This window comes from Nelumbo lutea, chromosome 4 (genome assembly GCF_056320005.1).
Source record: "Nelumbo lutea isolate HS-2025 chromosome 4, American lotus-T2T, whole genome shotgun sequence".
In the NCBI taxonomy this organism is placed as follows: domain Eukaryota; kingdom Viridiplantae; phylum Streptophyta; class Magnoliopsida; order Proteales; family Nelumbonaceae; genus Nelumbo; species Nelumbo lutea.
In genome coordinates, this window is record NC_142687.1 from 83680235 (window position 1) to 83964093 (window position 283859).

Consider the following 283859-nt stretch of genomic DNA (forward strand, 5'->3'; position numbering starts at 1 on the left):
CCATGAAATTTCAACCCTAGATTCCCTCGTTTGTCCCTTCAACAAATCAAGATTCCATTTTGAAACATATCATTGACCCAAACTCCTATGATCTTGACCCTTTAAGACTGATCAGACCTCATCATCAAATCCCAGACCCCTCAAAATGCCCACCTGTGACATTTCGGCCCCAAACACCTTCATTTACCCTCGATCACACAAAAATTCTATTTTGAGGCTTCAGATTGATTGGATTCCAAATCTGCCCGATCCAGGTCCAATTGGCCGATCTAACCCCACAATCGACTCAGAATGTTCAAAAACCCCACCCTATGAAATTTCATTCAAAACTATACCCTAGTTTGCCGCTTCATCTAAAAAGATTCCATTTCAACCAATATCACTGGCCCTCACACACAAAACCCCATCTACGGTCAAACCCATCTCAACCCTCCATTTTCTGACCCAAAATCCCCACCATTGAACAAAAAATCCGGCCTAACCCCTTTGACCCGGTTTGACCAAACTTTTTCAAAATTACCAAAAATTACGAAAATGCCTTCATCTCATATAAATGCAATATAATCTTTTCATTCGTCCTAATGACAATTGACCTTCTTCCCCATCTCAGGCGCCAAACTTCCCCATCTCAGGCATCCATCTCGCACAGCTCTCTCCCTCTCTTGTTCTTCTTCTCTTTTTTTTTCCTATGCTTCTTCTTCTCTCCCCTCCACCCTCTCTCTCATTTTCTCACTGACGCCTCGCCTCTGCAACGAATTGCAGTGGCGGCAGTTCATTTTCCTTCCTCCCACCACCACCGGATCTCTTACTTCTTCTTCTTTTCCTCCTCCTTCATTTCCGAAGGTCCGTTATCACCAATCCCATCACTGGATCTCTCTCCCTTCTCCTTCTTCCCCTCCTCTTCTTCATTTCCGAAGGTCTGTCATCGCCGGATTCCTCCTCCTTCTTCGTTGCAACGGAGCAAGACCGGCAGCAGCTCCGCGTCTGTCAAGAGAAGAGCACCTGAAGTTGAAAAGGGCTGAATCTTCCCTGTTTTCTTTCCTGTTCTCTACATCTGAAGACGACGAAGAAGAGTCAAAGCTCAGCCACCGTCACCTGAACCAGAGTCACTCTGTTGTCGTCGCCTAAGCTCTCTACTGCCTTCGTTTTTTGTTGTTCTCAGCATTCCACCTGAAGTTTCACATCTATCTCTGTGTTCCCTCTGTAATCAGCAATCGGCCATACATACTTAGGTAACTGCGAACCCAACTTTCTTGCTTCTATCAGAGAAGATTAGAGGTGGGAGACACATCGATGGAGTAGGTTCCATTAGATCCACCCCGGTAGATCTGCTCTTCAACCCAATCTGGCCTAAATTTACTATATGCTCTTGTGCTCGTTTTGAGATTTAATAGGGATAATGGTCTGATGATGTTAGTTTTGTTCAATTTCAGTTTTGATTCTTGTATGGATATAGGGTTTACTTCAGGTTGATGTTTTTTTGTTTTCTTTCTTTCCTTCTTCGGTTATTTTCTCAGGCATGATTACAGAGTTTATGTAGGTGTTTGCATTGATAATTGGGATTAATTGGTTTTTGACAGGGATATCAGCCGAATCTACCTAGTTATCTCTGGTTAAATTCATTAAGGGGATTAGCTTCTAAACCCCTTAATGAGCCAGCTTAATCTTCTTTTCCATGTAACGAACCTCCTTTTATTATTTAGTTATCTTTTATTTAAGTTATATTGCTGGTTATTTTTGTTTCATATAGCGTAGGCTAATATTTATATATGGGCCCCATCTATTGGACAGGGGTGACTAACCCCTTTCCTCTCCCATTCGAGACCTTTTGGGACTGGTTTAGCTAGTGCTTTGTATGTTGGAGTCATTAAAAAAAATTCTTTCAAAATTATGGCGTGACTCCAATATGAGTTCAAATGGCAAAGTGAGCCGGTTTTTTCTGATACTCACAGTCAACAACATTAATAGAGAGGTGAACTCACACACGAGATGTGCCAACGATGTTAGTGTGACGCGCCATGGTGTGAGAAGCAGATCTCTATGCGACATGGCATTGAAAAAGCCTTGCATTCGGAATATCTCCCATGACCGAAGTATACAGATGTTTGTGGTGAAAGGTTGTAAAGGCTGTTCGAAGAAGTGGGATCTCCTGACAAATGAGCGGCTCACAGGTACATCTACCGTGCATTGGGACCATCTCGCGTGAATAATAAATAATGAGTACGGGAGATGTTCTCAACGCATGGTAGGATGTGCGTGTAAGGCGCCTCACAGGCGGCAGGTGTGATGAACAGATCCGGTCTCCTGTTCGACGGGTAGAAGCAAACCTTGCACTGACTGAAGCCGATCTCTTGAAAAACTCCTATGTAGTAATGTAGATGCAACATCAAAATTTATTACCTGTTTGCTCAGAAGACAGCTCTCAGTAAACGGCTCCAAACACCGCTCGTTCCGGTAAGTGAGGTTACCCCAAAATTCATATTAAAGCTAATGGTCGTTGGACGGCAGTTACTTGCTCCTCTTGTTGTTAATTTGTTTCGATTCAGAAACTCGCATCTCTATGGGAATTGGGAAAAGATGAGGCGCCATAAATCCATAATATTGCCAAAGAAGAGAGATTCAATTTGCCAAGCATAGTTGATTCTTTTTTCTTCTTGTTGCTCCCCGCCCCTCTCTGAAGGTTGGTGGGTAAAGCCTTACAGAAGATGAAAGGTAAATATAAAAAAATTGCAGGTTCTCATGCTGCCTCCGAGTACTGCAGTCTGCAGGTACAATCCAGTTGTTGTTTGCAGGCCCCTTTTGGATTTAAAGCTTTTTTCTCTGTTCCCATTAAGTTGTAATAGTTACCTTCCTTCCTCTTTAGATTTTCATTAAGTATTGTTCACAAGATGGAGATTCTGTCTTCGAGGAGCTCCGGCGACAACTTATCACACTTGCATGTAACACTTATGCGATAAACCTAGTGAAGAAAATATTAGATAATGGTATTCTTCAACTCTGCATAAGTGTAAAGATATTGAAGAACCTCATTATCTGAAAACTTGTTTCTTTTGTCCTTGCTAGGCCATCTAAATTCCTCTATTTGCAGCTTCTAAAAAGTAGTTGGAAGTAGGCAATTGACCTGCTGGTTCATATAAATGTTTGGTGCATTCAATTGTTACTCATTCATTTCTCAGAGTCACCTTCTTTGGTGTTTATTCATATGTTACTCATTCATTTCTCAGAGTCACCTTCTTTGGTGTTTATTCATATAAGTGTACGTTTGAATGTGTATGACGACGCATGTACTTTTCTTACATATTTCTTCCTGTGGGAAGATAAAGCTATATTTTAATTCGTGTGAAAGAGTGGTATGAAAAAGAGGATGTACATCATTATACAGAATATGGGTTGGAGCCCCATTTCTTGATAACAAAAATTAGGCAAGGATAGAATTATCACTACAAAGAAACCCTTTTGACATCATCCCTTGCAAGATCTTTGGAGATTGAGTTTTCACCTTGAAATCTATGTTTTTTGGGATTGGAATAATTGATGAAATATCTGTTAGCTCATCATAAAATGTGCTAACTTCCATGACCTTGACCACAATTGCTACTCTATCTTATGACATTGGTTGAATCCCTTCAATGGAAAATGAGAAATGGTGTCATTGCTTGCCAATTTGAATGCTTATAAGGAGGGACATTGCCTCAGTTTTATTCGAATCTGTATCACCTATGGAACTGCTAAAACTCCATAGGATGCTCCCATCTGCAGTAATGAAAATCCCAACAGCACCTGCTGTCCAACAGTTGCCTAAAGAGCTTCTCAAAGACACAATGGCTGAAGTAAATTCTCTTCAAGTGAAAAGAAACTTGGCACACTAACTGCATTTTGTTTAGGATTACTTGATTATAAATTTTATGAAAGCATGATGTGAAGTTTAGTGAGAACAAAAGGAGAATTTTCTTTTTCTCTCATGAATTACTTACAAGACCTATTTTTTTCCTGGGATTTAATGGTTTAACCCTTCAGTTATGCCACTATTTTTTTTTCTCTACTACAGTTATTGATCATGTGCACCAGTTGGGAAATGCATCTCAGAAACAAGCCCTTCTGTTGGAGTTGTATCTGACTGAGCTTCAGTTTCTAAGGATTTGGTTTCAACAAAAAAGCAGGTATTAGTTCAATTATTTGAGATACTTTACTATTTACATTGAACTTTCTGCATGACATTTTTTCCTATTCATGATCTTTACTCTCTTAGGCTTGTACATCCATGAATTATGTAAATATCATTTTGGTTAGAATTTCTGATTTCATCCTCCACAACAATGTCTCTTTTGGAGATAAACATGATGCTTAAAAGTGGGTCCAGACTCCAGATTGGTTTCCTATCACTTGTATGTTGTTCTTGTTCATCTTTTGGTGTACACCATTGCTATGGATTCCTCCTAGTTCTAATCTTTATTAAGCCTAAAGTAATATCCTCTCACCTTTCCAGAATACCCGTCTCATCTATAGTTCTGTTGCAATTGGATGGGCTGTGTTAATCTAGGGATTGTAGTCATATCACTTTCCCTCTTTTTGATGGAGGAGAAAACAAGTTTAAAAAAGGATTTTCCCTGAATAAATAATTTTTTGTTTTTATGGCAGTAAGGGTACTTGCTTATTGTTTATGGAGGGCTATGTGTTGGGTTTCAATTAGTCCAGTTATTAGTAAGCTATGTTTACATTTTCATGGTTGCTAATTGGGTAGTTTAGGAGTTGTTAAATGGAAAAATATTAATTTTGAGTTTTTCACTTTTCCTAGTAAAAGCCTATGTCTAAGTGCCCATTTGGGAGGGCTTTCAAGCAGTGGCTCCTGGCATTACATGATCTGAAAAACTTGGAACTCCATGAAGTCATATTTGATAAAAAAACTGGATAGCTGAAAATAGGCTTACATGAGCTGCAAAATCGACTTTCTGGTGAAGCTATCTCAGGTAGCTTCTCTGAAGCAGCTCAGTCAATCCAGAAGCCCTCCAAAATGGGCCCTAAGTAGAAGAAGCTAATTATGGATTTTTTATTATCTTTAAGCTATAGAAATACATATTTGATGCTTTGGCCTTTGAGTGAATTCTTATTCTTATTTCAGGCTCTTTTCTCTTTCTTTCTTTCTTTCTTATTTTGTTGGTAATTTTTCTGACTTCAGCATTGATTAGCCATCATTAACTATGGAAAATATCATTATTAGCTTAATTAGAGGATTATTGATCCAGGTACATTCCTACAAAGTCCCAGTTTCCACTTTCATTAGAGAAAGAAATTTATCTCCCTAAGTTGCCCTAGTGAAACATTAGTAAAAGGGGATTGTGGGAACTCAGTTTCTAGAATTTCTTGAGTTCTCTTGATGAGAACAATTTTTTGGCCTTTTGTGCAAAACCAACTCATATTACTCCCTTCTAAACCTTCATTACAATTTTCGTGATTTTTCTTTATTTTTAAAGCCTTTAGGGATTTTTGTAGTTCGCTGAAAATTCAACTCAGAACCCTTCTAGATCTAGTTGCCCCCTCCTATTAGCCTTAAATTCCATGTTATATGTATTTCTAAGTCCATTGTCAATCCCTTATCCCTAAACCCTAGACTGAATTCTTTTCAAGAAACAGGTATTACACTCTGGATATCATAAATGCCTACTCCTACATCAATTGGTACAGAACACCTTTTAGCCATTTTTGTGAACTTTCCTAAGCAACCTTAAGTTCCCTGTCCTCAATGACTGCATGTGCACACACTTTTTGCAGCTTTCAAATTGTACCATGTATAGACTATAGAGTATATAGACTTGACAGGGCAAAGATTGATGGTTGATACTCCCTCGTCCACAAAAATACTGAAAATTGGCAATCAAAATTCTGGAATTTATGAAGTTAAAGTTTACGAGTATGTTTAGTAATTATGGCACTCAATGATCTTAAGAATACTAAAAAAAATTATCTTAAGAGTACTATTCTAAGGTCACATGCTATGCACATGTGCAAATTAAGGGTAAAGATATAAGTTCACATTATAAAATCAAATTTAACTTTATCACCTGCACCAAATCCGAGATGTGCTATGCACGTGTGAAAATGAGTACTAACCATATATGATATATGGTATTTGGGTTTAACTTTTATGACCTGCATGGAACCTGAGGTAAGCACCCACTTTATATAGTATAGATAGTTGTAGAGAGAACGATATCAAAATATGTAGTTGATGACAAGATCATTGACTGGATTCAAGTGCATCCAGAAGTTGAAAGTGCAAAAAAAAAAAAAAAAAAAATCTGAATCCTTCTTTTGGTCTACCTTGAAGATGCCCACACAAGTTATTATCTAATAATTCTGCTGTTTTTAAAATACTCCTTGCTTTGTAAGAATTGGGCTTGGGTGCTATCTTGTCACCTCTTCCATATTCTGTACCTTATTAGTTTTATTTAATCAATTTCTTTTCTTTTATTATAAAAAGTGTAGCTTATTTACTGGATCCATAGACAATATTTGGATTAATAATTCCTTAGCAGAAAGTAGGTAATCATCCTCATATTAAATTCTCATGTTCCTTTGATTAGAACCTTAGTAGCCATATAAGTTCCCTAGGGGGATGTGCCCACTTAAATCCATTTTTTCTCAGAACTAGGAAAGGAACACATTTGAACCATGGTCCATAAAATTCAGAACCACTTTTTACATAGTTGAGAACTGTAACTACTTCTAAAATATCTCTTGAAATTAGGGGTGATCGTGGGTCAGGTTCGAATAGAAATGATGACCCCTACTTGAAAAATGTTTAATCAGGGAATACTTTAAACAGAAAGTGGGTATCAAGTATCCCTGCTTTCCCTCCTTTCACTTGTGCACTGCATGACTGCAAACTGCAATCTAATAAATAAACTTACCCAAAAGGATATCAGTACCTTTGCTTTTAAACCAAAGCATGGGCAATCTTTTTGTGGTTTAAAAGTAGTGTAACAGCAAGATTTTTTCTGGTTACACCCAGACCTTAATGAGAGCAAAGAACCAATTGAAAACAGAAAACTGGAAAAAAGGACAATCTAGCAGAGAATAGGAGGTGAATAAGATTGGTGGGGGGAGAGTATATTCTTTATCTTTCTTTTTTTTCATACACTATAATGGAGAAAAAGAAGTAGGAATATGTTATAGCTAATCTTTTTCGTTGGGCTTGCAAACAAGGTTTAAATTTTAAAATATCTACTTTTGAAAAAAATTGCATACCTGTGTTTCAAACAGTGGATATTTAACTTAAAAAAAAATAAATATTCCGATGATTGACAGATAAGCTACTGAGGATGACTTATAACATTGAAACATTCAAAGCCCCTAAACTCTCATTATTTCAAGTATCGGTGACCTTATATGGTACACATAATACAATGCAATACATATCAATATGTTAAACCTTGTGTTTCAAACAGTGGATATTTAACTTAAAAAAAAATGTTCTGATGATTGACAGATAAGCTACTGAGGATGACTTATAACATCTGAAACATTCAAAGCTCCTAAACTCTCATTATTTCAAGTATCGGTGACCTTATATGGTACACATAATACAATGCAATACATATCAATATGTTAAACCTTGCTTGCAAATAGAAAAAATGTACTCATGAATGATATTTTGCTTTTCTCTTATAGAGTATGTAAATGAATTTATTCATAATAGAAATAATTTATATACAATGTACATATATTACATAGATGTCAGGTGTATATAATGTATATCAGTGCTTTCAACCTGACGTTGACCCGACCAGTTGAACTGCTCAAATTGTCACCCGATCAAGATTCTAGGTCTGGTTTGAGTAAAACCTGAAGAAAGGTCAAAACCCTTTGACTTGGTAAAAAATCGTTCAACCCGAACGGTTGGACCATTGAACCGGTGACCGGGTCGCGGGTTGCATACTAATTGTGTATGCAAACTTTGGGAGGCCATAACTTTGCACTCTGATGTCCGATTGAGATGATATTTTTTTTTTATTTTGGGTAACTTTTTGAGATCTATGCCTCCCCTTGCCCTGCTATTTGCACAAAAAAAACCCTTTTTTGGCCTCAATTTGCAATTTTTAATATTTTTATAAATAAAGAAATTAAAAACTGAATTAAAAAACATAAATAAATATAAAATAATACATAAATCATATCTAAAACATAATTATACATTATTTATTGATAAAATATGTATTTGTACATATATATACATATATACACATATATGTATATAAATATACATATACTTAAAATATGTAGATGCTAACATGGCATAGTCTGACCTGTTCGACCTAGATGGTCGAACTGGTGAGCTGTGACCAGAGGCAAAAATGGTTCGGCCTCTGGGTTGGTTTTTAAAACACTGATGTCTATTGACCTTTGTAAATTTCCCAATGTCTAATTGGACATAGGGTTTAGGAAAATTCAAGAGGGTTTATTGATATACTCAAGGCAGAAGTTCTCTGGTGTTGATAAGGTTGTTGGGGTAAATGACTTACCTTATGTAGGGGCAACACAGGGCTTAGGAAAATCCCAAAGGGTTTATTGATTTACTCAAGGCAGAAGTTCTCTAGTGTTGATAAGGTTGAAGGGGGAAATGGCTTACCTTATGTAGGGGTTGAAAACTAGGCCTTGGTTGTGGTGAGTCCCCTTGACTTTCGCTTTGAAAGGGTAGGCTACCAAGAGGAGGTATAATAGGACATGGTTAGAAGAGTCAGTCTTATGGAGGGAGAGGTTGAGCCTCACAATGACTTGGGATTAGGACTGCAAGTCGGGCTGGGTTAGGTCGGGTTGAGGCCAACCCTAGTCCAACCCTAACTTCTAAACCCCAACCCTAACCCTAACCCAACCCAACCTTAACCCTAACCCTAACTAAATTCCTTCAACCCTAACCCAACCCAACCCGAAGTCAATTTCGGGTTGGGTTGGGCTCGGGTTGGGCCCAACCCAGCCTTCTTCCCATCCCTTAAAACCTCATAGAATTTCTCAATTTTAGATCTTAACTCAACTTTCACTACATATATTAATCCTATATTTCATTAGTATTTGTTTGTTGACGTTTTTTTTTTTTTGTTCTTTTGGTACAAAATTCAGAATTAGAAATGACTATAGTTTATTATGAGTTATGACTTACGATAGATCTTTCTTGGGTGGCAAACAACATAGAGGAGATGAAGAATAAAATTTTCAAAAAAACATAAAATAATGTTATTAAGGTTTTATTAGGATTAAGTGAAGTGATTATCTTAAAAGAAATACATGATACTATGTGGTGGGGGCTATACAAATATCATGCATCTAAACAAATCAACGTATATTATATATTACATATAACATATATTTATATATTACATGTACTATAAAGTTGGGTTCAAGTTGGGTCGGGTTGGCTAAGGGGTCAACCCTAACCCAACCCGAAATAAAGTCGCATGAATTTCAACCCTAACCCTAACCCGAACATCAACCCGAGCCAACCCAACCCAACTTTTTCGGGTTGGGTTCGGGCCAACCCAGCCTAAGTTGCAGCCTTACTTGGGATCACACAATGACTTGAGTCATGGGGGGTAGAGCAGGACATGGTTAGAAGAGTCGATGTCATGGAGGAAGAGGTTGAGACTGAGAATACTTTTGAATCACAGAATGGCTTAAGAGCTTCCATGTTGGACACCTATTGACACCTAAGCATTTTCAAGTGTCTGATTGACACTGTCCTGCAGTGCGCATCAGCTCCAAATTGGTTCCCTGCTGAATTGATAATAGCCATCTAGAAATTTAATTTTTTTTAATTAAAAGTGGTTCATTAAAAGGTATGTTTTGAACACCAGGCATGCTCTTTCACGCCAACTTGTTTTGTATGAATAGAGGGGGGAGAAGAAGATTTCTGCCACCAACTAAAGTTGCCATGTGGAAGATTCCTGTTTGATTTAAATGTCTTTGTTAAACAACCCAAAAGGCAGAACCATTCCCTATTATTTTTAGTGCATCAGTTATTACCTTTTTTTCTACCTGGTCTGATGTTATATACTGTAAATTTGTAAAATATGAAAAAGAAAATAACTAGACGAGTTCTCTGAATGCATATGCAGGTGGGCTATTGGTGGAGCTGGTGGTGTTGTTTGGCCAAAATAGAGGAATCAGAAGAGGGGCTTGAGAATTTCCACTCAAGCCTACCATTAGAAAACTGGCATTGAATGCCTTTGCCTCCACTCCCTGGAGGAAAAAAAAAACACTCTGGAAGGGAAATGTGAAATATGGGCTTGTGCAAATATATCAAGCCTACACCAAATTAATGCTTGAACTCAGTAATTATTTTTGGGTTGTGTTATGCCATTTGCAGTTGCAAGATTATGTCTGCGTTTCTGGAATCCTCAAATTTCAAATTACAAGATTTGGTGAAACCTGAGTTGCAGACTTTGAATAGATGGTGGCATTTTGAAAAATCCCTGAAACCAAGTTCAGTGGGAAACAAGGTCAACTTGCAAGAACTGCCCAAGTAAGGGGGCCGACTTATCTCTATGAAACAAGCAGGTGCCCTGGCGGTTGACTGGTTTACGTGCATTTGGTTATGAGGTTGAGTAAGGTCATTCATCAATGGGAACCTTATACACAAAGAATAGAGTCCTTTTAGGCACGAAATGGCCTTGGCGCAAAGCAATGTATTAAATATAACTTGAATTTCAGTTACGTCATACGTGGGTCATAACTCATAAGTTTTTCAAATGTATAATAATTTAGTTAAATTTTTTGTTCCCTAATGGAAAGGAACCGAGATGCCTGACTGAAAACTGCAAATTTTGTTGTTTATTCATTTTGATGAAAGGAGGGATCTTGGTGAAATTTAATGAGATAAAGGCAAGTCAACACGAATTTAATGGGATTTGTTTATATTTGGGTGATTTAGAAATTCTTCTTTCAAATGATTCAATGACATTTGAATTTGTGTGATAACACCTGTTCATGATATTTACTCCCTCAAAAATTAGAATTGATGCAGGCCGATTTGCTTCATAACATTCTCCTTTCTGATCTGATTTCATAGATGGGAGACTCGCACTTTTCATTCCTGCCCTCATATCTCCAAGAGTTTCCTTGTGGCTTGCACTTTGTGGTTCTGTGGTCATGTTTCCGAAGATTTTCTGGTTGCATGTACCCAAAGACCTCATGTTTGTTGTAGTAGATCCGAGTTCTCCGGTGTGGATAATCTTGGAAGAGACGTTCAGATGGATCGAAAAGCGGAGACTCTTTCTTAGATGATTCATAGGCTCTCAGACAGTTCTCTATCACTTTGGCTTCCTCTTTGAATCTGTCTCTAACTTCTTTAAGACCCTGCAAGATTTTATTATTGGATTTGGATCTACTCCAGCATCTGGGATCCAATCTTCTAGGCTTTTCAGTATCTGATCTTCCTGGAACATTGCAAGCCCTGTGCAGGCTTTGGTTGCATTCTGGGCAGAAGTTTTTCCATCTCTGAGCGTCGAAAGCTTTTCTTTTTGCTGCATCAGATAGGCATGTGTATGCCTGAAAGATGAATTCTTTCATTAAGGAAGCGAATAAACTTGCATTCTGAACGTGCAAAAGAAAAACCTACCTCTAAAACAAGCTTAAATGCAACTTCAGCCTTGGGGTGTTTGTTCTTGTCCGGATGAAGTTGCAGAGCTGCACAGAAAACAAAACTCACCAGAAAGGAAAAAGAGGACACTGTCTGTACATATTAATTTGACCAAGTAGACCTACCAAGGTTCCGGTATTGCTTCCTAATAACATCTATATCTGCATCTTCTTCGACCTATCGAATGACTCCATAGAAAACCAACCAAGAACTCAAAATGAGCAAGAGAAAGATCGAGATCTATGAGAAGAGACTACGTATAAAGACTTACTTGAAGAAGACGATACCAATCTATGTAGCGGAGGCGACGATGATTACAGCCATTGGAGTGGGTAGAGATGAAGCAGATCTCTGTCACTAACCGTGACTTGAAATCTAAATCCTCTTTCACTATGACCATTTTGCAGAATGGAGTTGGAATGGTCAAGGAGAGAGAATGGAGTTAAAATGGTCAAGGAGAAGCAGAGAAGGAGAGTAAGAGAGAGAGCGAGATGAGCAATTCAGGAAGTTTGGTTTTGCTTGTTCTTTTGATTTTTAAAAGAGAAGAAGAAGGTGGAGCGGTTAAGGTTACAGGGAGATCACTAGTGCATGGTTTGCGGATTAGAATTTGAAAGTGGACGAGTTTCATGGGAACAAGCGAAAACCGGAGAGGCTACCGTTAGGTTTTACACGTGGCATATTCTAGTATGGCTTTGGACCTTCGATTTAATCTATGAAATATTGAAATTCAATTCATTCACGTCTATTTAGTTAACCGATAGATGCGAGTACGATGAAGATTTTGCTGAGCTGTGTCCGGGGACATAGGACACGTAGGTGGTTCCATGGGGCCGTAACTTGCCACCTGTCTAATCTTAGGGAATAAAGACCCGGCATTAGCGATTAGGCCATTAGTTGTATCCCACGATTCTTCACCATCTGATTTTGACCAAGAAGATTCACCATTTCATCATTTCATGGACAGTGCCTTGTTGTATACAAGCAACGCGTGCAGCAAAGCAGGTTGGAGAGTGATAGATTTTCAGAGTTCAGACAAGCTCTCTTTTCTATTTATTTATTTATTTATTTATTTTTAGGGTAAAATATAAAAATTTCCCGAGATTTCTATTAATCATAAGAACTTCTACTGAGGTTTCATGTTCACAAAAGCCTCCCTCCAAACTGCAGTATTGAAAAAACCTGCAGTTACTTCTTTTTTGTTACATTAGGATGTATTTGGTTGCAATGTAAATAAATTTTTAATAGTAGTGCAAATGATTTGGGTGTAAATTTTGATTTACTTTTGCTTCAAAATTTATCTTAATTTTTTTTATTACAGTACAGATAAGATAAAATAAGATATGAAGCAGAAAACAGTAAAACCCAAAACAAAATTAAACCAAAATTTACATTATTCTTATTTGTACTTCTATGCATTTGTACTAGTGCAAATAATAAAATTGTACTGCAATCAAACAGTCTTAATTTCAAAAGTACCCATTTTACTCAGATAAAAATTTATTAAAATACTCTCAAAAGAAATTTTCACTTTTAATTAAAAAAATACTCAAATTAGATCGAAAAGAATAAAGTAATTTTATTCTATAAATACATTAGGTCATCTAGTAAAAGTCTAGAAGGGAAAATCTGGTATTTTAAATTATATTGAAAGATTCCCTGATAAACTGTAAAGGTAATTTTGTATTTTTGAAGTCTCTATTACCGGGACAAAGATGAAAAGAGAGGTAATTCCAGGTTTTTTTATGAAAATGTAGTCTATAGGAAGGTTTTTCCGTTTTATTAAAGTGAAACCTCAGGGGAGGTTATTATGATTATTAGAAACTTCAGGGAAGCTTTTATATTTTATCCTATTTTTATTTTCATATAACCACATACGAATTTTCCATATGCTTAGTTCTTCTATAGTGTTTTTTGCTTAGCTGTAAGGAATTAGAAAGGATTTGTACTCCCGTCCCTACAGCAAAGCAAAAGCTTGTCAGCCACCAATCACGGGGGCTATAGGGTGTAGCAGGGTGGCGGTGTGATTAGAGAAAACATCCTTGACTGAGTGTTAAGGAGCTGACAGAAAGAGGGGAAAAAAATCAAATTTTGGTGCCCACAGAGGCCATGATATCAGCCTTCAGTCCAGCTAAATACGTTGAAGTGAAGTTACTTTGTCTTTCAACTTATAATAAAACATGAATAACCAAAGTCAGAAGACTCAACACAACTCAACTTGACCAAATCCGTTCCTTGGTCAAACAATTAATCACCTAATCTTAGCTAACCACGATAGTCTTAATCACCAGAAATCTGCAAGTTTCTAGTCAAGATCCACGTAAGAATGTTTCGGTGCAAATCTTGGTTTTCAAAACTTGACTGGACCGAACGGTCGGACCAGAAAAACCGGGAATTGATCAGGTGACCAGTTCTGTTCTACTCCAGAACTGTTATTTTTCCAAAAACCATTGATTTGATCAGCAAACTCTTGACTCAGGCAGTCGAATCATTTGAACCGTCTAACGGTTTAACCGTTTTTTTAATCAGAATGAGCTATCCATTTGATTCAAACGGTTGGACTGTTCGACTCTAGAACTGAACCTTTGACCGATTCGTTGTCCGATTCAATTTTAAAAACCATGGTGCAAAGTGTTGAGTCTTTAATGATGATATTATAATCATGCATCTTTTCCAAGTATCAAAGTGAAGCGGCTGCCTTTTTCAAGTATCAAAGATTAGACTCTATTTGCGCTGTGAATTTCATTTGTATTTATATAAATGCATGGAAGTGCAAATAGGTTGAATGTAAAATTGTGGTTTAATTTTTTCTCATAATTGACATTGCCTTATTTGTTTGGGAGGAGTAAAATGAAGTGACCCTCGCTTTATATTAAAGAGAATAGAGATAGAAGGAGGGTTATTTGTTTGGAATTGTATAGGAAACAAATGATATGTAGTCTCTATATTTTATATTTCATATGAGAGACAATTGAAGTAGGAGGGAAGCGATATAAAGTTTACATCAGTTTGTGGGATGTAGAATTTGCACTACCAATAACGAGAAATGCAGATTTGGTATCAAGTAGGAATGCAAATTATAGTTATAAATAAATGAATGCAAAACTGAACCATGTGCAAAATAAGTATACAGTTTAGATTCGACGTAAACAAATAGAACCTCTAGAAATACCAAAAGCTTATAAGCCAAATATCTAACTTGTTTGCTAACAATTTTGGTGTGTTCATTACTTATTTGTGATTGGTCATGTAACCAGGCTTGCACACTTGTATTTGTAGCAAATCTTGTAAGATGGGTCATGTAACCCAACCCAACCTTAACCCTTCCCTCCTATTATTTATTGTAGGGGTGAGCTTGGGCTAGTTTAATTAATTCAGTTCCAAAGGTAGAACCTGGAATTGAACCTACCCTCAAGGGGTCCATTCCAGTTTTTCGGACCAAAACGTACCTTGTCAAGATCGATTTTGGCCTTGGCATTATAGGGTCTCTCTACCCATGGAATCTATTCTCTCTTTACCAAATAAAATGCAACTTAATCTTTTCATGGCATCAAGAACTAAATTAGATAGATATGTATGTTGTTGAGATTAATATAGTAATATATGTTAAAGTTATGTTTTGTTAACATTAAAATTTATAAATGTGACATAATTACATAGTCAGAAATTGTGTCACTATCAATATATATCATTGATTAGCAATCATAATCATAAAATGATTAAACTTGATTTTTAATAATAATAATAATAATAATAATAATAGTAGTAGTATAGTTCAAAACTTATATTAACCTTATTAATTATATTGTGAAAGCCCTAGAGAAGGACCATGTTTTTGTAGAGGACCTTCCTAAAGAAGAACAAGTGATCGTTGTGGTGACTCGTGGATGGCTAGAAATGCGAAGTTGTTCCGGTGATAGAGAAGGGGCTCTGGTAATGAAGCGTAGTTCTAGCATCGAGTTTTCACAAAGAAGATGTTTAGGGAGATGAAGATGGAGGCTGACAACTTGTACAATAGGGGAGATCTAGATGCGAGGACGAGGACAAATTTCTCGTTCAGCATGGCGGTGGTGGTAGGAGTGTGGTCAGAGTATGGACAATTGGAGGTCAAGAAGATAAATGAAAAATTGGTAGTTGTCACAGACATTGTTGGGGTGGAAGCGTAAAGAGCTTTTCAACGCAACTGCTTAGTTGGTTCGGATGGGGGAGGAGTTAGAGAAGTTGAGGCATGGGCAAGCCATTCATTGAAAGAAATTGAAAGGGTTAGAGTGAAGAAAATGGTTGACGAGTTCTTCCTCTTCATCTTACCCCCGACGACCAAAGCAAAGTGAGTTTTTGAGAATAGACCATGGTAGACGGGTAGAAACCCTTTACTACTTGATTGATGGGGGCAAGCACAGGTGCTTCTACCCAAAATCTTAGACTGACTTGAGCAGTGCCGAGCCGACTTGTATAAGAGTTTTTGGCCTCCCGTTGATATTATGGTGCCCAAGTATCATGAAAGAAATTGGAGACCTCTATGGAGGATTCATAGAACTGATGGTTCGCCGGTAGAGCTCACTATGTGTGAATGGGTTAAGATGAGAGTGGGAGGGGGTAGTGATATTCCAGAGAAGGTGGAGATTGTTGTGGAAGAGGTAGCATTCTCAATTCACATCCGGCCACTCCCCTCAGCTCTCGTAGGTGGAGAGAAGAGGGTTTGGGGACTGGAGTTATCTTAAGAGAGGGAGGGGGTGGGTCGGAGGTTTCAAGAACAATGGTCCTTGAGGAGGTAGGGGAGAGTTTCTTCTCAAAAGATAACTAGAGGAGTTCTCCATCAAGCTATCTATTGGATTAGGAGACATAGATGGAGAGGTCTCAGCATCGGGTCACCGGAAGGGGAGAGGACGAGGGAAGGGTGGACATTGCTCAAGTGCATTTGATTTTGAAAAATGTGGATGGCCAGGATGAAAGATACAAGGTACTTAGGCACATGTTCAAATTTTAAATAGAGAAAGGGGACAAGAGCTAACACTCGATAAGCTAAATGCAGTAATTATAAAGAATGTCTTTTGGAATTCCAATGGACCTTGAATCTAGATGGTCAACCAAGAAAAGACTAGGAAATGGGTATGCCTCAGGCGGTTGAGGTGGAGTGGGTAATGGATACCCAAACTTGAAAGGAAAACCCAACTTCACACCTAGATCTATTGGGTATGGGAAATAAAAGCTAGGAAGAATCTAAAGGCCGCGAGCGAACCTCATACTCATATTCGTGGCTCAACTCAAGACATACTAGCTCTGTCAGGACCTGGGTGGTTGAGCCTCTTTTTGAAACAAGCGATGGGTGCTCGCCGACCTCTATCTGGCCAGAACACTAGTGCATTAGCAGTGGCAAAAAGAAAATTCAATGATGGTGGCAAGAAGAGATCCTGCACAGATTCACCTTTGTCACCTCCTTCAATAGGTTAGACGGAGATAGGGGAAACTAATAAGTTTCCTCTCATGCGGCTAGATGATGGTTGTATGGAGGTGACTCTGATAGTTGTGGTCAACAATGAGGAAGATTTTCCCCTCAAGATGGCATGATTCCTATAATGTCTATTTCGGTGATGGTCTGAAAAGCAACAAAGAGATGGAAACAACTGAAGGAACTGTTTTCCAAGGAAAGAGCAAAGGGAAAATGATAGAGTCTATGGACCAAGGAGATAAGCCGACTAGTAACACTTCTTCCCCCTCTTGGGCTACTTCTAAAATGTTGGACTAGGTAAATTTCTGAGAGTTTCAAAGGAATTAAGTGAAGAGCAAATCCAATAGTAGGTAGCTTCAGAGGCCCAGTAGCTCTCTGGGATCCTCAGTTTGCTAATTTGGTGTCTTGTAGAACTAGATGTTTTCAATTTCTATTGTATTGGAGCTTGGTGGGAGCAAATATGCTAAGTTATTAATGTATATGAGCCTACTGATTCTAGTCTAAGGACTGCATTCTGAGAGGAGTTAGCGAAGTTGAGAGGTGCCCTTACCTACCATGGGTTATTGGGGGAGATTTCAATGTGGCTCTCTTAATAGATGAAAAAAAACTCAGTAACCAAAAGAACAAGATACATGAACATGTTTGCTGAATTTGTTAATTCTTTTGATTTTATGGACCTTTCTCTAGTGGGAGAAAAATTTACCTAGACAAACAATCAAGAGAATCCTACTTTGGTAAGGCTGGATCAGTTTCTTATGTCCTCAAATTGAGAAGAAATTTTCCCGAATTTTAGACAAATTGCATTGCCCAAGCCTTTATTTAACCACACCCCAATCCAATTAGTTTATAGTGGTAGAGAGAGAGAGAGAATTAAGACTCCTTTTAATCTATAAAATGTGCGGTTTCAATATGAAGGTTTCATTCCTATGCTAAAATCTATTTGGTGTGATGTGTATGTGGATGGGACCAACTCCCTTTTTTCTTGCAAGGAAATTGGTAGTAGTCAAGGAAAGAGAGGATTTTGGAAGGTGGAAAACAAATTGGTTTTGGAAATTGACAAAAAGCCTGCCTCGATACAATAAAACAGATTGACAGAGATGAAGAGGTAGGGCCAAACCTAGAGGCCCTAAGGTAGAAAAGAAGCCAAGCAAAGTTGATTTTTGACAAACTGATGGTAAAAGATGAGTGATGACTATTGAAATTAAACAAATTGCTACATGTTTCTACAAGAGGATGTATAAAGAAAACTAGTCTAGAAGACCTCTTTCAACAAATCTTCCCTGTAAGCACTTAAGTGATGACCAAAAATAGTGGCTTGAGAGACCCTTCATTGAGGAGGAAGTTAGGGCTACAATTGGCATGTTGGAGAGAGAAATCTCCAGGACCTAATGGGTTGACCAATCTCTTCTACACTAGTTGTTGGGAGTTTGGTAAACAAGATGTGATGAATGTTTTTCAGACTTTCTATGAGACTGATTATCTACAAAAGAGCCTAAATTCCATCTTTATTACTTTAATCCCAAAGGTAGAGGGGGCTACAAATATAAAAGATTTTAGACCTATAAACCTTTTGAATAGTTTCTAGAAAATCTTGGCAAAAGTACTAGCTGAGAAAACGAAAGGAGTTGAGTAGTGTGATTTCAAGCAATCAAAGTGCCTTTGTTTCGAGAAGGCAAATGCTTGATTCATTGCCAATGAATTTATTGACTCAAGAAGACGAGAAGACTCCCTTGGCCTAATTTGCAAATTAGATATTGAGAAAGCTTATGACCATGTAAATTGGAGGTGCCTGGACTTTGTGTTGGAAAAGATGAGTTTTGGTCAAAAGTAGAGAAATTGGATTAAAGTTTGCATTTCTTTCCCCAAGTTTTCTATCCTAATAAATGGTTAGACTGTAGGCTTTTTTGAGAGCTATTGAGGGCTAAGACAGGGTAATCCTCTCTCCCCTCTCCTTTTCATTTGCCTTATGAAAATTCTTATCCATTTTACTAGAAGGGCTGCTAAGGCTAGGCTTTGGGAGGGTTTTACAATTGCTTTGGGAGAGGAAAATGTTAATATTCTCCAATTTGCAAATGACACACTTTGCTTTCTTGATGTTGTTCCTGAGCAGTTAGAGGTTTTACTTGGGATTTTGTGTTGGTTTGAAGTGATTTCAAGTTTAAAGGTTAATCCAGGCAATAGCATGATTAGTCCAACGAGTCAAGTTGCAAACTTGGAGGATTGTGCTAGAGTGTTGGCATGTAAAGTGGAACCCCTCCTTATTAAGTATTTGAGCCTTCTTTTATGGGCAAAATGTTTTTCGACTGCATTGTGGGATCTTGTGGTTGAAAGGTTAGAGAGAAAGCTTTCTTCTCGGAAAGGTAAATACTTATCAGTTGGGGGTGTGGATGGGTAGAGTGACTCTCATTAAAAACACATTATCTAATCTACCCACCTATTTCCTTTCTCTCTTCCCCATCTCAGCTAAGACTACCAAAAATATTGAAAGTCTACACAGAAAGTTCCTCTAGAGAGGCTGGGAAAAAAAAAAGAAAATCCACCTCATTAGATGGGAACAAGTATGTCTTCCTATTGAAGAAGGGGGACTGGGAATCAAAAATTTGAAAGTGTTCAACACAGCCCTCCTTAGCAAGTGGATTTCAAGATTTGGTACTAAAAGGAACAATTGGTGGAGAAGCCTTATTGCAGCCAAGTTTGGTGTGATTTAGGAGGACTGGTGCTCTCAAGATCCCCTCCCAAACTGGGGTTGCTCTGTCTGAAAAGGAATAATGATTTGTCTTCCTTATTTTATGAAGGGGTAAGATTTAAGATAGGAAAATGGGTCAGGTTAAAGTTCTAGAAAGACCCTTGATGTCCAGATAGCTCCTTGGCTGAGGTCTTCCCTCTCCTCTTTCAATGTGCAACCAAATAAGAGGCGCCTATGGTTGTTTCCTACATTTTTATTGAAGTTTCAATAGTTTGGGCTCCTCTTTTTAGAAGAGATTTGTTTGATTGGGAGTTAGGTGAAATATTGGAGTTGTTGAACCTATTATTGAAATAGGGAGTTGATTTCATAAATGAATCTATTATAGAAACAGGAAATTGATGCTTCACGGTTAGATCTTTGGCTTCAAAGTTAAGCAGGTCTGGCCTTTTGGATTTCCCCTGAAAGCATATTTGGAATCCTATCCCCCCCCCCCCCCCCCCTCAAAAGTGAATTTTCTAGTTAATGACTCTAGACAAGTGTCTTACAAGATCAGATCTAGAAAGAAGGGAAATGTAGATTTTGGATTAGTCTTGTGGTCTCTGTAGCCTAGTATTTGAAACTACATATCACTTAAGTCTTCATTGTACAATAACCTCTAAGGTGTGGGATCATTTTCTCAAGGCTATTGAACTAAGTTGGGTAATGCTAAAATCAGTTAAGGAGTTGTGTTGTTGGAATGTTCAAGATTTAAAAAAGAAAGGAAAGATTATGTGGAAAGTTGTTTCTGTTGTTGTTCTTTGGTCTATCTGGGCTAAAAGAAACAATAGAATTTTTTGTAACACTGAAGAACCTAGAAGATCTTATTCACTTTGTTGTTTGCAAGCTGATCTCTTGGGTCTTTTGTGAATGTTGATTTCAAAAATCTAAATGTAACTAAGTTGTTAAGATCACATTCCATTTGGAGTTTGTAATCTGTTCAACTTTCCTGACCAAGCTTAGTGTGGCTTAGGAGCTGATGTAATATTTGTTTGATGATTTTAATAAAGCCTTACCTTACCTTTCAAAATAATTATATTGAGTAATTTAATATGTAGATTATATATTAACATATAATTTAAAACTTATCATTACAATTTAAATTTTGTAAATATTACCATTAACATTACTTATTATATATGTTTAATATTAAATTGAAGAAAATTATTAATTTAATTAAGTGGCTAAGTGGTCAAGTGAGCATGGTCTTTGTAAACATGAGTGTTTAGGTTCAAATGTTTACATTCTTAAAGTATTTTGTGATTTATTTTAAGGAAAGCTTAGTTCCAAGATTGATTCCACCAAGGCCAACCACAGTTGGTTCAAGTAGGGTAAGCCCCTAGACCTTAGAATTGGCCTGGGTGGGGGGTCAATTCCGAGAATTTCATTAGAAGCTAGTTTGAGGTCAATTCTAGTCTCGTGTAGAACTGACCTGTTTACTCACCCCTGTTTTGTTGTATATTAAATGAGAGCAAAAAAGATGTTTTAAAACATATTTATTATAGCCTATTAAAAGATATACATAAATACTTAAACATCCTTCAAGACCGAGACTAATCCATATTCAAAGAGAAAGGGACTTGTTGGTTGCTGCTCATTCCATTGCATCTTGAATGCATGAATACTTCAATAACTTTGTGGATGTTTGGTATTGATGGTGCTTATCTAATAAACGTTTCGTACAACTTTGTCTTGAAAATCAGGACAAAATCTACTTTAAACGATTTTGACACCTCAATGCTGGTATGCGGCACTAGATGCTATTAGGCCTCATGTAATCCAAATAGTAAAAAAAATGCCATTGAAAATGAAAAACATCATTTTGGCATTTTTATGATAAACAACTTTTATGTAAAGTGAGATAGACATTTATCAATTAAATGGCTCAACTAAACATCATTTTTTGTGTTTTTTCTCTATTAGATTATATGGCGCTAAACTAGCAACAATGCTCTAGAAAACATCATTAATACCAAACACCATCTTTATCTATACTAGGGTGGATTATCCCTCGATCAACCCTTTCTTTGACTTTGCTTATGAGTCCTTGTATCCCCTATAGGACCTGCTTTCCTGCTATTCTTCTCATAAATAAAGTTCTTTTACAAAAAAAAAAAAAAAAAACTCTCCTTATTGTCATGAATACTAAAAGCTCCCATAACTTTCCTTAGCACACTTTAACCTTTCTTGTTGGCTAGTATGGTAGGAGGGAGATAAAAGTACACTTCCTTCCATTAATTCATGGTCATACCCTTTTTGCATTTACCAGCTCTGTTACAAGTAACTTAAAATGCCAAAAATTCCCTTATTTAAGATTAGACATGCTTCTTTATGTAAGTTCCTCTTACACATGAAAAAAAAAATGAAACATAATTGGAATAAGCATGCTTGATATTTTAGAGTTTATATACCTTGTTCAACAACAATTATCAACAAAGTTTTAAGATTTTGACTAGATTAGATGGTTGGACTAGTAAATTTAAGAACCAGAAGGCATTTCAAATTTTAAGAACCTTGGTTTTCATTTTTTTTTTTTAAAAAGCCAGTAGAATCAATCAAAAGTCAAAAGTCAATAAAACCATTGAAAAGTCACTAAATGGTTACAAAATTTTCAAATGGTGATAGAGAAAATACAACACCAACCATCTAGCTACCACTTACAAGTCTATTTTTATTTACAAAATATATTATATATGGTTTTTATTTGTCATGTGGTCAATCCATTTGACCCAAGGCCCGATAAACATTCTAGTTTTGTATCTGATTCGAGTATTAAACACTAGTTATTAATTTATTAGTATAACTAATGTGAATTTAGAGCAAAAGCAAATTACAAGAGAAAGGTACAGAAAAAACAAAAAGCAAAAAATAACAATAAACTTTTTTACTAGATCCCTTGGGCAAAAATGAAAAGAGAAGGGGATTGGCTAAAGTGATTAGTTCAATGCTCTCTCTCTCTCTCTCTCTCTCTCTCTCCAATTTCTCACTTTGGATGCATGGTTGACATGGGTTGTTGTTATTGGTTAACGGAGGTTAAAAGTATTGACTCTAATATACAAAATTTGTATAATTTTGTGCATGGAGAGTTTTGAATCACAAGAACTCTTAGGATATGTTTAGTTTACAGTAAAAATTGGAATTGGAATCAAAATCAAAACCAAAATGGTTTATTCCCCTTGCATGTTTTGTTTAGATAGAAAATTAGAATCAGAATTCGAATAAACTAAAGTGGATTCTCATTCCCAAGGGAGGGATAAGAATGGCCATTCCTTCAAACGAGGGGATGTCATTCCACAAAAAGATGAGAATCAGATTCCAATTTTGCCTAACCAAATGATTGGATGATTCCAATTCCAGACCATTACCACAAACTAATATCTATGTATTATTTTTTAACAATGTTTTGTTGATGCAAATGTCAAATAAGGAAAAACTATGATGTTGAAAAGATATGATATAGGAAAGGCTTTGACCAATCACAAGGCACCACGAATTTGATGAAATTAAACCCACTTGGTTGGTTACTACTTTTATGATGTTGGTTGATTGGTTGCAAGTTTTTCTTATATCATATCTTTTTGACATCATAGTAGAACCCTGTCAAATCATACTTTATCATATAAAACAAACAAAAACAATAGTTTAGTTTTTTAAAATATCAATAGCTTGACAAAATGATACATATATCATGACTAGTAAGTATGCACATGACACTTTTTTTATGATGATGAAGATAATGATATGAAATAATATATTTCTAATTTTTCTATAATTCGTTAATATTTCTATATCTATAAAAATGTTTCTTATTTGTCATACTTATTTTTTATTTAATATAATGAATATATAATATTAGAGATGTATCCCAATGTTTTCTATATATTTTTTTGTATTTTATAATTTTGTGTGCTTTCCTCTTTTTTTATTATTATTATTATTATTATTATTATTATTATTATTATTATTATTATTATTATATTTATTATTTAATTATGACATCAATGGTAGATGCATATGACCTAAAAGGTTAAATTCTTGATCCACCACTAAATGGGAAAATAACTTGATTTTTTGGTTGGTTTTAAATTTATTTTTTATTTCTATTATCAATAAAAACAATTACTCTTTGTCATAATTATTTGTCTTCAATATGGTTAATTAATACAGAATAATAGAGATATATTTTCTACATAATTTATATATATATATATATATATATATATATATATATATATTTGTGTGTTTTTATCTTTTTGTTTATTTTTTATTATTTTATTATGACTTCATGAGTTGAGACATTTGACTTGAAAGGTTGAATTGCTTATGTAATAACAAATAGGAAAACAGTTTCACTTTTGGATTAGTTTTAAACTTTGTATTTTATTTCCATTATCAATAAAAAGTTAAAAACAATTATTGTTTATCGTGTTTAATGTTTAATGTGATTAATATAAAATATTAGAGGCGTGACCAAATGTTTTCTACATAGTTTTTATTTTTATTTTTTATATTTATCTTTCTTTAACTTTTATTATTTACTTAGGAGATCAATGGTTGACACATATAACCAAAAGGTTGGACTTTCCGCCATTAGTAAAACAATTTCATTTTTGGATTAGTTTTAAATTTTATATTTTATTCCTAACATCAATAAAAACAACTATTATTTATCACACTTAATTGTTACAAAATCTATACTACTATAAAAAGTACGAATAACCTCTAAAATTTTTGGAATTTTTATTGACTAAAATACCCCTTTTTGGAAATATGATCCCTTTGTTGTGAGGGTAGAAAATATAATTTGAATACTATTATTCAATGCATTCAATTCCTTCTCATTAAATCTCACATTTAAGGTACTAACTCTCATTCACCTCATTGAATCATATATTTAAAGCATAAATTTATTCTCATCACTAAATTATACTAATTAAATCTATAATAAGTTAATAATTCTAATAGCATAAAAACTTACACTTTTTAAATCTACATGGAAGAATAGTGTTTTCATCTAGGTGGTGGTAAGAAATTAAACCATTTTGGGTCAAATGGGCCAATTCATGTTACCACAATTAAACAATAAAATTTGAAAAATAGATAAAATGCAAAAAAAAAAATAGAAACTAAATAAAAATTTAGAAATATTTTTAGCATTGTATATTTGACATATTAAACAATAATAAGAGTGTGGAACTTTCTTTTTTACTAAACTACCCCTATATTTGAATTTAGTCCCTCTTTAATTATGAGGGGTCAATTGGGTGAATCCATGATGTCATAGTTAAATAATAAAAATATTTACAATAGAAACAAATTCACAAAATAAAAAATATAGAAAAAATGAGAAATTTCTTTGATATTTTATATTAATCATATTAAATAGTCGTAAAAAAGATTTCTTTTTATTGATAATGGAAATGAAATATAAATTTTAAAACCAACCAAAAAATGAAACTGATTTCCTATTTGGTCAAGGTCAACAGTTCAACTTTTTGGTCAAATGTGTCAATATTTAATGTCATAATTAAATAAAAAAGTAAGAAAAAGACAAAATGAAAAAAATGAAAAAACACATAAAATTTGCAATAAAAACATTTGGGCACATCTCTAATATTGTATATTCATCATATTAAACAAAAACAAGTGTGATAAATAAGAATTAATTTTGTATATATGGAAATATAAAAATGGTCAAAAATGTAATTTGAATTTAGTCTCTTTTTAATTGTAAGGGCAAAAAATGTAATTTGAACTATTATTTTTCACCTCATTCAAATCCCTCACATTAAGTCATATATTTGAGGTGTTAACACCCATTCTCTCTTATTAAGTCCTATATTTAAGTTATTTTTTTACTAATAAATGTTACTAATTAGATATATATCCAATACTTTTAAAAATATAAAACCATAATCCAAGTGATGACTAAACAATTCAACCATCCAAATCAAATTGGTCAACCCATGAAGTCATAGTTGGATATTAAAAATTTTAAATATAAATAAATATAGAAAATTACAAAAATGTAGAAAAAATTAGACACATTTATGATATTTTTATTAATCAAATTAAAATGTAAGAGCAATAAACAATAATTATTTTATTGATAATGAAAATGAAATACATAATCTAAATTTGGCTAAAAATGAAATTATTTTCCCATTGGACGGAGATCAATAGTTCAACTTTTGGGTCAAATGTGTTAACCTTTAATGTCATAATTAAATAATAAAAAATAATAAAACATAAAAACACAAAAATGAAAAAAAATAGATAAGTTTTACAAAAAAAGAATATCTGGGCATATGTGTAATATCATATATCTATCATATTAAGCAAAGTTTGTGTGCCCACATAGAAATAACAAAATTTTAGAAAAAATTGAACACATCTATAATTCTATAATTATATTACTACTAAAAACATGAATAATGAATAAGATTGTAAAACTTTCTTTTAACTAAAATTACACCATTTTTTGAATTTAATCTATATTTAATTGTGAGGTTTAAAATGTAATTTCAATTATTACTTTACACATCATTCAATTTCCTCTATTTAAATCTTATATATTTTTTCTATAAATGAACAAAAAAGATACACTGTGAAGATAAAACATTATAGAAAAAGAACCAACCAAGTGATACTTCAAACTTTGCAACCCAATATGAGGTGTTTATATAATCTGATTTTGATTTTGCAATCTGCATTCAATTAATAATAAAAAACAAAAAAATATAAAACAAAAAAAAAAACATGACTTTTATAAAAAAAAAAAGTTGGATACATTATTACCATCATTGTGATCATCTAGAATTGCCACATGTAAAACACGTGCATGCTTACTAGTATTAGATAAGTGCCTAAATGTTCTTTACAAAATTGTGTATTATTATATAATGTTTTTATGTTTTCTTTTTATCTTTGTCATTTTTAATTTAATCATGACATCAAGGGTTAGCACATCTGGCTTAAAAGGTTGAATTGTTGACCTGGCATCATGAAAACAATTTTTTTTTTTTGGATTGGTTTTAAATTTATATTTCATTCCAACATCAATAAGAATAATTATTATTCGTTACACTTATTTTTCTTTAGTATGATTTAATATAACTATTAGAGTTGTGCCCAATTTTCTATATATATTTTTTATTTCTATTTTAAAAAATCTATTGACCTATTTGACTTGGATAGCTGAATTGTTATGTAAGAACAATTCTATTTGTTGGGTCAATTTTAAAAAGTGTGTATTATATATATCGTAAGTATTGAATATATATATAGTTGATAGAATTTATTGGTGAAATGAATAACTTAAATATAGGATTGAATGAGAGAATTAGAGTTAATGCCCTAAATATAAGATTTAATTAGAGGGAATTGAATGAATAGAAATGTAATAGTTCAAATTACATTTCATGCCCTCACAATTAAAGAGATACCAAATTAAAAAATAGGGGTATTTTAGCCAATAACAGGATTCAATAAATGTTAATGAGAATTAATACCTTAAATATGGCTTAATGAGGAGAAAATTGGTTATTCAAATAACATTTTTATCCTTACAATTAGGGAATGATCAAACTCAAAAATTAATATATTTTAGTGAAACAAAAGTTTCACACTTAATACAGATCAGGATGTCATCCTCATACCATCTTCACAACACTTGCAACTATTTAATTATAATATCTCCATACTTGTATATTTTTATTTTATGGGGAGATGTTCCAAATACATGGCTGCAAGTGTTGTGAAACAAATTTTGCGATGACAAAATTCTGTCTCCATTAACACAGCCAAAGCCAATTGGGATTTCCTCACAGCATGTTACAACAGTGAATTGGGACATCTCATAAATAAGAATATATAAGTAGAGAGATGTTCTAATGTGTGGCTGACACTTGGAGTGCTAAGAATTTGGTACGTGGAGCATTATGTGAGGATTAGCTCCCAATTCAACATAGTCGTCACTCATCAAATAGAAAATACATAGGTTATTGGGGGCAACGTTGTTAGGAAGGAAATGCTTCAATTACCATGGGGTAAAAAAGTAATTGCATTAAATATTCTTTACGATAAAAGACTTAAACATACCCTAAGTTTTCATAATATGTTTTTCAAATAGACTTTATGGTATAAGAAGACTTTTATAACCTTAATTATACTTAAATTTTCAAAATGAACAAAAAAAAAAAAACACAAATTATTTATTACCTCCCAAACATTACCATTTGAAGATGAGCTCACCTACCTTATCTCCCCCATTGTCTCCCTTCACCTCCTCCTCCTCCATCTTTACTTCTTTTTCTAGTGTTTTCAACTTGTCATTGACTTGGCTAGTTAAACTATTTGAACCATCACTGACCCTGATTCTGGGTCCAATTCTATTAAAACCTATACTTTAATAAAAGCTGTTGACTTGGTAAAAAACCACCAGACCTGAGCGGCTTAACTATTAACCCATTCAACCTAGTCATTGGGTTGCAGGTTGCACATTTAACATATGTGCAAACTTTTAGAGGCCATAACCTTGCACTCAAATGTTCAATTAGGATGATATTTTTTATTTGGGTAACTTTTCGAGATCTTCAAGTCCTAAGGAGCTGTTGGGGCTTTGCTCCACTATTTTCGTAAAAGAATCCCTTTTTTGGCCTCAAATCATAATTTTTAATATTTTTTTAAATAAAAAATAAAAAATTGAATTGAAAACATAAATTAAATAGAAAATAATATATATATTATATGTAAAACATAATTATACACTATTTATTGATAGAATATGCATTTACACACATACACACACATATAGTGTTGACATTGAACAATTTGACCCATTTGACCCAAAGGTCGAACTAATGACCCATGACTCGGCAAAATCGGGTCACCCTTCGGGCTGGTTTTCAAAACTTAGCTTATTTCTTTCCCTTTTATTCTATCTCCTTCCTACACTCCTTCTGTCTTCATAGCTTAACATGATAGAGGTGGCAACAAAAACGAAGACAACTCATTGCCACGCCTCCTCTTTTCTCTTTCGTGTCTTTCTTTCTCTCCTATTTCTCTCCCCCTCTCTTCTTCCCCTTTTCTCTTTTGACTGTTCTTTTAATTTACAACCTGCCACGATCACTAAGGCTCAGTTTGGAAGGAGTACAAATGCAAATATATAGAGTACAAAACCTTATATTTTATATTATTTTGTATGCATTTGTACTATACAAAGAGTACATATTTGTATTTGTATTTATACACTACATATTTGTATTTGTACTCCTTCCAAATTGAGCCTAAATTGCATTTCTCCTGTTACCCTCAACCACCAGTTTCTTGCTTCTCTTTAATTTGTCTGTTATTTTAAAAATGACAATTAGGCTGTGTTTGGTTTAAAGGAAAAGATAGGAAAAGTATTTCTCTTGCCAAACACAACTTACGAAATTGAAGCGGTTAACGTGTTATTCCAAGAACATTCTCTATTTGGCCCCAACAGCCAAAGTTTCGGCGATCAAGGCATCACGTACAGTTAATCCGGGCTCGAATCCAGCTGAGGAGAAGTCGCATCTGGTCCAATACGCGTTTCCAAAAATCATCACAGACGTACATCGGGAACATCTGGCCATGAAGGATGAACGACAGAGGAGACGCTTTTATAGTGCGTACAACTTCCGATCTGCCTAAACTCGTTCTTTCTTTTTTTCCCATCAGTTTCTCCTCTGCTCCGTCGTTACTCACTGTTGGCGGAACAAGCCATTCCAGATTCTTGCAGGTCTTACAGAAATTCAGAGGTGGTGGTCCGTGTTCTTTACTGATTTCATTGACGTTTGGAATCGGTCTAGACGATCGGCTCGTCTTCAGCTTCAGCTTAACACACCTTTGATTTCAGTTTGTAGGACTAGAAATGGCCATGTTTACCGCCTCGCGTCGACTCCCATGTGCATCGACGACGTTGCGATCAGTGTGGGCTTTGCGTGCCGCTTGCCTGAGGTCCATCTCAACATCATTCAGGGAGGAGAGAGATACTTTTGGACCGATCCTTGTTCCCTCTGACAAGTTCGTATTCAGTATTCGTCTGTTTCTGTTTTTTCTGATTCTTGGTTGTTGTACAAAAACAAAACAATCACATTTCCAACGGCATCAACTTGTATTGGTCTTGTATGCTTTCCTTGACTCCAGTCGATTTTGCAATTCTCTACTCTACATCTAGGTTGTGGGGGGGTCAGACTCAGAGGTCGCTGCAGAACTTTGATATCGGTGGCGACCGTGAACAAATGCCGGAACCAATCATTCGTGCCTTTGGCATTCTTAAGAATGTGCAGCCAAGGTTTGTTCTAATCTTATCCATTCTCCATTTCTTTTGGACTTGCAGATTGATGGTTTGGTATGAACTTTTGCAATTTATTTTTTGAGTCCATTATGAGTTAGATGTGGAATATATGAAATGGTGTTCTAGTGGTTTCATTCACGATTTTTCGCTGTTTTCACTTGGAGTTGTTACTACGTGTAATTTTTTATTGTTTCTTGCCATTGAGTTTTCGTTATTTTTTACCTAGTTTCAATGCATAGATTGTAACTTTTAATTTTCTTAAGGCAGCATTACCGAGCCTCTGGTTTTCCTAGGTGGAAGCCAGCTGATGTATTTTACTGATAATGTACACTTCATTGTTTCAGTGCATTCTGAAACTAATCTTTTAACGGATCAATAGTTTCGCCTGGAGTTATATGACCACATAGTCTACATAGGAAATGATGATTCAGTATGTTCATTCATGCATAGATGCATGTAAAATAACGATCTACATTGCTTTTACTTTCTTGCCACATCCAAAATTTTTTATATGCATGGATAATTGGATTGTATTCTGTATAATATATGTAAAATTGAATAATTAAGTATTTTGAGTTGATATTTATAAACTAGAGCTGGTCATATTAATTCTTTCCTTGTGTTATATGTAACTTAAATAATGGTGTTCTTTAGTGTTGGATATGGATACAAGGTATCTCACTAAGGGGATGTTTGAGAACATGGTTGGTTTTGCCTTTGATAATAAAAAACAGCTGCCACATCAGTAAAATCAATATAATTTTGATGATGTGGCATCTTTTTTGTTTTCAAAAACAAAATCAACCATGATGTTGAACACTCCCTAAATCCGAATATAAGTGTCAGCATGTTTCTGACATGTAGGACACACATGATGTCTAAAGCACCCAAGTTTTAGCAAATGGTGTGTAGTAAAAGGTTTTATAAAACTTAGTCCTTATCTGAATTAGGGTAGAGGTATAATTGAACGAGAGAGAGAGGGGAGGATGCTATAGCACAAAATTTGGACCCCTAGAATTAGGGTTGTCAATGGCTTGGTCAGACCAGATGGACTTGAACCTCCCAATTATGATGTTCAAATGTGTTGATTTAATCATTTAACAAATAAGCAGGGTTTTTTGGTCAAAATATAGATTAAAAGTGCAGTTGTCAATTAAAATAGGGTCTTGTCAGTCAGACCCAATAGTCCTGATTACAGACCCTATAGGGTCTTCTTTGGAACTGGTTTTGCACATTTTGGGACTGGGTCTACCCTGATTGAGACCAGACCCAACCCACCGACAGCACTTCCTATAATTTTTTTTGCACTGAAGCACATGAAGCTTCAAAAGTAGAAGACTGCCATGTAAAGTTGGGTGTTGAGGTCTATTGTCAAAGATTATGGTTTCACTTCTCTCACAATCTTCGTGTTATTGGATTAGTTGATTGACCTTTTATACTACAACTCTGGTCTTGTTTGTGTGTTAAACCTGTTTCAGTTATTATTGTCACAGTCATGATATTATTATTTTACTGATCTTCTGATCATAGAAAAGTGTTGTTTTACTGATGCCATCCTTTTCGTGGATGATATAAGCAAGTACTTTCTCATGCAGGTGAACATGGAATATGGCCTTGATCCATCAATTGGGAAGGCAATAATGCAGGCTGCTCAAGAAGTTTCTGAAGGAAAACTCAATGATCATTTTCCACTTGTGATATGGCAGACAGGAAGTGGCACTCAAAGCAACATGAATGCTAATGAGGTTAATATTCATTTTTATCCTCATTGCTTGGAGTTCTGCTAGATTTTTCTATAATCTTTAGTACAATATGAATACTTTATCAGGCTGCTAATAACAATGTATGATGTTTGGGTTTTGGTGATTTATCATGTTCTATAGTTAGATTAAAGTTGAGAGCAGAGACATATGTGAGATAAAGAACTGTAACATGTATTAGTTATGTTTATCTCTAAGGGTGGGTCCAACCTGAACTTTTGCATGGACTATACTTGAATTTTTTGGGTTTTGGGATGGGTGTGGACCTGAAATGTTTAACCCTAGTGCTAGGTTGGGTCTGGTTGAGACCTTGGGTTACCTTAGTTCAACTCCAACCCAACCCTTGCTTGCCTATCCATTTGTACTAACTATATAGTATGCAGTGCCATAATAATGTAAATATGTTTCCATACTCATACACATGCATACATTATGTGAATACAACGTTTGAGCTATGGGATAGGGGGACTATGGTACCTGATACCTCATTATAGTCAACAGGTATTTGATCATTTGGTTTTCTCCTTTGATTAATGTGGCATGAGCTTCATGTAGTGGTGAGTTGTTGTAAGTCCCAGGTTCAAATGTTTGGTTAAATTGAGATAAATGCCAGGTGTGAAGTGTGATACAGGAATTAAGCGGGTAGAAATGTATTAATTATGTTGGTCATGCGAAAGAAGGCAATGGAAGTTAATCTTTCTCTCATAATAAAAATCATTTTTTAAATGCATTGAAACAGAACAATCAAATCCAACCAATAAAAAAGAAAAGAAAAATAGATTAATTAATGCACTTGATTCTTATATTGGATCAGTGCCATGAAAGATGGGGTAAATAGTGAGGCCATTTGATAAGCTATCGAATTTTCAGCATTTGGAAGTAGAGGGAGATTCAAAGATGATCATTTCTTGGGCCAGGAGTAAGCAGCTTGTGCCATGGATCTATAGGCATGAGTTTAGGGAAATAGAAAACATTAAACAGGAGCTGGATATATCTTTCAAGTGGATTAGAAAAAAAAGGACAGCAAGTGGGATGGCAAGATACTTTAGCAAAACAAAGGGTATACAACTGTTGTAGGCACTATTATAATCTTGTAACTTTGTCGGGTTTGATTGTTATTTGGGTGGATTTACCCTTTCATTGTATTAACCATTTTCATAATTTAATATAATTCTGAATTTCTTGCTGATAAAAAAATGGTGAGGCCGTTTTATACTGCTGAATGTGCGGAAAGCAGAAAGCCAGAATGATTCCAAACTTAAAGGAGCTTAAATCCAATGGTATTGTTGGTGAGTAATAACATATTTAGGGGGTAAAATAATCACCCCTATGCCTGTGCTTTATTATTCAGCAATTAAGTAGCTCTCAGGTTGGTCAAATATATATATATATATATATATTTAGAGAGAGAAAAGATAAGGTAAATTTTATTGATATAAAATACTAGTACAAAGGGACCCCCCCTCCCCCAAGGAAAACACCTTAGTAGGGGAAACAGCCCTAGAAGAACAAGATTACAGATGCCATAGGCTCCTAGAATTCAGCCTAGCCCCCAACTGAGAAGCCTGAATTCCCTTTGAAGCTGAGACCCAAGAAATCAACTTTCCAAAAGAAATGGATATCGGGTCCTCCAGGTCCTTATAGATATTCTGGAATAGTCTTTTGTTCCTTTCTGCCCAAATGGTGCTGATGACTGCAGCCAGAGTGGACATCCACACAGCTGAGGCTGGCATAGTCCAAGCAAGACCCACCGAACAGAGAAAATGATTCCAAATTCTAGCAGAGATAGAGCAGTGCAGAAAAAGATGACTGTTGTCTTCCACTTCTTGACCACACAACACACAGCTCTGTTCCTGAAGCTGGACCCCTCTCTTAAATAGGTGGGCTTTAGTTAAGCACCTGTCTAGAGCTGCGGCCCACACCAGAGCATTGGTTTTTGAGGGAGAGGTTGGATTCCAGACTGTGGAAGCAGGCATGTCTTCTGAAAAACTTGCCGTCAGGCGAGTGGCAAATGACTTGGCTGAGAAGAGACCATCTGTGCTCCAAGTCCAGGACCAACTGTCTTCTTTGAGCAGATTCAGGGGTTGAAGGGAGAGCAGCTCAGGTTGGCCATAGGTTGAAATGTACATTTTAACTTCGGAATCTTTTTTGGCATTCTATGTTCAGCTCCTTTCTCTGCAGTTAGCAAACATTACCATATGAATGGGTTTAGCAGATAGAAGTTTATCATATTTTAATGACATTACATTTTAGATGTGGTGGCAAAATTGGAATCATAAATTCTCCAAATTTCTGGGTTCCATTTTTTGGGCCCATTTTTCAACATTGCTAAATTTGGAAAAAGAAGGATATTTTTTGAAAGGTAAGTAAGATGATTGTATTGTATAATTTGTATTAATAAAAGGGAAAAACCCCAATAATCACAAAAAGCCCCCTTTGAGAGAAAGGGAGCTGATAGTATGAGTTATTTGCATCATATACATAATAAAGCTCTCCATTAATAGGCAAGAGTATGCCCCCACTGATCACAGACTTGGTGAAAGGATAAACTGCAATTCTCTGTTTTGATAGATGCCCACTTGAAGAGAAGCCTCTCAGCTTTCACAATCACTGCCTTACCTAAGAAGAAGAACCCCTGAATATATGATTGTTTCCTTCACACTATAGAACCCAACAAGGTACTAGAGAGGAAGTAAGCCACAGAAACCTACCTCTTTTACTAAACCCAGCTGAGGGCCATGCAGACAAAAGGCTGCCAATGTCAGTAGGGGAAGCCCAAGCTTTGTCGAAGGCCCCCCTTTTTTTCTAGGAAACAGTAATTTTCATTGATAATTATAATTAGATTACAACTGTCACCATCCAAAGGCTGGATGGAACACCCTTAGGCAAAGTCATTCTTGCAAACAAGCGCAAAACAATTCCTGCCCGTTGACTCCTTTCTTAGCTAGAACTTCAGCCATTCCATTTGCTGATCTTCTTGCCCACCTAAACTGCACACCAGGCTCAAGATTTCTCTTAGCTATTGTCTGAAGGACAATGTGCCCAAACTTCCTGCTTGCATCCAATCTATTTCCAGCTTGGGATCTCCTTCCTCTTTTAACTGATGCATTTCCCATTGCTTTGCCAGTCTGAGACCTTGGAGAAAGCAAAAACTTCTGCCCTTAAGGAGTCTCTCACCCCTTTTGGGTCTGAGTAAAGGGCCAGCACTCTTCTCTCCTCATTTCTGAAAACACCCTGAATTCTTGAGGGGCCTTGGTTACCTAGAAAGCTTCCACCAAAGTTCAATTTCACTCTAAAGCAAGGTGGTGGGGACAAACTTTCCATTACTGTAGGATAAGAGGATGAGGAACCAACTATAGCACTCCTCCCTCTAAAGAATTCAGTAACAGAGAAGTCCTTGAAAAGTTCTGAAGCTTTCAGCCAATGAATAATCATGATGGTAATGCCCTCAACAAGTGCTTCATTAGATCTTTCTTTCCCTTGAAAAGTTGAAATCAAGGTTCGAAATTTTGATACGTATTGACCGATACGTATTGTATTGGGGGCTTCCCGATACACCCCTACAAGGGGTGTTTTGGGGTTTGTTGAGTAGGAGAAGAAGGAGAAGAAGAAAGGAAAGAAGGAAGAAGAAGAAGAGAAGAAGAGAAGAAGAGGAGGCTACTGAGTTAAGGCCTCAAAAGATAGTGCTTTAGTCGAGTGAAGCATTGTATTTATACTATACTGGCCGTACAACACAAGAGGTCTACAGAAATTACAAAAATACCCCTGCAGGCACTAAACCTGTGTATAGTACATATAATACACCTGTCAACACTCCCCCTCAAGTTGGGGCATAGATATCGATCATGCCCAACTTGTCACAGAGACCTTGGTGTTTGGAATGGTTTAGCCCTTTTGTAAAGATGTCTGCTAGTTGGTCTTCAGAGCTGATGTATGGAGTGCATACTTCGCTTGTGATGATTTTCTCTCTGATAAAGTGCTTGTCAACTTCAATATGCTTTGTTCTATCATGTAGTACTGGGTTGACAACGATACTTATAGCTGCCTTGTTGTCATAGAGTAGAGTCATGGGTTTATCTACTGGAAAACCCAACTCCCCCAATAGATTCTTTATCCACATACTTTCGGCTACTCCGTGTGCCATTGCATGGTACTCAGTTTCAGCACTGGATCTAGCTACTACGGTTTGCTTCTTACTCCTCCAAGTAACAACGTTCCCCCCTACAAAGGTGCAGTAACCACTAGTAGATCTTCTGTCACTTTGAGATCCAGCCCAATTCACATCTGTGTAAATTTCAACTCCCAAATGTCCATGTTTCTGGAATAATAAGTCAACACCCGGGAACTTCTTAAGATACCACAATATTCTCTCCGCTGCTTCAAGATGAGGAGGAAGATGAATCAGTTTCTCCTCATGCCTACACTCCCCTTGAGGAGAAACAAGAAAGAAGGGCTCATCGCCAAAGAAGGTAACACCCATGGAGACATAGAATTTCTGAGAAACATGATCAAAGCAACGATACCTTTTATGAGAGAATGAGTAGCCAAGAAATATGCACGGGATAACACGAGAATCCAATTTCCCCCGGGTGGGAGATAGGTTTTGGACAATGCACTGACAATCAAAAACATGAGGAGGAATAGAAATAAGAGGGGTCTTAGGAAAGAGAAGCTGATGTGGGGCTTTGTACTCTAACCAACGAGAGGGCATTTGGTTAATGAGGTATGTAGAACAAAGGACGGCTTCAAGCCAAAATCGTTTGGGAACATTCATGTGGAGTAGTAAACCTCGTGCCACTTCAAGAAGGTGTCGGTTCTTTCGTTCAGCCACACCATTTTGTTGTGGCGTGCGAGCACAGGAGCTCCGGTGAAGTGAGCCATGTGAAGCAAAGAACTCCGTGAGGTCACTATGAAAAAAAATCTTTTGCATTGTTTGATTGAAATATTTGAATTTCGGTCTGAAATTGGGTGAAGACCATCCGCTGGAAATCTTGGATAATTTTTGGTACTTTCTCATGGGTTCGCATTGGATATATCCAAGTGTATATGGAATAATCGTCAATGAAGGTAATGAAGTACTTGTAGCCACTCTCAGAAGGTAAAGTAACAGGGCCCCTCACATCAGAATGCACAATGTGAAAAGGAAACTTAGATTTACTATTTCTTTGAGGAAATTGAGTTCTACAATGCTTGCTTAACTGACACGTTTGACAAGAAAAATTAGAAACAAACACTGACTTACACAGTTCTGGGAAAACAACTTTCAAGGACTCAAAAGACATGACCCAGACGACAATGCCACAAATACATTTTACTCTTTCTGAATTGACTCATAGACTTTGTAACATGAAGGCCAGCCGTATTCTCCAGCATATAGAGTCCATCAACCATATGTCCCCTACCAATCATCCTCCCCGAGGCCAGATCTTGAATCACACAATAGAAAGGGAAAAAGGTCACAGAACAGTTTAAGGAATTTGTAACACTACTGACTGAGAACAAATTCATAGGGAATTTCGGAACATGAAGAACATTAGAAAGAGTAAGGCCGAGGGGAAGAGAGAGAGAGTTCCTTGACCAGCTATGGAAGTGTATGATCCATCAGCTAGTCTCACTTTATCTCTTCCGGAAAAAGGGTGATAAGTTTGAAAGTAAGAGGACATACCAGTCATGTGTTTTGACTCTCCAAAATCAAACTCTCCAGAATCAATGATCCATGGAGAGTCAAGGTCATGAGAAGCAACGTTGAAAGTTGTGGCAGGATTACTTGATGTGGATGCAAAAGGGGTGGTGGGAGGAGCATCCATCTGGCGTATTGCTCTACCATAAAGCTTCAAATTGTCACGGAAGGAGTTTACAATATCCTCCATTGGGTCAGATCCAAAGTAGTTATGTTGGCCATGTGGTGTTTGAGTCATAGTAGAAGTGGAGGGCTGATTCTCCCGAGTAACCATGTTGGCCATGTGGTGTTTCTTGGTACCTTGTTGCCCGTGTCTTCTAATTACATCTGAGCCTTGCTTCTTAGGTAAATCCTGAGCCCACTTTGGTTTCCCATGGAGATCCCAACAAGTATCTTTGTTATGTCGGGGCTTCTAACAATTAGTGCACCACAATTTTTCCTTATCTTCTTCTGGAAATCCCCTCTCTTGGAAGAAGGTCCACCACTAGTAGAGGAACCCCCCTTTGCCGCTAACACAATTGCATCCCCTCCGGTGCTGTTCATCAGGTTTCTTCTGCTCTCTTCAGACTGGACAAGAGCATAGACCTTCTGAATTGAAGGAAGATCCTTAGAACTTAGAACTTGTACTCTGATGGATTCATAGATAGGATTGAGACCATGCAAAAAAGCAAACATTCTTTACTGTGAGACAAGTTTCTTAATCAATTTTGCATCTTCATCACACTTCCAATCAATATTCTGGTAATGGTCCAATTCCTTCCAAACAGTTGTCAAGTTAGAGTAATAAACTGATAAACTCCTCTCCCCCTGTTTACAAGTAGATGAAGCTGCTTGCAGTTGATAAATCTTGGCATAGTGTTGAAGTTCAGAATATGTGGATTTTGCCTGTTCCCAGATCTCATTTGCAGTTTCAACCCACATGAAGTTCTTCCTTATTTGCGGTTGCATGGAGATCAAAAGCCATGACATAACCAAACTGTTCTCCTGATTCCATCTATCATGTTCTGCATTTCTAGAAGGTGGTTCTTTGATTCTTCCATTTATGTAGCCTATTTTTCCCCTTGCAGTTATGTATAGCTTGATCCCCCTTGACCACTCTAGGTAGTTTAACCCATCAAGAGGAACAACAGCCATAGGGAAGGATAGGTCACTGCTCCCACTCATTCCATTCAGCATTGTGGAGATTCCAGATGTAGCTGAATTTTCACTATTCATGATTCTAGGTTTAGAAGTACACAAAACCAAAAAGCACACTGCCTTACAGAGCTGCTATAGTCCACAACTGGGCACTTGCTTATTTTCGGTTTCACAGAGAACCAAGCATAAACACTGCAGCTGCAGTACTAGGTTGTATGACCTACACTGTGTAGGAGTCCACAGAACAATATACGAATTGCACTTGCAGTGTAACCAGGTCTGAATGACCTACAGTTTTACAACTTTAATGCAGCTTCTCAGCTGAAAAAAAAAACTCAGTAGGAACAGCAATACGAGTGGTGGTTCACCACACCTAATCGGCTGATATCCACTTTCCAGGGCAGCCGAACAGTCACTTAGGGTTTAGGGTTCATCAACAACCCCTTAGAGAGCTGAATAGAGCAGCACACAATCGGAGGAAGGGGGACAGTCCCTACTCAGATTTTGGGACATTAACAGTCCATCGAAAAAGTGCAAGAAGAGAACCATAACAGAAAAAAAAATCAGTTCAGTACCTAGGTCACCCGAACTGTGAATAGGCACTACAGTCATGGACTCAAACTTCTCTTCAGGTCAGAACCCTCCTTCGTACATCTGGGATGGTTTTCTACAGTCTTCTTAGCCGAGCAACTCCAGTTACCAGCACAAAAAACTTGTTGCAGAACCCTTTTCTGTGCTAGGAAGTTGAACAATCAGCTTTCTTGTAGCAAAACCCTACTCGGCAGTGGAGACTAACCGCAGCACTAGAGGATGCTTCCTCTTCCTTGTCTTCGAGCATCAGGACTATAGCTCCTACGCAGCAATGGAGAGAGACCACAGCTGGATGTTTTCTAGGCCTGGACGGTCCTGCTCTGATACCATGTTGAGCAGGAGAAGGAGAAGAAGAAAGGAAAGAAGGAAGAAGAAGAAGAGAAGAAGAGGAGGCTACCGAGTTAAGGCCTCAAAAGATAGTGCTTCAGTTGAGCGAAGCATTGTATTTATACTATACTGGCCGTTCAACACAAGAGGTCTACAGAAATTACAAAAATACCCCTGCAGGCACTAAACCTGTGTACAGTACATATAATACACCTGTCAACAGGGTTTAACCCGGTTCAGGGGGTAGACAGGCCTTAAACTGACCCCTCTGAACCAGGTTTAAAAAAAAGGAGAAATCAGCTTCGGTAAAGGCCTATATGCCCCTATTGGTGTATCAGCCGTATCGATATTGTGAACCTTGCTTGGAATAACCTTTTATTTCTCTTCTCCCACACCAACCAAATGACAGATGCTCTTGTTGTTTTCCACATCACCCTACCTCTCTTCTTTGGTTGTTGGAAGAAGCTAGAGTCAAAAAGGTTCCACGCATACGAAGGAGAACCAATCCCAAATATAAGAAACAAAAGGACAAGAGATAAATAGACGAGCCATTGTCTCACCATTCCTCAGGAAAAGGCTACTGACATGAGGGGATAGTCACCAATTTGGCCTTTTTCTTTGAAATACATCCATAGTATTGACCTTTTGAGAACCACTTCTCAGAAAAAGCCCTAACCTTTTTGGAACAGGAGTACAACACACTTGTTTAGTAGGAAAAGAGGCAAGCACCATTCCTCGGAGTGAAATAAAGCATTGAAAAATGAAGAGCAAGAGAAGAAATCTGAGGATGATTTTTCTTAAAAAAAAAAAAAATCTAAGGCGGATTCTGATCAAACTCTGTTATCTGGGCAAGACTGATTTAGAAAAAAACAGAATTCAAGATGACTAACTGATGACTCCATACTGCATAGGAAAAAGAACGGTACAATAGAAGATGACTAACTGATTCCCACCAATTATTGGCAAAGGGAGCACTAGCTAACCAAAATAATGCCATTAGCCATCAGGTTATGTATAGTCTGGATCTTGTTTAAAATGGCTCTCCGTAGGAGTCCATACGACAAAGATCACTTTAGAAGGGACACCTGACTGCCAGATCCACTTCCAAGCAACTTCATTGACATTCTGTGCTATGAGGGAGAAAAACTTCACTGAGAAAACCCCATTTCCATTACCTTTCCACCACCTTCAAAAGAGAAGAAATACATGAGAAGATGTATGACATGGAACCTCAAAGGACTCTCTAATAACTACACAGGAATTGAACTGTCACTATAAAAATATTCCCTGTGAATGCTAGCCTAGGCTCTTAGCTAGGCCATCAGCTACAGTACTTAGCTCCCTAGGAATCCAGCACAAGTTTACAATCATAGTAGATAGAATATCTCTAGCTTTAGCCAGGTAATGGGCTAAGTTCCAGGGACCATTTTCAGTTTCAGGTTTATCTAACCATTTAATGTTGTTAGTGGAATCCCCTTTGATGGAAAAATTCAAGAAACCCAAATCTCTTGCTAACCGGATGCTAGTGAGAGCAGCCAAAATTTCTGCCTTAGTTGAAGTTGCAGCCCCAGTTGGTCCACTGAAAACCCAACTAATGTTTCCATCCCTCCTGAAAACACATACAACACCTGCTTCACCTGGATTATCAAAGGTACTTCCATCAAAATTCAGAGTTATCTCCTCATCCTAATTGAGTTTCAAACTAAGAGGAGCAGGGCAGGAGGTATGATGGGAAAATAAAAGAATTTACCGCATTCCTGTGAAAATCATAAATAGAGATTGCTTTAAAATACTCAGAACTGATGGCTCAAAGGAAGCACCTGTGGGAGATAATGGAAATGAGCTCCTCCTGGTTTCTAGTCTTGTTATTAAACACATGGTTGTTTCTCTCTTCCCAGACATTCCATAAAACAGCATGAGCAATAGATTGCCACTGTCTTAAGAAATCCACAACATGTTCTGAAAAAACCCAGCTATGATCAAACATCTATGCTACTTTAAAAAGCACGAATGGTTTCAAGAATATTTCTGGAATTTTCTAAGGACAAAATTTACCCCTCTATATTTAAATTTATTGATAAAAAATGAGAGCAAATAGGGTAACCGGTTCTTAATATTAAATGAGTTGAAGAGAGGTAATTTAAAGATATTCAATGCATTCAATTCTCTCTCATTAAATCCAACATTTAAGTTATTAACTTGCAGTCATGTTCATTGAATCATATATTTTAGTCGTTTTTGTTTCTTCTCATCATTAAGTTCTATTAATTAAATCCATACTTAATAAATTAATAGTTTCAATAACATAAAAGCTTATACTTTTAAAATCTACCTAGCAAAAATAGTGTTTTCATCTAGGTGGTGGTAAGAAATTAAATCATTTTGGGTCAAATGGGTTAATCCATGTTGCCACGATTAAGTAATAAAATTTAAAAATAGATAAAAAGAAAAAAATAGAAACTAAAAAAATTGGGACATTTTTAACATACATATTAAACAATAATAAGTATGATAAATAAGAAATGTTTTTATTAATGATGGAAATGGAATGTAAAATTTAAAACCAATTGGAAATGAAAATATTTTCCTATTCTCTCTAATTAAATTCTATATTTAAGATATATTTTTCTCATCATTAAATTCTTGTAATTAAATCAACAATATTAATTTTAATAGTATAAAAATAAATATTTTGAAAAGTAATTTGAAAACAAAACCATTTTCTTCCCTCTTGGTGGTGGGTAGGCAATTCGACCATTTGGGGTCAAATGAATTAATAAATAATGCCATAATTAAATAATAATAATAATAATAATAATTAAAATAAATAAATAACTATGAAATGTAAGAAGTATTTTTATTAATGATGCAAATGGAATGCCAAATTCAAAATTTACCTAGAAATGAAATGATGTCATAGTTAAATAATAAAATTTTTAATAATAGAAAATAGAAAGAATCACAAAAAAAAGGATAGAGAAAATTTTGGGCACATATCTAATGTTATATATTTATAAAAACTAAAATATTGGGTACATCTCTGATATTGTGCATTCATTATATTGAACAAAAACAAGTTTTATACATAAGAAATAATTTTATCAATGATGAAAATGTAATACAAAATTTAATGTTAAACTAGAAATCAAACAACTTTTATTTTTAGATGGTGGGTTAGTGGTTTGAGTCATATGATACCATAGACAAACAAAGATTAAGTGTGATAAGTAAAAAAATATTTTATATAATGTAAATGAATTATATAATTTAAAGGGAAAATTATAGTCAAAGTCAGTTGTACATTTAAAAACCAACAATACTTTGACAACCGACTCTACATTTCTAATTATAAAAACCCTCACCATGTCATCGGAGGCTTATGTGGATGTTGCCAACATGGGAGTTGGGACTCTTAGTCCATGTTGGACACAGTAAAAAACCTATACCAAAAATAGGTTTTCAGTTTCTCTCCCACTCCCTTAGTCTCTCGATCTCCCTCCCTTCTCTCTCACTCTCAGAGTCATCTCTCGATCTCCCGCTCCCTCTGTCTCTCCCACTCTCTCAGCTTCGATCTATAGCCAAATCAAAACCCCTCTCTCTCTCTCTCTATTGTTCTCCCTCACTCTCCCTCTTAGTCAATATCTCCTCCCTCAATCTCTATCGTTCTCCAGTTGGTGTAAATTTCATAGCCAAGAGCTTCTTGTGAATTTTTATTAAATTGGTGTAATAATTTTTGAACCATACCAAGTTGGTCTCATGCTCTTTTATACAATGTGATTAATACCATATAAGTGTGTAAGAAAAAAAAAACGAGAGAGGGAGTGAGAGAAACCGAGGGAGAACGCTAGAAATTAAGGGAGAATGAGAGGTCGACCAAGAAAGAGAATGAGAGAGATTGAGGGAGAACGATAGGTAGAGAGAGAATAAGAGAAATTAATATAGAGAATGTAAATACAAAAACCAAAAACCATTTTTATTTATCTTCAAATCACATAGTTGTTGAGCAGATAAAGATGACTATGAGGGAGAGAGAGAGAGAGAGAGAGAGAGAGAGAGAGAGAGAGAGAGAGACTAAAAACCTTTTTTTTTTTTTTTAATTTTCCAATCACCCAACATTAAAGGACAATTTTAGTATAAGCTTTTTGTTGTATCCAACATGGATTAAGAGTCTCATGTTGGCAATAGCCACATAAGCCTCCGATGACATGGCGAGGGTTTTTATAATTTGAAATGTAGAGCTAGTTGTCAGAGTTTTGTTGGTTTATAGACCAACTTGTAGCCTAATTTTAAATGTACAGTTGGCTCTGACTATAATTTTCCCTAATTTAAAACTAATCCAAAAGAAAAGTTATTTTCTTATCTAAATGGTGGGTCAGTGATCCAAGCTTTCAAAGAAACCCATGATGTCATAATTGAATAATAAATATTTAAATTTATTTTTAATCATATTGTTACTTTTTGTTAATTTTCAATTTCTATCTTAACTATGGTATATCTAAAATTCAAGTAATTAATATGAAAAAAAATTCTCACGTGCAACGCATGTACTTAATTACTAGTAATAAGAAAGAAGTACCAAATTTTCCTGGTTTCCTCACAATGAAGCAGGAGATGATGATCTGATTCCCCATCTTTTAAACATAAACAACAGACGTGCAGTGAGAAGCAAGTTCTTCCAAGATTCCTTTTCTAGAGAAGATTATAAGTGTTTATTCTATTCCGGCAGGCTTACCACACACAAAAAAAACAAAACCTGGGTCGAATATGAGAGCACCACATCCTCTTGGAAGGAAACTGAATAGAGGCCTGATTTTTTGCAATCAAATCCTTGAAGCAGGACTTGGTTGAGAACTTGCTTGCTGGGTGAAGGGTTCAAAGACGGAGGTTAGATGCACGAGGGGAGAGATAGACCTCCTTAAGGGTGTGAAAGAAGTTAGCAACTTCACTGATTTCTACATCCCTTAGCGGTCTTCATGCTTCAAGTAACAGTTGAGTTGAGATGGCTGAGGATAAACAAACTGCCAATGGTGAAGAGCATAGCTTTCAAGGCGCCAAGGCAAGTCTAGGCGATAGTGGGGCGCCTTGTCGCCTAGTCGTCTAGGCGCCTGCCTAGGCGATGGATATTTTTTAAGTAAAACCATATATCCTAGGGTAGTTCCCTAGGTTCCATAACCATCTTTCCTTATTAATTATTCATAATTTTCATAAGAGAAGTATAAATTTCATGTTTAAGTCTAGAAAATCAACATTTTATGAGAAGAAAAAGAACAAAGGAAAGAAAATTCAAAAAAATATAGGGGCTGAACCCCTACTTTTGTTATAGTAAAGAAGAAAGGGAAAGGTGGAAGAAGAAGAAGAAGATGTGGAAGAAGAAAATGTGTTGATTAGGCAAAATTTTAAGTTCTTCCCTTGCTTATTGGTTCAGGTTTTGAAAATTTTGAGGGTTCAATCAAGGATCAAATTTTCGATACGATACTCCCCGTATCGGGTGTATTGTATTGTATCTTTGGGGTACCGATACCTGTTTACAGGTGTTTCCGGGGACCCATTTTTTTAAATAATATATATATGTTTAAAAATGAAATTGAAAACCAAAGAAATTAAAAAGGAGGGAGTATCGTTGTAAGTACCGATACACCTCTGCTAATACATAGAGGTGTATCGATACTTTGAACCATGGGTTCGAATCAGCAGTTGGCAATGTTTGCGTTGACTAAAACCTAACAAAATAAGAAAATAATAAAGGGAGATTAGTATATAAACACATAAAATGAATATTCTAGTTTAATAATGTCTATTTTATAATTATAACGTAAAAAAGTTAAAAATATAAAAGTATTTTATAACCTAGTGCACAAAAAGGACATCTTTTTTGTCGCCTAGGCACCCGCCTAGGTGTCACCTTGACAACTAGCCACACCAGAAATCCTTACAAATCCTGTTATTCTCCCCACTTTCCACCTTGAAGGAACACCATTGAGAAAAAGGACATCTTTTTTTTTGATAATTAGAAAAAGAAGGATTTTTGGCATTTGAATTTCATGTTTTAATGGAATCTGGAATATTATGAGAGTTGTTACTTCATTTCTGTGGAACAGAATTGTAAATAGAATTCAAATCCAATTCAGCTCCCACAGTTCAAATGTATCCTACGAGTATTCCATTTGTATTATGTTAGTAATAAGAGGAAGTATGAGCTGTGCTGTTTCTGTATCCTTCCCACATTGTGATTCTTCTATATTGGCATATGCTCTTAATGAATACAATCCTTGCAATTTATTTTTTGATTTCTGACTGTTAGTACAGTTCATGTGATTCCTTTCCACATTAATTCCTTATAACCTTAGCTCTCATACAGTTCATGTTAAAGGACATTCCATGTTTAATTGCGACCATATTTTTTGGTTTCTGACTTTTTAAAGTTGGATGATATTATAATTATTGATTGTTTTGCATTCTTTAGGTTATTGCAAATAGAGCAGCTGAAATTCTTGATCATAAACGTGGTGAAAAGTTTGTGCATCCAAATGACCATGTTAATAGGTCGCAATCTTCAAATGACACATTTCCAACTGTAAGGCATCTACTTATTTTATGGTCTTGGCATATGTTGTAGGTTCTGCATATCTTTCTAATAACAATGATTTTGTTGCTTTTCTCTTAAGATAATTTGTTTTAAAGATGGCAAGAATTTCTCACTTTGCAATTTAAATGACTAAACCACTATTGTTTTATTAGTTGCTAACTAGGACTATGTTCCTTTCTTCAGGTCATGCACATTGCTGCAGCAGTTGAAATAAATTCAAGGTTTATACCAAGCTTGAAACAATTGCATGCACATTGCTTCAGGTCATGCACATTGCTACAGCTCATTCTTATGTATTTCATGTGGTTGGCCTGCTAATGTTCATACACCAGAGCATTTCATATTGCATGTTGTGCATCTCGATCCCTGTATTTTATACACCTGAGTATTTTTTTTTTGAAAAGAGTTAAGATAACTTTATTTCTGAAAATACATATAAACAGAGAAGCCAGAGCATTTTCATGTATCCATGTATGGGTGGTTTGACTTGAGAGGCTTGAGACCCAGACGTGCTTGTAAAGATGTATCCAAGTATCTGACTAATGCAAAATGTGGTATTTTTATTTGGCACTACAAAGTTTTAAACATAAATAGTACACAATTTTGTACAATATTTCAGTATGTGAAGAAATGGTGTTAATTTTTCAGATTAGTCAGGTAATGGTTGATTAAATGCATTTAGTTCCCAAGTTTTTGTTAAGCAGTGTGTCAGTGTATCTGGTTCTATTGATCAAATCTACTTATCTTTTGGTGTGCGAGTCTATTTATAATACTGGCTTTTCCTTGAATTCTGGTTGTGTATTATAGCCAAGGTGCTTGAATTGGTTAACAATGTATGGCATTAACCCTACTATGACATGATGTTCATAAAGAACCATGCTCAATTCATGAAGATGATAATGAAATTTCTTGATCAAAATTTATCCTTTTGATCTCATTTTCTTTACTTTTTGGGAAAGGTTTTGACCAATGTTAAATTCTGAGGATTTCTTTGAAGATATCCTTCTAGTGCTTTTCAGGACCCTCAGCCCCTGTTTACATTCTTGGAACTGTGTGTGTGCTTAGGGAATTAGAAAACACTCATCAAAAAGGGAAAAAAAAAGAAAAAAATGAATTATAAAAGGGCACTTATAGTATTGGTGCGTAATTGGTGTTCCATATTGATATGGTATGGTGAAGTCAAATATTCAAACTTTCATGTCAATTACCATAGCTTCAAACTGAAACCTGAGTGGAAACTGTCTAGTTCACACTCTACTTTGAGACATAATTTAAGTGTCAAAACTTTCCATTTTGGCTTGAGTTTGGTGATGTTGAATTAATTTATTTTATTTTGTTAGGATCTGTTTGGTTGGTTAAAGCATATTATTTTTTCTGTTATTGTACTTTACTTACAGCAGCGGCACAAAGGTCTTTTCCCTTCTTATTTTTTGTTGCCCTATATATTATAATAGAAGCTGGCGCCACCAGCACTGTTCAATTGCCTCTAATCCTTCTTCCTTTCTTTCTTCTTCTCTTTTTCTCCTCTTCTCTTTTATTCTCTTCTCTTCTCTTCTTCTTTATTTTTCAATTGGATTTATCGTGAAGATGGTATCAGAGCAAGGCCATTGAATCTGGGCGATAAAGTTTCTTCTAAAAGTTGTTGAATCTGGGCGGAACAGAGGATTAAATCTGGGTTGATCGAATCAGATCTGCAACTGGTAGGTCACGGATGACCTGCTTTCTCTGTTTGTTGGCTTGATTTCATGTGTGTAAGGATCTCTCTTAGTGATTGATGCTTATAGACCTGGAAAACTAGTAGGCTGGGACCATTATTCCATACAGGTCTGAAAATCAGTTTTGTCATATTGTTTTTTCTGGAAATTGGTGCTGTTCTTGTGCTCAGATTAAGTCCAAAACTGAAGTGTGTCTGGACTGCTCACTTGTTATGTGTGGAGTTTTTTGTTTAGATAAAAGGAGGGATCCTAAGTTGAGAGTTTAGATAAAAAGTTCTGTGTTGACCATGTCGTCTGAGAATTCTGCTACTTTAGGGGTTTTAGGAAGTCAAAATGGAGTGAGTGGGAGAATGGATATGAGTTTCCCCATGGCTGTTATTCCCTTTGATGGTCTGAATTACCTTGAATGGTCTAGGGGAATAAAACTCTACATCACTGCTAGGGGGAAAATAGGATACATCAATGGGAAAGTGAAGGAACCAAAGAACGGAAGTGCTGAATATGATAGGTGGAACTAAGAAAATAGTATGGTGATGTCATGGCTCTTGGTTTCCATACTGCCATAGGTAAGAAAGACATTTATGTGGGTTGAAACTGCTTGTGAAATATGGGAACAAGCAAAGTCCACTATTCAGAGCAGAGACACTATGCTAAGATATACCAACTGCAAGCTGAATCCTCTACTTGCAAACACAGGGGGAGAGGAGTCTCTTGGTGTACTATTCAGATCTGACATCGATATGGAAAGAACTTGATCACTATCAGGATGTAAATTGGAAGTGTGATGAAGATGCGAAGGCATACAAGTCACTTGTATCTCAATAACAGGTATTTGCCTTTCTCTTGGGGCTAAATCCTTCATATGAGTCCATCAGGGTGCAGATCTTGGGAAGTAAAGATTTGCCATCAGTTCAGGAGGTTTATGCCTTAGTTCAGTTAGAAGAGAGAAGAAGTGATGAATTGTATAAAGGGAGAGCCAGTTGCCCTAGCTGTCCAGGGAAGTTCAGATACTAATGTCGGAGGTGGTTTTAAGAAGGGTGGCTCTCAGAAGAGAACAGATGATAAGAGTAAACATTGGTGCACTCACTGCTAGAAGACAAGACACACTAGAGATACATGTTGAGATCTCCATGGAAAACCTAAATGGGCACAGGATTTGGGTAAGAAGTCAACAATTGATCAGGGCAAGAAACCAAGTTAGTAGAATAAAAAAAAGTATAACTCAACTAATATGGCATTTCAAGATACTAATCCCATGGTAATTCAGGAAAGACATCCAAATTCTTACCCTAAGGAAGAGATCATCAACTCCTTTCGTGACCATTTGGAGTTATATGGTAGGACTCTTTGCCAGATGGATTTTGGTCCTACTACTACCTCTTTCGCGTCTACATCAGGTAACATTGCCGCTGCCTTCCATGTGTCATCTCATACTTCTGGTTCTCCTTGGGTAATCGACTCCGGAGCCTCAAACCACATGACTGGTAAGTCAAATTTATTTCAGGCATACAACCTTCTCTCTGGGAGAGATAAGGTGAGACTAGCTAATGGTTCTTTCTCCACCATAGCCGGCCAAGGAACCATAATTCTCACACTCGGCCTTACCCTTTATAATGTATTGCATGTTCCTAAATTACCTATAAATTTGCTTTCCATTAGTAGTACTCACTCCTTGAACTGTTCAGTTACTTTCTTTCCGTCTTCATGTGTGTTTTAGGATTTGGCCTCGGGGAAGACGATTTGTAGAGGAAGCATGGTGGATGGTTTCTACATGTTGGAGAATAAAGCTGGTCTTGTGGCTACAGTGTCCTTGAGTTCGTCCAGTGAGACTCAAGCCTATTTATGGCACAGTCGTCTTGGTCATTTTTTTTTTGAGTCATTAAAAAGTTTTGTTTCAAAAGTTGTTTGAGTCTTTGTCAGTGAGTCAATTGCAGTGTCAGGCATGTCAATTGAGTAAACATTGTAGAAGCTCTTTTCCTTTGAGAAATAAAAGATCTGAATTTCCGTTTCATAGGCCCCAATTAATGCTAGGAAGAGGAAAGGTCAACAATCAGCTAAGGGGGGGAAATAATTGAACAATTAATCACATGAGGGCAATTATAGCTGGAGGGAATAAGGAGAGTGTTGAGGCAGTTATAGCTATGTCAGTTATGAATAAGAAGAGTTTTTGGGCATTTATAACTAGGCCGGCTAGGCATTTATAGAGGGAGTCAATTATGCTATTAGTAGAGTATAAGAAGGGAAGGGGGTGGTATGTTTTTCTTTGAGTAAAGAGTATTGTGAGTGTTTGGGAGAGCCGGCGGTCTCTTGAAGAACCGACCAACTGTTAATGTTTCTGTTGAATGAATACTGGTCTCTTTTGTTGATGTTCGAGTGTGTGAATGCTGCTGTAAGCCTGTGAACTGTGTGTCAAGTTTCTGGGTCATATCAATGGTATCAGAGCTCGTCTTTCCTCGGCCATGGTGACAGCTAAGGAAGTGACATTGCAGGTGGAGGGTTTCGAAGAACGCTTGACTTCTCTGCATTCTGAAGTAGATGGCTTACGCGATGAGATAACAACTAGCCTAGTTATAAATGCCCAAAAACTCTTCTTATTCATAACTGACATAGCTATAAATGCCCCAAGACTCTCCTTATTCCCTCCAGCTGATTATTGACCTTTCCTCTTCCTGGCATTAATTGGACTTTCGAAGATCACATCCTTGGAAGGAGCCGTTCAAGACTTGGTAAGACGTTTTGATCTGTTGCTTCAGCAACAGACCTTGCCAGCTCCTTTGTCTACAACGGACATTGCTCCTCCTGTAGCTGCATCAAGTCGTGCGGCTGACAAAGGGAAGAGTGCAGCTTTCCCGACGTCTCCTTCAGTGTCAGTCCCGGAACATACTTCTGATTCACTTCCTCGGAAGTTGGAGTTACCTATTTTTGATGGGGAAAATCCTGATGGCTGGCTTTTTCACGCGGAGCGCTATTTTGAGATTAATGGCTTGCTTCCGGCGGAGCGTCTGCGAGCTGCAGTTGTCTGTTTAGAGGGTGATGCATTGGCGTGGTATTACTGGGAAGATGGTCGGCGACCTTTTCGTGGTTGGACAAAATTCAAAGAGCTCCTCCTTGAACGTTTTCGATCGACTCAAGAGGGTAATTTACAGGAGCAACTCTTCTCATTACATCAGTCTTTCTACTGTTAAGGAATATCGTCGCCAATTCGAGGTTCTCTCCGCTCCCTTACGTGACCTGCTGGAATCAGTCCTTGAAGAAGCATTTGTTAATGGGTTGCATGACCCTTTCCTGAAAGGTGCCATGAAGCGGGGTGACTGGTATAGAACTAAAGACTTGGTACTTAAGGGCTTTGATTGGATTGTCAATGAAATGAAGAAATCTGGTCTTCGAGGCCATGGTGGAGCTGGTTTTCCATCTGGCCTGAAGTGGTCTTTCATGCCACAAGTATCTGATGGCCGTCCTTCTTATCTTGTTGTCAATGCTGATGAGAGTGATCCAGGAACATGTAAGGACAGAGAAATTATGCGCCATGACCCACATAATCTACTTGAGAGTTGCCTGATTGCAAGGGTTGGTATGCGGGCCACTGCTGCTTATATCTACATAAGGGGAGAGTATGTAAATGAGCGGAAAAACCTTGAGAAGGCAAGGAGGGAAGCTTATCAAGCTGGACTTTTGGGAAAAAAAGCATGTGGATCTGGGTATGATTTTGATGTTCATATCCACTATGGGGTTGGCGCTTACATTTGTGGAGAAGAGACGGCATTGTTGGAAAGCCTTGAAGGAAAACAAGGAAAACCAAGGTTGAATCCTCCTTTTCCAGCTAATGCAGGGCTATATGGATGTCCAACAACTGTTACAAATGTTGACATTGTGGCTGTTTCCCCCACCATTTTAAGGCGTGATCCTGAATGGTTTGCTAGTTTTGGCAGGAAGAACAATTCTGGGACAAAGCTATTCTATGTCTTAGGCCACATGAATAAGCCTTGTACAATTGAAGAGGAGATGAGTATTCCATTGAAGGAGCTGATAGAGAGGCACTGTGGAGGAGTTAGAGGGGGATGGGATAATTTGCTTGTTGTGATACTAGGGGGTTCTTCTGTTCCACTGATTCCAAAGCACATATGTGGTGACGTGTTGATGGTGCACTCAAGGCTGTCCAAACGGGTTTAGGGACAACTGCTGTAATTGTGATGGACAAGTCAACTGATATTGTGGATGCAATTGCTAGGCTCTCTTCTACAAGCATGAAAGTTGTGGGCAGTGCACACCACGCAGGGAGGGGACAGGATGGCTGTGGAGGATTATGGAGAGGCTGAAGGTTGGAAACGCGAAGCTGGAGGAAATAGACATGCTTCAAGAGGTGACAGAGCAGACACACCATCTGTGCATTGGGCGATGCTGCTGCTTGGCCTATGCAGGGACATATCAGTACGCGGTGTGCGTCCATCCACTATGCCTGGAGCTACTGGTTTGGGAGTTCTTATTCATTGCTGGGCCTGCCTGATTTTGAAGATTCTTGGGAGCCTTTTGATTTACTTCGAGACCAGTTTCCTCATTTTAACCTTGAGGACAAGGTTAGACTTTGGACGGCGGGTAATGATAGGCCCCAATTAATGCCAGGAAGAGGAAAGGTCAACAATCAGCTAGGGGGGGAAATAATTGAACAATTAATCACATGAGGGCAATTATAGCTGGAGGGAATAAGGAGAGTCTTGGGGCATTTATAGCTATGTTAGTTATGAATAAGAAGAGTTTTTGGGCATTTATAACTAGGCCAGCTGGGCATTTATAGAGGGAGTCAGTTATGCTATTAGTAGAGTATAAGAAGGGGCTTTGGGGGATAGGGGTTGTATGTTTTTCTTTGAGTAAAGAATATTGTGAGTGTTTGGGAGAGCCGGCGGTCTCTCGAAGAACCGACCAACTGTTAATGTTTTCTGCTGAATGAATACTAGTCTCTTTTGTTGATGTTCGAGTGTGTGAACGCTGCTGTAAGTCTGTGAACTGCGTGTCAAGTTTCTGGGTCATATCAGTCTTGTGGTTATAGAGTCCTTGAGTTCGTCCAGTGAGAGTCAAGCCTATTTATGGCACAGTCATCTTGGTCATATTTCTTTTGAGTCATTAAAAAGTTATATTTCAAAAGTTCTTTGAGTCTTTGTCAGTGAGTCAATTGCAGTGTCAGGCATGTCAATTGAGTAAACATTGTAGAATATCTTTTCCTTTGAGAAATAAAAGATCTGAATTTCCGTTTCATATTATTATTCTGATGTTTGGGGCCCTGTTACTCTACCTACTAAGGCTAGATATAAGTACTTCATTACTTTGATCGATGATTACTCTAGATACACTTGGGTTTACCCTATGCGATCTAGAGCTGAAGTGCCTAAAATTGTGAAAGACTTTCAACACATGGTGTTCACTCAGTTCCAAACTGAAGTTCATATTTTCTAGTCGGACAATGCAAAGGAATACTTCCATAGTGATCTCACGGAATTCTTTGCTTCGAGTGGATTGCTTCAACGAAGCTCTTGTGCTAGGACACCCCAACAAAATGGTGTTGCTGAAAGAAAAACCCGTCATCTTCTCAAAGTAGCTCATGGCTTGTTAATCTATATGAATGTTCCAAAACGTTTTTGGATGGATGTTGTTTTATGTGCTACGTACATCATCAACCGTATGCCATCTTGGTTACTAGAGTATAAGGCCCCACATAAGCTTTTGTTTCCTACAACTCCTTTGTCCCCCATTTTAATGCGTGCTTTTGGGTGTCGTTGCTTTATCCATAACTTGTCCCCTACTCGGGGTAAACTTGATCCTCGTGCTATTCCTTGTGTTTTTCTTGGTTACCCTTTATCTCAAAAGGGGTGTCGTTGCTATGATCTCACCTCTTGCAAGTACTATGTCTTCATTGACGTATCCCTCTTTGAAATTCAACCTTTTTTCTCGGTTTCTCCTCAGGGGGAGAGTAGGGTTGAGGAAAAACAGGCTCAGACTCAACTACCTCCTTTACTTGATCCTCCATTCCGTGTCTTTCTTCACTGCCACAAAAGCCAATAGAGTTCAAGAGCCGTGGAACCTGACACTATGCAACCAACATCATCGGTTTCACCGGAGGTTGATCCCTCTCATCAGCCAAGTACACTTGCTCCTATTGATACGCCTATTCCTCTCAATGTTGATTCCCTTGTCATTAATGATCTTGATGTTCCTATTGCTAAGAGAAAGGGTGTTAGATCTTGTACCGCTAGTCATCCTATATCTCACTTTGTGTCCTATGACCATATTTCAGCTTCATATCGTGCATTCCTCTCTTCTGTTGATAGTACCCATGTTCCTAAGAATGTGGCAAAAGCTTTGTCCAAACCTGAATGGATAGATGCTATGAAGTGAGAAATTGATGCATTACACAAAATTGACACTTGGGAGTTGGTGGATCTTCCTAAAGGGAAGGAACCAGTGGGTTGCAAGTGGGTGTTCACAATGAAATACAAGGCTGATGGAACTGTTGAAAGGTACAAGGCCAGACTGGTGGTAAAAGGTTTTACATAGGTATATGAAGTGGACTATGTAGAGACTTTTGCTCCAGTAGCCAAGATGAACTCTATTAGGATTCTTCTTTCATTGGCAACAAATCTTGACTGGGAACTTCACCAACTGGACATCAAAAATGCTTTCTTGAATGGTGACTTAGAAGAGGAAGTGTACATGACCCAACCTCTAGGTTTTTGTGCCAAAGGCAATGAACAAAAAGTGTGCAGGTTAAAAAAATCTTTATATGGGCTGAAACAATCACCTTGGGCTTGGTTTAGTAAGTTCCACTTAGCGGTTCAACAAATGAGGTTCAAACAATGCCAGTTAGACTACACCCTATTTGTGAAGAAAGGTGAAGAGAAAATTGCAGCTCTAATTGTGTATGTTGATGACATAGTGATCACAGGAGATTGGGAGGCTGAAATACATAGACTAAAATAATTCTTAGCCACTCAATTTGAGGTGAAAGATCTAGGCCCCTAATGTTATTTCCTTGGAATTGAAGTTGCCCGCTCTCACAAGGGCATCTTTATTTCCCAACAGAAATATGTACTAGATCTACTAGAAGATATAGGCAAACTAGGGATGAGACCAATTGACTCACCAATTGAACCTAACCATCAACTAGGAGATAGTCAGGGAGAGTTCTTGAAATATTGTACTTTACTTATAGCAGGGGTACAAAGGTCTTTTCCCTTCTTATTTTTTGTCGCCCTATATATTATAATAGAAGTTGGCGCCGCCAACACTGTTCCATTTGCCTCTAATCCTTCTTCCTTTCTTTCTTCTTCTCTTCTTCTCCTCTTCTCTTTTCTTCTTTTCTCTTCTCTGCTTCTTTATTTTTCAATCGGATTTATTGTCAAGAGGTGACATTAGAAAGATGATTGATTATTTATTTAATAAGCCCAAGATTATGCAATTTGGACATGGAACTGGCCCAGTTATTGGTTGATCTATGGACTCTATCAATGAGTCTGTGATGGGATTTTCTCTTTCTTGGTTCTTTGAGTTTTCTATTTAGAACTTTTGTAGTTTTAAGGCTTTTATTGGTATGTGATAGATATTAGTTTTAAAATTTATTTCCATTTGAAAATTTGTTAATTTCGAACTATTCTATCCAATTGTATGAGTTAAAGAGTATTAAGGCTCTAAATTGGGGGAATTAGTTTATATAAAGTCTAACAATGCTACAAGGGAAGGCAAGAACCCGGGTCCTTTGAAGCTTTAGTTTTTTTTTTTTTGATGAATATTGAAGCTTTAGGATGTTTCCAGCGAATGATTGGGAATCTTCAATATCATCAGATGGTAAGTTGATGATGTTTTTGAAAATGATAAGCTTATTAGGGAAGGTGAGAATGTGGATCTACTGAAGCTCAACCTTTCTGGAAAAGGAAAAACAAAAGAGAAGATCGTATGTGGTGATTAGAAACTTCAATGTCATTGGAAGGTAAATTTGATGATGCCAATAAGGATGGTGAAACTTCTGATTCAGGAGCTTAGATGGTTCCTGAGATTCATGTGGAGACAGGTGCTTATATGGTAATGTTTATTTATTTTTTCGATCAGCAAAATAAATGTTTTTTTTTTTTTTTTTTCTGGAAGGTGTTCAATTAGTTATGATGACAGGAAAAAATTAGGGTGGATGAAGAAAATCAAGGTGTTTATGAGTTTGTGGTAGCTGAATGATAGGTTGTGGTGTGAGAGCAATATTGTATTGTGTTTACAAAGTGGGTTGGTGATTCAGCCATTCAGGTGAGTAACGAACTTGTTTATGGTGTTTTTCTATGCTAAAAACTGGGTGTAGTATGTTTTCAGAGCTGATTAGTTGAAGAAGAGACCTTTATTTTAGTAGCTGATCATTGTTCAAATGTTTTAGACATATGGCTGCGTCAACAAATAGTTCCAAAGCTGCTGTTGTGTTACAGTCAGACCTTATGAATACCTAGTTGACTACTGTTAAGCTTAATGGTACAAACTATGTAACTTGGGTTAAATCAGTTGAAGTATCTCTAATTGGAAGAGGAAAACTAAAATATATTAAGGAGGATAAGCCAAAGAGTTGGTCTGATGGGTACAATGACTGGGTGCAATAAACTGCATAGATAATGACATCACTGTGGAATAGTATGGAGAATCATAGTAGTATTAATCTTGTGTTTCTGGACACTGCTAAAGAAATTTGGGATCATGCCAAGCAGTTGTATACGGGGTAGGACAATGTGCCAAGGATCTATCAGCTGCATCAAGAGTATTTAAACTCTCCAACAAGGTGATGGGAGTGTAGCTGAATATTTTGCAGGCATGAAGAACCTAAGGAATGAGATAAATGTCTATCAGCCTCTGTTTATAGACTTGAAGGTACAACAACAACAACAAAGGGAACACTTGGAAATTGCAAGACTTTTGTCTGGGTTGAGAACAGTATTTGAACCAGTGAGAGCTCAAATTTTGGGTAGTAGTGATCTCCCATCTCTCTTAGAGGTGTCCTCACATATTAGGAAGTATCAATTTTGAAAAGAAATGTTAGTAGTACAATGGAACAAAAGAAGCTTTGGGGATGTCAAAACTAGAAAAAGAAAGGAGCTGATAAGTTCTTTAGGGAAGACCCAAGGAAGGAGGTGGCTACAATTTTTATTTTTTTGGGTAAGTAGAGAGGTGGCTACAATTGTAGATAGGGAAGAAATTTGTTGTTGACAGAAGTCTAGGATGATCTGGTTTAGGAAGAGGATAGAATTAATCATTTCTGTGCATACACATTTTTTTTATCAGCAAAGAAAATCATTTATTGATTTTAATCTGAAATTAAGATACAGTACTTACTATTTTCCATGGCAAAGTGGTTTACAATACTGCCCAAAATAAGGATGGTCTATCAGCTCCCTGCTTGGCTAACACATCTGCCAACCCATTAGCTTCCTTTTTAACCCAATTGAAAGTAGAGTTAAATCTCTTTGCAAGTTGGTCAATCTGTCTAAAAGTGAATCTTAGCTTCCAAGGTACTGACTCAATTTGCCTTGCCCATGTTATAATCAGAAGTGAGTCTCCTTCAATGTCCAGCTCTCTTGCCCCTATTCTGCAAGCTTCAGTCCTTGCCATAGTGCCTTTGATTCAGCTTGGATTGAGTCTGCAAGCCCGATTGGTCCTGAGAACAAGGCCAGCACTACTCCATGACGGTCTCGAAAGACTCCCCCTACTCCTGCTCTTCCTGGGTTGCCAAAGGAACTCCCATCGAAGTTTAGTTTCAGTTTATTTGGCCCTGGTGCCTGGTGGTTTCCACTCCACTCTTATAGTTTCTCTATGTGGTTCTGAGAGTACCACTTCTGTCCAATTTCTTATGAAGTCATCCGTGGGAATACCTTTGAACAAATCCAAGGTTTTGACCCAATGTACTGATCTGATTTTGATGGCTTCAATCACCTCCACTAAGGATTTACATTTTCCATTGAAGATCCTCTGATTTCTCTCTTTCCAAATTGACCAAACCACAGCAGCACGTACTGTTTTCCACACACATCTTCCCCTTTTCTTCTGTTGCCTTAGGAAGGTTGGGTTGAAGAGACTCACTATGTCTTGTTGGGGGGGGGGTCCATCTGCATCCAAAGAGAACAGAAATAGTCCCAAATAGAAGAAACAAATGAGCTGGGGAGCAGCAAGTGAGAGAAGGTTTCACCACAAGCCTTACAGAGAACACACATGGGGAGAAAGGCACATGTTTGGCCTTTTTTTCTGTAGCACGTCACGGGTGTTTACCTTCCCTTGAAAAATTTCCCAGCAAAGAGCTTGTACTTTAGGAGGAATTGGTTTACACCAAATTTTTATGCATACATATTCTAAAGCAAGGACAAGGAGATCGGTGCATGCTTCAAATGGACAAGGAGATCAGCTAATGGTTTAGACACGTTGGCTAAACAAGGGACTGTGAGGGAGAGAATGTTCTGGGCAGTTTTGTAAGAAAGATTACAGGGGGATCAACACCTGTTTAGGGGTTGACAGTTGTACTTAACTCTGGAAAGTTATTCTTAAGTTGTATTAATGAAGTTACCGTTTCCAATAAAAAAATATATTCTAAAGCAAGGAAAAATAATTACATTTCCAGGCTCAATCTTTTCTTTTCTTTTTTTTTTCTGTTTAGTCATGAATTCATGGAAAACTATGATCTTGTTTGTTTAATGGAGCTAATGGCTTCCAGCATCAATTTCTACAAGGAGTTGTATGCATGTCCTGTCACTGATACAATTACTATTCTATGAATCCTCTGCAGTCTCTTGAATTTAAAGTTATTATTAAGATTGGACGCACTCACACCCAAGATGCAACACCTTTAACTCCTGGACAAGAATTCAGTGGGTATGCTACTCAAGTAAGTTTTTCTCTCTATTGTACCTTCTTCCTGGTATATAAGAGGTGCTTCTGTATTTATTTAAGTACTCCATTTGCAGGTAAAATATGGAATTGACAGAATCATCTGCACTCTTCCTCGCATGTATCAAGTAGGTGACTGAAGTTTTGCATTTGATTAGTTTTTCCCTTCTTTTGAGTTCTTACAAGATGAAGTCTTCTGAGCAGCTTGCACAAGGTGGGACTGCTGTTGGAACAGGACTGAATACCAAAAAGGGGTATGATTTCCTTGGGCTCAAAGCATTTCTTATCTTTCTTCTTTCTAATTTTTCTTTGGAGTCATTGTCATATGTCCTGATTGTCATATTGAGCCACTGCTAGCAAAACCTATGGATACAGACAAATTATTTTGACAGACATAGATTTTGGACATAGCAAGCCTACAAAATTGATATCACAAACAGGCTTATATTTATGCATATGTATGAATATCACCAATAGTGCATGCATACTTAGTTTGATTATATATGCAAGCCATTGATTGCTACTAAAGTGCCCAGCTATTAAGTGATACCCTTTTGAAGGTTGACGTTGTTGAACTTACAAAAAGTGAACTTTAGTAGCAATCAATGCAAAGAGGTAAACTTGTGCAATGAAGTTGAAATAATGAAAAGGAAGAAGATGACAAGTGATTCAACATGAAAACCTTTGCATTTTATGAATAGTTTGATTATATATGTTGATCTTATAAAAAGTTCAGGTCATCCCAATTTTAGTATAGACACCTCAGCCTTCAAAAGGGTATCATCTTAGTAGCTTGGCATTACTTAAAGAAAATGCAAACAAGTAAACTTGTACAATCAAGTTGGAATAGTGAAAAGGAAGATGACAAGTGATTCAACATGAAACCATGCTAGAGGGGTTTCTAGGTTGAAGCTTATTTGAAGTACATAGTAACGTCAATCTTCTTTACACCTACAAGACATCTAGAATAATCCACCAACCTTGTCCACAGATTTAACCAAGGTGCGTTTGTTGGACATCATTGGGCTGTACCATTTGTAGGAAATGAAGAAACACTTTTCCCTTTATAGAAGGAACCAAACAAATCACCAACACTATAAATTACAGCCATGCGCTGATCAGGTTGGAATTTGTCGAAAGCAAAATGCAGCATTATACTTCTTTATACTTCATACAGGAGATATAGAGTAGTTTATAGATCTTGTGCACAGATTTAACCAATATATGTCTTCTTGAACATTGTTGGGTTATACCGTTTTTAGGGAATGGAGAAATATTTTTGTTCTTTGTGAAGGAATTTTCATCTTTTGATAAAAGAAACCTAATATCCATTTCTTGTTTGTTAAAAACGATGATGATAAAAGCATAATATTAACAAGAACAACAATTTCTTACTAGTGATCATTTAACTATAAGGTTTAAAGCTACAAGGAAAAAGGTGAATGGGAGGACTGGAGCAGCATTACATCTTAATCAGTAATATTGCCTAAGGATATCAAGACACACGGTTTGAGAAGTCGAATGGTTCAATTTGCTTAGGAAAAACAGCATATGGCAAAAGCACCATATCTGTGTGTTTGCATCCAAATTCCTAAGTCTGGAATTTTCTCTCTGCCACTGTTCAAAGATATCAGCAGCCTCCTGATGAGATACCAATTATGTAAATTCTCAATTAGACTTAAGAAATTGGTAGATTAGCAACCTCTAGGAGTAACTAAATATAGATTCAAGCATATGGAGCCATTCAAAGACATCAAAAGCAGAAATTCTAAAGATGAAAATTTGAATTTGACCAAGAAAATGAGAACAAGGATTTAATAGGCCTATTAACAAAAAGATGTTACCATATGGGCTAGAAGGGGAATTTGCTTTCTCAATTGGAATTCATTAGATGGGCAACCCACTGCATGAGGCTCCCAACAATGTGGGGTATGGTTTTCTTTAGATATTACTGATTTACTGTGAAATTATATCCTGTTTTGTGTTGTGAATTTTTTGTACTGATTTTTGTTTTTGGTTTATTTCTTTATACTTTCTTTTCACAATATTTGCATTTTATCTCAGGTTTGATGTGAAAATTGCTGCAGCTGTAGCTGAAGAAACTAACCTACCATTTGTCACAGCTGAAAACAAGTTTGAAGCTCTGGTTAATCTCTAAAACCCATAAAGTTCCCTTTTCTATACACATATCTAGGTGATAGAAAGTGGGATTTAAATCATTGATCAAATTTCTTTCTCTTTTGACTCTTCATGATAAACTTATTTGGTTTGCTCCAATTCTTCATGCTTTACCAGGCTGCACATGATGCTTTTGTTGAAACAAGTGGAGCCCTAAACACAATTTCTGCTTCCCTTATGAAAATTGCAAATGATATACGTTTATTAGGGAGGTACTTTCATGCTCTGTGTGTGTGCTTGATTATGAATTTTCGTTCATTTATTTGGCATTATTCTTGTGAACTTATGATGTTTTTTCCCTCAGTGGTCCACGTTGCGGTCTTGGTGAACTTATTCTTCCTGAAAATGAGCCAGGCAGCAGTATCATGCCTGTAAAATCCTTTCCTTGATTTTTTTTTTTTTCCCTTTAGGAAAAACTACAGTTGTAATGTAAAGCAGTAAAGTCATTTTCCTTTTATTTTGTAATAGTAGCATGGAGTTTCTTCTGTTTTCAGGGGAAGGTTAACCCAACTCAGTGCGAAGCTCTCACGATGGTCTGTGCACAGGTAAATAGATTGACTTACACTTTCAAATTCATGTTGGACAGTATGAAAAGGACAAATCATTATCAATCAACTGTTGATTATTGAATATAATAATCTCTTGACCACATCATACTAGGAGTATTTAGTAGGCTGATATCTATAACACATTAATGCTGGTCAAATGAAGAACTCTTTCTTTGTAAAATTATCATTATTCAATGTTTTTATTTAATTATTTATGGTAGATTAAATTGTTTGCCAGAAGAGTTAGCTTCTTTTCTGAGCTTAGCTGATAGATGTCTTGGCACTTTGTAGGTTATGGGAAACCACGTGGCAATTACGGTCAGTGGATCAAATGGCCATTTTGAGTTGAATGTATACAAGCCATTAATTGCTAGTGGCCTTCTACGTGTATGTTTTTTCATTTCTACTGCTATAATCTATACTTGAGAAGAGATTGTACTAGCTTTGGTTCTTTAAGGAACTTCTATTAATTTTGATTCGAGGGTTTAATTATAACATTCCCTAATCTTTCATTAACCATTGTCATGAAGCAGAAGGAAACAATTCCTTGCAACTTTTGCTTTGGCATCCTAGAAACTCAATTAGTTAATAGTTTTTTTAGCTTTACATTGAATAGAATATCTTGATGAATTGTATTACCAATGAGTATTTCCCTCTACAACTTTCATTTTATCATTTTTTTCTATTGATATTCAAAATTTTGGTTTCCAACAATTGTTTATGATTCTCTATTGGCAGTCACTGAGGTTGCTTGGTGATGCATCTATTTCCTTTGAGAAGAACTGTGTTAGGGGTATTCAAGCCAATCATGGAAGGATTTCAAAATTACTGCATGAGGTATGTCTTAAGTACATTGCAATTATTGCCATTCTTTCATATGGGAAAATCAGAAGTAACTGACCAAAAGGCCCTGCGATGTTTTTCCTGACATTGCAGTCTCTGATGCTCGTTACATCTTTGAACCCTGTAAGTCTCTTATCTATTTATTCCTTAGATGCTTCATCAAGCATGTTTTTATTGCTCACATTTACTTTTCTAAACTTGTAGAAAATTGGATATGACAATGCTGCTGCGGTTGCCAAGAATGCACACAAAGAGGGAACTACCCTGAAGGTGGAATATTGGATTTTCTTTGGTATTCTGGATCTGTTGTAGCAATAGTGAAAATTAGCTGTACTATAAGTGATGTGTCATGCAAATCACTTTCCTTCTCTTGTTTGAAGTTTTTTTTTTTTTTTTTTTTGAAGTGATAGTATTTCTCAAATATTTTAAGCCCTCAAACAATTGTGTACCTAACATTGAAACCATAGGCTTCTCTTTAAAATACCAGCTATTTTGGGATGGCCTTTGTCAGTGGGAGTAGAGGTGTATTTGATGGAACATGAGCAAGAAAAATAGTAAAACTAGTCATAGTTTTCAAGGCGCCTTGTTGCCTAGTCGCCTAGGCGATAGATTTTTTTTTTAAGTAAAACCATACATCCTAGGGTAGTTCCCTATGTTCCATAACCATCTTTCCTTAATAATTATTCATAATTTCATAAGAGAAGTATAAATTTCATGTTTAAGTCTAGAAAATCAACATTTTATGAGAAGAAAAAGAACAAAGGAAAGGAAATTCAAAAAATATAGGGGCTGAACCCCTACTTTTGTTATAGGAAAGAAGAAAAGAAAAGGTGGAAGAAGATGTGGAAGAAGAAAATGTGTTGATTATGCAAAATTTTAAGTTCTTCCCTTGCTTATTGGTTTAGGTTTTGAATTTTGAGGGTTCAATCAAGGATCAAATTTTCAATACGATACGCCCCATATTGGGTTTATTGTATTGTATCAAATATATATATATATATATAAATGAAATTGAAAACCAAAGAAATAAAAAAAGGGGCAGTATCGTTATAAGTACCGATACACCTCTCTGAACCATGGGTTCAATACAGCAGTTGGCAATGTTTGTGTTGATTAAATCCTAACAAAATAAGAAAATAATAAAAATAAATTAGTATATAAACACATAAAATGAATATTCTAGTTTAATAATGTCTATTTTATAATTATAATGTCAAAAAGTTATAAATATAAAAGTATTTTATAACCCAGTGCACAAAACTGCTTGGCGACTGGGCGAGGCGAGCCTCCAAGGGCGCCTTGTCGCCTAGGGTGAATAATAGAACCCATTGTTGAGGAAGTACCATAAAAATGTTCGACAAGTGTTCAACCTGCAAAAACTTTATAGCTGCAGTTAAAATAGAACCCTATCTTTTAATGGTGACCTAGATGGAGATGATTGTTTACTTTTGACCAAATATCATTTCCTGCTGGAGTTCATTTACCACCTTAGCTTATGAAAGTTTTACCATCTTTTTTTGTTAGGCATGCTAAATTTCATCAACTGTGCTTTTTATTGACAATCATTTTATTTTGATTACTTTGAGTGGCAGCTGATGCACCAGGTAATTTAAACTCTAACCTGTGTATGATAAAATTTGTTTGGTTGAACAGTAAAAAGGTTGCTATTCCCAACCTTAATTGAGTGAGGAGGAACGCAGCACAAATTCCATTAGTGTCGTCATACCAAATGCTCCAGACTACCTTAATTTAAATTAACCAAAAGTTGCATACAGTAAGGATGTTAGATTCCCTACTGTTCAAGTAGGCTAGCATTTCTTTTGCACATGTTGCTCATTGCTTGATGCCATCTATTTTCCTGGATGTTGCCAAATCTCAATCTAAAAAAATCTTATTTTGCAGGAGTCTGCATTGAAACTTGGAGTACTTGCTTCTGAAGAATTTGACAAACTCGTGGTGCCTGAAAAGATGATTGGTCCCTCTGACTGATTTGAGAAAGATATTGGAGTTCTTACAAAACCTTCCGAGACTTGACAGCAAATTGCCCTGAAGTTCCATTTTTGCACACCATCTCATCTCCAGTTGATTGGATGGGGGTAGATACATATGATATGCATATAGCTAATCAAGCCGTAACATTGATGCATCCTCCACAAATGTTGTCTTGTTTTTGGTAGGTGATTTTTGGTTCATACCACAGGGCAACTGATACGCAGTTGCATCAATTTAATAAGGAAATCTCCTGTACCTTTATAGGAGAGAGAAATTTGGAGGAAATAGAATGGTGGGTTCATGAGAGACAGAGAGAGGAGGGGCCAAATTCATCATGATGATGTGCCTAGACTCTAGAAAGGTTCTTCCCTGAAATAAATCAATTATTGTAATACATGAGACTAGCTTTCATTATTATTATTATTATTATTATTATTTGTAAAAGGGGGAATGCATTAATAATAAAACCAGTACAATATCATAGAGTTTGCTAGATGGGGTTTGTCTATTCCAGATTAATCCAATCTGGGCAATCAAAAGGAAAGAGACCCCTATCCACGAAGCCCCGCTGGGCTAGCTTGTGAGCTGTATTGGTACAATTTCTGTTAATGAAATTTAAGGAAAAATCTAGGCCCACTATAGCAAAAAAGATGTCTTTCACCAAAAGAGAAATATCAGCTGAAAAGTCTTTGAGTCTTCTCCTGAACGTGTCTGGCAGTCTGTCTCAATAACACACCTTTCAGTCCTAGCAAGCTTGGCTAGGATGACAAGGCTTGCTAGGACAACACCTTGTTTAACAACAAAAGTTTTTGCTTGGAGGGCTGATGAAACAAATACTGATCCAAAACAAGTTGCAAGGCTAAGACGAGAACTGTCTCTGATTATTACACCAAAATTACCTTTGCCATCTTTAAAGCCACCGTCTGTGTCAACTTTAAACACTCCGTTTTTTTTGTGATTGCCAAAAAGGGAAAAACTCCTGTCGAGTTTCAGATGCACTTGTACCTCTTGAGCAGGGCTTCAGTCTCTGCCGTGAGCTACAATTGTCTGTTCACATTCAAGATAATGCTATCAACTGAGTTGTTTGCTTCATTAAAGACTGGAATTCCAGGATTTTCATATATTCCGAAGCAGATAAGCAGTAGTTTGGAAAAGCCACAATTTGTTTCCTTTTGATCGTGCACAGGTTTCTAGCCATTCAAAGTGCCAAGTGTCAAAGGCCATATTTGTTGGGTGCCTCTCCATGTTGGCCCCAAAACAGCTCAAACCAAACTTTTCTAGGGGATTCACACTAACAAAGAGCATGAAAGATAGTTTCCGGTTGTTTGCCACAACCTGCAAAGGTCTGCGTTCGCAAGTTTCCTCTTGAACAAGTTGGATCGGACTGCAATTGTGTTTTTACAACACCTATAGAGAACATTCTTAACTTTGGGTTCCACTGGGAGGCCCCAAATTTTGTTCCACTGGTGGGGATTTAGCTGGCTTTGGGTGGGGTAGAGGGTTACAACATTAGCAGTTTGTTGTTTAAATCTTAGGACATGGGAGGCAATAAAATCACCCAACACCATGTCTTGTTTCATTATTCATTCAAAGGAGAAATGCAATTTTCTCCTCACCCAGTTTTGTCAGCATGATTACAATTGGGTGGAGCAATGCTAACTTTCTGAGGATACTATAGCCTCCCTACATGTTGGGCTCTTGGATCACCTAGGAGCCAGAATGGTCCAGTACATGGATGGCGCTCTCCATGGAAGGTCCTTTTGCCTGGGCTGTTTTGCTTAGGATACTATAGCCTCCCTACATGCCTGGGTTGCAGCCATGAGTTCAACTCCAAAATGGTTTGTATGGAATGTGAATAAAAATTAGAATTGGGTTTGTTTCTTGAAATTTATGAATTTATTTCTATTTTGTACTATTATCTTGTGTGTTTTACCATAAGCTTCTAGTATGATACTTTTGAAATTTTAGGGGGTGGTTGACAACATGATTAAAACAACTGCCACATCAGAAAAATCATATTGTTTTTTATTGATGTGTCAGTTGTTTTTGTTTTCAAAAACAAAACCATGTTGTTGAACACCCAATTTCACAACGTGCAATTGATTCCATGTGATTTCTATGTGGAAATCGTCCAATTCCTATCTATCCATATATACATAGGTAGATAGATATAATAAAACAAGACATGTCATGTCAGTGTGGCGCTCCTTGCTTCCCTACCATTTATCTATTTTGTGGGTTTTTTTTTGAATTTTTTATTTTTAAAATTAAACAAAATAACTTAAGTAGCCAATCAGCTTTAAGGGTCTGTTTGTTTCCTCTTTAACTCTTATCTCTTAAGAGGAATCTTTTAACTTTAAGACAAAAATGATTGTTCGTTTCCTCTTATCTCTTAAAGTGCAATCATACAATTTTTTGTTTTCCAATGATGCCCCCAAAAAAACAAACAAAAACTCTAATATATGGGGTCAAAATGGATATTTGATAATTTTCCGAATTCAGAATTTAGAATTCTGAACAACGTTCTCTGTATTCAAAGTTCAGAGGAAAGAAAAGTTCACCAATACCAATATACCTCTTAATGTAATTATTGCACTTCCAGAGCAAACAAACAGGCCCTAAGTCTTAGATGTTCATCTATCCTCATTAATTTACAATTAACTCTCTCCTCTCTTTCTCATTAATTCCTTTGGTTATCTCTCATCATTAATCATTCCACTAACTTCCTTTCCTCCAATAAACAACATTATTTCTCTCTTCTCAATTATTATTAAATTGCCTAAAATTCATTTATTCCTTTTTCCTTTTTTTTTTATTCTCTCTCTCTCTCTCTCCTCTCTCCTCATAAATCTAATAAACCAAAAACAATTTGCTTAGGGGGTGATCGTTTCAATTTGGCCCAGGCCCATGCTCGCATTAGGCCCACAAATTTTAAGGCCAAGCTTGGGCTTAATACTTCAAAGTCGACATGGGTCCAACCTAGCCCATAAAAAATAACAATTTGAAAATTGGGTAATAAAAATATTGTAAATAGTTAAATCAACTAAGCATAATGAGAGAATTCTATGAGAATAGGGCCCACCCCTTCCATCATTAACTTATTTTATCATATTTCTATAGGCCTCTTCCATTATTAGTCTACTGTATTTTAGAGAGAGAGAGAGAGAATTTTACTTTCATCCAAATTTCATTTATTTGTTTTAGATTCAAATTCTATTTAATTGGTTAATTGTAAAAAAAAGATATAATTTGAAACCTAATTACTAAAATTAATAAAAACGTTAAATTTTAGCAAGTTTTTGTTTGACAATTATTAAAGATTAAGAAATTAATAAAAAAAGCAATTCATAAATAAAAAATCAAATTACATTTCACTTCTATTTAAAAATAACTAATATTAATAGGATAATTAAAAATATTAATAAAAAATTAAAAGTAATAAAACAAACCATTTGTATTCCATATAAAAAATAATAATGCACCAATTAGAAACATCAAAAGACTCATACTAGGGATGATCATTTATAATTTAGCCCAATTTAGCTAGACCTACAAATTTTTGAGCTCAAGCAATTATTTTCTTCCAACCTAAGTCTAACTTGGGTTTGCACCAAACCCACACATAATGTAGATAGTAGGGTTATGAAGGAATCAAATTTAGATTGGTTCCAATTCTATCTACATCCACATTGGATTATGAAATCTCTAGATTTACATCATCATCCAATTATTATGTTGGATTTCATATTGGATTCAGATTTAATCCATGACTATCCTATTATGTTTTAAATGACAAAAAAATGTTTAAAAAACTTATTATTTTTAAATATATATATAAAACTATAATTTTAAATTTATCAATTATAAACTTCACATAATTATATTATACATATATATATATATATGTCGCGCGGGTTGACTGAGGGCAACAAGGTAAATTCACTCTTCAAGTTTCGAGTGTAAGTCGAGGACCTTGGGGCCTCAGAAGAGGTTGACCGAAGCCGAGGATAGCAAACCGAGGTGAAGTACTCCTTCTTAGGACTATGGTAGCCAAGGATTGCAAGTCGAGGCGAAGTCCCTGGTGACCTGAGATACTGCAAGACAGGGAGTGTCAGAGACCTCGGGGTGGATACCTGAGGCAGAGGCTCCGGCGTTCAAGTTAGTACGAGGTGTGAAGTAGGGGAGAGTGCAAAAGTGTTCCTGGAGAGAGTCCTCGGATGCACCAGATCTCCCTGAATTAATGCTAGGTAGACAATGTAGGTGCAGGAAGTAAATGAGTGTGTGATGTTGGAGTTACTCCATTCCAGCCCCTTTTAAGGGGCAGTTACCTCTTATTTATAATTGAGCATGTTGGTGGTATATGAAGATGAACGCCTCGGATGAGAGTCATACAAGGTCAAGCTACAGGCCCCGGCGATATGCTAGATAGTTATGTGATTGGCTCTGTAAGGAGGCAGCAGGGATCCCTCCTACTGTCGTTGACGTTAGAAGGCGTTAGTGGGTTGGGCCTCCCAGCCCTATGTGGGCTGGGCCAAGCTAACCCACATCACTTGCCCCCCACTCCCGAGACCGAGGTGAGGCCTCGACTTTTGCCCGTAATGAGGGTAATAATCGAAGTGAGGCTTTGGCTTCAATCATTGAGTGTAGTAGTCGTTATGGCTTCGGATTCATCAGTAGAGGGATGTCATGCAGTGGCGTCGTCTTCGCTCTTCATGCCGCCACTCTTCGGTTCAAAAGCGCGAGCGATGTGGATGCCTCGGCTTGGCGTGGGTGTCCCGTATCCCGCACGGGTAGGTCACACTAGCGAGGCTACCGTGCAGGGGATGGCCGTCCTAGGAGTCCTATTCTTGCCGCCCAACGGTCTGTGATGAGCGGCCTTTTAGTTCGTTCGGAGGGTTGTCGCGAGCGATCTTTGCGGTCCACCCGGCATCGCTTCGCCTTCCGAGGGCATGTGTTAAGAGGTGCGATGAGACTGATGATGCTAATAAAATTTATCATATTCTTATCTATGAATATTCAGTCTTTCCACTCTTAATTTACATTAAATTAGACTCATTACTCTGGTATTTTGATTCAGGGCAAGGAAAGAAGTCGCAAGAAGGAAAACAAGGCTAATCGGATGATTTTTCACAGTTTCGGCACCATTCAGTAATCTGTGCCTCATATCCGAGCTCCGTTTGGGATGATTCAAGATGAACTGCAAAGATAAGAGCGGGATCTACAACTTTCATGTTTTGGGTTTTGACAGATTCGGCCTACACCAAAGTCAAAGCGGATCCGTAGTAAAGCCCAGCTCACAACTGAAGCCCAATTCGTAGAAAAGCCTTGTAGTAGCCCAACTTATTAAAGCAGCCCACTCGAATTCAAGAATCCAAAGTCCTCTTAGATTTGAATTCTAAATGTAATTCTAGAAAGATTGAGATCATTAGATAAGAGATAAGATAAGATAGGATAGGATCAGTTTAGAAATAACCTGGATTATCCATTCTAGAGATAACTCCAAGTAGTTGTAATAGCCCGTCCCCTAAACTATATCAAGGGTTAGGCATACCAGCTCCTGGCATGAATCTATCTAACAGTCAATTACTGAAGTTCCCTCTGAAGTAATCAAAATCACCATCAAGAAAGCTTCAAGAAGGAGATCAGCATCAAGAAAGCTTCAAGAAGGAGGTGGCGGCAAGAAGAAGAGAAGATCTCAGCTCCTAGGGCGAAATCATGAGTTCTTTCTTTCCTCTTGTTTGTTTTATTTCCTTTATCTTGAACTAATTTATTTATAGCTAGGGCTGTGGAAAGCCTAACCATGATAATGAATATATTTTTATTATTATTCATCCAAGATCGTGATTTCCATATAGTCTATGAGTTATTTACTTAATGCGATTAGGAGTGGCCATCTCTTAATTGATTAGGTTTATATGAATGAATCGAGAGAGAAATTCATATATTAGACCACATAACTCATGGTATGAATTGAATGGTATATAGGGATATATACACATGATTCATTTGAATGTATGAGTTTTTCTTGCATTTAATGCATTTCTATCTTGAGAACTCTAGTCGAGGGATCGAGGGGTTACTTGATAGAAGTAGGTTTAATATATTTTGGAAAATAATATTAAATAAAATTGGGAAAACTTCAGCTTAAGGGAATGACAAATTATCTTGGTTAATTGCATCCATTAATATTCATTGGAATGGTTAGGTGGACCAATGGTCCTAGCGATTTCACTTAATCGTTGCATATTCAGTTATTGATTGCCCTTGCTTTTATTTTCTTTTTCTATTTTTTTTTATTCAGTAGTTCTTACTGTTGGATCTGAATTTTGATTGTCCAAATAATTAAGGAAAGTTGTAGTTCTAATATTTATTTTGTTGAATCCTCATGGGAACGATATTTTTATACTACTTGATAACTAGTGCACTTGCTAGGGTTATAATTATAGCTATCAACTGGTTCGCAGGAGCGGGGGTCTCCCGTGTTCATTGGATCTGCGCCCATCTGAACCATTGCTTTGGGTGTCGTTTCGTCTTTCAAGGGCTTGTGCTAGGTGGCGCATCACAGTTGGATGGTGGGAGCAGATTGGTTTCAGTCGTCGGATTTAGAGAAATCCAGGCCATTCATTTCCTTTAAATAGGGGCCCTGGCAGTGATTTTTTTCTCCATTGGAACTTAGATGCCCTTGTTCTCGAGTGAGCGCAGCTCCCCAACTCTCAAGTCTCCAAAATTTTTTTACTTCTTCCCTTCTTCGGGACATTCCACCCACTTTTAGGTATTCTTAACATGTCATTTTCAGACTCTGGTCCCGAGTGCCATGAACTCCCGAACATCTCAAGAGGGACCTCTCTTGCAACCCCCTCTCCCTTGTATTCTCTAGGTTCTTTAGATGTAGTCCCCCATCGATGAGAGGTGGCCATTTTGAGGGAGAGGTTAACCTCGAGGTGTGCCGAGGGCAGTCACCAGGGAAATGACTCTCTCCATGAAAGCGCCGCCTTGGCATCGCCGAGGGAGCCCAAGGGATCTCCTCTCTCCAAGGGTAATGTCGTGGAACTCGTCGCCGGACTAGTAGGAGGGAGTGCTGCTCGAAGGGTGGCTGATGCTGGTGTCCCACGTTCAGAGTTTGATAGCTCCTTGGATGTGTGCCAAGTCAAATCCTTGGCGAAGAAGTTCCATATACTCCGGTCTTACAGCCTGAGGGTCTTTGACATGGGCGATAAGCCATGGACCCCCGAGGAGGGGGAAATCTGTATCCACCAGCATTTTTTAGAGTCTGAACTTAGGTTTCCCCTCCCAATCTTGTCCAAGCTACTGGAGTGGTATAGCATCACTATCAGCCAGCTCGTACCCAACGCCCTCCGGACCATCATGGTGATGATGGTATGAGCTCGGCTTAGGGGCGTGGAGCTGATGTTGAGACTATTCTGGGCCATGTTCATGCCAAGGAAGCATGCTTTCGAGGCCAACATGTACTACTTCCACCCGAGGAGAGGGAAGCTAGTGTGCAACCCCTCCGTTCACGGGTGGAAGGATTAGTTCTTCTATGTCTCCTGCATCAAGGGTTGGTGCTTCAGGACCGACTAGGGGGAGGTATGCGTCATCGTCAGTAGATGTCCCCCACCCCTCCGAGACAAAGAGGCTACAACAGTACCTCATTTACTTATGATGGGAACATTCCGGGCGAAGCCGTTGGTGGAGGAGGAGGTCCCCCTAGTCTTTGTTGGATTAGCCCATCCCCCCCCAGTAGGAGAGGCTCTGTGGTTAGTGTGTTTTCCGCATTCTTTTCTTTTTCGCTAATGTGCTAACTGCTTTCCTTTGCTCTTTCACAGAAGTGCCAATGAACATCAAGGAACGCTTGTTGGTGAAGGTCTGGGCAAAGCAGGCCAAAAGACAGATGCCGAAGAGGCCCGACAATGAAGCTGCCCCCTTCCCCGATGAAGGGGGGAGATTCGCAAGTACCCACCAAGGGGAAGCAGTCGGTGGTAGCATCGAAGAGGATGGTGGAGGTGTCAAAGAAGCCCACCACCGGGGGAGAGGCACCGAAGAAGCCCACCATCGGGGAAGAGGTGTCGAAGAAGCCACGGAGGGGCCCGAGGTGCGAAGGAAGAGGTCTGCTGCTGACACACCGAGGGAGGAGCCCCTACGAAAGCTTGTCAACACAGATAGGCAGGCCGAGGAGGTGGTGCGGAGGTCCGTGCTTGGGGAGTGCTCATCTAGGCCTTCGTCAGCCCCTCCATTAGTACAAGGTGCCTCCAAGAGGACCGAAGGGGGCTGGTAAGATTTTCCACCCCCATTGGCAGCTCTGAGAGGGGGACTCCATCCATGACGAGGGGGTCAGCCAAGAGTTGATTAGCGAATCCATCCTACCGAGGGATCACTATCGCCTCCTACAAAGCGACCCCAAATCTATTTACGACGAGGGCCTGTACCACTTGATCGAGGTAAGACGTTTGTCAATATTTTATCATGTATATGTTTTTGTTTTTTACTTTTGTTGATCGGTTTTGTGGCAAGCCTATCTGCAGTTCACCGGTTTGGGGGACCGAACAAGGCTGGCTATGGGTCGCGCTGACAAGCCCAAGAAGGAGAAGAAGGCTGCGGAGGAAAAGCTTTAGAGAAAAAGGGAGAAGCCCCAGAAGGCAATTGCTGCCGCCAAGGAGAAGCACCAGAAATTCCTCGAGGCACTTCTGGATGAGCAATAGCTTCGGGATCACCTTGAAACTCAACTAAAGGAGGCATGGCAAGGGCTCTCTAAAGAGCAAATGGAGCGGGTGTGGATGGAGAGCATCATCATGGAGGCGGAGAGACGAGATGCCGAGGCCGAAAAGAGAGTTGTTGTGGTTGAGGCAAAAGCTATCGAAGCCCTAGCTTCGGTAGAGAAGTCAAAGAAGGCAGCGACCGAGGTAGTGGAGGTATACAAGAAGTCTTTTTGACTACCTGCATGCGTTAGTAGAGTATGCTTCAGCATCTTACCTCGACGGTATTGAAGATACCAAGAAGGCACACCTACTAGTGCTGCCAAATTTTGATATCGAGTGACAGCAAGTGATCCTAGATGCTCCTACCGAGGCTCCCCCAACCGAAGATGTCATTCCCCCTCCTGCTAATGACGAGGCGCAGGTGTAGACCTCCCCCCCCCCCCTTTTTATCATTGTAATACTTGCTATCTATTTTGTTGTTGTTATGTAATTTTAAGGCAATACAAAATTTTGTAATGGTTGTACAAGATCAACATTGAATAGTGGATGAAGCTATTTTTGTGTATATTGTGTTTTGTGTATGTTGTCTCTTTCCTTTTTTCTTTTTCTCTCTCTTTTTTTTTGTGAGAGGTCATTGCCCCTCTAAAAGGTTGAAACCACGATACACAAGGCACACACAATTCAGATGAAGTATTCGTTTATTTGCACGCTCATCTCGGCTTGTCGGGATATTGGGAGCTGAGGCGGAGTCATATGCCCGAGGCGGGGCTCGCCTGGCCTCCAAATCCCGTGCTATCCTAGGCGAGGCCGAAGAAACCTGGCACCCTGGCCGAGGTCTAGGGCCAAAGCATACCGCCGAGGTACTTGGGTAGATGAAGAGCCACGGCGGAGTAGCACCATCGGGGTGTAGCTCCCTTAACTTGTTCTTACCAAGTGTTTTCTCAGGGGAGGTCGAGGCATCCCACTGGAAAAGCCAAGGGCTCTGTCTCGTTATTTTCTTTACGCTAAGTGCAGAAAGCCGAGGGGGTCACCACACTCCGAGGTGACAAGGTGACGAGGTGAAGTAAAGAGGAACTTTGCTTCATTCATTCATTCATTACTTTCATCAAAAATTACATTCATCTATAATACATCTAGATGTGCTCCGAGTTCCACGTCCGAGAAACAGGTTTTCTATCTAAGTTTTCCAGTCAAAATGTGTCGGGGCCAAGAGCTTGCTTAAATCGGTAGGGACCTTCCCAGTTGGAGCCCATCTTCCCTACTCCAAGTTTGGGAACCATGACCTTCTTGAGAACAAGGTCTCCCTCTCTGTAGTGCTTTTCTTTCACTCTAGAGATGTAGTAGCGGGCCACTCACTACTAATAGCCAGTTATTCTAATCTATGCTTGTTCTCGGGGTTCTTCCAGTAGGTCTAAGTTTGCTATGAGCACTTCGTCATTCTCGGGCTTGGTATACCCTTAGATTCGAAGCGTTGGTTGGCCAAACTTCGTTGGGATCACTGCTTCCGTGCCATAGGTCAAGCCAAAAGGAGTTTCTCCCGTCGCTGTTCGAGGTGTGATTCAGTATGCCCAGAGGACACTATGTAGTTTGTCAGTCCATAGACCTTTATCTCTATCCAACCTGGTCTTTAGTCCATCCAGGATGGTTCTATTCGTGACCTCGGCCAGGCCATTCATTTGGGGGTAGTCTACCAAGGTGTACTATTGCCTGATACTGAGGGAGATGCACCATTCTCAAAATTTAGCGTCATTGAACTATTTTCCATTGTCCATGACCAGCATGTGGGGGAGGCCGAAGTGGCAAATAATATTCTTCCAAAAGAAGTTCTGAATTGCCCGTGCAGTGATAGTGGCTAGGGGTTCGGCCTCCACCAATTTAGTGAAGTAATCCACAACAACAACGAGGTACTTCCTGCTTCCCGTTGCCTGAGGGAAGGGGCCGAGGAGGTCCATCCCCCACTTGGCAAAGGACCAGGGGCTACTGAGGGCCGAGAGGGTGGTGGCTGGTTGATGGCAGAGGTTGGGATGTAGCTGACACTGATCACATTTCCGCACCAGCTTGGTTGCATCCTTGTGAAGTGTCGGCCAGAAGTACCCTTGCCTTAATGTTCTTTGGGCTAGGGTCTGGCCGCCGAGGTGATTGCCACAAATGCCTTTGTGGATTTCCTAGAGCGTGTGCCCACCCTCCTCCCTACGAAGGCACCGGAGGTAAGGTAAGGTGAAGGACCACCTACACAATTTTCCTTCTAGCAAAGTGTAGTGCATTGTCTGTCGTCAGAGTTTTTGGGCTTCGTTTCCATCATCAGGTATCCTTCCCGTTAGTAGGAAGTCGATGATAGGATCTATCCAAGATGGTTCGGTCTCTATGGGTATGATTTGGACATCCTCTATGGAGGGTCGGGCTAGTCTTTCCACACGCACATTGCAGCCAAGGGCCGCATCCGAGGTGCTTGCCAATTTGGAGAGGGCGTCGGCTTGGGTTCTCGGCTCGCTGGACTTGCTATAGAGAGAAGCGTTGGAAGTGGTGGGCCAACTCTTGAACTTTGGCGAGGTACTTAGCCATGCTTTGTTCTCTGGCCTCGTACACACTATTGACTTCATTCACCACCAGCTGCGAGTTGCTGAGGACTTCGACGTGCTTGGAGCCGAGGTCTTAGGCAAACTGCAACCCCGCGAAGAGGGCTTCGTACTCAGCTTCGTTGTTGGATGTAGGGAACTCAAATCTCAACACATACTCTATGACGACATCGTCGGGGGTGAAGAGAATGAGGCCTACTCCACTTCCCTTGGCATTGGATGAACTGTCAACATAAAGTGTCCACCGGGGGGGACCTCCTCGGCCGGTCGTTCTTCTTCTGGCTCATATTCGCGAGGCCAGCTGAGGGGCCTAGTAAAAGTGCTTTTTGCTACGAGTCAGCCAAGGCTTGCGCTTTCATCGTGGGCCTTGACTGGTATTGTATGTCAAACTTCAATAGTTCTATTGCCCACTTAATCAGGCATCCTGAAGTATCCGGCTTGGCGAGGACGACCCTCGGGGGCTGATTTGTTAGGACCACTATGGAGTGGGCTTGGATATATGGCCTGAGCTTTCTAGCCGAGGCGACGAGGACGTAAGCTAGCTTTTCCACTTTGGGGTACCAGTTCTTGGCGTCACTAAAGACCTTGCTGACATAGTATATAGGTCTCTGGACTCCGTCATCTTTCACCAGGACCAAGTTGACGTCCTCATCTCCGATTGATAGGTACAAATATAGGGTTTCCCCTTATATTGGCTTAGCGAGGAGCGGGAGTGAGGCAAGGTATAGCTTGAGCTCATCAAAAGCACGTTGGCACTCCGCCGTCCATTGAAAATCTCTCATCTTCTTGATGGTGCGGAAGAAGGGAAGGCAGCGGTTTGATAATTTCGACATGAATCGGTTGAGGGCGACTATCCTACCGGTGAGTCTCTGAGTCTCCTTTATTGGTCGAGGGGGTGCCATGTCTAGTATGGCCTTCACCTTGCTTGGGTTGGCTTTGATGCCTCTTTGGGTAACGACAAAGCCTAAAAATCTTCCCGAGGTAACCCTAGAGGCACACTTGCTCGGGTTGAGCTTCATGTTGAATTTTTGTAGAGTATCAAAGTTCTCGGCCAGGTCCAAGGTGTGCACTTCGAGCTTCAAGCTCTTCACCACCATGTCGTCCATGTAGGCTTCGATGTTCCTCCCCATTTGATTCTTGAAAACCTTGTTGACAAGGCACTGGTAAGTGGCCCTTGCATTCTTAAGGCTGAACGACATTACTTTGTAGCAATATATGCCATGCTCAGTGATGAAAGATGCTTTCTTCTCGTTGTCGGGGTGCATCTGGATCTGGTTGTACCCGGAGAAGGCATCCATGAAGCTGAGTAGTTCATACCCTGCGGTGGTGTCGACGAGGTGGTCTATCCTCGGCAAAGGAAAACTATCCTTCGGGTAGGCTCGATTAAGGTCTGTGAAGTTAATACAGATCCACCATTTCCCATTAGCTTTCCTTACCAAAACCACATTAGATAGCCAGTTGGGGTAATGTACCTCACGGATGAAGCCGACGTCGAGTAGCTTATCAACTTCCTCTCCTATAGCCTTCCATTGTTCTGGTGCAAATTTCCTTTTCTTTTGCCAAACTAGCTTAGAGCTCGTGTCCATGCTCAGCCTGTGAGTAATGAACGAAGGGTCAATTCTAGGCATGTCAGCGGTGGACCAAGCAAAGACATCGGCATTAGTCCTGAGGAAACTTACTAGTTCCGATAGGCGTTCAGGGGGGAGGTTGTACCCAACGTGAATTGTCCTTTTTGGGATTGACTCATCCAGGAAAACCGAGATGAGGTCCTTGACTGGTTGGCCTCGACTCACTAGTTCTTTCTGGGGGTTAAGGCCTTTCAGTGATAAGGCTTCCTTATTCTTTCCTTTTAGCGTTGCCACATAGCATTGGTGGGAGATATGTTGGTTCCTATGAATGACTCTGACGCTATGCTCGGTGGGAAACTTAAGGGCCAGATGATAAGATGACATGACTGCCCTTAGTGCATGAAGGGTGGGTCTTCCCATTATCGCGTTGTAGGAAGAGTCAACCTTCACCACTAGGAACTCATGCATCCAAGTCACCTGGTGTGGCGCTATTGCTACCGTGATGGGTAGGGTAATCTTTCCTTCTGGCCTGGTGATGCTTCCGGAAAAGTCAACGAGGGGAGTGTCAGTTGGATGGAGTCGCTCTGGCGCGAGCTTCATTCTCTCATTTGTGTCGTAAAAAATGATATCGACTGACAAGTCGTTATCCACTAAAATCTTCTTCACCATAAAATTGGAGATGATGGTTGCGACCACGAGGGCATCGTCATGGGGGACAATAACCCCCTCTAAGTCCTCGTCGGTAAGACGAGTGTATGTGGACAACTCAGTCTCTGCGCAGCGTCCGGGTACTTCTACTTCTTTGGGGTAGGCTCCTAGATGTTGAGGTAGCTGGCGTAGGCTTTTCAAGCCGAGGCCGAGGCTCCACCCGAGGCCACTTGCTGGTGTTGCTGCTACTATTGTTAGGATGACGAGGTGTCGGCCTTCCTCCGACGAATTGCTTGAGGTGTCATCAGCGGATGTGGGACTCTATTTCATTCTTTAGATCGTAACAGTCCTCAGTGTCGTGTCCGATGCCATGGTGGTACTTGCAGTTCTTCGCAGGGTTCCCCCTCTTGGGGTTTCGCTTTAACATCGTTGGCCACTTCACGAACTTCTCTTCCCCTATCTGCATCAATATCTAGGTGCGGGTGGTGTTGAGTGGTGTGTAGTCCTTGTAGGCCAAGGCCGGAGCTGGAGGCTTCTTGTTATCTCTACAGCCATTGTTGTTGGGGTGGTGCTGGTCCCCACCATTCCTCTTCTTCTCCGGGGGCCCGTCATGGCATTCGGCTATCCTTTCTTGGTCGTCCCCAGCCAAAGCTTCTTTGGCCGCGATGTATTTTTTGGCCTTTTTAAGGAATTCGAGTTTAGTCTTCGGCGGTGTCTTAGCAACCGAGCACTTGAGAGCCGAGCCGGGGCAGAGTCTGTTGATGGCTGCGTGCATGCAGACCATAGGGTCGAGGTCTTGAACTTTGATCTCTTCTTTCTTAAAGCGGTCGATGTAAGACTACAGGCTTTCTCCCAGCTCCTGTTTGAGCGACATCAGAGAGGCTACACTCTTCTGGCATTGCCTGTTGCTGATGAAGCGGGCGAGGAATAGGATTGTAAATTGCTCCCACGAGCTTATTGATCTAGGAGGAAGGCTGGAGAACCAACAGTGAGCGGCCCCTTGAAGGTAGCTTGGAAGGTCCAGCACGTCAAGGCGTTAGAGTAGCCGTACAATATCATGAGCGCCCTGAAACCGTCCAGGTGGTCATCGGGGTCAGTGCTTCCGTCATACGTCTTTAGTGCGGGAGCCTTGAAGTGTGGGGGGAGAGGCTCCGAGATGATTTCCGAGGTGAATGTGTCCATGCGACTGGCGGAGTTTCCGTGACTGGTTGAGGCATCGGCTCGGCTCTCCTTAACCTGGCGGAGCTCGTCCTTGATGGCCCCAATCTTGGCTCGCAACTCAGCAAGCCCTGGGTCAGCACGAGCATGGGCCCTACTTCTATCCTCGTGGACCCAATGGGTGTCGACTCGGACTCCCGATGGGTGCGACGGTCACTCAGAACGTCCTTGAGGTCTGAGATGAGAGGTGGAGTGGGATGGCATCGACTCTCGCCTCGAGATCGAACTCTTGGGCAGCCGAATTGCCCGCCATCATCCTGTGGGGCCTCCCTACGACGGCGGTGGTGTTGCTCCGAAGATTGATTACTCTCTTCGGATTGAGCGGGCACACTCTCCCTTTGGCTAGGAGGATAGACATTCCTCTGAGGTGAGTCCGGGAGGCGGTTATTGCCCAATTCTGATGGTTCGGCCAGCGGATTACCGTGGCCGAGGGTTGGTACCTCGATGTTCTCGTGTTGGTCCTGATCCTCTGACACCCCAGTGGGGCGGTTGCCTTGAGAGGGATCTCCTGCTCGGGGGCAAACTTCTTCCATTTGTTGGGTGAGGTGGTCCAAACAATCGAGGTCGACCTAAAACTATTCGTAGGTAACCAGGTTCAGATTGTTTCTGGCTCTCCTCACCATGACTTCTGAGCTTAAAGGGGGTTTGGATCTAGAGTGTTATTATTGTTTATCCTAGAGTGGGGGTCGTCTTAGAAGCCACGTTTCCCACAGACGACACCAATTGTTGCCACGCGGGTTGGCCGAGGGAAACGTGCTAACAGTTAAGAACCCAAAAATAATGCATTCATGGATTGTACTCGGTTTGGTTCAGTTCAATTACGGAAGTCACACTGTTCTTAAGGGTGCAATTTGGTCAGGTTGGGTCAGGTTGAGGGTCAAGCCAAATCCAACCCAAAATCTTAAACCTCAAGTTTGGACTTAGACTAATTTAATTATGACCACAACCTAATTTTATATATTTACAAAAAAAAATGGTAACGTTTAATCATTAATAAAGTAAAATAAATAAAATAAAAAACTAATAGATAATATAGAAGAAAAAAATAAATATTTATTAAGTTGTTAATAGTAATTTATTATTTTTATTAAAATAATTATATAAGTAATCCAAATCAATAAATTACTAAATTATTTTTATAACAAACTGCTAAAATAAAAATTAATTATTTTAAACAACACTACATTCCTTCCTTATGCTAATTATCGGTTTATGTTGTTTCACTTTTCCTTGATAAATCCCTATAATTCCCACTAGTACATACATATAACAAAAAAATGCATGATTAGAAAAGAACTCTTTTTCTACTAGATATATTATATATGGAAAAATACACTACAATCCACTGTAGATTTCTGAATTTTACTATAGACCTAAAACAATTCAAAATGTCAAACACCCCATCAATTCCAAGTTAAAGTTGCACTTACCCCAATTATATGGTGAAACTACCAATTCTGATAGATGGCTGAACAGTTATTATCCCTTATATATATGCTCCCTCCACTTACGGTCTTGGTTATTATTAATAACTGAATATGATAAAGCTGGAATAAAACGGAATCACTAGACGAAGGGAAAGGGAGTATATAATTAAAAAAATTTGGGTCGACGAAAAGGTTATCGCCTTGTAGAAGTAAAAACAAATAAAGTTGTTAATTGTGTTAAAAGTAACATATAATTAAAATGGTTACAATGTTGCTGTTGTTATGCTCATGTTACTGGTTGTTAATGGGTGTTTGTCTACCGGAAAACCAGAAATCCTCGCTTGGCATCAGCCTTATATTGGAGATATGGTCTAAGGTATCAAATCCACGGAGCTGCGACTCTGCGAGATTTCCATCGTATGTCTAGTAGGCTTCACGTGTTGTCCCTGCATATGTGCGGCCTGTCCCTATTAACCTCTGGCTCTGGCTAGGTAACTATTACTTTTTTTTTAGTTTCTGTCAAAAGGAAAATATTTTGGGTAGGTAGGGATGGATAGATATCTTTGAACTTTTAATTATAATACTTGAGTATTATTTAGATCCATTCGTTAGTATTCGTTGAGTTAAACATTATATAATGTTTAACCGACAAAATACTAATCCATAGACATAAGTGTGTATTTTTGAGAGTTCAAACACTCAAATATTGTAATTGAAAGTTGAGGATAGCTGTCTATCACTATCCAAAGTACAGCATATTATATCTAATTTATCGAAATGTTAATTATGTTAAAAAGGTGTTTGTCTCTTGTACGTACGTGGAGTTCAGAACTTGCATGGAATAGTTTAAAGTACCAATTTCAGGCTTGCAGCTGAATCATTTTCTTCTTCTAAAAGAGAACGATGCTTATAGGTGTAAGATTGTCGGGAATGGCTTCTACATGATCTTCAAAATGATTGTAATTCTGCTTTGGTTTTTTGGTTTAATTAACAGCAAAAAGTAGTGCAATTAGTTGATACCATGCAGAACACCCTATTATAACCACTGTTTAGAAAACCGGACCAGATTAGTTGGTTGAATCATTACCTAGGCAGCTGGCTTTTTTTTTTTGTGCACTTGGCTGGTTCAATCATATCCTTAGGCCCTGTTCGTTTTTTGGATTTTGATAGGGGGAAAGTTGGTCAATAAGATTTTGGTTTCTTTTGACCAAGAGACCCATGTTCTTTTTCAGATTTATGCGGGATTCACAAATTTTTATTTTCCCTTACCCATCTCCTAGGTGGATAAGTAATTTTCACAATTGAGGGGAGTTACCAGCACTTCGATGGGACAAATTTATCCTTTGTATTAATGGTTTTTTATGACTAAACCAATCATTGTCTTTTACCCGGTAAATAGAAGAACATGGATAAATGCACTTATCCAGGTAAATATTTCTCAAGGAACACTTACCCAGGTAAATAACTTCCCAAAATGTGAGTAGAGCCTTAAAGCCAAAAGTCCCAAAACCGTTCGCCTGGCTAGTACAACTGGGAAATATTTACCTGGGTATCCAATTGAGTGATCTGTTTTAATTTGGATAACTTTTAGATATCTATATATTACTTACGCGCCTTGCCCCATTTTTTCTCAAAAAGAAAATGCCTCCTTTAGCCTTAAATCTTAATTTTTATATAAAAAAAATGAAACTAAAGGGCTAGAGGGAGAGGAATTTATGAGCATGGACAGAACGTCATAGATGGTATTTGGTATCAAGATGTTGATGGAGTCAATGATTTCGCTTAGAAAATCAAGAAAAAATGAATCAGCACAAACTCTCAAACTCTATGTTTTTTTGGAAAATTGTCTAAAACTCACCCCGATTTTTCAGTTTCTCTCTTAAATTCACCACAACTTTTCAAAATGTCTAAAACTCACCATGTCACTTACTGACGTTAAACAAACTAACGGTGTTAATATATTACCATTTTAATCTTCATAGAAAAATATAAAATATATACATATATTTTATTAATTAGACATGAAAAATGGGAAAAAGTTCAAGAAAAATATTTTCAAATATAAAATACATAAATCACAGAAATTTCAAAAAATATAAACAATTATAGAAATTGCAAACAAAATAAAAAAAAAAATTCGAACTATAGAAACTATAGAAATTGAAAAACAAAATCAGAAAATAAAAATTGTAGAAAAAATACAAAAAATTATTGAAAAACACAGAAATTGCAAATAAATAACAAAATATACAGGAAAATTTATAGATTGTAGAAAATAGAAAAATATAAAAAAAAACATTGGAAATTATAATAAAACACTAAAAATGCAAAAAAAAAAACATGAAAATTGAAAACTGAAAAGACCCTTTTCCTCTAACTCGCCATCCAAGGGTAATTTGGTCACAAAAATTGTTATTTATGCTGATGTAGACACCTCTGTTGAGAAGCATACTAACAGTGCAATAACGGAAGGTAAGTTTTAGAAAATAAAATTTACTGACATAGTGAGTTTTAGACAATTTCCCTTGTTTTTATGTTTATTAGTCTCGCTACAAAACGCATAGACACCATTATTTGCCGTGGAGAAAACACTTCTACTAACGAACAAGAATTATGAAAAAGATGATTTGTGAAGAAGTAACTTACAGAAATCGAGATAAAGAGTTGTAACAAGGTTTTACAGAGCCCAGATTTCCTACTCACTTTTCATAATTGAGATGTGTGGTTCAATTCATGCGGGTAGAGAGTGGACAGGAAAAGTGAGTAGTAAATCCCGAGTGGTTTTTACCTGAAACTAGCCAACAAAATAATAAATAGCCACATAAACGGTTTCTCTTGAGAAAATATCTCTAATACCAAACACCATCATACTTGACATCCTCGTTAATCATGTAGAAATACAAGAATCTAATGTTCATTGGCTAAATTCTCAGCTTGGTATGTATAGATACCCCAACAGTATTTGCTCGGTAATCTAAAGGAAAAGAAGTATTAAACTCCATTCAGCTTGAAACAGAGAGAGAGAGAGGGAGAGAGAGAGAGACTGTAATAAGGTAAAACCTACTTGTGAAAGAGGGCCAATAATCTTCAAAGTTCCAAATCTGAATGGTGCGCATTCATCTAGCAAAGGAGAAGAAAAAGAGAAGAACGAAAGTAGAAACACAAAATCAAATAGCAATACAGCTTCACTACTCCACTCTTATTTAGCCTTATTACATCAATATACAGATTTTTTTTGGCAAATAATTAAGCTTCTTATATGGATCGACGCAAGTAATATGTTTCTGTTCATGCTTATATATGTATATATGGCCCATCCACTTACGTGTCTCGCCTGTTTCTAATTCTGTATTTCAATCCAATATAATTTGATTAGGCGAAGTAGTACTCCTTCAACTGCTTCACCATTAATCACTACTACTGGTTGGGGCTCTCAGAATCAATCAACGACGACCTTGCAAGTGAGGCTCAAAGGATCCCACATGGCCGGAACAAGGAACATCCGCCCCTCGGCTCCATAAACATTGAAGCTCCCTTTGCTTGCCTGATCAACCATCAATTTCCCAGGATATCCAGGGTAAGCATCGGCGCCGAATATGCCCGGACAGGCGGTCACAGCCTCTAACGGCGCCAAGGCATCGCCCTGGAAGTACCCCGTCTTCAATGGATTAGTTGCAGCTCCGGCCAGAACAGTCGCTATATTCACAACCATTGCATCCATGCCGACGCTATTAGGTGCCACCAGCGCCGGGCCGGGCGGGCCGTAGCTGGGTACGGCGTATGGCCATGCACAGAGGCTCGGGCACTGGGCGTGCGGATCCCCTACATGTGCATAAACAACTCTTTCAGTTGGAGATACCATGAAGCTGTCGTGAAACCCACACGACCCCATGCAAAACTTCTCCACTGTTACATCTGCAGCTGTCAGGACGAAGTATATTCCGGTAGGGTCAACTGGGAATGCCTTTTGGGCTATCGCATTTTTTACCAGGATGGCTATGTCGGCACGTTTGATGTTCTTCCCTCGAGAATAATTGACGTCTCCAACTTCTCTGGCCAGCTTGACGCTACCGGAAACAGGCTTTCCGGTTGCGTCTTTGTATGATTTCGCTGTTGCCCACCATGTTGAGACGGTGGGTTGTCGCCGGAGAGAATGGGCTGTGGAGGGATCCAAGGAAGCAAAGAAGTTGGAGATGATGGTCCTGTTGGTGAGAGAGAAGGGACCATACCAGATGAGATAGATATTGATGGTTGGCCCGGTCAAGAGAAGACCATTGTGGTACTTGAGTTGGGTGGATGTGGTGACTAGTGAAGGAAATTGGTCGTCTGGCTTTGGGTTGAGCCCATGTGAACATGGGGCTATAGCCAATAAGCCAACAATGGAGACGAGGAGGAGGAATAACAGAGACCTGATCATCAGTTGTCTGTTACCCATTCTCATCATTTGGGGTTTCTCTCTTTCTTCGTGAGAATGATGATGAGTTTGGTGCCTGTGAGTACAAGGAGGGGTCCCTTTTTATAGATATGGTTCCAAGTCTTCCTAAGTTCCTATTCCATGGTCGACAAAAGAAAAAGCTTGTGTACTTTCCACTGTTCTGCACCAATAATTAATTGTGTATCATCACTAATCTATACTAACTACATGAACTTGATCACAATTATACAACTAGCTAGGATTAGATTTTCATGTAAACCTGATCATACAATCTGAAGTCTGTATTATATATCCATCTCCTCAACCAGTAATCAGCCAAGGTCACCAATCAATTAGAATTGTTCAATCATGTGGTTCAAGTTTATTATAAGCATCATCTGATAATTTTTGGGAAACCTTCTTCCATACCAAAATAAGCGTATATCATAATAATAATAATAATATTCCTCCATCAGTCCCTTATCCTAGAATACGTTAGTGGCACGTACTGGGTCCAGCTTAACCCGGACCATTAATGGAAGATTAGACATGACATGACACTTAAGTAGTATATAGAGGGGAATGGGAATCTGATCCTACCGAAAAGATTTGATCATCGATTAAATAATATCTCATATTAATTTCAAGTGTTTAAAGCTAAGTTTCAATTATGGCTGAAGACATGTCCATCTCCAATCAATCATGTAGGAGGGATTCTTTTTTCCCTTTACCTTGGGTAATTGTAACAAGATTTATTATTTGAATTCAATGTGGAAACAATTGATTCTTTTTAGACGTGTCAACATGGCAACATGATAAGACCCCCGTCTTCTTTAATTTCTTCTTCTGTATCACTGTTGTGAGATCATAAGGATGTCTTCAATTCTTGGTTGCGTTCATGTTTCATCTAGCTCAAGTCATGAATATATTTATATACACGATGGATAAGGTTTTTGAAGCAGCATATGATTTCAGAACCAGTAAAATAGAACACAATAATTTTTCATAGCTTTGTCGATCAGGCAACATGCATGGTTAATTTGCTGATATAAACATATATGAGATAACAAGTTATAAATGCTGCGTCTCACACCTATTATTATAGTATTTTCATTCGAAAACTACTGTGCAAAAGAATGATAATTGTACAAGAGGGACAATTAATAATCACATCACATATAATTAAAAGATGAACCACAAAAAGAACAGCTTATGATTAAGAAGAAAAAAATTTGTTATCTTTTTATATATAAAAAAATAATAATAGGCTTTTAAAACTACATACGTATACCACCCTTTTTTTAGAACCATGGAACACTACCTAAAATGAGAGTTGGGATCACCTGCCAAATAAAACCTGTAAATCAGATGGGCAGGAACTTGTTACAAAAGGTGTATATAAATACTATTAATAATAAAATGAGGATGGAAATATGAAATTTAAGAGAGAATAAAATATACTAAAATTAAAAAAAAAAAAAAAAACGCAACACATATTTGGGTCTAGACCTGTTTACAGGCCAGGCTCAAGATAATGTAAAAGTTAGGTCCAAAACTCGGCCCGTGAACAGGTCTATTTGGATCATAAGCCCTAACATCAAAGACTAGCTTTCATCTTGAAGCATGTGTGACACAATGTGCGGCTAGGCCACTCATTGGACTAAGATAATCTTCCTTTCTAACATGTAAAGTTGGTCTTAGACGTCTCTTAGCTGGGTGAAGTTGAAAGAAAAGCTTCTTCTGTCGTATATGGCTGGTGTATAATTTTGGGATGGAGGTTGATGCTCTGTGATTGTAGAGCCAACTTGTTATCCTTTCCATATGATGTTTCTCTGTCCGGAGATGGATTGACATCAAACTTTTTCCCAATGGACGACTAATCCATCGACTCAGATTACATCTTGAACGGCACGACATTATCACGCCCATTGGACCTGGATGGTCTTCACGTGAATAATGCGCTTCGCATTTGATCTCATTTCGGCCTTGTTTGTTTTTTCGAAAGTTCTTTATCAGTTTGGTAACTATTTTTTAAGAAACATTTATCTGGGTAAGTATATTTATTTATATTTTTTCATTTTTCAGATAAATAAAAGATAATAATTGTTTTAACCATAAAAATTTATTATTAAAAGGGACAATTTTATCCCATCTAAGTGTTAATAATTTATTTCCACCGTGAAAAAGTTATTTATCTATTTAGGAAATGAAAATAATTTTTTCATAAACCCTACATAAATCTAAAAACTTAACATGATAAAAATCTTGTTGACCAACTTTTCTCTCTTAAAATCCAAAAAATAAATCAGCCCTTATTACCACATCGACCTTGACCAGTCTAACTACACAATCTCAATAACATTACAAAAAGGACAACCAAATTCAGGGAAGACACTATTTATTGGCACAAAAGTAGGGGTGACCATGAATATATGTTATGGGGGGTTCTATGTAAACCTGGGTCTGTCCTGGCCCCTAATTATATGGTCATTAGACCTGTTCATGGGCCGAGTAGCCTCGCAGTCCGGCCTGACCCCTGAATGGGCTTGCACATGTTTTTAAGTCTGTGGGTTTGACCTCGGGCCTAAAAGCCCAGCTTGATTATTTTTCAGGTCGGGCTTGGGATTTATCAAAAAAGCCCAACCTGGCCCAACCTTTTATATAATATAAAATATATAATTATTTTTCATAATTTCTAAACCCTAAGTCCCTAACCCGACTAACCCTTTCCCTCTTTTCATCAATACTTCTCAGTTCTCACTCTCAGAGTCTCAATCTGTCTATAGCTCAATGAACCAACCGGTGCCACCAACAAACTAGCAATCTCCGACAAGTCAGTGTCGAGCATAAGTTAGCAACGACAAGCTTCAGCGATCTCGTCATTTTTATCATTCTCCGACGGCAACAAACTAGGCTAATAGTGGCAGTCGGAGACAGCGAGTGACCAGGTCCTCTATCTCTCTCTCTCTCGTTATCTTCCTCTCTCTCTCTCTCTCATTATCTTCCCCCCCCCCCCTCTCTCTCTTGTTATCTTCCTCTCTCTCTCTCTCTCTCTCTCTCTCTGTTCTGATACAAGGAAGTCGAACAGATTTCTCTCTCTCTCTCTCTCTCTCTCTCTCTCTCTCTCTCTTTCTGTTCTGATACAAGGAAGTCAAACAGATTTCTCTCTCTCTCTTCGGGCTTGGGCCTGGGCTTTTGGCTTTTTATGAGGGCCAGGGTTGGGCCCAAGTTGTAGGCCCATTGGTCAGGCCGGGCTCGGGCTTGAAAAAATTTTGTTAATGAAGAATGAAAGTCCGACCCAAGCCTGGCCCATGAACACGTCTAATGGTCATGTACATTGTAAATCATGCTAGGCCTTCTGGGCTTAGCTGTTTTGGGCCCAGGCCCAAGCCCAGTCCATCTTTTTGCATGACTAGTGAAGGCTCGAGGGCCAATTTAGAAATGATCATCCTCCACAAAAGTCTCATTTTTCAGGGTTGGACCATGATACTGGAAAACCTTATAATCAATCAATTAGCATCATAAAAATAGTAACCAATCAAGTGGTACTCTTCAAAATTAGTTGGGGATTTTGATTGGTCAAAACTCTTCCTGTATCATACTGTTGTTGCCAAGGATGGGCCGAGTGCAATAAGATAATTTCACTTCCTTAGCCAAGGGCTTGTGTGTCTGAGGGTTGATTTGTCCGACATGTAAAGGAGAGAGTACGTCAGAGGTCCTGGGTGTTATCCCAGGGGCGGAGTCTCCGACGGTCAAATGAGTCATGTGCACAAAAGAATGTCGAACGAGGCCTAAGGAGAGAGCTCAGACGAAGTCACCCGAGAGTAAGAGAGCTTAAGAGCATGAATAAGCCAAGTGATCTTAACAATAGAGGGATGCCCCTATTTATACTTGACTTCGCCTTGGGAGTGATTAGTAGCAAACAGCGAGAAACTCATCCGACCAATGCCACATGGTGCCATCCTGGGCCCTGCCATATGCCCCTACATCACATACTTTTTGTGCACCATAGATTCATCCTTTTTAAGTTTTGTATGTTTTTATAATGTTACAGTTTGTATTTTGAGATTTTTTTTTTTGAGGTCAAAACTGCAAATAAGAAGATTTGAACCTCAATGTTCACGTTGAAAAACAATGTCAAAATTTATGATGCATCTTTTGTACAATACAGCAAAAGACGTGATTAATCGAATACAATGATTTAAGTACATTTCGTTAAATTTGAAGTACACTTTCTGAAATGTAAACCAATGAAAAATAAATAGATTTTGATGTAATTGATTTAAATCTCGATTTAACACGCAGCCAATATTAATGAATAAAATGTTATTGAACTCTCAATTGTTTGATTTTTTTTTTCTATAATCTTATAACAACAACTATCACCATCGCCATCAGCAACTAAAGTAGACATGCCACCAACTGTTACAGTGTACATTCATCCATTTAAATTAGTCTGTAGAACATATACGCAATTTAATTTATTATATGAAACTGATTGAAGAACGTAATGGCACCCGTACCGAGCAGATGGGTTGGGACCCACCAATCTTTCATTAAAGGATGTGACCTACTTGACGATGATCTCCTTCACCAAATATTTGGTTGGCGTAATAGAAAATCAAAATAAGGTGACCCGGCCTCAGGAACCGAAAATTATCGGAAAAGACACTGTACTCGACTGCAGAATTCTGTATTCTATATATAATTAGGGGTGTCAATATAAGAGGTCAAAATCAATTTGGATGCATTGAATAGTTGGATTTATCTGAATCAAAATCAATTTGGATAGATTGAATAGACGAATAATACGTATTAAATTGGATTAGTCCAAATTTAATAGTGTAAAATATTTATTGGATTAGATTGCATCTCTTCATTTGTAATAGATTTATATTGGATTGAATTTAATTGAGACAATATCCAATCCATTGATATAAGATAAGAGCATGGGTGTTAATATATTAGGTTTGGGTTGGATTCAATCTAAATTAAAACCAATTTGAACCGTTTAAATGGTCCAAACATTGAATTAATCAGTCCAGAATGGTCTAAAATATTCATCAGATTGGATTGGACTTAGGTCATGTTTGGGAGTGCTTAAAAATAAGTGTTTATTTGAGTCATTAAGCACTTATTAATATTTGGGAAAGAAGTCTGAAATAAGGGCTTATTTTTTAAACCCAAATTTTCAGCTTTTTTTAAGTGCTTATACAATAAGCATTTGTTCAATTTTTTTCTTCCAAAATTATCCCTAGTTGAATTTTAAAATACCACTTATAAAATTATCCCTAATTGAATTTTATAAAAGTACTTTCATAAAAGTGCTTTTATTAAATTACTTTTATAAATGTGCTTTCATAAAAATGATTTTATAAACGGGTTTTTATTAAATTATTTTAATAAAAGTGCTTTTGTAAAAAGTGTTTTTATAAAGGTACTTTAATAAAAGTATATTTTAAAAATTTGAAAAAAAAATGAATGACAAAATAGTCACAAATGCTTATTAGAGAAAAAGGCTACCAAACACCCAATATAGAATAAGTGCTACTTAAAAAAATTAGATGTCAAATATAAATAAGTGCTTATTCAAATAAACACTTATTTTTAAACACTTATTTCTAACTTAAACACTCCCATATATGGCCTTAGTCCATCTTTAATAAGCTCATACTAGACCGGATTGGGATTGGACCAATATGCGGACCATTGTCAGCCCTATATACAATTCTACAAATTGCTTCAAGCGTCTACCCATAAGGCCATACATAACTCGAGCGCTGGTCAGCTGCTACTCTTTAGGATAGATTCTGTCTCTATAGCTGGGCCCAGCGTACTTGGGCTTGGATTTACTTAACGATATGGTCTTAAATGATAAGTGTGAAGCGTGCCGAGTGAGGACTGGTTTCATCTGGGCCCTGCTCTTGACATGACTATTGACAATCCTTAGCTGGTGCAATCCCACGCTCATTTTAATTTTTAAATGCACTATTCCAATCAACCTGTCTAAAGGATGGTGCACTGCCTATCAATCAGTGTTCCAAAATCAAATCCCTAAGCTGTCTGTAATGGCGCTTTCCGTTCTGTGACTACTTTAGAGATGTGAAAGTGATTGAACCAAGAAGTATGAAACTGGCTTTTGCTTTCAAATTTCAATTCCGTCCAAATTCTGATTTCTGATTTCTGAACAGTGCAACAAACAAATTACCAGTCAAATTTAAGTTTTGATCCTCAGGATCATCAACATGATTGTAATTCATTGGGCCCCCAACTTCTCAGTTTTATTTTTGGGGAAGACTCATTTAAGCGGTGGAGAAGAAAACTACAAAACAAATAGCAATAAAATACTGGGCAACTGGCGTACTGCTATTTATGGACTAAGCCCTCAAAATGCTCTTAAGGTAAGCGTCGACGGTGCCTCGTCCTACATGGGAGTGGGTAAAAACCATTCTTGTCATTGAGTCATTCTAATAGGGATGTAATTCGGGTCGGCCCTACCATCAACGTTCAAATTTCGATAGATACACTTGAATAAAAGGTGTTTCCGAATTTGGGCTGTTTCAGGGGATAAATCTAAAACTGACCCTTGAAACATTTAAAAAAAATTATTAAATATCGAAACACTCACGTCTATTTGGGTGTATCAACCATGCTTAGTATTTTAAATTATTTTGAGCTTGGACCTTTCGATTAGGTCCATTCAAATTTTGACAAAATTGAGCACGCCCAAGTTGCACCCCTTAATTTTTCGATCAAGAGAACTCCTCAAGGATTGGCTCACGAATTATGGTCATGAGAGTATTAGTCTGATATAAATACTTAAATTAGCGGGGATATATACGATGTATGGGATTAGTTAAGTTAAAGATAAATAATAGAAACATGTAAAAGTATACAATTATTTTATATAATAAATAATAATCATCTATATTTTATATACTATTTTTAATAATTTTTTTACAATACAAAAATAACAATAATTAATTTTAGATATGGTTGTTTATCAAACTTAGGGATAGTAATTTCCCTATTTCCCTGATCCCCATGGGGATCTGCCCTGAATGGGGCAGGGATGGGGATGATTTTCCCCTCGCGGCGATGGAGATGGGGAAATTTTCATCCCCGTTGGCGGGGATGGTGTGGGGATGGGGAGAGCACTCCCTGCTCGCGTGGACCCCAATCCCCGCCCGATGGGATCCCCGCTAATATATATGTATATATACGCATATGTTTATATATGTATATATGTACACATACGTCTATATGTTAATAATTTTAAAAATATAGTTGAATATGTTTGAATCTTTTCTAATAGGATTGTAAATTTTAGTTATTTTATTTTTACTTTTTAGATAAAATAAAACAAAAGCATAATAGTTGACATTATAAAGAATCACAGGGAGTGGGGATCCCCATGGACATGGGGATGGTGATAATATTGTCCCCGTTAGCGCGGATGGGGATAGAGACGTGGATGGGGATTTTTGTGGGGACGGCGATGGAGAGAGGCTCCTTGTCCCCGCCCTGCCCCGTTGTCATTCTGAATCAAAATAGTGAAACTGACCAACCCGATTTCTAGTAATTCCGGTCAGCTTTGGTTCAACAATTTCCCAACCTGACTGGGTTGGATCAACTTCGCTTTGGCCATTTGTAAACTAACTAAAATTGAACAATGTGACCATAGATATATATATAAATATATATATATATTAATATTTTATATTTTAAATATATTTTTTTAATACGAGAAAGTGGAAAAACTCTAATATTTCTTTGGCTAAAATAGTTTATATCGTAAATTTAATTTTTAAATTTATTTTTTAATAATGCCATTGTAATTTTTTAAATTTACTTAATTTTTAAATTTTATTTTTTAAGTTTAAATCTTTTGAACCGACCTACCAAACCGAATATTAACCTAAACCAATATAACCTGAGTTACCAACCCCCCAACCAGACTAGGTCAATTTGGTTGGAAAAACAAGTGAGCCAATAATTATTAAAAAAATATAGTGAAGATACACAATAAGTTAAATTTAAAATTCTAAATAGTAGTAGTTTCAACTCCAATAATTTTTGAAAATTTTCTATTAAATAACAAAACAAAAATATATTTTTACATAATTATTGAAAATATATTTATCACAAAAAATAAATAATTACTAAAATACAATAAATATTAATTTTAGTATAGATAAATTTATAATAAATAAAGATTAAGTTTTTTAAATTATTGATAAACAATAATTTTTTAATTTTATTTTCTAGAATTATTAATTGGTATAAATGAAATTAGTTATTTGCAATATTATTTATTTATTGAAATAATATCATTATTTAAGATATTTATTTATTAAAATATTTAAATAATATTTCATTTTTAATGTTATATTTTTATTATTTGAATAACATTTAGATTGAATAATCTAGAAAACCATAATTTATATTGTTTGTACATAAATTCGTGATGAATTTTGTAAAAATATATAATTATTAATTATATGAATATTATTAAATCAATTATAATTATTTTTTGTCTTTTTAATAAAAATTTAAAGTTATTATATAAATTTGTTAGAATATTTAAATAATTCTTAATTTTTAATTCAAACTTTCTTTAGATAGATGTAGATGAAAAGTGGGGGAGAAGATAAATAAGAATTAGAGATAATTTAGGAAAGAAACTCTCTACTAAATTAGAAGTAACTTAGTAAGGTTGGGAAAGTGCAACATTGGCTCCTCTGTCATAGCCTTCTTTAGTTGCTCAAAAGCAAGTTGACACTGCTCAGTCCAGTGCAAATCAATTAATGGGGTGACTATCCTTGAGTATCCTTGGATAAACAATCCATAGTAATTTGCTAAGCCAAGGCAATACCATAGCTCTATCACCTTAGTTGGTGGCTCCCAATCCAAGATGGCCTTGACCTTGGCTTGATCCATACTCAGCTTCCCTTGGCTAATCTTGTGGCCAAGGAATGCTACCTCTGTCTGGGCAAAGGAACATTTCTCCCTCTTCACATAGAGTTGGTTTTTCCATAGCAACTAGAATACCTTTCTTAGGTGGCCCACGTGCTCCTCCATAGTCTTGCCATAGACCACTATGTCATCTAGATAGACCACCACAAATTGATCCAAATAGGGGTAGAATATCTTGTTCATCAATGTGCAAAATGTTGCAGGAGCATTGGTTAGGCCAAGTGGCATTACCAAGAACTCATAGGAGCCATACCCAGTCACACATGTAGTCTTTCGCTTGTCCCCTTCAACTATGCAGACTTGGTAGTACCCTAATCAAAGGTCCAACTTAGAAAAGTATTTGGCTCCCCCAAGTTGGTCGAATAGGTCAACAATGAGTGGTATGGGATACTTGTTCTTGATTGTCACCTTGTTTAGCGCCTAATAGTCTATGCGTAGTCTGAGAGATCCATCATGCTTCTTTTGGAACAACACAGGGTTTCCATTTTTTAGGGTTGGATGTAACCTACATCCAATAATTCCTTTGACTGTTTCCTCAATTCTTCCAAGTCATGTGGTGCCATCCGATATGGGGCCTTAGCTAGTGGGATGGCCCCAGCTCTAGCTCAATCTTGTGGTTCACCTCCCGCCTAGGTGGTAGCTTCTTGGGCAACTCGACTAGCATCACATCTTTGAACTCTGCCAACACATTCTCAATTTCCTTAGGCAACTCTTCCTTTTTCTTCTTTGGGCCTCTTCACCCACTATATCTACTAGGTAGGTCTCTTTGCCTTTCTTCAAGCCTTTCACTAGTTGTAAGGTTGATAGCATTCTTGCGCTAGTGCTTGGGCCACGAGTAGTAGAGACCATGCATGGGGTGCTTTCCTCCATGATGCACATTGAGTTGGCATGTGGCATGGGTACAATCTTCACTTCATCAAGGAAGTCCAAGCCAAAGATAACCTTGACGTTGTCCACAGGTACTACTAGCACATCGACCTTGCCTTTTAATGATTTGACTTGCAAGTCAACTCTTCGAGCTACTCCAACTATGGCCTTGGCTTGTGAGTTTACAACCTTAAGCCGACTACTCTCCGTAGCAATCTTCAGGCCAAGTCGCTTTGCCTCCTTTATTGAGACAAAGTTGTGGGATGCACTAGTGTCCACCATGGTGTGGATGATTTTACCATTAATGGTCGCTTCCACATACATGAGTCTATTAGGCTTAGGGGTTGTCTTAACCTTCTTCATGGAATTGAGAAGTTGCATCGAGCCCATTGATGCTTTCTCCCCTTGATCATCCTCCTTGGCTATAAGGGAGTTGAAGGCCTACTTCTTTGGACAATCCTTGATCATGTGAACACCATCACATAAGAAGCACTTGAGTAGCTTCTTCTCTTGCCCTTTGACCTTGTCTCTCTAGCCACTACCATTTCCATCCTTTTGGCCTTGAGAGGATTGGGGCTTGGACAATCCTTTTTTGGCATGGGCCTTTTCTCCCCCACCTTTTCCCTAACCTAGCTTAGTGGGCTAGCCCTTGGCCTCCCTTTTATACTCAATCAACTTCTCGGCAGTGGCCATGGTATTAGCCAAGTCTTGAACATCACAACACCTTAACTGTTGCTCCACCCATGGCTGAAGGCCTTCCATAAAGTGGAACAAGAAGTCATTGTCTATCATGTCTGGTACCTCCAGCAAATGCCTTCACATAGTCCCTTAGGGTACCTATATGCTTGAGATGCCTAAGGTTCTTCCAAGCAATGTACTTAACATTTTTCGAATAGAATTGCTTCTTAATTTCCTTCTTAAAGTCCTCCCAGGTATTTATGGTACACATGCCACATTCAACATCCATGCACCATTTATACCACCACAACATGGTAGTATTTAGTAAGTACATGGCCGCAATGCATACCTTGGTCCTCTCATCCTCAAGACCAACTACCTCAAAGTATTGCTCCATCTTCTAGAGGAAATTGTCTAGCTTGCGTACATCTCGTGCTCCTTTGAATGGCTTATGTTCAAAGGTCTTCACCTTCACCATCTAACGAGTTGGGGCGAACAAACCCCCATTGGCCAAAGCCCTCTTCCACAAGGCATGATTTGCCTACATCTCCTCCATCTTGGTTTGTTGCTCGACAATAATTTGCTACATGGGCCTCCATTTGGCCTTGATACTCCTTACGCAAGGCCTCTACAACCTCCTCAAACTTGGATAGCTCATTCTCAAAGAAGTCCAGGCTGCCATTAAGCTTCTTGATCTCCTCTTGGGCTTCACCAATGGTCATATCCACCATGGTTAGTCATTAGCCCAAGCAAGTAACCTTGTCTAAAGATGCTTCCCGATTCCTATTACTAGGCTTACTCTTCTTGCTTGGATCCACCTTACTTGCTTCAGTCCTTATGGCATACTCCACTTCATAGGTAATGTTCTTCTCGCCCTTAGCCATGTGCTTAGTGTTGATGAGGCCCTAATACCATTTGTCATCTTTAGCATCTCGTGTGACATTTGGGCAGCATTCCATTTCTTTACAAGTCAGTATTTCCTCGCTTAGAATACTCTCCTGGCTCTTAGGGCTAAGTAGCTCACCAACTCGTCCCTCACACTAAGGCACACACTTAGGAAACAAGGGCAAAACACCCAAGAAAATAAAGATTGAAAACTCAAAAGAACTCCTTGTATTGGCCAAGAGAGAAATACAATACTTAAATGCTTAGTGAATGCAAATGAGGGAGGGGGTCTTCTTTTATAGGCACTTCCACCTCCTTATAAGATTTATCTAAAGTATGAATGTTCTAGACATGCTTTTAGGCTTCTTCTCCTTCTAGACTTATCTTGATTCCCTTAAAATCATGTATAAACAAGAAAGCTCTAGAATAGTTCTAAAATAGTGTCCAAGGATCCTTATGAGTCTTCTAGAATGCTTATGGAATATTCTTGAACTTTCTTGAAGTGTCTTGGGACTTCAAGAAGCATCTAACTAGGATGTTCTTGAAAACTCTTCCATCAGCCCTCTTCATTGTAGGGTCGAGTCATATGGCTTCAACATTGGCACCTCGTGACAGAATATTGGTATTTTATATGCATGAGACCCACATTTTGTGATTGGATACATTGCCTATTTTACCTGCATCGATCACTAGATCCCAATGGCCCAAGTTGCAATTGTAGGGTCTAGTGCTTTTTTAACGGTAGAGCTGTCAATGAGTTCAGTCTACCCGACATACATATTAAAGAAACAAGAATAAATATAAGTGGTATGATTAATCAATGGTAACATGTTATATGAACTATGATAAAATACAAACAGGTGTGCCATTGGAACTATTTGCCTAGTTGGGTTATATTCAATAGTTCTATGGGGTTTGACTTCATAAATATGAAAACTAATTCATGTAAAAAGATATACAAGTGATTCCCAGTTTTTAATGTCCCAACCACTTGCTCTAAATTAGGGGTGGAAATGGATCATATCATGATTTGATTCGAACCTAATCATATTTTTTTGTTGGATTTGGATCACCCTCTGTTGGATTTTTGAATCCAATCGAATAATATGATCTAAATGAAAATTGGATTGAATTCAAATCACCATTTTCTAATCTGATAGGATCCAAACTGATTTGGGTAAATTACAAAGACCCCATGCTCATTTCACTAGTACAAGAGTTCTCCACAAACTACCCCTTTGATATTTATTAGGATAATTTTACACTTATTATTTTTTTATGCTTAAAAATCCCGCTCTCAAATTTCTCTCTCCCCTATTCCCCCCTTAAGTTCCTCTCTTTCTAACCACTACCAGTCTCATGGGTGAGAGTGCCTCTACAACCATGAACCATCGTCGGTTTTGCTCTTCGCCAAAGTCATTCTTCTTCCAACTATTGCTTCTTGCTACACCTTTAAAAAAGGGACATTGAGTTTAGACTCATAGTTGTTTTGTGTGCATTGTTTCATTCTCATTCTATTACCAGAATCATGTCTTTTGATTGGATGGTTACAATTGTGTTTGCTAATAATGTTGGTGAGTTGAAGAAAAGAGAAGAGAGGAGAGAAAAAGTCTCTTAGGAGGGAAATAGTTTTAAACGGACCTCAACTACGTTAAGTAGTTCAAGTGTCAAAGAGGTGAGGAAAGAAAAGGGGACCATTTGCCTTTTTCTACAACCGTTGCCTTGATTTTCAAATATTCCAATTATCTCGGCTTTTTGATTGTAAACACACTAAAAGGAGCCCATTAGATTTCAAAATAAGAATTCTTTCTAAGTTTTAATCTTCTACCCAATTCAATTTTTTTCTTTTCTAAGTTCCAAGCTTCTTTGCATTCTTTCCCATCAAAACTTTCTCTAACCTGTCGCAACTGATAACCAGTGGGTGATCAGAGGGATCATTGGTTGTAACATCATCTGCAAAATCGTAATGGAATCCACACTTGACAGGGTATCTAGACTCCAAAAACTTGACATTTTATAAACTATGTACATCGCCTACTTAGGAGTGGCAATATTGACCCCAACCCATTTGACCCACCCAACCCACCCGCTCATGAACCGACCCACACCCACTCATTCTCAAGATGGGTCATTATGGATTGAACGACCCATTAGGGTCAAGGGAAAAGGGTCAAGGTAAGGTTGGGTCGAGGGTTCCAATGGGTCATTAAGGTTATGGTTAGATGGGTAAAGGGAAATCTAGACTCAATCGAATGAAGTCCTTCATTCCAGATCCACTGTTTCACCAGTCTCCATCTGGTAGTCGCCGCTATTTGGGTTTCTCTGTTCGACCATTATCAACAACATTTTTCACGCCATTATAGCAAGATGCAAAGATGGAGCTTGTCGCCTTTGTTCTTGTCACCTCTGTTCTTACCACCTCTGTCCAATGGAGCTTTTCGTCTCTATTCTTTCTGCCACTAAGAGATCGAGTTTGTTGTCTCTGTTCTCTTTCTTTCGCCCCCTCAAATGTCGACAAACCATTTTTATTTTCTTATTCCACCAATGACACTTCTAGCAGACATTGCTTATCATGGATCCTTGGGGCATTTTCTATTCCGAGGGATTGTTGCCGATGAATAAATCCTTTGATCGACGGGGCTCTGGTAATGCAAAGGTTGGAGCTCTACCTCCGAGCTTAACAACAGATCCAAGTTTCTCGCTAGGAGGTTTGATAGATCATAGTTGTTCTTGGTATCTACAACAATAGTTCTATTTTTTGTAATTGAACAGGTATGATGAAAAAATATATATATGTTTTTTAATTTTTCTTTTAATTTGTTTTGATTATTTGACTGTTAGTTCTTTCAATTTACCATTTTCTTTGAATTTCTTGGAAATTTTATAATTTTCCATGGATTTTGTTTTTGCATTCTTCATGTTTTTTATATAATTTCAATGTTTTAATAATTTCTTTTATTCTTTTTTGCAATTTATACATCTCCTGTATTTTTTTTGTCCTTTATTTGTAGTTTTTGTGTTTTTTCTAACATTTGTTGTTTTTCATAATTTCTTCCGATTTTTTGCAATTCTGTTTTTCAATTTTTATATTTTTCTAAATATATTATTTTGCATTTTTGTAACTTTTTTGCATTCTCTACAATTTTCTATGTTTTTAATTTTTTTTGTTTAAATTCAAAAGGATACTTTCTTTTAAAATTATTATTATTTTCCCTATAATTTTTTATGTTTTACAAGTATTATATTTATCATTTTCAACGTTTTTGTGCATTTTTTGTTTTCGTATTTTAGGTCAAGGTGGGCCATATAGGTGGGTTAGGGTGGGTTATGACCCACTAAGATCAATAAATATAGTTAGTCAATGGGTCAGAAGGTCAATATGGGTGGGTTGGTATTCAATCCACACCCAACCCACCTATTTGCCACCCCTATGCCTACTCTTTCCAATTCCCTTCTCGATCGAGTTCACATCTCCACCCCACAAGAAGCCGCCCCACGGCACATCCCCATCATGTATTGGAAACATCTCCCGATGATAATACTAGTCTCAATGATGTCATCATCAGGAGATATTCCCAATACACAGAGGGAATGTGTCGTGGAGTGTTGTGGGGCGGAGATGTGATCTTTTCTCGACCTGTCCACTCTCTATCTCTCCCTTTCATTCTTCTTCAACCTCACCCACCACCCCATTCCTCTCTCTCTCTCTCCCCTGATTTCTCTCTCCCTACTCACTCTCTCTCCTTCATTCTTCGTTCTTCAACCCAAAACTGCCACTGGTGCCACCACTACAAGCTCTAAACGCTATTGTCAGAGGAAGAACGATCCCTCCAAACATTGTTGCAACCAACTATCATTGATTGCAAGCTCCAAACTCTGATCATTCTTCCAAATAGCATCTTTGAACACTGCTGCAACCAATGATCCCTCTGATCACCCACTAATTATCTACAAGAAGCAGCAGTCAAAGGAAGAACGACTTGGTGAGGAGCAAAACCGGTGGCAGCTCATGGTTGTAGCGGTACTCTCACCCATGAGACAGATAGTGGTTGTAAAGAGAGGAACTTGAGGGGAGGGGAGACGAAACAGGGGAGAGAAAAATTCGAGGGCAGTTTTTAAGTATTTTAACTTTTTTTTTATGGAGTCCAGACGTCCGCTATCGCTTTACGTTCTGTTGTTTAATGAATTTCACAAAAATGATTTGTCATAATATCATTATCGATTGTAGAAACTTTTCTACGTCATGAATGCAGAGGTTGCGAGCTTGAGAACAAGTGGGAACATGTCGAGGGAGGGACAGGGAGAAGAAGATGATGAAATCTTCAACTCCCTCGACGGATTGGAATCAATGACATGATACAAAGAAACAAGATGATGAAATCTTCAACTCCCTCGACGGATTGGAATCGATGACATGATACAAAGAAACAAGATGATGAAATCTTCAACTCCCTCGACGGATTGGAATCGATGACATGATACAAAGAAATCAATGTCCTTAAAGCCAATTTTGATAATTTAATGCATGAAGGTAGGTGAGATTAGGGAAGATGATGAAATCTTCAACTCCCTCGACGGATTGGAATCAATGACATGATACAAAGAAACAAGATGATGAAATCTTCAACTCCCTCGACGGATTGGAATCGATGACATGATACAAAGAAATCAATGTCCTTAAAAGCCAATTTTGGTAATTTAATGCATGAAGGTAGGTGAGATTAGGGTTCAAGAGAAAAGGCAATAAAATTGACTAAGTGTATTCTTACTGTTTAAAAATTGACTAACTCTACCCTATCGTTAGCATGCTCTGCAACAATTTGTGCACATGCGACCCACCTGATTTATAATTTTTTTTCAAAACCCAATATTACCCTCGTCCCTTACGCCTGAATCCCCACCCTCTCCATTCTCAGACCTCCCTCTTTGCCTCCTTTGCTGGTCTCTCTCCCCTTCTTTATGGAGACGGACGATCGAGTCAACAAGCATGCGGCAACTGTCGAGCAACTGCACTACAAGTCCACACCGTTCATCTCTTTAATCTTGAAACAAGAACAGGGGCGGCGACTGCAAGTCCTCTCTCCGATCTCTTCTCTCTCTTCCTCTCTTTCTCTCCTTCCACTTCTTTTTCTTATTCTAGAGAATAGAGATTTGAGCAGCTGCAGTACAAGTCCGAGCATTGGAGAACAAAGAATCTCCGATCTCTTCTCTCTCTCAAATACACAGCTCAAACTACCAACTACATTAAACTAGAAGTTGCAAGTTGAATGACAATTCCCGATTAGGTACACGGCGACGGAGGAAATTGCAGCGGAGCAGAAGTTACAGCACCATCTCTGCTTTATCTCAGCAGGGAGACGGTGCTTTATCTCATTCCAGTAGCGGAGCGGAAGTTACAAGCTGTGCTTTATCTCATTCCAGCAGTTGCAAGTTGAACGAAAATTCCCGATCAGGTACACGGCGGTGGACGGCGGCGAAGGAAGTTGCAGTGGAGCAGAAGTTACAGACGGTGCTTTATCTCATTCCAGCAGTTGCAAGTTGAACGACAATTCCCGATCAGTAGGGGCATGAAACCGGTTTCAGCCAGAAGTTGTAGTAGCACCGTCTCTGCTTTATCTCATTCCACCTCTTTACCTTTGCTGATGACTGCCTGCCAACTGGTTTTGGCTGTGCCGGTTCAACCAGCCAGAGAAGAAGGAGAAGAAAGAAAAAAAAAAAAAAGAGAAAGTGTGAGAGAAGAAGAGAGATCAAAGGTTAAATTGCCGTCGCTGCTTCTGGTTCGAACGACGATGAAAGGTACTGTAACTCATTGCAGCAACGCTCCTCTGTTTTCGTTTCAAGGGGGGCATCGCCGCCGCCGCTGCAATGAACCTGAATCTGATCGCTTTCTCTGTTTTTGTTTCAAGGAGGGCCTTCTTGCTTTCTCGCTCTCTCTTTCAATATCGACTTCATGGACCTGAATCTGATCGCTTTCTCGTCATTACCGCAATGGAAATCAAACCAAACGGATTCTATCACTTTCTCGTCATTGCCACAATTGAAACTGATCGAAATCTCTCCCCTGCTCCTCTATCATCCCGTGTTTGCATTAGTTCTCTGTATCAGGCTGTATAAGGTAAGTTTACTCTTGTTATTAGCTTGGCGTTCATCAAATTCACACCCGTGGTTCATAGCGTTCAGCTCTCACAAGGCCTCGCTTTGCTTTATCCGATTCAAATCCGTACAGATCAAGGGGTTTTTTATTGTTGTCGTTCCATCCTTTGCTTTCTCCGCCATCAACTCGACAATGCTCATTGTTGCCGTTGTTATCAAAGCGGTTTTTAGGTGCAAAAATGATAGGGATATAAGTGCTAAGATCGCCTTAAGAGCTACTGAATTTCTTTCCCTTTTTTCTTATTTTATTTCGAAAATTTGAAGAAGAATAAATTGTAAAATAGTCTTTTTCGTTATTAGTCAATTGTAGAAACAGTAGGGGTAGTGTTAGTTAATTTTCAAACAGCAAGGGTATACTTAGTCAATTAACTAAACCATAAGGGTAGTTTAAGAAATTTATACTAAAAAGAAAATAAATAATTTTTTTATATACTACTTTTAATAGTTTTTTTATGATACAAAAATAACAATAACTAATAGGATTGTTTATCAAACTTTTGGGATGACCCGAATGGGGCAGGGATGGGAATGATTCCCCCCCCCCCCCCCCCCCGCGGATGGAGATGGGAAAATTTCCATCCCCATTGGCGGGGACAAGAGAGCGCATCCCCTGCCCTACGTGGATCCCTGCTCCATCAAATCCCCACTAATATATATGCATACATTTATATATGTATATATGTATACATACGTCTATATGTTAATATTTTTAAAAATATGGTTGAATGTGTTTGAAAATTTTAATTATTTTATTTTTTAAATAAAATAGAAACAAAAACATAATGGTTGACATTATAAAGAATCATTAGAAGTGGGGATCCCCGTAGAGACGAGGATGGGGATAACATTGTCCTTGTTAGTGGGGATGGGGGGACAGGGACGTGGATGGAGATTTTCATGGCAACAGGGATGGAGAGAGGCTCCTTGTCCCCACCTTGTCCCGTTGCCATTCAGAATCTAACTAATGAAGCTGGCCAACCCAATTTCTAGTATTTTTGGTCGGCTTTAGTTCAACAATTTCCCCAACCCGACTAGGTTGGATCAGTTTTGCTTTGGCCATTTGTAAACTAACTCAAATCGAACGACCCGACCATAGATATATATTAATATTTTATATTTTAAATATATTTTTTAATATGAAAAAGTGAGAAATTTTCAATATTTATTAAGCTAAAATAGATTATATCATCAATTTAATTTTTAATAATGCCAATGTGAATTTTTAAATTTAAACTTATTTTTTAAATTTTATTTTTTTAAGTTTAAATCTTTTGAACTGATCGACCATACCAAAAATTGATCCAGACCAATATAACCTATGTTACCAACCCCTAACCGGACCAGGTCGATTTGGTTGGCCAAACAACCTACAACCGAACCAAACCAACCCATGAACAATAGTTTAATCTCCAATAATTATTAAAAAATTATAGTGAAAATACACAATATATTAAATTTAAAATGCTAAATAACAATAGTTTCAACTCCAATAATTATTAAAAATTTTCTATTAAATAACAAAAAAAAGATTTATACATAATTATTGAAAATATATTTATCACAAAAAACAATAAATAATTCCTAAAATACAATAAATATTAATTTTAGTATAGATAAATATATAATAAATAAAGATTAAGTTTTTAAAATTATTAATAAACAATAATTTTTGAAAGTTATTCTAGAATTATTAATTGGTATAAATGAAATTATTTATTTACAATATTATCTATTTATTGAAATAATATCATTATTTAAATTTTAAAATATTAGTTACTTGTTGAATTTAATAATCCATAAAATTGTAGTACCATTAATACATAATTTTGTTATTTTAACCTAGTTATGTTAAATATTTAGTTATTTAACTAAATATTTAAAATCTTAATCTATTTATTATAATTGAAAGTTATTCAATAACTATTTAAAATATATTATTAATAAATTTAAAATATTAATTTTAGTATTTTGTTATTTAAGATATTTAGTTATTGAAATATTTAAACAATATTTCCTTTTTAATGTTATATTTTTATTATTTGAATAACATTTAGATTGAGCAAACCAGAAAATCATAATTTCTATTGTTTGTACATAGTTTTGTGGTGAATTTTGTAAAAATATATAATTATTAATTATATAATATTATTGAATCCATTATAATTATTTTTTGTCTTTTCAATAAATATTTTAAAGTTATTATATAATTTTGTAAGAATATTTAAATAATTCTTAAATTTTTTAATTCAAACTTTCTTTAGATAGATGTAGATAAAAAGTAGGGGAGAAGATAAATAAGAATTAGAGATAATTAAGGTGAGAAACTCTCTACTTAAGTATATGTTATTTCCTTATTGGTTTAATGGGTAATACATGGAATTAAAAAAATTAAAAAATAAAAAAACAAGAAATTAGGATGGGGTTTGGAGCAAAGAGTGGCATGGTTACATGGACCATCTTGCTATATATATATCTATATATATATAACCTTTATATGTTTATATATGTATATATTTAAAACATATTTACTTATAAAAAGACATGTATATATTAATATATTTATTAGAATATTTATTTATAAATATATTTATATTACATTTTTTTATTTTCTACAAAAATATATGTATATGTATTAATATATATGATGAAAATAGTTTAAAAAAATACTTATATCTTTTGTTTTTCTTTATAAAAATTTGGGTAATTTACAAAGATCCCGTACTATTGGGTCAGTGACAAAGACCCCCTATACTTTTTTTTTGCAAATTGCAACAAAGACCCCCCTGAACTTTAGCAATGAGACAAAGACCACCCTCCATTAGCGTTCTATCAGTTATCATTGAAAAATACTCATTTCACTCTTACAAGAGTATTAAATCCTCAAACTACCCTTTCATTAAGGGAAAATTCGTGATTAGTATCCTGTACTTTGGCTCAAGTGACAATTTGGTCCCCGAATTTTAAAATGCGACAATCTAGTACCTAAACTTTCAATTCGTGACAATCCAGTACCTAACGTTAACTCACCGTCAGTCAAAACCTTCACATGAGATCATGTGCATTTTAAATAATTACATAATGCCAAAACTGACCTTTATGATAATATTCGAACTATTTTACCCTTTTCCTTTCTTTTTACCCTATTCCCCTTAATTTTTCTTCAATTTAGGTTGAAGGAATAGCAAAGGTGGCATTAACTAACCGTTCTTCATTCTTCATATTGAAAATAGGCCTAAAAGAGAGATTCCCTTGCCTTTTCTCTCACTTTTGTTGCATCTACAGGGGCATGAGTCCGTTGTACTTGAAAAAACACAAAAAATGAACAGAATATAACCCACTTGAATGCTTCTGGTTCATTAAACAATGATATTGAGAAGTTCATCCCAAAGACCCCAACCATCCTTGCGAAGATTGGAATGACCAATGTTGCAGTACTAAGCAAGTCAATCTTTTAGTAAGTTCTCAAGTTAAGAATTTTATTCCTTCAACATTGGGACATGGCTAAATTGACCATTTTCATGTCAATCTTTCGATAAATCTCTAAACCCCAGCTGTATGAGAGGTGGTACAACAATGATTGGGGGTCAAGCATCAAATATAAACCCATCAAAACGCAAACAACAAAAGAGAGAGAAGCAAGCAACAAAAAACCAGAATCCAAAAACCATGTGTTCCTCATCAAGTTATCCTTCCTCCGACTACTGCTTCTTGCTAGGCCTTTAAAAAGGGACACTAGGTTTAGGCTCAGAGTTGTTTTTTGTGTGCATTGTTTCATTCTCATTCTATCACCAAAATCATGTCTTCTGATTGGATGGTTACAATTGTGTTTGCTAATAATGCTAATGATGAGCTGAATTTGTTTAGGCTACATTTGTTTGGGGTGGAAAATTGAATCGGGCTAAACTTTATACCATGGTTCGATTTTACTTTGGTAAACATGTTAAATCGGTGTAAAATTACATTTTGATTTAAATTTACATCGATAATCGATGCAATAAATACATCGAAATTATTGATGTAATACATACATCGCTCTCTCTCTCTCTCCCCTCCTTCTCTCTTCTTCTTCTTCCCCCCTTTTTTTTTCTCTATCTGTCACCGCCGGTTGCAGTGGCAAACCTGAACCCACCTCCGAAGGGAGAGCCGGAGAGGAGCAGTTGCAACCCACCTCCGAAGGAAGATCTAAACTGCCGCTGAAACTGAACCCAACAGGGTAGATCTCCGCTACAACCAGCTAGAGAGGAGCAATTGTTCGTTCTCTCTTTCTCTCTTCTTCTCCTCCTCCTTTTTCTTCTTCTTCTTGCCCTGCTTCCCTTCTCCTTTGTAGATCGTCTTCTCTGCACCATCTCACCGAATTTACACCTTGACAACTAAACAAGGTAGGTGTAAATTTTAAAAATGAACTGGTTTTAATTTCCACCATTGACATTTTATAAACTGTGTACATTACCTACTCTTTCCATCTCCCTTCTCGACCTGCCCACTCTTTATCTCTCCCCTTCATTCTTCTTCAACCTTACCCACCACCCCATTCCTCTCTCTCTCTCTCTCCTGATTTTTCTCTCTCCCTATTCACTCTCACCCCTTCTCTCTCCTTCATTTTTCGTTCTTCAACCCAAAACTGCCACCGATGCCAGCACTACATGCTCCAAACATTACTGTTGGAGGAAGAACAATCCCTCCAAACATTGATCCAACCAACGATCATTGACTACAAGCTCCAAACTCTAATCGCTCTTCCAAATAGCAGCTTCGAGCACTACTGCAACCAACGATCCCTCTGATCACCCACTGATTATCAACAAGAAGTAGTAGTCAGAGGAAGAACAACTTGGCAAGGAGCAAAACCGGTGGCAGCTCATGGTCGCAGCGACATTCTCACCCTTGAGACGGATAATGGTTGGAAAGTGCAAAGAGGGGAACTTGAGGGGAGGGGGGATGAAACAGGGGAGAGAAAAAATTGAGAGTAGTTTTTAAGTATTTTAGTTGTTTTTTTATGGAGTCCAGACGTCCTCTATTGCTTTACATTTTGTTGTTTAATGATTTGCACAAGAAAATGTGTCATAACTGTTAGAGAGTGTATGCCCTTAGCTCCAATCAGATTGATGTACCTTTTGACATTTATTGTAAATGAATAAAGCACATAACTGATTCATGTCATTGTGATGTGTTTCTATGTTTTTACCCATAAACTGGACACTTATGGGACTCGTGTTAGTTTAGAATCTTTACAGCCGTTGGATAGATATGGGGAGGTCTATCCTACCAAGGCTGACACTGATGTACCACCAAGTTGGTTAGGGTGGCTTGTCCCAGCTGCCAGGGTGAGACCTGAGGTACATGCAGTGTGGGTTTTCTTGAAACCCTGAATTTGATCGATTTTCAGTATTGCCCTGGGCCTTTGAGACAGATGGACAAAACTGGAAAGTTACACCTGACCCCTAGACTCGATTATGGTACTACACTAGGTGTTGGATTGGGTTGTCTTTGATATGCCAATTAGTGAGATCCTTAGAGGGGGTCAAAACCTGGGTATGTTGGGGGAAGTCTGAGAATTCATCTGAGTGGGTGATCATAGTGACAGAATCCGCCCCTTTGTCGAACAAAGTGAATGATTGGGTAGTGCACTTTCTTTGATGGAAACCTAAACTGTCGACAGTTGATTTCAAACGTTGAGTATGAGAATTCATCTGAGTGGGTGATCATAGTGACCGAATCCGCCCCTTTGTTAGACAAAGTGAATGATTGGGTAATGCATTCTCTTTGATGAAAACCTAAACTATCGATAGTTGATTTCAAACGTTGAGTCAGAGAATTCATCTGAGTGGGTGATCATAGTGACAGAATCCGCCCATTTGTCGGACAAAGTAAATGATTGCGTAATGCACTCTCTTTGATGGAAACCTAAACTGCCAACAGTTGATTTCAAACGTTGACATTTATTTTTGCAATATATATATATATATATTATGGTTTCAAAATGTTTGCAAAAGGATTTAATTCTCGGGATCCACGTGAGTGGAGAATGCAGCACTGCACCTTGCAGCCGAAGGTGAGGTCCTCTCTTGTCGGGCTGTGTTTGATCATTATGGCCTGAGAGGTTAAGTGTGAGACCATCGATGGTAATGCCTGATGGGCTAATCTTGCATCTACCCACAGTTCTTGGGTTTTCATAAGGTGGCTAGATCCAATAACCTTTTAGTGTAAATGTTGGGCCCATTGAGAGACCATGGTGATGGACTCAGGGATTCACTATAACATACAGTGAATTCAGCTAGGCCTTCTAACAAAGGATGGGCTGAACCCATGTGGTTGATGTGTACGTCAATGTTAGGATCCCACGTCATACAAAGAGAGCCAAGTAAGCCAGTAGATTAAAGAGTAAGTGAACACATAAGCTTAATGGGCTTAAGGCCCAATTCAAACCGGGCTTAAGTTAGTTAAATTAAAAAGGGGGCGAATTCAGGTTTTAAGCTGATTAGGATTAGCTAAAGGATAAGAGAACTCTTATCCATTTAAGAGTCCAAATCCAAATATCATATTTGGATTAGGAAACTCTTTCCTAATTAGATTAGGAAGCTGATCCAAAGAAGGCTATAAATAGGGGGCGAATTCCTCAGATTTTCACAACAACAAACTACGAAATTCTTCCCCAATTGTTGCCACCCCTACCCAGTTCAATCTCCACTTGTGGATCTGATCAAGAAGAGTTCTTGATATTGTTTCTTGGTTGAAGAAGCAATCTGAAGTTGTGCTCACTAGCCCTTACTCGATTATTTCTGAAGAACCATCCTGCTGATCCTGCTTCACTACACACTGTGTCATCTTCAGTGTAGGTCTTCTCTTTAGGTGTGAACATCTGTGTTGGGAGTTACTGCTACTTCGTATAAGCTATATCCCTCACTTCATTTTTGGTTTTAGATCTGGTCCGCTTTGGATTCAATAACGAACCTTGAAAATGCAGATTTCTAAATTAGGAAATACGATTCCCGGATAGGAGTGAAAGAAGTTTTTGAAAATTTGCCCAACCTTCCTACCGGGTTCGGCCATTCATGTGATGGATCTCCCATCCCTTTAATAACTCATAACATCATTGTTGGTTGTAGAAAATTTTCTACATCATGAATGTAGAGGTTGCGAGCTCAAGAATGTGTGGGAACACGTCGAGGGAGGGACAAAGGAAAGAAGTCAATGAAATCTTCAACTCCCTCGATGGATCAAAATCAATGATAGGACACAAAGAAATCAATTGTCCTTGTAGCGTATTTTGGTAATTTAAGCATGAAGGTATGCGAGATTAGGGTTCAAGAGAAAAGGGCAATAAAAAGAAAATAAATAAAGTTTATATGAGTATTTTGGTAATTTAATGTATTCCATCTTCCGACTTAATGGCTAGGGTGTATTTGTCTCATGGCTAAAGTTTAGGGGGTCTTTGTCGCTAAAAAAATTATAAGGGGCCTTTGTCACTGACTCCATAGTACATGGGGTCTGTAATTTATCCTATAATTTTTTTTTTTATGTTTTTTCTTTTAATAATTTATTAAAATTTTTAGAATTTGAATAAGATCGAATTGTATTTGGATATATGACATCCTTAATGGATTCCAATTCGAGTCACCATTTGTGAGATTCGATCATTTCTTTGGATCAGATCGGGCCTCTAATATGTGGTATTGGATCGGATTCAGATATAGCTTGATTCAAATCTGATTTGAAAGAGAAGAGTAATATTAAAGAAAAAATATTATATATATATATATTTTATTATAAAAAATATATTTTTATTTTATATATAATACATTATCAAGTCAGACTCGAGCTCGGGCCAGACTTTTTTGAGAAAGCCCGAGCCCAAACCCACGGGCCTGAAATCCTGTTCAAGCCCGACTTAGGTCGGGCTGGGCCATCAGGTTACCCGATCCATCAACAGGTCTACTTACAACATAAAATGTTTGCTTGTCCCTGAAATATTAATCTCCCATTTGTGTTCCAAGGTTCTTGGCATCTTTGTATCCATAATCTGATTACCTTCTTGCTTGGCAAATACACTTTTTGTTCAGTTATAAGTTGGTTTGCAATTGTTCTCTATTATATCTTGATTACGCAAAATGAAAAATGTTTCAAAGACATCTCAGCTTCAATACAATCAACTATCACGAAGATTAATAATATCTACCAACTTATAAACATATCCAATGAGGTTGCTAGTCCCCATCCTCAGGTACCTATGGGGTAATATGTGTTTCTCAAAATGCTTTGGCATTACAGGGGATTTTCTTCAAACATGAATTCTTTAGAAGAGGTGGAGTTAAATGCAATCTCGCAAAGAGTCTAGTTCACAACCCAATTCTCTCGAGGTCATATTATGGTTTTCTCGGACTCTAAAGTTGTGGTGCAAGCTCTCCAATCTAATGGTTCTCTCTTGTGGTCATGCACTCATGCTTTTGGTTGCTCTCCAAAGTTAAAGAATCTCTTCAGCAGTTTAGTGACATTTTCTTTTGTTTTGTAAATAAAGTACACTTTAATTCTTCAGCCCAAGGTTCAAAGTATCGATATGCCCCTGTGTATTGGTACTAAAAAAATATCCGCTCAATGAGTTTTTTTTTTTTTCAAAATTTGACTTTTAAAGATGTTTTTAATGGTTTTTTTACTGAAATAAACGAGAGTCCCAAAACACCTGTAAATAGATGTATCGAGACCAAAAGATACAATATGATATTACCCGATACAGGGCGTATCATATCGATACTTTGAACCTTGCTCCAACCCACTTGATAGCCTCTCAAGCAAAAAGTTTATCCCAGGAAAGGATGTATTTGTCTAAATACCCCCATGGGGATGGGGGTTTCGGATGTGAAAAACTTTGTAGATGTTTTGCCGTTATAATATGGTCGGTTTAACTATAAAAAAAAGTATTACAACATAAAAGGTGTAAATTGATTTGGGTTGGCTTTGGCTAAGATCCATACTTAACACACCACGACACCAAACATACCCTTAATTTGATGGTGTGGCAATGGCATAAAATAGGAAATTTTGTCAAAGAGCTCAGAGCCTTCAACCAATGGCTCAAATCTACCACATTACAATCATGGTGATGTTTGATACGACTTTTGTTTATTTGAAAAACGTTTGTACTTGATTAATCTTCAAAACTAAGAAAAAATGATTAGCATCATTAGACGCCACATAAGCACAATAGTAAATAAACACCTTAATGTTAGGGATATATTAAAATCAAACATTTTCTAACCGTTGACTACTTGACTAATACATAATCCGAGATAAACATTTATTTGATAAACAAATTTACCAAATAACATTTTGAAACAAATGCCCACATGACTATAAGATAACATTGTTTTTCAAAGGATAAATTACAAATAGGTACCTATACTTTGGGGGTAGTGATAGATAGAATCATCTCAAAAATACATTAAAAAAAGTATTTTTGACATTATATAATATTTAATTGTCGAAATTTTAACGGATGTACGCAAGTCTCTACTTTTCTTTAAGTCAAATAAACTCAAATGCTCCAAAAGTAGTGGTACCTATTTTCACTACTCGAAAGGGTATATATTTATAATTTTATCCTTTTCAAAATAAACGAAAGTCATACGAAACCAGATCGGTTTTAGTCAGTGCAAAGTCTGTTCGAATAGCCATCGAATAGCCTTTACAGCCTTGCATCAGGAATATCTCCGTACTTTTATTCTTTATTTGATGGGAGATATTCCCAACGTAAGACTATAATGCTTGTTCGAATCGACTTTGTACTGATTGAATCCGGTTTCAAACGGAACATACACATTGGCCACGTTGTAGTGCGGGGTAATTCACCCGTGGGCCGCGGGAGACGCTCCCATCATTCCTATGATTTGCAGTAGGCGCGCTGCGCGCAACGCAAATCACCCGCAGGCCGCAGGCGGAGGGTCTGTCTTTTCAATGCGCGCGAGTCCCGTTCCGCTGCACTCTCTTTCTGAATGCTTAACATAAATAGACATCCATCCTATTCTTGTTTCCCTAGTATCGCCTTATATTCGGATATTCTTCTCCAGCCAAACTTTTCGATTCTAACGTACAAGCGTGGGAACTCAGGACTCAGGAGGTGCAGACGGAACAGGGTGCAGCCCCACTGCCCATATTACCGAGAGTCTGCAGTTCCGCAGGTTTGGTCCCGCGCCTCTTTCTCTCCGTAGTGGCGCGATTCACCATCTCAACTACTGGTTGGTCGTCGCTCATCGGGGTCTCTATTGCCTTCTTGGAACCCGACGTTTTTCTTTCGTTTTTTCAAATTTCTTTTCAATTATCGAATTGTTCCTCGCTTTATATTAATAAATTTTGATAAAAAACTATTAGTTTGATTACGTTTGGCGATAAAAATCGACCGTAAATGTTTCTCCACCCGAGCAAGATCGTTGATTTTATGGCATTTTCTTGAAAATTCCGGCTTTGTTGAGGATTCCGATGAATATAAATGGCGACGGCGGCAATGGCTAGTGCCCTCTGTGCGGCATTAATTTTGTATTACGTGTGGAGTCGGAGATGGTCCCCGAAGGACGAGGAAGATGATCGCAGAGGGGACGTCTCGAAATCAAGTCGTTCGAGTAAGAGAAAAATCGTTCGGAGACCTGCGCAGGCGCCTGCCACGTGGTTGGAAGCGATCACCACCCTGTCGGAGACGCTTAGGTTTACGTATTCGGAAACCCTAGGCAAATGGCCGATAGGAGACTTGGCTTTCGGCATAAACTATCTCATGCGACGGCAGGCAAGCACGTCCTTTTTCAACTTTTTGCCTTTGAAGTTTTAACTTCATACTTGACTTCCTTCTTGCATAATGTCATGATGATTGCTTGAATGAATGGATACTTTTCTGCTTTTTGTAAGCTTTCATATTCATATCATGATTCGTGCGTCAAAATTTGATCCTGTATGCTTTATTTGCTCAGCCGTGGAGAATACGTACCTAAGGTCTTAACTGCATAATTTTTGAACACAAACCACTTTCTTAGACCATAAACGTGGGTCATTGTTTAAAAAATCATTTTATGTTCTAACTAAAAACATTTTCACGAAAAAACAAATCATTTCTATGGATACCAATACAAAATGTTCAACAAGTTTTATTTTGTTCATTATATCAATGTAAAGTTTTCAATTTACATGGACATAAATATCATATAAATTATTTGTTATAACATGCTTTTTTCTTTCTACTTTACTTCATAAAATATATTTTAATTTTATATGATTTAAATAAGTAGTTTTGATGGCATAAGAAGCATACTCACTTGTAAAGCATAAATTTTGTATTAAATAAAAATCATAAAACAATATTTACATCTTAAGATATAAAAAATGGATACATTTATTTTATGTATTATCATAATGAATAGTAATACTAGAATTTTTTAAAACTTTAAATCTATTCTGAGTGGATGAACATGCATCTTCAAATGTTTAAAAGTGTCACTTTTATTATGATATAGCTATATAATTGTTTAAAATAGAATGTCATCATATAATTTCAAAAAATAATAGTAACAGATACTTTTAAAGATTAATATTTACAATTTTTTAAATTTCTACAAAATTTTAACATGGAATCTCTGATATCTCCAAAATATTTTTATTTTTAAGTGGTTGACATTTTCATCTAAACCAACATTTTAAACTTTAATTGGAGACTTAATGTATTCTGGGATTTTGGAATCTACCAAGACATGTTGGTGGGGGCAAGTTATGTATGCAGTTTAACCTTCCAAAGACCCCAGATAGCTTGGACCAACACATTAGGTAATGACCTTTTATCATCATGTTGGTGCAAGTGTTTCAAGATCTTCTATTGGTGATATAACATGATCTTATATTGTGGTTAAACTTTCTAGGGCAAACAGTATTGCATCTGATTTATGGGACCATGCACACCTTACTTCTCAGTCTTACATATCAAAAAAGTCAATATGCAATTTGAGATGTTATCAATGTATGGTGTTGCAGGATAATATGCATGTCGCACGTGTGTATGCTGGAAGTAATTCTGTGCAGCTTAAAGGTCCTGCAATTATTGTTGAGTTGACTCATCTTCTCAAATTGTTGACTCTTTGCATGCTTTTCTCAAAAAAGCCATTTCCAGTGTTTTTGGCATGTGCTGGTTACTCACAAGAAGATGTGCTTCTTCAAAAACCTAAGGCAGGGGTAAGTACCAGCTAGAAATGAGCTTTATTTGTAATCTTTTTATTTTTTTGTTTTCCTGACTATCTACTCATGGGATGCTCGCTGTTTCTATCACTTCTAAATAAATAGATTATGGTAATTATATTACAACTTATATAGTTTTCATTGATGCAATACTGTCTGCAGCTTCTGAAGCCTGCTTTTACAATTTTATGTGATAGAAGTTCAAAATGCTTCCTGCTATTGATTCGGGGAACCCATAGCATTAAGGACACATTAACAGCAGCAACTGGAGCAGTGGTCCCTTTTCACCATTCACTTTTACATGAAGGTGGTGTCTGCAATTTAGTCTTAGGTTATGCACATTGTGGTATGGTTGCTGCAGCTCGTTGGATTGCGAAGCTTTGTACACCTTGCCTTCTTAAGGCACTTGGTGATTATCCCAACTACAAAGTCAAGGTAGACATTATGCTGTAATCTAAGTTAACACCATACCATCTATTTTTTCCTGGTTTTCCATGCTTTTCATACCTTGGAACCAATTATGGATTTTTTGAATACAATGACGTACAAAAGCAAACACCTCCAAAGGGGTTTACAATGTACCACTCTCAACATCCAATATCATTTGTGAACTGAAAACAAAATCCCTTTTTATCAATAACAAAGAATTTTATTAATTCAAGAAAAGGTGGTAAATTAAAGATACAAGTATACAACTGCCAGCTCCCACAGAGATAGTCCCACCCTCAACTATCAGTCAATGTAGCTCAATACAAATATTCTCTATAAACCCTTTGTTTTGCTAGAGCAACAACCAATCCATTTGCTGATCTATGTTCCCATTAGAAAAGGTGTTTGTTTGCAGATAGAAGGCTGGAGAAGCTGGACTGCTGGGATGGCTCTGTGTATATAGTCTGATCCTGCTTTCTTATTTTTTGATCAATAACAGTAATCCATTAGATTAATATAAAATTTTAGTTACAGCACTCCAGAGAGAGATAAACAGGCTTAACTCTCTCCAAGGGGACAACAAAGAAAGAAAAATTACAGAACAGCCCAAAACATTTGATCCCTTCCCACCCCCTACTTTGCCAAATCATCAGCAAAAGGATTTGCTGTTTTCTTGGCCCACTGAAACTGGATTTCCAGTCCTCTAGTTAGCCATTTAATTTCCCTCCTCTCATTAGCAAACTTCCCAAGTTCACTACCTTCTTGTAACCAGCTTAAGACCAGATTTGAGTCCCCTTCAACAACTACCTTTTGTATATTCAGTTCCTCAGTTTTCCTTAGACCCTCCAGTAGCATAGACCTCAGTTTTAAGAGAGTCCCCAACCCCAATGGGACCTGAATACAATGCAAGCACCTTCCCATCCTCATCTCTGAAGACCCCTCCTACACCCGATGGACCTGGATTTCCCTCATTACTTCCATCAAAGTTTAGCTTTGTAAAACCACAGCTTGGTGGTGACCACACGGGACAAACTGAGGAGCAGGTAGGAGCAGAATTTGCCACCTTCGATCAGCTATTCAGCAACATATCTGTAGAAATATCAGCAAACAAGTCCAAGGATTTTAGCCAGTGCACCACCCTAACTGTAATTACTTCAATAAGACTTTCTTAACTTTTTTCAACTTTAGAAAAAATTCTAGTGTTCCTTTCCTCCCATAGAGTCCAGTAAATAGCAGCCCTCACACACCTCCAAATAATCATTCCCCTTTTGTTTGGCCAACAAAGGAACAAAGGGCTAAACAAACTATGAATATTTGGCGGTGGGGTCGACCTACAACCAAAAAAAGGAAAGAAGCCATTCCCAAAGATCAGCAGCAAAGGGGCAAGAAACTAATAAATGGTTGGAGCTTTCACCATTAGCCTTGCAAAGAATGCACCAATTTGGAGACAAGCACCAAAAAGGCCTTTTTCTTTGGAGTAAGTCACAAGTATTACACCTTTTCAGGAAGGCTTTCCAACGAAAGGCTCCAGTCCTTGGAGGAATCGACTCACCCTAAACATCCTCTAATGGAAAATGCTGTGCAAAATTACTGGTTGAAGGCAAGAGGGACTTAAAGAAGGAAGCACAAGAGGTCTCGAAAGGAGCTAGGGTCCACAATCTCTTATCCCTCTCAAAGGGATCCAACATCACCCTGTGTAAGATCTGAACCAGACTCATGACATTTTCAACCTTTACATCCCTGAAGCCTCTTCTAAACCCCAAATCCCAATCAAACCCAAAGTTAGATTGAGAAGGAACTAGAAAATTAGACACAACCTTGCTTTTATACTGGGAGAGGGATAACAGGGAAGGGAATTGGTCTTTCAAAGGTATCTCACCCACCCAAATGTGCTTCCAAAATTTTACCTGATTCTTAGAGTAGAGGTCATACTTGATGTGCTACAAAAAGGAAGGAAGAATGGCATGTATAGATTTCCAAGGAGAGGTACAAGTAAATTTTGCCACAGTCCCAAATAGTGTGATCTTGCTTTCAATGTTTACCCATTTGAAAGAGTTCTGTATCTCACTTGCAATCTTTATAATTTGTCTAAGCCATAGTTGTCAAGGTGACGCCTAAGCGACAAGGCGCCCTTTGAGGCTCGCCTCGCCTAATCGCCAAGAAGTTTTGTACTATGTATTATAAAATACTTTTTTATTCTTTATTTTTTCACATTATAATTTTAAATAGGCACTATTAAACTAAGCTATTCATTTTGTGTGTTTAAATACTAATTTCTTTTTATTATTTTCTTATTTGTTAGGGTTTAATCAATACAAACATTGCTAAATGCTGTATTGAACCCTCAAAGACTTTAAAACCTGAACCAATAAGTAAGGAAGAACTTAAAATTTTGTCTAATCAACACATTTTCTACTACTAATTTTTTTCTTCTTTTCCTATAACAAAAATAAGGGTTCAGCCCTTATATTTTTTGAATGTTCTTTTCCTTCTTTTTTTTTTTCTCATTAATATGTTGATTTTCTATACTTTAACATGAACTCTATACTTTTCTTATGAAAATTATGAATAATTATTAAGGAAATATGGTTATGGTACCTAGGGAACTACCCTAGGATCTATGCTTTCTACACAAAAAAATCCATTGCCTAGGCAACTAGACGACTAGGCGCCCCCTTGTCGCCTAGCCTTGCCTTGGCACCTTGAAAACTATGCTCTCAGCTCTTGTCTATATATCCATCTGCACTGGCTGCTGTTTTTCAACACCAACATAGAGTCACCTTCAACCTCCACTTGCCTTAAGTTTAGCTGTTTGGCTAGCCTCAGGTCTTGTAATAAAGAAGAAATTTGTATTGGTTGTTAAGAAGAAACACAAGAATATTTAAAAACAAAAAACACTGTGGATATCCTTCTTGATGTGAATATGGCAAGAGTGGTGGTTTGGATGTTAACAACAAACAGTGGCAGACAATTGCAACCCACTCCACTAGTAGACTGACAGTGATCTAAGCTCTAAAGGAATGGAAATTAAAATTGAATTTTGATGGCTGCAATCTAGAGAACACAGGGCCATTGGTAATAGGTGGAATTTTCAGAGACTATTATACAAGCTCTTCTAGATTATGCAATAATGGACAACTTGGTGTTCGTTACTATCTAAGGGCTTAACTAAGAGCCCTTCTGTAAGGTCTTAAAATTTCTTCGACTAGGACATGGAGGGATTTGATGATGGAAGGTGATTGCCAAGACAACAAAAGGGGATAAAATTTATTACCTAAGGGGGGTTGGGCTATGGCCTCTTTAGATCCATGCTGAGAGATGCACAAACTCTAGCAACTAATCTGAATTGTTAAGAAAAAGAAACAAAAAAGTAAATAAATAAAGGCTGATAAAAAATCTGAATTGTTCATTTGGATGGGTTTCTAGATCAGTAAATGAAAGGGCAGATACATTATCAACAAATGTATCAGTAGAGAAGACTTCTTTTTATCGGGGAAATACTGAACCAGAGAGTTCTAAACTATTTTTGCTTTTTTTAAGTTTCTATTTTTTTATTTCTGTTGTATTTGTTTTGACAGCCTTATGCTTTTTGGGGACTGTGATTGGAACTGTTTTTCTTCTATGTTTTAATAAAAGTTGAGAGAATTAATGATAAAAAGTATGAGGAGAAATCTTCAAAGCCAATGCCCACTCCATTAGAAAACTGCCAATGGCTGGATGTATCTAGATAAAAGGTCTTTCTGATATATCAAAAATATTTGTTCTCTTTTCTTTCCATATGGTTAACAGATCACAAAAGGGACTATACAAGATTGCCTCCAGTTGGCAGGCCAAGAGAGGAGTAAAGAATGAACAGAACAAGGAAAAATCTATCTTTTCTAGAGTTGTATTTTATTTTTATTAACTTCTTTTCTTAATTGGATCTAAGCAGTTCTGTTTTTAGAAAAAACTTTAGTTGTGGTCCAATTTAAGTTCAACTAATGTTTAGTGAAAGCTGAAGTTCTGTAGCTGAAGCAGTAGAAGATAGGAGAAGACCAAGAGATGCTGTGAATGTCGAACTGAACTAACCCAGTCGACAGTACTATTATTTATATTAAAGTACAGTACAATGTTACATGAAATGACTGGGATGCCCCTGATTAGTGATGGGACACCCAGAAAACTTAAAACACTAAACAAACTTAGGCCCATTAACACAGGCCCAGTACATAACAACTTAAACTCAAATATAGGCTGATAAGAACTCTTATCAGCCGAACCATCAATACATACAAAACCTTCAACCTAACACTCCCCCTCAAGCTAAGCATGGATGTCAATCATGTTTAGCTTGCCAAGAAGGTCCATGAACTTTGTTGCAGCCAACCCTTTAGTCAATACATCTGCAACATCTTAGATGGAGTATAAGGAATGCAGAGTTCTCCCAAGACTATTCTCTCTCTAACAAAATGTCGATCAATCTTAATATGTTTTGTCCTGTCATGTTGCACAGGGTTATTTGCAATGTTGATGGCAGCCTTGTTGTCACAATACAGTCTGAGAGGACCCTCAGCTTTAATGCAAAGTTCATTAAGAAGGGTCCTGAGCCATAGGAGTTCAGCAACCTTGTGAGCCATAGCTCGATATTCTGCTTCCGCACTTGATCTAGCAACTACATTTTGCTTCTTATTGCGCCATGTGACCAGGTTTCCTCCCACAAATGTGCAATATCCTGAAGTTGATTTTTTGTCTCCAAGAGAACTAGCCCAATTTGCATCAGTATAAGCTTCAATTTCAATTCTATTGTTTTTCCTGAATAGAATTCCCTTCCTTGGGCAAGTCTTCAAGTACTTGAGAATCCTTTCAACTGCTTTCATATGAGGGACCTTTGGAGAGTGCATGAATTGACTGACATGTACATCATAAGCAATATCTGGCCGAGTTAGAGATAGGTATATAAGCTTCCCTACCAATTTTTGGTATCTCTCTCTATCACAGTAGTCATCCCTTACTGATTCTTGTAGGTCATGATTCTGTTCTATTGGAGTATCTACTAGCCTACACCCCATCATGCCTGTTTCCTCTAGGAGGTCAAGAACATACTTCCGCTGACATATGTAGATTCATTCTCTTGACCTAGCAACTTCAATCCCAAGAAATATCTCAAATGGCTCAAGTCTTTGATCTCAAATTCCGAAGCTAAAAACTCCTTCAGTCTTTTTATCTCTTCCAAGTCATTCCCGGTAATCACCATATCATCCACATAAACAATGAGTGCCGTAAGTTTGCTATCCTGTCTCCTTATGAATAAGGTATGATCTGCACCGCTCTGAGTGTACCACACTTTCTTAATGGCCCCACAAAGCCTTTCAAACCATTCACGAGGAGACTGTTTCAAACCATATAATGCTTTCCTCAGTTTACACACCTTTTTACCAAAGTCATAGTCTGGTGGAGGTTCCATAAATACCTCTTCATGAAGATCACCATTTAGGAAGGCATTCTTCACATCCAGCTGATGAAGTTCCCATGAAAAATTTGCTGCTAGTGACAATAGAACCCGAATTGTGTTGTGCTTTGCTACTGGGCAAAGGTTTCTTTGTAGTCAATTCCTTCTTTTTGAGTAAACCCCTTTGCCACAAGTCTGGTCTTGTACCTTTCAATGGACCCTCCTCCCTGTGCTTTACAGTAAACACCCACTTGCACCCAACAGTGCCCTTCCCCTTTGGCAGATCCACTAATTCCTATGTTCTTACTTTCATTAGGGCTTTCATCTCTTCATTCATAGCTTCTTTCCACCTTGGATCAGACACGTACAAAGGAAAGAGCAGACACAAAGGAATGATAGGCAGGAGATAAATGTGTGTAAGAAACAAAATCAGCAATGGGGTGTAGGGTGGTACAAGAACGGATAGGCTTACGGAGAGCAATAGGAAGATCCAAATCAGAAGTATGTAAGTCAGAATTACCTTGGATTATAGAAACAGATTGATCTGAGTCCAACTAGTTGTTGTCATGAGGTTGAGGGCCCTTTTTCCTTCTGTTGTATGTGAGTATCTCTTTTTGTTGCCTACTGGAGTCTTCAGGGACATCTGCAGCATCAGGAGAAGTAACCGACACAGTGGGAGCCTCACTAGGTTGACCCAGAATGCCACAACTAGTAGTAGCAGAAGAAGATGGAAGGCCCGAGGCAGATAGAGGAGCAAAAAAGGAGGGAGAATGAGAATCCTCTTCCATCCCACTAGTCTCCCCCTGAAGAAGATTTTGAGAAGACTGAAAATAGGGTTAAGACTCAAAAGACCACATCTCTGGTGTCATACTTTCTCTTGGAGACAGGATCATAACACTTGTACCCCTTCTGTGTAGGAGAGTACCCCAAAAATACTCATTTTGTAGCCTTAGGGTCCAACTTGGTCTTCTTTGTATCCTTCACATGTATGAAACATATACAGCCAAAGACCCGTGGAGGGAGAGGAAAGTCTGGAAGAGTGGGACACAAAACAGAGAAAGGGTTTTTCATACCCAATACCTTGGATGGCATCCGATTTATCGGATATGATGTAGTAAGTACAGTTTGAGACCAGTATTGCTTGGGAACTTTGTACTGGAATAGTAAGGCTCGAGCTGTTTCCAATAGATGTCTATTCTTGCGCTCAACAACCCCATTCTGCTGAGGGGTATTAGCACAGGATGATTGATGTAACATGCCAACATCTTCCATGAATAAGTTCAAGGATTTTTCAAAATATTCAACAACATTATCTGACCGGAATTGCTTAATCTTCTTATCAAATTGTGTTTCAATCATCTTGCAAAAAGCCATAGTTATCCGTGATACTTCATCCCGTCCTTTTAACAGATAGATCCATGTGCATCGAGAATAGTGGTCAATAAAACTGATAAAGTAACGGAAGCCATCAATGGAAACAATGGGTGAAGGGCTCCAAACATCAGAATGAACCAAATCAAAAGGAGCTTGAATTTCATTACTAGAAGTTGGATAAACAGTTCTACATTGTTTTGACATTTGACATACTTCACAAATTAAACTCTGACTTGAAATGCCCTTAAAAAATTTGGGAAACAACATTTCTAATGAAGAGAAAGACAAATGACCTAGCCTAACATGCCACAGATGCAACCTAGCTATTGACTCCACACTCTCCGGACTGCTAGCAACAGATGCTTGTAAGGCTGAACCGGTGTCTGCATCAAAATAGTAGAGGCCTCCATACTCATGACCGCTCCCAATCGTTCTCCTCGTCCTGCGAACTCAGGTTCCTTCTTGTTCTCATCTAAGTAGCCTGTGAGATCACAGGAAGTAATAAAAAGCATTGCAGAAATGGACATTCCCTGAAGTTGTACTCATCCAGCAGCACACTTGTAATCTGCAAGCTTAGCAGATTAGGGTTTTCCAGATTTGAAGACCTTGCAACTGGTTTGTTGTCCCTAGAAGAAACCTCTCTGGATACTGAAGACATCTTGACCGCAGCCTCTGTGTAGATGGCAGGCACTGTGTTAGACTAGCCGAAGTGATCACAGTGCTGAAAGAGAGCCTAGTTGCATAGTTGAAGAGGGTTCTGACAGCTCGCAACACTGTTTCAGACTTGCCGAGACTATCACAGTTCTGAAGCAGTTCAGTTACAGCAGCAAATGAGGTGTTCTGGGCTGGTAACTGACCTGAAACTAAGGGCTCTCCACTACTATGCTATGCATACTTCACTTGAGTTTTGAGTACTGCAACTGTAAAGAGAGTTCTCCTAACTGTGCTATGTAGACTTCACTTGAGCTTCAAGTACTGCATCTGTAGAGAGAGTTCTCCCCCTTACGACTACTGCTAGGACTGCTGAAATCAGTCCTCAACTAGGTCTGTCCTATACAGACCTCTCTTAGTAGCCGAATAGCTACTATCTACTAGAAACGGTCTAGTAGGACATCAACGTCTGGGTCTTACTTCCCTTGCGCCCTACAACCAAGGGAAACCTTAGGTTCGAACCTTGTTTTGTTCTCCTACAACCCTAGGGTTTCACGACAACAAGCCAGAGAAAAAAAAAGAAAAAAAAGACAACAAGAGAGAAGAGAAGGCGTCGGCTGTAACTAGGAAGGTGCTTAATGCTCTGATACCATGAATGCTGAAGTGCTGTAGCTGAAGCAATAGAAGAGAGGAGAAGACCAAGAGATGCTGTGAATGTCGAACTGAACTAACCCAGTCGACAGTACTATTATTTATATTAAAGTACAGTACAATGTTACATGAAATGACTGGGATGCCCCTGATTAGTGATGGGATACCCAGACAACTTAAAACACTAAACAAGCCTAGGCCCATTAACACAGGCCCAATACATAACAACTTAAACTCAAATACAGGCTAATAAGAACTCTTATTAGCCGAACCATCAATACATACAAAACCTTCAACCTAACATTTAGGTCTTTAGCAATCAAAATGTAAACTATAGAGACTCTTATGTGTTTGTATTCTGATTCAAGAAGAAGAAGAAATTTAGAATAGGGTGGCTTAACTCTACCCAGTCCATCAAATTGATATTTATATTAGGGCAACAATAAAAAACATAAGGTTACAGATTTACCCCATTAGTAAGGGATGGAGTAACTTAAAATAAGGAAGCCCAAGCTCATTAACACTTAATAACAAAAGTACAGCTCGACAAGAAATAGGAAGGCATAATACAAATGGGCCGAGGCCCACACTGTCAATTCCAATAACACTCCCTCTCAAGCTGAGCATATATGTCCATTGTGCCCATCTTGCACACCAAGCCTCCAAATCTGGCTCTAGCAAAGTTCCATAGTGAATACATCAACAACTTGTCTTGTAGATGACATGTAAGGAATACATAACTTTCCAGACACAATCTTTTCTCTCACAAAGTGTTTATCAATCTCAATGTGTTTGGTCCTATCATGCTGAACTGGATTATTAGAAAGATTTATTGCAGCTTGGTTGTCACAATAGAGCTTTAAGGGTCCTAACCTTGTGATTCTAGTTCCTTTAGGAGTATCCTGAGCCAAAGAAGTTCAACCACTCCATGTGCCAATGCTCGGTATTCAACTTCAGCACTTGACCAAGCCACCACAGTTTGTTTCTTGCTTCCTCAAGTTACAAGATTTCCACCCACAAATGTACAATATCCGGTTGGAGATCTCCTGTCTCTAGCTGATCCAGCCCAATAAGCATCAATATAGGCTTCAACATTAAGTTTATCATGCTTCTTAAATAACAACCCTCTTCTAGGACATGTCTTCAAGTACCTTAGTATTCTCTCCACTGCCTTCATGTGTGCAACTTGAGGAGCATGCATAAATTGACTAATGACATGGACAACATAATCAATATTGGATATGGTGAGGGATAGATACAGAAGTTCACCCACAAGTCGTTGATATCTTTCCTTGTCTTGGTAAAGGTCCTCATCCTTTTCCACAATCCATGGTTTTGTTTATAGGAGTCTCAATTGGTCTGCTACTTAATTTTCTTGTCTCCTTTAGGAGGTCTAAGGCAACTTCCTTTGACAAATATAAATTCCTTTCTTAGACCTGGCCACCTTTATTCCCAGGAAGTACCTTAGAGGTCCCAAGTCTTTTATCTCAAATTCAGAGGCCAAAAACTTATTGTCTTCTGTTCTCTTTTGGATAATTTCCTGTCATCACCATGTCATCCACATAAACAATCAATGATGTTAGTTTCTCTCCATTTCTTCTATAGAATAGTGTGTCATCAGCACTACTTTGATAGTATCCCACAATCTTCATTGCCTTGCACAATCTGTCAAACCATGCCCTAGGAGATTGCTTAAATCCATATGGGGTTCTCCTCAATCAACATACTTTTCCATTAATGTTATACCCCGATGGAGGATCCATATAAACCTCCTCTTGAAGATCTCTATTCAAAAAAGCATTATTGACATCCAATTGGTGCAATTCCCAACTTTAGTTGGCTGCTAGAGACAATGATACCTGTATGGTGTTCAACTTGGCAACTGGAGCAAAGGTCTCTATATAGTCAATGCCTTCCTTCTATGTGAACTCTTTTGCCACCAACCTTGCTTTAAATCACTCCATTGATCCATTGACCTTATGTTTCATAGTGTACACCCATTTACACCCAACAATGCTCTTTCCAACTGGTAGATCCATTACTTCCCAAGTACCAACCTTCGATAATGCTTTTATTTCTTCATCTATTGCTTCCCTCTAGGGGTGTCAATTGGATTGGGTTTGGTCCAATCCAATCTAGTCCAATGTGAGTCCGTTACAAATGGACCAGGTCCAATCCAATCCAATGAATATTTTGGACCATTTTGGATCTGTCCACTTCAATGTTTGGACCATTTGATCTGTTCAAATTCGTTTTAATTTAGATTGGTTTCAACTCAAACCCGGTCCATTAACACCTATATTCTTATCTTATATCAATGAATCAAATATTAGCTTAATCCAACTAAATCCAATATAAATTTTCTACGGACGAAATAGGTCCGATTCAATCTAATAAATATTTTGGATTGGATTGATCGAATCCAATATGTCTTGTTGATCCATCCAAATTGGATGGGGTCTAGTCCAAAACCGGTTCATTGACACCCTTACTTCCCTCCATTTAGGGTCAGCAACCACCTCAGAGTACTTGGAAGGAGTGGAAATAGAAGACGAGGCAGAAACAAAGGAATGATATGCTAGGGACAAATGAGAATAAGAGACAAACTCATTTATATGGTGAAGAGTACAAGACCAAGTGGGTTTCTATAAAGCAATGGGAAGATTCAAGTCAGAGTTAGAAGTAATAGGGGTATTACCTTGGCTAGCTTCAGAGGCATCTAACTAGTTGTAGTCATCAACTGATGGGCCTCCCTTCCTTTTCCTTCAATACACATTCATCACCTTCCCAACAATCTTGTCAACTTTTGTAATAGGAGCCACTTCATCATCTTGAGTAGTGGGAGCAAGAGCAATCTCTTCATCTTGGGTTTGAGGGTTAGGACAAGGGCCATTAGAACACTGAGGGGCAAGAGGAGAGGATGGAAAAGGAGAAGAGACAAACGAATTAACTTTGGAGGAATACTCTTCCACCCCACAATTCTTCTCCTGAAGAGGATTCCGGGAAGGTTCAAAGAAAGATTGTGAGTCACAAAAGGTAACATCTTTGGTGACGAATTTTCTCCCTATATGCAATTCAAAGCACTTGTATCCCTTTTTTGTAGGTGAATAACCCAAGAATCCCTCCCTCACCCCCCCGAATTGCCCTTCGGTCCAATTTGGTGCTCTTTGGATCCTTAACATGAATGAAACATACACAACCAAAGACTTTTGGTGGTAAAGAAAACACAATATCATTAAGACACAAAACAGAGAAAAGGGTTTTCAACCTAAGTATCCTGAATGGCATCCTATTAATCAAATATGATGCAGCAAGTATCACATGGGGCCAATATTTCATGGGAACCTTGTGTTGAAACAACAAGTACGGACTGTCTCCATGAGATGTCTATTTTTCCTCTCTCCTACCCATTCTGTTGTGGGGTGTAACTACAAGAGGATTAGTGTAAAGTCCCTTCATCCTCAAAAATGTGTTTAAGGTGTTTTTAAAGTATTCAGCTGCATTGTTCAACCTGAATTGTTTAACTTTCTTTCCAAACTGGGTTTCAACCATCATACAAAACATCATAATGATTCTAGGAACTTCTTCATATTCTTTCATAAGATAAAGCCAAGTACACCATGAGAAATGATCAATGAAATTGATAAAATAATGATAGCCATCCATAGAAAGAATGAGTGAAGGACCCCACACATCAGAGTAAACTAATTTAAAGAAGGTAGTAACATTACTAATAGAATTCGGATGGTTTTTCTTACAATGTTTTTCTAATTGGCACACATCACAAAATAGACTTTCAACAGACACATTTTCAAGGAGTTCTGGTAACAAAACTTTCAACAATGAGGACATATGGCCTAATGTAGCATGCCAAGTGAAAAGGACTATGCTTGGCTCCTTGTTACTGCTACCACTAGTAGAGGCCTTTAGAGCTGAGTTGGTATCATCATCAAGGTAGTAGAGGCCACCAGCTTCATGACCACTTTCGATCGTTTGCCTCATCATCCAGTCCTGGAAAACACAATGAGTGGAAAAAAAGGTTACAACACAATCTAGGGTTTTGGTTATTTTTGAGACTGAAAGTAAATTAGTGGTGAATTCTGGAAGATGTAGGGCAGGTTTGAGAAGAATTATCTTTTCTAGCTGAATGTTTCCATTTCCAGAAACAGTGGAAAGAGAGCCATCAGCAATCTTTACCTTATCATGCCTAGATGAGAGACAGTAAGTGAATAAAGAAGATAAATTTGTCATGTGCTTAGAGGCTCCTGAGTCAATAACCCAGGAGTTTGATGAAGATGACTGAATAGCACTAATGGCAGATGCTATACCTGTCTTTGCAAATTGGGAGGAAGCAATGGATGATTGTTTCAACCAAACCATAGCCCAGTTGAGGATATCTACCTCTTTGGCTATGAACTCTGGGAAGCTATTTGGTGAAGTAGTGGTCTGTCTCGCGTTGGAATAGCTAGTACTGTTGCTCTTAGAACCTCAATCTGTAACATTTGGGTTGGCAACATAGCCTGAACTGTAGTTAGGACCCTTGTTTGGCTTCTTATCTTTTCTCAGTGCTGCTGGTTTCAAGTGTGGATGGAGAATTCAGCAAGTATCCTTAGTTTGATCCTCTCCCCCATAATGTCAACAGTTCAAGTTCTTCTTATCAGTCCCTTTTGCACCCTTAGAGTTGCTGGAAACAAGTGCAGACTGCTCACTAGGTTGAAGTGGAACACCAGTTCCCATTTCTTTCCTCATCTCCTCATTCCTAATCAGGTAGAACACATGATGCAGACTTGGAAGTTCATCTCTCTCCAAAATTTGAGCTCTAGTGCTTTCATATGAGTGGTCCAAACCAGCTAGAAACTTGAATATTCTTCCTTATTCAATTTGCTTGTCATGCCTTTCTTTGTCATTATTGCTATCCCACACAAGGACTGAATGGTGATCAAACTCTTCCCATAATCCTTCTAATGTAGTAAAATAAGTTGCTTCAGTCATGTCTTCTTGAGTCAAACTAAAGATGTCTTGATTTAGCCTGTAAATCCTTGCTATGTTTTTCTTTTGACTGTAAGTGTTGTACAATTTCTCCCAAATCTTGTGGGCTGTTGTATAATTCCGAGCAGTCCTCGCAATTTTGGGAGTCATAGAAGTCATCAACCATGACATCACAGTTGCATTCTCTACACTGAGCCCTATAACTTGGTTCATCTTCCTTGGGCTCCTTAATCTTCCCATCGATGTGGCCTTGTAGTCCATGACTAACTGTGGACCATCTTGCCGAAATGGCCCATTCCCTATAGTTGTATTCATCTAGCTTCACATTAGTAATCAGTACCATAGGATTTTCAAGGTGAATAACATTGTCAGCAGTCCTAGAACCTATAGAGGATACCTCACTAGTGTTGGAAGACATTATGAACTCACTAAAAGTAATAACATGTAGCAAATAGTTTATTGCTACTTGTTAATAGTCGACTATTAGACGAAGATATTTTTTAGTAGTTGACAAGTAACAGTATCTTGTTGCTAGTAGTCAACTACTACATCAGCAGAACTCAGAACAACTGCAAGAGAAAAGAACTGACAAAGCTCCCCTTTGCTCAAGCTTCCCAATCAAGCTTGGCTGGACTGTGAACTAAACTCCTGGATTGATACTATTGGAAGTCCAGTGGCTAGACCTGTTAAATAGGTGTTCTAGTAGTTCCTATGACTACTACACAGTTTCTTGCCCTACCTAGGCATACCAGCAACTATTTTGGGTCTCCTTGGAGTTTTTCCAAGGACAAACCCCAAAAAGCATTCAGCCAACCGTGACCAGCAGAAGAACTCCTTGTTAATCCAACAAGAAAAGAGAAAACTTAAAACAAAAGATGAGGTGAAGAAGATAGGTGAGCAGAATGAGATCGACTTAATGCTTTGATACCATGTTTGTATTCTGATTCAAGAAGAAGAAGAAGAAGAAGAAGAAGAAGAAGAAGAAGAAGAAGAAGAAGAAACTTAGAATAGGGCAGCTTAACTCTTCCCAAACCATCAAACTGACAGTTTTATTAGGGCAACATTAAAAAACATAAGATTACAACTTTACGCCCATTAGTAAGGGATGGAATAACTTAAAATAAGGAACCCAAGCCCATTAACACTTAATTACAGAAGTTTAGCCCAACAAGAAATAGGAAGACTGTTAAGTCCTTAAGTTTGCTGGACTAGGAGCAGGCTATTAAGATACTCCCAGACACAGCTTAAAAAAATAATAGTAAAGAAGAAAAAGGGCTTTCTTATAAGCCCAGTCAGTCCTATTGGTGGGCTGAGACATTTTAGTAAAGAAAGGGGCCTGCAATCTAGTTTAGTGAACAACAGGCCCCAAGTTAATTGGGCTTGTTTGTAAAGCAATAAACATTTAATGGAACAACAGGCCCCAAAAGAATAAATCAATATTAATTAATTTCCTGTGAGGTATCTCACTTATTTATAAGGGGATGCCACTTGTCCTATCTAACAAGAGGGCTATTTTCCCTCTTTTAACCACTTGAAGTGGGGGGACACTTGTCACCCTAGGGGAGAGAGTTATTTTCCTTCCTATAATCACTTTTAAGTGGGGGGAACACATGTCACCCTAGAAGAAGGATTTATTTTCCCTCCTTCAACCACTTGAAGTGGGGGGACACATGTCACCCTAGGGGAGAGAGTTATTTTCCCTCCTCTAACCACTTTACGTGGGGGGACACATGTCATCCTAGGGGAGAGAGTTTTCTTCTTCCTCCTTAACCCACTTTAAGTGGGGGGACATTTGTCACCTTAGGAAGGAAGAGTTTTTTTTTCCCCTCCTTAATCCATTTTAAGAGGGGGGGAATTTGACACTTGGCACTCTAAGAAGAGAGGAGTGGGGAGTTACTTAACAACCTCCCTCCTCTATATAAGCCCCTCTCCTACAAGGAGAAGGGGCTAATGCCATTTTGTTGGCTAATTATATTCAGTTGATAGAATTTACAACAACAAGAGACAACCCAAAGGAGAAAGAAGAGAAGATTGTGGTGTGGAAGAAAAGGGAAAAGAGGAGAAAGAAGAAGGTAGGGATTGCAGTATTCCTCATTATGATACACCTACAACTTCATCTATTAGATTTACGTCTTTCCTTATACTCCTTGCACACACTTTCCTTCTTTGTTGTTATTATTTCTTTTTTTTTTCTTCTCCTTGTCTCATTTTAATCATATGTGAGGGAGACAACCATCTACAGCCTTGTTCATGAAACTTGGCTGATTATTGTTCCTTACAGCCTATTAACCTATGTGTGAGGGAAAAAACCATCTACAACCTTGTTCATGAAACTTGGTTGATTATGGTTCCTCATACCATGACAAATGCACATAGTCCCAATTTAAAGGTCATTTGCAGCCTTATTGATGAAGTATGACTATTTATGATACCTATTTACTTGTTATGTATAAAAATTTTGTTTATTTGCTGGTTTTTTCTCAAACAAAGAGGGAATATATACTTAGAAAAATGATACTTAGTTTAGTCTATTCATTGGTACTTCTGAATCAGAATCAAAAGGTTTTCTTTGCCCCTAGCAGAGATGTAATTAAGGGAGTATCTACGTAATTTTCTGAATGAGGTTTACCCAAATAACAAAAAAACACAGTTATTAACTAATTGGGTGAATTATGTTATGTGAGAAATTATACTAAAAAAAATTTCCACTAACAAAGACATAACACAAATGGGCCGAGGCCCACGCTGTCATGTCCCACAACATTATGTTCTGACCACACAATGCCCTTAGCTTATAAATATGGACCAATATGTGATAAACATATGTTGTTTTGACGATTAAACAGGTCTACAAAAAAGACCTATCCACCATTGAGTGTCTTAGGGCCTGGTAATCTTATCTCTTAGCATATACTTGTGGTAATAGAAAAGTAATTTTGATATGTAAACAAATTCCTTTAAATCTTTTAGTCTTTGGCAATTTAGGAGTACCTAGCATGGTGACTGGACATTGTGTGTTTCCATCCACCTTTTTATTATTGATGCTATTTTTATGTAAGTGAACTTTAGATTCCTAACCTTTAGCTGCTCTCTTCTTCACAACTTAGCAACTTTAATTGGACTGTTGCCAAATGATTTTTGTGGCTAAGCAATATATACCGATTTATCACTTGACTGGTGGGATTTGTGATTCAGTTCAATGTAAGCCTCCCCCTGCCCCACCCAAAAAAAACAAGAAAAATGGAAAAATATTTACACAATTTTGGGATATTGTTATTGTATCGCATAATCATTGGACTAGTATTACGGATCTAGGCCTTACTAATTAAAATTGGTGCATTGGATGCATGGATAGTTGGCACCCATTGCCTAGTCTGAGGGTTAAAATGGTTTGATAATAAAAGGAAATTTTCATTGAAAGAAAAAAGAAAGAGAACAATCCAAACTATCAATATCATGACATTGTAGTTCTAACACCTGCCCCACCCCCCAAAAAAAAACAAGAAAAAAGGAAAAATATTTACACAATTTTGGGATATTGTTATTGTATCTCATAACCATTGGACTAGTATTACGGATCTAGGCCTTACTAATTAAAATTGGTACATTGGATGCATGGATAGTTGGCACCCATTGCCTAGTCTGAGGGTTAAAATGGTTTGATAATAAAAGGAAATTTTCATTGAATGAAAAAAGAAAGAGAACAATCCAAACGATCAATATCATGACATTGTAGTTCTAACACCTCCCAAAACCTCTCCCCTAAGCTTTCTTTCTTAGCTAGAGCAAAATCTGGATGCTCCAACACCCATTATGAAGATGCTTTTCCAATGACCACCACCATTTTTTTTTATTGGAAATGGTATAACCACCACTAATTTTCTCATACTCCAGCTCTTGTCTTCAAAACATCTTCTATTTCTTTCCTCCCAAATGCACCAACAAACTGCAAACGGAATGCAGCTCCAAAGCAGTCTAGCCTTCTTACTACCTCTGATTTTTGGTCACAAAGAGAAAATTTGTGAAGGAGAACCAAGTTGAAGATATCTCACCCCAAATAAAGTTGAAACACTTTCCAAATGAAACAATCCACTCTACACAGAATAAATAATGGCTAACAGATTCCTCCTGCTCTTTGCATAAATAACAAATACTAGCCATACTAAATCCTCTGCTCTAAGGATAGGCAGCAGTTAACACATAGTCCATAGCAATAAGCCAAGCCAGAGCCTCCACTCTTAAGGGAACAGGATTGCCCCAAATGCCTCCTACCTGATCAACTCCATTTGATTTCGACATAAAGCTGAGCAGAAGGATTTAACAAAAAATATTCCACCACAGATCATCTCTCAATTGTACTGAAACCTTAACTTTCTCCAATTTTCCCAGTAAAGCAATGATTTTGCATTCTTCAACCTCCCCATCAAGCAATGGTTTCTTGAACTTTGGACACCAAACCGGCTGCTCCCCATGCCTCATAGCACTGACTGATGGTGAGATCATGTTCCGACAATTGATACAACCTTGGACACAACTCATTCAACTTACCAACCCCACAACAATCATCTTCCCAGCACCTTATCCAAACACCATCCCCCAGAGAACCTGGTTAGGAATTTTAAATTCCTGATTAAATCTCTTAATTCCTTTCCGAACATAGACCCCATAAGAAGATCCAAGTCATATAACCTCCCTCTGTTCCTACCCAAACCTTACTACCCCATATTTCCCCATCACCACTCTCCTCCAAAGTGAATGTCTGATTCTCCACCCAAACCTCCACAGCCACTTCCCAAGTAAAGCCTTATTAAAAGGCTTCACTCTTCTAAAACCCAAACCCCCTTCCTCCTTTGGCTTTCAAGTGCAAACCTTATCCCACTTAACCCCCCCCCCCCCTCCTCCCAAAGGAAATCCCTCTGAATCTTTTCCATCCTCTTAGCAACTTCTATTGGAATTTTTAATAAGGACAAGTAATATGTTGGAAAGCACGACAATACACTTCTAATAAAAGTAATTCTTCTTCCCAATGAAAGATATTTTGCTTTCCACCCATCTGGCCTTTTCTCAACTTTTTCAGTGATTGGTTTCTAAATGATGGCTGAAGAGGATTTAGCCCCAACTGGCATACCCAAATAGGAGAAAGGCAAGTCCCCTAGCATGCACTCAAATGCTGCAGCACAATCTGATAGGACTTCCCTTCTTACCTCACCAACTCCAGTCAAAGTACTCTTTGACAAGTCCACTTTCAAACCTGTCAACAACTCAAAATTTGTTACAATAGCTCTTAAATTTAAGACCTGTTCCACTGAAGCATCAAGGAAAATTGAAGTATCATTAGCATATTGAAGATGGGAGATACAAGGACCATTCATCCCCACTTTAAAATCCCCAATCAAACCCATCTGAACTCCTTTAGACAAGAATGAAGATGATCAAGACTGCTATCAGTCTTGGAATTTCAGGTTCGAACAGAAGAGAAAGTGAAGAAGAAAGAGGAGAAAGATTAGTGAGAGAGCAGTAGAACACATGTTTGAAAGGAAGAACATATTCTAATTAATCTGCCGCCACCACTTCAACTTAATATTTATATGTTATGCTAGTTACAGGAAAGGACACATCTGCCCTTGGTGTTTACATCATAACACTTAACAATATAAAACTGAAAAGTAAATAACAACTAGAATAATAGAACTAGAATAATAGAAAAACATAGCAAATTGACTAGGTACATTCTACCCTACTGGCAGAGTGGCCCCACAGCTGTGGGGCCCACATCAGTTTCTCTACACTCCCCCTCAAGTTGGGAGTAAATGTTTATCATTCCCAACTTGGATAGATCCACTTCTAGCTTCTTTCTTGATACGGCTTTAGTGAGGATATCTGCTAGTTGCATACTGGAAGTGATGTAAGGGAGGCATACTTCTTGAGATGAGACCCTCTCTCGTACAAAATGCCGGTCAACTTCAATGTGTTTGGTTCTGTCATGCTGCACTGGATTATGTGCTATATTAATGGCTGCTTGATTATCACAATACAACATCAGATGCTTCTCATACTCAATACCCAACTCCTCAAGTAGAGATCTTAGCCATAAGATTTCAGTCACTCCGTTGGCCATGGACCTGTATTCTGCTTCAACACTAGACCGGGAGACAACACTCTGCTTCTTACTTCTCCAGGAGACAAGGTTTCCTCCCACAAGGGCACAATATCCTGAGGTAGATCGTCTGTCATCAACACTCCCAGCCCAATCGGCATCCGTATAGACCTCCACCTTCATGTGGTTATTGTTCTTGAACAGTATACCTCTACCCAGGCATCTCTTCAAGTATGCTAGTATTCTTTCTGCTGCTAGAAGGTGCGTGGTTCTAGGAGAATGCATGTACTGACTGACAACACTAACTGCATAACTAATATCTGGCCGAGTGAGGCACAAATATAGGAGCTTTCCCACTAACCACTGGAACATAACTTTGTCTTCAAGCAGCTCTCCACTCTCTGCACTAATCTTGTGGTTCTGTTCAATGGGTGTATCTGTAGGTTTGACACCCAGCTTTCCAGTTTTAGCCAACAGATCTAAAACATATTTCCTCTGTGAGACAAAGATCCCCTGTTTAGATCTAGCAACCTCAATACCCAAAAAATACCGTAGTGGACCCAGATCTTTCACCTCAAACTCTTGATGAATGAGCTGTTTGAGGGACTCAATCTCATGGCTGTCATTTCCTGTCACCACAATATCATCAACATATACTGCAAGTAGTGTTAGTGAAGACTCCACCCTCTTGATGAACAGTGTATGATCTAACTGGGCCTGTACATAACCGAACTTCCCAAGAGCTAGTCTGAATCTGTCGAACCAAGCTCTAGGTGACTGCTTCAAACCATACAATTCCTTATTGAGCCGGCAAACCTTCTTACCTGTCTCTGTATCATAGTATCCAGGAGGCAACTGCATGTAAACCTCTTCCTGCAAGTCCCCATTCAGGAAGGCATTTTTAACATCCATTTGGTACAAAGGCCAAGTGTGGCTTGCTGCAAGAGATAATAAAACCCGAATGGTGGTCATCTTGGCTACCGAGGCAAACGTCTCCAAGTAATCTATACCATAAGTCTGAGCGAACCCTTTTGCAACTAGCCGAGCTTTGTACCTCTCAATGGAACCATCTGCATTGTGCTTTACAATAAATACCCATCTGCATCCAACTGGTTTATTTCCTTTGGCCAAGTCAACTATCTCCCAGGTATTATTTTTCAATAGGGCATCCATTTCAACTTGCATTGCACCTCTCCACTCCGGGACTGATAGAGCCTCTTGCACTGTTCTTGGAATAGGGACATTGGAAATGGAACTAAGGTAGGACCTGTAGGTAGGTGATAGGCGCTCATAGGATAAAAAATGGGAAATACAATGGGCTGTAGATGTGGTACAATGTTGTTTCCCTTTACGGACTGCAATCGAAAGATCAAGGTCATCTGTAGGACCTGGGACTGTAATGCCTGGACCTGGAGCTGTAGATGAGATTGGAGCTGGCCTGGACTATTGATGATCGGGATCAACATGCTTGCACCGCCTGTGATAGACCCTCAACTTCTGATCCCTTTGACCACCCTCACCATTGCAGCTCCCCCTCAACTCCTGATCCCTCTGGCCACCCTCACCATTGCAGCTCCCATCACCCAATGGAATAGGTAAAGGAACTACCCCACTCTCACTGCTCTCCCTTTGAAGACATGGACCTAAACCCCTACTCTCACTGCTCCCCCCCTGAAGACAAGGACTTAAACCCCTACTCTCACTGCTCTCCTCATGAGGAGAAACCCGAGGATAATAGGGTGTCTCCTCAAAGAAAGTGACATCCATGGAGACGAACTTCCTCCCTGAGACAGGATCATAGCAGCAATACCCCTTTTGAGTTCGTGCATAACCAAGGAAAATGCATTTGGAGGCCTTGGGTTCAAACTTGGAGTGATGGGGTCCGAGAAGCTGAACAAAGCAGGTACAACCGAATGTCTTAAGGGGAATAGAAAACAACTCCTCATGTGGGTATAGAAGGGAAAAAGGAGATCGCAAATCAAGAACTCGGGAAGGAATCCGATTAATAATATAGATTGCCGTGAGGATAGCATCACCCCAGAAACGAATAGGGACATTGGAGGTAAACATAAGACTTCTAGCCACCTCCAAGATGTGCCTATTCTTCCTTTCTGCAACCCCATTCTGCTGAGGTGTATGAGGGCAAGAGCTCTGATGGATAATCCCATGAGTAAGAAGGTAAGATGCCAATGACATAGCAAAGTACTCCTTTGCATTATCAGATCTAAGAACTTTAATCTTGGCATCAAACTGGGTTAGGATCATTTGGTGAAAGTTTTGGGTCAGGGCGGAAACTTCATCTCGTGAACGCATAAGATAAACCCAAGAAAACCGGGTATGGTCATCAACAAATAACAAAAAATATCTGTACCCACTCATAGAAAGAATGTGATATGGCCCCCAAACATCCATATGCACAAAATCAAAAGGACGATTACTCCTTTTATTACTCAATGAATAAGAGTTTCTACAATGTTTAGCAAACTCACAGCTTTCACATTGCAACTGGGACAGTTCAACAGACTCAAACAAAGTAGGAAACAAACTCTTTAAGGATCGAAAAGACAAATGACCCAATCGGTTATGCCAAAGCATAACCGAACTCACACTCTGGGAAACAAGTGACCTCTTACCCACTGATTCTTCCCGACGAGAACTCTCCCCGAGTAGATAGATCCCATTCGTCTCACGGCCAGTCCCAATCACCTTTTTCGTCTCCAGGTCCTGAAAAACACACCGGTCAGGGAAGAAAGTTACTGAGCAGTTCATGTGTTTGGTAATACTACTGACTGAAAGGAGGTTAGTATCAAGTTTAGGAACATGTAAGACAGAAGGCCAGGAGATCGTATCTGATAACTTAATGTCCCCCTTCCCAGAAATAGGAACCAAGGAGCCATCAACAATAGATACTCTATCCCTACCAGATGACAAATGGTAAGAGGTAAACAATGAAGGCAAGCTAGTCATGTGGTCGGATGCACCTGAATCTATTACCCAACAAGGTTCAGTAGTACCTGGAGCTGAGGCATGGTAGGCTGAAGCTAGAGTACCTGAATTTACGGTTGTAAGCTGACCACCCATCTCAGAAACACTACCATAACTGATGCTCCCAAAGCTGCTTTCTGCCTGATTTTTAAACTCCATCTCGGTCAAGTCTTAAAACAACACTTGGACTACCAATCACAACCAAAAACAGTATAGGCCTGATTTGTATTCACAGTGTATGTGCACAATTGGGATAACTCTGATATGAAACCAACTAACAAACACAACAGTGGCTGTCCGTAGAGCTCTAACCCCTTTAAGAGAGTTCGAAAACCCCAAAATACTCTGAAAAACAGCTTAGAAGGAGGTCTGATTTGCCTTTGCAGAATTAGGGTTTTAATCAGTCCTTGAAGTGATCAATTCAGTTGCACAATCTAATCAGTATTGTATAGATAGACTTGCAGTAGGGTTAATATGAAACCCTAGAATCTGATCAATGCCAACAATAAACTTGAGGACAGCTCTAGGTAGTTCACAAGGTTCAGTCCAGCACTAGGGCTTGCCGCAAGATCACTTTCAAATTCTAGTGCAGAAAGCAACAAGGCTGAGACAGTTCGGTGTAAACCAGTAGGGTTTTAATCACAGTAGAACAGTAGGGTTTGCTGTAAAACCCTAGTGAATCGAAGAGATGAAAACCTAGAATAGTTCAGCCTTCCTCTCCATATAGGTCCAACCTATCTTTTCTTAGAAAAGTAAATGACTTACAAGAAAAGAATTGTTCGCTGCCTTCTAGGGTTACCCAAACCTTAGTCTTCTCTGATCCTTCCTGACCACCAATACTTTGCAACCATAACAAAACTTCCAACAGCTGCTAGCACTTTTGGCGATCTCTCAGAATCAGTCTGCGAACTCCACCTTTTCAACTTCTAGTCCTAGGAGATTCTCATGTGGTCGGCTGGTATTAGACTCGCATAAGAAACCCTAACTTGGCTCTGATACCATGAAGATGATCAAGATTGCTATCAGTCTTGGAATTTCAGGTTCGAACAGAAGAGAAAGTGAAGAAAGAGGAGAAAAATTAGTGAGAGAGCAGTAGAACACAGGTTTGAAAGGAAGGACAGATTCTAATTAATCTGCCGCCGCCACTTCAACTTAATATTTATATGTTATGCTAGTTACAGGAAAGGACACATCTGCCCTTGGTGTTTACATCATAACACTTAACAATATAAAACTGAAAAGTAAATAACAACTAGAATAACAGAACTAGAATAATAGAAAAACATAACAAATAGACTAGGTACATTCTACCCTACGGACAGAGTGGCCCCACAGCTGTGGGGCCCACATCAGTTTCTCTACAAAGAATAAGTTTAACACCTCCATAACTAACAAAATAGAAGGGGAGAGATTGGATCTCCTTGCCTCAAAACCCTATGAGCTTGAAAGAATTCCGAGGAAACACCATTTAAAAGGACTGAAAAAAAGATACAGTTGAGACACATGCAAACACCAAACTTCTCCAATTCTCTCCAAAACCCATTAACCTTTGTATCTCCTTCAAAAAACCCCATTCCACATGATCAAACACCTTCTCAATGTTAATCTTAAACACCAATCCTACTCTCCCACTTCTAATTCTTGAGTCAATGCATTCACTTGCCACCCCATTTAGGATCTGCCTTCCTTCTACAAAAGCCATTTGAGACTCTCCCATGACCTCGTGAAGTACACTTAATCTTTTTGACAACACCTTTTCAAAGAGTTCATATGGGGCCTATGGGCTGCTAATCAGACTTATAGGTCTGAAGTCTTTAATGTCCAAAGCACCTTCCTTCTTCGGGATAAAAGAGATGAAAGTAGCATTAGCCTTTCTCTCCAAATATTTGTCCTCATAAAATTCTTTAAACATAACAAGAACTCCTCAAACATGTTCCAACAAGCCTTGATGAAATTGAAATTAAATCCATCCAGGCCCTCCAACAACCCCCTTTCCACCTTAACAGCCTGAGAGATACTCCCTTCCTCCTCCAACCTATCCAACCGAGCCATCTTTTGAAGAACCTCTTTCCTACTTTCCATATTTCCAAATACCTCCCTGTTCCAACTTCCACCCCCTCAACTCTTTTAGAGCTTGCAGCTTTCTAACCAATCTAAAGCCTGCTGAACCTTCAAACTGAAAACTGGACCATTTCCTTTCTACCCACTCGATAAAAATTAGGATGGTCCAGCCACATGTTTTCAAATTTAAATGGTTATGTTTGTTATCTCAACAAGCTTCCTCAAAAGGATCAATTTGTGATCTGATAGAAACAGGTGCAAGGATTCTTGTTCCACTCCCCCAACATTCTCCTCCTAGTCTCCTAAAAAAAAGAAACCTGTCTAATCTTCGTAAAATAGCTGGATGCTCATCATTTATCCAAGTGAACTGGCATCCATTTAAAGGTGGATCAATAAATCCATTACTTCTAATGAAGTAATTAATCCATTACTTCTAATGAAATCCAAGTGAACTGGCATCCATTCTAGTTCCTTCTAGAATCCTCCCTTCTCTCTTCAACATTTGGGCCATAAACATTTGTTAGGCCCCAATTCCCCTCCACCCATTGAAAGCACACCAAAATCAAAAAACACCCCTCCTTTCACCAATCTTCTTCAAAGACCTAGGGTCCCAAATAATCATCAAATCTCTAGACAGCCTATCCGCATTCAACTCCAACCAATTGCCACAATCATGGCCCCAAATATCAATTTTCAAACTTAGACCAAAGAATTCCAGCTTCACTTACAATATTGACTACGGGGATTTGCAATACTAAATAATTGTATGGATAAGAATTAAGAAAAAAAATGGGATGTATAAGATCTTGAAAGCAATTTGTAGATTCTTAGGCAAATTCCTTCCACCTCCCTAGACTGGGCAACCGACTATAGAGCTCTAAGTTAAGAGTTACATGTATCGCCATGAGCCTATGATGCTACGTCTCGACTTTTGTAGGAATTTTTTCTTCATCAAGCACCAAGCCTCATGGATGGTTCCGAGATTACTGATAAGCTTCACCCCAAACCACAGACTTTGCATCATAAGGAGAGGGAAGAACTTTGACTTCATTGGACATGGTATGGGGAAGAAGTCCATGTTGTGAATGATACGATTAACACTAGTTCAGTCCTAGATTTGAGATAAGTAAGAAGTAAAGAACAAGAAGATGAGAAAGAAGAGAGGAGAAGAGGAAAGGGTTCAGTCAGAGAAGATGAAAAGTCAATCTCCTCTTAGCCGACCCACCTTATATTTATACTCTTTGCATTAGACTACAAAAGACAAATCTATTCCTCATAAGTATGGGACACACAATTTAAACCCAGACAAAATGGACAATTCATCTTTAATTAACTAGGAAAATGGCCAAACTACCCTTGTATTGTTGTTTCTAACACTCCCCCTCAAGTTGGGGAGTATATATCATATAGTCCCAGCTTGTTACATATGTAATCTACTCTTCCCTGACTCAACCCTTTTGTAAACAAATATGCCCACTAGTTTCCTAAACTGACATGAGCTGCATTTATCACTCCACTGACACCTTTTCTCTTACCAAGTGGCAATCAACTTCTTTATGCTTTGTTCTCTCATGAAAAACTGGATTAGAAGAAATGTGGATTATAGCTTGGTTATCATAGTACAACTTCAAAGGTTTGTCAACTAAGAACCCCATCTCCTGTAAAAGATTTTTTAGCCACACTAGTTCACATGTAGTATGAGCCATGGCCCTATAATCAGCTTCAACATTGATTCTTGCTACCATAGTTTGTTTATTGTTCTTCCAAGTCACCAAATTGCCACCAAGGAAGGTACAATACCCTATAGTGGATCTCCTGTCAGACACAAATGAGGCCCATTCAGCATCTGTGTACCCCTCTATCTCAAGAATTCCTCCACTTTTGTATAACTATCCACGACCTGGATCTCCCTTCAAGTACATAACAATTCTTAGAACTACCTTCCAATGTGGAACTTGAGGATGTTGCATAAATTAACTCTCCATACTTACTGCAAATGATATATCTGGTCGAGTAATACTCTTGTAGTTCAATTTACCCACCAACTTCTTGTACCTTCGAGGATCATCAAACTCTTCACCTGCATCAATACTCAACTTGACATTTGGTTCCTTGGGTCTTTTAGTTGGTATGGCACTCAACAATCCTGTTTCTTCGAGTAAGTCAAGGACATACTTTCTTTGGCACAAATTAATACCATGTCTTGACCTTGCAACTTTTATTACCAAAAAATATTTTAATTTACCCAAATATTTGTTTAGAAGTGATCATGTAGAAAGTTCTTAAACCTGTCTGTCAATCCTATTGCTATCACTACCAGTTATGACAATGTCATCCACATACACCACTAACAAAATCTTCTTAGCTTTTGATTCATAACTGAACACAGGATGGTCTACCTTGCACTATTTCATGCCAAAGTCCCTCACTACTTCACTGAATTTGCCAAACCACACATGTGGAGATTGTTTTAGCCCATAAATCGCCTTCTTAATTCTATTAACTTTACCACCCTTTCCCTGAGTGGAAAACCCTGGTGGTTGCTCCATATATACCTCCTCAACAAGATCATCATGTAAGAAGGGATTTTTTATGTCAAGTTGAAAAAGGGGCCAATCATACATTGCTGTTAAAGAAATCAACACCCGAACTGAACCAATCTTAGCCACAAGAGAGAATATCTCTGTATAGTCAACACCATACAATTGAGAATAGCCTTTGGCCAATAACCTGGCTTTCAACCTTTCTACACTACCATCTGAAAGATATTTCACTATGTATACCCACTTACATCCAATAACATGCTTACCAGGAGGGAGAATTGTAAGCTCCCACTTATGATTGTGTGCAGGTGTAAACAATTCCTCTTTCATTGCTTGTTGCCACCATGGAGAGGCAATGGCTTCTTAGACATTCCTAGGAATGGAAACAAATGATAATAAAGATATAAATTGTTGATGGGAAGTGAAAAGGTGAGCAACATAAACATAATGGGAAATAGGATGAGATGTACAACTACGTTTACATTTCCTTAATGCAATAGGAAGATCTAGGACAGAAGGAGAAGGTACAATTGTTGGACTTGTTGACGAGAACTGAACTGGAGGAGGGGCCGGTGCTCTTCTGTGAGTATACACTTGTGTGATTGGTGGCCTTTCAATATTAGCCTGCACTGGAGAAGATGACTGAGATACAACAAGAACCGTAGGAAGGGGGTCCTTAACTAGGATTGGAAGAGGAAACACAAGAGCAGGAGGAGAACATCAAAACTAGAAAAAATGGAACAAACTCAAAGAAAGTGATATCAGAACACACAAATGATCGATAAGAGCTAGGGTTGCAACATTTATACCCTTTATGGGTTCTAGAGTAGCCAAGAGAGATGCATTTTGTAGCATTTGCATAACTTGTCCAGTCCAGGCCCTAAATTCTAAACAAAACAAACACAACCAAAAACTCTAAGAGTAAGAGGGAATGGAGAAAGAGTAGGGAACAAGACTGAGAAAGGGGACTAACTTCCAAGGATAGACATGGGCATCCGATTGATGAAAACACATGATATAAGGACAACATCACTCCAAAAACACTTTGGAACATTTATATCAAGTATAATGGACCGAGCAGTTTCAAGTAAGTGTTGGTTCTTCCATTCAGCCACGCCATTTTGTTGTGGAGTATAAGAATAAGAAGTTTGGTGAATTATCCCACGGTGCTCTATGTATTGGTAAAATGGTGTTGAGGTGTATTCTTTTGCATTATCTAAGCGAAAAATCTTAATATGAACACCAAATTGGGTATGAATTTCAGCATGAAACTTTTGGAAAATAGAGAACAATTCACATCTGTCTTTCATAAGATAAACTCATGTCATCCTTGAATAATCATCAACAAAAATTACGAAGTACTTGTAGTCATTGTATGACACTACCTTATTTAGACCCCAAACATCTTAATGAACTAAAGAAAAAGGACTCAAAACACGACTATCAACTCTAGGACTAAAAGAGACTTTGGTGTTTCCCAAGCTGACATGACTCATAATCTAACGATGAAAGATGACTAAAAAGTGGAACTAGTAACTTTAGGGCCTTGAGTGATGGATAACTAAGTCTACAATGCCACTTGAGAGGAGTAAGAGAGGACTGAAGAGCTACTTTCAGACCACCACCATCAAGGTAATACAATCCACATGCCTCATGCCCTCCACCAATCTTCATCCCTGTCTTGAGATCCTAAAACACACAAGAAGAGGGAGAAAAAGGTTATATAACAATTAAGTGACTTGGTTAATCCACTAACAAACATGAGGTTAAAGGGAAATTTTGGTACATATAAGACATGGGATAAAGATAAAGAAGTGAGATCAGCATCATCACCACCACAAATAGGAGAGGTAGAACTATTAGCAAGGGTAATTCTTTGGGACATGGAAGACCGAGAAAGAGAAGAAAACACACTTGCAGTCCCAGTCATATGATTAGAGGCTCTAGAGTCAATAATCTAGTGTGAGGGTTTGGATGCCAAGCAAGCCATACTTGAATGTGCAAGAATAGCTGTGTTTTACTGAGAGGATGTTTGAAGAAACTTCTCATACTCCTTACGTGGGACACTCACCACTTCCTTCCTAGAAGCACATGTAGATGTGGAGGGTGTCTGATCAGCCAGCTGATTCTCACTAACTATACCACCACTACTAGTCATGGTATGATTGACCCAAGTGTTGGGTGGACCATGTAAGTCATAACAGAAGTTAACAGCATGGAGGGTGTCTGATCAGCCAGCTGATTCTCACTAACTATACCACCACTACTAGTCATGGTATGATTGACCCAAGTGTTGGGTGGACCATGTAAGTCATAACAGAAGTTAACAGCATGCCCCTCTAATCCACAACCTCCCCCTAAATCTCGACTCGACCTCCACTATGACCACCAATATGATTGAATATAGGACCACCTCGGGTCCCTAGAAATCGATGACCACCTCCACCGCCTCTATTTCCACAACCTCCCCCTCTTGCCACTACAACCAGACCTATCCGAAAGAGTGGAAATGTGGAATGCTTTGTAGGTTCAATAGAAATCCTCTGGTGTCAGGCAAACACCTCCTCAAGAGAGGGGAGAGCAGATCTGCCTATTATTTGTGATCGAATAGGTTCGTATTCAGATTTTAAACCCACTAAAAACCTTGTCATATCAAGTTGTTCTTGTTGTTGCTACTGAATTTTAACATCCGAAGTCAAAAGGTGATATACATTAAGCTCATTATGGAGATTTCTCATGCTTGCATAGTACTGTTCTAGACTTTGATTTCCCTACTTCAAGTTAAAGTACTCCTGATAAAGTTGGTACACTCTAGTGGTGTTATCTTGGTTAGAATAAAGTTTCTTAGCATGGTCCCAGATCTCCTTAGTTGTATCCAAGAACATAAAATTCAAACTAATTTTAGGTTCCATGCTATTCCACAACTAGGTCATAATCTGTGCATCCTCCTGTTCACACTCTCTAAACCCTGGAGAGTCAGAAGAGGGTGTCTCCTCCCTCACATGTTTCACCTTCTTCTTGGCTCTCAAGAACACTTCCACTGTTTTAGCCCATGGCACATGGTTCTCACCATTTAATTTGATAGAGGTCATTTGAACACAGGTAATCGGGGAAATCATAACACCAGTTTTATTATCACTAACCTCCCCAGCTATTGCCATTATAACAAAATCACCACACACCCAAAAAAAAAAGGTTCAACTACAAGAGACAAAAATTCAACACTACACCACACGATAATGTCTATAAATCCAAGGGGCATTACCCCAGGTGTTAGACCATGACATCACCAGTTTTGAGTCCCCTTCAACCGCCAAGTTTTTAAAATCTGCTTGTTTGGTTAGTTTTAGCCCCTGAAGCAGTCTAGTAGCTCAGCCTTTATTGAGTCACCTATCTCTAAAGGTCCTGAATACATTGCCAACACTTTGCTTAATGAGTCTCTAAACACACCACCAATGCCTGCCAGTCCCAGTTTCCTATAGAGATCCCATCAAATCTCAGCTTTATTTTGTAAGGAGCTGGGTGCTTCCATCCATTACCATCTTTTCTTTCTTCTTAGAGAAGTCCAGCTTCGTTTCCAGAAGCAACACCATATCCAGCTTGTATTTTCTCAGTACATTACTCACCACAGCCCTCCTCCTCTCCTCTCTAAAACCCCTCATTCCAACTCAGCAGCTTCATTCCCTTTACAACCCCCTCCCTCACCTCACAACTTCACCCCACTACAACCTCTATTCTTCCCCCTCTAAGCCTTCCTCTTGTCCTTCTCCTTCCTCCCAGACCTTCCCCCCTTCCCCTCTAAACTTTCTTCTTCTTACTTTAGGGTTAAAATGGTTATATTTCTTACATCTATTTGTGAGAAGAAAAACAAAATATAAAACAAATAAAAAGATATCCCTTTCTCTTACCATGGTTCATTTTGTGTTAGTGCAGGGGTGTTTTTGTCTTTATACCTAGATTAGTGTTGCTGATCTGTAATGTTGTGTTGGAACCAGTGCTCCTAACTTAAATAAGGGCACATATGTATTTTCACTTATTTTTAATAATATAAGTTCTGTCTGGCCGACTGGGAGAAGGTTATGTTGAGACTTCCAGTTCGAACCAGAATTTCCCCTTCTCTCTTTATCTCTTTCTTCCACCTTTCTACCTCTTTCTACCTAACTGATCTCAGACAAATAGAATTCTAAGGTAGGCCGAATCATAACATGGTATCAGAGCTGATTGAATCTGCCTAGATTTCTGTCTGCCTAGATCTCTATTCTCTGCGCACCTTATCTAGGGTTTCTCCTTTTTTTTTTCTGCATTTGATTGGAGATAAGGGAAAGGGCTGAAAAGGAGCGATCGCCCTCTTCCCTTGGAGGTTTCTATGCCTCTAGTCAGGTCGTGTGTGGTCGTTTGTTGTGGTTTCTAAGATCGCCCTCCCCTAATCGATGAAGAATAGAGGGCCGATCTGTGTGGTGCAGTGGTTGTCATGTGTGGACTAACTTCCTGCTCGTGTGGTTGTTACTTCAGTGATAAGGTAAGAGATCTCAGTGCATGATATATGTTATGGATCAAATAGGAAGTGTGTTTCAGACCATATGCTAGGGTTTCAGACAGTAATGTGCTAGGATTTATGCTGGTTTTTGTGTACTTCGAATGAAGAGTTATGATCATATAGTGGTGAGATTTCAGGTAGTCGTAGGAGTAGGGTTTGTGGTGTAAAGAACACACTTTTCAGCAACAACAAGTGCTGAAACCAGTGTGACAGGTGTGATTTAGTTGTGTGCAGTGTGCAGAATTTAGTGGTAATAGAATTCAGCAAGTGTGCAGAATCGATGATAACATAATGGGAGATAACAGTGATCGTAAACCTAGTGTGATGGTGCCTACAGATTACCTGAATGTTCAGATGACCCCCATTAAACAAAATGGAGAGAATTATGTGCCTTGGGCTAAATCCGTCGAAGTCTTTCTGAAGGCAAAGAAGAAGGTAAAACACATAAGAGAGGAGAAACCCTCCACTGACTCTCACGAGTATGAAGATTGGGAGCAAGAGGATGCTCAGATCATCACATGGTTGTGGAATAGTATGGAACCCAGGATTAGTGTAAACTTCATGTTTCTTGACACTGCCAAAGATGTGTGGGGCCAAAATAAGAAGTTGTATTCTAGTCAAGACAATACAACCAGAGTGTATCAGTTGTATCAAGAGTACTTTAACCTGCAACAGGGCAATCAGAGTCTTGAGGAGTACTATGCCAACATGAGAAACATACGTAATGAGTTGAATGTCTATCACCCTCTCACTTCTGATGTCAAGATTCAGTAACAACAGAGAGAACAACTTGATGTGACTAGATTTTTGGTGGGACTGAAGTCTGAATATGAATCAGTACGGGCTCAGATATTAGGAGGATCAACTCTTCCCTCCTTAGAAGAGGTATTTGCTCGACTCCGGAGGATTTCTATAAGATCTATTGAGAACTCTAATATCTCAGATAGATCTGCCTTTGCTGTATCGAGAGGCCGTGGTACTAGAGGTGGAGCTAGGGGAGCTCAGTCTGGCCGTGGTGGTGGTAGTGGTTCTGTGTATGGCCGAAGTGGCAATGGTGGGCCTACTTATAATCGTGGTGGTGGTCGTACTGGGGGCAGAGATTCAGGGGGAGCCCGTGGTAGAGGACGTGGCTCAGGCCCGAGGAAGTGCACTCATTGTGGTATGGATGGACATACCATTAACTATTGTTATGATCTACATGGTCCACCCTCAACCTAGGCCAATCATGTTGCGACCGGTGACTCAATCTCCAGCTTTAGATAGGAGAATCATTCATCTGATCAGATACCTCCTACACTTACAGATGATCTCGTGAAGGAGATGGTGAGTGTTCCCCATGATGAAAATGAGAGGTTTATCCAATCACAGCAGAACACGACGACTTTCGCTCACTCAGGTATGGCTTGCCTGGCATCCACACCCAATCCCTGGATCATTGACTTTGGAGCCTCCGATCACATGACTGGAACTCCAAGTGTGTTTTCTTCCTTATCTCATTGCTCAACATCACAATCTGTCACCCTTGCTAATGGTTCATGTTAGTGGTGTTAGTGAAGGGGTATTTCGGTCTTTGTACTTGCTGAGAAGGTTGATGTGTACTGTTATGTTAGTTCGAGTGCTTCTTACTTAACTCAAGTTAATAATATAATAACAGGTCTGGCCGAATCTAGGGAGATCATCTTTCTCTAATTCGAACCAACCTTTCTCTCTTCTTTCTTCTCCTACTTGCTGTTTACTTTACTTTACAGTCAACGAACAAGACAGAATTCTAGGGCAGGTCAAACTTCAACATGGTATCAGAGCGAGGTTCAACAAATCAGACTTGCTAGAATTCTGTCTTTTGCGCATTCGAATTAGGGTTTCTCTTGGGTTTCTCAGTTGTGAGTTGGAGACTGGGAAAAGGGCTGAAAAGGAGTGATCGCCCTCTTCCCTAGGAGGTTCCTATGCATCCAATTGTGTCGTTAGTGATTGGTTGCTGTGGTTTCTAAGCCCTAGTTAGGGCTGGTACGTGTGGTGCAGTGGTGTCTCAGCCCTTCGTGTGGTTGGCCTTCAGGCGATTAGTGTGCTAGGGTTTATTCTGGTTTTTGTGTGATTCAAAGGGCAATAGTGTGGATTAGGGTTTGTGGTGTTACAAGTGTGGTTTTCAGCACTTGATATCGCTGAAATCAGGTTGTAGACTTCAGTGAGTAGGGGCTGTGGTGTTGCAGTATTTCAGCATTTAATACTGCTAAAATCAGTGTGCAGATTTCGGTGATTAGGGTTTGTGGTGTTGCAGTTCTCAGCATTTATTATTGTTGAAATCAGTGTGCAGATTTCGATGAAGTGTCTGTGTGTAGTGTACAGTGTGTAGTGCTCATAATTTAGTGCTCAGAATTCAGTGATAAGGGAGTTCGGCAATGGCGGATAACAGTGAAAGTAAACCTAGTGTCATGATCTCTATTGACTATCTGAATGTCCAAATGACCTCCATTAAACTGAATGGAGAGAATTATGTTCCTTGGACCAAGTCTGTAGAGGTTTTTCTGAAGGCAAAGAAAAAAGTGAAGCATATAAGAGAGGAGAAACCCCCTACTAATTCTCAAGAGTATGAAGACTGGGAATAGGAAGATGCACAGATCATTACATGGTTGTGGAACAGTATGGAACCCAAAATCAGTGTGAACTTCATGTTTCTTGACACAACCAAAGAGGTGTGGGATCATGCTAAGAAACTGTATTCAGGACAGGATAATACCACTAGGGTATATCAACTGTATCAGGAATACTTCAATCTGCAACAGGGAAGTCAGAGCCTTGAGGAGTACTATGCCAGTGTGAGGAATATCCACAATGAGTTAAATGTCTATCATCCTCTCACTTCTGATGTCAAAGTTCAACAGCAACAACGAGAGCAGCTTGATGTGACACGGTTTCTGGTGGGGTTGAAGTCTGAGTATGAACCAGTATGAGCTCAGATACTAGGGGGATCTGCCCTTCCATCTTTAGAGGTGTTTGCTTGTCTTCGGAGGGCTTCCATTGGATCTATGGATTCTAATGTCTCCGATAAATCAGCATTTGCAGTGTCGAGAGTTCGAGGTGGTAGAAGTGGGGCTCGAGGAGTCCAGCCTGGCAGAAGTGGTTGTGGTGGATCTACACATACCCGTGGTGGTGGTCGTACTGGAGACAGAGATTCAGGGGGAGCTCGTGGTAGAAGACGTGGCTCGGGTCCACGGAAGTGCACTCATTGTGGATTGGATGGACATACCATTAACTACTGCTACGACTTACATGGTCCTCCCTCGACGTGGGCCAACCATGCCATGACTAGTGACACCAGTTTCAGCTCTAGACAGGAGAATCGGTCGGTTGACCCGATGCCTTCTACCCCCTCAGATGGCCCAGGTAAGGAGATGGTGAGTGTTCCTCGGGATGAGTATGAGAGGTTTGTTCATTCCAAGTCGTAGCGGAACACAACTTCCTTTGCACACTCAGGTATGGCTTGTTTGGCATCCACACCCAACCCCTGGATTATTGACTTTGGAGCCTCCGATCACATGATGGGAACTCCAGGTGTGTTTTCATCTCTCACTCATTGCTCAACATCACAATCTGTTACCCTTGCTAATGGCTCCACATCATCTATCTGTGGTGTTGGTAATGTTGACCTAGACCCTGTATCCCTATCCTTTGTTTAATATGTACCTAAGCTTCCATTTAATCTTATGTCTGTTAGTAAGCTGACCAAGTCCCTTAAGTGTTCCATCACATTTTACCCTTCTATGTGTGTTTTTCAGGATCTCAAGACGGGGATGAAGATTGGTGGAGGCCATGAAGCCGGTGGACTGTATTATCTTGATGGTGGTGGACAAACGTCGACGGCCCTTTAGTCATCCATTTCTCCTCTCCAATGGCATTGTAGATTTGGTCACCTTCGCTGAGAGTGTTGCAGTCCTTAGTCCCTTCATTGAGTTAATTTTCTGTTCTAGATTGTAAGTTGTGTCAATTTGGGAAACACCATCGTGTACCCTTTCGTTCTAGGGTCGATAACCATGTGTCGAGTCTTTTTTCTTTAATTCATTCAGATGTTTGGGGTCCTTATAAAGTGATCATATAATGGATACCGATATTTTGTTATTTTTGTTGATGACTGTTCAAGAATGACGTGGCTCTATTTAATGAAAGAAAGAAGTGAATTATTTGCCATCTTCCAGAAATTTTATGCTGAGATCCGCAATTAATTTGGCGTTCACATCAAAATTTTCCGTTCTGATAATGGACGTGAATACTTGTCTTCATCTTTTCAAGAATACTTGGACCAACATGGCATTATACGCCAAATTTCATGTACTTACACTCCGCAACAAAATGGGGTGGCTGAGAGAAAGAACCGTTATCTTGTAGAAACGGCACGCTCCCTCATGCACCACATGAATGTTCCCAAAACCTTTTGGAGCGATGCAATGCTCACCTCTTGTTTCTTAATTAATCGGTTTCCCACGTCTATCCTTGATGGTCGTTCTCCTTTTAGTGTCTTATTCCCCAACATGTCTTCGTTTCCGCTTCCTCCTCGGGTATTTGGGTGTGTCTGCTTCGTTCATAATCTGGGTCCCGGGCCTGACAAGTTAGATGCACGTTCCCTGAAGTGTATCTTCCTTGGCTATTCCCGAACTCAGAAAGGGTACAAGTGTTATCATCCCAGTTCTCGTCGTTCCTTGGTATGTGCTGATGTTACATTCTTCGAGTCTACTCCGTTCTTCGCCGGGTCCGGTGCTGCTGCTTCCTCCTCATCACTACCTCCTCTTCCTCTTCCTGTGGCTGATCCACCTCCTCTGGTTCCAGTCATGCCTACGTCCTTGCCTCCGGTGCCACCGTCGGTTGATCGTCCACCCATCCATCACGTGTATACACATCGCTCGCGTGTACCGGCTGTAGCTCCTCCCTCTATTGACAGATCCAGCTCCAGTTCCGACACTAGCCTCCGACCTAGATCTTCCTATTGCCTTCCGGAAAGGTAAACGTACTTGCACCCTTCACCTTATTTCTAATTTTGTTTCACTTACCCACCTCTCCGCCTCCCATCGCCAGTTCATCTCTTTGTTATCCTCCGTGGTTGTTCCTAAGGATGTCTAGGAAGCCCTTACCTCTCCAGAGTGGTGCCGTGCTATGGAAGAAGAGCTCTCTGCTCTGCATCATAATCACACTTGGGATCTCACCGCTCTTCCTCCTGGGAAGCACGCTGTCGGTTGTAAGTGGGTGTATAGTGTTAAGTACTTGCCAGATGGTCGTGTTGAGCGCCTGAAGGCGTGGCTGGTTGCCAAAGGGTACTCCCAAACCTATGGCATTGACTACACAGAGACATTCTCCCCGGTTGCTAAGATAGGGTCAGTTCGTGTCGTCATCTCCCTTGCAGCTATGTATGATTGGCCTCTCCATCAGCTAGATACCAAAAATGTCTTTTTGCATGGTGATTTGCTCGAGGAGGTCTACATGAAGCAACCACCAGGGTTTGTTGCTCAGGGGGAAGATGGTAAGGTATGCAGACTTAAGAAGGCTATTTATGGACCTAAACAATCCTCTCGAGCATGGTTTGGTAGGTTCAGTGAGGTGGTCAAGAAGTTTGGTATGAAACAGTGCCAAGTTGACCACTCTGTCTTTAGTTTTGACTCTTCAGCAGGCAAGATAATATTGGTGGTGTATGTGGATGATATCGTTGTGACTGGGAATGATAAAATGGGCATTGACAGATTGAAGGCATTCCTACAGGAACATTTTCAGACAAAGGACCTTGGCAAGTTGAAATACTTTTTGGGCATAGAGGTAGTAAGATCTAAGTTTGGCATTAATTTGTGTAAGAGGAAATATGTGCTCGATTTATTGGAAGAAACAGGGTTGTTGGGTACTAAACCGGCTGAGACACCTATGGAAACAAATACGAGGCTGAGCAGTGATATAGGTGAAGTATTTGAAAACCCTGGCAGATATCGACTGCTTGTAGGCAAACTAAACTATCTAACCATTACTCGGCCAGATATTTCATTTGCGGTTAGTGTGGTGAGTCAGTTCATGCAGAAACCTTTGGTCCCACATTGGAATGCAGTGCTAAGGATTGTGAGGTATCTGAAAGGAGCTCCTGGTCGTGGTTTGCTGTACAGGAGTGGTGGAAAGCTGGTAGTAGAAGGATACACCGATGCTGATTGGGCAGGTTCTATGTCTGATAGACGATCCACGACAGGCTATTGCACCTTTCTGGGGGGTAACCTGGTAACGTGGAAAAGTAAGAAGCAAATAGTTGTGGAAAGAAGCAGTGCAGAAGCAGAATATAGGGCCATGGCACATACTGCTTGTGAATTAGTGTGGTTGAAGAACCTTCTACAGGAGATAGGATATGACATCAGTACTCCAATGAAGCTCTATTGTGACAATTAGGCAGAAATTCATATCTCTTCCAATCCAGTGTTCAATGAAAGAACCAAGCACATTGAAGTTGATTGTCATTTTGTGAGAGAGAAGGTGCTGAATGGGGTGATAGAAAATGCATATGTTAGTACGGGAAACCAGTGGATAGACTTGTTTACAAAATGTTTGAGTCGGGGGAGAGTGGATTACATATGTAACAAGTTGGGATTATATGATATATACTCATCGGCTTGAGGGGGAGTCTTAGTGGTGTTAGTGAAGGGGTATTTCGGTCTTTGTACTTGCTGAGAAGGTTGGTGTGTACTGTTATGTTAGTTCGAGTGCTTCTTACTTAAAGAGGGGCACTTAAGTCTTTTCCCTCAAGTTAATAATATAATAACAGGTCTGGCCGAATCTAGGGAGATCATCTTTCTCTAATTTGAACCAGCCTTTCTCTCTTTCCTCTCCTTTCTCTCTTCTTCTTTCTTCTCCTACTTGCTGTTTACTCTACTTTATAGTCAACGAACAAGACAGAATTCTAGGGCAGGTCAAACTTCAACAGTTCCATATCCTCAATTTGTGGTGTTGGTAATGATGACCTAGATCCTGTATCTCTCTCCTCAGTTTTGTATGTTCCTAAATTGCCTTTTAATCTTATGTCTATTAGTAAGCTGACCAAATCACTTACCTGCTCCATTACCTTTTATCCTTCTATATGTGTTTTTCAGGATCTCAAGACGGGGATGAAGATTGGTGGAGGGCATGAAGCTGGTGGACAGTATTATCTTGACGGTGGTGGTGGTAGAACTTCAATAGCTCTCCAGTCATCCCTTTCTCCTCTACAGTGGCACTGCCGATTTGGTCATCCTTCGCTAAAAGTCTTGAAGTCTTTGGTTCCGTCCTTGAGAAAGCTTTTTGTTTTGGATTGAGTCATGTCAGTTTGGGAAACACCATCGTGTTCCCTTTAGTTCTAAGGTTGATAACCGTGTGTCGAGTCCTTTTTCTTTAATTCATTTAGATGTTTGGGGTCCTTATAAAGTGATGCCATATAATGGATATAGATATTTTGTCATTTTTGTAGATGATTTTTCAAGGATGACGTGGCTCTATCTAATGAAAGAAAATAGTGAATTTTTTACCATTTTTCAGAAATTTTATGCTGAGATTTGTAACCAATTTGGTACCCACATCAAAGTTTTCCATTCTGATAATGGCCGCGAATATTTATCCTCATCATTTCAGGAATACCTGGACCAACACGACATTATACATCAGACCTCATGTACCTACACCCCATAACAAAACAGGGTGGCTGAGAGAAAGAATCGCCATCTCCTGGAAACAACAAGATCCCTCATGCATTACATGCATGTTCCCAAACCTTTTTGGAGTGATGCAGTGTTTACCTCGTGCTTTCTGATTAATCGAATGCCCACATTCATCCTTGATGGTCATTCTCCGTTTCAGGTCTTGTTTCCCGCTTTGTCTCCGTTTCCTCTTACGTCGAGGGTATTTGGGTGTGTCTGCTTCATCTATAATCTAGGTCCCAGGAATGACAAGTTCGATGCCCGTTCTCTTAAGTGCATCTTCCTTGGCTATTCTCGGACCCAGAAAGGGTATAGGTGTTACCATCCTAGTTCTCGACGGTCCTTTGTGTGTGTTGATGCCACATTCTTTGAGTCTACTCCATTCTTTTTGGGGTCCGATGATGCTTCTTCCTCCTCATCACCTCTTCCACTTCCATTTCCCGTTGTCGACCCTCTTCCCTTTGTTCCAGCCGTGACCAAACCCTTGCCTCTGGTTCCACCACCTGTTGAACGCCCACCTATCCGTCATGTGTATACACATCGCCCACGCATACCAGCTACTACTCCTCTGGCTACATCTCCGTCGATGGATCTGGCATCAGACCCGCACCAACATCTGAGCTTGACCTCCCCATTGCTTTGCGGAAAGATAAACGCACTTGCACCCTTCATCCTATTTCTAATTATGTTTCACTTACTCACCTTTCCGCTTCCCATCGCTTGTTTGTCACCTTGTTATCATCAGTTGTTGTCCCTAAGGATGTCCAGGAAGCCCTTGCCTCTCCAGGGTGGTGCCAAGCCATGGAAGAACTCTATGCCCTTCATCTTAATCATATTTGGGACCTCACTGCTCTTCCTCTTGGGAAGCAAGCTGTTGGTTGTAAATGGGTTTATACGGTTAAGTATCTGCCCGATGGTAGTGTTGAATGCCTAAAAGCGCGATTGGTTGCAAAAGGGTACTCTGAAACCTATGGTTTTGACTACACAGAAACCTTCTCACCGGTTGCTAAGATAGGGTCAGTTCGTGTTGTGATCTCTCTTGCAGCCATGTATGAGTGGCCACTATATCAGCTTGATATCAAGAATGCTTTTTCGCATGGTGACTTACTCGAGGAGGTCTACATGGAGCAACCTCCAGGGTTTGTTGCTCAGGGGGAGGATGGTAAGGTGTGCAGACTAAGGAAGGCTATATATAGGCTTAAACAATCTCCTCGAGCATGGTTTGGTAGGTTCAGTGAGGTGGTAAAGAAGTTTGGTATGAAACAATGCAAAGTTGACCATTTTGTATTTAGTCATGACTCTCCGGGAGGAAAAATACTATTAGTGGTGTATGTAGATGATATTGTTATTACTGGAAATGATAACATGAGTATTGACAGGTTGAAGACTTATCCGCAGGATCATTTTCAGACAAAGGATCTTGGTAAGCTGAAATACTTCTTAGGGATAGAGGTAGCAAGATCCAAGTATGGTATTAACCTATGCCAGAGAAAATATGTGCCTGATTTGCTGGAAGAAACAAGCTTGTTGGGTGCTAAACCAGCTGAAACACCCATGGACACAAATACCAGGCTATGCAGTGATATGGGTGAAGTGTTTGAAGACCCTTGCAGATACCGACGACTTGTGGGTAAACTGAACTACCTAACCATAACTAGACTAGACATCTCATTTGCGGTTAGTGTGGTAAGCCAGTTCATGCAAAAACCTCTGATTCCTCATTGGAATGCAGTTCTGAGAATTGTGAGGTATCTAAAAGGGGCTCCAGGTCGCGGTATGATATACAAGAGTGGCGGAAAACTTGAAATAGAAGGGTATTCTGATGCTGACTGGGCCGGTTCTATGTTTGATAGGCGGTCTACTACAGGCTATTGCACTTTCCTGGGAGGTAACCTGGTGACATGGAAAAGTAAGAAGCAGACGGTTGTGGCAAGAAGCAATGCAGAAGCAGAATATAGGGCTATGGCGCACACCGCTTGTGAATTAGTGTGCTAAGGAACCTTCTACATGAAGTAGGGTACAACATCAATACTCCAATGAAGCTCTATTGTGATAATCATGCTGCAGTTCATATTTCCTCTAATCCGGTGTTTCATTAAAGAACCAAGCACATTGAAGTTTACTGCTACTTTGTGAGGGAAAAGGTGCTGAATGGAGAACTAGACACTACACATGTTAATACAGGAAATCAGTGGGCTGACTTATTTACAAAAGGCTTGAGTCGGGGAAGAGTGGACTACATATGTAACAAGCTGGTGAGCTTGAGGAGGAGTGTTAGCATAGGGGTATTTCTGTCTTTATACCTAGATTAATGTTGCTGATCTGTAATGTTGTGTTGGAACCAGTGCTCCTAACTTAAATAAGGGAAAATATGTCTTTTCAATTATTTTTAATAATATAAGTTCTGTTTGGCCGATTGGGAGAAGGTTATGTTGAGACTTCCAGTTCGAACCAGAATTTCCCGTTCTCTCTTTCTCTCTTTCCTTCCACCTTTCTTCCTCTTTCTACCTAACCGATCTCAGACAAATAGAATTCTAAGGTAGGCCGAATCATAATATTTTGAATACTTGAACACTGTTGGAGAAAGTGCTAATAGCTAACACAATTTAGTGAATGCTGAAATCTGTACATCATTTTAATTCCATCATTCCATATGCAGGCTAATGATGAAAGGATATTTTGAGGGCAGGGTGCATGTTTAATATTGCCAAAGCCTGATGGTGTCAAAGAAGCTAGGTGAAGTGCTTTAGGTACAATTACAAAACATGAAAATTCCCCAAGACCAGATCTTTTGGTAGGTTGGGATTGGGTTAGGAAACCGAATAATAGCATCTTGAATGCCTATTGGTGGGAAACTGTATACCTGTAACAGAACAATTTGTGTGCACTCATTCAACTATCATCTGAAAGTAAAGACATATGTGTAAAGAAAATAACTATTACCTTTCAAACCAGGTAAGTTCGTCATCAGAATTTAACCTGAAAAAAAAGGAAAAAAAAAAGAAAAAATAACCCTTCACTTCCTGTCAAATTGTAATTTATATCATCAAGAAAATTCAGTGCACATTGCAGTTGACTTAGTTGCTAACATATGATATAAACTGAGATTCTATCTTTTTAATATCAATTCTGTAATCTCCAAAATTTAGCTAGATAATTCCAAATCCTCATTGAGAGTCCTATTTGCAGTATGCATACATTCTAGGTCTTTGTTGCTCAATGCCAAACTTTGCATACCAGACATTTATCTTCTTCCAGAGACAGCTTACATGGTCTTTATAGGAAAAAAAATTGCAACCTAATTCCTTGTACAAAATAAAAGCAAGTATATGGAATATGTTTATCAAAGAATGCTTTCAAATGCTTCCTTCCCATGTTACCAATCAGATACATAATTAATATCTGAAAAACAGTTATGAGTCCCATGGGCAGGAAACATCTCTTCTATGCATTTACATCCTTCTTATTATAATTATTCTTTTATGTGATCATAATTCCTGGCTCTGCATCAAGAGCTTCTTATATACTATTTTCTTTCTAGAAGAGAGAGAGAGGAGAGAGGAGAGGAGAGAAGAGAGATACGAAGAGAAGAGAGGAGGAAAAAGTGTTTGAGAGTCTGGTTCGAACGGGAAATTCTGGTTTAAGTTCTGCTGCTAGGGTGCTGTCAGTCTAGGATGCTGTCGCATGTTCTTTTCTTTGTTTAAGTTCTTATTATTAGAGTGGGCCACCAGGGGCATGCTTGTAATTTCTTTTTCTTTTATTTTACATCTGTCAATACAAATAAGAAATTACATATTTGCCCTTCTTATTTGTATTGACATGATGTAAAATAAAAGAAAAAGAAATTACAAGCATGCCCCTAGTGGCCCACTCTAATAATAAGAACTTAAACAAAGAAAAGAACATGCTGACAGCATCCTAGACTGACAGCACCCTAGCAGCAGAAATAAAAAACTAATTCTAACAACACTCCCCCTCAAGTTGGGCTGAATATATCTATCATGCCCATCTTGTCACACAACTCATTATGCTGCAAGTATGGAAGCCCTTTTGTGAGAACATCGGCTAGTTGCTCCTTGGAGTTGACATAAGGAGTACAAATTTCTCCCTTCTCCAGTTTTTCTCTTATGAAGTGCTTGTCCACTTCAATGTGCTTGGTCCTATTGTATAGGACAGGATTGCTAGCAATATTTATAGCTGCCTTATTGTCACAGTAAAGAGACATGGGATAGTGAACAATTACCCCAAGTTCCCCTAGAAGATTCTTCAGCCAAAGTACTTCAGCGACCCCATGTGCCATAGCCCCATACTTCGCTTCAGCACTTGACCTTGCAACTACACTTAGTTTTTTGCTTCTCCATGTCACTAGATTTGCTCCCACAAATGTGCAGTATTCACTTGTGGACTTTCTACCATCCACAACACCTGCCCAAACAGCACCTCTGTAGACTTCCACCTTCAGATGATTTATATTTATTGAGTAGCAACCCTATTTCTGGATACTTCTTCAAATACCTATGTTAAAATACAGTTTTGTTCTAGGTTTATTTTAGTCTTTTCTCTTCTTTAAATCAGTGTTTTTTTCTCTATTCTCAAGCATTTATATATAGGGTAGTATTGTAGTTTTACTTATTATGAATTAAACATACTGGACAGCAGTTCTCTCTTTTGATTGAGACTGTGAAGCCCTATTCTGTTCGACTTCTTCTCCTCTTCTCCATCTCTTCCCCTTATAGGCTCATATTAGAAGCTACTTTTTTAATTATTTAATTAAATACATGCCTGATAACATGGCATCAGAGCCTGGTTGATCGAGTTCCCTGACATCAGTGAAGGACGCCTGTAATTGGTTCGATTGAGGTTTTATACCAATACGAGAAGAGAGGAAGGGGAAAAACCTAAAAGGACTGATCGCCAAAAGGTTAAGAGGCTTTTATGCCTTAAGCTGCATCATTGGTTGACTGCTTGATGGTGGTTTAGACCAGTGATTTAAAAGGCGTGGGAGGCGTACACCTGGAGGCGCTCCCAAAATGCCTTGAGGCGTATGCTAGAGGCGCTGACATCTCTAAGGTGTACACCTTAGGTGCAAGAGGTGTACACCTCATGCACTTTTTTCATGAGGCATGCTAGAGGCATACACCTCATGCGCCTCATGCACATCTTATATAAAAAGACAGAAAAAATAAAGAAAAAAAAAGAAAAAAAAAGGAAAGGAAAAGAAAGGGAAGGGAAAGAAAAAGAAAGAGAAGAAAAAAGGGAAAAGGAAAGAAAAGAAAAGGGAAGAAAAGAAAAGAAAAGGGAAGGGAAGGGAAGAAAAGATAAGGGGAAAGAATGTGGTTTTCCCCCTGCCCCTTCAGCTAGGGGGTGAACCCAGACCCCCCACCCCCTTTTTGATGCAACCCAATTTGTTTTTTTGAGTTAGGGACGTCTTGCTCTGATCCGGCGAGCTCTGCTTCGACAAGACCCCCCCTTTCAACTAATGTTATGCATCTTAATTCTTCTTAATATAAAAGATTTTTTTTATTAAAAATAAAGAAAAAATGAGACCCCCTTCCTCCTCCTAGCCCCCGTCCTCTTAAGGAGGCTTACGCCTCTTGTGTTCTGAACTACACCTCACGCCTCTAGGTAGTGGGATGCCTCGCATTATGCCTCCGCGTTTTAAAACATTGGTTTAGACTCCCTCTTCTCGGCAATTCGAAGAGGGACAGTAAATGTGAAGTACGATTGATTGTTGTTTGTGGTTGGTGGGTTATTTTCTAGGAATTAGGAGGTTGGTTGACTTGTAGAAGTTTTTATGCTGATGTTCCAGGTTTAGGGGTTGCGGATATGCTGTTGAAGTTTCAAAACCAATAGTTAAGGCGGTTGAATGTTGTTGTTGAGTCAGGAAGGTGCTCGTCTTGGGGAGTGTTGCAGAAGTAACTGATGGCTACCTCTGGCAATGTCGACAAAACAAGTGTGATGGTACAACCTGATTTCATAGCTGTACAAATGATATCAGTTAAACTTAATGGTACCAAATACATACCATGGGCAAAGTTGGAGGAAGTAAATTTGATGGCGAGAGGAAAGTTAAAATATATTGAAGTAAACCAGACCCAGGAGTTGTAGGGTATGATGATTGGATCTAGGAGAATGCATAGATTATGACATGTCTTTGGAATAGTATGGAACCTCATATTAGTGTGAACTTGATGTTCTTTGATACTGCGAAAGAAATTTGGGAACATGCTAAGCAATTGTATTTTGGACAAGACAATGTAACTAGAATATATCAATTGTATCAGGTGTATTTTCAACTACAAGGTTATAAGAGTGTGAAAGAGTACTATGCTTGATTGAAGAGTTTGTAGAATGAGTTGGATTCGTATCATCCTCTTTCGATTGATCTCAAAGTGCAAAAGTACGAAGGGTTACGAGTGCGCGCCTAGATTTTAGGTATCAGTGACATACCTACACTATCATAAGTCTTCTCCAAAGTACGAAGGGTTACGAGTCCACATACAAATAGCTCTCCAGTATTAGAGAAGTCGACCCTAGCTGCAACCAGAGGTGGTAGAGGTGGCTCATGTGGTAGAAGTAGCTATCCCAAAGGGAGTAACCGTGGTGTGAGAGGAGGTCACAATGGTGATAGAGATGGGAATTTTAGAGGTCGTGTGTTAGTGTTGCTGGTCAAGGAATGACTAAAGAATGCAGCTATTGTGGATGGGAAGGACAAACTGTGAACTACTGTTATGATCTACATGGCCCACCTTCTACTTGGGCCAATCATGCTACTATAGAAGGAGATAGTGGTACTACGAGAGATGACTCCACTGCTTTAGGTATTGGGAAGGAGAGGGAAATGGTTTCCATCACCCAAGAAGAGTATGAAAAACTTCGTCTTTCTTCTTCTTCTTCCGGTAATATTGCAACTCTTGCAAAGTTAAGTACAATATGTCTTGTTTCTTCTTTAAAGCATGGATTATTGATTCTGGGGCCTCAGATCACATGACTATGTCCTCAGACCTATTTGCATCTTTATCCCCTCCCTCTACCGCCCAATCGGTTACTCTGGACGATGGTACTACATCCCGTGTTTCTGGTACCGGTGATGTTTCTTTACATTCTGATTTTACTTTACCATCGGTCCTATATGTGCCTAAATTTCCCTTTAGTCTTATTTCTGTTAGCAAGTTGACAAAATTTTTGAATTGCTCCATCTCATTCTTTCCATCCTATTGCATTTTTCATGATCTCAAGATGGGGAAGACGATTGGTGGCAGGCATGAAGCTGGAGTATTGTATTATCTTGATGGTGGTCGGTCATAAACAACTCTCCTTTCCTCTATTAAATTGTTGCAGTGGCACTATCGGATGAGTCGCCATTCTTTTCCAGCTCTCAAGAGTCTTGTTCCGGAGGTTGTGTCTGTTCGTGAGTTACAGTGTGAAGTTTGTTAGCTTAGTAAACATCATCGTGTCTCTTTTGTTCCAAGGGATCCTACTAGATTCTCGAGTCTTTTTGAACTTGTTCATTTAAATGTTTGGGGGTCCTTGTCTAGTTGAATCTTACAATGGTTTTAAATATTTTATTTCCTTTGTTGAAGATTTTTCAAGAATGACTTGGATTTATTTACTGAAATTCTGTACAAAGGTGTTTGATATATTTTTCTCCTTTTATGCTAAAATTAAGAATCAATTTGGTATCTCTATTAAATACTTTCGATTTGACAATGCAAAAGAATATTTCTAATTCCCATTTCGTATGTTCTTTGAATCATTTGCATAATACATCAATGCAAAAGAATATTTCCAATGCCCATTTCGTATGTTCTTTGAATCATTTGCATAATACATCAATCATCCTGCTCCTCCACTCCACAACGAAATGGAGTAGCTGAGTAGAAGAATAGACATTTACTTGACACTGCTCGGGCACTTTTGATTCAAATGTTAGTTCCAAAAAAATATTAGAGTGATGCTATTCTTACTTCTTGCTTTCTCATTAGTTGTATGCCATCTTCCATGTTAAGCGGCTTCTCTCCCTTTTCTATTGTCTTTCCTTCTCAATCTCTAGTCCTGTTGCCTCTATGTGTCTTTGGTTGTGTTTGTTTTGTTCATCGCTTAGGGCAGGCGTTGGATAAGTTGGACGCTCATGCTCTTAAATGTGTCTTTTTAGGGCACTCTCGGACCCAGAAAGGATATAAGTGCTATAGTCCTTCCCTTCGACGCTCCTTTGTTATTCCTAATGTGACCTTCTTTGAAAATGTTCCTTTTTTTCCTTAACTGAACCTACTTCTCTTGATACTCTATCCCCACCTCCTCTTCCCTTACCAATAAAGGAGGTGTCTGTGCCTGCTCTTGTTGTTTAAGAGTCAACATGACCACCGATCCTTCGAGTGTATGCTCATGGCCCTCGTGGTATTGTGTTTCAGCTTTCTCCAACTCCATCTCCACCATCGGCGATTGCTCCATCAACGGATCCATCCCATTTTGACCTTTCCATTGCGCTTTGCAAAGGTAAGTGTGCTTGTTCTGAACATCCTATATCTCGTTATGTTTCATTTGCCCATTTATCTCCATCCTATCGGAATTTTGTATCCCTTCTATCATCTGTGTTCGTTCCTAGATCTCTTCAAGATGTTCTTCTCTCTTCGGAATGGAAAAGGGCGATGGATGAGGAATTTCTTGCTCTTCAATCTAATTATAATTGGGACCTCACTTCTCTACTTCTAGGAAAGAAAGCAGTTGGTTGTTGGTGGGTTTACACTGTTAAGCATCTTGCCAATGGTAGTGTGGAGAGATATAAAGCATGCTTAGTAGCCAAAGGGTATACACAAACCTATGGTGTTGATTATATTGGTACCTTTTCACCTGTAGCTAAAATGGGTTCGGTCCGGGTGCTTATTTCCCTGATTGCACACTTTGATTGGCTGTTGTTCCAGTTGGATATTAAAAATGCATTTCTTCACGGTGACCTAGAGGGAGAGGTGTATATGGAGCAACCTCCAGGGTATGTTGCTCAGGGGAAAGTAAGGTGTGTCGGTTGAAGAAAGCAATTTATGGGTTGGAGCAATCTCCAAGGGCCGGGTTTGGGAGATTCATTAGTGTAGTACAACAATTTGGGATGACACAATGTAGGGTTGATCATTCAGTGTTCAGTAGAGATACTACCTCTGGGAAGATTGTGTTGGCAGTCTATGTTAATGACATCATTATCACAGGAAGTGATGAGCATGGCATTGAAAAGCTCAAACAGTTCTTACAAAACCAATTCCACATTAAGGACTTGGGGCACTTGAAATATTTTCTGGGCATAGAAGTAGCAAGGTCAAAGTGGGGAGTCTCTCTCTCACAAAGGAAGTATGTGCTTGACCTATTGGAAGAAACTAGTCTTTTAGGGGCAAAGCCAGTGGATACCCCTATAGATCTGAATGTGAAGATGTCTGATAGTGAGGGGGAGCTCCTAGTTGATCCTGGACAGTACAGTTGAGTAGTTGGAAAACTGATTTATTTAACCATTACAAGACCTGGTATTTCCTTCAGTGTTGGATTATTGAGCCAATTCATGCAGAACCCAAGGACAATCCATTGGGAAGGTATTGTTAGAGTTCTACGCTATTTGAAGGGTGCTCCAGGTAAAGGATTGTTGTATAAAAAAGAGAGAACTTTCCTTGGAAGGATACATACATGTTGATTGGGCAAGGTCCGTTATTGATAGGAAATCAACAACTGGTTACCGAACATTTTTGGCAGGGAATTTGATTACTTGGAAAAGCAAGAAGCAGAATGTGGTGGCCAGGAGTAGTGCTGAGGCTGAGTACAGAGCCATGGCCCACACTACATGTGAGTTAGTATGGTTGAGACAATTGTTACAAGAGATGAGAATATCGGTCACAACCCCTATGAATCTATTTTGTGACAACCAGGCTGCCATTCATATCTCTTCCAACCCAGTGTATCATGAGACTACCAAACACATAGAGGTAGATTGTCACTTTGTTAGAGAAAAGGTGGTCAATGGAGAAATCATTACCCCATACGTGAAGTCTGAAGATCAACTAGCTGATTTGCTTACCAAAGGCTTGAGTGGTGCTCGGATGAAATACAATTGTAACAAGTTGGAGTTGTATGATATATGTGCTCCAACTTGAGGGGGAGTGTTAAAATGCAGCTTTGTTCTAAGGTTATTTTAGTCTTTTCTCTTTTTTAAATCAGTGTTTTTTGTCTCTATTCTTGAGCATTTGTATATAGAGGTAGTATTGTAATTTTACTTGTTATTATGAATTAAACATATTGGGCGGCAGTTCTCTCTTTCGATTGAGACTGTGAAGCCCTATTCTGTTCGACTTCTTCTTCTCCATCTTTTCCCCTTCTAGGCTCATATTAGAAGCTCCTTTTCTATTTGTATTAATTAAATACAGGCCTGATAACAACCTAAGAATCCTCTTTGCTGCCTCCATGTGTGGTCTCTTGGGGGAATGCATGAATTGGCTTAGGACCTCAACTGAATAAGCAATGTTTGGATGTGTCATGGACAAATAAAGCAACCTCCCACTAACCTTAGAAAATGTTTCACATCTTTCAGAGGTTCACCATCACAATCACCTAGTTTATGATCTACATCCATAGGAGTATCTGCTGGCTTTGCTCTTAACTTGTTTGTGTCTTGTAACAGATCAAGGACATAGTTCCTTTGAGAAATAAAGATGCCCCTTTCTGAGCGGGCAACTTAAATTCTAAGAAATTACTTTAGTGGACCTAGATCTTTCACTCTAAATTTGGAGGCTAGGAACCTCTTCAACCTTTGTATTTTTGAGCTCCAATTTCCTATAATGATGATATCATCCACATACACTATCAGTATAGCAACCTATTTCTGACATCTCTTCACAAGGAGAGTGTGATCAGACTGACATTGTTTGAAGCCTACTTGCTGGACCACCATATGAAATTTACTGAAACACGCCCTGGGAGATTGTTTTAAAGCATAGAGAGACTTTCTTAACATGCACACCTTATTTTCACTTACTTTGGCACAGAACCTTGGGGGTTGAACCATGTACACCTCCTCCCCCAAGTCACCATTTAAGAAGGCATTCTTTATATCCAACTGATGTAATTCCCAGTTGCAGCCAATGATAGAAGAACCCGAACTGAGTTCATCTTAGCTACTGAAGCAAACGTCTCGTCATAGTTAACACCATAGACTTGACTGTACCCTTTTGCTACTAACCTTGTTTTGTACCTTTCAACTGTCCTGGCCGCCTTGTGTTCCACTGTAAACACCTACTTGCACCCTACTAGGTCCTTTCCCCTTGGAAGATCCACCAACTCCCAAGTCTGATTCTTATGGAGGGGCATTAATCTCCTCCTTCATAGCATCTGTCCATTCAGGGTATTTTAAATCCTCTACAACATTTCTAGGTATGGGATTCATAGGAGACATACCAGGTAATGTGGTGTTTGGTAGTGCATGACCTAATTCTCTTTCTTTAAGCAATAGGAATGTCAAGGTCATCCACAACTGAAGAGGGAGCTAGGGTATCAATAGGTGGAATAGTACCTAGTTCATTTGGACTTTCCTCTTAGGAGTCTGAAAGGTGTCAGTTTCTCAGTGTTTGGTGGCTCCACATCTTTGTCACATTGCTGATCTCTACGACGTGTACGTTGGAAGACACGAAAAGGAGTAGGGTCCGGACTAGAAGGAAGAGAGACTCGACAGACCTAGACCTACTTCTCCTCTTCCACGCTACTCTCTCCCTAAGGGGAAGCAGGGAAGATAGAGAGAAAGAAAGGAGGGAAGAAAAGAAGAAGAGGAAGAAGAAAGGAAAGTGTCGAGAGGTGTGTGAAGTTCACTGTTCACACCCTCAAAAGTTCACTTTATAATTGAAAATTAATAATTACAAGAAGGCCCCTATTTGGGTGCCCAAATACAGAGAGAGTATAAGAAAGGAGAAAATGACCAAAAACACCCCTGTCTAACCATTCTCGACACTCCCCTTCAAGCTGAGCATATCTGTCAATCATGCCTAGCTTGGCAAGGTTCTTAGCAAACTTTGGATGGTGAACACCTTTAGTGAGGCAATCAACTAGTTGGTCTTCTGACCTTACAAAAGGAAAGCAAATCTCTCAGTTAGCAATTCTTTCTCTAATAAAGTGTCTATCCACCTTAATATGCTTTTTACAATCATGTTGAATAGGATTGTGAGCAATATTTATGGCTACTTGATTGTCACAATATAGTCTCATTGGAACATTTGCTTGGATGCCCATCTCAGTCAATAAGGTCTTCAACCAAAGTAGTTCTGACACTCCATGAGCCATTGCCCTATACTCTACCTCAGCACTAGAGCGAGCAACCACAGATTGTTTCTTACTTCTCTAGGAAACCACATTGCCTCCAACTAAGGCACAAGAATTGGATGTAGATCTTCTATCATCGATGGACCTTGCCCAATGAGCATTTGTGTAAGCCTCAATCTTTAGATGATCGTGGTTGGAATACAACATCCCTTTGCTAGGGTATCCTTTCAGGTAGGCTTAAATTCTGTTAACTGCCTGCATGTGAGATGTCCTGGGTTCATGCATATATTGGCTAACCACTCCAACAACACAGGAAATGTTAGGTCTAGTCAAACAAAGATACAGAAGATGTCCCACCAATCTTTGATATACCTTCTGTCTGGAAGAACTTCTCCTTCAATAGAGTTCAACTTGTGGTTAGGACCAATTGGAGTTTCTACAGGCTTACACCCTAATTTCCCAACTTCATGAAGTAAATCAAGTACATACTTCCTTTATGGCAGAAAAATTTCCTTCTTGGATCTTGCAACTTCAATGCCAAGAAAATATCGGTGATCACCAAGGTCCTTAATCTCAAATTCAGAAGCGATGAAGGACTCTAATTGAGAGATACCTGTGATATCATCACTTGCCACAACAATGTCATCAACATATACTATCAACATTGTTACTCTACCATCAACTCTTCTAATGAATAAGGTGTGGTCAGCCTGAGATTGAGCAAACCCAATCTTTAAGATAGCATTTTTTAACTTGTCAAACCAGGCTCTCGGGGACTGTTTGAGGCCATACAAGGACTTCTTCAGGCGGCAGACTTTTCTATCACTGTTAGGAAAGCTTACCCCAGGTGGTAAGTCCATATACACTTCCGCTTGTAAGTCCCCATTAAGGAAGGCGTTCTTTACATTCATTTGATATAAAGATCACGAGTAATGGGTGGCAAGAGACATGATCACACGAATAGAGTTCATTTTTGCAATTGGAGCAAAGGTTTCCAGATAATCAATGCCATAAGTCTGAGTCTATCCTTTGGCTACAAGCCGAGCTTTGTATCTTTCAATTGAACCATCTGCTCGTGCTTAATAGGATAAACCCACTTACACCCAACAAGAATCTTATCTTTAGGGCAAGGAACAGCCTCCCAAGTCTGGTTCTTTATTAGGGCCCTCATTTCTTGGTTCATAGCTTCCTTCTAATTGCGGCATTGCATTGCCTCTGTAACAGTATGAGGATGGAAACAGAAGAGCTAGCAGAAATATAGGCACAATAGGAAGGGGAGAGAGCATCATAAGACACATAGTGATAAGATACTTGCTACATGTCCTCTTCCCTTTTCGAATGGCAATAGGAAGTTCAAGGTCAGAATCAATAATAGGATTGTTAGGAGGTTCAAGATTACCTGTGTCTGGGGAATCAAATTGTGATGGTCATTTTGCTTCAGGAGCCACCCTCTTATTGTGCCTGATGAAAAACTGCTGCCAGGACCGAAGTTGATACACAAGAGGACGAGGGGAAGGAATATAGGTCAGAAGAGAGGGGGGAATAGAGGTAGGAACAGGAAGGCAGAAGGGAATCTGATTTTCGCTTGCCTTCTCCCCCTGAAGCGAAGGACGAGATGATTGGAAAAAAGAAGAGGATTCCAAAAAGGTAACATCCTTAGAGACATATCTCTTTTCAAAGAGAGCATCAAAGCATCTATAGCCTTTCTAGAATGGAGAGTAACCAAGGAATACACACTTAACGAATTTAGGATCAAACTTGCATCGGAAAGGACTCATATCATGAACAAAACAAACACAACCAAAGACCTCAAGGGGACAATGCCATAGTTTCAAAAGACTCATTTTCTCATTGGAACAAGATTCAATCTGGTTTGACAATCCATGCTCTGAAGGTCCATCCAGGAGGTAGACTCCATCCACTTCATGCCCACTTCCAGTTGTCTTTCCCGTGCTCCGGTCCTGAAAAGGGGTGGAAAAAAGGTCACTAAGAAATTGTGGGATTTTCGTTGACATATGTAGATTCCTTTTCTTGATCTAGCAACTTCAATCCCAAGAAAATATCTCAGATTTCCCAGGTCCTTGATCTCAAATTCTGAAGCTAAGAACTCCTTCAGCCTCTTCATCTCTTTCACATCATTTCCAGTAATCACCATATCATTCACATAAACAATGAGAGCTGTAAGTTTTTCATTCAGTCTCCTTGAATGAGTTCAAGGATCTTTCAAAATATTCAGCTGCATTGTCTGAACGGAATTGTTTAATCTTCTTAACAAATTGTGTTTCAACCATCTTGCAAAACATCATAGTTATCTGTAGAACTTCTTCACGTCTTTTTAACAGATAAATCCAAGTGCACCGAGACTAATGGTCAATAAAACTGATAAAATAACGAAAGCCATCAATGGAGACAATGGGTGAAGGACCCCAAACATCAGAATGGACAAAATCAAAAGGGGCTTGAATTTCATTATTAGAAATTATATACATTGATCTGCATTGTTTTGACATTTGACAACACATCACGAACTAAACTTTGACTCGGAATGCCCTTACATAAATCGGGAAACAACATTGCTAAAGAAGAAAAAGACAAATGACCTAGCCTAGCATGCCACAAGTGCAGCCTAGCTCTTGACTCCACACTTTCTGGACTAGTAGTAGCAGAAGCTTGTAGTGCTGAACTGACATCTGCATCAAAATAGTAGAGGCCCTCATACTCATGACCACTCCCAATCGTTCTCCTTGTCAATCTGTCATGGAAAACACAATGAGAGGGAAAAAAAGTTATACTGTAGTTCAAATTTCTTGTAAGCTTTGAAACAGACAACAAATTTGATGTAAGACTAGGAACATGTAAGACTGATTTAAGAGAGAGATCCTTGCTTAGGTCAACCACTCCCTTTCCCGAGATGGTGGAGAGGAACCCATCAGCTACTCTCATCTTATCCTGGCCAAACAATAAATGATATGAGGAGAATAATGAGGATATATGTGTCATATGGTCAGTGGCTCCTGAGTCAATCACCCTAGAGCTAGAATTAATGGAACTAGTTGCACTAAATATAGAGGTTGTACCTGATTTGGCAAGAGAGGTGGAAGCTAAAGGATTGTTCTTCAGACGGGCAAATGCCCGGCTAAGAACCTCTACCTCACTAGCTGTAAAGCCCAAGGTACTTGGTCCAGAGGAATCAACAACCTGCTTTGTGGTCGAAGAGGACACTGGCTGAGTACTCTGTGAGATGTCACTACTACTGTTGGTGGCAAGGTTCTCACTTGCTGTGTGGCCCTTATGTTGCATTTTTTCCTTTCTCAGAGCAGCTGGCTTCAGATGAGGGTACAAGACCCAACATTTCTCCTTTGTGTGTTTCTCACCACCACAATGGGTACACTTGAGGGACTTCTTGTCTGAAAATCTGCTTCCCTTAGTGGAGACTAAGGCTGAATGTTCTCCAGATAGTTCTATTGCTTGTGTCTAGGAGTCAACCTGCATCTCCTTTCTCCTTACTTCTTCATTCCTCACCAGGTAGTAAACATGATGAAGCTCAGGTAATTCATCTCTCCCTAGAATCTGTGACCTTACACCTTCATATATAGGGTCTAAGCCTGCTAGGAACTTGAAGGCTCTGCCCTCCTCAATCTGCTTGTCATGCCTCTCCTTATCCCTGGCATTTTCCCAATCCAAAATCATGTGATGGTCAAGCTCTTCCCAGAGACCTTCAAGTGTTGCAAAATATGTTGCCATAGACATGTCTCCTTGCCTTAGGGCTGCAATGTCTTGGTTCAGCCTGTACTTTCTAGCATTATTCTTCTTTTGGCCATGTCTTAGATACTTTCTCCCAGATTTTAGTGGCTGTAGGAAAATGATGAACTGTTCTGGCCACCCGAGGAGTCATGGAGGCAAGCAACCAAGACATAACTGTGGCATTTTCCTTGCGCCACACAGTGTATCCAGGGCTGCTGATTTCTGGTTCCTTTTTATCTCCATCCAAATAGTCTGTGAGTTCATGAGAGGTAATGAACAGTCTTGCTGAGACAGACCACTCTCTAAAGTTATACTCATCCAATAGCACACTTGTAATCTGCAAGCTATGCAGATTAGGGTTCTCCAGGTTTGAGGACCTTATAACAGGTCTGTTATCTTTAGAGGAAACTTCACTGGATAGTGATGACATCTTGACTTCGGTCAAGGAGTTGTTCACAGCACTGTTGGGTGATTCTGGTTAGGGCTGGCCGAAGTAGTCACTGAATTCACAGTGCTGATAGCACACCAGATAGGCTTCACTTGGACTAAATCAGTTCAGGTACAGCAACCAGGAAAAGTCTGTAACTGAACCAGTTCACAGAGATGGAGTAGGGCTAGTATCCGACTTGGAAATGATCTGTAACTGAAGTCTCCACAGTTCTGTAAAGGTCTTTCTGAACCAGTTCTGATGCAGGTTCTGATTAGCTGTAGTAACCCCAGCAGGTCTTGACAGCTCACAACACAGTTTCAGACCTTCTGAGACTGTCACAGTTCTGATGCAGTTCTGTTACAGCAGCAAAGGTGTTCTGGGCTGGTAACCGACCTGTGCTATGCAGACTCCACTTGAACTTCGAGTACTGCAACTGTAAAGGGAGTTCCCCTCCTTACAGACAACACTAGGACTGCTGAAATCAGTCCTCAACTAGGTCTGTCCTATACAGACCTCTACTTAGCAGCCGAATAGCTGCTAACTACTAGAAACTAGTAGGACTCCAGCTTCAGGGTCTTACCTCCCTTGTGCCCTACAACCAAGGGAAACCCTAGGTCGAACCTTGTGTTGTTCTCCTGCAACCCTAGGGTTTCACAGCAGCAACCCAGATAAAAAGATGAAATATAGCAAGAAGGAGGAGATGGCGTCGGCAGTAACCAGGAAGGTGCTCAATGCTCTGATACCATGAAAGCTGAACCACTGTAGTTGAAGTAGCAGAAAAGAGGAGAAGAAAAGATGCTGAAAATGTCGAACTGTACTTGCAATCGACCATGCCTTTATTTATATATAAGTGAAGTACAAAGTACAAGAATTTACTGGGATACCCCTGATTAGTGATGGGACACCCAGAAGACTTAAGACATAAACAAGATTAGGCCCATTAACAAAGGCCCAATTACAAGATAAGTTTAACATAAGAATGGGCTAATAGGAATTCTTATAAGCCGGACACACTCAAGCCTTCTAACATATCATTCCAACAAAATAGTCCAGAACTACTACCAAAAACTTCCTTTTTCCCTTGGCCGGTGGGAAGGGCCCCAATAAATCTATGCCCCACTACACAAATGGCCATGAGCTGGTCAAGTATCTCAAGTCGGCAACGGGTTGGTGTAGGATGTTCGCATGCCATTGGCACTGATCACAACGCTGAACCAGCTCGGCCGCGTCTGCTTTCATGGTGGGCCAGTAGTATCCTTGTTGTAGGGCTTTTTGGGTGAGGCCCCTGCCCCCTAGGTGTCCTCTACAGAGGCCTTAGTGAATTTCTTGTAAAACTTGATTTGCTTCAATTTTCCTTAGGCATCGTAAGTAGGGCATTGTAAAGGATCCTCTGTAGAGCAGCTCGCCTACTATCATGTAGCAAGCTGCCTGTCTTTCTACTCGGCGAGCTACATTTCTTTCTACTGGTAGCATGCCACGTTTTAGGTAATCGTAGAGTGGGTCAATCCAACTTGGCTCAGTGGTAGTGATATTAGCGACTTCCTCACCCACTTTTTCTATCAAGGGACGTGGTAATTCTTCAATGTAGATGGTCCATTTTGTTGAATCCAACATGCTTGCTAATTGGAGAGGGCGTCAGCCTCTGCATTCCTTAATCTCGGGAATTGTTGGAGATATCATGACTTGAAAACTGGTAGGAGTTCTCTGACTTTGGCGAGGTATGCCACCATGGAGGCGTCTCGAGCCTCGTAATTCCCATTTACCTAGTTTACAACGAGCTGTTAGTCGCTGCATATCACCACTTGTTTGGCTTCCACCTCTTTTGCTAATGCCAAACCTGCTATTAGGGCCTCAAATTCATCTTCGTTATTTGATGCTCGGAATAGAAACCGAAGCGCATATTCCAGCTTTGTCATGCATGGTCCATATAGTATTAACCCAGCCCCGCTTCCGCCTCACTGAGATGAGTCGTCTATGTGAAGTATCTAGGGCTCCTCGTCCCAGCTCGCTCTCTCATGAGGTGGGGGTGCTGTGCTGAATAAGGCTTCCGTTGTTAGCACCATCTGCCCGGGCGATGGTGAGCTGAAGGTACACTCGACAATAAAATCTGCCAGAACCTGCACTTTGATCACTATGCACGACTCAAACTGGAAATCATATTCACTTAGCTCGATTGCCCATTTGGTGAGTCTTCCCAAGATCTCAGGCTTCAGGAGAATTTGCTTCAGCGACTGCTCCATTAGCACCACTATGGAGTGTGCTTGGAAGTAAGGTCTCAGCTTTCGGGCAGCTAATACTAAGGCGAAGGCAAGCTTCTCAATGTTTGGATACCTCGTTTCGACTAGAGGCGTAAATTGGGTCGTGCCGCCCACGGCTCGGCACGACCATGCGGGTCTTGTTGGGCCTGGAATTTTAGGTCCACGGGTCAGCACGACAAGGAACGACCGAGCGGGCTGTGTCGCCCGCGGCCCGACACGGCCCGTGGGCTGGCACGACCCAGCATGGCCCGTGGTACGACCCATATATATTTATGTATATTTTATATATTATAATTATATAATAATATATAGTATATAATATATTAATAAAATAAATATTTTTTAAATTTTATTATACTAATTTATTTAATTATTGCATATATAAGCAATTTTATACACAAAATTCATATAAAATAAATTTTTAAGTTTTTTTGTCAATTTTTTTAAATAAATAGCTTTGGCCCAATACACGGCCCGACCTGGCCCAAGGCTCGGCCCACATGGGCCCGGGCCGTGGGCCGTGCGGGGCCTACCCCCAAAATTTTCACCGGGGTGGGCGGCATGGCCAACTTTACACCTCTAGTTTTGGCGGCCTAGAGTACTTTGCTAACATAATATACGGGTAGTTGTGTTCTGTCTACCTCTCTGACAAGGACCGAGCTTACTACTTCATCGCTTGCAGAGAGGTAGAGTTTGAATTCGTTTCCCACCTCTAGCCTAGTCAGTAGAGGGGGTGAGCTAAGATATTGCTTTAGTTCATCGAAGGCGAGCTGACATTCCTCTATCCATTCGAAGTCTTGGTTCTTTTTTATGGCCTTAAAGAAGGGGAGACACCTCCCAGCTGATCTAGACATAAACCTGTTCAGGGTAGCTATTCGTCCTGTTAGTCTTTGGGTTTCCTTAACCGTCTTGGGTGGTCTCATATCTAAGATCACTTGGATTTTTTCCTGTAGAGGAGATGGGCCGAATGGCCCATAGGTTGTCATTCTATGTTATGTTTATGTTTTTTTTTCTGTAATGGGCCTTTTTCTAGGACCATACTCTTATATACTCTGTTTTGTAATCTCTTGCCCATCCAAGGGCCCCTCTGTAATATTTCAAAGATTAAGTTAATAAAATGATTTAGAGTGTTAGAGGGAGGTATGGGCCATTCGACCCATCTCCTCTACATTTCCGGGTTGGCCTCTATGCCTTGTTGGCTGACGATGTAGCCCTAGAATTTTCCTGAGGTCACACCGAAAGTACACTTGTTTGGGTTTAATTTTAGGTTGTGTTTTCGCAAAACTTAGAATACAAGATTTAAATCGGAAACCAATTATTTTGAAAATAGTCTTTACAACCATGTCATCCACATAGCATTCTACTTTATTACCAATTAACTTAGAAAAAACACAATCACTAATCGTTGGTAGGTCGCTCTAGCATTTTTAAACCGAATGGCATGACCTTGTAACAATACAGGCCTGTTCCGATAGCAAAATGTGGTCTTCAGGGTCCATCAGGATCTGATCTTATCCCAAATAGACGTCCATGAAGCTGAGCAGTTTGAATCCTGAGGTCGCGTCAACTAAGCGGTCTATGTTAGGTAAGGGGAAATTGTCTTTTGGGCAGGCGCGATTTAGGTCTATAAAGTCTATACACATTCGCCACTTGCCGTTTGCTTTTTTCACTAAGACTGGGTTCGTTACCCAGCTTGGGTACTGTACCTCCTCTATGAAGTTTGCAGCTAACAACTTCCCTACTTCTTCATTTACTACGTCCCACCTTTCCGGGGTAAGGTTTCTTTTCCTTTGCCGAACAGGTCTAACTGTAGGGTCCACATTAAGTTTATGAGTTATCAATTTAGGGTCAATTCCAGGCATTTCAAATGCCGACCAGGCAAAAACGTCTAATTTTTTTAATAAAAAACTTACCAATTCAGATCGTTGGAAATCTTTTAAGTGAGCTCCTATTTGTAGCACTTTCTCTGGGTCGGTTTTGGAGACCTGTGCTGCTACTGTGTCTTCGGTCGGGCGAGCTCTTTCCTCAATGGTTTTTGGTGGTGGGTCTAGGTCGATGTCGACTATCATCTTCCATTTAGCTTTTAACGAGGCCATGTAGCACTTCTGAGATTCTAGTTGGTCACCACGTAGCACTCCTATCCCAGTGTTTGTTGGAAACTTTAATGCTAAGTGGTATGTGGATACTACAACTCGCAATGCATGTAGAATGAGTCGTCCCGAGATCGCATTATAAGGCAATGATGCTACTACTACTAGGAAATCATGTTCCAAGTGAACTGTGTAGGGCGGGGAGCCGACTTCAATTGGTAACCTAACCTTACCAATAGGGCGAACTACTTCCCCGCTAAATCCTACCAAAGGTATATTAGCAAGTTTCAAGTCAGCTTTACTTAACTCCATTTTCTTAAAAGGCCTCGGCAAATAAGATATCAGCTGAGCTGCCTGAATACACCAAAATCCTTTTTACTTTGAAGTCATTGATTAGCACTTTTACCACCAGTGCATCATCATGGGGGTATTGGATCCCTCGCATGTCATCATTTGTAAAATAGATGACCTCTTCCGTTTTGGGACGTTTGTGGGGCTGGTCACTCTTCTGTTCTAGCTCGCGTACCGTGTTTTTCCCAGTGGACGAGGTGCATCCTACTATGATGGAGCCTCTTGTGATTACGTTGATTGTTCCTCTAACCTGCTTCTTTGGGGCCTATAAGGTTCTGGCTGGTGGTTCCTGCTGCTTGCTATTCTGTGGTGCTTTCCTTATTGGTTTCAGTTCCTTGGGTTCGCTCATCCTTGATGAAGCGTTTCAAGTAGCCTCGTTTGATAAGGTCCTCGATTTCAATTTTCAGGTTCCAACAGTTCTCAGTGTCATGCCCATAGTCATTGTGGAAATGACAATACTTATTTGGATTCCTAGTGCTAGGGTCTCCCCTTATCTTGGGAGGCCATTTCACGTAATCATTTGATTGGATATGCATGAGAATCTCCTTTCTGTGAGCATTCAGTGGTATAAATATCCTGCTATATGCGGGAGGTGTTTCCAGTCATCGTCCTGCTTTACTGTTTGGCAACCTGCTTTTTTGACGTGGCGAGCTACTGTGCCTTCTCCTTGGGGATCTGCTTTTACGAGGCGATCTACTCTGTCTGGTTCAGTTACTTTTTGCTTCTTCATCCGTTCGTTTCCTTTTTCCTGTAATCTCAGTCTCCCCACCAATTGTTACCTGATGTGGATGCATGGTTAGCGGAAACCCTTATACCTGAGTGAGCAAAGGCAATGGTGGCTGAACTTCCAGAAGGGATGGATGATGAAGATGTACCTTCAAGTTGACTGATCATCTTTCCAAACTTCTCATATTCAGCTTTCATGGCTGCCAACTATGCACTGGTAGATTCAACCTATGTATCTGTGCCTGTGGCTGCATGTGCACTTCCTGTCTTTCTACTATCATTCTTCTTCTGGAATCTGATAGGTACAAGATTGGGATGCAACTTCCAGCACTTGTCCTTTGAATGTTTCGGCTTCTTACAATATTCACACACCACTTCTTTCCTTCTTGAGCCACTGTGAGCTTTTGTAACCCCTTTGGGTTTAATTCCCATATTTGCAAAATGATCATTAATACCAACTCCTTGAACCTGCACTTGCCTTGTACTTTCTTCATTGCTGACCAGAGTATATGCTTGTGACAATGAAACATCTCCCTTGGACAAGATGTTTTGCTTTGTAATATCATATTTAGAATTCAGCCCTGTCAAGAACTCAAACACCCTATTCCGTTCAACCAATTTCCTGTATGTTTTAGCATCCTTAGGGGTATCCCAAGTCACAGCCTCTATCAAATCAATCTCTTGCCATATAGATTTTAAGATTGAGAATTATGCTGCAAGTGACTTCTTCCCCTGTCTTAGATTTTTCACATCACTTCTCAGTTTGTAAGCTCTAGCAACATTCAACTTCTGGGAATAAGTCTCTGCAACACTATCCCAGATCTCTTTAGCCGAATTCATCCACAGATAATGTTGACTGATTTGTGGCTGCATTGAGTTCACAAGCCACCCAATCACAGTGTAGTTTTCTTGTACCCATCTCTCATAAGATGGATCATCCTCTGGAAGAGCTTTCTTGCTCCCAGAAATAAAACCCCATTTTCCTTTGCTACAAATATGGATTTTCACTGATTGTGACCAAGCTAAGTAATTGGTCCCATCAAGCTTGACTGTAGTTACAGCTAGCATAGAATCGGTTGGGGTTCCCAACATCTGCCCATATTCAGCAGTATTCTTGTTTTCAAAGTTTGAGAAATCCATCATGCAAAATTCGGTGATAGTTCTTTTCTTTTATGTTTTAGCCTCCAAAAGACACCCAACAACCTCCAAACACAAGATATTTCTGATTCTAACAGCCTATGTCCCAAGAGGAAGACAAAAGAAATACAGTCCTTGAGAGACCTTCTGTCGAACACTCAGTGTGCAATACTTAACAGTCTCAGCAACTTCCCAACCCAATAATTAGCCGAATAGGACCTCCAAAAACAACCCAGAAATTTCTGGGTAGGAGCAGTCTCAGCAGCAGTGATTCCAGGGGTATTTTGGCTACTTGACAGTCCAGAAAAGAGATAAAAACAACCCAGAAATCTCTGAATTAAGTCAGACCAGAGGATAGCCGAATAGTAGCACTGTTTCCAAGGAAACTTCGGCCCTTTTAACAGTCCAGAACAGTGAAAAATTAACCCAGAAACAACTGAGCAAAGACTTATAGTAAGAGAGTCTCTGGTTTGTACAATAAACCAGGCCGAACACTTGTCCTCTAGGATGGCTTCGAAAAACCCTTTTCTCTGATTTTAAATCAGGCAAAGCAACTTGTTCTCTGATTCTTCCTGGTCACCAAACCCTTCTCCAAGTGTGTAGAAGCTTGGGAACCCTCCAATGACCTCTAAGAATCAGGCGGATGACTGTAAACTCTCAGCCCTAGAACCTCCTCATGTAGTTGGCTGGACTAGAACCATATGAGGGACACGCCAAGCAATGGCCTGCTCTAATACCAAGTTGAAAAACAGTCCTAGAAGTAGGGACTGTGTTTGAAACAAAGGAAACTAGCAAGAGAAGATTAGAGAAGAAGAGAGAGTTGCGACAAGAAGAGTTTGAGGATGAGAGTTTCGAACATAACATCCCTCTAACTCTCTAATACACTTTTATTAAGTTAATCTTTTAGTAATTACAAGAGAGGTCCTTAGTTGGACAAGAAATTACAAAAAGATGAACATAAAAGAGTATGGGCCCAGAATAAGGCCCATTACAGAGAAGAACATAAAGATAACATACAATAACAGCCTATGGGCCATTCGGCCCATCTTCTCTACAAGATACAAGGAGAAGAAAAGAGGAAAAAGTGTTCAAGAGTCAAAAACTGAAACTGGCGGCTCCCAGCTTCCTATTTGTATTGACATGATGTAAAATAAAAGAAAAGGGAATTACAAGCATGCCCTTGGGGGTCCACCCTAATAATAAGAACTTAAACAAAGAAAAGAACATGCTAACAGCACCCTAACAGCAGAAAAAAAAAAACTAATTCTAACAACATATACCATTTCAGATGTACTAAGGTAGTCTACTGTCTTAATGGATGGACATGCTATTTAATGTTATCTTATGTGTTTACTCTACTTTTTAGATTGTTGGGCATTCATTGGGTGGTGGAACTGCTGCACTCTTGACATATATTCTCCGGGAACGTAAAGAGTTCTTTCCAAGCACTTGTGTAACATTTGGTCCAGGCAAGTATCTATTGGATGCTGCTTGCAGTTATTTAGATATTATTTAAGATGTTGACAATCAAGTGATTGGTTTCAATTTTTGCTTTGCTTAATTTAATGATAATTTAATGGTAGTCCTGATATTGAGGTGAAGATTACTTTATTTCCTGTGACATTAAGGACCATTAACTAAAGTATCAACCTTGTAATAGTGTTTTTGATTTGAAATAGAAAGCATTTTATCCCCATTGTGTTACAGACTATGCGATCTTTTATTTGTTTTGGATTAATAGAAAGCTTTCAACTTACAAATATTCTATGTTCAATTTATTAGGACATGGATGCAAATTTTAGTGGGTTTACCATTACTAGTTGTCTTTTTGGCAAAACATTTCACTACAATTTGGCTACTTATTTGGTATTGTGTTGTGTGCTTAACCAATACGCCAAAAGCCTTGAGACTGATGGAATGTGTCAAGCCAATCACTTTAACCATTTAGGACTGTAACATACCACCACGCTTCTGTAGCTGACCTCTCGGCAGCTTCACTCTAGGCAGCTCTCACTCTAGCGGTAGGTAGCCCTCTTCATGGTGGCTCTCACTTTGGTGATAGGTAACCTTTCCACGACAGCTCACACTTTGGCGGTAGGTAGCCCTTTCCCTTTAGCAGCTTTCACTCTACTCTAGGTAGCCCTTTCCATGTCGGCTTTCACTCTACTCCTGGTAGCCCTTTCGATGACAGCTTTCACTCACTCCAGGTAGCCCTCTCCGTGATTCAAACTTGAGACGTGGTGATAGGCTTTGATACCAAATGTTGTGTGCTTGACCAATACACCAAAAGCCTTAAGACTGATGGAACGCGTCAAGCCAAGCACTTCAACCATTTAGGACCCTAACATATTGTCATGTGTAAGGGGCCATTGCTTGCTGCAATGGTAGAATCTTGGACTAAGTATGAGAATATGGGTCTGTGTATAAGGATATCCACTTTGTACAAAATGTTGGAGGTTAGGACCATACCCAATCCATCCCTCTCAAGACCTAGATTGCCAGGATCAACATTGGGTTAATGGCCTTTTTATTGGTATTTGTTGTGGGACTTGATAATGTGGGCCTCGGCCCATTTGTTTTATGTCTTTCTATTTCTTGTTGGGCTATACTTCTGTTATTAAGTGTTAATGGGCATGGACTTCCTTATTTTAAGTTACTCCATCCCTTACTAATGGGGGATGAAGTTGTAATCTTATGTTTCTTAATGTTGCCCTAATATAAATATCAGTTTGATGGGCTGGTAGAGTTAAGCCACCCTATTCAAAATTTCTTCTTCTTTTTCTTCTTCTTGAATCAGAATACAAACATGGTATCAGAGCATTAAGTCAATCTCATTCTGCTTGCCAATCTTCTTCACCTCATGTTTCGTCTTAAATTTTCTCTTTTATTGTTGGATTAACAAGTAGTTTTTTTGCTGGTCATGGTTGGCTGAAGGCTTTTTGAGGTTTGTCTTTGGAAAAACTCGAAGGAGACCCAGAATAGTTGCTGGTATGCCCAGGTAAGGCAAGAAACTAGTCGTATGGACTACTAGAAAGACCTATTTACAGGTCTAGCCATTGGACTTCTAGTGGTATCAGTCTAGGAGTTTAGTTCACAGTCCAGCCAAGCTTGTTTGGGAAGCTTGAGTAAAGGGGAGTGCTGTTAGTTCTTTTCTCTTGTTGTTGTTCTAAGTTCTGCTGAGATAGTAGTCAACTATTAAGAAATCTCTTCATGCAGTAGCCTACTACTATTGACAAGATACTGTTACTTGTCAACTACTAAGAAATCTCTTCGTCTAATAGTCGACTACTAACAAGTAGTAATAGACTATTTGCTACAAGGTATTACTTTAAGTGAGTTCATAGTGTATTACAACACTAGTGAGGTATCCTCTAGAGGTTCCAGGACTGTTGACAATGTTATTCACCTTGGAAATCCTATTGGTATAGATTACTAATGTGAAGCTAGATGAATACAACTATAGGGAATGGGCCATTTCGGCAAGATGTTCCATAGTGAGTCATGGACTACAAGGCTATATCAATGGGAAAATTAAGGAGTCCAAGAAGATGAACCAAGTTGTAGAACTTGGTGTAGGAAAAATGCAACTGTTGTGTCATGGTTGGTGGCTTCTATGACTCACAAAATTGCGAGGATTGTTCAGCATTATACAACAGCCCACAAGATTTGGGAGAAACTGTACAACACTTATGGTCAAAAGAAAAATATAGCGAGGATTTACAGGTTGAATCAAGACATCTTTAGTTTAACTCAAGGGGACATGACTGAAGCAGTTTATTTTGCTACATTAGAAGGCTTATGGGAAAAGCTTAATCACCATTTAGTCCTTGAGTGGGATAGCAGCAATGAAAAAGAAAGGCATGGCAAGCAAATTGAGGAAGGAAGAATATTCAAGTGTCTAGCTGGTTTGGACCACTCATATGAAAGCACTAGATCTCAAATTTTGGGAGAACCCTAGATGGATTTAAGTAGTCTCCTAGGTCATGGTTTGAAAGATTGTGCAAGGCAATGAAGATTGTGGGATACTATTAAAGAAGTGTTGATCACACACTATTCTATAGAAGAAATGGGGAGAAATTGATAACATTTATTGTTTATGTGGATGACATGGTGGTGACAGGAAATGATCTAGTAGAGATCAGAAGACTTAAGAACCTTTTGGCCTCTGAATTTGATATAAAGGACTTGGGACCTCTAAGGTACTTCCTGAGAATAGAGGTGGCTAGGTCTAAGGAAGGAATTTATATTTGTCAAAGGAAGTATGCGTTGGACCTCCTTAAGAAGATAGGAAAATTAGGTAGCAGACCTATTATGACTCTTATTGAACAAAACCTCGAATTGTAGGAAATGGATGAGGACCTAGACAAAGAAAGACATCAACAACTTGTGGGTAAATTTCTCTACTTATCTCTCACTAGACTTGATATTGCTTATGTTGTCCATGCCGTTAGTCAATTTATGCATGCTCTTCAAGTTTCATACATGAAGGCAGTGAAGAGAATACTAAGGTACTTGAAGGCATGTCCTAAAAGAGGGTTGTTATTTAAGAAGCTTGATAAACTTAATGTTGAAGCCTATACTAATGCTGATTGGGCTGGATCAGTTGGAGGCAGGAGATCTACAACCAGATAATGCACATTTGTGGGTGGAAATCTTGTAACCTGGAGAAGCAAGAAACAAACTGTGGTGGCTCGGGCAAGTGCTGAAGCTGAATACCAAGCAATGGTACATGGAGTGGTTGAACTTCTTTGGCTTAGGATACTCCTAAAGGAACTTGGAATCACAATGTCTGGAGCCTTGAAGCTCTAGTTTGTCAACCAAGCTGCAAAAAATATTGCTAATAATCCTATACAACATGATAGGGCCAAACACATTGAGATTGATAGACACTTTGTGAGAAAAATGATTGTATCTAGAAATCTATGTATTCATTACATTCCGTTTACTAGACAAGTTGCTGATGTGTTCACTAAGGGACTTGCTAAAGCCAAATGTGGAGACTTGGTGTGCAAACTAGGCATGACGGACATTTATACTCAGTTTGAGGGGGAGTGTTCTGGCACTTGACAGTGTGGGCCCCGGCCCATTTGTGTTATCTCTTCTTATTTCTTGTTGGGATATACTTCTTATTAAGTGTTAATGTCCTTGGACTTCCTTATTTTAAGTTACTCCATCCCTTACTAATGGGGGGTCTTGTCCAGAAGCTGAACTGAAGAGAAGAGAGAAGAAAGAAAGAAAGAGGAGAAGAGAGAGATCTGAGAGCAAGAAGCGTTGTTGGTGGCACCAGCATTTTGGTATTTATATTAGGGCGACCAAAACATAACATAAAGAGAGGGGAATTACAATAGTACCCCTGCAACACTAACACAAATAAAAAAAACAAAGAAAACAACCTTTTAACACTACCCCTCAAGTTGGGACATACATTACAATCATGACCAACTTGTCACATAGATCATTGTGCCGCAAATGATGTAACCCTTTCGTGAAGATGTCCGCAAGTTGATCTTTGGACCTGATATAGGGGGTGCACACTTCCCCTTTGACAACCTTTTCTCTGATAAAATGTTTGTCTACCTCAATGTGCTTGGTTCTATGATGCAGTCCTGAGTTAGCAGCAATGTTTATGGCTGCCTTGTTGTCACAATATAAAGTCATAGGTCCATCAATTGCAAATCCTAGCTCACTCAATAGATTTTTTAGCAACATTATTTCAGCCACTCCATGAGACATTGCTCTATATTCAACTTCAGCACTAGATCTAGCCACCACATTCTGCTTTTTCTTCTCCAAGTGACTAGGTTTCCTCCCACAAAGGTACAATAGTTGTTGGTAAACTTCCTATCATGTAGTGGTCCTGCCCAATCTGCATCAGTATACACTCCAACTTTCAAATGCCCATGCTTTTGGAATAATAAACCTGCACCTGGGAATTTCTTAAGATATCTAAGAATTCTTTCAACTGCTTCAAGGTAGGTGGTCTTAAGGGCATGCGTGAATTGACTAAAAACACCCACTGCATAAGCAATGTCTGGCCAGGTCATGGAGAGATATAGCAGTCTTCCTACAAGCCTCTAAAATTGCTTCACATCTTTGATGAATTTACCTGAACAATCACTTAATTTGTGATTAGGATCAATAGGAGAATCAACGGGTTTCACTCCCAATCTTCTTGTATCCTGTAACAGATCTAAGGCATACTTTCTCTGAGAAATGAAGATATCAGTTTGTGAGCAGGCAACTTCAATTCCAAGGATGTATCTCAAAGGACCTAGATCTTTCACTCAAACTGAGTAGCAAGAAATCCCTTCAATCTTTGAATTTCATCTTTCCAAACACCAGTGGTAACTATATCATCAAAATACACTATCAGGGCTGTAATTTTCCCTTCCCCTCTTTTCACAAACAATGTATGATCAAATTGACATTGCTTGTAGCCCTTTTGTTGTACAACTAACTGGAATCCGCTGAATCAAGCTCTTGGTGATTGTTTCAGGCCATATAGTGACTTTTTTAACTTGCATACCTTTTGTTCATTACCTTGAGCCCAGAAACCACAAGGGGTTGTACCATGTACACTTCTTCTAAATCATCATTTAGAAATGCATTCTTGATGTCCAATTGGTGAAGGTCCCAATCAAAGTTAGTAGCTAAAGAGAAGAGAACCCTAATGGAGTTCATCTTAGCAACTACTGCAAAAGTTTCTGCATAATCCACCCCATACACTTGAGTGAACCCTTTTGCCACTAGACGAGCTCTATACCTTTCCATTGTGCCATCAACCCTATGTTTCACTATAAATACCCATTTACGTCCAGTTGGTTCTTTTCCCTCAGGAAGATACACCAATTCCCACGTACCATTTTTATGTAATGCATTAATTTCTTCCTTTGCATCTGTACATTTAAGCACCATGAGAGCTTCTGCCACATTCTTAAGAATAGGAACACTATCAATGGAAGAGAGAAATGCCCGAAAGGAAGGTAAAATGTTTTCATAGGAAACAAAATGGGAAATGGGGTGCTTGGTGGTGCAAGACCTAACACTCTTCCGGTGAGCAATAGGAAGTTCAAGATCATCAGCACTGGAGATATCAATAGCAATAGGGTTAGAAATATCAGTGGGAACTAAGGTACCTGGCTAGGTAGGATTCGTCCCTAGAGAATTTGATGGCATTGGTGGTACAGCTTCTAGATGCTCCATAGCTCTTGAACTTGGGTGATTAACTTAATTAAGCATAACATAAAAAAAGCACATTAGTTAGAAGGCCCATTAACAACATAAACAAATAAAAGCATCTTATGGGCCATTCGGCCCATTCTCTCTACACTCCTCCTCAAGTTGAGCATAGATGTCAATCATGCCCAGCTTACCAGTGTCATGTTGTAGTTTGGCCTTGGAGATTCCCTTGGTAAGAATGTCAATTAACTATTCTTCAGATGTAATGAATGATAGACAAAATTCTCCAAAAGCCACTCTTTCTCTAATAAAATGCCTGTCAACTTCAATATGTTTAGTACTATCATGTTGCATTGGATTGTGACCAATGTTGATGGCGGCCTGATTATCACAGTATAGCATCAATGGCTTATCATACTCAACACCCAGTTCCTCCATCAAGGATCGAAGCCAAAGTAACTCAGAAACTCCATGATCCATAGCTTTGTACTCGACCTCAGCTGAAGATTTGACAACAACTGATTGTTTCTTGCTTCCCAAGAAACAATATTACCTACCACCACGCTATAGTATCTAGAAATCGACCTCCTATCATCGATGTTTCCTGCCCAGTTAGCATTTGTGTAAGCCTCTAGTTTCATATGACCATGCTTAGCAAAAAGAATTCCCTTCCTAGGAGTACTCTTCAAATAACATAAAATTCGTTCTGTTGTTGCCATATGAGTGTCCCTGAGAGCATGCATGAACTAGCTAATGCAGCTGACAGCATATGCATTATCAAGCCGAGACATGTAAAGATATAGTAGTTTCCCAATTAACCTTTGAAACACTCCCTCATCCTTCAACAGTTCTCCATCAGAGGCAAAAAGTTTGTGACTCATATCAATAGGAGTAGCCACTGGTCTTGCACCCATCTTGCCTGTTTTAGTGAGCAAGTCTAGCATATACTTTTGTTGAGAGATAAAAATTCCATCCTTAGACTGAGCCACTTGTATGCCAAGGAAATACCTAAACTCCCCTAGATTTTTTATCTCAAACTCTGTGTGAAGGAAAGATTTAAGATCATCAATCCATGTCACATTAGTACCAGTCACTACTAGATCATCAACATAGACTATAAAATATACCACCAATGAACCTCTCCTCTTCAAAGAGGGTATGATCGGACTGAGTCTGTATGTAACCAAAGTTAATAAGGGCAGCCCTAAACCTTTCAAACCATGCCCTAGGTGACTATTTAAGTCCATAGAGAGACTTCTTCAGCTTGCACACTTTTCCCTCCATATCTGTGCCATACATCCTTGGTGGGAGAGACATATAGACCTCCTCATATAATTCTCCATTCAAAAATGCATTTTTTACATCAAACTGATAGAGTGGCCAATCTGAATGAGCAGCCAAATAGTCAATCCCATAGGTTTGTGTATAACCTTTTGCAACCAGCCTAGCTTTGTACCTCTCAATGAAGCCATTAACATGGTACTTAATGGTGTAAACCCACTTACAGCCCACTGGCTCCTTCGCTTATGACAAATCAACCATTTCTCATGTATCATTCTTATGTAGAGCATCTATTTCAGTTCTCATAACAAAAGAAGGAAAAGCATAATATGAAGGAGAAAGAAGACCGTAGGAAATATGTTTGGAAATGCAATGTGCAGTGCACTTCCGTTTACCTGTACTGATAGCAATAGGGTGGCTGCAAAGGGGTAGTATCAGTACCTATTGTCTCTTCAGTAACTTGAAGTGCAAGAGGCTCATGTGATGTAGAGGAAATAATCTGCTCACATCTGGTTCTTTGCCACTGGTACCACTTGAGACTAAAGAGGGGACAAGGAGGTAATGAAGGAGGAATAGGAATATTGGAAGAAACATGAGATGATTGTTCCTCCCTTGACTCATTAAGAATAGAAGAAGGCTCAAGAGGAGACTCAACAAGGACAAGAAGGGGGAGTGCAAACAAGTGTGACAAATTCTCCCCCTTTGAACAATGCTTCCCTAGAGAAGAATCATAGAAAGGAGTGGACTCATCAAAGGTAACATCTATTAAAACATAATGGGATTCGGTGTTTGGATCAAAACAGCAATAACCCTTTTGTGTGGAGGCATAACCAAGGAATATGCACTTGTGGGCATTTGGTTCAAATTTATGTCTTTGGGCACTCAGGATATGTACATAAAAAGTACAACCAAAGACACAAAGGGGATTAGGAAAAAGGTCCTTACCCAGATGAAGGAGGCTAAAGGGAGACTTAAAACCGAACACTCTGGATGGAATATGATTAATTAGGTAGGTTGCAGTGAGAATAACATCCCTCTAAAATCTTGTAGGGACATGTGAGGCAAACAGGATACTTCTTGCAACTTCAACTATGTGACAATTCTTCCTCTCAGCAACTCCATTTTGTTCTAGAATACGAACATAGGAACTCTGGTGAATAACCCCCAAATCAGTGAGATAAGAGGTTAGGTTTTTCTCAAAGTATTCCTTTGCATTGTTAGATTTGAATATTTTGATTCTAATACCAAATTGGGTAAGAACAAATTCATGGAACTACCTCACAAGTTTGGGAATTTCATCTTGTGATCTCATAAAAAATAACCAAGTGTATCATGAGAAATCATCAATGAACAAGATAAAATATCTATAGCCTCCCATAGAGGGTAAGTGGTATGGCCCCCATACATCAGAGTCCACAATATGGAATGGAGAAGATGATCTTTTATCACTCAAGGATAACTATTTCTATAATCAAGGTTCAAAATATCAATACGCCCGATACACCCATACCGGTGTATTGGGCGAATTGATACCCTTTTATCATACGTTTTTTTTTTTTTTTGCAACCGGTTCAGGGGGGCCAGTTTAGGTCTCCTGCATCCATTGGACCAGTCAAACCCCCAATACACCCACCGTAAGGGCGTATCGGAGGGGTGCCGGAACGATACATATTGGTCGATATAGGCCGATACGTGTCGATACTTTGAACCTTGTTTATAATGTTTTGACAACTCACAGGACTCACAATGAAGACTGGACAAGTTAATTCCCTTAAACAACCTTGGGAATAAATGACCAAAACGAAAATGACATAACCTGACACGACTAAAAGACTTTGAAGAGTAGATCCAAAAGCATCTTTCCCAAGTTGTCATTGGCTTTGTCCGGGAGTATCCAACAGGTATATTCCATTCGCCTCATGGCCACTCCCAATCACTTTTTGAGACTTCAGGTCCTGAAAAACACAATAAGAAGGAAATAAGGTTACACTATAGTTCAAGGATTTAGTTAGGCTACTCACAAACAATAAATTAGTATTCAGTTGAGGGACATGGAGAACAAATGGAAGAGAAATGGAGTCTATAGCCTTGATGGTTCCCTTGCCAAAGATAGGAGCAAGTGAACCATCAACTAGGGTAATCTTATCACGGCCAGGAAACAAATCATAAGAAATAAATAAAGTGGAAAGGTTGGTCATATGATCATAAGCACCAAAATCAATAATCCAAGACATGAGATAGTTGCATATAGTAGCACGTATACCTGAATGTGCAAATGCAGAAGTAGTTGAATTGCCCAGAGGGTTGGAGGAGGAAGTTGCACTCTCTAGGTGATTGATCATCCTCCCATACTTCTCATATTCTACCTTCATAACTGCTAACTATTCACTAGCAGTCCTCTCATCAATTAAGCACCTATCATTATTTGGAGCAGTGGGTATGTTGGCACTTACTATCTTCACATTATTAGCCTTCTTTTGGAAACGGGGTGGAAGGAGTTCTGGATGCAGTTTCCAACATTTATCTTTTGGCACTTACAACTTCCCTTTTTCTTAAACCACCTCAACTGCATGTAGTCACCTTCGGTTTCAGCCCCATATTGGCAAAATGGTCACTTGGGATGGTTCCTTGAATCTAGACCAGCCTCCTGCTCTCTTCACTACTCACCATGGCATAGGCCTGAGACAATGATACATTATCCTTGGCTAAGATATTATGTCTGGTGATGTCAAACTCGAGATTCAACCCTGTCAAGAATTCAAATACCCTGTTTCTCTCAACTAATTTCCTGTAAGTTTCAGCATCATTAGTACTTTCTCAGACAACAGTTTCCATTAGGTTTATCTCTTGCCACAGAGATTTCAGCATTGAGAAGTAAACGGCTAAGGTTCTCTACCCATGTCTTAAATTATTCACAACACCAAAGGCCTTGGCCACATTCAATTTTTGTGAATAAGTTTCAGGTACACTATCCCATATTTCCTGGGTTGAATTCATCCATAAATAATGTTGACTGATTTGTGGTTGCATTGAGTTCACTAACCATATGACAATATAATTCTCTTGCATCCATTTTTCATAAGATGGGTCATCTTCTGGAGGAGCTTTCTTGCTCCCGGAGGTATACCCCCACTTGCCTCTGCTGCAAAGATGAATTTTTATTGACTGTGACCATGCTAAATAGTTGGTTCCATCCAACTTGACTGTGGTCACAGCCAATAGAGAGTCAACGGGAGCTCTCAGAACTTGTCCGGGTTCAACTCCACACTTGTTTTCAACTCCCGAGATATCCATTTTCCTCAAACAATTCCAACAGAACTTCAAACAGCTTCAATTGACAAGCAAAGAAGACAGGAAAAAAATAGACACCAAGTACCAACCTCTATGAAGTTGAATCTACTAGCTGCATCTCACTCAAAACTCGGGAGAAGTCAGAAAACGGCAGTCGCTCCCTGTGGGGCGCGCAAATAGATTTCTCCGGTTGATTAGGGTTTTGGGCAAAAAAACTCCAAGGACTATCAGAATGATGACCAAGGCAGCACCCTTTTCTCCAAAAATCCACTAACAATTGGGCTCAAAAATTTCTTAAATCACTCATTCGATTCAGCTCTCCATACACACTGTGTATGGGAAAAAAGAGAAAAAAAAAGGAAAAAGAGTCCGCTCTAATACCAAGAAGAAAAATAGTCCTAAGGAATGAAAGGACTGATTTAAAAGTTTTGAAAAGATGTTAGATATCAACAGAAAAGAGAAAAGGAGAGGAGAGAATAAGAAGAAGATGGCGGCAAATAGGGTTTAGAGAGAAGACTTTCGAATGTTTTCTCTCTTCCCTAATCCTTTTCATTAAAACATAATTTTGTTGGAAGATATGTATTATATTTGATTATGTGCTATTTTAGGTAGTTGAGAGATTTGTGAGCTGTACAAATTTTTAGGAATCAGTTTTATCTTTCCTTTAATTAGGGAGATTTGTTACCTAGTTTGTATCCTTTAATTAGGGAGATTTGTTACCTAGTTTGTATCCTAGAGAGAACTATAAATTTCGATGTACAGAAGCATAAATGATTATCCCATTCTTCATATCTTTCTGTCTCTTCTTTAAATTTTCAAGTTTTGATATTTACAAGAGGCCCTTAATTGGGTGATTAACTTAATTAAGCATAACATAAAAAAGGCCCATTAGTTAGAAGGCCTATTAACAACATAAACAAAAACATAAACAAATAAAAGCATCCTATGGGCCATTCAGCCCATTCTCTCTACACATATGAATCAATAATCGTCGAGCTACTTCAAGAAGATGGTGGTTCATTCTTTCAACAACACCATTTTGTTGTGGTGTTCGGGCACATGAGCTACGATGAAGTGATCCATTTGAAGCAAAGAACTTCGTAAGAGCATTGAAGTATTCTTTGGCATTATTAGATTGGAAGATTTGGATTTCGGTTTGAAATTGGATGAAAATCATTCTTTGGAAACCTTTTGGATAATTTTTGGTACTTCATCCCTAGTTCGCATGGGATATGCCCATGTGTACCTGGAATAGTCATCAATAAAGGTAACAAAATACTTGTAGCCACTTTCAGATGGTAAAGTAATTGGGCCCCAAACATCAAAGTGAACAATATAAGGAAATTCAGATTTAATATTCTTTGAAGAAAAACGAGTTCTACAATGTTTACTCAAATGACAAGTTTGACATATCAACTCTGACACTAACACTGACTTAAACAACTCTGGAAACACAAACTTTAAGGAATCAAAGGATAAATGACCAAAACGACTGCCATAAATAGGCACGACTCTTACTAGACTAACTCTTAGACTCTGTGACTACAAAACCAGCATAATTCTCCAATAGGTAGACACCATCCACCATACGCCCTCTACCAATCATCTTCCCTGAGGCCAAATCCTGAATCCCACAATAAGAAGGAAAGAAGATTACTGAACAACTTAAAGAATTGGTTATACTACTAACAAAAAACAAATTAATAGGGAATTGAGGAACATGTAAAACATTAGAAAGGGTAGGACCAAGAGGAAGAGAAATGGTTCATTGACCAGCTATGGTAGAAAATGAACGATTAGCCAGTCTCACTTTGTCTCTTCCAGAGAGAAGATGATAGGTCTGAAAGTAGCTAGACTTACCGGTCATACATTTTGACGCTCCATAATCAATTATCCAAGGAGAGTCAGAGGAATGAGACGATACATGAAGAGATGTGGCAAAGTTACCTGATGTAGACACATATGAAGTTGATGGAGGAGGAATTAATGATATCCTCCCTAGGGTCAGAACTAGAGGTATATGTCTGAACTGCAATAGTAGTAGGGGGCTGGTTCTCCTAAGTAGCCATGTCTGTTGTAGTGAATTTTCTTGAACCTTGTTGTCCTAACTTCTTATTTAGATCTGAACCCTGGTTCTTACTCAATTCCCGAGCCCATTTCGACTTCCCATGAAGGTCCCAACATGTGTCACGAGTGTGTCGAGGCTTCTGGCAATGGCTGCACCATAATTTTTCTTTGTCATCCACCCTTTTTTGAGAGTCTCCCTTCTTAAAGGGATTCCCCCCACTTGTAACAACACTTCCTTTTATTGCCAACACAACTGCATCTCCCCCAAACTTATTCATTAGATTTCTTCTACTTTCCTCTGACTGTACTAGAGCATATACCTCTAGACAGATGAGAGATCCTTACTGCCAAGGATCTACACTCTAATGGATTCATATATAGGGTTCAGGCCAAGGAGGAAGGCAAAGACCGTTTGCTGTAAACAAGAGACTTACATGCTTTGGCATCTTCATCACACTTCCAATCTGCACTCTGATAGTGATCCAACTCTTTCCAGATGTAAGATAAGTCTGAGTAGTACACAAAGAGACTCCTCTCCCCCTGTTTGCAAGTAGAGGATTCTGCCTATAACTGATAGGTTTTTGCATAGTGTCTCAATTTAAAATAGGTTGACTTGGCTTGTTCCCAAATCTCATAAGCCGTTTCAGCCCACATAAAATTTCTTCTCACCTGAGGGTGCATAGACACTAAGAACCATGACATTACCATGTTGTTCTCCTAGTTCCATCTGTCATGCTCAGCACTCCCAGAATTAGGTTCCTTAATTATTCCATTTATATATCCTATTTTTCCTCTTGTAGTAATGATCCCCTTTGACCATTCTAAGTAATTTAGACCATCAAGAGGTATGACAGCTGTTAAAATAATTTTGTTGTTGATGTTAGGGCCTGTTTGGCTAGTCAAAGTGTTTCTTTTATTTCGTTTTTTTTCTTTCTGTTATGTCTGTTATTGTACTCAGGGGCACAAGGGTCTTTTCCCTTGTTGTTTCTGCCGCCCTATATATATTAAAATAAAGGCTGGCACCGCCAGTACTGTTACATTGCAAAATCCTTCTCTTTTCTCTCTTCTCTCTTCTCTTCTTCTCCTCTTCTCTTCACTTCTCTTCCTCTTATTTCTGGCCGGCCATACTATCAAGATGGTATCAGAGCGGGAATACTGATTAAAGAGAGCAGATCGAACAACCTTTACTGAGAGAACAGATCGAACAGACTTGTTGAGCCTGGGCGGAACAGAAATCTGAATCTGGACTAAAAAAAACAGCTCTACAACTGGTACAGTTCTCCCGTTTTCTCTTCTTTACCCTCCTTGGTCATGTACCGAGTGAAAACCATATGAATCTAGGCAGCTGAATGTTGTCGAATCTGTATACCCCTGTTTTTCTTGGATTGTGTGATCCTGTTCATATGTTAAGACAACTGTAGGTCAATGATGACCTGTCATCTCAATGATTCGATTTGATTGTAAGTGATAAGGATCTCCCCTGCCGATTAATGGTTGTTAGACATTCTGGAATTCTGGTAGGTTGGGACTGTTAAAACTATACAGGTCTGAAATCTGCCGAATACTACCTCTGCTTTGTCCTGGATTTGGTACTGTTTGTGCTTAACCTGATTTTTTTAAACCCAAGTGTGTGGGTGTGGACTGAGTGGAGCATTGTTGTGTGGAGTAAGGAGGGGTCCTAAGTCTGGTGTTTGGGACTGATTATCTATTTGACCATGTCGTCTGAGAATTCGACTACTTCAAAGATTTCAAGGAGCCACAATGGAGTGAGTGGGGAAATGGGTATGAGCTTTCCCATGGCTGTTATTCCCTTTGATGGTCTGAACTACCTTGAGTGGTCTAGGGGAATAAAACTCTACATCACTACTAGGGGGAAAATAGGATACATCAATGGGAGAGTGAAGGAACCGAAGTATGGAAGTGTTGAGTATGATAGGTTGAACCAAGAGAATAGTATGGTGATGTCTTGGCTCTTGGTTCCAATGCTGCCACAAGTAAGGAAGACTTTTATCTGGGCTGAAACTGCTTATGAGATATGGGAACAAGCGAAGTCCACCTATTCAGAGCAGAGACACTATGCCAAGATATATCAACTGCAAGCTGAATCCTCTACTTGCAAACAGGGGGAGAGGAGTCTCTCGATGTACTATTCTGATTTGACATTAATATGGAAAGAACTTGATCACTATCAGAATGTGAATTGGAAGTGTGATGAGGATGCAAAGGCCTATAAGTCACTTGTATCTCAACAACGAGTTTTTGCCTTCCTCCTAGGGCTGAATCCTTCGTATGAGTCCATCAGGGTGCAGATCTTGGGTAGTAAAGACTTGCCATCAGTTCAGGAGGTGTATGCCTTGGTGCAGTAAGAAGAAAGCAGAAGTGTGATGAATGGTGTAGAAGGGGAGTTAGTTGCCCTAGCTGTTCGGGGAAATTCAGATACAAATGTCGGAGGTGGTTTTAAAAAAGGTGACACTCGGAAAAAAATAGATGATAAGAGCAAACTTTGGTGCACTCACTACCAGAAGACACGACACACGAACGATACATGTTGGGATCTCCATGGAAAACCTAAATGGGCACAGGATTTGGGTAAGAAGTCAACACCTGATCAGGGCAAGAAACCAGGCCAGTGAATCAAAAAAGGTATAACTCAGCTAATATGGCGTCGACAGAGACTATTCCTTTAGTAACTCAGGAGAGGCATCCCAGTTCTGACCCTAAGGAAGATATTATCAACTCCTTTTGTGAACATTTGGAATTGTAGGGTAGGACTCTCCGCCAGATAGATTTTGGTCCTACTCCCTCTACCTCGTTTGCGTCTACATTAGGTAATGCCACAGCCTTCCATGTGTGATCTCATACTACTGATTCTCCTTGGATTATTGACTCCGGAGCTTCAAACCACATGACCGGTAAGTCAATTTTGTTTCAGACATATAACCTTCTCTCTGGGAGAGATAAGGTAAGACTGGCTGATGGTTCTTTTTCTACCATAGCTGGCCGAGGTACCATACCTCTCCCACTTGGCCTTACCCTTCCTAATGTATTGCATGTTCCGAAATTACTTATTAATTTGTTGTCCATTAGTAGTCTAACTCACTCCTTGAACTGCTCAGTCACTTTTTTTCCATCTTCATGTGTATTTCAGGATTTGGCCTCGGGGAAGACGATTGATAGAGGAAGCATGGTGGATGGTCTCTACGTGTTGGAGAATAATGCTGGTCTTGTGGCGACAGAGTCCATGATTTCGTCAAGTGAAAGTCAAGCCTATTTACGATATAATCGTCTAGGTCATCTTTCTTTTGAGTCGTTAAAAATTATGTTTCCAAAGTTGTTCGAGTCCTTGTGAGTGAGTTAGTTACAGTGTCAAACTTGTCAATTGAGTAAGCATTGTAGAAGTTCTTTACCTTTGCGAAATAAAAGATCTGAATTTCCATTTCATATTGTTTATTCTGATGTTTGGGGCTCTGTTACTCTACCTACTGAGGCTGGCTATAAGTACTTCATTACCTTGATTGATGATTATTCTAGATGCACTTGGGTTTTCCCTATGCGATCTTGAGATGAAGTCCCACAAATTATGAAAGATTTTCAACGCATGGTGTTCACTCAGTTCCAAACGGAAATATGTACTAGATCTACTAGAAGATACAGGCAAGTTGGGGGTAAAACCATTTGATTCACCAATTGAACCTAATCATCATCTGGGAGACAGTCATGGAGAATTTTTGAGAGATGTAAAGAAGTTCTAGAGACTCGTGGGGAGACTTTTGTATTTGTCTATGACCAAGCCTGATATTGCCTATGCAGTGGGTGTCCTTATTCCATTCATGCACAGCCCTAGGACAACTCACTTTGAAGCTACAGAGAGGATCTTGAGATATCTCAAGAAGTTTCCTGGAGCTGGTTTGTTGTTCCAGGAACGCAGTCACTTAATGGTGGAAGTATATACTGATGCAGATTGGGCAGGAGCAATCAATGACCGAAAGTCTACCAGTGGGTATTGTGCCTTTGTAGGAGGAAACCTGGTCACATGGAGAAGTAAAAAATAAAGTGTGGTGGCTAGATCCAGTGCTAAAGTAGAGTATAGAGCAATGGCTTATGGGGTTGCGGAAATCATGTGGATAAGAAATTTGTTAGGTGAACTGGGTTTTGCAGCGAGCAATCCTATGTCACTCTACTGTGACAATAAAGCTGCCATCAATATTGCTGCTAATCCAGTCCTGCATGATAGGACAAAACACATTGAAGTGGACAAGCATTTTATTAGAGAGAAACTTGAAAGTGGAGAAGTGTGTACACCATATGTCAGCTTAGAAGAACAACTTGCAGATATCTTCACCAAAGGTCTTCATCATGTGCGGCACAAAGATTTATGTGACAAGTTGGGCATGATTGACATCTATGCTCCAACTTGAGGGGGAGTGTTAAAATAATTTAGTTGTTGATGTTAAGGTCTGTTTGGCTAGTCAAAGTGTTTCTTTTATTTCGTTTTTTTCTTTCTGTTATGTCTGTTATTGTACTCAGGGGCACAAGGGTCTTTTCCCTTGTTATTTCTGCAACCCTATATATATTAAAATAAAGGCTGGCGCCGCCAATACTGTTACATTGCAAAATCCTTCTCTCTTCTCTCTTCTCTCTTCTCTTCTTCTCCTCTTCTCTTCTCTTCTCTTCCTCTTATTTCTGGCCGGCCATACTGTCAAGAACAGCCATAGGGAAGGATAATTCCATACCCCCACTCAGTCCATTCTGCATTGAGGAAACACTGGAAGTGGTTGGATCTTCACTATTCATGATAGGTAGTTTAGATCACACTAGGAGTGGTTGAATCTTCACCAAAAAAAAAAAACACAGTCCGAACTATTTTCCCTTTCGCACACTGTATTATGTATGAAAAAAAAATCTGCACCAGGAAACTACAGGCAGCCCACCTTCTAGATCGACCACAGTACTTCAGTCACCCAGAAAAAAAAAAAATACTGCTGTTACAGCACCTACAGGTCATCACCAACCTACAAACTACCCACTGCACTGCTGTCACAGCACACACAGGTCATCTCCGACCTACAAACATTCCACAAAGCTGCTGTCGCAGCACATACAGGTCACCTCTGACGTACCAACCACCACAAGGATCACTCGATCCTACAAAAAAGGAAGGCACAGGTGCTAATCACCTCACATCTGTTGATTTTTCCCCCTTTTTTTGTCTGTCCTGATACACGATCAGGAAAAAGAATAAAAAAAAGGTGAAAGAATCTTCTGAGATCAGTCCAAATATCATCACCTCACATCTGTTGATTTTTCCCCCTTTTTTTGTCTGTCCTGATACATGATCAGGAAAAAGAATAAAAAAAAGGTGAAAGAATCTTCTGAGATCAGTCCAAAGATCTACCTTGTTTTTCTTCAGAGAAAAAAAATCAGCAGCATGATGAGGAAGAAGACAAAGGACTCAATCTCCTTTCAGATAAATGAACCCGCTCTGATACCATCTTGTCGAGAAGCTGAAGTGAAGAGAAGAGAGAAGAGAGAAAGAGAGAAGAAAAGAGAGATCTGAGAGCAAGAAGTGTTGCTGGTGGCGCAAGCTTTTTGGTATTTATATTAGTGCAACCAAAACATAACATAAAGAGAGGGGAATTACAATAGTACCCCTGCGACACTAACAGAAATAAAAAAACAAAGAAAACAATTTATAAACAGCCTTTTAACAGGGGGTAAAGTTGTAATCTTATGCTTTTTAATGTTTTCCTAATATAAATATCAGTTAGATGGGTCATGTAGAGTTAAGCTGCCCTATTGTAAATTTCTTCTTCTTATTGAATCAGAATATAAACAGGTATAATCTCTTATATTTCTTCCATAATTTTGTTGCCAATATTAGTTTTAAATTAAAAACTTGTAAAGTTGTAATGTATTATTGAAATATGTTGTAAATTTCTTTAACTTATGAAAAAGGAAAAGGTTGCTAAAAAATCTGATGCACTTCTTATTTTTCTTCCATAATTTTGTGTCTAATATTCTACTATGTATGCATCATGTCTGCACAAGGGTGTGGGTGTGAGCTTTAGGTGCAGTTTGGAGACCAGAAAATTGATGCTTGTAATAGAAACACAATTTTGAGTCCATGCAAATAGATATCAACTGTTATATCCCAAGAGGCTATGAATCCAAGCTGAGAATGATCATCTTGGTCTGATTTGCTCAACTTGCTTTCTGTTGTAGGACAAGTAGGGGGTATCCTTTGTATCAACATTAGTGGGCAAAGAAGGTTAAAATCTGAAAGCTGGAAGAAAGAAGAGTTTTTCAGATTTGGATGTATGAGAAAGAAGGAATTAACATGTTTAGGAAGATGAGCTTCAGCAAGAGAAAAATAGAGATAAGAGTGGGAGAAAAGAGGAGAGAGAGAGAGAGAGAGAGAGATCATACCACAGAAGAAATATTTTAATTCATGTCAAATTCATTATTCAACTCTAAAATTCTAATCCCAGTGAATCTAATTATTAGAAGATTTTATATTGATAAAGAAAATATACAGAAGCTTGTATATTGATAAAAAAATATATAGAAGCTTGTATCTCCCTTTTAGACTCCACTTCCAATTTGAACATAAAAATGACTCTTAATTGCTTTACAACCTAGTTAAATCAATACTTAAAAAGGACACTTAAATATGTACTTGGGCTATCAAAATAACTCCAAATACCCACTATTAGACACACTAAAACTAGATAAGCATAAGACAATTCCAAGGTAGACCAACAAATACAGAAATAATCAATCCCCATTGTAGGCCAACACACCATCAGTAAAATTTCCATAGTTTTTCTAAAATCTCACTGGATATGCAAGATATTGGCTCTCAAGATGGTTGAACCTATTCCTGTAACACCTATATACTAGAAAATAACTGCCTAAATGCAAAGGCACATGCTATCCTAAATGGATGAAGTGCCTGTGTTAGACACCCATTAGTTTTTGACACTCCATGGATTCTTGTGAAATTCTTATATGTGACATTTTCCTTTCTCTCCTTTCTTATTTGACATAAATGAACAGCTAATGTACAATGTGAATGTATGAATGCCATTTTTTTAACTGAATAAAGGGAGAGGAAAGGGTCCATAGGAAGTGAAGATGAAGATTCTCAACTTGAATGTGAGGGGATTAGGGGGGATTACGAAAAAGCCAGTAATAAAGGAAGTTTTAAGGAAAGAAGATCCAGATGTAGTGTTGATTCAGGAGTCTAAGTTGGAGTTTAATAGTAGACATGCTAGATCTCTGTGGAAGGCAAGGGGCATTAAATGGGCTGTATGCCCCTCTTGGGGGAGCTCAGGAGTAATTGTCACACTGTGGAAAGAAGAGGCTATGGAGGGGGAGTGGAGGAGCTGATTGGAAAGTCTACTGTCTCAATTAAATTCAGGCATAGGGTAGACAATTTTGAGTGGGTTCTAACCAACGTATATGGCCCAACTGGATACGAAGAAAGAAGTGAATTTTTGGAGGAATTGGGAGACATTAGAGGACTCTAGGGAGGTCCATCATGTTTAGGAGGAGATTTCAATGTCATTAGATTCTTGGAGAAGACCAGTAGTGTGAGGAGAGGTAGTAGTACCAGCATGAGAAGCTTTAACAACCTTATCAACAACAGTTGAAAGAGGTTCCTTTGTTGCATGATTTGTTCACTTGGTCAAACATTCAAGAGAACCCTATATGCTCTAAATTGGACAGGTTTCTATTCACAGCAGATTGGGAGGATCATTGGGGAGTTGTTAGTTCTAGAACTCTACCCAGGGTAACTTCAGATCATTGGCCTATTGTATTAGTGTGAGAGGATCTTGGTATGAGGGGACCCACACCTTTCAGATTTGAGAACATGTGGTTGTCTCACACTGGTTTTGTTGAGTTGGTGAAGAATTGGTGGAATGATGGTAATCGAGGGGCTAATTTGGAGGGTATGAAATTCCATTGGAATTTAAGGAGCTAAAACTGAATATCAAGGAATGGAACCCTTTACAATTTGGAAGGTTGAAGGCAGGAAACAGCCAGTGGTCAATAAAATTGAGGAGTTAGACAAAGAGATAGGGGTACTTTTGGAGAGAGAGACAAGCAAGAGAGATGGGAACTCAGAAAGCAACTAGAAGACATTCTTTTCAAGGAGGAAGTTGGCTGGAGGCAAAAGTCCAGACATAAATGGGTGAAGGAAGGTGATAGAAATACTAAATTTTGTCATGCAATGGCCAATAGTAGGAGAAGGAAAAGTCTGATTTGTAAATTGGAGGTTGATGGGCTGGCTATTACTGAGCAAGATAAGATTGCTAGGGCCTTTGTGGAGTATTTTAAGTCGATTTATAGAAGGCCCTTACATCAGAGATTCTGGGTAGAAGGGTCAGACTGGCCAAGACTATCTGAGGAGAGAAAGAGGTGACTGGAAAGAAAGTTTGAGATGGAGGAAATTAGGGAAGCAATCTTTTCAATGGATAGATCTAATGCACTTGGGCCTGATGGACTCACCGTGCCTTTTTATCAGGACTGCTGGGGATGGGAAGGGATCAATTGTACTGGGCTGTATTGTGAGATGTTGTTTTTCTCTCTTGTAGAGCGTTAAGCCTTTTTAACTCTCTCTGATTTGCTGTACCTGTTTCTTATATTTATAATGAAATTTTGTTATTGATAAAAAAAAACATTATTAATTGTCAAAGTCTGTTTTGTAAGGGCAATGTAGTCCTTGTCTGTTTTTTTTCTCTTATATAATCAAGGTTGTTTCTATAATTACACATCAATTTAAACATAATACAATTGGGTTAATAGGTTGGAAATATACAACACATACACTCTTTCTCTCTCTCTTCGTCTTCTTCTTTTTCTTCCTTTTCTTCATTCTAACTGAGATATCTCTCCTTTATTTATTTTTCTTATTTACTAAAGTCCATAAGTTGAACTACATGGCATTAGAGCTAGGTTAGTCAACTAATTCATTCCAAATGCCTTGTTCCACTGATTTCAAATTAGAACTTCATCCACACATTGAGCAAAGGAAATAGGACTTTAAAGGACTGATCGCCCATAGTAATACAAAATATAAGGTTTTGCACTATACATATTTGTATTTGTACTCCTTCCAAACTGAGCCTTAATTGCTCTATGACCTACCCATCTTATTGTGTCTTTCAAGATCTCATGATGAAGAGGATGATATGTGGAGGTCATGAGGTGGGAGGACTGTACTACCTGAATGACCATAGACCCATAGTTCACAGATAGCTCTTCATTCATCTTTTACACCACAACAGTGGCATTGTCGTTTGGGCCATCCATCTATCTATGTTTTGAAAAGGTTAGTCCCTTCTTTAGAGTCAGTTTCACAGTTAGAATGTGAATCATGTCAATTCAGAAAACACCATAGAGTTTCTTTTGTTCCTAGAGAAGATAAAAGAGTCATGAGTCCTTTTCTCTTGTTCATTTCAATGTATAGGGTTTGGATTGTGTATCATCTTACAATGGTTTTAGATATTTTGTAACCTTTATTGATGAGTTTTCTAGGATGGCATGGATCTATTTAGTAAAAGACTTTTGAATCGTTTTCTTTCTCTCATTTCATGCTAAAACAAGATAATGCTAAGCAGCTAAAGAATATTTTCATGGTCTTTTTCAATCTTATTTTGACACCCATGGCAGTGATGCTGTTCTCATTGCTTGCTTTCTCATCAACAGTATACCATCTTCTCTTATTGGGGGCTAGTCACCTTATTTTGTCTTGTTTCCCATTATTTCTCCTTGTTCCCTTCCTCCTTGGGTCTTTGGATGTGTTTGCTTTGTCCATAAATTGGGTCCTGGTCATGACAAGCTTGATGCTCGAGCTATAAAATGTGTCTTCCTTGTCTATTCCCGTATTTTGAAAGGATACAAGTGCTACGACCCTATTCTCCATAAGTCCTTTATTGTTCTTGATGTCACATTTTTTGAGAACTTACCCTTCTTCTCTGGACAGGAACCCTCACCTTTTTATTCCTCTTCCTTTTGTTTCTAGTGGTGTATTTATTCCCCTACCTACTTTGGAGGAGCCTATCAGACCATTGGATGGGATCCTGTTTTAGTGTCTTCACTAAAACAGTAGCTCCTTTGACCTCAAACCCACCACTAGTGTCTTCACTATCAATAGATCCACCTGAATTAGATCTCGATCTTCCTATTGTTGTCTGTAAAGGTAAGCATACTTGTACTTCTCACCCATTTCACATTATGTATCCTTTGCTTACCTATCTCCTATCCATCAATAGTTTGTTTCTCTTCTTTCTTCTGTTTCTATTCTTTATTCACCTATCTCCTATTCAAGAGGAAGTATATATGGAGCAACCTCCTGGGTATGTTGCTCGGGGGAGGTAGGAAAAGTGTGTAAATTGAGGAAAGCAATTTATGGCCCTTTTTCCCCCATACCATTTTCTTCTTCGTTTTCTTCCTTTTCTTCATTCTAACTGAAATTTCTCTCCTTTACTTATTTTTCTTATTTATTGAAGTCCACAAGTTGAACTACAATAACAAAATAAACTTTAATATGAGTACAAGACTAGAAAACACCTATGCAATGCATAGGTTGGCGTTAAGAGATGCCCATGTTTTATAGGGGAGTGATTATATTTATTTTCCTAATAAAAAGGAAACTAAATTGGTTGTGGGCGAGTTTAAATGCCCCGCATTTGTTCTTTTTATTTTTTAAAAAATTAGAAAAATACAAAAATTTTATGGGGGTTGGACGTGGACAACATTTTTATTAACTTAAAAAGTGTTGGCCCTCCTCCAAGGTTTGAAATTGGCTAAGCAGATGGGACTTCATCAAATTGAAGTGGAGGGGTACTCCAAGCTGGTAATAGAGTGAATCCAAACACAGAATTTAGGAGTTTGGACCCATAGGCAAATTATGGGAAATTGGTGTTACCTTCAGATGGATTAGAAGGACAGCAAATGGTTTGGGTGGTATAGCTGATACCTTAGCCAAACAAGAGACTACGGAAGATCTCTTTTGGGCTCTGTTGTAAGTTATTGAATTAAAGGAGAAACACCTCTTTTGGGGTGTTAGACGGCTGTACTTATTTATAATTTAATTTGAACGAAATTACTATTTCCAATAAAAAAAAGGTAACACAAATAGTTAAACTTTAGGATGGAGTGAAAATTGGTTCACTAATCTTTACATGTTGGTTTTGTAAAGATTGTTTTAAGAGATTGTAACATAATATACCATGCTACTTCTTATAATTGTTTTTCCATTTTTAATGTTACTTTCGCTTACCAAAATAAAACTGGGTTATTACATCAAAGGACATGCTTTAATAAAATGTAACTGCATTTGATCCCATATCCATTGTTAGATTATGGATTATTACATCCAAGTGTTATCCCAACTGTATGTGGTCAGCTAAATGAATCTTGTTTTGTCATCCAGTTCTGTTTAATCCCATATCCATTGTTAGATTATGAGCTCTTAAATCATATCTTACTACTTTGACCCATGTCCTTTTTGATCTACCTCTATCCTTCTTGCCCCTTCAAATTGCAAGATATCACTTCTTTTTACAGGTGCTGTTGATGGTCTTCTACGCATGTGACTAAACCATCTTAGTCTACTTTCTCTTGTTTTATCACCTATTGAAGCCACTTATAGGTTCCTTCAAATGACTTCATTTCTGACCATATCCTTTCTAGTTTTTCCACTTGTCCATCTCAGCATACTCATTTCCCACACTCATTATTTGTCATTTGGATAATTCTTGCATTTGAGAACTCATGCCTGCTCTCTCCTTGTTGCCATTATATCTTGAGAGGCTAAGTGCATGTTTGTATAATTTACATGTATTATTATATATACTCGTTGTACTTATTCCTGGATTAATTCATAGGGTACATTCAAAAATTCTATCCAAGTTCTATGGCTTGTTAAATACTTAAATTTGAAGCTTTACTTGTTGATACTTGAATAAGACCTTGTACCTTAAAAGGAGTACAATATTTCCCTAATGATATTTGTCATTTGCAGCTGCTTGTATGACATGGGATTTAGCAGAATCAGGGAAGCATTTCATTACCACTATAATCAATGGTTCTGATCTGGTGCCAACATTCTCAACTGCTTCTGTTGATGGTCTTCGTTCTGAGGTGCTGCAATTGTACTTCTTACCAACTTCTTATGGAAAATATTACTAGTTGATGAATCCACCATTTCTACCACATGTTGGATCCCATAGCCAATCCTGATAGTTAATTAGATGGTTTTCACTCTGGATCAGCTATTTCTCAAGTGACTTGAGTCACAGTCCAACCTTTAAATTCTCTTAAGTTTAAAGATGCCCATAAAAAAGGACTTGTCTTGAACACATGGCAGCATCTTTTAAGATGAAACTTATTGCATAAATAGTGAAAGCAAAACGAGAACCCCTTTTCCGTCTGCAAATTTTGCTGATAGAAGATTCTTGGGCCGTGTAGACTTCCTAACTTGATTGGGATATGCTAATGTATCAAAGCTTTTCCAATCTATATGCTTGTTGTGGGCAGAAACCTTATTTATATTCTTTTGCAGGTCACAGCTTCATCTTGGTTTAATGATCTGCGGGATCAAGTTGAGAAAACGAGATTCCTAAATGTTGTCTATTGGTCTGCATCTGCTCTGGGATCTCACTTACCATCTATAGCTAGTGCAAGAGCAAGGGTTGCAGGTGCAGGTGCACTTCTGCGCCCTGTCTCCAACGGTACTCAGGTAGCACTCCATAATGGGGAATGCATGTCCAGCACTTGGCAAATCATAATGCTATTTATCTTGGTTTAAGGTTTTTTGCTTTTGCTTTTGTTTTTTCTTTTTCCAAACTAGGATATATGGCCATGAGATGTTACAAAAGCTAAGTTTATACTCATGTAACAAGAGAAAGAAAACAAGGTTTTGGCCATTAAAGGGACAAAAATAAAACTGAGATTTCATAGATTTAGAAGTTTTATGCCCCTTTTGCAGTGAAACAAATTGAGACTAAGAAAACTAGATTGGTTTCTGTAATTATTTACAAAAAGAGGTTTCGTGCACACAAGGAAATATTTTCCACTGCTGAACTCAGTCCATGGACATGTTTCCATACTCTTCCTATGGGGTGGCAAACTGACCTAGATGAATCGATGAAATTAGCAGGTTTTATAGTTTTTTTCTTTCCCGTTCTCAACATTGGTAATCACATGCATTTTTATCCCTTGACGTTGAATTCTCGTTTTTCCATTATTCACAGTTTCTTACCATTCAAATCTGTTGGGTGGTTACAGGTGGTGATGAAACGTGCACAAGATGTTGCCCAGGCTGTTGTCAGGTCCCGCTACTCTCTGTCATCATGGGCATGCATGGGTGCACGTCACCGTGTTGTAGCTCCATCATTAAACTCTAAAGAGGAAGGAGATGCGCCAGATGCTCCTCTATTACCTGAAAAAAGCTCTCAGCGTGTTGTGCCCAAAAGGGTCTTGAGAGATCCGAAGTTGGATGGGCTGGATTTTCGTTGCTCAAAGGGGGGTTCAGGGCATGAAGAGACATCGGAGGAGGAGCTCCTTCCCGTAGAGTGTGCTGCCAGTACATCCACTGCTGAAGAGATGTCAGAAGGGGAGTTGTGGAGTGAGCTGGAAGAGCTTCACAGGCAGGGAATTGAAGCCAATGTTAAGGCCCGGGAAGAAGAAGCTGCAGCTGCTAAAGAAATTACAGAAGAGGAAAAGAAGCTGACTAATACAGCAGAAAACAAGCAGACTTCCACATCATCGGATGCTTCGGAAACACACCGCTTCTACCCACCTGGTAGAATCATGCATATAGTTGCCATGCAACCATCTGACACAACTAATCCAGGCGATGGTGGCTCGAATAAAGAACATGTAGGTATTTATGAGACCTCCAGAGATCTGTACAGTAAACTGCGACTATCTAGGACTATGATAACTGATCATTATATGCCTATTTATAAGATGATGATAGAACAATTGATCAGTGAACTGGAAAATGATGAAGAAAACAGTACCTGTATAAATGTGAAGGAGAAATAAAGGTAAAGAGAGAAAATGGCAATGCAATTCTCTTATATGCATATTCTTTTTTTTTTTTTTTTTGGTAACTGCATCTCATTAGAACAACAACAAAACACCAGAGAACAACAGAAGCATAACTACAAAATGAAAAAGCTAAACAAAGACAACTACAGACAGATTCAAAGAAAGCCACAAAGGAAAAGCTTCTTCCGAAAACAAGTTTGAAGTGAATCCCTTCTTGGCTAAAAGATGTGCAGCTCGATTGATCTCGCAAGGAACCCAACAGTAACTGATCGAACGACCTTCACATAGCTTCAAAATATCATCTTTGACAAAAACCAGATCAGGAAGAACTTTTGGCTGAGTATAATCCAGTTCCACCACTATGTTCACAAGAACTTTTGGAAGTAGGACTTTTAAAGCCTCAAAAAGAGCCAAACCTTCAGCCATTAATAGAGCGGAAGCCATCATGGAACCGCAGCCAACCTATCTTCACATACCATTCAAGTCTCTAGCAATGAAACCGAAAGAAGCTTTATTGGGAGCCAAAAAACCTCCAACATTCAGCTTTAACAAACCCCTATTTGGAGGAGATCAACACAAAAAGAAGATTTCGCCTGAGATTTGGTTGAAGAGTCTTCAAATCTCTGATGCAAGTAGTTAAAGTGTTGAGAAATAAGAAAAGAAGAATAAAAAGAATAGGCACCCTAGGAACTTTCCACTTAACATGTTGAGCAAAATTACAAATGGGCTCTTGAATAGGCACCCAAATACAAAACACGTAAAAGAACATAAATGCCCTCATACTCTCAACGCTCCCCCTCAAGCTAAACATAGATATTTATTATGCCCAGTTTGTTCAAATTGTTGTTAAACTTTGATTTGGAGACACCTTTAGTAAGACAATCATCTAACTGATCTTCAGACCTCACAATATGTAAATAAATCTTTCCAGTGACAACTCTCTCTAATGAAATGTTTGTCAACCTTTATATGCTTTGTACGAAAATGTTGAACAAAATTGTGGGCTATATTTATGGTAGCTTGATTGTCACAATATAATATTATTGGAGTTTCAATCTGCACTCCCATTTAAATCAACAAGTTCTTCAGCCACAATAATTCGAAAACTCCATAAGCCATAGCTTTGTACATTTCCTCTGCACTAGGGCGAACCATGGCTAATTATTTCTTACTTCTTCAAGATACAACATTACCACCCACCTAGGTACAAGAGATCGCCTATGATCGATAAAACAGTGTTTTAAAAGCACAAGGCGCAAAAAAGGCGTAGGGGCCAATTTGCACTTGAGGCACGTGCCTTTTTGAAGCAAGGTACAAAAACACAAAAAACAAGTGTTAGAAAATTTAAAAAAATAATATTAATAAAAAATATAAACTTAAATTTTAAAATAAATGTTTTAAAAAACCTATTATCTAAAATTAAAAACATAAACATAACATGTAAATCATATTCAAATGAGAATTTAAAAATAAAAGCAAACATATAAAACATTTTCAAGCATGTAAAACCCACAATTTCTTTTTTCCTCAATTGCATTACTTCAAGTAGCTAATGTGATATAAAACATATTACATTCCTGATTCTACGAGCCGCATTTGTACTATGCCCCTCAATGCAAGCTCAAATAAGTCCATGTTAGGGTCTTAAATTCTTAATTCTCATATAAAAAATAATGATTTTATAATTTTAATTGTTTTTTAAGAAGATATTTTATTAGGATGAATGAATGAACAACATTAGCAAATAGGGGGTTCGAGGGGTGTGGCATGGGGGTCCAGGGGTGTGCCTAAGACCTAAGTGAGGTGTATACCTTAAAATGTGCCTCGCCTGTACACCTAGGCACTCCTTTTAAATCACTATAATAGAACCTGTGTAGTTAATATCAAAATAGGCCTCTACCTTCAGATTCCCATGATTAGAATACATCCCTTTTCTTGGACATCCTTTCAAATAGGCAAGTATTTTATTCATTGCTTGCATATGAGATGATTTAGGTTTGTGCATATATTGGCTTACCACACTTACAGTAGATGATACATCTGGTCTAGTCAGACACGGGTAAAAAAGGCGACCGACAAATCTTTGATACGCACCTTTATCAAGAAGGACATCTCCATCATCAACTCCCAACTTATGATTGGGATCAATTGGAATTTCAGCTGGTTTATAATTCAATTTTCATACCTCCTAAAGCAAATCAAAGACATATTTCCTCTAAGAAATATAAATTCCTCTCTTTGACTTTGCAATCTCAATCCCTAGGAAATACTAGAGGTTTCCAAGGTCCTTAATTTCGAATTCAATAGCAAGAAAAGACTTCAGTTCAACAATTCAAGAGATATCATCCCCATAGTCACTTTTCCATTTGCTCTCCTGATAAACAAGGTATGGTCAGCTTGAGATTGTGAGAAGTCAATTTTTAAGACAACTTTTTTGAATCTGTCAAACCAAGCTCTAGGAGGTTATTTAAGGCCATAAAAGGACTTCTTCAAACGAAAAATGTTACTCCTAGGGAATTTTGGAGGAAGTTTCATGTAAACTTCTTCTTGAAGGTTGCTATTAAGGAAGGCATTCTTAACATCCATTTGATATAAGGAATAAGAGTAGTAGGTAGCAAGAGAAATGATAATTTTGGATTGAATTCATCTTGGCTTATGGAGCAAAGGTTCCTTGGTAATCAATGCCGCAAGACTAAGTGTACCCTTTTTCCACAAGTTGAGCTTTATACCTTTCAATTAAGCCATCAGCTTTATGCTTCACTATGTAAACTCACTTACATCCAATAGGAACTTTTCCCCCTGAAAGAGAAACAATTTCCCATGTCTGGTTTCTTCAAGTGCCTCCATTTATTGGTTCATACCATCCTTCCAATGAGGGAACTACACTACCTCAATAACATTGTAAGGGATAAAAACAAAAGCAATGGAAGAGATATAGATACAATAAAAGGGAGAAAATGTATTATAAGAGACAATTTGTGATAGGATATTTAGCACATGTCCTTTTTACTTTACGAATAGCCATAGGAAGTTAACGTCAGAATCCAAACTAGGAGGCTTAATAACATACTCAACACAAGCATCAAAAATAGGAAGAGGTTCAAAATCTAAATTACCTGAGTCAAGGAAATCAAATTGTAATGGGCATTCAATCTCTAGAGTCATCATCTTTTTTCCATCTAACGAACCACTGGTGCCAAGACCAAGGAATAGGAAGAGGCAAAGGAAGTACAGGAGGAGTATTGCTACCACTACAGGGAGGAGGAGAAGAAAAAGAAGAAGGATTGACAAAGTCAGTTACAACTGGAACAAGAATTGACATACAGAAAGGATTCTGATCTTCACTAACATTCTCCTCCTAAAGAGATGGATAAGATTAAGAGAAAAAGGGAGTAGACTCAGAATGTGACATCTTTGGACACATACTTTTTTCCAAAGTAATGGTCATAACAACGGTACCCTTTTTGGACTGAAGAATATACCAAAAAGACACTTAATAAACTTTGGATCAAATTTCAACCTAGAAGGATTCATGTCATGGACGAAGCAGACACACCCAAAGACCTTGGGAGGAAGATGGAAGGTATCCTCATCAGAAAAAAGAAGTTGATGAGGAGATTGGAGACAAAGTGTCCATGAGGGAAGTTTGTTAACAAGATATACAACTGTTTGTGCAACATCCCCCCAAAATCGAGTTGGGACATGCATCTGGAATAACCATCCTCTGGAAACTTCAACCACATGTCTATTTTTCCTCTCTAATACCCCATTTTATAAGGGGGGAGGTATCAAGACATGAACTTTGGTGAATTACTCCTTTCTCTTCAAATAAAGTTTGTAAGTGCTTCACAATTCAAACGTTGTGTTTTAGCAGCAACCAACCCACCATGCGAGCAAGCCCTAAACTCTAAATCTGGATTTTGTACTAAATTTTATCCGAAAAATCCAAGAAAATATAAAACAGCTTCAGACCTTCATGAAAACTATATCAAAATCCCTCTAAAAACAAGGCACATCAACGAGCATCAAAAACACATGGACGTTGTTGACTATGATGCTCTCCTTGATCTTATGATACTCTAATACCAAGTTAAAGTGTTTAGAAGAAGAAGAAGAAGAGGATTGTCCAGAGTAATCGGTGTGTACTATTCACACCTAGGAACTTTTCACTTAAAATGTTGAGTGAAATTACAAATGGGCCCTTGAATAGGCGCCCAAATATAAAACATGTAAAAGAACATAAATGCCCTTACAGTCTCAACACAAGTTTAAAGATGTCTTTGCAAAGGACCTGTAAATAGCATTGATAACAAAAATTAGATTAGTACATTCATTCTTAAATATAAACCTATTCCTTCCTTTCCAGATTTCCCAAGGCAGTAAGATGTATGAGCAAAGAGGGACTCTTCAAGATGGCTAAGGGAATTCAGTAGGTTTGAAAGCCACTCATAAAAACTTAAATCATTGCTAACATTATTGACTCTTAGGCCCAAACCAGAACCAAACCAAATGCATCTTGCCTTTTTCACAATGAAAGAGGGCTTGGATAATAGATTCCTTATCCCTCACTAGAATACCTTGACCAGATTTGGTATTTTGGATCATTTGAGCTGCTACAAAATAAGTGCATTTCACAATGAAAATACCAGAGTTATAGCCACCCAAATAACCAAATCCTCCCATAGATTAGGAGATAATCTAATCTACAAAATTTTTTGCACACAAGGTTCAGGAAACAGTTTCCTTACCTTACCTCCCACCATCTGTTAGTTTCATTCATCAATTTTGAAATAGATAGATTTATAGTAATAGAAGTAGTCAGGCCTATGGGAGTAAATCCCTCAACCCTAGGGATCCAAGAATCAGACCAAGGATTCACCATCGAACCCTTATTGACTTTCTAGAAAATGCTCTTGTTTAAGACTTTCTAACTTCAAGGGTACCTTTCCGTCCCCATGATTGCCCCTCTTCTGGCTTAGCCTTTAGGAAATGCGAGTTCTGAAAGTATTTAGACTTCACCACCCTAGCCCATAGACTTTGAGTGTTCAAGCATAGCCTCCAAGCTAACTTAGATAGGAGAGCAAGATTGAAAGCATACGGGTCCCAGAATCCCATCCCTCCATTTAATTTATTTTTACACAATTGCTCCCAAGTGACCCAATTAATTTTGCCCCTCCCTTGGTTTTCTCCTCATTAGAACCTTCTATGAAGCTTTGAGATATCATGGCACACCTTCTTTAGCAATAGGAAACAAGACATGAAGTACATAGGGATGGATGAAATCATTGATTTCAATAGGACTTCTTTCCCTGGCTGAGTTAGAAGAAAATCCCTCCAACTCGAAGATTTAGAGGCTACTCTGTTGGTGATATATTTGAATACTTGTCATTTCATCCTTCCTACTAGAGGGTACGCCCCTAGATGGATAAAAGGGTTGTCAATCATCTTAATATGAAGGGTTCTAGAAATAATTTTCTTGAATTTTGGATGTATAGTTGAACTAAAAAATGGGAAATTAATGGGACTTGCCTTCATATTTTAACCCCAAAAAGCAAGTTTCTATTAACATTCTCAATCACAAAACAAAAAGGTAGGGAGATAGAGGGTCTCCTTGTCTGAGGCCTTTTTGAGGAAAGAATTTGGTTGAAGGAGAACCATTGACTAATATCTCATAGAACATAGAGGAAACACTTCATAATCCAGTTGATTCACCTCCCACCAAACCCTAATTTTTTCATAACCCCTTCTAAAAATGTCCATTCAACTCTATCATAAGCTTTATTCATGTCCAATTTGACTGCTATAATCCCTTTTGCAGTCTTAGTCCTTTTCATGTGATGTATCACTTAATCAAAAGGATATTATCAGAGATCAGTCTTCCAAGGAGAAAGGCACTATGATTTGGAGAAATTATTCTTTGCAGAACTGGCTTGATCCTATTAGCCAAGACTTTTGCTATTATCTTATAAATGGTATTACAAAGGCTAATATGCCTAAAGTCCGAGTCACTCTGATTTGGAGAAATTATTCTTTGCAGAAGTGGCTTGATCCTATTAGTCAAGACTTTTGCTATTATCTTATAAATGGTATTACAAAGGCTAATATGCCTAAAGTCCGAGTCATTCTCAGGATTTTTTTTTTACTTTGGGTTCAAAGCCAAGAAGGTTTGATTTACTCTTCCATGTAACTTCCTATTTTGGAAAAATTCCAAGATTTTCTTGTAAATATCATCTTTAATAAGGTCCTAGAATTGTTAAAAGAAGATATTAGGCAAGCCATCAGGGCTAGGGGCTTTCTTGGGGACCACTGAAATAGGGCTTGTCTTGTTTCTTCTTCTGTAACATCTCTTTGGAGCCAATGATTTTCATCTACAGAGACAACCTCAACTAGGTGTTGAAGGGCATTATCGATATTAGAAGGATTCAAAGACCCTTATCTAACTTAACTTTAACATTCTTCTCTCCATTTCTTTTATTAATCCAAGTATATCAAGGGCCACAGAAAGGGAGAGGCAGTGGTCTCGGTTGCCAGAGACCGGTGAAAGGGAGGAGGAAGAAGATGAAGAGGTGGGGAATACACACCGTAAGATCTGCAAGCAGATGGATGGTAGAGATGGTGCCTCGAGAAGTCCAAAAGAGGGGGAGATTCAATTTTTAAACTTTTCATATGAGAGGGGAGTACTGGCGGTGGACCAATTGAAAAGTTTAATTAAAGAATGCATAGAGGAAATTCAAAGAGGGAAGGAAGCGGGGGGTAGTCTGACAACTTCAGAGGAGAGGAGACAGGTGTCAATAGAGAAACTCCTAGTTCACCCATGCCCATTGGAGTAGACCTAAACTCGAAAGCCCTAAGTGAGCCTAGACTACTTTGGCGGGAGCAAGTCAACTGTAACCAGATTCATCTCGGGCCCCAGTGGCTTAGCCAACCCCAGAGAAGGTCGGGATTTCACTCATCTCCAATTGAGCGAAGGTCTAGCCCTCTCTCCTTCACTTTGGAGAACACAATTGAAGATGTTGGTTTAACCTATACTTCTAACCAACCACTGCAGAAAAATTCAGAGTATTCAAGGTCAACTCCAAATCAACTCTCAGTTATTCATGTGGAAGAGGAACCAATGGAGGTGCAGCTGATAGCAGTGGTCGAATCATCAACCCAGAAGATGAACCAACCGGTTGTGCAAGAGAAGGAAAAGTTGACAGCTAATCTGGGATTTAACCATGAAGAAATTTTGTGAGTGAATGGAAATTCCCCTCCCTTTGTCAACAAAGGAAAATGTACAGTTTTGGCAACACAAGAAGATAAGTTCTCTAAAACTTCTTCCTCCTCTTGGGTTTCTTCAAGATTATTGGGGTTAGGGAAATTTCTGGGAGTTTCGTTAGAAGGGCTGGAGGAAGAAACAACTAAATCTCTGGAGGGAATTGAACATAGAATCCTCATGGAAAGGGGAAAATTAGCAGCAAAAAAGAGGGCACTACTTCAAAAAAGAATGGGGAAATGATGAGATTAAACTGGGGTCTGAACAACAGGGTGGGGATCTACAAAGGGGGTGATAGGAAGCAAGAAGTAGAATGGGAGGTGGTTGGTTGGTTTTCCTATCTCTCAAGTTGTTAATGGATTTGAAAATAATGTCTTGGAATGCTAGAGGGATGGGGTCGGGCAGAAGGAGGTTAGTTGTGTGTGAAGTTGTTAAAAAAGCCAAAATTCAAATTCTTATGCTTCAGGAGACTAAGCTGGAATCTTTGGATGCAGGAATTGTCCAGAGTATTTGGGGGGAGGGTCAGGTGAGATGGAGAGCTAAGTCGGAAAGGGGCAGTGCTGGGGGCTTGCAGAATGATTTCATATAGGGTAGGTTCTTTTTCCATCTCTCTTATAATCAAGGATTAAAGTATTGGTATCAGGTATCATATCGGTCAACTCGGATACGAATACACTTTGAAAATGCATGGATACGGACGAAAAAGATGGAAACACATGGATACGCCAGGGAAATACATACAAATTAGAGAGATTTCACCCGAAGTACATAAAGGCATCAACCGCATTCTTCCATGAGATTTGTTTATGAAAGGCTACACAACAGGGGTAGCCCATCTCCCAACCCAGGTGCAAGCAATATTCTTCCATGAGATTTGTTTATGAAAGGCTACACAACAGGGGTAGCCCATCTCCCAACCCAGGTGCAGGCAATATTCTTCCATGAGATTTGTTTATGAAAGGCTACACAACGGGGTAGCCCACCTCCCAACCCAGGTGAAGGCAATATTCTTCCATGAGATTGCCAATATTTTTCCTATCAATGATAACCTACTGTGTGTAAATAGCAAAATCATACCCTAAAATCTGTTAGACATGGATTAATACGAAAAATAAAATTTTATAAAAACCATACCCTGAAAGACTGAAGTGTAAAATGTTAGCGTTGACTTAAAAAACACTAATGAGCACCACAATCTATGGAACTGACCTACCAAAAGGGATCACCATTGCTCGGATCTACATCTCATAAGCAGTAAAGCGTTCTTCGGTGGAGCAGAAGAGACAAAAATCTTGGCTTCTTCATCTTCTTCTGGATCGTACTCTTCCTTGTATCTTCTAGTTTGGGTTCTCTTTCCATAGAATCTTCCATGACTTCAACCTTCCACCAATAACTTAATTGGAAAAACAAAAGAGATTTCCTTTGATATATAACTTAATTGGAAAAACAAAAAAGATCTTCTCCAAATTGACCAAGTAGTCTTGGGTTTTAGCCTTTTAACAGTATAGTTACAAAACAAAGCATCCTGCATCCAATGGCACCGGCATTTAGAAGCGATGCACGTGCAGCCAGATTGACGTGAACTTGGCCAATACAGGTGACCTTTGGTGAAGAGGGTTTCTAGGTTTCGACGGTCGTATTCTTCCTTTTTCACGAATAAGAGGTTGGCTCGGGACCTTCCTCTACTTATGATCCCTCCATTGTTTCTCAGAAACCTTGTTAATGGAAGTCGGAACTTAGGTGAAGTCGGCTCTCGAGGAACGAGCCATTCTATAATGAGCGTCAGCGTCAATCACCACATGGCAATGCATAACATGGTCAAGTCAATTTTCGAGCGACACTCTCAAATAGTGATTCATCAATCTTCTCGAGCAAGGAATCATGTATCATCGTCCAATGACACGTGAAAACTCATACAATCAACCTTCTTGAATCCCTCTCACACGTACTACATACCCGCTCGAACTGAAGTTTCACATGGCCTCACACGCGAAGATCCTGGGTGATTTGGCATAACCTAATATGTAAAACACGTGGATGTGGCTTACCAGCCAAATGACAAATCAGCATATCATGCCATGTCAGCAGATTTGGGGATATTGGGAGCTTGGCTACTTTGGACCCGAAGCACCTCGATACCCACTTGCGTCAAGGTGCCATGTAACTGAAAGCTAGGAGCTCGACAGTCGTCTCCGAACTTCTTGGGATCATGCTACATAACTGTAGGCCTCATCTTACCCCGCCCAAATCGAAGGGAAACGGTAAGCCTCATTAATTGGTATGTTACCCCCATTCCAATGAAACGTGTTTGCATATACCGGATCTTGACCCAACAGTGCACACAAGGAGTTCAGATGATACGTCGGAGTAAACCGCTCGAAAAACATCATGGAATTCCTAGCATTGGCAGAGAGTTTCATAAGCACAGAAGAAGAGCTCGGCCAAAAATCGAAAAGTCAACAGGGTGAGAAGAGAAAAAGAGAAGACGAAGGAATAAGCAACAGCAAACACAAAACAAAGAAGAGCAAATCGCCAAGAAGAAGCAAGTCACCTCGCTCGAGAAGTAAGTCCCCCTCTAGGAGTTACAAGCCAGGTTGGCGATCCAGGACCCCTCTTGTAGAGAGAACAACCTATACTCCCCTCAACATGAAGCGAGGAGAAATCCTGATGGCAATTAAAGACTCCTCCTTCGTCAAGTGGGCACCTAGGCTATGGGGAGACCCAGCGACCAGGAACCCGAACGTCTACTATCATTTTCATCGGAACCACGGTCATAGCACTGAAAACTGCCAGAACCTCCATGACGAGATCGAAGAGCTCATTCGCCGCAGTTACCTGAAGAAGTACATCTTGCATGAGGAGAAAGAATAGAGGGATCGGCAAGAAGACTGGAGAAGAGATGCTCCGAAATCGAGCAGCCACCTCGACAGTTACATGAAGAGAGACCGGTCCACGAGGTAATCAACATGATCACCAGCGGATCCATTGTAGCGGGGTGCACCATAGTAGCAGGGAAGGCCTCAGTCAGAGAACTGGAGCATGAGGCAGAAAACCCACCAAAGGGACCACGGGTGGAAGAGCCCATTTATTTCACCAAGGACGATGCACGTGGGATACAGTATCCTCACAACGATGCTTTGGTAGTGAAGCTCATGATAAATGATTTTGAAGTAAAGTGGATCTTGGTGAACTCAGGCAGTTTGGTCGACATCCTATTCAAAGGGACCTTCGACAGGCTATAGTTGAAGCAGAGCAACTTGAAACCAGCAGATACACCGTTGGCGGGGTTCAGCGGTGAAAAAGTCAAACCCCTTGGTTAGGTCACAGTACCATTAGAAGCAGGAACATGGGAAAACATAGTGCAATTCGAGCGCGTCTTATGTGCGATAGTATCAACATACTACTTGGCGATGAAGTTCCTGACAGATTACGAAGTAGGGGTCATACGAGGCAATCAACTCGAGTCTTACAAGTGCTACGTGGCTACACTAAAAGGTAAGGCAAAGTTGGTGGAAGATGTCGAGCTAGGGCAACTAATAAAATATATCAAGGAACGAGCTACCACGATGGAGGAGACAGTCCATATACCGGTTTCTGAAACTGAGCCGACCAAAACACTCTAGATCAGTGCTTTAATAAACGAACTGCTCCGAACACAACTAGCAAGTTTTTTACATAATAATTTAGATGTTTTTGCTTGGTCTATGGCAGAAATGCCCGGCATCGACCCTAGTGTGATTACTCACAAGTTAAATTTGGACCCTTCAGTCAGGATAGTTAGACAAAGAAAACGCAATCTCACCTCAGAACGGTGGAGGGTAGTCGATGAAGAAGTTGGGAAACTCCTCGCCACAGACTTCGTCAGGGAGGTCCATTACCCAATCTGGGTGGCCAACCCTGTACTGGTGAAGAAGAAGGCCAACGGAAAGTGACGCATGTGTGTCGACTACACCGACCTGAATAGAGCCTACCCGAAGGACTGCTTCCCCCTTCCCAGAATAGACCACTTGGTAGACATGGCATCGGGGCATGAGTTGTTAAGCTTTATGGGCGCCTACTCTGACTACAATCAGATTAGGATGGATGTAGCCGACCAGGACAAGACCGCTTTTGTAACTAAACTTGGGTTGTACTATTACAAAATCATACCCTTTGGCTTAAAAGACGCTAGAGCAGCTTTCCAGTCACTTGTAAACAAAATTTTTGAATTGTTGATCGATAATAAAATTGAATGTTATGTTGACGACATGGTCATAAAGACCCAGTACTCAAACTCTTTGATTGATGATTTAAATTCTGACTTTCAAATTTTGAGAAAATTTAACATGAAGCTCAACTCGAACAAATGCGTCTTCGGGGTCACGTTGGGCAAATTCCTCAGTTACATAGTGAACCGACATGGCATCAAAGCCAACCCTGATAAAATTAAAGCCATATTAGATATGAGACCGCCCCAGAAGATAAAGGAGGTCCAAAGACTGACAGGTCAGGTAGCTGCCCTAAATCGATTCATGTCTAAATCGGCGGGTAGGTGCCTACCTTTCTTTAAAGCAATAAAAAAGAATGAAGACTTTGTATGGACCGAAGAATGCCAGCTCGCATTTGATGAGCTGAAAAAGTACCCAAGTACTGCACCAGTTTTGACCCGACCTGAGGAAGGTGACAAACTAAAGCTATACCTCTACGCAAATGACGAGGTAGCTAGCTCGGTATTAATCAGAGAAGTAGACCGGGTCCAACGACTTGTCTACTACGTAAGCAAAGTTTTGCAAGATGTGGAAACCAGGTATCCCGACATTGAAAAGTTAGCATGCACGCTAGTGGTAGCAACTCAGAAACTACGTTTGTACTTCCAAGCACATCTTGCTTAAGCCTGAAGTGTCGGGTAGGTTGACGAAGTGGTCCATCGAGCTGAATGAATACGACATCCGGTTCGAGCCATGTCCAGTGATCAAAAACCAAGTCTTGGAGGACTTTGTAGCAAAATGTACGTTCAGTGCGCCGACCCCTGGATTGACTGAGTCCGCTAACACATCGGAGGCATCAACCAGTGCGGCATCGGTCCCGGTCGAGGTAGGACCGACCTAGGACGAGGAGCCTTGGATCCTCCACATAGACGGCTCGTCTAACTAGCGAGGAAGTGGTGTTGGACTGATACTGTACGGCCCGAACGGGGAGAAACTAGAATATGCTCTCTGATTCGGATTCGAGGCATCAAACAATAAAGCAGAGTATGAGGCACTGATTGTCGGGCTGAGCTTAGCGAAGGAAGTGGGTGTAAAACACCTCGTTGTGTGCAGTGACTCTTAACTAGTAGTAAACTAGGTCAACGACGACTATGAAGCTCGTGATTCAACCACAACGGCTTACATCACCAATGTTAGGGAAATCCTACGGTGCTTCCATTCATCATTCATCAGGCATATGCCGAGGTCCGAGAACGTTGAGGCCGATGCCCTGTCACGATTAGCAAGCACTAGCAACAACACAATGTGAACTGTGTACATAGAAGACCTGCCTCAGCCCAGCATTCTCAGGTGGACAGAAGAGGTCGCTCCCGTGTTGCAAGAAGAACCGAGCTGGATTGACTCGCTTGTTGATTATTTTCTCCACGAGACCCTACTAGTAGAACGCAATGCAGCTCGGAGGGTAGAGCGCCAATCAGCTCGGTACATCCTTATCGACGGACGGCTGTATAGAAAGTCCTTTACGCTCCCCTACCTACGTTGCTTGCGACCTTCAGAAGTCAAATTAGTACTTCACAACATCCATGAAGGACTATGCGGAGGACACTTGGGGGGTAGAGCGCTTACCCCAAAAGCACTTAGACAGGGCTATTATTGGCCCACCATGAAGGCAGATGCACTCGAGCTCATTAAGAAATGCGATAAATGTCAAAGGCACGCCAACATCCTCCATCAACCTACCACCAATCTAAAGTACTTAACTGGCCCATAGCCCTTCGCACAATGGGGGATTGACATCCTCGGACCATTTCCGCCGATAACCAAACAGAGGAAATTCTTGGTCGTAGCGATGGATTACTTCACAAAGTGGGTGGAGGTTGAGCTGTTGGTGAATATTACAGCTCAAACGTGCAGAACTTCTTTTGGAAGAACATTGTGTGCCATTTCAGACTACCCAAGGTGCAGAACTGGTGTGCCAAGATGGGGATTCAACAAAACTTCACTTCGGTGGCACACCCGCAGGTGAACAGACAGGCCGAAGTGACGAACAGAGCTATCCTCCATGGACTAAAAGTTCGCTTAGCACGAGCTAAAGGGTTGTGGGTAGACAAGCTTCCCAATGTCCTTTGGGCCTATAGGACGACCATCAAGACTACAACCGGTGAAACATCCTTCAACCTGACGTATGGAACGAAGGCCGTGAATTCGGCAGAGATCGAAGTACCAACACTGCGGCTCGAAGCATATGATGAAGAGGCGAACAATGATGAGCTCCAGACCAACTTGGACTTGATAGAAGAAGTATGTGACCTGGCCTATATCCAGACTGCGGCCTACCAATAGCGGGTAGCTTGGTACTATAATGCCCGGGTCAAAAGGCAATAGTTTCGAGTTGGTGACCTGGTGCTCCACAAGGTAATGGTACCTGAGACTAGCATGGGTAAGCTTGAACAGAATTTGGAGGATTCGTACCAGGTGAAGTGAGTGTTTAGAGAGGGCACATATGAGATCGAGAACATGGAAGGGAAACAAGTACCTCGGGCTTGGAACGTTGACAACTTGAGGAGATACTATCTATGAGCTCGCGACTCCAATACGCCTAAAAAATTTTTCTAAGTCCACAAGACCACCGAGCTTGTTAAAAGGACATCGAACTGGAGAGAGTATTATAAGTCACTCCCAGAGCCCAAGGGCTATGATGCCAAACTAGAAAAAGTCCTCAATACAATATAAGTCTCAGTCTCCTCTTCGGCATGGGCAACCTAAGACCTAGTCACTAAGGCATTGGCAATGGAGAACCTAGTCGCTTCGCCATGGGCAAATAAGTAGCTCGTGCGCAAACAGGTCGAGCATATACCCTATAGTGTTTGTTTACTTCGATGTACATTGAGATCAGGTTATTCCTACTCCGGAGTTCAGGAGTAATCAATAGTTAGAAAATTTTTCTACAACAAGAATTTTCAAAACTATTACATTGTATTAACGAAAGGAAGTTCGAAGTACATGCAAAAAAAAAAAGAAAAGTTGCAGCCGAGCTCGAAGGCTTAGGACATCACATTTGTATGGGGGTCCAAGAAAAGAGGCAGATAAAACATCAGTCAAAGTAGGGCTCCTCCACCCCATCAGAAACTACAGCAGGCTGGTCGGCCTCTATACGGTCCTCGGAGGCAGTGTCTTCGTCTCCCTCCTCTGTTGTCTCTTCATCGAGGAGGTCGTTGTCACTCTCCTCCTCGAAGTCCAGGTCATTAGTAGCCTCCCCAGCCATCTCCTCGGTGACCCTAGATGTGGTGATAACGCAGAGGTCGAGCTTAGGGAATTCACGTCGTGTCAGCCACCCGCTGAGCTTGAAGCCCTTGTGATAGGCCACTATGCCGATCTCAATCAGTAATTTATGCTGCCCCTCCGAAGACTTGTACTCTTCGACGGCCTGAACCTTAGCGTCCTTGATCGCGTCTGTAAGCACCCAATTTTTGCTCGGTCCCCTTTCTAACCCACTTCTCATACTCCAAATGCCCAATCAGGCCTCACCAATCTCTTTAGAACAAGCCAAAACCCTAGGAAACCAAATTTTAACTCAAATACCATCAACCGTTAAATCCATAAGATTCCCTTTCGATGGTCCCAATTACGCCACGTTACCATACACATTACCTGATCAGATCCCATCACATGAAACCAAACCTTCAAACAACCAATTACACCAAATTTCAGCAATAAATTCTTTGGTCTCACCATTCATCCATAAGAGATTCCATTCTGACATATCTCAAACTACGGTACTTCTCGAATAAAAAACCTATGATCCACACATCTTTGACAAGACAAAACCCTCTCCACAACCTTGTAATTCAAATCCATGCCACTTTACCAATCATAAACCTAAAATTCCCTCATTTACCCATCCATCAATCCAAGATTCCATTTTTAGGCCCCTTATTAGTCGAAAGACCCACGGCATAAATTTCCAAAATTCCAACACCATTAAAACTACAAAACACACCCGTTATACCCCAAATACCCTAAGGTATCCACCGCCTAAATAACAGATCCAGAAATCCCCATTTTACCCTTTATACACAGATTTTCAATCGACCACTCTCGTTGTTCATCACACTCAAAATCTTAGATTTCGATCATGACACCTCTCACGAGACATTTAAACCCTCCCAACATCTTCAACAACCATTTGATTGACCACCCACCAAATTTCAGTCCTCAAGATGTCCATTTTTCCCCTTATTAAAAAAGATTCCAAATCGACGATCCTCATTAGCCACCACTCTCCTAATCTGAGATCTTCATCGAGATACTCCATCCAAGACCCCGAAACCTCCATCAACTTCCTAATCAGCCATCCACCCAACTTCAGACCTCAAAATATCCATTTTTCCCTTTATCAGAAAAGATTCCAAATTGATAATCCTCATTAGCCATAATTCTCTTAATCCAAGATCTTCATCGAGATACTCCATCCAAGACCCTGAGACAACCACTAGCTTTCCGATCAACCATCCACCCAACATCAGACCTTAAAATACCCATTTTTCCCTTCATCCAAAAAGATTTCAAATGAACCATCCTCATCACTCGATATGCCCCAAATTAAAGATCCATCATCACACATCATCTAACACCTCCAAACCCCATCAAAACCTCCCAATCGATGATTCATCACATTTCAGACCCTAAAATAACCATTTTACCCTTAGCTTAAAAAGATTCCAAATAAACCATTCTCATCGCCCAATATGCCCCAAATTCAAGATCCATCATCACTCATCACCTGACACTTCCAAACCCCATCAAAATCTCCCAGTTGATGATCCATCACATTTCAGACCCTAAAATGACCATTTTACCCTTGGCTTAAAAAGATTCCAAATTAACCATCCTCCTTGCCCGATACGCCCCAAATTCATGATCCATGTGATGACCCTAAAATGACCATTTTACCCTTGGCTTTAAAAGATTCCAAATGAAACATCCTTATCCCTCGATACACCCCAAATTCGAGATCCATCATCACACATCATTTGACACCTCCAAAACCCTTCAAAACCTCCCAATCGATGATCCATCACATTTCAGACCCTAAAATGACCATTTTACCCTTATCTTAAAAAGATTCTAAATGAACCATCCTCATTGCCCAATACGCCCCAAATTCAAGATCCATCATCACACATCATCTGACACCTCTAAACCCCCATGAAAACCTCCCAATCAATGATCCATCACATTTCATACCCTAAAATGACCATTTTACCCTTGTCTTAAAAAGATTCCAAATGAACAATCCTCATCACTCGATACGCCCCAAATTCATGATCCATCATCACACATCATCCGACACCTCCAAACCCCATCAAAACCTCCCAATCGATGATCCATCACATTTCAGACCCTAAAATGACCATTTTACCCTTGGCTTTAAAAGATTCCAAATGAAATATCATCATCGCCCGATACGCCCCAAATTTAAGATCCATCATCACGCATCATCTGACACCTCCAAACCCCATCAAAATCTCCCGATCGATGATCCATCACATTTCATACCCTAAAATGACCATTTTACCATTGTCATAAAAATATTCCAAATGAACCATCCTCATTGCCCAATATTCCCTAAATTCAAGATCCATCATCACACATCATTTGGCACCTCTAAACCCCATCAAAACCTCCCGATCAATGATCAATCACATTTCATACCATAAAATGACAATTTTACCCTTACCTTAAAAAGATTTCGAATGGATCATCCTCATTGCCCGATAACCCCAAATTCAAGATCCATCATCACACATCATCTAACACCTCCAAACCCCATCAAAAGCTCTTGATCATCTATCCATTAAACCTCAAGCCTTAAAATTACCACTTTACCCCTCATCTATAAAGATTCCAAATTGAGGGCTCTCATTGGTCGTTACTCACCTATTTCAAGATCGGCATTCCGATACACCCTTTGATACACCTAGACCACATCATCAGCTTCCTAGACACCCGGATAAACCCTCCTCCATCTTTAGACCCAAAATTACCATTTTACCCTTATATCAAGAAAAATCCTGATTTGACGGCCCACATTGCTCGACACACTCCAAATCATGATTTCTCACTCTGGCACACCCCCCGAGGCCATTAAACCCCATCATTTCCCTTTTCAGACACCTTAAAACCCCCTTGGAAATTTTTATTACAAAATTCCCCATTTTATCCCTCCATCAACAAAGATTCCAATTCGTGCGATCTCATTGGTTGAGAAAAACCCTAATATCTTGAATTTTAATCTCAGCCCTTGAATCCTCCACATTACACCCCTTGGACTTGCCCTCTCATTGCAAAAAAGAACCCTTTTTTTGTCTTTTCACTCAAGTCCCTTCACATTTCCGGAAATCACCCTAAAGCCCTCACTAAACCTAGAATCAATCCTAGCCTTAGATTTGATCCCCCCTTGCTTCTCCACCCTAGGATCGCCCTAACCATCATTAAGCACCCCAAAACCCTAGCCATCCTCCTTAAAAATTCGACTAAGCCATTTTCAATTCAAATTTTGAATTTAAATTTGAAAACTCCCCCCATTCTAAGCATTTAAAAGGAGACAAGGAGGAGAAAATCAAGGGAAGTTGTCTCCTTGCCTTAAATTTGGTCAAAAGGCAAGAGATTAATAAAGAAAGAATCTAGGAAGCCACCATCCCTTACATTAGGGTCGAACTATTCTAGCCTTCCATCTCCTTTGAAAACCAAGCCCAAAACCCTAACCTCTCACACTTAAACCCTAACCAAACTCTCCAAATTTGGTCCAAGCTTAACCAAACCCTAAACTAAACCCAATTCAGTTCTAATGGAGCTAAACCACCCCCCAAACCAAACTAGGACCCTTCCCACTTTTTTGAACCAAGAAAAACCAAATAAAATGAAAATAAAAAAATAAAAAAAAAGAGGCCATAAGACCCAAATTTGAACCTAACATGGGGGATTTTTTTTTTTGGACTCTCTTTGAGACTCTTCTCCTTTCTCTAACACTCTTACCATTCTCCCTTCTCCCTCTCAAGAACCGAACTACACTCTCCTCCTCTCTCTCCCTCTCTACCTCCATCCTCCACCACCGAATTCCCTCTCACTCATCTCTTCTCCTTCACACCCAACAACCAAAAACCCTAACATCCTCCTTTCTTTCCACCACCAAACTGATCATCACCCTCCATCTTCACCCAATAAACGAGAGAAGAGGAAGAAAGAGCACCACCATTTAGTTACACACCCAAGGGAGAAGAAGAAGAAGAGGGAACAAGGAAGAAGTAAGAGGAAGAAGATAGAACCCCCTCCATTCGGCCAAAGGAAGCAAGGAAGAAGAAGAAGGAAGGAAGAGAAAGCCCTACTCCATTTCGGTCAAGTCAAGGAAGAGAAAGGAAAGAACAAAACCCCCATTACATCCAATCAAATTTGGACTGTCATTGCTTTAGCATTTCAGCACCATCAATTTCAGCTCATCCCATCCATCACTAATTGTTTGTCAAAAGGCCACAAAGAGGTGAACTTCTCATCTCATTCTTTTTTATTTACATTTTTTTTCTTGAACTTTGTTGGTATCCTAGGCATTCTCTAATTTTATCATGTAACCCTTTTCATCTAAGTGACATTATGTAATTATTTTGAATAGTTTTCATGGTGGTGAGATGTAGGAACCATTAGAACATTTTGTTAATCACTTTGAATGAATATGCCTTGTCTTACAGTGTTTATTTTGGGTTGAATTTTAATTTGTTTCAATTCTGAAATCTATTCACTTTCATGGCTTTTCAATTTGATTTAGTCTAGGTTAATTTTTTTTTTCTTGAACATTTTTATATTGGAAATAACAGTTGGAAGGGATTTTCATAGGGGATTGAATCACTTGTGGCTTTCCCTTTCCCAAGAAGGAGAGTGGCATATAGTTGCCAACTCCTTTGCTCCTTTAAGGGTTTCCCACACCCGAATTGAGAATGGAAGGGTTAAGTCATTTGAGAGAAGAATCCTCTATGATAATCCCCATCTTTCATGCATAAAATCACTAGCATTTTGTAAACTTAATTATTTCTAGTTTTTTTTTTCTTTTCACTAAATTAGGGGAATTGTACTACTTATCAATTGTGGGAGAGTGGTGCCTAATACCTTCCTTCTCTCCCTTAAAAAATACCTAGATTAGCTTTGTTTTGGGGTGTGAGTCATTTCTTGTTGTTTTCTTGAACATGTGAGACCCATCACTTCTATGTTCTTTGCTTTGATGGGTGGCGGCTCCAATCCATTTTCAGCCATGAAGTGAACTCCAAACTCAATATGGATGTTCACAGCGTCGTCGAAGATCTCCATGTGCTCCTTCATGAGCTCCTCAAGGTTCTCCTTTACCCGCCGGAGGGCCTCCCTTTCCTCTTTGAGCTTCTTCTTCTCCTCCCTCAACAGCACAGTCAGCTCCTTTTGAGCTCACGCATTCTTCTCCAGCTTATGAATCTCGACTCGAGCTAAGTTTAGTTCGCGCTGAATGCTTCGGGAGGTTTCTTTAGCCTAGAGGGCCCACTTCAGTTGCACCTCTGGTTGGCAAGCAAGAGCATGGATTGCAAAGTTCACCTGCCAAGGAATAAACAAAATCTAAGTACCAAGAAAGAGCAATAGAGAGTACAGTCCAAAGATCAGGGAATGATGGGAGGATGTTCGGGGTCTCCTCGGGTGGGTGAGACGGAGAAGCTCTACCATTATCTTCCTTGACCAACTCAATGATGGGAGGATGTTCGAGGACAACGATGTGAACGTTGGATGTGGTGGCGACATGGAAACGGGCCTTCTTGGATGCCTTCCTCTTCTTCCCCCTCTTCATGCTTTCAAAGAGCTTGGTAGCAGGAATATCAGCCATGGCTCCTACAAAAGGTAACGAACAAATCAATTACAAAATGAAGACAAGCTGTGAAAAAGAAAACAAGTGTGTGCACTAGAAGGGATGGGAGATTTATCATATGGATGGCCGAACCATACAAGGTGGATGGGCGAAATTTCAAAATTCTCTTTCTCCCATCCGAGAAAGAAATCGGACCAAATCTAAAACCAAGATTAGGGAGAAGAATCCCTGATACGGAATCCACGCAAAAAGCTCCTTCAAACGTAGGTGTTCACGTCCAAAGAGAATATCAAATCCTTCCTCCACTGAATATGACACAACTTAAAGTGAGGCAGGATCAGCAAATGGTTCTTCAGCAAAAACCTCAGATTCCTCAACAAGAACCGAACAAAGTAATAAGCACAGCTTCAAAATTGTTTCTCAAAAAAAGACAATATCAAAATCTAATCTTGAACACTACAAGAGATAGAGATCGAACAGGGTAGGGTGGCAAGAGCCGAGAGAGAACTGGAGCAGAAAACAGTAAAACTGTAGATGTCTTTTCTAATTCGCCCTCCACTTTATATATAACCCTTAAATAAGCAATCTCCTAATTTGATTAGGAGTTTCTTGATCCAAATCTTTATTTGGATCTAGACTCTTTTAGTGATAAGGATAATCCCTTATTTTATCTACAGATCAAGATCAGCTACTCAAATTAGAAGTTTCTTGATCCAAATCTCTATTTGGATATGGACTCTTTAAGTGGATAAGATGTATCCTCTTATCCTTATTTGTTGATCCATACCTAGATTCGCCCCCTCATTTAACTAATCCAATTAACATAGTTCTAAATGGGCTTTAGGCCCATTAGTCTTTCAAGCTCACTTTCTTTTAATGTTGTCTAGCTTGGCTCTCTTTGTATGGCATGGGACCCTATCATTGATCTCCACAAAAGCCACATGAGTTCAACCTATCATCTGTTAAAAGGCCTGGCCGAATTCACTACTGAATACAGTGAACCCCTGAGTCCATCAGTATAGGCTCTAAATGTGCCCAACATATTACACTAAATGGTCATTGGGTCCATCCATCTTATGAAGGCCCAAGGACTGTGGCCAGATTTAATATTAGCCCATCACGTTTATTATCCCTAAGTGGTCTTACACTTAACCTCTTAGCCCTTAACGATCATACATTGCCCGAAAAGAGATGACCTCTCCCTCGGCTACAAGGTACAGTGTTGCACTCTCTACTCAAATGGATATCAGGAATTAAAATTTTTTTAAAACATTTTGTAAAACCATAATTTATATGCATCTCTATATAAATATATTTGCAAAACAAATTTCAACAAGTTTGAAATCAACTGCCGGTAGTTTAGGTTTCTATCAGAGAAAGTGCATTCCCCGATCAACTATGATCACCTACTCAGGTGAATTCTCAGATTGTCCCAACATACCCAAGTTTTGACCCCTTCTAAGGATCTCACTAATTGGCATATCAAAGGCAACCCAATCCAGCACCTATTGCAATACCATAATCGAGTCTAGGGGTTAGGTGTAGTATTCCAATTTTTCCCATCTATCTCTAAGGTCTAGGGCAATAATGGAATTTGGTCCAATTCAGGGTTTCAAGCAAATCCACACTGCATGTACCTCAAGTCTCACCCTGTCAGCTGAGACAACCCCAACCAACTTGGCGGCACATCAGAGTCATCCTTGGTAGGATAAATCACCCCCATATCTATCCAATAGTTGTAAATATTCTAAACTAATATGAGTCTCATAAGATGTAAAAGGCTTCTCCAAGATCTTTCATGGAGATTTACTATGAAAGTCATCTTTTCACTATGGTTAATATTCCTACACCATTCCCAATGAGTAGAATGTCATCTACATACAGAACCAAGAAAATAACCTTATCTTCCAATGTTTTCCTATAAACACAAGACTCAACCGGATTCTGTTCAAAGTCAAAATGTTTGACAATAGAGTCAAACTGGATGTTCCAGCTCCTAGAACCTTGCTTAAGTCCATATATGGATCGATTAAGTATACACACCATGTGTTCTTGACCTGCAGTAACGAATCCTTGCAGTTGATGCATATAAATATCTATAGTAAGATCTCCGTTCAAGAACGTAGTTTTGATATCCATTTACCAAATCTCATAGTGATAATATGCTGCTACAGCTATCAGGATCCTAATGGATTTCACAGGTTGGAAGATCTTCTACAGTTAGAAAATCCAAATGACCATCATTTACCAACATTGTGTTACAATATATGTTAACGTGGCCAAATCGATAATTTCACAAGCACGTGAGATTAACTGTTTCACGTGATCTATTCTTGGGGATTATTTTCGACGTAGTTTCGGTTAAGTTTGTTTCTAGAGAAGAATGGAGAACATATCGATCATTCTCGAGTTCTCCGTAAGTGAGAAATTTGTTATTTTGTTTGATAATAATCATATTACTGAATAAAATAGAATAACCATCCAAATACAACTTTGAGACAAAAATAAAATTTATTCTTAAGTTCGGTACATAAAGACAATCCTTAAGTACAATGATTCATTCTCTGAAAACTAATTCTACAGTCCCTTTAAGTGGTAAGGGATAATCCTTATCTTATCTGTAGATTACATCAGCCATCTCCTAATCTAATTAGGAGGTTTCCATATCTAAATATTATTTAGATCTTGGACTCTCAAAGTGGATAGGGTGTGGGCCCAATCCTATCAGCTAATCCATCTCAGAATTTGCCCCTTAAGTGACTAAATCAAATTAGCCCAGTTCGAAATGGGCTTAAGGCCCATTTAAGGTTATATACTCATTTAGCCTTCCAAACTGCTGCCCAGTTGGGCTTCCTTGTATGGCGTGGGACCCAAACATTGATCTACACATCAGCCACATGGGTTCGGCCCAGCCTTTGTTACAAGGCTTGGCCGAATACACTGTTATGGACAGTGCACCCCATGAAACCCATCAGATGGCCCAGCCTTCGTTATCTACAAATCGTATAATGTAGTTTCTCAAACTACAAAAGGTCTTCTCTTCCTCCACCCGTTCTAGCAAATCTTCAAACGTAAAAAAAAAATAACGAAAAAACTCTTTTTCTATTAATTACATCATATCAAATCCAATACATTTTGTCTAAAAATTAAAAAAAAAATTATTTACAGACCAAAATGAAAAGAATAAAAATTTTCAAGTTGCACAAATCTTGCCACTTTTAAAGAATTTGATCTCCATCGCGTGATAGCCCAAGAATTCAAGAAACATTTATAGAACCATTACATAATTATTAAAGAATAATAAAGAATTATTTTCATATCTACACGCCCATAACCGAGAACTGATTTCTCATAAAAACAAAAAAACTTGCACAAATTGGGTAGAACAATTTCTGCCCATTTGCACAGGTTCAGATCTTGTCAAGATTTGGTTCAACCTTGAACCATGGCTCTAGTACCACTGAAGGGATGGGAGATCCATCATATGGATGGCCGAACCATGCAGAGTAGTTGGGTGAAATTTCAAAAAATTTTCTCCCATCCGGGAACCCTATTCCCTAATTTAGAAAAACTGTATTTTTCAAGGTTCGTTCTTGAAACAAACTGGACCAAATCTGAAACCAATATTAGAGAGAGGAATACCTAATACGGAATCTACACAAGAAACTCCTCCCAACGTATGTGTTCACGCCCAAAGAGAATACCAAATCCTTCCTCCACTTAAGATGACACAGCTTAGGGTGAGGCAAGATCAACAAGTGGTTCTTCAACAAGAATCGAACAAGGTAGTGAGTATAACTTCAAAATTGTTTCTTCCACCAAGAAACAACATCAAGATTGAATTTTAATCACTCCAAGAGATAGAGATTAAACAGGGTGGGGCGACAAGAGCAGAGAGAGAACTAGAAGTACAAAGCAGTCAAAATATAGATATCTTTTCCAGTTTGCCCTCCTCTTTATACATGACCCTTAAAGAGTCAATCTCCTAATCTCATTAGGAGTTTCTTGATCCAAATCTTTATTTGGATCTGAACTCTTTAAGTGATAAGGATAATTCTTTATCTTATCTACAGATCAAGATCACCTACTCATAATCAAATTAGAAATTATCCTCCTATCCTATTATGTTGATTCATACCCGGATTTGCCCCCTATTTAATTAATTATATTAAGCCCAATGCAGATCAAGATCACCTACTCATAATCAAATTAGAAATTATCCTCCTATCCTATTATGTTGATTCATACCCAGATTTGCCCCCTATTTAATTAATTATATTAAGCCCAATTCGAATTGCGCTTTAAGCCCATTAAAGTTTCATGCTCACTTCCTTTAATGTTGGTTAGCTTGGCTCTCTTTGTATGGCGTGGGACCCTATCATTCATCTCCACATAAGCCACATGAGTTCAACCTAGCTCTGTCACAAGGCTTGGTCGAATTCACTACTGAATACAATGAACATCTGAGTCCATCAGTATCGGCTCTTAATGGGCCCAATGTTTACACAAAATGGTCCTTAGGTCCAGCCATCTTATGAAAGCCCAAGGATTGTGGGCAAATGTGAGATTAGTCCATCATATTTATTTTCCTTAAATGGTCTTACACTTAACCTTTCAGCCCTTAATGATCAAACACTGTTCGACAAGAGAGCACATCTCCCTCAGTTGCAAGATATAGTGTTGCACTCTCTACACACATGGATCCTAGGAATTAAAACATTTTGTGAAATCGTAATATATATGTATATTTCTATATAAATATATTTTACAAAACAAAATTCAACAAGTTTGAAATCAACTGCCGACAGTTTATGTTTCCATCAGAGAATGCATTGTTCGACAAAGAGGTTGATCATGTCACTATGATCACCTACTCAAGTGAATTCTCAGACTATCCCAACATACCCAAGTTTCGACCCCTTCTAAGGATCTCGCTGATTGACATATCAAAGGCAACATAATCCAATACCTATTGCAGTACATTAATCGAGTCTAGGGGTCATGCCCATCTATCTCCAAGGTCTAGGGCAATACTAGAATTTGGTCTGATTCAGGGTTTTAAGCAAACTCACACTACATGTACCTCAAGTCTCACACTGGCAGCTTAGACAAATCACTCTAATCAACTTAGCGGCATATCAATGTCAACCTTGGCAGACTAAATCCCCCGGATCTATCCAACGGTTGTGAAGATTGTAAACTAACACGAGTCTCATAAGTGTCCAGTGTAAGGGTATTACACAGAAACACACCAATATAACATGAATCAAACATGTACTTTATTCATTTACAATAAATGTCATAATGTACATCAAGCTGATTAGAGCTAAGGGCATACGCTATCTAACAGCACTAAGATGGCAACCTACTAGGAGGACTCAGCCCGGCTTGTACGAGCTTCTCTTCAAACGTGAACTTTTTGAACTTCAACCCGAGCTTCACCCAAGATTGAACTTCCTTTTGTGTCTCTTTGCCCAACTTGATGTCAGGGTCCTGAATGGCAGGCCTCCAATGTATTACGAACTACGAAATAGCGCATCTTCCAGGCTGGGACTTTGTTGGGGAGGTCATACAAAATTTTGTAACCAAGACAGGGAGACATCTAGTAACTTCGCCTATGCTCCAAGAGGGCATAGGCGGAGTTCTTTTTTATGGTGCAAATCAAAGAAAAAATGTTGAGGGTCAAAGGCTGGTTATAATCGTGGAAAAGGGAAATAATACCTACAATGTTGCGGATCGAGTTGGGATGGAGCTGATTTGTTGTGATGTCAAAAAATTTGTCGACCTCAATGATGAAAGGGAAAGTGGAAACCACAACCCGGCTACGAGTTATTCTTCGAACACCATGATCTCGTCATGACCGTGATCCCAAGGAAAACTACTTAAGGGAATGTTGTATACAAGGTTATCAGGCAGCTTGTACCGAGCTGCCAAAGATAGGAGTCTGTCAGTTGTCATCATGGAAGGACCAAAGTTGTCTGGTCCTCGATCTCAACACGAAGTGGAGGCCCCCTTACCTAAAGCCTCGCACTCCTGCCGAGATGAGTCCACCTCGAACGAGTTGGAGTTCGCACCCCACACTAAGGCATTCACCTCGACAGGGTGTGACTCTACAGCTTACGCCGAGGTGCCCACCTCGGCCTCGACTGACTCTTCACTCCCATCAAAAAGTCTACCTAAGCTAACACTAGACATTCCGAGCTAAGAGGAAAAGGACAACAGGAAACGGAAACAAAGAGGGACGGACTCACCAAGAAGGCTGAAGGAAGCGAACAGACCTCGGATGCAACGACAACTAACACCAACCTAGAAGACTAAAGCATGACCTCAACAAACTCAAGTATGTAGTATGTGGCGAGAAAAATGGGCCCTTATTTATAACCATCGCGACCAGGACTCAACGGTCAAAACCTACATGATCCAATGGCTCCCATGAAAACCGGCTGCATGCCTCCCGAGAATGAAATCAGTTAAACACATATCTTGACGTCCGTAGAGTTTATAAATTGTGTGGTGTCCGCGCATACTCGGTACGCGATCTGGGTATTCCCTAGTCGAGCCAAACGGGTCATTAAGGTACGACCGAAGAGCTGCCCTCCAAACCGCTTGGAAGTCATGCCAAATCCACATGGGCTTGCCATGAACTCCCCGCACCGGGTCAGGACCCCTGGTACGGGGAGTGAAGGGCAATTGATTAGGAGTGATTTGGCCCGACTTAATATGTAAGAGATACGTGGACATGGCTTACTAGCCAAATGACAAATCAACATATAGTGCCACATCAACAAATCGAGAATCTCGAGAGCTCGTCCACTTCGGACCTGGAGCACCTCGGTACCCACTTGCATCGAGGTGCCATGTAACTGAAGCTAGGAGCTCGACAGTCATCTCCAAACTTCTCGAGATCATGTTGCATAACTGTACGCCTCATCTTTATGTTAGACAGTTTTGTATGCCCTTAGCTTCAATCAAGATGATGTACTTTATGAGTTTATTGTAAATGAATAAAAGTGCATATTTGATTCATGTTCCCTTGGTATGTGTCGGTGTAATACCCTTAAATAGGACACTTAATGAGACTCGTGTTAGTTTAAATGTTCACAGCCAGTGGGTCGGTCTGGGGAGACCTATCCTGACAAGGCTGACACTGTAGTGCCACCAAGTTGGTTGGGGTGGCTTGTCTCAGCCACCGGGGTGAGACCCTACGCACATACTGTTAGACAGTTTTGAATGCCCTTAGCTTCAATCAAGATGATGTACTTTATGAGTTTATTGTAAATGAATAAAAGTGCATATTTGATTCATGTTCCCTTGGTATGTTTATGTGTATTACCCTTAAACTAGACACTTAATGAGACTCATGTTAGTTTAGAATGTTCACAACTAGTGGGTCAATCTAGGGAGACCTATCCTGTCAAGGCTGACACTATGGCGTCACCAAGTCGGTTGGGGTAGCTTGTCTCAGCTACTAGGGCGAGACCCTAGGAACATACAGTGTAGGATTAATTGAATCCTTTAACTAGACCAGATTTCCAGTATTGCCCTGGACGTTGGAGATTGATGGGCAAAACTGGAAAGTTACACCCAACCCCTAGACTCGATTATGATACTTAACTAGGTGTCGTATTGGGTCGTCTTTGATGTACCAATCAGTGAGATCCTTACCGGGGGTCAAAACCTGGGTATGTTGGGACAGTCTGAGAATTCATCTGAGTGAGTGATCATAGTGACAGGATCAGCCCCTTTATCGGACAAAGGTAATGATCGAGGGTGCACTCTCACTGATGGAAACCAAAACTGTCGGCAGCCGATTTCAATCGTTGAGATTTGTTTTGCAAAATATATTTTATATGAGATATAAAAGTATATAAATTATGGTTTCGAAATGATTTTCAAAAGGTTTTAATTCCCGGAATCCATATAAGAAGAGAGTGCAACACTATTCCTTGCAGCCGAAGGAGATCTCTCTTGTCGGGTAGTGTATGATCATTATGGGTTGAGATGTTAAGTGTAAGACCATTAAGGATAATACCTTATGGGCTAATCTTGCATCTGCCCACAGTCCCTGGGTGTTACAAGGTGGCTTGGCCCAGGGACCACATACGGTAGGTGTTGGGCCCATAGAGCCCATCTGATGGGTTTCAAGGGGTGCACTGTCCATAACAGTGTATTCGGCTAGGCCTTGTAACAAAGGCTGGGCTGAACCCATGTGGTTGATGTGTAGATCAATGTTTGGGTCCCACGCCATACAAGGAAGCCCAATTAGGCAACAGTTTGGAAGGCTAAATGAATACATAACCTTAAATGGGCCTTAAGCCCATTTCGAACTGGGTTAATTTCATTGGTCACTTACGGGGCGAATTCTGAGATGGATCAGCTGATAGTATTGGGCACACACTCTATCCACTTAGAGAGTCCAAGATCTTAATGAGATTTTGATCTGGAAACCTCCTAACTAGATTAGGAGATGGCTGATCTAATATGCAGATAAGATAAGGATTACCCTTATCACTTAAAGGGACTTCTAATCCAAATATGATTTGGGTTAACAACTCCTAATGAGATTTGGAGCTAATTCATTTTTTAAGTCTATAAAAGGAAGAGGGGGTGGCAGTCTTTAGACATGCAAGCAATACACATTCTTGTCTTCTGAGCTGAAATCACAAGAGATAATCTGCACCCTGCAAATACTCTTTTGCCGCCTCCTTCCTGCAGTCGCCGCCTACAGCAGTTCGATCTCTAGTTTTTGGGAGAAATCAAGATTGGATCTTGATACCAATCTTTTGGAGAAAAGATTGGTGGGTGTTGTATTCACAAGTCGTCTAGGTGATTCTTGAGAAGGGTCAAGTTCTTTTGGAAGAAGACTGATGATTCTGTTCCACCCTGCACCGCGCCATCTTCAGTGGGAACAGATTTTGGATCCTTCCTTGGGCATGAACACCTCCATTGGGAGATACTACTTCTTTGTATCAAGTATTATCTCTCCCTACTCCTTTTGGTTTAGATCTGGTTTAGTTTATGGTTCACGAATGATCTTTGAAAATATGATTTTCTAAATGGGGAATTCGATTCCCAATTGAAGGGAGAGAAAAATTTTTGAAATCCGCCCCCTTATTCCGCAATCTTTGGGCATCCATGTGATGGATTTTCTATCCTTTCAGTGGTATCAGAGCCATGGTTCAAATCTTGAACCATTCTGTTTCATATCTGAACCTGCGCAAATAGGGAGAAGGCGTTCTACCAAATTTGCGCAAATATGGGTTTTGGGAAATTTGTTCCCAAAACTGATGGGCAAATATTCTGAAATTAATTTTATATAAATCTGATTATTATTTAGAATAGTTCTATATGATTTTCTTCATTTATGGGCTGTTCGTACAAGAGGAGATCGAATTCTTGATTTGCGCAAGGAGAACTGCAAGATTTGCAATTTATTGATTTATTTATTACATTTGGTCTGTAAATAATTTTTTTTTAATTTTAGACTCAATGTATAGGCATTCGATCTGATGTAATTATTAATAGAAATATGATTTCTTTTTAATTTTATTTTGGATCGAAGATGGCGGCGCTGAGAAGGAGATTTCGTAGATGGGACATTCGCTATCTGCGATTTGCAATTTGTGAAACTGCAATCTGTGATCTAACCTCTGTTTTGCAAGATGGAGTGTGCGAACAGCCCTGATTAACTGATTCTTGATTTTCTTTTATCAGTTATTTAATTTCAGATTATTTTCTTCAATTAAGGATTTAATTAAAGATCAAACCCTAGACCCATTCGAACCAAAATTGGTTCAAAACTGTTTGGACCAAATCTAGGGTTTAATCAATGCTGAAAGTCAGCCCTAATTTTCCTACTAATGGGCCTAAGGATTGATATTTAATTAAATGGTTAATTCGGCCCAACCTGTAAAGTCCAAGTTTTAAATAGTTAAAACAGCTAAAAGCCCTTTTCAAAGGATAAAGCTATATAAGCCGAACTGGGCAACCCTAATTCAGCCCATATACCTAGATAATATTATGGATTTTTAACGGGCTTCCAATGGGCCTTACAGATAATTAATTGATTGGATCAATTTATCCCTGCATGAGATGTTTGGATGTGTGATGTGCTACGTGTATGGGCCATAAGTGCTTGGCCCATGCTCATTCGACAGTGGCTCTTGCGCACACCATGACTGAATGCACATCATTGCCATGGTATCCCTTTTGGTCATTGGATGACCTCCCTCAGTGGTGGGCCCCACACCTCATCAAGAGGTTATGTGCGGAACCATAGCCGATTTAAGGGCCACCGAAATCTGACTTTATGAAAGTCAGTGGGAGCCACTTTGATTTGACCTAAATCAAACTAGGGCGTAATTAATTGTTCCCTCCAATTAATATGAGTGCAAGTGATAGGGAGATTCATATGATGAACTCTCTAAAGGCCTTCCATCATTAGCATGAGGATGGGTCCTTCAGTAATGAGGAAACGCACCAGAAAATGGGCTATCTATTTGCTATTGGGCTTGTCTAAGTGTTTCATAAGATGATAAGGGCGTCATAGACCGTTGTGGGAGGGGCTTCACCAGAAAATGGGAACTCTCTCACGGTACCTTGGCGTTCATGACTATGATGGATAAGCATTCACTGAACAGAAAGGTTTACCTGAAAATGGCTCTGAACCTTGTCTGATAGAGGCCAAAGGGAAAACTCATATGATGAGTGGATATGATCCTTCACAGAAAGGTGGTGGGGTTATGCAGCTGAAACAGTTGGGTCCATGCACCCTATGTGATTTCCCACATTTCTAGAGACAACCCGTAGTCTCCATCACTGAGAAAGGAGGAAAATCTCAGAGATGAATAAATGGAAATGGATCGTAGATTAAAATCCATATCTATGAAATGAACATGAATCAAATTAGGTTGTAGACTGATGTTTGCTCTTTTATCAGAAAATGGCAAACGGATCATTTGCAAAGTTTCTTGACGACAACAAGCTTAAGGGCCCAAACTATGCCGATTGGTACAGGAACCATATGTTGGTCTTAACCTCTGAGAAGTTGGATAAGGTAGCCAAGAATCCTGCCTCGGATCGTCCGGGAGATAGGGCTTTTGAGGCCCATAGACGAGAATACCAAGAATGGGAGGAGAAAAACTCCCTTGCCCGCTGCTATATCATTGCCTCTTTGGACAATCCAATTCAGAGGCAGTTCGATCAGATCGAACTTGCCAATGTCGTATTAGATAGTCTTAAGACAATGTACGAAGAGCATAATCGTTCTACTCGGTAGAAGGTCTTGAAACAGTTCATGACCGCGCAGATGTCCAAGAACCTACAAATTCACGACCATTATCTCCAGATGATGTGTTATATCAATGAACTGGAGGCTCTTGGATCCGGGTTGGATCTGGTAACACAGATCGATGCTATTCTTAACTCTCTGCCTCCATCATTTAATCCATTCATCATGAACTACAACATGAACGAGCTGAATGACAACTTGCAAGAGCTCAACAATGTGTTGCAAAGAGCTGAAGAATTGATTAAAAATGATGAGCCCGTTGCCATGCTTGTCGAAACTGGCAAATCAGGCAAGAAAATGAAGGCAAAGAGAAAGCCCCAGAAGAAGGTTGCCAAACCCAAGAGGCAGAAGAAAGATAAAGCATCGGATGCCTGTCACTTTTGCAAGAAGACCGGCCACTGGAAAAGGAATTGTCCTGCCTACCTAGAATCCAGGAAAGGTAATTTCGAATCTTGTGTTATAGAAACCAATTTATTGGTAGCTTATGCGTCCTAGTGTATTGACTCTGGGGCTTTAATTCATGCGTGTAACTCACTGTAGGGGTTCAAGGTAAGCAGAAGGCTGGGTGAAGGAGAAGTTACACTCTACTTGGGGACTACTACAACTGTTGCAGCCGCGGCAATGGGAACCGTGGAGTTAATTTTTAGAAAATGAATAATTGTACTCAAAGATTGTCTTTATGTACAAAATTTAAGGAGAACTTTGATTTCTGTTTCAAAACTGTGCATATGGTTATTCTGTCTTCTTTAGTAATACGATTACTATTAAAAGAAATAACAGATTCATCGCATACGGAGAACTGGAGAATGGTCTTTATGTTCTACATCATTCTCTAGAAACTAACATAACCAAAACTACGTTGGCTGAAATCCCCAAGAAGAGAGCCTGTGATACAGTTAATCCCACGTGTCTGTGGCATTACCGACTTAGCCACATCGGTGTTGACCGGGATCCATATAAGCAGAGAGTGCAACACTGTTCCTTGCAGCCGAGGGAGAGGTCATCTCTTGTCGGGCAGTGTATGATCATTATGGGTTGAGATGTTAAGTGTAAGACCATTGAGGATAATACCTTATGGGCTAATCTTGCATCTGCCCACAGTCCCTGGGTGTTACAAGGTGGCTTGGCCCAGGGACCACATACAGTAGGTGTTGGGCCCATAGAGCCCATCTGATGGATTTCAGGGGGTGCACTGTCCATAACTGTGTATTCGGCCAGGCCTTGTAACAAAGGTTGGGCTGAACCCATGTGGCTGATGTGTAGATCAATGTTTGGGTCTCACGCCATAAAAGAAAGCCCAATTGGGTAGTAGTTTGGAAGGCTAAATGAATACATAACCTTAAATGGGCCTTAAGCCCATTTCGAATTGGGCTAATTTGATTAGTCACTTAAGAGGCAAATTCTGAGATGGATCAGCTGATAGGATTGGGCCCACACCCTATCCACTTAGAGAGTCCAAGATCTAAATGAGGTTTAGATCTTGGAAACCTCCTAATTAGATTAAGAGATGGCTGATTTAATCTGCAGATAAGATAAGAATTATCCATTATCACTTAAAGGGACTTCAAATCCAAATATGATTTGGGTTAGCAACTCCTAATGGGATTAGGAGCTGATCCCTTTAAGTCTATAAAAGGAAGAGGGGGCGGCAGCCTTTAGACATGCAATGCAATCCAGAGATCCTTGTCTTTAGAGCTGAGATTATTAGAAGAGAGAATTCTGGACCCTACAAATACTCTCTTGCCGCCTCCTTCCTGCAGCCGCCGTCTACAGCAGTTCTTTCTCTAGTTCTTGGGAGAAATCAAGATTTGATCTTGATACCAATCTTTTGGAGAAAAGATTGGTGGGAGTTGTATTCACAAACCGTTAAGTTGATTCTTGCGAAGGGTCAAGTTCTTTTCGAAGAACACTACTGATTCTGCTCCACCCTGCATTGCACCATATTCAGTGGGAGCAGATTTTGGATCCTTCCTTGGGCGTGAACACTTCCATTAGGAGATATTGCTTATCTGTATCAGGTATTATCCCTCCCTACTCCTTTTGGTACAAATCTAGTTCAGTTTATGGTTCAAGAATGATCATTGAAAATATGATTTTCTAAATAGGGAATTCGATTCCAGTTGAAGGGAGAGAAAAATTTTTGAAATTCGCCCCCTTATTCCGCAATCTTTGGGCGTCCATGTGATGGATTTCCTATCCCTTCACTTTACCCCACCCAAATCAAAGGGAAACGGTAAACCTTATTAATTGGTACGTTACCCCCTTCCAAAGCATAATGGATTCTTACGTCACGGGACAAAAATTCTGAGAGCGTTTCACGAGACCTATGACAGCCCAGCTATACAAGGGTATCAACCCCCAAGACTCAAATACGCACAATTATTTACTCACTAGCAATTTAACGTTCAAGCTTTCAGTTCGCAACCAGAATACAATACTAACTTAAGCATCGGAACAACCTCGCCAGGTCAGCCACCCCAGGTTTTTTGATCATTTGTCTTGCAGCTTGGTCCGACTCGCTACGCGACTAATGTCATCCAACTAGGAACTTCCAGCTCGCACACTATCAAATCCCATTTCCTAAACGGTGACAAGGCGTTAGATTCCATTTTTTGAATGCTCGGGCATCGTCCATATGCCCTTTTGGTTTTAGTATATATATAAGATCATGTATCATCGTCCAATTTGACACGTGGAAACTCATTGTCTAAATATACAATCAACCTTACCTCTATTTTCTCTTGTATCCCTCTCACACGTACTACATTTTTTGATTTCCTAAACGCTGAGAAGGCGAGGATCCCATGGCCTCACACGCGAGGATCCCATGGCCTCAAACGGTGACAAGTTTCACATGGCCTCACACGCGAGGATCCCATTTCCTAAACGCTGAGAAGGCGATAGATTCCAATTTTTGAATGCTCGGGCATCGTCCGTAAATCCTTTTGGTCTACTTCGGAGGGGCTGGATTAGAAACCCAAGCAGAGAACTGAAACCATTTGGCAAAGCTAGATCATAAAATACCTGAAAAACAGATTATGCATGTTCGAAAAAACCAGAACAAACAAAAAAGAAATACGATGAAGAGTTAAGATTTTAAAATTCCTACAAAATGGATCAAATAAAAGGAAGATACCATGTGTCACAGGTTAGACACGGGGAGATTGGGGTTTGATGGTAACCTGCAAAAGAAAAAATATATTCTTAGATGATATCTCTGATGGAAAAAAAAAAAAAAGAAAATAATTTATTCAATAGAAGAGTCAGCATGGACCCTTGAAGGAATCGAGGGAGATGACAATTGTACTTGAAGAAAGCTGTAAGAACAAGTTAAAGTTGACAAGTAGTTGATTATCTTAAATGGGATTGATAATTGATCCAACTATGTAAATATCAAATTTCAAATGTTTCAAATTTTTAATTAGTGTTCTTTAGTAACTAAGAATTTATTAAAATTATCCACCTTGTATTTTCCCACATTTTTACAGGTTTAAACAAACCATAAAATGAATCACAAGTTTGCTAAGATTTTTGCAATATCAAACCTATTCAAAAAACGAAACAATTGTGTAAAATTAATAGTATTAGTAAAATGATAAAAATAACCAAATTGTTCTTATTTGGTTCTCAGAAAAGGAAAGATAAAAGTGCTCCCATCACAAACTGCTTCAGCCATTATCACTTCAAGTCCAACCAGCCAAGACCATAGCCTTCTTTGCCTCCAGGATTTTCATGCTCAGATCGGTAAACCTTTGATCTTTTGGACCGATCCAAAATGTCCAAAGTATTCATCGGATTGGATTGGACCAAATCCAGTTCAATTGACACTCCCTTTGAACTATCATATAGGTATGTGAAATCCATGATCCACTTTGAGAATCCATGTAAGGATGGTTGCCATTTCTTTGGTCATATTTAGTGCTCAAGTAGAAACTGATTTTGTATAGTTTAAGTGCATGTGCATCTCTGAGATTGAAATTGTGTATTTAGTTGCTTCTTTTACAAGAGAAGACAACTTATGGTACCAAGTCTGATCAATCAATCCATCATGTAGGCTGATCCCTCCATCCAATTATATATTTTGTCTAGAGTATGAAAATTTTACTATTAATGATCATGTGCCAGAAGGCTCAAAACCCAGAAACAGTTTATATATGGGAGTTCCAGAATTCCAACTAGTAATGCAAGATTAAATAAAATAATGAACAAGGCTATTTGAGCTTAAATATACTATGGAAAAATATATATATATATATATATATATATATATATATATATATATTGTTTTCATCCTAGCAATTGAAAAATTGATACAAAAGAATGAGGCTCAACTTGTGGCTGATGAGCATAACTTAGAACAAGAAAGAGAGGTGAAGAAAAAAAATTGGACTAAGCATCATACTTGCAGAGGTTCTCAAAACCCATGTACTCATTCTTCTCGATCTTATAAATCATATTTGATATACCGACTCTACCTGTTAAATAAAATAAAGAGCCTTAAGTACTAAAGAAGTTCAATTTTTTGAAGGTGAATGTAGAAGAATAGTTTGTTTGGTCTTTCAGTTAAACTGTGTTTGCATTAGAGCAAAAACAGCAATATGTGGTGGAAAAGGAGTTGAAAAATCTCCTTCACAACTCAGCTCTAAACCATAGAGAATAACAGATTATTACTATTAGTCATGTTTTTATCTATCACTATAATGGATGGTAATAATAACTTGGGAAGGGAGTAGTCAATTCTCATTTTCCACTGAATTGCAGCATCTAAGCTGCTTTTTCCACTTCTGCCCCACAATCCAAAGATAATCTTATTGCATACAAATGAAGATGTTAATACTTAAAACCACTTTTTCGCAAATGATACTCACCTAGTGAGATTGCAGTGACAAAGATTGTGATGGAGAGGATGAAGATGATGAGGGATGCCCCCCCTAATACAATGATAAGCCTCCTCACTACATGTTGCCCTATAAAGGCAGCAACTGTTGCCACAACAACAAAGTAGAGAGCTGCCCAAATACTTCATCATGTACACCCAAATACATATTTTTCTCTCTTTATTTTTTAAGTCAAGAACTGTTCTCGACCTTCAAAAAGGGGCAGAACAGAATCAAGAATAATAATAGAGACTACAGTGGTTTTACTTATCATATCGAGAAAAACGCTTCAGAATGTAATATTCTACAATAAACATAGATGAAGAGAATGTCATAGAAAAGGTGGTTGTGGCACTTGACACCTGCACCAAAACTCACCAAGAAAAAAACAATAAAATAGTCTACTAACAAGAAAAGACATGAAAAAAAAAAGCCCATGCTGGTCTCCCATGCTAACCCCCAACCAAGTACAGGCGAAACGAAACTACAAAGAAGCAGAGAAAAGATGGAACTGGAATCAGTTGGTTAACAGGTGATCTAGTAGGGATAACAGAGAGACAAAGGTGGTGAAGCCGTGATAGGTAATGGAGTCGGTTTGAGAAAAAAACACGAAGGAGAAGCAGAGGCGGATGAAAATGTAAAGAAACCCCATGACTACAGAGAATCAGAGAGAGACGAAGAAATTGGAATCCGTTGGTTTACAGGTGGTCCGGTATGTTAACAGTGAGACAGAGACAGAGATGGGACGTGACAGATATTGGAGTCGATTTGAGAAAAAACATGGAGGAGAAGGGGAGGCAGGTGAAAATGTAGAGAAACCCCAAGCCTTCAATCGCTTCACGGCACGTCTGAAATGATGCCTTTCTAATGTGGGTTGTGTTGGTTGGTGAGTCAGCATGTTCGCTCTCTGCGAACTGCAATCCAAACCTACTCAAGAGTCACTTTGCCTCCATTTTATTCCGTTGCTGCTGCTTTGTCTACGACGAAATCAAAATGCAAGCAGAACTCACTCGGCTTGGGAACCACCAACTCGCTGTCTCTTTCCCTCTCTTTCAAATTTACTCTCTTAATTAAACGATCCAGTAGATGGAGACAGAGTAAACGCTTCCGTCAATGTGAGGCGTATTGAGGAGCAAATCCGATTTCCCCATGTAAACGGTTTCGTCCACCATACAAAGAGGCCATACTTAGAAGCCCCATTGACAATGCCACCGCCTCCACTGTCACCACCACGGAGACCAAGGCACACAAAACCAGAAAAGAGGAAAACCTATAAACAAAAATAAATAAATAACAGAGAAGTAGAGACGGATGAGGGGGGAAAGAAGTCAAGACAGAGGGAGGAGGGGGGAAAAGAGGGAGGAAGTGAAAGAGACACAAGAGGTAGAAAGAGAGACACAAATGCATATGGAAGAGAGACGAGAGAGATGAGAGAGAAACTTATCTCATCGAAGCATAGAGCTCTAGGCGATGTTGTCTTGATAGGGAGAGACATAGGGAAATAGAGAAAAACCAGACAATAAATTATCGAGGAAAAGAGAGAAAAGGGGGGAGTGAGAGGAGATGTTCACGGGAGAGTTAAGAATAAGGGAGGAAGAGAGAGAGAGTGAGTGAGACGGAGATGTACACGGGAGAGAGAAAGACGGAGTGGGGAGAAGGAAGAGAGGGGAAGAGTTTAGAGAGGAGGGAGACAGAAATACGTGTTATGCCATGCAATAAATAATTGTGGACATGTGTATCATGCACCGAAAGCACGATTGAGTTGCTTTCACGTGAAACGGTCAATCTACTAACGAGTAGATTCCCTCTAGCGCAAGGAAAAAAGAAAAATACTGGGGCATCCATGATTTACGATATCAGTTGATAGAGACTGAACAAAATAAAATGGCAAAACAGTGTTCATGTGGCAGACCGCATATTACTTGTGACAAAGCTTAGATATGATTGATCAATTTAGGCCAATTCGTTCTTGATTAACCAAAAAAATTAAAATAAGAAACAAAGGAAGATTAATCATTGAAACTAATATTTTTAAAGTACTATTGAGATTAATGTTTGTTTCCTATGAAATTCATACATTTTCCTGATTAATGTTTTCAATGTCTTTATGGGATTTCTATTTCATAAGGACCCTTCTCTTGTTTTTCACGCAAGTGAATATTTATTTTTAAATTAAATTATTAAAATATAAGAAGTCACGATAAAAATCTCAATGGTCTTAATTTTCTTTAACAATATCCTTATTATCTATGATGATTGATGAGATAATTCTTAGGTCCGTTTGGTTTACGGTTGGAATAAGAATAGTCTACTTTCTTTATTTGTTTGGTTCACTCTAGAATCAGAATAGAATCAAAATTGGTTGGAATGATTCTTATTCATAGGGGAGGGGAGGGAATCCTCATATAGGGAAATGCCATTCTACCAGGAATGGAAATAATCAAATGAGATTCCGATTTCATCCAATTAAACAGTTGGAATTGAATCCTTATTCCCATAAACCAAATAGACCCTTAAAACCTTCTCTTAATCCCTTTTGATATGAATTGGATCGGATTAAAGTCCAACCCAAGAACAACATCCAAAACAATAAACATGATCCTTAGCTTAAACACAATGGAGAATTACTAATTTGCCCAATGCAGATTTCTGATTTCCATTGCAAAGTTATAAATACTCAAAAGCTCAACAATCCACACTCTATGCACTGATGTTCGCCCGTAAATTAACATTAATTCCGAACTGACACCTACCTCAATAGTGCTTTAAACCTACAAATTCTATTCCTGATAGGTCATTCTCTCTAAAACCAAAGTGTGATGTAAAATCCCAAAATTACCAATCCAAATTTGCCCCGTACAAAATTGATTGCAATTGCACGATGAAACACTAATGATGGACGATGACCTCCATCATATCAGATGCTGACAACGACGTTGACTTCTCACCCAATCACCATCCATGCCATGCCATGGCCCATGGGCAATTGGACATCACGCAGTTCACAGTCAAGCATGGGCCAAACTTTTTTTTGTCTCTTTTGCCTATCAAAACAATTTTGGACTTTAAAATCCTATCAATTCAGAGAGAATCATGCTTTCCCGTATAGATTTGATGCTGAAACCGGCTGAAAGTGCTATCTGTACCGTTCTTTTCATCTTTTTCGCTGGTGAATGGTGATTTGATTAAAACTGTTCAAATAAATATCAACGATATTGCGTTAATTACAAAATTGAATATATGTCAATCCATCCAATAGAGAAGATTTGTATTGCAATTGCATTAGCAAAACAAAAAGAGATTCGTATCGATTTACGAGAAAAGAAGATTAAAAAAAAAAAGGGAAATTGTCTCAATCACCGTAAGTTTTCAACATCTCTTAAAGTCAAATAACTTTTCAAAATGTCTAAAATTCATGGCAAACTTTTATTTTCCAAAACTCACATTCCTTTAGTGTATCGTTAATGCTTCTTAACAGAAGTGCCCATATCAGCATAAATAACAATTTTCACGACCAAATTACTCTTGAATGGTGAGTTAAAAGAAAATTAGTCTTTTTCAATTTTTATTTTTTGCTTTTTTAGTGTTTTGTTATAATTTCTGATGTTTTTTATATTTTTCTATTTCTACAATCTATAAAGTTTCCTGTATTTTTGTTATTTATTTACAATTTATGTGTTTTTCTATAATTTCTTTTATGTTTTTTCTACAATTTTTATTTTTTGGTTTTGCTTTTCAATTCCTATAGTTTCTATAATTTGAAAACAATTTTTTATTTTGTTTGTGATTTCTATAGTTTTTTTATATTTTTATGTATTTTATATTTGAAAATATTTTTTTTTGAACTTTTTCCTTTTTCATGTCTAAATATTAAAATGGTAATATATTAACACCGGTTAATTTAATTTACATATATTTTATATTTTTCTATAAAGATTAAATGGTAATATATTAACACTTGTTAGTCTATAGTGAGTTTTAGACATTTTGAAAAATTATGATGAATTTAAAAGAAATGCTAAAAAATCATGGTAAATTTTAGACAATTTCTCAAAAAGAAAAAAACTCAAAATATGCACTTGTAAGGTTTTCACTTCTCACTTTTCACTTTTTAGCGAAAAAATCCAAAAAGCAAAGAGACATACCAAGCTAGAAGGCTTAGAACTAGAATACGTGGTCAAATGTGAATGGAAGACCAGGGCCTCGAGGTGATTGTGATTGCCTCGAGAATTTTGAATTTTCCCAGTTCAGTCCATGATCAAGAAAAAGTTGAATGGATTGGGAGTTGGGATAGTGGTTGCCAAGTTGTCATGGGGATAGTTCTACAACGGAAGAAACTCGTGCAGCGTCTAGGCCAAGGTAGGCCAGGACAAGCCTTAAGTGTGCTTGGAGGCTAGGAGTTGCCTGATGAGATTGCTCCACCAAGTTTAGTAACACTGGATCATGACCTCAAGTCGCATGGTTGGGGTTCTTGGCTGGCCCTGACCGATCCATGGGAGGCGCCACTTACGTGCTAAAGGGGGAAGGCCATGATGAGAGGTGATTGGGCATCGATGAGAGGCAACTAGGTGCCAATGTGATGAGTCTCTTGTATGCCGATGATGTGGGCACCTGTGTGCTAGGATGAAAGGCAGTCGTTGGGCCGGAACACACTCGTGTGCTATGGGCAATGGGATAGCTCATTCAGCTTAGGCAAGGGGCTAGTGTGGTGAAGGGTCATGCTTGAGCCAGGCCCGCATGCCAAGCCTCCCTTGAGTGTCAACAGCGCAGTGTCGGTCCATGCACTGCCCCCATGAGCATGTGTGCACCCATGAGGAACCCTGGTAGCCATGCTTGCCATTAACCAGGGCCGCCCCGCAAGGGATGATGGTCTAGGAGTGCCAAGGTTAGGCACCCAAGGAGGTCAATCACCCCTCCTCAAAGAGTATGTTAAGCTTTTGGAGGTCTATCTGAAAATTACATCACTTTTACTAAAAATCTTATAGGCGAAAATGACAGTGGTATCCCTTAACGTAAGCCTGCCAAGCATAGGCAAGGCTAAGCTTGTGTTAGACTATGACAGGCTCCCCCACTCGCCTTGTGATGTGTTGTTGCTGCTGCAAGTGTTCTGCCTTGTTGAATGTTGAGCATGTCCTCCGATGCATTACCGGTGTAGGGCCGCCATGCTACAATGACCAGTGTACCCACATTCCTATCATTCCAATATTGTGGCTTCAATCGATGACCCATTTTGTGCAAAACTGCCACTTCAGTGATATTCCTTGACCAACCGTCAACACCAACCAATTTTGGACTATTGTCCCCGCCTTAGTAGTGTCTCAGACAAAGCTACGAAACAATGGGTTATCTGTCATGAAACCAAGATGTAGGTGCACCGCCCAACACCTCACCGAAATGAACAACAACTAATGTCCATGAGGAAGCATAGCACTCCCCCACTCAAACCACACAATATGCCTTCCACGAAAAGGCTCATGTGCCTACCCCTGCATGAGCACAACAACCAAATGCGTCTGCCCCCGCGAGGGTGCTGTTTTGGAGTCATTGGAATGGGGACACGAATGAATGGCCTCTTGCCAGGCCTAATGTGGATGCTTGCTTGAACCCAAGTGGAAGTGCCTAGGGACTGCACCCCATAATGTGTTGCTTGTCGAGATGACCGTTTCACCTGGCTCTGGGCTAATCTGCTCTGATACCAACTGCAGCAATAGTTGCCTAGCTCACTCTGATACCAACTGTTAAGGGGAAAGTTCTATAGTGGAAGAAATCCGTGCGGCATCCAAGCCAAGGTAGGCTAGGACAATTCTTAAGTGTGCTTGGAGGCTAGGAGTTGCCCGATGAGATGGCTTCACCAAGTTTAGTAGCACTGGATCATGACCTCAAGTCGCAAGGCCGGGGCTCTTGACTGGCTCTAACCGGTCCATGGGAGGCGCTACTTACGTGCTAAAGGGGAATGCCATGATGAGAGGCGACTGGGCGCTGATGTGATGAGTCTCTTGTATGCCGATGATGTGGGCACCTGTGTGCCATGATGAAAGGGGTTGGCATGGTGAAGGGTCATGCTTGAGCCAGGCCCACATGTCAAGTCTTCCTTGAATGTCGACAGTGCAGTGCCAGTCCATGCACTGTCCCCATGAACATGTGTGCACCCATGAGGAACCCTGATAGTCATGCTAGCCATTAACTAGGGATGCCCCGCAAGGGATGATGGTCTAAGAGTGCCAAGGTTAGGCACCCAAGGAGGTCGATCACCTCTCCTCAAAGAATACATTAATCTTTTGGAGGTATAATTGAAGATAACATCCCTTAACGTAAGCCCACCAAGCATAAAGAACACTAAACCTATGTCAAACCGTGACAAAGTGGCACTTTTGGGCTCTGAGGTTCATCTTGTTCTGACTTCACTTCACCAATCACCACTTGGGAATGGGACGGTAATAATCGTTTCGTCAGTCGTCAACCGATCATTCTCAGGGTTTTTCTTTGGGTCTCAGCCAATTTGGATTAGTGGAACCCTTAACCCTAGAGTAGAACTGGAAATGACTAATCCACACGTGAGAGTGGCGTTTTAGATTGCAGTTGGGCTTGCAACAGCTGTTTACCACGTGCGCCATTACTACTGTGCGCGTGTAGGTTGCCATCCGTGATACTATGACTCCTTTCCTCAGCAGGCGCCATGGGAGTTCTTCGGTCTTTTCGATTTGATACTGGCATTCGTTCCTGCTCCTCTAGTTCTTCTCTAATTCGGTAAGCCCTTTAATTAGCTCTCCTCTCCCCGATTTTACAGCCAAATTCAAGTTTGTGTAATGCAATTCAAGTTCGTATAGTTTCTCATCATTAGAATTGTAAACATGTTGTGTCTTGACACTTCTGTTCTTTCATATCTTTGTTTTTTTCCTATTTTGTTTTTTTTTTTTGTAGTTTTATTAGATTTTGATTATGTCAGGTTCGAGTAGATGATGACGCTTACTGGGGCTAAGCCTCTTTTCCTTTTTCCTCTTTTAATATGTTAAACGGTTGCGTTTTTAAGCTGGCCTATAAATCAACATTACACCACTAATAATTTGCTTCTTTTGATCTTCAAACCCCATGAGATCACCACAAAAAATTTCGAATAAGTCGTTAAAACATTAAATTATACAAGAAAAAGTAGTATTATTTGTCAGGGGATCTCTATCTCTTACCTCTTGACTCTGGTCTCAGGCTTGTATTTCCCCACTGGTTGATGTTCAATACACAGGCTGCTGGTGCGGTTCCACTAGGCGTTTCTAATATATGATGGATAAAACGAGAGGCAAGACACTGCGAAGTAGCAGAAAATATTTCATAAAATGGTGTTATATTATGGTGAAAGTTACTTAACCTTCTGAAGGGGAGGGTGGAAGGGAAGGATAGTTATAATGTTATATACACATACACCTGCCTACCGGAGATGCCTACCCAAGGGAAAGCTAGTTTCTTCTAGTCTAGTCAAGATAGTCTTTTCTGGTTAGAGGGACTAACCTACTCTCCCACTCTGCAAGTAACTGATTATTCCCTTTAGGTGAGGTGTCTATGCTCGACAAGGTTACCTTAATTTGTTCTACTTCCTCTGAGAGATACTCGCGGCAGCTATAAGAGTGTGTGGGCACCTAAAAAGTATTTAACCGTATGAAATGCCATTTTTGATTTATTTCACTTAATCCGTGAAGAGATGAAATCCCTCATGCCCATTGTTATTTTACCTTTTCTTTGAGAGCTATGGCAGTTGTTGAGTGGACACAGCTTATGGACTTAAACTACTATGATGTATTGGACTTCAACCCATTACACATCCATCTGTCCATACGGGAAATGAGGGAACAGAAGATTATCTGGGATTTTATCTCATCTCCTTTGACCAACCATACCAACTAGTGAGTGGTTGTCCAATTCCAGTATTTGTTCTATTTCCCCAGAAAATGCAAATTCTTTAATTTCTGAGTTGGGTTAGGCATTAAGAGAGAGAGAGAGAGAGAGAGAGAGAGAGATCTGGCACTTTGTTTCTCTCATGTTGTTTCCCACTTGTTCAATTGATCTTCAATGTGGAAACTGGTAAGTGAAAAACAACATGATAAATACTGAGATTGTTCAAAAGGAAGATATTTAAAGAGGAAAGCAATTTGGGGTGAAAAAGAGTCACAGTAGCTTTTGATTTGGAAACAGATGCTATGCAGTTAGTGATGATATTGATCCTGTAAGGAAGCCACCTTTGCTTAAATGCCAAAATCAATGGATAGATCTGCTCTATTACGAAAAGGGCCATGAGACGTACAGCTCTTTGCAAGTTAATAACATATAAGCAAAAGAGCAGCAAATAAAAGAAACCTCCCTACAAAAACAGACCCAGAATTACTTAATAGCTAGAATCATAGTTTTCATGGTGCCAAGGCAAGCCTAGGCGATAGGGGGGGTGCCTAGAGGTGTAAAGTGGGCTGTGTCGAGCCGGCACGGCATGGTCCACAGGCGGCCCGCGCAAAGTGCGGGCCGTGCCGCCCTCCTTGGTGAAAATTTTGGGGGTCGGCCCGGCACGGCCCACGGCCTAGGCCCACGTGGGCCCGTGCTGTGCCGCGGGCCAAGCCTTGGCCCAAGTCGGGCCACGGACCTGGCAAAGCTATTTTTGCCTATTTATTTAAAAAATTGAAAAAAAACTTAAAATTTTAATTTTATATGAATTTTGATGTATACAATTGCTTATATATACAATAATTAAATAAATTAGTATAATAAAATTGAAAAAATTTGTTTATTTTATTAATATATTATATATTATATATTATACATAAATATATGTATATATATATAATATAATATAAATAGTATAGCACGACCCGCTTGATTGTGCCGTGCCGTGCCGTGCTGGTCTGTGGACTTAAAACCCTAGGCCCAGCACGGCACGGACCAGCATGCCGGGCTTGGCACGACCTGTGGGCTGTCGTGCCGTGCCGGGCTGCGGGCGGCCAGGCCCGATTTACACCTCTAGGCCGGGTGCCTTGTCGCCTAGGCGATGGATTTTTTTATGTAAAAAACATAGGTCCCAGGGTAATTTTCTAGGTATCATAACCATATTTCCTTAATAATTATTCATAATTTCCATAGGAAAAGTATAAAGTTCATGGTATGGTAAAGTATAGAAAGTCAACATATTCATGAGAAGAAAAAGAAGAAAGAAAGAAAATTGAAAAAATATAGGGTCTGAACCCTTATTTTTGTTATAGGAAAAGAAGAAAATAAAAAGTAGAAGGTATGGAAGAGAAAGTAGAAGAAAAGAAAAGAGCAATGTTTGTGTTGATTAAACATAACAAATAAGAAAACAATAAAAAATAAATTAGTATATAAGCACACGAAATGAATATTTTAGTTTAATAATGTCTATTTTATAGTTATAATCTTGAAAAATAAATAATAAAAAAGTATTTTATAATAGAAAGTACAAAACTGTTTGGTGATTAGGCGAGGTGAACCTCCAAGGGCACCTTGTCGCCTAGGTGCCCACCTAGGCATGACCTTGACAACTATTTAAACTTTCCTACTAGAAACTTCCTAAAACTATTACAACTTTTTAAGAAACTAAAATAACTGCATTCTAACATGAAAACTAACAACTTAAAACACTTTTGACACATAAAAAGAAAGTGCTACCACTCCATTAACTCAAAAAGATACTCTAAAATGATAAAATCTTCGTATGAAGAGGAATCTGAATGGGTGTTTGTGTGGCCTCTAAAAAGATTGTTGGCCATACTGATAAATTCCCCACATTTGTAGTTTCTTGATGGATTTCTCCTGCTTTTGTTCTTTGCATCAAACAATACTCCATCAAACAAGTGAAATGGAAATTCTGATGTACTGATAAAAAATGACAATTCTGATATCAAACAAATAATGTATGATCAAGGGTGACTGTCAAGTTGTTATAAGGTGGGAAACTGAGGGGGAGGTTCCTTGGTCTTCAGATTCTTTGTGAGAGAAGTCAAAGGCTTAGCTGGTCTGTCGAACAGCTTGTTCAGATGGATCCCCTGGTTAGCTAATTTTCTAGCTGATACTTTAGGTAGAATAGTAAGACAGAAGCTGAGGTGGGGATTGGATTCTAGGTGCAGGGGCCAGCAATGAATGGAGTATTTTCTTTCTCAGTTGTAACATTTGTTAGCCATCTTTGTAGTTTATGTGTTGACATTGACTATACTTGTTCCCTGTTGGTACATTGTGGTACAGCGATTTTTCTTTCTTGCCATTACTGAAATTCTCTTGGATTGTTATTGATGGCAAAAAAGAAAAAAAATGAATGATGATGTATACTTTTAAATTTTAATCTCTGCATGGATCATCCTGACTACCTTATTTCTCTGGTACTCTCAGGAATGTAAGGGCAACATATCAGGGCCGGTTGCTAGAATATGGAGTCTTGTGACTGCATTGAGACACAGTGGCCTGCTGACGAGCTTTTGATGAAATATCAGTATTTATCGGACTTTTTTATCGCCCTTGCCTATTTCTCCATTCCTCTTGAACTTATTTATTTTGTACAGAAATCTGCATTCTTCCCATACAGATGGGTACTAATGCAGTTTGGTGCATTTATTGTTCTTTGCGGAGCAACCCACCTCATAAACTTGTGGACTTTTACAATGCATTCTAAAACTGTTGCAGTGGTGATGACAGTTGCAAAAATTTCTACTGCTTTTGTATCATGTCTAACAGCCCTGTTGCTTGTGCACATTATTCCTGATCTGTTGAGTGTTAAAACAAGAGAGCTATTTCTGAAGAATAGGGCTGAAGAGCTTGATAGAGAGATGACCCTTGTACTCACACAAGAAGAAATTGGAAGGCATGTTAGGATGCTGACTCATGAAATCAGAAGCACACTTGATAGACACACTATATTGAGGACTACTCTTGTTGAGCTGGGTGGTACCTTAGGCTTGGAGGAATGTGCACTTTGGATGCCATCACGTACTGGGTTGAATCTGCAACTCTCACACACTTTAAACCGCCAGATGCCTGTTGGATCTACCATTCCTATTAACCTTCCCATAGTCAATCAAGTTTTTAATAGCAAAGGAGCAATTAGGATACCATATAACTGCCCACTGGCAGGAATCAGACCACCTGCCGGAACATACGTGCCACCTGAGGTTGTTGCTGTACGGGTACCGCTTTTACATCATTCAAATTTTCAAATTAATGATTGGCCTGAGCTCCCTGCAAAAATCTATGCGATAATGGTTTTGATGCTCCCTATTGGCAGTGCGAGAACATGGCATGATCATGAATTAGAACTTGTTGACGTTGTTGCAGACCAGGTTTATGACTCTTCCTTATATATTATTGATTCTTGAATGTAAAATCATCATCTTCATCATCATCATGGTAGGGTGTTAACATCTAGTGGTAGGGTGCTATCAGTTTAGGTTCTCGTTGTATCCAGGTATGTCCATATCCAGGCCATACTATATATGTCAATGGTATTCAGTTTGCAGAAAACAGCAGAAAATAAGATAAAAAGAGAGAGAGAGAGAGAGAGAGGGACAAGTGGGAGAATAAGAGAGGAGAGTAAAAGTAGACTCCCCCCTGGCAGGCAGATTTATTTATAGGTTTCTTATTACACCGAAAGACCATTCTGCCCCTGATTAATTATGGGACAATCAAACTTAAAGTGGGGACAGCTATGTAAGCCCACTCTTATAACATAATGAATAACCAATTTACAATTATACCCCTGATTAAATGACTCTAACAACATACACCTGTTTTGGTCTTGTGTCCGGATCTGAATTAGATGGTTCTATAATTGAGCTTCCAATTAATAAGTACTTGATAATCAACCATAGGGCTGTAAATGAACCATGCTGAAGCCTGAATTCCTGAATTGATTTAAAACAGATTACAAGAACTTTCCAGAGTATAGCAATATAAAGTTCCCAGAATACAAGGAATATCAACCCTCTGTTTTAACACATCCAGCTATAGTTTAGCCCAAAAAAGAGAAGGCCTATCAGCTCCCTGTTTTGCTAGAGTGTCTGCCAGTCCATTTGCTGTCCTTCTAGTCCACCCAAATGTAGAATTAAATCTCTTAGCCAGTAAATCAGTCTCCCTGAATGCAAATCTATACTTCCATGGTGCTGAGTTTACTTGCTTAGCCCAAGAGATGACCAACAGTGAGTCCCCTTCTACTTCCAACTCTCTAGCTTCAAATTGTACTACTAATTTCAAACCTTGCAAGAGTGCCATTATCTCTGCCTGAACTACCCAATTGGTCCTGAGAATAGAGCCACAATTTCTCCATGATGATTTCTGAAAACTCCCCCTATTCCTAGGGGTGAGCAAAAAAAACCGGAAAACTGAACCAACCGAAACTGAACCGAGAAATTGGTTAACCAAATTGGTCGGTTTGGTTTTGGTTAACCTTGTACAAAAACCAACGGTTAAGCGAACCGATCGGTGTATATATATATATTTAATGTGTATATTATATATATTATATTTATATTTATATATTTTTTTAAACTGAATAACCCGCGTCTGTCACTCTGAAAAGGCGTCTGTCTGCCTAGCTCCTGTGCGCCAGGTTAGCCTACTGGTGCCTTTTCAATTTTCATACAAAGAGTAATATATATATATATATATATATATTATTTTTTAAATCGAATAAAAGTGTTGGTAGAGACTTCCATTGAAAATCGAACTATTCATTGAAAGCTCTGCCATCCATCAATTTTCCATTTTTCTTGTCTTTTCCCCATATTGCAAGTGTCAGACTTTTTGACTCTTTTCTCTTTTCTCTTCTCTCTTCTCTCTCTCTCTCTCAGTTTTCTTCTTTTCTAATTTTCTTCTTTTTTTTTATCAATAACAAGAAACTTTATTAAAGATATGAAACTATGTGAAGCTTAGGTACAAAGGGGAGGTAAAAAGACTTTACTCCCCCCCACCAAAGAATACAAGGAAAATTAAAAAATTAGCCCAAAAAGTCAAAACCCTATCCACCCCTTGCTTTGCTAACCCATCAGCAAAAGAATTAGCAGTCCTTTTCACCCAGTTGTAATGAACCACAATATCCCTACTCAGCCAGTTAAATTTATTCTTCTCATTGTTATAACTCCATATTCCGCTGCCTCCCCCCTTTAGCCACCTAATCACCACCTCCGAGTCACCTTCAAGAAGCAAACATCTGATGTTCAACTCCCTTGCTCTTTGGATACCTTCTAGGGATGCGAGGATCTCGGCCCTAAGAGAGTCTCCTACCCCAATTGGGCCTGAGAACATAGCAATAATAGCCCCCGCCTCATTCCTGAATACTCTCCCAATCCCAGAAGGCCCTGGGTTCCTTATACAGCTACCATCAAAATTCAATTTTATGAACCCAGAAGGAGGAGGGGACCACGAAGGACTACAGGTCCTCTTACAGAGGGCAGAGGAGGCTATCTCCTTACAATTTCTCACCACATCAGCCACAGAATAATCTAAAAACAATTCCATAGTTTTCAACCAATGTGCCACCCTTAAAAGGATTAGATCTAATAAGTTTCCAATGGTTCTTTCCTTATCTGAAAATATTCGTGAGTTTCTTTCTTCCCATAGAGACCAAACACACTGCAGCCCTAATGCTTCTCCACAGTCTTCCCTCTCTTCTTCGGGCATCTGAAAAAAGATGGAGAGAACAAGCTTTGGACCATCTTCTAACTTTCTTCTTCTTCAACTCTTCTCAATCTTTTGACACTTCTCACTCTTCTTCTTCGACTCTTCCTATTCTCTACTCCAAACGGCCGTGCGGCCTGCACCAACCGCCAGCATGGCAACACCGACGATTGCCACCTTGCTGGCAAGCAAGGACTGATCCTTGTATCTCTCTTTTCTATCTCTCACCTCTGCTCTCTGCATCTCTGACAAGCTCTTAAGCTCTCACTTCAGGCTCTCTGCGTCTCCGACAAGCAGCAATATCGACACCAACCAGTCCGGCATCGACAGCAACCACCGACGGTTTTAGTGTTTTTTTTTTTAGGGCATAAAAAAAACCAAAAAACCAAACCGTGGTTCCGGTTAACCGGTCGGCCGGTTAACCGATTGCATTGGTTCGGTTTCAGTTTGCATATTTAAAAAACCGAACATATCGGTTCGGTTTGAAAAAATATCCCACGGTTCGGTTAACCGAACCATGAGCACCCCTACCTATTCCAGCCCTCCCTGGGTTCCCAAAGGAGTTGCCGTCAAAGTTCAGCTTCAATTTATTTGGCCCTGGAGGTTTCCAATCCATCTTGATTATTTCTTTATGCATTTCTATTTGTGCCACTTCCTTCCATTTTCTTATTATATTTGTTGAAACATCTTTGAAGATATCTGGTTTTTATTTTTTCAATTACTTCTTCCTTAGATCTGCTCTTCTCAAAGAAAATCCTTTGATTACGTTTTTCCCAAATGGTCCAAATCACAGCTGCTCTTGTTACCCTCCATAAGCATTTTGCCCTTTTTTTCTGTTGCCATAGGGCATTGGATCTAAACAGGCTGACCACATCTTGTGGAGGATTCCACCTGCAGCCAAAGAGTGAGGAAAAGTAATCCCAAATGCAAGATACAAAAGGGCAAGAAATTAGTAAATGAGGAAGGGTCTCACCACTAGCCAAACAGAGGAGAAAGGCACTTTGCTGGCCTTCTTTTCTGGAGCAAGTCACGGGTGTCTTCCTCGCAAAGAGCCTGCACTTTGGGAGGGACAGGCTTACACCAATTTTTTTATTTTTATTTTTTTTGATCAGCAACACAAGAAAAATTTATTATTAATTATAAAAAGGAGTACAACAAGGATTTGTGGGCAAAGATCAAGACCAAAACCACTTTCAATATTTACAGAACATCCCAGAACGTGGACTGTCTCTTAATTCCACGTTTAGCTAGCCCATCTGCCACACTGTTTGCAGATCTTCTAATCCACTTTACTTGGATTATCATATCCTCAGAAACCTGCTTGAAACGTCTGAATTCATTCTTTAATTGCCATATTGCTCTTTCCCCCTTTTCAACCAGTCCACAACAATTTTGGTATCACCTTCAATAATCAATCTATCGATCCCTAATTCTTTAGCTTTCTCCACCCCATACACAGCTTCCAACAGTTCTGATCTCACCACAATAGGTCCTGAAAACATAGCTACAATATTTCCATTTTGCTCCCTGATGACCCCACCAATAACTGAAGGTCCGGGATTGCCCATGCAGCTGCCATCAAAATTTAATTTCTTCCATCCAGCACATGGAGGTGACCAAATCTCAGTTATTTTTTGACTTCTAGATGATGAGTGAGCAATTGATCCCCACGAGCTAGTAGTTCTTCCCTTGTATAATCTCCCACTCCCACTAGCCCTAAGAATAAGGACACAGTGGTGCTTTCCTTTTCCCTCAGCACACCCCCTACACCTGAAGGCCAGGGGTTACCTTGGCTGCTCCCATCAGAGTTTAGTTTGATGGCACCTTCCGGGGGAGGTTTCCATTCTAAAACTCTTTTGTTCCTCTTAGTAGAGGTATTAGCGACTGCTGGCCAATTCCTCCATAGGTCATCAAAAGAAAAATCAGCAAACATATCCAAGGTTTTCAACCAATGGGTTGCTTTTGTCAAAACACAGTCCTTCAACTCAGCCAGGCTTCTTTCCTTTTCTAGGAATATTCTATCATTCCTTTCCTCCCAAACAGTCTATAAGGTAGCTGTGCCAAGACATTTCCACATTATTTTACCTCTCCTCATATGCCATCCAAAAATAGAAGGATTAAATGGCAAGCTTACATCAGATGATTGGGTCCACCTACAACCAAATAAACTAAAGTTCCGATTCCATAACTCTGCAGCAAGAGAACAAGATATCGGTAAATGGAAGCAGTCCTCACTTTGGGCCTTACAAAGGGAACACCAATTCGGGGAAAGACAAAGAAGAGGTCTCTTTCTGCAAGTTTTCCAAAGTATTGATTTTCCCATGGTAAACTTCCCAGCAGAAAACAACAATTTTGGGGGGAATAGGTCTTGCCCAAACTTCTTTAACAGGAAGCTGTTGGGGGTTTAAGCTGAAGCTTAGGGATTTTAAAAAAGAAGCACAAGTAAAGGTACCTTTAGGTAAGGGAGTCCAGACTCTTTCATCAGGTTTTGTGGGGTCTAAACAAACTAATTCAGTTAAATGAAGCAACTCAGTAACACAAGTAAACTCACCGTCCCATAGACCCCTTCGAAACCCAAAGTCCTAGTTTAAGGATAAGGGAAGTAATGGTTCCAAGAGACACTTTGAAATTGGCTCATTTTTGTAAAGGGAAAGGGGGTAGAAGGAAGGGAACCGATCCTTGAGGAGTTGGTTACCCATCCAAATATCCTCCCAGAACCGAATAGAATTACCAAAACGAGCATCATACCTGACAAACCTGAGGAAGCAAGGTAGAATACCATGTATGGCTTTCCAAGGTGTTGTGAGGGTAGCCTGACGAGATATCCCGGAATCCCAACCATTTCCTGAGTATCCATGAATACTTGACACTACCTCATGCCAAAGCCGTTCTCTCTCCCGAGGCCATCTCCATAACCACTTTCTTAAAGAGGGCTTCATTCTTTTGCACCAAGTTTCCTATCCCCAGGCCCCCTTCTTCCTAAGATTTGGTCACTATCTCCCATCTAATTATGTGATCCTTCTTCACCTCCCTTGGTTCCTACAGGAAATCCCTCATGATCTTCTTCAGTTCCTTAGCCTCCCTTTGGGGGATCCTAAAGACAGACAGGAAGTAAGTAGGAAGGTTGGCAAGTGTGGCCCTAATCAAAGTCTTCCACCTATGGAGATGTAGTTCTTTTTCTAGACGAGAATTTACCAAATTTCTCCACAACAGGGGACCGGAAACTGCTTTCTTTAGGGTTAGCTCCTAAAGGAAGACCTAAGTAAGTCAAAGGCCAAGGAGAGATGGCACAACCTAATCACCCCGCAATGGACTCTACCTCCCAGATCTCCAAATTTATTCTAACCAAACAACATTTATCCAAGTTTATCCTCAAATTGGAAGCTTGCTCGAAGTCTTTTATTAAACTTTTAAGGTTGTCCACCTTACTTAACTCATTCCCTTCACAGAAGATAACAATATCATCAACAAACTAAAGGTGGGTAACTGGAATGTCTCTCCTCCTTAATATCCAATCTCTTATTAGGTCCTCCTCATCTGCTTTAGAAATCAGTCCACTGAACACATCAGCAACAAGAGTAAAGAGGAATGGAGAGAGTGGGCCACCTTGTTATAGGCCTATGATGGCTGGAAAGAAGTCCTTCATCGCCCCATTGACTAAGATTGAGTAGTGACAGGACTTTAGGCAACCACTTATCCAATTACACCATTTGTTCCCAAAATTACGCCTTCTTAACACCTCTAATAAAAAAACTCCAATCTACTAAGTCATAGGCTTTTTCCAAGTCTAGTTTGCATACAAAGCCTTGCCTACCAAAATGAACAAGCCTTCATTACTTGTCCCACATCTACCATACCTTCTACCTCCTTGAACCACTTGTGCTCCTTCCTCTTTAAAGAATCTTCACTTACCTCTTGTTTCTCCTGTGGTTCCTCTTCAGCCTCTCCTCTAATACCTTGCAAATCTTCCCCCCAGGTCGAGAAAGTCTTCAAAACACCTGAAACCAACCAACCACATATTTTCCTTCTGGAAAGCAGACCATATGCCTTTCTTTTTCCCTGAAAACTTCACGAGCACCACAAACCTTTCTTTAGTATTCTTCCTACTTTCTGCCACATACCTCCTGCCAATCCCATTACATTCTGTTGATCCTTTGCATTCCAGCTTCAAGCTCAGTTGAGTAACTTCTTCTATGAAAGTCTTAAACCACTCTATCATCTCTTCCCCTACCCATAAAACCAAGCCATTTTCATCTCTCTTATTTTAATAGCTTCTTTCCCCTTCACCCTGAAACTTTCAAAGAGGAACTGCTTTGCTTCAACCTTCAGAACTACACCAAGGCACTGCCTATATGAACTTTCCTTTCTCCATCTCCTTTATTTTTGACAGCGTCCACAATTGGTATTGTCTTGCAGGTTTCAATATGATCCTACTGAGTGCCCACCTTCAACTGGGAATCATGGTCCTTTGAAAAAACACTTCTGGTTGTTGCAACATACTAGTGTCTCCAAGGTATACTTGGTGCACGAAATTTCACTTTCCTCCCCATACTAAATGGCCCTCCTTTAATATTTTCTTTGGGAGGCAAGAAAAATAGGATTTCATTAAAAGGAGGGAGAGATTCCTCGAAGCAAAGAAAATACAAACAAAGAGAGGAGGCGAAGAATAAGGACCCCATACTACTACTACTACTACTACCTAACATCACAATCTTCACGGATCAGTCAACCCCATTGATTACAAAAATGATAAAAACTAAGTGAAGGGATGGGAGATCCATCATATGGATGGCCGAACCATGCAGGGTGGCTAGGCGAAATTTCAAAAAATTTCTTTTTCCCATACAGGAATCCTATTATCTAATTTAGAAAAACTGCATTTTTTAAGGTTCGTTCTTAAAACAAACCGGACCAAATCTGAAACTAAGATTAGGGAGAAGAATACCTTATACAAAATCCACGCAAAAAGCTCCTCCCAACGTAGGTGTTCACGCCCAAAGAGGGTACCAAATCTTTCCTCCACTGAAGATGACACAACTTAGGGTGAGGCAGGATTAGCAAGTGGTTCTTCAGCAAGAACCTCAGATTCTTTAGCAAGAATCGAATAGGGTAGTCTGCATAGCTTCAAGATTTTTTCTTCCACTAAGAAACAATATCAAGATACAATCTTAATCACTCCAAGAGGTGGAGATCAAACATGGTAGGGCGACAAGAGAAGAGAGAGAGAATTGGAAGCAAAAAACAGTAGAACTGTGTATCCATTTTCTAGTTCGCCCTCCTCTTTATATATAACCCTTAAAGAGTCAATCTCCTAATCTGATTAGGAGTTTTTTGATCCAAATCTTCATTTGGATCCGAACTCTTTAAGTGATAAGGATAATCCCTTATCTTATCTGCAGATCAAGATTAACTACTACTAATCAACTTAGAAGTTTCCTGATCCAAATCTCTATTTGGATCTGGACTCTTTAAGTGGATAAGAATTATCCTCTTATCCTATTATGCTGATCCATACCCCGATTCGCCCCCTATTTAATTAATTATATTAAGCCCAATTCAAATTGGGCTTTGGGCTCATTAAGCTTTCAGTCTCACTTCCTTTAATGCTGGCTAGCTTGGCTCTCTTTGTATGGTGTGGGGCCTTATCATTAATCTCTACATAAGCCACATGGGTTTAACCTAGCCTCTGTTACAAGGCCTGGTCGAATTCACTACTGAATACAGTGAACCATTGAGTCCATCAGTATGGGCTCTTAATGGGTCCAACATTTACTAAATGGTCATTGGGTCCAACCATCTTATGAAGGCCCAAGGACTGTAGGCAGATGTGAGATTAGCCCATTAGGTTTATTATCCCTAAATGGTCTTACACTTAACTTCTCAGCCTTTAATGATCAAACACTGCTCGATAAGAGAGGATCTCTCCCTCGGCTGCAAGGTACAGTGTTGCACTCTTTACTCACATGGATCTCGGAAATTAAAACATTTTGCTAACATTTTGTGAAACCATAATATATATGTATATTTCTATATAAATATATTTTGCAAAACAAATTTCAACAAGTTTGAAATCAACTACCAGCAGTTTAGGTTTCCATCAGAGAGAGTGCATTACCTGATCATTCACTTTGTCCAACAAAGGGGTTGATCCTATCACTATGATCACCCACTCAGGTGAAATCTTGGACTGTCCCAACATACCTAGGTTTTGACCCCCTCTAAGGATTTCACTGATTGGCATATCAAAGACAGCCCAATCCGACACCTATTGCAGTTCCATAATCGAGTCTAGGGGTCAGGTGTAACATTCCAGTTTTGCCCATCTATTTCCAAGGTCCAGGGCAATATTGGAATTTGGTCCGGTTCAGGGTTTCAAGAAAACCCACACTGAATGTACCTCAGGTCTCACCCTGACAGCTGAGACAAGCCACCCCAACCCACTTGGCGGCACATCAATGTCAGTCTTGGTAGGATAAATCTCCCCTGATCCATCCAACGACTGTAAAGATTTTAAACTAACACGAGTTTCATAAGTGTCCAGTTCAAGGGTATTACATAGAAACACACCATATAACACGAATCAAATATGTACTTTATTCATTTAAAATAAATGTCATACTGTACATCAAGCTGATTGGAGCTAAGGGCATACACTGTCTAACAACTCCACTTGCACTTAGGTCCAATCGGGTACAAGCTTGAGTCTCATACTGTTCACGTGTTTCTCAAACACTTTCTGTGTCAATGACTTAGTTAATGGGTCTGCCACATTCTCCGCTGATGCTACCTTCTAAATCTGAACATCCCTTCTACCAATAGTGTTGTCGCACAACAATGGTAGGGTTCCCAATTTCTAAGATGAACCACTTCATCCATTAGGCAACATCACTTACGACAATGTGCTCGGCTTGGGTTGTGGACTATTATTCTAACTACACAGGACCCCATCGTGAAGATGTAACCAGATGTAGACATTCTATCATCTGGGTCTGACTAGAAGTCGGTATCAGTATACCCAACGATCTGTAGTGAACTACCATCGAATACCAGACAAAACTCCTTTTGTCCTTCGAAGGCATTTCAATATGTTTTTCACAGTTGTCCAGTGCTCTTCTCGTGGGTTAGACTGGTATCTGCTTACCACACTCACGGCTTGAGCAATGTCTGGCCGAGTGCACAGCATGGCATACATGATGCTCCCTACGACCGAGGCACAGGGAACCTCTCTCATGCCCTCAATCCTTGGGAGTCTTGGGAGACATATCGTTGGAGAGAGTGACTCTATGCATAAAAGGAATATTTTATTTCTTGGAGTTTCCCATGCTGTATCTCTTGACAATCTTGTCAATGTAAGTAGATTGGGATAATCCTATTATCGTCTTCGATCTATTTCTATAGAGTCGAAGTCCCAAGATGTAAGAGGCTTCTCCAAGATCTTTCATGGAGAATTGTTGTGAAGGCCATACTTTCACCGTAATTGATATTCCTACATCATTCCCAATGAGTAGAATGTCGTCTACATATAGAAGCAAGAAAGTAACTTTATCTCTCACTGTCTTCTTGTAAACACAGGGCTCATCCGAATTCTACTCAAAGTCAAACTGTTTGACAGTAGAGTCAAATCGGATGTTCCAGCTCCTAGAAGCTTGCTTAAGTCCATATATAGATCGATTAAGTTTACACACCATGTGTTCCTGACCTGCAGCTAGGGAACCTTGCGGTTGCTACATATAGATATCTTTAGTAAGATCTTCATTCAGGAATGCGGTTTTGACACCCATTTTCCAAATCCCGTAATCATGGTATGTTGCTACAACTAACAAAATCCTAATGGATTTAAGCATGGCCACGGGCGAAAATGTTTCCTCATAGTTGATTCCCTATTTTTGAGTGTTTCCTTTCGCCACAAGACAAGCCTCGTATGTCTCAATCTTATCATCGGGGCCCTTCTTTCTTTTATAGATCCATTTGCAATCAATTGCTTTCACCCCAGGGGGTGGATCTACTAGAGTCCAGACTCCATTGGTCTCCATTGAGTCCATCTCAGCTCTCATGGCATCTACCCACTTCAAGGAATCTATGTCCAACATAGCTTCTGTATAAGTCATGAGATTCTCCTTACTAATCGTGGCTTCCATCAAGTTACTTTCTTGGTCATAGCCGTAACAAACCGGAGGCCTGGATACCCGGGTAGACCTTCTAGGTTGGTTATTATCTGGAGCCTGTGGGACATCTCCCACTACCCATGAGCTCTCCTCATCAAGAACAACTTCCTGATGATGATTGTTCAGGATGTAATTTTCTTTCAAGAAATAGGCATTTCAATTGCAAAACAGCTTTTGCTCTTTTGGGTCATAAAATAAATACCCTACAGAGCCTTTGGGGTAGCATACAAATAGGTAACGACTGATCTTGGATTCCAATTTATCAGCACTTGTTCTTTTAACATGTGCTGGATAACCCCCCAAATCTTCAAGTGTCTTACACTTGGAGTCTTAGGAACGGATTTGGTTGGAACCTGATTCAGCACGTATATCGCAGTCTCTAATGCGTACTCCCAAAAGGATATAGGTAGTTCCGAGTGTATGATAAGTGATTAGACCATATCCAATAGAGTCCGGTTCCTCCTCTCTGACACACAATTTAATTGTGGTGTAACAGGAAGAGCTAACTGTGGAACAATCCCATTGTCCCTTTAGTAGTCCCTAAATTCGTTGGAGAGATATTCGCCTTCTCAATCTAATCAAAGGGCTTTGATCTCTCCCTAACTGTTTCTTAACCTCTTGCTTGAACTCTTTGAACATTTCAAAGGATTCAAACTTGTGTCTCATTAGGTATACGTAATCATACCATGAATGATCATCCGTAAATGTTATAAAATAAACGTGTTGGTTACGCGTCCTAACATTCAGGGGACCACATACATCAATATGTATCAGGTCAAGCGTGCCTGTAGATCTTTCAGGCTTATCTATAAATGGCCGTTTTGTCATCTTACCCTTAAGGCAAGGTTCACTGGTTGGAAGACCTTCTACAGTTAGAAAATTCAAAGGACCATCCTTTACCAACCTTGTGATACGATCTGTGTTAATGTGGCCAAGTCGGTAATGCCACAGACACATGGGATTAACTATTTCACGTATTCTCTTCTCGGAGATTATTTCCAACGTAGTTTCGGTTAAGTTTGTTTCTAGAGAATGATGGAGAATATAGAGACCATTCTCGAGTTCTCTGTAAGTGAGGAATTTGTTATTCTGTTTGATAGCAATCACATTACTAAATAAAATAGAATAACCATTCAAACACAACTTTGAGACAGAAATCAAATTTCTTAAATTCGGTACATAAAGACAATCTTTAAGTACAATAATTCATTCTCTGAAAACTAATTCTACAATTCCTATAGTTGTAGCTGCAACTGTTGTAGAAGTCCCCAAGTAGAGTGTAACTTCTCCGTCACTCGACCTTCTGCTTGTCTTGAATCCCTGCAATGTGTTACATGCATGAGTTGAAGCCCCAGAGTTAATACACCAGGAAGCAAAAGTGACCAACAAATTGGTCTCTATGACAAAAGATTCAAAATTACTTTGTTTCTTGGTTTCCAGGTATTGAGGGCAATTCCTCTTCTAGTGGCCGATCTGTTTGCAAAAGTGGCAAGCATTTGATGTCTTGTCCTTCTGCTTTTTAGGTTTGCTAACCTTTTTCGTAGGCTTTTTCTTTGCCTTCCTCTTCTTCTTGCCCGACTTTCCACTTTCAGCAAGCATGGCTATGGGCTTATCTTTCTGTATCAGTTCTTCAACCCTCTACAACATATTGTTGAGTTCCTAAAGGCTAACATTTATCTTATTCATATTATAATTCATGATATATTGATTGAAGAAGGGAGGCAAAGAGTTTAGGATGACATCAACTTTGGTGACATGACCAAGCCCTAAGCCGAGAGCCTCTAATTCATTGATGTACCCATCATCTTTACACAATGGCCATGAATCATCAGGCTTTTAGTCATTTTAGCGGTCATAAACAACTTTAAGACCTTCTATCAAGTAGAACGATTTTGCTCTTCATACATGGTCTTTAGACTATCCAAGATATCCTTGGACACTTTGATCTGATCGGGTTATCTGTATCGGATTGTCGAGGGAGGCTATGATGTAGCATTGGGCAAGAGAGTTCTTCTCTTCTCATTCTTGATATTCCTTCCTATGGGCCTCAGAACCCTATCACCCAGACAATCTGGAGCAAGGTTTTTAGCAACCTTGTCCAATTTCTCGGACGTTAAAGCCAACATAAGGTTATGGAACTAGTCAACATAGTTTGGGCCCTTAAGCTTATTATCGTCCAACAATTTGGCGAATTGTTCGTTTGCCATTTATGATAAAGGGCAAAGCAAATTATTAGTCCACAATCTATGTTCCATTTCTATTTATTCATCTCTGAGATTTCCCTCCCATCGCAATGACGGAGACTGCGGTTATGTCTCTAGAAATGTGGGAAATCACATACAGTGCATGGTGCCAACTGTTTCAGTTGCATAACCCCACCACCTTCTGTGAAGGATCATATCCATTCATCTTATGAGCTTTTCGGCCTCTGTTAGACAATGTTCATTGGCATTTTAGGTTAAACCTTCCTGTCCAGTAAGTGTTTACCCATCATATTTGTGAACACCAAGGCACCATGAGAGAGTCTTCCGTTTTAGGATAGGCCCCTCCCACATTGGTTTATGACGCCCTATCATCTTATGAAACAATCCAACAGATTCACCAGCAAATGGATAACCTAATTTTATGGTGTATCTCCTCATTATTGATAAGCCCATCTTCATGCTAATGATGGAAGGCCTTTAGAGAGTTCATCATATGAATCTCCTTACTGGTTTGAACTCTACTTTCATTGCATTAGTCCCAAAAAAGGAGGGTGCTTGCCACTCGAAGGAGTTCAGACCCATCAGCTTGGTTAATAGCCTATACAAAATCATTGCCAAGGTTCTCTCGCACAAAATTAGAGAGGTTCTCTCCACAATTGTCTCCCCTAACCAAGGTGCATTTGTGAAGAAAATGCAAATTGTGGATCAAATACTAATAGCAAATGAGAGTGTGGAAGATTTCAAAAGAAATGGGAAGAAAGGGTTGGTATGTAAATTGGATATAGAAATGGCTTATGACCTGGTTGATTGGTCTGTGTTGTTGGAAGTGCTTGGGTCCTTTGGTTTTGGGCAAAGGTGGTGTAAGTGGATAGAAGGGTGCATTAGGACTTGTCTCTATTCCATTTTGGTGAATGGTAGGGTGGTGAACCATTTCCCAGCTACTAGGGGTATTAGGCAAGGGGACCCCCTATCCCCCTTTCTTTTTACCCTGATTGCTGAAGTTTTGGGGAGGATTATGGAGAGGGCAGATTCTAGGGGTCTAGTAAGTGGTTGGAAAGTTGGGAGGGATGGAATTCAGATCACTCATTTACAGTTTGCAGATGACACGATTCTGTTTTGTGGAGGGGAGGAGATAAGGTGGGTTAGAAACTTAAAATGGGTGATTAATGTCTTTGAACATGTGACCAACCTCAAAGTCAACTTTGATAAGAGTTGTGTGATTGGTGTTAATATGAGGTTCGAAGAGGTGGAAGAAAGGGCCCAAATATTGGGATGCAAGATTGCACAGTGGCCTCTGAAATATCTGGGACTTCCCTTAGGGGATAATCCTAGTAGAAGGGACTTTTGGAATCCAGTGATTGAGAAATTCACAAAAAGGCTAGCTTCATGGAAAAAAAAACTATCTATCTTTGGGTGGTAGGAAAACATTGATTAAAGCAACCTTGGCAAACCTCTTGATATATTTTCTATTTGTGTTTAAGATTCCTGAGGGAGTGTGTAGGGAGTTGGAGAAATTCATGAGAGATTTCCTATGGGAACCTGGGGAGGAGAAAAAGGATCATAGAGTTAGGTGGGATTTGGTAAATAGAGCTAAAAAGGATGGTGGTCTTGGCTTAGGTAACTTGTAGAAGAAGAATGAAGCCTTGTTTGGGAAATGGTTATGGAGACTGGCGAAGGACAAGGATAATCTGTGGGCTAAAATAGTCCTAAGTATTCATGGGCAAGAGGCAAATGGTTGGGGCATGGGTGTTTCATCTAGGGCTACAAGAGCTTCTCCCTGGAAGTCGATTCATACTATTCTTCCATCCTTCCTTCCTTTTATCAAGTATGACCTTTGCTTTGGTAATTCTGTAAGATTTTGGGAACACATCTGGGTGGGTAACTCACCTTTGAAAGAGCTGTTTCCTTCTTTGTTCTCTCTCTCTCAAGGTTTAAAAATGAGCCTGTTGCTACTTTCCTAACCTATTCTACTTCTGGCCCTGTTTGGAACTTGGGCTTCTAGAGGCCTCTTAGAGACTCTGAATTGGATTCCATTCGGCCCTTGATCCTCCTTTCCCGGCTCCGGAAGTTTGGGGTAGACCAATTCCTCCCAGAGTATGTGCTTTATGCTGGGAAGCTATCCTAGGAAAGTGTAACACTTGTGACTTACTTCAAAAGAAAAGGCCAAGATGGTGTTGGCACTGGTGTATCTTATGTAAGAGGAATGGTGAGAGCTGTTATCACTTATTTGTTTCCTGTCCTTTTGTTTCAGAAATCTGGTATTGGTTTTTCTCTCTTTTTGGTTGCAGGTGGCCCATTCCCCCAAGTGTACTAAGCTTGTTTAACTCTGTTCTAGTGAGGGGTTTGAAAAAAGAGAGGTAAGATCTTGTGGAGATGTGTAAGAGCAGCTGTATGTTGGTCAGTGTGGGAGGAAAGAAATCAACGAACATTCCGGGAAAAAGAAAGGAACAAAGAAGCCATCATTGATTTTATCTACATTAGGGCGGTTCATTGGGTCAAGTCTACAGAGCTTTTTGAAGGTATCTCAGCAGGAGACATCATTAGAAATTGGAAAGAAGTTGCTTGGTTTGCTCGGCTATTTAATGCTACTATTCCAACTTGGTCTCCTCCTCCAATTATGGGGTTCAGTAAATTGAATTTTGATGGTAGCAGCGAAGGGAACCCAGGCCTTTCAGGTATTGGAGGAGTGTTTAGGGATGAAGAAGGTCGAATTATGGCTATGTTTTCAGGGCCTATAGGCTGGGGGGGATTCTCTGAGAGCTGAAATTTCAGCAGTATTAGAAGGAATTAAAAGAGCCAAACAGCTGAATATCAGGAAGCTGTTGGTGGAGGGTGATTCTAAACTAGCTATTAACTGGCTGCAGAAGGAAGAGGCTAGTTTATGGAAGTTTTCAAATGAAAAAAAGAAAAATTTCCAGCTCACTTAAGACATGCAAATTCAGTTTCAGTGGTCCAAGAGGAGCGCCAATTCTTTTGCAGATTATCTAGCTAAACAAGGGGTGGGAAGAACTAGTTTCTTTTGGGCTGTATTGTAATGTGATGTTTTTTGGGTGGGATAAGAGATTTTATCCCCTTCTTGTTGTATCTTTTCCATATTCTTTTATTAATAAAAGCTTCTGTTATTGATAAAAAAAATATTTTGCTGGTGGGAACGAGTAATTGCGCCCTAGTTCTTTATTTAGGTCAAACCAAAGTGGCTCCCACAGACTTTCTTAAAGTCAGATTCAGATGGGCCCTAAACGGGCTAGGGTTCTACACGGTTCCTTTGCGGAGGAAGCTGATGTGGGGCTCATCAAGAAGGGAGATCATCCAATGATCTTAGGAACACCATGGCAATGATGTGTATTCAGCCATGGTGTGTGAAAGAGCCACTGGCAAATTAACATGGGCCAAGTGCTTATGGTCCATGTACGTAGCACATCACACATCGTACATCATATGCACGAAACAAATACATAATTGATCTAGCAATTAAATCAATTGTAAAACCTTAAATTAATCAAGTTAAATCAATATCAGCCCATTAAATCCCATAATATTATCATATAACATTATCTAGGTTTATGGGCTGAACTGCAAAAGGCAGTTTGACCCATATAGCAATTATGCTGAAAATGGGCTAATGCAGTTTTAACTTGTCAAAACTAGGTTTTACAGGGTGGGTCGAATTGCATCTTGTAATGGGCCATCAAACCCTTGGCTCAAATCAGAATTTGGGGCTGAGAATAGACCCCTATTGAACCATAGGTTCGGTCCAACCAGTTTGGACCAATCTTGGGCCAAATCGGCCTAGGGTTTGGTGTCCATTGCAAGATCCAATTCAAAATTGTGATATGAAATTAATTACATCCGATTAAAGACAATCAAGAATCAGCAAGAATGCATATTAGTGGGTTGTACGTGTGATTTCATACCTACAAAACAAAGGGTTAATTGCAGATAGTGAAATCATTATCTGCAAATCGCAGATTGCAGTTTCTCAAACTGCAAAATGTCTTTTCTTCTTCCATGCGTTCCAACAAGTCTTCAGGCGTAAAAAAACAGAAAAACCTAATTTGCTATTAATTACATCACATCAAATCCTATATATTTTGTCAAAAAAAATTATTTACAGACCAAAATGAATGGAATAAAAATTTGTAGGGTGCGCAAATCCAACCACCTTTAAAGAATTTGATCTCCATCACACGATAACCCAAGATTTCAAGAAACAATTATAAAACCATTCTATAATCATTACAGAATAATAAAGAATTAAATTCAGATCTACACGCCCATTACTGTGAACCAATTTCTCAGAAAAACAGTAAACTTGTGCAAATCAGGTAGAACAATTTTTGCTCATTTGTGGTGGTTCAGATCTGTTCCAGATTTGGTTCAAGACTTGAACCTGGCTTTGATACCACTGAAGGGATGGGAGATCCATCATATGGATGGCCGAATCATACAGGGTGGCTGGGCGAAATTTCAAAAAGATTTTCTCCCATCTAGGAATCCTATTCCCTGATTTAGAAAAACTGCATTTTTCAAGGTTCGTTCTTGAAACAAACCGGACCAAATCTGAAACTGAGATTAGGGAGAGGAATACCTTATACAAAATCTACGCAAAAAGCTCCTCCCAACGTAGGTGTTCACGCCCAAAGAGGGTACCAAATCCTTTCTCCACTGAAGATGGCACAACTTAGGGTGAGGCAGGATCAACAAGTGGTTCTTTAGCAAGAACCTCTGATTCTTCAGCAAGAATCGAACAGGGTAGGGCGGCAAGAGCAGAGAGAGAGAATTGGAAGCAGAAAGCAATAGAACTGTGTATCCATTTTCCAGTTCACCCTCCTCTTTATATATAACCCTTAAAGAATCAATCTCCTAATCTGATTAGGAGTTTTTTATCCAAATCTTTATTTGGATCTAAACTCTTTAAGTGATAAGGATAATCCCTTATCTTATTTGCAGATCAAGATCAGCTACTCCTAGTCAAATTAGAAGTTTCCTAATCCAAATCTCTATTTGAATACGGACTCTTTAAGTGGATAAGAATTATCCTTCTATCCTATTATGCTGATCCATACCCAGATTCGCCCCCTATTTAATTAATCATATTAAGCCCAGTTCGAATTGGGCTTTAGGCCCATTAAGCTTTCAGGCTCACTTCCTTTAATGCTGGCTAGCTTGGCTCTCTTTGTATGGCGTGGGACCCTTATCATTGATCTCCACATAAGCCACATGGGTCCAGCCTTGCCTCTGTTATAAGGCCTGGCCGAATTCACTGCTGAATACAATGAACCCCTGAGTCCATCAGTATGGGCTCTTAATGGGTCCACCATTTACACTAAATGGTCATTGGGTCCAACCATCTTATGAAGGCCCAAGGACTGTGGGCAGATGTGAGATTAGCCCATTAGGTTTATTATCCCTAAATGGTCTTGCACTTAACCTCTCAGCCTTTAATGATCAAATACTGTCCGACAAGAGAGGACCTCTCCCTCGGTTGCAAGGTACAATGCTGCACTCTCTACTCACATGGATCTTGGGATTTAAAACCTTTTGCAAACATTTCGTGAAACCATAATATATATGTATATTTCTATATAAATATATTTTGCAAAACAAATTTCAACAAGTTTGAAATCAACTACTGGCAGTTTAGGTTTCCATTAGAGAGAGTGCATTACCTGATCATTCACTTTGTCCAACAAAGGGGCTGATCCTATCACTATGATCACCCACTCAGGTGAAATCTCGGGCTGTCCCAACATACCTAGGTTTTGACCCCCTCTAAGGATTTCACTGATTGGCATATCAAAGACAGCCCAATCCGACACCTATTGCAGTTCCATAATCGAGTCTGGGGGTCAGGTGTAACATTCCAGTTTTGCCCATCTATTTCCAAGGTCCAGGGCAATACTGGAATTTGGTCTATTTCAGGGTTTCAAGAAAACCCACACTGCATGTACCTCAGGTCTCACCCTAGCAGTTAAGGCAAGCTACCCCAACCCACTTGGCGGCACATTAGTGTCGGCCTTGGTAGGATAAATCTCCGTAGATCTATCCAACGGTTGTGAAGATTCTAAACTAACACGAGTTTCATAAGTGTTCAGTTTAAGGGTATTACACAGAAACACACCAATATAACATGAATCAAATATGTACTTTATTCATTTACAATAAATGTCATAATATACATCAAGCTGATCGGAACTAAGGGCATACACTGTCTAACACTAAGGCCCTTAAAAGGTTTACAGATTGAAGCCCACCGAAAACAGGCATTGAGACACCACTCAAATTCACTGCAAACCACCTTGACAGATCTGCATTTGTCAGAAGTTCTATTGTCCTCTTTCCTAATAGACCAACTAAACTATTAATGAAATTTTAGTAGTTCAAGGTTTCTCATTTTTCTTCACTGAAAAAAAAATGTTTCAGTCTTTTTAGGGAGGACTCAACTATGAACTATTGATATCACCAAATTATCCATCCATTCAGTTTCCCCTGGAGTCCTCTGTGTGTCATGCTCTTCTAATTTGATAGATTCCTCTGGACAAACTTGTCTACCCAAGAAAGAGCAACCCATACAGCCATACCTGGGGCCTTACTCGCTTAAGCAGACCTATTCTCTTTCACATCTATCTTCTTATAAATCATGACCGTATCCACTTTTTCTCCATTGATTCTAAGGCTCTTCTCTTATCCTTGAATCATACTCAGCTCTTCTGATTTGATAAGATTCTTCCGCACAAACTTCTCCCCAAAAAATAACAACCTATACCTATGTCCTTGCTTGCTTAGCAGACCTATCAACAATTTCTTTCACATTCACTTCTTATCAATCATGATTGTCTTATCCACTTATTGGAGAATTGATTCTGAGGAGGCTCTTCACCTATGAAATTGCCTTGAAATCATACTTATCTGGCATTGCCCTATAATTTTTCTCCTTTATTAATGCTCCTCAGTTAATGGATTACCACACTCCTTCACTTCACTGTATTTTTTCCATCAACCCCTAAACATACTTCATTCCTACACTTGGAAGTAATTTTTTTTTTTCACAGAATTTGCATGGTGAACCTCCTAGGATAACTTTTATCACAATTTTTATTATTTTTTTTAATTTTAGAACCATTTTCTTCTTGTTGTAGGTTGCGGTGGCTCTTTCACATGCTGCAATTCTAGAGGAGTCTATGCGGGCCCGAGATCAGCTCATGGAACAGAATATTGCCCTTGATTTAGCTCGACGAGAGGCAGAGGCAGCTATTCATGCTCGCAATGATTTTTTGGCTGTTATGAACCATGAAATGCGGACACCGATGCATACAATTATCGTTCTGTCCTCCTTACTTCTAGAAACTGAACTAACTTCAGAGCAAAGAGTGATGGTAGAGACTGTGCTAAAGAGTGGCAATCTTCTGGCTACACTCATTAATGATGTTTTAGATCTTTCAAGACTTGAAGATGGAAGCATGGAATTGGATATTGGAACATTCAACCTCCATGCAGTTTTCAGAGAGGTATCTACTTCTTGTCTAGTACTTTTCTGCCATTCCACTTTGTTCTGTGCCATGCAGTACGCTGCTTCTGGGTATTCCCTAGCATGAGCATGAAATGACATTTCAGGATCCATATTCATAAGGGTGTGGCTGAAGTTTTAATGCCAGCTTTAAGCCTGACAAAACCCTTTTTTATATGGGCTTGGGATTGGCGGTGCAGGATGAACTCAACACTAATGGAGTTATTTTCAGTATTGAATTATGAGACTTAAAACATCAGTCTATTATCCCCATTCCAGCATGCAGATATGCCCACTGCCACACACACACATGTCAAGGATCATCTTTGTGGTAGTATTCTTGATTTTCTTTTCTTGATCTATGGTGTAGGTCATTAATCTGGTAAAGCCTATTACATCTGTAAAGAAATTGTCGATGTCATTGATATTGGCCCCGGATTTACCTGTATATGCTGTTGGTGATGAGAAACGGCTTATACAAGTCATCTTAAATATCATGGGCAATGCTGTCAAGTTCACGAAGGAGGGTTATGTTTCCATTACAGCTTCCATTGTCAAACCAGAGTCTCTGAGGGACTGGCGAACTCCTGAATTCCATCCAGTATCAAGTGATGATCACTTCTATTTACGTGTGCAGGTTGGTGGATATTATAGTATTCTTTCATTCAATTTAATTTGAGATCTTGTGTCTATTGCATGTCTTAAAATGGTGGTAGATTTCTACAAGACCAAGGCATCCATTAGGATGTTATTAGCTAGAGTTGGAAATCTAGGTATGGCGGGATAATTTTTTAGTATTGAACTATGATCCGAGGTAGGGACCATTACTTGGTGTAATGGTAAAATCTTGGGCTTGCAAGTGTGAGAATGCAGGTTTGAGTCTGAGAATGCCCACTTTGAGCAAAAAAATTACCAAAGGTTAGGACCGTATCAGTCTATCTGGGGCCAACATTGGGTAATGGCCTTTTAAATGTGATCTGAGCTGATCTAACACCTACCTTATCTTCATGATTTCCTCAAATATTCATGTCAAAAACCAGTCATGGTATCCATGTCAGCATCAATAACCTGATTTTGGAACATAAGTCGTCATATCTATAATTTCTATATATCTATCTCCCCTGTTCAGATGACAAATGATTGGGGGCATTTGATGAAATGCTAGCAGCTAGCAACTCCCTTATTGATAAAAAAAGTAAAAAGCTAACAACTCTCTTACTGCAGGTCAAAGATTCTGGTTGTGGAATTAGTCCACAAGAAATTCCACTTCTTTTTACCAAATTTGTTCAATCTCAAAGTGGACCTAGTCGAAGCAATGTTGGTACAGGGCTTGGACTTGCCATAAGTAAAAGGTATTACCAGACAATTCAATAACCATCATACTTCCAAAGAGTTACGTGAAATATTTTTTGTTTCTTCCAAGCTTTATATAGGTGCTGAAAAAGAATTTTAATGAACTTAGGTGGCAGAGCTTGATGCTTGACTACTATTGGATTGTTGTGGCTACGTGTAAAGTATTAAGCTATATATTTCTAGTAGTTTTCTGGTACCAAAGCTTTTTAATACTGATGAAGTTTTACTACAAACTATTTTATATAATAACAGCGGAGCCACCAAATTAGGCCTATAATAGCAGCAGAGTCACCAAATGGGGCCTCTTAATTTTTTTCCCTTTTTTTTTTTTTCTGATCAGTAACTTTCATAGGCCTCTTAATTTTTCAAAGGTGTTTTTGAACAGTAACTAAGAGGGCTACTATCATTGAATTGTAGGCCTCTTGATTATTTCTCTAGTTCTCTCTGTTGTACGCATTTAGGATATTTATGTTGAATGCCTGGAAATTATCTCACCTTTGATACAATTTGATTCAGGTTTGTAAATCTCATGAAAGGTCATATTTTGATTGAAAGTGAGGGTTTGGACAAAGGTTGTACCGCTACCTTCATAATGAGGCTTGGCATCTGCAATGATCTAAATGAAGAATCTGGGCAACTCATTGTTGCTAGAACTTAGTGCAACAAGGAAATGCTGATCTTGTTGGACAAACAGCATTCCTTAAGATTATCGCAGGGTAGCATCTTCTCTTCATCAGGTATCAAAGAAAATGGGTAGTTGCCTGCAAAACAGATGTTCTACTGGTGGACCTCTCATTGGCAATGGGTTTCCTTTTTGTAAAGGTTGAAACTTGTCCAAGGGGCGAATGTAATATCAGCAAGGCAGCAGTTGAGTGAAGAGGGATTGTTTAATCTTCGGTTCTTGGGAAACACAAAAATCAGCTTACAAATAATTGCATTGTGTGTTGGGATTAGTGGCATGTATAAAGGACGTGTTGTATTTTGTACCGGAACAATACCAAATGACTAGGGGAGGAAAAATGATACCAGTAGTTGATACTTGATAGAATCATGCCATGCATCAAAACATATTTTTTTTCTCAATTCATTGGAGTCGGTGCACGCATATGTAAACCAAATTTGCTTTTTGAGTAAGCAAGATGAAACGGTTGGATTTTTTTCTCATGAGTTTTTGAAACCTCAATACTGTTTGAGAACAGCTAAAGTCGCTCAATTGAATACTTGTCTACTTGAAGATAAAGTTTAGTCATTCAGTTCTCAAACATTAAGACAGGTAGATGGTGTTGGTTCAACCGAGTTCGACTAGCATGAGCAAATTTAACCGCTTATAGTTGGACATCTTTAGAGGGGTGGTCAGTATGTGGGCCTAACCTTTTACATTATTAAAAGAAAAAAAAAAACTTACATTCTTTTGCACGAGTGGCTGAACTTGATACTAAGCTAGAAGATATAAGTCATTCAGTTCAGCCCCTTCATCCATTAAGACAGGTAGATTTTGTTGGTTTAGGCTGCATTTGGCATTAGGAGTTTAGGACTTTTCTTCTTTTGTGGTTAAAATGCCCATTTGAACAATGAGATTTTGACCCCAAAAAGGAGTTAAAGGAGGTTAGTCCTTTAAATAAGGAATGCCAAATGCAGTATTAGCCTATTTGGACAAGCAACGAAAGGTAATTGCGTATAGTTAGACCAAGGTTCAAAATATTGATATGCCCAATGTGCCGGTAGGGGCATAGAGGGCGAATCGATATCCTTTTTTTTTGTTACTTTTTTTTTCAAAATCGGTTCAGAGGGGGGGGGGGGGTTTGGAGCTCCTCCACCCCTTAACCGGTCAGACCTTCAATATACCCACTATAGGGTGTATTGGAGAGGTCTCAGAACGATACGCATCAACCAATATGGACTGTTTATTGTTAGTTGTAGTCATTCAGTCATTCGGTTCTCAAACATTAGTGGATTTAGAATTATCTTAATTTTATTTATGTTAAAATCGTGTCAACCCATTTAACATGATTAATGAATGTGTCAATTTCAGATTAATCTATTATAAAAGGTAAGAATTTGTTTAGATAATTGCTGGTTAAATGTTTATTTTACTATTTAAATCTATTTATTATTTAATTTGAACAAATTAATCATGATGATTTAGTATTAATTCAGGTTGCAAAGAATATGTTATATTAATTTTAAAAAGAAACCTATCTTTGTTTAAAATTTTGACGCAACTAATTGGTCAATTGTATCATGTTCTTATTGACCCAAGTATTAGAATATCTCTACCTCAATATAATATGAATTACCATCCCTGTCTGATTTCATTACATTTAAGGTGGATATTAAACCTTAAGGTCAATTGTATTAATTCAGGTTGCAAAGAATATGTTATATTAATTTTAAAAAGAAACCTATCTTTGTTTAAAATTTTGACGCAACTAATTGGTCAATTGTATCATGTTCTTATTGACCCAAGTATTAGAATATCTCTACCTCAATATAATATGAATTACCGTCCCTGTCTGATTTCATTACATTTAAGGTGGATATTAAACCTTAAGGTCCATTTGGTTCACCATTGAAATTGAAATTGGAATCGAAATCCTTTGAAATCAAATCAAGAATGATTTATTCTCAGTCTGTTTGGTTCAGACAGGAACCGGAATGGGAATTGGATTCAGCTGGAATGGAATTTCATTCTTAAGGGGGAATGCCATTCCATCAGGAATGAGAATGGGATTCAATTCCATCCAACCAAATAGTTAGAATTAGAATGGCCCATTCCGATTTCGATTCCAGACCCTATTCCCGCAAACCAAACGGGACCTTAAATGTCACGGTCCCAGCCAATCACTCGGTGTTGGTGGGCTTACATTTACATGCGTTCCCTCGATAGATAGATCCGGATTTAGGATTTTCTTTCTTATTCTTGAATAGATCTTTATTATATTTATTACATGGACTACCGAGACATGGACCGTAACGTTTAAGTATCAGACCGTTTCCTTTTTTTTTTTTTTTTGCATCATTATAACCCTTTTAGGTCCAGGCACTAGAAGAACAAGAATCGAGTAAAGGTCAAGGATAAAGAAGAAAAAAAACAGGAACAGGTACAATGATGAAAAGCCTTTGGGGAATATTTTATGAAGAGAACGCCAGCCCTGCTATCCTCGTTTCATTTGTTGGCCCAGACCATCAAGACAGGTACCATCCTTGCATCTTTCTATGGACTTATGCTTGTTTACTTGCCCTAATTAAATAACTCATCTGACAAAAAGAAAGAGCATAATAAGATAACAGAAACATAAGGGCAGAGATGGTTGGTATCTAACTTTCTATGAATGCAATGCATAAAAACATGATTATAGTATACCAATAAAGTTATTGAAAGAGAACCTACCTTACTATTTCTCATGCTTGCGGTGGTAATGAGTGAGATTAGCCTGCCGAGAGGGTTGAGAAGAATGAAAGAAGAGGCAGATAGCTGAAATGTCATCCATTGCAACACCCCGTCTGTTACGCTTCCATGCATGGACTGCACACTGAACCAAACGTTTAGCTGATTTTGCTCTGTCCGTTGTTGAAGAGACAATGTCAACTGCTTGTTGGTTCGAGATAACATCCCAGACCTGAAGGAGAGGCATGAAACAAACTTAATTTTTACATAAACCTATGTTTATATCAATGAATAAAAAATGCGTGTGAAAGGAGTTTCCAGGAGCTTCAGATGCACAAGGAATAAACCTTAAGATGAGAGTCTTGAACCTCATGGATTCCCATTTTTTAAGAAAAGCAAGAAACTAAAATGAAGTGTAGAAACATGCATATTGCATAAGAGAAATCATAACTTTATACAGGAAGAGCATATAAATGCATAGTTGATCACGTATTACGAGCTTACAAACGATTCAGTAACTATTAAAAAGCCTTTAATGTAAGACAATATCTCTTTAAATATGTTCATGCAGATTGTGACTTGTGAGGAATGTCTTTCAGGCATGAACCTCAAGGCATTTTCCTCAAGCTTTGCATCGAAGTGGGCCTCGATTGTAAGCCTCATATGCATTTTAAAATATTTATATTGAAAGTGAAGACTATTAAGAACTTCTAAAACACAATTATTAAGTACCGGTTTTCCGATAAGCTGTAGTACCTCCAAAATAAATAAATATTTTGAAAAGAAACTTCCTGAAGGGCAATATTTTCCTTTGGATTAGGAAACAAATCATTACATTTTTTATGTTCTTAGTTATGGGGACTAATTTGGGCACATCCCTGGTGAAAAGACAAACCATTGTTATAATGGTTTCTTTTAAAGCATGTACTATTTATGTAATCATTAGGGGTAAGCCCCCTTTATAAAAAATGGGATGTGACCAAAACATTGCCATTGGTTGTTTCTATGAAGCAGATCAATTTTTGGCATAAATATATCCTATAAGTTGAACTGATCACATGATGCCCCCTACTTTCCAACAATTTCATTGTGTTCTGACTGTTTTCCTGTCCTGCACAGAACTTTGGGTGTTCTCTGTTTCTAAATTAGCCACAACTTCAAAAGCATCCCCAAATCCCTCCCTGGAAATATTAGCAAAAGGATTACTGGTGTATAGCATGGTCAATAATAATTGACACTAGAAATGGTAGAATACATACTCCATCTGTTGCCAGCACAATAAATTGGTCTCTGTTGCTTAAATTCCTTTGGGTGACTTCAGGCACCGAAATAAGCCCATATTCCTTCACACAGTAATCACCAAATGCTCTAGACATTGCCAGACCTGGTGTTTCCCCATTTGGCAGCCAGACCCTGTGTACCCCTGGTTCATCATGCAAACAGAATACCCGTCCTTTGCACTGAGTTATCCGTTCAGCCTCCTCTGTGATCAACATAAACAGCTAAGAATCGGCTAAACAAGTTCCATGCATGTCTTGAGAGAGAGAGAGAGAGAGAGAGAGAGAGAGACTAACGGGGTAAATTTGGCTTGAAGTCAATAGTAAGCTGAACTGGTACCAAGCTGCCATCATCAGAAGTTGTAGCTAACACAGCCCGAGAGTCACCAACATTTGCTATAACTATGAGCTCACCCTGAAAAAAACATCAATTTTGAAAAGCTTATGCCAAGTCTGATTGAACTTGTCTATGCTTAGAATGGAAATGTAGGGGCTGAGTTATAAAGAAAATAACTATAATAGTCAATGAACAGAACAATTTAATGATTGTTTCCGTCTCCCCCAAAAGTATCTGGCAGAATTAGCACAAAAGGGTTAAAATCAATGGTCTGTGTTACATGAAACTGGACACGTGAGGAAACTAAAAAGAAGATTAAACTGCATCAATGACTTCTTTTCTGACATGAGGAAATCTGATTTTTAATCTCTAGGTTAAACAGCTCGGCTTGTATCAGCTAAAGAGGTTGCAGATAAGTTGCCTAAAAGTAGGGTAAATAAACATCCATGCATACACTTTTTACTTACTACTGTATACGTAAAAAGAATGGTCGTTGATCGTACTCGTACATATATACATACACTTGTTCCTTGATTCAGGTTATGGTGTTGAGCATTGGTGACTGAGGATTTTTGAAGAATCTGTTCTTGGTTATCCAGATCAAGAGGACTCTCGTTGGGATTTAGCACTTCTAAGAAAATAGGAAAGGTTGCCGACTCATTTGAAATATGTTATATGTTGTTCCTCTATGAGTGCATTCAATACTTCAACTGAGGAACTAATTTATTCATGAATAATAGGCAGAACTTATTCAACTAACCAATAATGTTTTTCTTCCACAACGTTAGTTTGGTATATATTTTTCTCGTGGGGCCCTTATTAGATTATGGGGCTTCTATGTATAAGCCTAGTCTATAATCTATATAAAGGAGCTTCTGTTTTCTTATTTCCCAACTTATCCAGTAAAAAGTGGCAACTTCAGCATCCAGAAGCTCTAGTCTCTCTTTTCTTAATACATAACTAGATTCTACCGATAGAGAGCAAGAGTAGCTGCAAAAGAGAAATGTATAAGACATTGCACAGAAAACAGAAGGAATGAATTACTAAAACTAATCATATCTTCCTGCATTATAAGATAGGAGAATGACTCAGTAAGAATACCCTCAGGAATATCCACTTTTTAGCTATTGAGTTCGTTCCATTAGCGCATTAAGTAGGTATAAGTGTCTAGTGGATTCTGATCCTATTCAAACAAAATTAAACTCTCACATGAGGGGAACTTATTAGTATTACGAAATTATGACTTCTTACCTGTCTAACAATTGACAATGCGGTGGTACCGCTGTAGAAGGAATCGATCCTGGGATGGTGCTCAAGCTCCTGATCAATGGCAGCACAAGTCTTTAAGTAGGATTGCTTCCACACATCAAAACAATGAAGCTTCTTATCTGATCCGAGGTCGAACTCTGGATCAAGGGAAGTTAGCGCTAGAGTCTCCTGCCAATTGCACAGTAAGGATGGAGGCATCGATTCCCTGACTCTTTTTGCTACGAAGTGTCCCCATGGACCATGTCCATCAAAAATCCCGCAAAAGATCATGTCTGGTTGGCATCCAAATTCCTACCAAACAAAACAAATAAATCCAGCTTCCGCAGTTGAAGATAATCACAAACGAAAAAGTAAAATAACAACGTTGTGCCAACCATTTCAATTTTTTTTTTTTTCTGGGTATATACAGAAAAGCATCTAATAACTACTCAAAAATGTATAAAAGAAGAAGAGCATCGAAGTCCTAAGTCAAAGCAGGGGATAAAAACCATACCTCCCACACAATGAAGCAATCCTGGTTCACTCCTTTCTGTCCTCTCTTAGAGAAGATCGAGACAAAATTGTTGGAGCAATCGGAGTTAACGATGCCAGAAGAACGCAGTATGAGGTCGTTCTTCTTAGCTTCTTTGGCCATCGCTTCTGCAGCTTCCTTTCCATCATCGTTTCCACAACTCTTTCTTCTTTTGACGGAAAGAGATTTTGCCAGACCGTCGAGCAGAGATGACAAATGCCCCATCAACTCAGCCCCACTATGTGAATTACGAGCTTCCCTCTCTCTAGATATATCCAAATTCTCAACATAGAGAAGGAATCACCTAAAGGAACGAGCCGACAACAAAAGGTTAATAATCTGAGAATTCAATATTAGCATGTACCAACAAAAGTTTTAAGAGAAAAGACATAAAAAATTTAAAAGGAGTATTTCTAGCCCAAACACTGGCAGAAAGAAAAAAGATGCAGAGAATCTTCATTCTTTCATGGAATTCCAACACTAGTTACTCTTCTTTACACCATTGCTTGAGTATCCAATCCTCAAAGCAAATTAAAGTTTAGGAAAAAAGCAATTACACTAAGTTCACCGGAATATATTTCTACTTTAGATCAGGAACTCGAAGAGAACAAGAAAGACAGAAGACCTTGACCATGTTTTCCCGGTGACGTTGTTCGGGTAACGAGAAGTCACTAGTCAGTGAGCGGGATTCTGACAGTCTTGCCGGAAACCGTTTTGTCTCGGCCGGCTTCTAACGGGATTCCGGCGAGTAGAACAAAGTCTTCGCAATTCAAAAGTCTCATCAGATCGCTTGGACTCCATCGTTCGTTTCTTCTTTTGTGACTTAAAGAAGGAAACAAAGCTTCTGTCCAACTCTGTGTACGTTTTTTCGGCTCCGCAGGCTGCAGCCCAACAACGGCACAGTTGCCTCACGAAAAAGCAGGTGCAGTAACTTTTAAAAAGGAGATAAACAGAAAAGCAGCTTCAGCGCACAAAAGGTAAGGTAGCAGCGAGTTTAGTTTTCGTCTTACTTGTTGGAAAGGAGGGAATGCTCTTTGGGCAGTGGATATTGAGCCGCGTCATCCATATTATTACGAGAAACTTTTTATTCTCTGAATAGTCCGACCCTGAAAACATAAACAGTTCGGTTATCTGTTAGTGAAAATTCCCTCCTACTTAAAAAAAGCCAAAATTATTTTTAATGGGTAAATTGCTAAAACCTCCTTTAAAGTTACACTGTTGCTGATGAAACCTTTTCTGAAGTTTTTTATAATTGCAATCACCTCTTCTATGTTCTGTTGCAATTTACAAGTTGACCCTGCTCTATTATAATCTTCTACAAAGGGCACAAAATGTTCAATATATCTATACAAAAAATCAGCGGCAATTTTATTAGGGAATTTATAAATGTCAAAAAGGGGTATAAAATCAGCTCAATTATTATTTAGTTGATTTATACAAAAAATAATATAAAGTTTATAAACACTAAAAATAGGAAATTTAAAGTCACATATTTACATTTGAGCATTGATATGGAGGAAAATTTTGAAAATAAATCAATTTCATAAAAAAATTGAAAAAATTTGAATTAATCATTTATACAATGAACATTTTGATCAAAAGTAACTATATGAATATCTTAAAGATTTTTATGCATCTTTTTAAATGATTTTAATAAAAGAAGTCTACGTCAAAATATCTAGAACGGAGCAACAATCAAAAGCTTAAGGGGAGGTTTTATCAATTTACTCTAAATAATAAATTTCTTTGCACTTCGCACAACAGAGCAGATAAAAGAATTTAACCTTTTCTGGACAGCCGAGTGCTTCACGTGAAAGGCACCACCTCCAACCAGAAAAGCGGAAACATTTGGTATCTTATCGTATGTTGGATGTAATATCCATGTTGCTTCAGGTACGAAGTTGTAGCGCCGCTGTCTGAGAGGGTCGAAAGCAAGCAACGTTTTTCAAATTGTGTACGTACATTCTAGTATTCTAGGCCATGTTTTTTTTTTTTTGTTGGTAGCCAATGCCAGGAGCTGTTTTTTAGAAAATAGCGCTGCATTAATATGTCATGTTTTTGGAAAATGTAATTTTCTTATTCTTGTCATTTTTCAATATCATATTTTTTTTTTCTTTTTTTTTATATTGAATCATCGCCAGGGGCCGTGTTTAATTTGGGTTTCTAGCAAAGGCAACTTTTTGCCTTCTTTAATATGAATAAAAGGTAATATTTTTATATAATAACTAAAATAAGAAATTTTTTGAAATAATATAAAAAAGAGCATTGTTCGTCTTTTTCCTCTCCTTTCTGTTTATGCGAATATTTCTAACATTCCGGCGCTCCACCCCTTTCAACCCATCTTAGCCCTCTAATATTGCCTTTATGAATGGCAGGGATACTCCCGACATGGCCTTCTACATTAGTTCCGAGGAGCCGTTGGCGATGTGCTCCAAGAAGAGGTCATAGCTGGTGAGCATTCGAAGGATGCGCTAGAAGTTGTTGGAATCGTCGATTAAGAGGACACGTGCTAAGATCTCAAAGGCGGAGAGAGAGACATTGGAACTACCTTGCCGGATGGCATCGGCGACCTTGAGGCGGATAGTGGCGTTGAGGGACATCGGGACGCTGATGATGTTGGCGAGCTCCAGTATGGCCAGCTTGGCATTGTTTTGGGCTTCCATTTTCTTGTCCGCCATGGCCGTAGAGCTTTGCTTTTGGGTTTCC

General features: G+C 39.2%; 7 protein-coding genes, 2 long non-coding RNA genes and 1 pseudogene across 20 annotated transcripts; 5 read left to right on the plus strand and 5 right to left on the minus strand.

Annotated features, from left to right (window-relative positions):
* The first annotated feature begins 580 nt into the window (after window positions 1–580).
* On the plus strand, window positions 581–10905 carry LOC148861411 (pumilio homolog 24-like). Of its 2 annotated transcripts, XM_088985851.1 has the most exons (6): window positions 581–1232; window positions 1953–2454; window positions 2547–2768; window positions 2864–2984; window positions 4049–4160; window positions 10107–10905. In XM_088985851.1, exons 3-6 carry the CDS (start codon window positions 2706–2708, stop codon window positions 10147–10149), a joined length of 339 nt encoding a protein of 112 aa, XP_088841977.1. In that variant the 5' UTR covers window positions 581–1232; window positions 1953–2454; window positions 2547–2705; the 3' UTR covers window positions 10150–10905. The 2 variants fall into 2 exon arrangements, 1 of the variants encoding a protein (XP_088841977.1); XR_016113209.1 differs by lacking the exon at window positions 2864–2984.
* Window positions 10885–12209, minus strand: LOC148861412 (Chaperone DnaJ-domain superfamily protein). Of its 2 annotated transcripts, none has more exons than XM_088985849.1 (4): window positions 11901–12209; window positions 11755–11806; window positions 11609–11676; window positions 10885–11538 (listed from the first exon to the last, which is right to left on the minus strand). In XM_088985849.1, exons 1-4 carry the CDS (start codon window positions 12027–12029, stop codon window positions 11026–11028), a joined length of 762 nt encoding a protein of 253 aa, XP_088841975.1. In that variant the 5' UTR covers window positions 12030–12209; the 3' UTR covers window positions 10885–11025. The 2 variants fall into 2 exon arrangements, with proteins under 2 accessions (XP_088841975.1, XP_088841976.1); XM_088985850.1 differs by having other exon boundaries at window positions 10885–11513; window positions 11901–12159.
* Window positions 12210–29553: 17344 nt separating this feature from the next.
* On the plus strand, window positions 29554–64858 carry LOC148861413 (fumarate hydratase 1, mitochondrial-like). The gene is given in 19 exon segments (XM_088985852.1): window positions 29554–29844; window positions 29999–30099; window positions 30102–30115; window positions 31714–31863; window positions 46077–46187; window positions 46383–46462; window positions 48533–48536; window positions 58704–58802; window positions 58882–58932; window positions 59009–59058; window positions 60869–60950; window positions 61100–61194; window positions 61287–61353; window positions 61477–61527; window positions 61822–61917; window positions 62269–62367; window positions 62467–62496; window positions 62578–62643; window positions 64276–64858. Coding segments are annotated over 19 exon segments (1485 nt in total). The 5' UTR covers window positions 29554–29692; the 3' UTR covers window positions 64363–64858.
* On the plus strand, window positions 50850–53177 carry LOC148861414 (NADH dehydrogenase [ubiquinone] flavoprotein 1, mitochondrial pseudogene; annotated as a pseudogene).
* An 18726-nt stretch (window positions 64859–83584) lies between the features above and the next one.
* On the minus strand, window positions 83585–85005 carry LOC148861415 (protein EXORDIUM-like 2). The gene has a single exon (XM_088982155.1). The coding sequence runs from the start codon at window positions 84940–84942 to the stop codon at window positions 83938–83940; it is 1005 nt and encodes a 334-aa protein (XP_088838281.1). The 5' UTR covers window positions 84943–85005; the 3' UTR covers window positions 83585–83937.
* A 27073-nt stretch (window positions 85006–112078) lies between these two features.
* Window positions 112079–240818, plus strand: LOC148861416 (uncharacterized). 4 transcript variants are annotated; one of them, XM_088984749.1, is made up of 9 exons: window positions 112079–112643; window positions 112834–113242; window positions 114475–114672; window positions 114838–115110; window positions 178487–178589; window positions 202970–203088; window positions 203510–203686; window positions 204235–204828; window positions 236262–237051. In XM_088984749.1, exons 2-9 carry the CDS (start codon window positions 112952–112954, stop codon window positions 236598–236600), a joined length of 2094 nt encoding a protein of 697 aa, XP_088840875.1. In that variant the 5' UTR covers window positions 112079–112643; window positions 112834–112951; the 3' UTR covers window positions 236601–237051. The 4 variants fall into 4 exon arrangements, with proteins under 4 accessions (XP_088840875.1, XP_088840876.1, XP_088840874.1 ...); XM_088984750.1 differs by lacking the exon at window positions 236262–237051 and adding an exon at window positions 240244–240818 and having other exon boundaries at window positions 112080–113242; XM_088984748.1 differs by having other exon boundaries at window positions 112080–113242.
* Window positions 205000–214158, minus strand: LOC148861417 (uncharacterized). Its single transcript, XR_016112945.1, has 2 exons — window positions 213467–214158; window positions 205000–205558 (listed from the first exon to the last, which is right to left on the minus strand). It is a non-coding gene; the product is annotated as an uncharacterized LOC148861417 (long non-coding RNA).
* LOC148861418 (uncharacterized) lies at window positions 238974–243179 on the minus strand. Of its 5 annotated transcripts, none has more exons than XR_016112950.1 (4): window positions 241481–243179; window positions 239749–239794; window positions 239342–239601; window positions 238974–239192 (listed from the first exon to the last, which is right to left on the minus strand). It is a non-coding gene; the product is annotated as an uncharacterized LOC148861418 (long non-coding RNA). The 5 variants fall into 5 exon arrangements; XR_016112948.1 differs by lacking the exon at window positions 238974–239192 and adding an exon at window positions 241015–241087 and having other exon boundaries at window positions 239270–239601; window positions 241481–243173; XR_016112946.1 differs by lacking the exon at window positions 238974–239192 and adding an exon at window positions 241015–241087 and having other exon boundaries at window positions 239270–239636; window positions 241481–242979.
* Window positions 243180–247821: 4642 nt separating this feature from the next.
* ERS1 (ethylene response sensor 1) lies at window positions 247822–275535 on the plus strand. Of its 2 annotated transcripts, none has more exons than XM_088986716.1 (6): window positions 247822–248236; window positions 251867–252810; window positions 272651–273019; window positions 273389–273655; window positions 274243–274370; window positions 274888–275535. In XM_088986716.1, the coding sequence occupies exons 2-6, from the start codon at window positions 251905–251907 to the stop codon at window positions 275027–275029; spliced, it is 1812 nt and encodes a 603-aa protein (XP_088842842.1). In that variant the 5' UTR covers window positions 247822–248236; window positions 251867–251904; the 3' UTR covers window positions 275030–275535. The 2 variants fall into 2 exon arrangements, with proteins under 2 accessions (XP_088842842.1, XP_088842843.1); XM_088986717.1 differs by lacking the exon at window positions 247822–248236 and adding an exon at window positions 248692–248783.
* A 1812-nt stretch (window positions 275536–277347) lies between these two features.
* LOC148861420 (putative protein phosphatase 2C 34) lies at window positions 277348–282208 on the minus strand. 2 transcript variants are annotated; one of them, XM_088984214.1, is made up of 7 exons: window positions 281779–282208; window positions 281136–281457; window positions 280625–280933; window positions 279334–279451; window positions 279019–279242; window positions 277763–277991; window positions 277348–277629 (listed from the first exon to the last, which is right to left on the minus strand). In XM_088984214.1, the coding sequence occupies exons 2-6, from the start codon at window positions 281376–281378 to the stop codon at window positions 277767–277769; spliced, it is 1119 nt and encodes a 372-aa protein (XP_088840340.1). In that variant the 5' UTR covers window positions 281379–281457; window positions 281779–282208; the 3' UTR covers window positions 277348–277629; window positions 277763–277766. The 2 variants fall into 2 exon arrangements, with proteins under 2 accessions (XP_088840340.1, XP_088840341.1); XM_088984215.1 differs by having other exon boundaries at window positions 281785–282189.
* Between the last annotated feature and the right edge of the window lie 1651 nt (window positions 282209–283859).

Bases quoted from the DNA above. Each gene is read 5' to 3' on its own strand.
- LOC148861415 (XM_088982155.1), bottom strand. From the start codon at position 84,942: ATGATGAGAATGGGTAACAGACAACTGATGATCAGGTCTCTGTTATTC.
- LOC148861420 (XM_088984214.1), bottom strand. From the start codon at position 281,378: ATGGGGCATTTGTCATCTCTGCTCGACGGTCTGGCAAAATCTCTTTCC. The intron at 279,243-279,333 runs GTTAGTCTCTCT...TGTTGATCACAG, and splicing joins CTTCAAGCCAAATTTACCCC to AGGAGGCTGAACGGATAACT. The intron at 277,992-279,018 runs GTATGTATTCTA...CCTCTCCTTCAG, and splicing joins TTGTGCTGGCAACAGATGGA to GTCTGGGATGTTATCTCGAA.
- LOC148861411 (XM_088985851.1), top strand. From the start codon at position 2,706: ATGAAAGGTAAATATAAAAAAATTGCAGGTTCTCATGCTGCCTCCGAG. The intron at 2,769-2,863 runs GTACAATCCAGT...CTTCCTCTTTAG, and splicing joins CCGAGTACTGCAGTCTGCAG to ATTTTCATTAAGTATTGTTC. The intron at 4,161-10,106 runs GTATTAGTTCAA...ATGCATATGCAG, and splicing joins TGGTTTCAACAAAAAAGCAG to GTGGGCTATTGGTGGAGCTG.
- LOC148861416 (XM_088984749.1), top strand. From the start codon at position 112,952: ATGGCGACGGCGGCAATGGCTAGTGCCCTCTGTGCGGCATTAATTTTG. The intron at 113,243-114,474 runs GCAAGCACGTCC...ATGGTGTTGCAG, and splicing joins ACTATCTCATGCGACGGCAG to GATAATATGCATGTCGCACG. The intron at 203,687-204,234 runs GTAGCACTCCAT...GGGTGGTTACAG, and splicing joins CTGTCTCCAACGGTACTCAG to GTGGTGATGAAACGTGCACA.
- ERS1 (XM_088986716.1), top strand. From the start codon at position 251,905: ATGGAGTCTTGTGACTGCATTGAGACACAGTGGCCTGCTGACGAGCTT. The intron at 273,656-274,242 runs GTTGGTGGATAT...CTCTTACTGCAG, and splicing joins ACTTCTATTTACGTGTGCAG to GTCAAAGATTCTGGTTGTGG. The intron at 274,371-274,887 runs GTATTACCAGAC...AATTTGATTCAG, and splicing joins GGACTTGCCATAAGTAAAAG to GTTTGTAAATCTCATGAAAG.
- LOC148861412 (XM_088985849.1), bottom strand. From the start codon at position 12,029: ATGGTCATAGTGAAAGAGGATTTAGATTTCAAGTCACGGTTAGTGACA. The intron at 11,807-11,900 runs GTAAGTCTTTAT...GTCATTCGATAG, and splicing joins ATTGGTATCGTCTTCTTCAA to GTCGAAGAAGATGCAGATAT. The intron at 11,539-11,608 runs GTAGGTTTTTCT...TTCATCTTTCAG, and splicing joins CATTTAAGCTTGTTTTAGAG to GCATACACATGCCTATCTGA.